The following is a 237,996-nucleotide window of genomic DNA, read 5'->3' on the forward strand; positions in this document are numbered from 1 at the left end:
GAAAGCAGTGGGGTAGGAGCCATTAGAAAGTAAATGGTTGAAGTTGGTAGTCAGGGAAGGAAGAAGGGAGGGGGTAAATGTTTTGATATGGTGCAAAGAAATGGGGTCGGAGGCGCAGGTCTTGCCATCCTGTTATGGAACTATTGCCAGTAGCATTAGCTGCTTAATCTAGTGGATTCATTGATTGCTGAATTTTATAAGGTAGTAAATACCCCCTTTCTTATCTGTTAGATTATTTTTCATAAGTATATTATTCCTAGAAGTATTTGGTCTGTGTGGATTGTCTTTGCTATGATTTGATATCTCTGAGCCCCTTACATGTATTATCTCATGTTCCGCATATTAGTTGTGTGGAAAAACCCAGCCACTAAAAGGTTACACAGTCAATCGAATTTGAATGGAATGTCCTTAAAGATCCTGCTTGCCCAATCAAATTTTTAAAAGACTGGAAAAAGTTAACTGGAACATTTACATGGAATAATCCATATATATTACCTCATGCAACATGTGACATTTAGAGTTTCTTGATCAATACAGATGTCCTTCGGATTCAAAGATGATGTTACTGATAGTGAGACAATCAATCAATGGTATTTGTTGAGCACCATGTGCAGAGCATTATACTAAGCACTTGGGAGAGTACAATGCAACAGAATTAACAGGCACGTTCCAAGCTTACTTCATCCATGTGTGTAGGTGGCACAAAGATTGAAAATCCCTTCCCCATTGCTAAGATGTACAAATTGCTCTTTACAGTGCTGTTGCATTTTCTATTTACAATGCACAGTCATTTTCAATTCTGCTCCTTGATATCAAAAACCTCCCAAAGCCTTCTCTAGACAGTAAGCTCATTGTGTGCAGGGAATGTGTCTGTTGTACTGTTTTATTGTACTCCCAATTGCTTAGTACAGTGCTCCGCACACAGGAAGCATTCAATAAATGTGATTGACTGACTCAGGTAGCCAGCCTTTTCCAGATTGTCATTCCATTGTCTCCTAGCAGTCAGTGCCTAGGTCAAATCACCCAAGGTGCCTTGAAAGTGTTTTTTTTCCTGCCTTTCTTGTTTTTTGCTTCTCCATTTGAGCTTACCGTACTAGTTGTGCGTCCTTTGGTCATTTGCTTTCCTCAAAGGTGAACAGGAACTCGACGTCTCTTATTGTCTTCCCTTTTGATATTAAGTGCAGGCATGCCTGTACCTTACAATACAGTCGTTTTCTTTGAAAACCTGGATGCATCCTGAATGGCTATGTGGAGGAGAATGTTTCCATATGTTATGAATTAAGATTGTTCCCAAACCTTTAAAAAACATAAAATGCCCTTACATGCAATAATCTGTAACACTCAACATCCTTAGACCATTTCAATTCTCTACTGAAGTAATTTTTTAAAAAAATTATTGGTACTTGTTAAGCGCTTACTATGTTCCGGGTACTGTACTAAGCGCTGGGGTCGATACAAGCTAATCAGGTTGGACACAGTCAATGTCCCACAAGGGGCTCCCAGTCTTAATCCCGACTTTACAGATAAGGTAACTCGGACACAGAAAAGTTTAGTGACTTGCCCAGGGTCACACAGCAGGCAAGTAGCAGAGATGGGATTAGAATTCAGCTCCTTCTGACTTCCAGGTCCATGTTCATTAAGCTACACTGCTACTCACCATTCCAAATATAATTCAAAATATCATGCCATAACACTAGACTGTAGCAGCGTGGCTCAGTGGAAAGGGCATGGGCTTTGGAGTCAGGGCTCATGAGTTCGAATCCCAGCTCTGCCACTTGTCGGCTGTGTGACTGTGGGTGAGTCACTTAACTTCTCTGTGCCTCAGTTCCCTCATCTGTAAAATGGGGATTAAGACTGTGAGCCCCACGTGGGACAACCTGATTCCCCTATGTCTACCCCAGCGCTTAGAACAGTGCTCGGCACATAGTAAGCGCTTAACAAATACCAACATCATCATCATCATCATTAGAATTTGAGACTCTCAGGTGTAAGCTCGTTGTGGGCTTGGGAATGTCTCTGTTATATTGTACTCTCCCAAGTGCCATGCACACAATAAGTGCTCAATAAATACAATTGACCTGACTGACATCTAAAACAATTGGAACATAATTAATCTTTGCAACAGGCTGTAAAAGTAGCAGCTTGCTCTGCTGACTGTGATAGTGGTATGCCAATTTAGGTTAAACAACAGCCTTTTCTTCATAAAGTTCCTGGTAGCATCCTAAATCCTTCCGAACATCCAGGACATCTTTGAAGTCTCTCTATCCGGGTCTTCTTCAATCACTGTAAAAAGCTCATTTGCTTTCTTGAAAATTGATGTAAGACTTTTAAGTCTATCCTTAAGGGTAGCCATAACAGCCACCCCCACCACCAGTGGGGAATGGGGCTTTCTCCACTTCTTCCAAAAACAGCACAAAATTGGGGTGAAGTAGGTGGGCAGAGATTTTAGGCGGGTTTAGCCAAGCTGCTTCTACCTCACCACGATTCTCTATCATTCAGCCCACATATTTAATCTGTTACAAAATCCCACCAGTTCTATTTTCACAACAATGCTAAAATCTGCTCTTTCCTCTCCATCCAAACTGTTCATATGCTGATCCAAGCACTTATCATATCCTGCCTTGACTACTACATCAGTCTCCTGGCTCACCTACATGTCTCTTGTCTCTTCCCATTCCAATCTATACTTCATTCTGCTGCCTGGATCATTTTTCTACAAAAATATTCAATCTATGTCACTCCACTCCTCAACAACCTCCACTGGTTACCCATTCACCTCTGCCCCAAGCAGAAACTCCTTACCATTAGCTTTAAAGTACTCGATAAGCTTGCCCCCATCCTACTTTACCTCACTGATTTCCTACAGCCCAGTCCACACATTTAGCCAACCCACTCACTGTAACTCAATCTCATCTTTTTAGCTGCTGCCCCCTTGCCCACATCCTCCCTCTAGCCTGCAACTCCTTCTCCCTTCATATCAAGAAGACCACTGCTCTCCCCAACTTTAGAGCCTTATGAAATTCACATTTCCTTTAACAAGCCTTCCCTGACTGATCCCTTAATTCCTCTACCCCTTCACCCTTCTATATTGCCTATGCACTTGGATACATAGCCTTTAAGCATTTGATATTCACCTCATCCTCAGCCCCACAGAACTTAGGTACAGAGTCAAAACTTATTTTAATGGTTGTCTCCCCTTCTAGACTGGAAGCTCCTGGTGGATAGGGAACATGTCTACCAACTTTGCTGTAATTGTACTCTCCCAAGGGCTTAATACAGTGCTCTGTGCACAATAAGTATTTTTGTGGTCTTTGTTAAGCACTTATTATATGCCAGGCACTGTTTTAAGCGCTGGGGTAGATCCAAGGTTATCGGGTTGGACAAAGTCCATGTCCCAAGTAGGGCTTACAATCTTAATCCCCATTTTACAAATGAGGGAACTGAGGCCCAGAGAAGTGAAGTGACTTGAAGTGAGGTGTAATATTATATGAGTCTTTTCAGGAAGCTTTAGAAGAATAAATTTCTTTTCATTTTGCATTGCAAAATTCAACTGTTTAAAACCAACTCATAGTAAAATAATTACATTACAAATATTTTAAAATTATATTTATTTCCCCACCCAATTCCAATATACCATCACATTTTTATGACCAAATGTCTTTCATGCTTTCTTCAGACAAGCAGTGCCTTTCTCCCTCCCCACTTTCTCCTGCCTTGGCCAGAGCTTGGGCCAGCCTCCTTCCTTTCATTTGTCCAGCCCATCTGCCCTTCCATACCACTCTTCTCCACCTCTCTCCTTTCTGCCAGCCCCTCTGTCTGATGACACCCCCCTCGGCTTCTGGCCCCCTCTCACCAAGGGAAAATAGGATTGGGCTGTGCAGCTCACTCTTTGGCAACACCAGACCTGAAGTCTTTTGCTGCTGCTGCTGCTCCTCTACTCACAAATCCCTTTCCCTTGATCAGTCCTCATCACTCCTCCTGGACTCCAAAGTCTTTCACTGAGAGCCTCCTTCGCCTACATGTTCCTCACTGGTTCTCCCAGATGGCTATTTCTTCTCCACTCATCTCTCCCCTCCTTGCCCAACCGACCTTCTTTCTGCTCCTCTTCCTCCCCCAAGCTCTCACCCAAAATCAGAGTCAACTCAGAAGCTGATTCTGACCATGGTAGCGGTTTTTCAATTTTACTGTACAATTTGTCCAATTTAAGTTGGACACCAGCCTTCTGTTTATTTTCCATAGAGTACTTTGTAGCAGGCTAGCTTCTGCTATTCCTTTGAATGCCTCCAAAAGCACACTACTCATACACACTAAGCACACTAGAGAAGCAGCGTGGCTCAGTGGAAAAAGCCCAGGCTTGGGAGTTAGAGGTCACGGGTTCTAATCCCAGCTCCGCCACTTGCCAGCTGTGTGACTTTGGGCAAATCTCTTAACTTCTCTGTGCCTCGGTTTCCTCATTTTTAAAATGGGAATTCAAACTGTGAGCCCCACGTGGGACAACCTGATCACCTTGTATCCCCCAGCGCTTAGAACAGTGGTCTACACATAGTAAGCACTTTAATACTACAATTTTACTCAGGCCCTTGCAAGTTATTGCACAAAGCCCACATGCCAGTATTTCTGGGTTCCATTTCCAGATGCAGCCTCTGCCTCTGAATCTCTCACCTTCATTCTCACAGCCTTTTCACTTGCAAGGAACTACAGTGAACTACATTTTATGTATAAGCTGATGGAACTGCTCAAAACATTTCAAAACATACAAGGCTCAAAGTTTTAATTCTTAAACAATAAAAAACAGACGGACATCGGTGAAGTATTGCATTGATTTTTAATAGGATAGTATTTTAGTTAGAAGAAGATTTTATACAGAACAATAGCGTTGCACATTAATTTGCAAAATAAAAAGAAAAACAAACTGATTAAAAATAACATCACAATTCTTCCCTAGTAAAATCTCTTTGATTCACATCATAAATCATGTTTTCAAGTAACATAGGTTCTCCAGGAAGGCTATTATTATATGGATAAAGAGAGATTTATTCAAGGGATCCTAGAATATGTCAATTTTCATGAGCCACCTCAAATTCTGGGAAAGTTGAATAATTTTTTTGGTGTACAATTTTTGTTTTGCCAAGCAAATCAGGGCTCAGATGAAGTAGAACATGAAAAATGACATCTTTACCAATCATCAAAATATTATGCCACAGCATAATGGCAAAAAGCACTACTCATCTCTAAAAACTAATAAAAATACTGTAATCCTGGGATAGCCAGCCATTGAATATAACAACAATAATAGTAATAATAAGAGTAATAACAATAATAGTAATAAGAATATTTATTAAGCTATTATTACATGCCACACTCTGGAGTAGATGCAAGATCAGACACACACCCTATCCCACACAGAGCTCACAATTCAAGAGGGAGGGACAGCAGGGACTATTCCCCACTTATAACCTGGGAGTGAGGGAACCTTTATTCTAATCCTAGCTCCACCACTTGCCTGCTGTGTGGCCTTGAGCCAGTCACTGAACTTCTCTGGGCCTCAGTGTCCTCATCTGCAAAATGGAGATTAAATTTCTCGCTCCCTCTTAGACTGTGAAACCCAGGTGGGACAGGGACTGTGTCTGACCTGATTATCGTGTATCTATTCCAGTACTTGGCACATAGAAAGTGATCAAGATCACACTACAGGCCAGTGGCAGAGCTGGGACTAGAACCCAAGTCTCCAGATTTCCAGTCCTTTGGTCTTTCCATTAGGACAAGCTCCCTCCTTATATACCAAAAGAAATAATTTATTTCCTGATTTAGGGTGATCAAGAAACTGGATGAGTTTATGATATGTTTCTTGGATGTTTGGGGTTTGTAAAGTGGGAATGTTTGTATATAAGAGGGAGATGGAGCAGTAGTTGGGGACTGGCATGGAACTCAGTTTTAGCCTTTCTGCTTAAGTTTGAGTTTTAATTTTTGTGCTTTACTTAATTTTACTCTTTAAGACAAAAATCACTAAATCTCTTAATAACATAGCAGATAATCCTTATATTTATGATTTCACAGGGTACCTCAGTGACTTTCTTTATCAGCACTTAGTACAGTGCCAGGCACATAGTAAGTGCTTAACAAATACCATAATTATCATACACTCTCCAAATAAGGTGAAGAGTGAAGACTACTCATGTGTTAATAAAATTACCCAGAATTGTATCGCAATTGTGACGCAATTAGATGTCTAAACTCCTGTCCAAACCTCTTGAATGGGTGGTTTACACTGGTTGCCTCCACTTCCTCTCTGCCAGTTTCCTCTTTTGACCCTCTACAATTCGGCTTCTGCCCCTTCCATTCCCCTGAAATGCCAACATGACCTCCTCATGGCAAATTTAATGGCCACTACTCCATCCTAATTCTCCTTGACCTCTCAGCACTGTGGACCATAGTGGACAACCCTCTTCTCCTGGAAACACTAATCTTGGTTTCTCTGAGATAGTCCTCTCCTGGCTCTTCACATACCTTTCTGATCACTCCTTCTTGGACTCTTTTGCCAGGTCTTCCTTTGTTTCCCACTCCATAACTGCAGGAGGGGTCTCCCAAATCTTAGTTTTGGGTCCCCTTCTATTCTCACTCCCTTGGGATGCTCATTCACTCCCATGGCTTCAATTACCTTCTCTACATGGTTGATTTCCAAATCAACCACTTCAGCCCTGGCCTCTCTTCTCTCCACTGCAATCTCATATCTTCACCTGTTTCCAGAACATCTTTACCTGGGTGTCCCACTGATACTTCAAGCTTAACAGGTCCAAAACTAAACTTTTCACCTTCCTATACAAACCCTTTCTTCCTCCCGACTTTCCCATAACTGTTGACAAAACCTCCATCCTCCCTGTCTCACAAGCCTGAAATCTTGTCTTATCCTTGACTGCTATTTTTCAACCTGCATATTCAGTCAGTCATCAAATCCTGCCGGTTCCATCTCCACAAAATCTCCAGAGTCCACCAAACTGTATCTCCATCCAAACTGTTGCCAGACTGATGATGATGATGTTGGTATTTGTTAAGCGCTTACTATGTGCAGAGCACTGTTCTAAGCGCTGGGGTAGATACAGGGTAATCAGTTGTCCCACATGGGGCTCACAGTCTTAATCCCCATTTTACAGATGAGGGAACTGAGGCACAGAGAAGTTAAGTGACTTGCCCACAGTCACACAGCTGACAAGTGGCAGAGCTGGGATTAGAACCCATGACTCCAAGCACTTGTCATATCCCAACTTGACTCCTACATCAGCTCCCTTGCAGACCTCCTTGTCTCCAGCCTCTCCCCTCTTTTAGTCCATACTTTGTTCTGCTGCCAGGATCCTTTTTCGAAAACATAGTTTCCTCCCCTCTCCTTGAAAACCTCCAATGGCTGCCCATTCCTCTCCACATCAAGCAGAAATTCCTGATGATTGGCATCTGGGAACTCCTCTACTTATCCTCACTCCTCTCCTATTACAAGCCAGCTCACATACTTTGCTCCTCTAGCCAACCTACCGACAGTTTTTCATTCTTCTCTTTCTCACCACTGGCTTCTTGCTTGCATACTCCCTTCTGCCTGGAACCTTCCCCCTTCATGCCTGGCAGAATCACCGCTCTCATCTTCAAAGCCCTTCTAAAATCACATGTCTTCCAGAGAGCCTTTCCTGATTAATCTTTTATCTCCCCACCCCACCACTTCAGCACTCTGCATCACCTAAGAACTTGGTACTTACTCCTACACCCACCCATAACACTTATGTACGTATATCTTTATATTCCATTGCTTCCTTCTATCTGTAATTTATTTTAATGTCCCCTTGCGTGATTGTAAGCTCCATGAGGGCAGGGATCATATCTACCAACTCTATTGGACTGTCCTAAGAACTTAGTACAGTGCTCTGCACAGAGTAATTGCTTCATCAATACTACTGATTACCACGTGCTGCCCTGAGGCACCCGCTCACCTCGCTTACCGAGTGAAGTCGGCTCTGCCAGCCGGGGTAGAAAGAGAAAATTGGAGAAAGCCCAGAGAAGTGGCAAGGTGCCAGATGTGGAGGGGTATGAGGAGACAGGAAGGGGCCTAACAATGACTGCAACTTGCTGCAGGGTGACACCGTGGTGTCACTACAACAAGCAGTTCCCTTCAGGGTCTGGGGTTCCCACGGGAGGTCTGTTGGTTGGAGGTCATGGGCCAGGCTGGGATGAAGTGATTACAGGGCCACACGGGAGCTAGAGGAGTCCTGAGATGCCGCTGGTGCAGCAGATATTGTCCATATCCCTAGAGCCCCTGACACTTGGGAGATCTCCTCAAGCTGGAGCGGTTTCCCGGGGCGGTGATAGCTGACAACAGCTCCACTTTCCCCCTTCAACCCTCTCCTCCCCTCTCTGTACCTACTCCTGGTCCTGCAAAGCCAGGAGGCTGGGGCCAGGCTGTGGAGGGGCCAGTTGAGAGGGAGGATGGCAGTGAGGCTTCATCCATGGCACCCACACAGAGGTGTCTGCTGCCAGGCAGGGTGGGTGGAGCTAGGCCCAGACCTGATTCCCAGCCTCACAAGGCTGGTGCGGGGGAGATTAAGGAGGGAACTCCTCCACCACCTCACCCACCACAGTGAAAGGGAGGGGGAGGAAGGAGCCTCACCACCACTGCTAGCCCCCCTCTCCAGTCAGTCACCAACTCTCACTTTTGTGACCTCAGAGAGTGGGGGCCAAGGAGGGCAACCATGAGCAGAGGGAAGGCTCTGGGTGAAGAAGGAACTGCAAGGACTGGTGGGGTGATGTAATACTTACCTTATGAGCCTGGTGGTGTTCAGTTGGATCCAATGTCGTATACCTGAAACAGAGTGTAAATTCAGATATAGCGGAAGTGCGGTTTGTCATAACTCAGGTGGTCAAAAGAAGAAGACTTCCTGTATACTAAAATAGTGTGTCTTCAATTTACATTCACAGAAGAGCAAACAAGGACAAGTTGGGTAAAAGGATCTTAATTAAGAAAACCCTGGCTGATTCCTGAACTAGTTCCTAATACCAGAAAATAGTGTAAATTCAATATAATCAGTTCTTATTTGGTGAACATCCTCTGTGCCTAGCGTTAAACTGAGTAATTGTTAGGAAAAAATATTCTGCTAAGCTGTATAACTCTGGGTTTGAATATTTTTTTAAAAAGTCTTTAACTCCCTTCCATGGAATTCTTATTTTATTTTACCCGTTAATTCTTCTCTTCTGCCTGCATAACTTCAGGCTGAAAAACCAAAGTAACATTCATATTTCTTACAGGATAAATTGAACATGAAAAAGACAGACAGCTCAAAACCTACATAGAGTTATATATCTTTTATTTATGATGTTTGAATTCCTTAGGCTTACAAACTAAAGCTTTTTTTTTATAAGTATCCTTTCATTTTAACCTGCTTTTCCAATTTGATTTATAGGTGCTTATCTGTATTCTTACATTCAAACTCTTCATTTAATCACAAATAGAACTAAATATTCTAAAAAAACCCATTTTCTCTGATATTGCTAAAAAAAATACCAGATGACATTGAAGTTTGGAGATTAAAAGCTGGTCAAAATTTATTTGCTTGGTTAGAAATATGCATCTTCCTTTAAAAATTACAAAATTCTTTACCTACCCAATAAAAACATCTTAGAATCAACTTAATCAGAGAGGAATATTCTATTACAAAATTTTAGTAAATCAATTTTAAGAGCATGAGAAAAAAATTTACAAGTTCAAAAATCTACTTTGGCCAATTGCTGAATAGTACTGTTTTTCTCAAAAAGGGGGAAAAAATCACAATGAGATTGGATAAACAACAAAATGTCATCACTAATGCTTCAGACCACTTTTGATTCCTCTGTTCTGGCTACTGATTGGGAAAAACTGATCTATTTGTTGCTTAAATATCTCCTTACACCACTGACCACTCTCTAGCATTTCCCTATTTCCTCCTGAGTACCTATTTCAAACAGCTACTCTCATTTCATTCAGGAATGTGTAGAGCTACATATGCCAACTTCTTAGAAGGTTTATAAGGAAATTAAAAACAAATCTTCAATCTTTGTCAGTTTTCTTAGAAGGTTTATAAGGAAATTAAAAACAAATCTTCAATCTTTGTCAGTTTTTTGAGGGAGAAGGGAAAGGATTCAGTTTGAGTCTGATCTTAGGTACCTGTTCTTAAGTCTCTCAAACCATTCAGGATATTCCACGACGAACAGGATCAGTCAAAAAATGTCTTTTCAACTCCTTTCTCAGGGGTATCTTGGGAGTTGAGAAGAAATCCTGCCACACTACTCTCAATTCCTTCTTTGACCAAGTAACAGGTCTGAAAGATCAAGGAGAATGAACAGATGCCATTTATCTCGAGTTAAAAAAGGCTTTTGATTCTGCCCTGAAAGATGTTCCTATCAGTAAACTGGGAAAATACTGCTGTGGAGGGTCCAAGCCTCACAAATACTGGGGAGTGCGGAACTGGATGGAGTGTAGTTATTAAAAGATCCACTTAAACTTGGAAAACCATAACAAAGTGGTGCTCTGGTCTTAGCCCAGAGTTCTTAAGAGTTTTATCAATGAAATAAAAGCTGGAATAGGGAGCATGTCCAATTAAGCCTGTAAATGATACTGACCTTGGGAATAGTGGTAGGCAATGTTAGAAAATGGGATCAGAGTTCAAGGTGCCATAGACAATCTGGAGGAATGAACAGATGAATAAAGGACCATTTCAGGGTAATATAGCTGAGGAGGAAAAAACACACAGACCAAAGCAGATTGGGAAGGACTAGCTATGTCCAAGTTTGGCAAAAAGAAATAGACAGCTGGGCTCCATCGCCACTGAGGTCAGAACAAGAGGAAATGGCCTTAACCCAATGCAAGAGGGATTTGGTTCAGATATGAAGAAGAATCTACCATTCCAACAGTGAGTTGTTTTAACAGAAGAATAGGTTCCTGGGAAAGTTTGGGACTCTACTTCTCTGGTATTCTTTAATAACAGGCTAAATTCTCATTTTTTTGAAAGCCCTAAGAGGACTCCTGCCTATAAACAGAGGGACTGACTAGATATGCTTCCAAACTCTTTTCTGCTTAAGAGACTCTGATTCCCTTTCTTCAGGATTAAAAGTGCACTAAGCCAAAGGTACCACTGCAAGAAGCAGAAGACAATAGCAAAAACTATGGCCAAGATCATAGGAACTGAATGTAAGAAAAAAGTAAGGGAATGTAAGGGAAGCAGGGCTCACACTCTTATTGCTAGCCACAAGCCACCTTGAACATGGGAGCACACACATTCCCATAACAAACAGATTCATCTGTCTTCTTCCCCGTTCTTCAGTTAAGAAAGATGTGATGAATCTACGTCTAATCCCCTGTTATATACACTGGAGAATGGGGACTAAAGGAGGTCCTGGATAAACGATGAGAACATCATTCAATGTACTCAGACTCCAGGGAAGATTATCTAGAATTTAATGATCAATTGGAAACTCACCAGTTTACTGCTCTAACCTCTTCATCTGCATCCTTCCTTCTCTAACCCCAGCCTTGGTATTTCAGACTTGTAAATCTGTGGCAATATGCCACCCTTCAATCACTGTCATCACTAAAGGTCATGAAAGAGGGAAGATAGGAGCAAGGGTGTGAGCCATGCCATTGTTTTTTTTTTCCACCCACGGCAGCCATGGAAATTCTATTTTAGCACTGAATGGTCAGTACTGGATCAAGAGTCAGAGAAATCCGGGGATCATCAGTCAAGTCCTTCCCTGCAAATAAGAGCCATGCATGGGAAGCAGTCAGGCCAAAGAGAAGTGACAATGAGATCTTTAGGAATCTGTTGGCCAAGTATTTTAGAAATTAGGCTCTCTTGTTACATCTTAAAATAATTTAAAAAATGAGACATTTACATAGACAAACACTATGGGAGTGCAATCAGGGAGTACCAACAGGAGGAAACTGTACTAAGAAAAAAAAGAGTTTTTATCAACTCTTTGAAAATACCACATGCACAATTAGTACTTGAGAAAACAGTATTTAAAATATTTGATGATAAAAGCCTTCAGATTTCACACTCTCACTACAATATGTCCAAACTGCACAACAAATGGTAGTAGTGGGACTCAAGGTGAGAGTTAATTTTGAATGTAAAATATTGTGGTTTTCAATGTTACAGAGCTACATTTTCTAGTTAAAAGCTTCAGAGATACGCAAGTCATATCACCCTCTAAAACAAAGGGTCAATCTACTTAGCTAATTTAACAATGAATACCATAGAGTTCATAAATCCATCCCTTAGTCTGATTAGCCATGGCATCTCATTCTCCACAGAATGAAAGAAGCAAGGCATTTGGGCATACCAAAGTGAAAATTCCAGAGTTATTTTTTGTTACTTTTCAGTAATTTTGCATAAAAAAATCTCATTACATTGACCTTGTGAAGTTCAAATCATCATGAAGAAAACACATGCTAATATCCCCTTCCCAAAACAAGAGCCTTATTAAAGTCACCCCTTTCCATCAACAAAAAGGGGTTGGTCTCAGTTGACACTTCGACAAGGCAACTAATTCTGGCCTTCAACTGAAACGGAAAGATGGGAGGAGAATTAGCTCCACCGTGGTTATGGCTCCAGATGAGGAGTTAAGCAGCTAGCAGTACCTCTCTGAGCCATTATTTAAAGTTGGAATCGTGGGTTCTCCTATTTCCACCATCAGGCGAGGATTCAAATCCAATGGTGGAAATGACCAGAATAAACTGTTCCAACTGGAAAATGACATTTCCTAGGAGGGAGATGGACCTTCATGCAGACCCAGTTTGTATGTCCAAGGTCAGGTTTAGGTGCTGTACTTCAAGACCAGGGGTCAATTTTCCCTTGTTCAATATTGTAAGGGGGAAAGATGATGAGAAAGGATGGGCAGACATCTCCAGAACTTCAATAATGATGAGTTATTAGCAACAATTGCCTTATCAGACTACCTTTAACAGTCCTGGTCTGATGCTCACTCCTCATCCTCCTCAATTTACAGATTTTGCCCAAGGTAAAAGCCCCCTGGGAAATAGAGAAAAAGGAGAAAGAAAGAAAAACTAATTTATTCACCAGAATAAGTGGGCATCCACTCATTATCCTGGGAGACTGCCTAATCTACTTAATTTGATTTGAAGCCACTGTTTGGAGTTGAGATTAACTGATCAAGTGGAGGACTACCTCATCAGATGCACATGGGGGAATGCTGTGATGAGGTTGTTTGCTGGGTTTACATTGATATTGATGCTCTACGGCATTTCAGACTACTAAGCAACAGGACCAGTTTAGAGAGTAGGGAATTTGAAGGATTTGGAAGAAAGACACTTTACAGCAAACTTGGTTGAGCATCTACACTTCTTAAATTTACACTGTACTTGGAAAGTGAAATGCAGAAAACTAGGCCAGCTGATAACACAGGTTCAGTGAAAAACATACAAATATGCATCTCAGCCTCAAAACCTGAATTTCAGGAAAGCTTAAACAGCAGGAAAACACTACAGTTGGAATTGCTTGGAATGGCGGGGGTTGCCTCCTAAAATAATTCTTGAACCAGAAAAGTTAGGATTCCCCCCCGGCTCCATATATGCTATATATATATATATTTATATGCTGTATAATCCACATGGTCAATAGGATGTTGCTAGCAGCACTTTGAGGGTTAAGAGCACACTTGGAGGTTGGGAAACGTTGCTGGAAAATAATCTTCGGTGCCTAACTTTCCTGATCCTGGGAATTGAACTATTTCAGCCCGGAAAGACTTCTTCATGTTTTCGCTTGTCCCCATGGAGGAAATTGCATTCTTCTTCCTTCTCACAGATGACTTTTTAGTGACACATCTTGGTAGTCATTTCTTTCTATAAAACAAAAAGGAGGAAAATCATTAGGAAAAATAATAAAGAAGTCACTGGCTTTAGACACCCTGATCCCCAGCCCTTGCAAACTGACAATCTCTGCATCGCCTTTAACCAATCAGTGGCATTTATTGAGTGATTAATGTGTGCAGAGCATTGTACTAAGCACTTGGGAGAGAACAACAGAGTTGGCAGACAAAAATACCTGCCCACAAGTAGCTGACAGTCTATAGGGGAAGACAGGTAATATAAAGTACAGATAGGAAAAACAGTATGGTATAAGGATATGCACATAAATTCAGTGAGACTGGGGTGAGTATCAAAGTGCTAAGTGCCCTAGGTGATGCAGAGGGGAGGACAGATAGAGGAAATGAGGACTTAGGGAAGGCCTCTTGGAGGAGATGTGATTTTAAGTGTTTTAAAGGTGGGAAAAGTGGTGGACTGTCAGATCTGAAGGAGTTCCAGGCCCAAAGGAGGATGTGAGCAAGGGGTTGATGGTGGGCTAGATGAGATTTAGGTATAGGGCGTAGGTTGACGTTAGAGGAGAAAAGCGCATGGGTTGGATTTTAGTCAGAGATCAGCCAGGTAAGAAAGAAGGGAGACAGCTGATTGAGTGCCATAAAGCCAATGGTAAGAAGTATCTGTTTGAAGTGGAGGTGGATGGGCAACAACTGGAGGTTTTTGAGGAATGGTAGTATACAGATTGAATGGTTTTTCTGAAAAATAATTTGGGCAGCAGAGTGAAGCCAGGACTGGAGTGGGAGAGACAGAAGGAGGGGAGGTCAGCAAGGGGGCTGATGCAGTAATCAAGGCAGGATAGGATAAAGGCTTGAATCAGTGTGATAGCAGTTTTGATGGAGAGGAAAGGGCAGATTCTAGAGATTTTGTGACAGTTTGAATGTGTGTGTTGAATGAGTGTGATGAGTAGAGGATAATGATGGTATTTGTTAAGCACTTACTATGTGCAAAGCACTGTTCTAAGTGCTGGAGGGGATACAAGGTGATCAGGTTGTCCCACGTGGGGCTCACAGTCTTCATTCCCATTTTACAGATGAGGTAACTGAGGCACAGAGAAGTTAAGTGACTTGCCCAAAGTCACACAGCTGACAAGTGGTGGAGCCTGAATTAGAACTCATGACCTCTAACTCCCAAGCCCATGCTCTTTCCATTGAGCCATGCTACTTCGCTACCAAGTTTACTGGCTTGCGAGATAGGGAGGATGGTGGTGTTGTCTACAAAGATAGGAAAGTTAGGAGTAGGACAAGATTTGGTGGGAAGATGAGGAGTTCTCTTTTGGACAAGTTGGCAATTAAGCAGGCTCCTCATGGTCCACACAGCTGCCCAGTGAGGGGCAGGGGCTACGTCTAATTCCCTCCTGTGTATCCTTTCCCAGAGCTTAGAACAGTGCTCTGCACACACTAAGTGCCTAATAAATACTGTTACTACTACTGCAGCTGCTGTTCTTGCTCTGTCGTTTTTAGGGGAAGTGTGTATGAATGGCAATTAATATCACACCCTTCACCATTTCTTTGGACCACTTTAATACCCTATTTGCTAAATATGCCCTGCTCATAGATACTACAGCTGCCCAAGTGGGCGCTAAATCACCTGAAAAGTTGCATCACTTCAGACCCCATCACTTCAGGGTTAAAAATTGGAAGCAGGCATCTATTTTAATGTCTGTCTCTCCCTCTGCCTCCCAAGCACTTAGTACAGTGATCTGCAAATAGTAAGCATTCAATTAATATGATTGATCACTGTCCCCACCCTCAAAGCCTTATTAAAATCTCATCTCCTCCAAAAGAGGCCTCCTCCAAGAGGCCTTCCCTGATTAAGTCCTCATTTCCCCTACTCCCTCTCACTTGATATTCATCCCACCCTTAACCCCAAAGCACTTAGGTACATAGGCATATTTTAATGTCTGTCTCCCCTTCTAGCCTGAAAGCTCCCTGTGGAGAAGGGACATGTCTACCAAATCTGTTGTACTGTACTCTTCCTTTACAGTGCTCTGCACACAGTAAGTGCTCATACATACATACTACTGATTGAAGAGCCTCATCTTCTATCATATGGATGGTATTTGGGACACCCCCTCCCCGCAAATTACAGTTCTTGTGCCTCACCCCCCCTCCTTCCAAAGTTGCCCTGGCACATGGCCAGTAGCATATTCCACATCCACTACTGGTCACCTGGCGAAATGTCACCGGACTGATATGTTTGTGACCCGAAGTTTCCCTCCCCTTTAGAGATATTCCTTGTGGGACACACATTGCATTCTATCTCCCACCAGAGGGCGCCAAACCAGCTGGAAAATATCTGAACCAGTAGTACTCAATGGAAATAACTTTTCATCATCTAAATATTCTGATTTTTCTTTTATGGAAGAAATCTCAAATATTCTATTTTGGCCGTTCAATTCAATACGGTATTCCATTTTAAAATTGGGAAACACCCCATCTATTTTCTGAAACTACTGTTCCCAGAACAATGTCCAAATTCAGAGTGTTGTCCTGAAATGGGAAAATTTCAAATTCAAGTATTCCTTAGTTAGAGATAAAATTTTAGTTGCTGTCCCACTATGCATCTGAGCTTTGTAACTTCGAAAAGGTCTGGAAACTGACTGTACTTTCCTCTTCAAGTTCCTGAACAAGTCTGAACAGTTTTTTAATTGAAGACATGTTTACAGCTATTACATCTTTCCAATGGCTAAGAATCCAAGCAAATAACTAAGTAGCTGGCCTGCCTACATTCGGCACAAATAAGAAGAGCAGAAACATGACAGGCAAAGGAGCTAATAGAAGAAACTAGCCCAGGGGTTTGGAAGCTTTTTGTGCAGAACCACCAAACCAAATGAAACCTATGAGTAATTAGTGCCTAGAGAGGCATACCATTTTTGGCCTCCCATGTGACACATCACATCACATCATACAAAATGTAATGGGATGATATTATTGAGCTATGTGGCTGCTTTGCAGCAACAACATTTGTTGCCAGCAGGGATGGGAAAGGGAAGGGGTAAAAAAAAAAAAGTGAGGAAAGAGGAAGGGGAGAATGTTTCTTCACCTTTCCTTGTGTGTTTGTAGCCAACATTTTCACCCTGCCTCCCACCCTCTTTTTTCCTTAGATTGTGAACCCTTGAGAGCCAGGAACTTTCTAATTTTCATCCGTGTACTTTTTCCCAGCACTTAGTATAGAACTTTGAACATAGTAGGTACTTAATAAGTACTATTACTACTGTAGAGTGAAAGGAGCAGTAAGTGCTCAATAAAGCCGATTGATTGATTGAGGGAGGAGTAGGAGGGAAGGTGGTCGAAGAGAAGGGAAGACAGGGGAACCTGCAGCTTGCCAGAGCTGGGAAGGACACTTTACTCTGGGTTTGATTTGGAGGAAACTTTCTGCCATATTAGGGCCAGCAAGAGAAGGTTGGGGGTGGGGGGGAGGGGAGAGGGGGAGACTTGGTAAGACAGGTATATGTCCTATACTGCTTATGAGAGAGAGAGAGAAAAGGGAGAGACAGAGGAGAGACAGAATTAATCTACCTCCTTCACCCTCCTCTGCCTGTTTAATTGCTCTAGTACCTGTCTGGTATGGGTGCGTGTGGAGGGGGGGGCAGCACAATAAGTGCTCATCGCACCTTATCTTGGCACTTTGTTGCCCACCCACAGCCACTACTGGTGCCCTTGGTGCCCAGAAACTAGCAAGGAGGGTGCTCTAACCCTTTCCCACCCTGACAGGTTTGTTTCGGTGCCACTGCTGCTTGTGAGTATGCAAAGTCGTAGGGAAAGGAGAACAGGCTGACACCCTGCTGTCCGGTGAGGCCTGGAGCCTCCATCTCAGTTCTCCCTTGGCCCCATTCTGGCTCAAAGGGGTAGGATGGCCCAGCTATTTCTTGCCCAGCTATTTCTTGCCCAGCTTTCTGCATCCAATCAATCGTATTTATTGAGCATGTATCGTGTGCAGAGCACTGTAGTAAGCGCTTGGGACAGTACAGCACGACAATATACAAGACACATTCCCTGTATCTCCTCTGGATGTGGAGACCAAGGTAATATCATCATTCTCGTGGTACCAGGTCCAGAGGGAGGCACCTACGTTTGAGAACCACATTTGATTTCAAGAAGCGCTATATATAGTCATGAGCTATTGATTCCCAGCCTCTGAAGTAGACTTTCTCTCTCCTATTTCATTTTTTTATGCAAAAAGCAGCAAGAGACCTTTTGAAAACCTGCACAAGGACCCAGGAATCCTGAAGTTGAGCTCTAAAATAGCAAAAGTGACAAATCAACTGACAATGTCAGATTGCCTTAAGTGGGGTCACCACGGTACTTTTCTATAAAGACCCACAAAATTAAACATTAAAAATCACAGGACAGGGCAGGTAGAAACCAATACATTTATTGGACAAACTATATAGCTAGGTTAAATATAAAAAATCTTTTTGGTTTTTAATGGCAGGGAGGAAAAGGAAGCTGAATGACCACCCTGATTTTTTTTTTCTTCCCTACTGGAGTTCAATGATACAGAGGTTAAACAATGGTCACATTTCAAATGCATCAGAAATGACCACAACACAGCAAAGGCTTCTAAACCACACAGTCTGCTTTTAATTTTCCAACTCTCTATTCTCTGATGCTTTGAGCACTAATCCCACTGGATAACTTTATGAAAGAGGAAGAGACACAAGGAGAACCAGAGAGAACTGGAGAATGTATATGTGTGTGTGTGTGTGTATATATATATATATATATGTACATATATATATGTATATATGACAGAAAGAAAGAGGGAGAGAGAAAGGTCTCTACAGATTCCTTATGTCAAAGCACTGGAGGTATAAAGGGGGAAAGGTGCAACACTATTTCATCATGATAACTGAAATTGACTGTAGTGAAAGCTCCTTAAAACTGATCTTTGCTCAGGCTGAACCTAACAATGTGCAATCTTTCAGAAGGTCATGGGATCTAATCCCAGCACTGCCACTGTCTGCTGTGTCTTTGGACAAGTCACTTCACTTCTCTGTGCTTCAGTTACCTCATCTGTAAAATGGGGATCGAGACTGTGAGCCCCATTTGGGACAGGGATTGTGTCCAACCCGATTTGCTTGTATCTGCCCCAGTGCTTAGTACAGTGCCTGGCACGTAGTAAGTGCTCAACAGATACCATTTTGATTATATTATAAAAAATCAGTTTTTCTGCTCTGGGCATTTAGAAGGGCCACACAAAATGATCAGACTTTAAAGAAAATGTTAGCATTTTCAGCTTGAACTTAACAGAGAAGTGAATTGCAGGAAATTATTTGAAGAGGTCTTAATGAAGGAAAGGAAAACGAAGGAGCCCTATTAGACATACATCAGAGTTATCTAATGTGTCTGGTATATTGTGTTGTACTCTCCCAAGCGCTTAGTACAGTGCCCTGCACACAGTAAGTGCTCAATGAATACAACTGATTGATTGTGGGGGATGAATCACTCTCCTCTCTGCAACCCCCATCATCTGTTTCGGTGCCCAGAAGCCCAGTTTGATGAGGGGTTTATGATAGGCCTATGGTTTGCAAAGACTTTTTGTGTGACCTCTGTTGTTCCGTTACTTCCAATTAAAACATTGACTCACTATCTGCCCCTCCCACCCCTTCCTCTGACTATGATTGATGGGTAAATCTGCCTGTTGAGTCCCCCCACGCCAGTGAAGCAATCCCCTCTCGTCCTGTACCTGTCCTGTAACTTGGGTAAAATGGACAGAATCCACTGTATGTTGCTTCTAATGGCAGGAGACATTGTTTCCCAGGTCTCCTGACAACCAGTCCCGTGTACTTTCCGCAGCCAAAGAAAAAGCTCTGGGAAAAAGGGATAAAAGAATCTGTGGGAAGCTGGGGGGGGGGGGGGGGGGGCAGGGACAATCTGGATGCAATCGCTGGAGTTTGGGGTGGAAGGGAAAAAGGTGTTTTTTTCTACAAGCCTGAAAGAGTGTCAATACCTACTGAAGTATGGTAATAAACCGCAAACAAGTGGGAGAGGAAGCAGAAAAAATATTTTCTCCTGCTTCCCTGTAAATCCATGGAAATCCCAGGCAGGACCCTTATCCGCCCTGCATACTCCTCCCTCTTTACTAGAAATGCTAAAACTGAGCCTTAATACACTTGAGGAAAGGTACTAGTCACATTTTAAAGCCACCTTTAAAACAATTTGTCTTTGGGGAATTCCCCAAACATGAGAATCTTTGAGGAAAAGTGTGGCCTAGTAGGAAGAGCAAAGACCAGGGAGTCAGAGGACCTGGGTTTTAATCCTCGCACTGCCACTCGCCTGCTGTTTGACCTGGGCAAGTCACTTCACTGTGCCTCAGTATCCTCATCTGTAAAAAGGGGATTCAGTACCTGTTCTACCTTCTGCTTAGACTGTGAGCCCCATGTCGGACAAGGACTATGTCCAACAGGATTATCTTAGAAGTGCTTAGAACAGTGCTTGATACATAGTAAGCACTTAACACACGCAATAAAAATGATAATAGTTATTCTTATTATTGGCTTTGTGATACTCGATCCAATCTGTACAATATGGTTGAAAAAATTCCAAGGGTCTGAAAGTTATATCAAAAATCAAATCAATCTTGCTGCTGTCTTGGAAAGGTGAAGTTTGGAGACCCACTTATTAGCCCCTATAGGGTTATCAGGGGCACTTTGGAGGAAAGATGAAGGAGATAAACCATCTAACCAATTAATCACCAAAATAATTTCCCATCAGTGCAGTCCCTCTTAGCGACTGCTGCACATGGCCATTGCCAGGCGCAGAGGATGCTTGCTTAAGCTGGGCAGTGGGCCAATATACTCCATGTCAGGCACCCTCTCTGAGCTGACAGTACAGTTTCCTGTGTTCTCCCCACTGCCACTTCTGGAGTGCCCCATGGTAGTCTCACTGCCAAGTTCTCTGGAGTATGGGATGACCCTGGTGTGTAACATATTACTGAATTCACCAAAGCAGTTCATGGCTGGATGAGAGAAGTAGGAAATCCAGCCCGCACACTTCATTCCTCTAATACTAACCTTCTCAATGTACCTCAACCTCATCCATCTCACCGCCGACCTCTTGCCGACAGCATACCTCTGGCCTAGAACACTCCCTCTCCTCATATCCGACAGATAATTGCTCTCTTCCACTTCAAAGCGTTATTGAAGGCACATCTCCAAGAAGTCTTCCCTAAGCCCTCCTCTCCTCTTCTCCCACTCTCTTCTGCACCACTGTTACTTGCTCCTTCATTCATTCATTCAATAGTATTTATTGAGCGCTTACTATGTGCAGAGCACTGTACTAAGCGCTTGGAATGTACAAATCGGCAACAGATAAACACAGTCCCTGCCCTTTGACGGGCTTACAGTCTAATCGGGGGAGACAGGCAGACAAGAACAATGGCAATTAATAGAGTCAAGGGGAAGGACATCTCATAAAAACAATGGCAAATAAATAGAATCAGGGTGATGTACATCTCATTAAACAAAATAAATAGGGTGATGAAGATATATACAGTTGAGCGGACAAGTACAGTGCTGAAGGGGTGGGACGGGAGAGGGGGAGGAGGAGAGGGAAAGGGGGGAGAAGAGGGTTTAGCTGCGGAGAGGTGAAGGGGGGGGTAGAAGGAGCAGAGGGAAAAAGGGGGGGAGCTCAGTCTGGGAAGGCCTCTTGGAGGAGGTGAGCTTTAAGTAGGGATTTGAAGAGGGGAAGAGAATTAGATTGTCAGAGGTGAGGAGGGAGGGCATTCCAGGACCGCGGGAGGACGTGACCCAGAGGTCGACGGCGGGATAGGCAAGACCGAGGGACGGTGAGGAGGTGGGCGGCAGAGGAGCGGAGCGTGCGGGGTGGGCAGTAGAAAGAGAGAAGGGAGGAGAGGTAGGAAGGGGCAAGGTGATGGAGAGCCTTGAAGCCTAGAGTGAAGAGTTTGAGGTTGATAGGTAACCACTGGAGGTTTTTAAGAAGGGGAGTGACATGCCCAGAACATTTCTGCAGGAAGATGAGCCAGGCAGTGGAGTGACAAATAGACTGGAGCGGGGCGAGAGAGGAGGAAGGGAGATCAGAGAGAAGGCTGACACAGTAGTCTAGCCGGGATATTACAGGATATTCATCCTCCCTCTCATCCCCACAGCATATATGTATATATCTGTAATGTATTTAATTGGACTGTATTAATAGACTGTATTAATGTCTATCTCTCCCTCTAGACTGTGAGCTCATTGTTGGCAGGAATGTGTCTGCTGTTATTATATTGTACTCTCCCAAATGCTTAGTACAGTGCTTTGCACACAGTAAGTACTCAATGAATATGAATGAATGAAACAGAGAAAGGAGAGGTAAGGCAAGCTGTACTATCCAAGCACCAGCATAGTGCACCTCACCAAGCAGGTGCTGAATAAATATTACTACTGCCACTACTTGCCAAAAAACCTATATATTGAAGAGAGAGTTGAGCTAAGACCAGACAGAAAAAAATCAAAGTAAGAGGAGAGAGAGAGAAACAGTAGGAAAATAATGGAAAATTTCCACCACAGTTTATTCCATCGGTGAGTGGAAAGAAGTACTCCTGCCAGAATAGTTAATATCTGGATCAGGATACAGTTAACATCTGATTATTTTGCTAGGAGAAGCAATGATTGCCTGGGTTGATGGAATCCAGAGATAATTCCAAACCCTTATTTTTCTCAGTAGTTTCAACTGCTTTCCCCATTAATATTGTGTTAGGATTGTTAACCAGCAGCAAAATTCATAGGCTTGCATTAAGCAACAGGGTGGCCTAATGGAAGGAGCATGGGGGTGGGGGTAAGAAGACCTGGGTCCTACTCCCAGCTCCACCACTTACTGCTGTTTGACCTTGGGCAAGTCAGTTAACATCTTGGTGCTGCAGATTCCTTTCATGGCCTGTTTTTGTATGAGGCAAATCTCCCCACTCCTGAAAATCCTCCAATAGTTGCCCAACCATCTCTGTATCAAACAGAAACTCCTTATCATTGACTTTAAGACACTCAGTCAATTCTGCCCCTTCCCACCTTACTTTCTGATCTCATTTCCCCTCCCCTTGGAGACAACTATGCACTCAGATCTCTACCCCCTAAGCACTTGATAGTCACACTCGGCACTTAAGTACATATCCTTGCACTTTGTCATTTCCCCTTTCAGTAATTTATTTTAATGCCTATCTCACCCTGTAGACTGTAAACTCCTTGTGGACAGGGATCATGTCTACCAATTCTATTGTATTGCAGTTTCACAAGCCCCACAACACTTATGCACATTTCCCTATTTTAATGTCTGTCTCCCCTTCTAAACTGTATGCTCCTTGTGGAGTGGTGACATGTCTTACCAATTCTGATGTATTGTACTCTTCTGAGCCCTTAAAGTACTCTACACCCAGTAAGTGCTCAATAAATACTACTGCTTGATGGACCCCTATTGTACTCTCCCAAGCACTTAGTATAGAGTTCTGCACACCATAAGTGCTCAAATACCATTGATTGACTGACTGCAAATATTTCAAAATCAAGTCACTACTGGGGGGGAGAACCCCATGCAAACAGAGGATCAAGTTGGAGACATTTTGGTTTTTAGATAGGAGTCCCAAAAAAGTTACATTCTGACAATAAAAAAAAAAAAGGAAAAGAAATGTTTTTCAAGTTTTGCTACACTTGAGTTTCTCAAAGAGGGTGTCTGGAATAGAAGAGAAATCTGGACAGTGTCAATCAGGTAACCTCCAGGTTCTATCAGGGGTCCACATAAAAGAACCCAACATGCTCTAAAAATATATCTGTCAGGGCAAAAGTCAGTGATTCTGGACTTCTATACTTCTGGTCTTCTAGACTGTAATCCTGGTGTGGACAGGGTTTGTCTCTCTCTCTATTGCTGAATTGTACTTTTCAAGCACTTAGTACAGTGCTCTGCAGACAGTAAGCACTCAAATACGATTGAATGAATGATTTTAGTCTGAGCTCAACATTCTAAGTGAACTTAAGAATTTCCCATTCCCCTTTTGGCTGCACTGAAAAGGGAGTAGGATGTCCCTTTGGCATTAAAAAAAAGGTTAAGATTTTTTTTTTTTCTTGAAATGTTGATTTGATCTTTGCAGGCCTGGCACCTACATGCCTATCATTTCACCAGCCCCATTGATGGAGGTACCAAAATGGAGGGGAAAACTGTAAGCTCACTGTGGGCAGGGACTGTGTCTGTTACACTGTTATACTGTGCTCTCCCAAGCTCTTAGTACAGTACTCTGTACATAGCAAGCAATCAAATAATAATGACAGTAGTATTTGTTAGATGCTTACTATGTGCCAGGCACTGTACTAAAGCGCCGTGGTGGATACAAGCAAAATCGGGTTGGACACAGTCCCTGTTCCAAAGGGGGCTCACAGTCTCAATCCCCATTTTACAGATGAGGTAACTGAGGCACAGAGAAGTGAAGTGACTTGTCCAAGATCACACAGCAAACAAGTGGTAGAGCTGGGAGTAGAACCCATGACTTTCTGACTCCCAGGGCTGGGCTCTATCCACTATACCATGCTACTTCCCAAAACAACAACTCAGATCCCACCAAGATACCACTGACTGGGGAAGAATGGGATGAGTTAAATGTCCTTATGAGGATCACTTTATGCTGTATGAGTCTATTTCTGGGGAGCAAGGGCTCTGTGCCATCACTTTTTCCCTGCTTTCTTGGTTTGGGAGGAAACATAAAAGATTTAAAGCTCCAAACATCTTGCAAATTCCAATCCTCTCCTGAATCTTTTTCCTTTCTCCCCTCCCCTTTCTCATTCCATTCTAAACAGCTGCAGTGGTGGCATCTGTCCCAAAACAACCAGCAGACCACCGATAGATCCTAGGTTGCTGCCAACACCTATTTCACTCAGAGCCCTGCTTTCTCCTTTACCTGATGATAAGCAGCTACGCTTGGCATTTTTCATTTTTCCATTGAATTTCTTATTTAGACATAGCAAGAGTCCTTGGAATATATCACTTGCCTGATAGAATGGGGAGGTTAAGAGAAGTTATGGAGTCTCCTTCTCTGTACATGTAGGGAAGGCAGCTTATCTTTTGGGGATCCTTGGGGGAAAGCTCTGCCCAATAACTGGGAGAGGTCTACGTGTCTTCTCAAGTCCATTCAAGTCCTAAGATTCTATGAGAAACGTTCCCCAAGAAGAGTTCTTTCCCCAAGGGATGCCAGCAGGGAGTGGAGGAAAAGGGAAAAGTGATGTGTTGTGAGGGAAAACATAACACATTTTTTCTTCCCTTTAAGCTTAGCCATGCACACCCCCCCCAAAAAAATTACACCTATCACTTCATCATTGGCTTCAAAATATTTTCTGGCTATGAGATCCTCTACACTATAAGTTCCTTGTGGGCAGGGAACATGCCTACCAACCCTGCTATCTTGTACTCTCCCAAATGCTTAGTACAGTGCTCTACACACAGTATGTGCTCAATGAATTTGATTGATCTAAGGTGGCCATTTAGCTAGTATGGATTTGGTACCAATACTTTTAAAGTGCCCAGCTTCCCTCCCTTGACTCCTGCCACTGGGTTCCACTTCTTAGTTAGGTCCCTGGGGTTCACATGGACGTAGGAAAACAATACACTGGTCCTGGAGCAAGTGGTGGCAGGCATCGGGGGTACGGACACAACCTCCCCTGGGGATATGCTGTAGGTTCAGATGAGCTCTGTGTATTTCCGCAGTATGGGGTGTATGACATCATGTCATGCTGACTGGCTGGCATAACGCATGCAACACCACATATATCTAGATGTCCAGTCGTCTTCCCGAGTGCTCTTGGTAGCCACTCTAAATGAGCTCTGAACAACTGACTACTGTCACGGAGTTTGCTTTAATGTGGCAGAGACATCATTGTCATGAGACGCCATTGACCACCAGAGGGCAAAGAGCCGAGAGCTAGCAGGCACCAAGAAGTGCGGATTAGGAGTCAGGAGGGTTGGCCTCTGTTAAAATTGCCAGGCCCACTCCATCCTGGCAGCTGGCCACCTCCACTAGGAATGGCTTTAGCAGTGAGTGAGCTCCCTTTCAGTTTCAAATGGTGCTACGGATGTTCTTGAATGCCTCTTTTACTTATTTTCTAGTTAGTTTGGTGGCTCAGCCCTTTTATGTGGTAAGCCCTAACCTGGGAGCAAATCATTTTATGAAGGTGTCTAATTAAAACTCCAAGCACTTGGACAAAGTCCCCCCCAAAGAGACAGCATAACCCGAGGTCTAATTCCAATTTTAAGCCTCTGAAAGCATATGGGGGTTCTCTCCTATGGTGCTAATCATTTCTGGAGTCCTTTCCCTTTTGTTCCTTTTAAGTTGAGTCCTGGCTGTATAAACTAAACCCTTATCATTTTCATCTTTAGCCAAATGGATAGTGCTGCTGCCTCAGCAGGGTTGGCATTCTCTGTACTTGCAAAGTAGCTTTCTTCCCAATTCCCTCCAAAATGTTCAGCAGGAGCAATAGTGGCATTTGTTGAATGCCTACACTGTGCAGAATATTGAACTAGGTGCTTGAGAATAAGGGTGTCTTGAAAATTCATGAAATGTTCTGTATTTTTTTTTTCACTTGAAGCATAGAAAACCAGCCAAACTAGCTCTGACTTTCTATGTAACTAACTTCCATAGTCAGCCATGAAACAAGAAATAGTATCCAAATCTGATGGCCTCCCTGCAGAAATCTACATGCAAGAAGGGGACTGATCCTAAGAAGTCTCCACAAGCTCTTGAGCAGCATGTAGACCCACAGACGTGCCCACAAGACTTCAAAGGTGCCACTGTAATCATCACCTAGAAAAAGAATGGAGAGAGAGCTGAGTGGAAACTACCAAAGCATCTCACTGCTTTCCATTACCAGAAAGATACTAGCCAGAATTGTTCTGGATAGAAAACTGAAGAACATAGTCAACAATGCACTCTCTGAATCCCAGTCAATGGTATTTACTGAGTGCTTACTGTGTGCAGAGTACTGTACTAAGCACTTTGGAGAGCACAGTACAACAGAGCTGGTAGACATGTTCCCTAACTTGAAGGAGCCCACTGTGGCTGGTAGATGCATCTGCAGAGAGCAACATCAAGGCTTCGATACGGTGTTCAAGGACCTGACAAAAGCATTGGACATCATCAACAGATTGGGGTTCTGGAAACTGCTAAATAAATTTGACTGAGAAATTCATCAAGATCCTTAAGTTACTCTGTGGTAGCATGGTTGGTGGATCCTTTTCCATAGGTCCAGTCTATTCTGTGCCACCATGGTTAAATATGCCATGAGGAAGTTGGAATTACAATATGTTTTTAGGCCACTGGTTAAGTTTTTCAACTCAAGAGGCTAGGAACACCATCAAGTCTTTGAGATGATGGTTCAGGTATCTGTGCCTTGTGCACTGAGCACTTACTGTATGCAGAGAACTATACTGAGTGCTTGGGAGAGTACAGTACAATGGAGTTGGTAGAAACGATCCCTACCCACAGGCAAGGCACATACACAGGACTACACACAAATGATTATGAATAGCTTTGCAGATTCAGCACAGTGCTATCTACTGACTGATTGTAAAGAAGAGAAGCAGAGTGGCCTCAGGGACCTGGGAGTCAGAAGGACCTGGGTTCCAATCCTGGATCTGCCACTTGTCTGCTATGTGACCTTGGGCAAGTCACTTCATTTCTCTGGGCCTCTGTTACCTCATCTGGAAAATGGAGATTAAAAACTGTGAGCCCAATGTGGGACAGGGACTGTGTCCAATCTGATTAGCACTTAGAAAGCACTTAACCACCATAAAAAAATACCATATTATATTTCACCTAGCTGACCAGTAAAAACATTCCCTAACGACTAAGCTTCGGATACAATTTTTCAAGAATTGAGACTAAATGAAGAACATATAAGCACCTGGCTATAAAGGTTTTTATCCTGTCTGAGTAGTTTGCAGGGACTGGCTGGGGGGGGGGGGGGGCTGCATTTTGATTTTAGAAGACTTTCCAAGTAAGCAACGGACTGGAATGCCATTCATTCATTCTTTCAATCATATTTATTAGAGAAGCAGCACGGCTCAGTGGAAAGAGCTCGGGCTTAGGAGTCAGAGGTCATGGGTTCAAATCCCAGCTCTGCCGCTTGTCAGCTGTGTGACTTTGGGCAAGTCACTTAACTTCTCCGTGCCTCAGTTAGGGCATCTGAAAAATGGGGATTAAGACTGTGAGCCCCACGTGGGACAACCTGATCACCTTGTATCCTCCCCAGCGCTCTGAACAGTGTTTTGCACATAGTAAGCGCTTAACAAATGCCATTATTATCACTACTATTATTCTTCATTGAGTGCTTACCAGGTGCAGAGCACTGTATTAAGCACTTGGGAGAGTACAGTACAACAATAAACAGACACATTCCCTGACTACAACGAATTTACAGACTGAGGGTGGGGGGAGAAACAGAAATTAGTCTAAATAAATAAATTACAGATATGCACATAAGTGCTTTGGGGCTGGGATGGGGGGTGAAGAGCAAAGGGAGCAAATCAGGGCGACACAGAAGCGAGTGGGAAAAGAGGAAAGGGGGGGCTTTTTCAGAAGCAGTCAAGTAAATGTGGCTGGATTATGGGCTGCAAACAGTGGGGGGCGGGGGATTGTGGAGGGGAGGGGGAAGCCAAGCAATTTTCAAGCAAATTCTCCCGCAGACAGCCTGCAAACATCAATCCTTGCCGGGGACGTTGCTGGACACAAATTGTTAATCCTCCTTATGAGCCCACATCTAACTTTAACCCCAGTGTGTGTGTGTGTGTGTGGCGGGGGTGGGGGGGGGTGGGGGGGGAAAGACACGGGGACACGGACGGGACTGCACCTAACTGCCTAAGGCACTTTGTCCCCTTAGCTTGGGGAAGTTTATTTGTGTTTTTATTAAGTTGTTATTCTTGCTACTGTGGGTGTTTAGAAGAGAAAAAACAAAAACCCACACATTCCCTCTTTCTACCTGGGTACTGATAGTGCTGTTTTCAGACCAAGTCAGAGGAAAAAATACTGATAAATCTGTATTTCGGCGCCTTTGCCATTGTTAGTCTAAAGACTGGTGGGATTCCTCATTAGCAAATGCAGGCCTGCAGCCCAGGGACCTAGCTGAGACTTTGTCTCCATGGGATTGCTCCCTGCAGACTTTTAGGGAGAATCTCACAGTAGTGAGAGAAAACAAGAGGGTAGACAAATGGGTAATGCTACACATAGAGGAATAGTACTGTTATAGTGAGACCAGTTTAAATATAACTACCAGTGCCATATTCAATCCATCACTAAATCCTTTCATTCATTCATTCAATAGTATTTATTGAGCGCTTACTATGTGCAGAGCACTGTACTAAGCGCTTGGGATGAACAAGTCGGCAACAGATAGAGACAGTCCCTGCCGTTTGACGGGCTTACAGTCTAATCGGGGGAGACGGACAGACAAGAACAATGGCACTAAACAGCGTCAAGGGGAAGAACATCTCGTAAAAACAATGGCAACTAAATAGAATCAAGGCGATGTACAATTCATTAACAAAATAAATAGGGTAATGAAAATATATACAGTTGAGCGGACGAGTACAGTGCTGTGGGGATGGGAAGGGAGAGGTGGAGGAGCAGAGGGAAAAGGGGAAAATGAGGCTTTAGCTGCGGAGAGGTAAAGGGGGGATGGCAGAGGGAGTAGAGGGGGAAGAGGAGCTCAGTCTGGGAAGGCCTCTTGGAGGAGGTGATTTTTAAGTAAGGTTTTGAAGAGGGAAAGAGAATCAGTTTGGCGGAGGTGAGGAGGGAGGGCGTTCCAGGACCGTGGGAGGACGTGACCCAGGGGTCGACGGCGGGATAGGCGAGACCGAGGGACGGTGAGGAGGTGGGCGGCAGAGGAGCGGAGCGTGCGGGGTGGGCGGTAGAAAGAGAGAAGGGAGGAGAGGTAGGAAGGGGCAAGGTGATGGAGAGCCCTGAAGCCTAGAGTGAGGAGTTTTTGTTTGGAGCGGAGGTCGATAGGCAACCACTGGAGTTGTTTAAGAAGGGGAGTGACATGCCCAGATCGTTTCTGCAGGAAGATGAGCCGGGCAGCGGAGTGAAGAATAGACCGGAGCGGGGCGAGAGAGGAGGAAGGGAGGTCAGAGAGAAGGCTGACACAGTAGTCTAGCCGGGATATAACGAGAGCCCGTAATAGTAAGGTAGCCGTTTGGGTGGAGAGGAAAGGGCGGATCTTGGCGATATTGTAGAGGTGAAACCGGCAGGTCTTGGTAACGGATAGGATGTGTGGGGTGAACGAGAGGGACGAGTCAAGGATGACACCGAGATTGCGGGCCTGCGGGACGGGAAGGATGGTCGTGCCATCCACGGTGATGGAGAAGTCTGGGAGCGGACCGGGCTTGGGAGGGAAGATGAGGAGCTCAGTCTTGCTCATGTTGAGTTTTAGGTGGCGGGCCGACATCCAGGTGGAGACGTCCCGGAGGCAGGAGGAGATGCGAGCCTGAAGGGAGGGGGAGAGGACAGGGGCGGAGATGTAGATCTGCGTGTCATCTGCGTAGAGATGGTAGTCAAAGCCGTGAGAGTGGATGAGTTCACCGAGGGAGTGAGTGTAAATGGAGAACAGAAGAGGGCCAAGAACTGACCCTTGAGGAACTCCAACAGTTAAAGGATGGGAGGGGGAGGAGGCGCCAGCGTAGGAGACCGAGAATGATCGGCCAGAGAGGTAAGAGGAGAACCAGGAGAGGACAGAGTCCGTGAAGCCAAGGTAAGATAAGGTATGGAGGAGGAGGGGATGGTCGACAGTGTCAAAGGCAGCAGAGAGGTCAAGGAGGATCAGAATGGAGTAGGAGCCATTGGATTTGGCAAGAAGGAGGTCATGGGTGACCTTAGAGAGAGCAGTCTCGGTAGAGTGGAGGGGACGGAAGCCAGATTGGAGGGGGTCTAGGAGAGAATGGGAGTTAAGGAATTCTAGGCATCGATTGTAGACGACTCGTTCTAAGATTTTGGAAAGGAAGGGTAGTAGGGAGATAGGACGATAACTGGAGGGGGAAGTGGGGTCAAGAGCGGGTTTTTTTAGGATGGGGGAGACGTGGGCGTGTTTGAAGGCAGAGGGGAAGGAGCCCTTGGAGATTGAGTGGTTAAAAATAGAAGTTAAGGAAGGGAGGAGGGCAGGGGCGATGGTTTTAAGAAGGTGAGAGGGAATGGGGTCCGAGGCGCAGGTGGAGGGGGTGGCACTTGCGAGGAGGGAGGAGATCTCCTCTGAGGATACTGCAGGGAAGGATGGGAAAGTAGGGGAGGGGGTTGTTGGGGGGGAGGGGAGAGGCGGAGGGGTGACTTTGGGGAGCTCAGACCTGATTGTGTTGATTTTCGTGAGGAAATAGGTGGCCAGATCATTAGGGGTGAGAGATGGGGGAGGGGGAGGAACAGGGGGCCTAAGGAGAGAGTTAAAGGTCCTGTCGGTCCCACCTTCATATCTTCATATCTTCCCTAAAATCCATCTTCATATCTTCCCTAAAATCCATCCTTTCCTTCCCTAAAATCCATCCTTTCCTCTCCAACCAAGCTGCTACCACGTTAATACAATCACTCATCCTATCCCTGCTGGATTACTGCATCAGCCTCCTTGCTGACCTTCCAGCCTCCTGTTTCTCCCCACTCCAGTCCATATTTCACTCTGCTGCCTTTGTAGATCATTTGTCTACAAAGACTTTGTAGATCATTTGTCTACAAAAACTTTCAGGACATGTCACCCCACTTCACAAAACTCCAGTGGTTGCCCATCCACCTTGACATCAAACAAAAAATCCTCACCCTTGACTTTAAAGCGCTCAATCACCTTGCCCCCTCCTACCTCACCTTGCTACTCTCTTACTATAACCCAGCCCGCACACTTCGCTCCTCTAATGCTAACCTCCTCGATGTGCCTCCATCTCGACCTCGCTGCCGACCCCTAGCCCATGTACTGCGTCTGGCCTGAAACGCCCTCCTTCCCCAAATCTGACAGGCAATTACTCTTTCCACCCCTACCTTCAAAGCTTTATTGAAGGCACATCTCCAAGAAGCCTTTCATGACTAAGCCCCACCTTCCTCTTCTTCCACTCCTTTCTGCATCACCCTGACTTGCTCCTTTTGTTCTCCCCCAAAGCCCCACAGCATATCTGTAATTTATTTAGATTAATGTCTGTCTTCCCCCCTCCTCCTCTAGACTGTAAACTCGTGGGCAGGAAATGTGTTTATTGTTGTATTGTCCTCCCCCAAGCATTTAGTACAGTGCTCTGCACACAGTAAGCACAATAAATGACTGACTGAATATTCCTGGATTGCTTCTGCCATCCCACCATCCTTGGTGAATAGTTTCTCCTTTCCCACACAACCAGGCTGAAGCCATTTCCCCCTCCCCAATAATAGCAGCGTATAATACCAGATGGCTGTCCCAAGGGAGAAAGGTCCTTCCTACACCACTGAGAATCCCCTCAGCCCTAACTCCAGCCCGGAAACTCCTGCTCAATGTTTAGCACGTTGGAAAGGCCAAAGCCATGGCTGTGACAGTGGCCATGTCAGTTGGGAATGTTGGACCAAGTCACGGGGAACCTGGCACACTCTGCTCCACTGGCCACAGTGCCCTCTTGCTCTTGTACTTATCCTCATCATCTTGTCTCGTATCAATCAATGATATTTCTTGAGAACTATGCAAAGTGCTTGGGAGAATACAATTGATACAATCCCTACCCTTATGTTATTTTTGTATTTTTACTGTTTTATCTTTCCTTAAATTAATTTTAATATCACCTCCCCATCCTATTCTTGAATTGTGAGCCCCTTGAAGGCCAGGGACTTTAATTCTCACCCATGTATTTTTTCCAAGCTTAATAATAATAATAATGATGGTATTTGTTAAGTTCTTACTATGTGCAAAGCACTGTTCTAAGCGCTGGGGGGGAAACAAGGTGATCAGGTTGTCCCACGTAGGGCTCACAGTCTTAATCCCCATTTTACAGATGAGGTAACTGAGGCATACAGAAGTGAAGTGACTTGCCCAAAGTCACACAGCTGCCAAGCGGCACAGCTGGGATTAGAACCCATGACCTCTGACTCCCAAGCCCGTGCTCTATCCACTGAGCCACGCTGCTTCTCACTAATAGTACGGTACTTTGCACACAGTAGGTGCTTAATAAATACTACTATGACTCACCCTGTGTTTTACTGCAAGCTTTCTATCAGGACATTCTCCCCTCCCCTATTTAACATGGCCTCAGTAATTTTCCCTACCACCTAATCTGAAAAGATTACCGACAAGGGATTTAAACCATCACACAGCTAGGCAAGATGAACTACTTTGCCATAGTTAACTCAGTTTGGCAGTAGCAAAATTCTTGAATAAGTAGAAATGGAAGCAGCTTGGCCTACTGGAAAGGGCATTGAATTGTATTTATTGAGCTCTTAGTGTGTGGAGAGCACTGTACTAAGTGCTCGGGAGGGTGACTATAACTATAAGCGGACACATTCCCTGCCCACAATGAGCTTACGGTATAGAGGGGATGACAGACAAATATAAATAAATTACAGATTCATTCATTCATTCAATAGTATTTATTGAGCGCTTACTATGTGCAGAGCACTGTACAAGAGGGGACAAGAGGGATAAGCCACGGAGAGGTGAAGGGGGGGTGGTAGAGGGAGTAGAGGGAGAAGAGGAGCTCAGTCTGGGAAGGCCTCTTGGAGGAGGTGAGTTTTAAGTAGGGTTTTGAAGAGGGGAAGAGAATTAGTTTGGCGGAGGTGAGGAGGGAGGGCATTCCAGGACCGCGGGAGGACGTGACCCAGGGGTCGACGGCGGGATAGGCGAGACCGAGGGACGGTGAGGAGGTGGGCGGCAGAGGAGCGGAGCGTGCGGGGTGGGCGGTAGAAAGAGAGAAGGGAGGAGAGGTAGGAAGGGGCAAGGTGACGTAGAGCCTTGAAGCCTAGAGTGAGGAGTTTTTGTTTGGAGCGGAGGTTGATAGGCAATCACTGGAGGTGTTTAAGAAGGGGAGTGACATGCCCAGATCGTTTCTGCAGGAAGATGAGCCGGGCAGCGGAGTGAAGAATAGACTGGAGCAGGGTGAGAGAGGAGGATGGGAGGTCAGAGAGAAGGCTGACACAGTAGTCTAGCCGGGATATAACGAGAGGCCATAGCAGTAAGGTAGCTGTTTGGGTGGAGAGGAGAGGGCTGATCTTGGCGATATTGTAAAGGTGAAGCCGGCAGGTCTTGGTAATGGATCGGTTGTGTGGGGTGAACGAGGGAGACAAGTCAAGGATGACACCGAGATTGCGGGCCTAAGAGATGGGAAGGATGGTCGTACCATCCACGGTGATAGGGAAGTCTGGGAGAGGACCGGGCTTGGGAGGGAAGGTGAGGAGCTCAGTTTTGCTCATGTTGAGTTTTAGGTGGGGGGCAGACATCCAGGTGGAGACGTTCTGGAGGCAGGAGGAGATGCGAGCCTGAAGGGAGGGGGAGAGGAGAGGGGCGGAGATGTAGATCTGCGTGTCATCTGTGTAGAGATGGTAGTCAAAACTGTGAGAGCGAATGAGTTCACCGAGGGAGTGAGTGTAAATGGAGAACAGAAGAGGGCCAAGAACTGACCCTTGAGGAACTCCAACAGTTAAAGGATGGGAGGGGGAGGAGGCGCCAGCGAAGGAGACCGAGAAGGACCGGCCAGAGAGGTAAGAGGAGAACCAGGAGAGGACGGAGTCCGTGAAGCCAAGGTGAGATAAGGTATGGAGGAGGAGGGGATGGTCGACAGTGTCAAAGGCAGCAGAGAGGTCAAGGAGGATTAGAATGGAGTAGGAGCCATTGGATTTGGCAAGAAGGAGGTCCTGGGTGACCTTAGAGAGAGCAGTCTCGGTAGAGTGGAGGGGACGGAAGCCAGATTGGAGGGGGTCTAGGAGAGAATGGGAGTTAAGGAATTCTAAGCATCCATTGTAGACGACTCGTTCTAGGATTTTGGAAAGGAAGGGTAGTAGGGAGATAGGGCGATAACTGGAGGGGGAAGTGGGGTCAAGAGCTTGTTTTTTTAGGATGGGGGAGACGTGGGCATGTTTGAAGGCAGTGGGGAAGGAGCCATTGGAGATTGAGTGGTTAAAAATAGAAGTTAAGGAAGGTAGGAGGGCAGGGGCGATGGTTTTAATAAGGTGAGAGGGAATGGGGTCCGAGGCGCAGGTGGAGGGGGTGGCACTTGCTAGGAGGGAGGAGATCTCCTCTGAGGATACTGCAGGGAAGGATGGGAAAGTAGGGGAGAGGGTTGGTGGGGTATGTACATATGTGCTGTGGGGCTGAGGGCTGGGGAACGAATAAAGGGACAAGTCAGGGCGAAGCAGAAGGGTGTGGGAGAAGAAGGAAGGCTTAGTCAGGGAAGGCCTCTTGGAGGAGATGTTCCTTTAATAAGGCTTTGAAGAGGGGGAGAGTGTCTGTCGGATTTGAGGAGGGAGGGCATTTCAGGCCAGAGGGAGGACGGTGGGTGAGGGGTCGGCAGGTGAGATAGACGAGATCAGGTGTGATAGACGAGATTGAGGTAAAGAGATCAGCATTAGAGGAGCGAAGTGTGCGGGCTTGGTTATAGTAGTAGAATAGTGAGGTGAGGTAGGAGGGGGCAAGGTGATTGAGTGTTTCAAAGCCAATGGTGAGGAACTATTGTTTGAAAGGGGACAAGACCTGCAGTCAGGAGACCTACATTCTAGTCCCAGTTCTGCCACTTGACTGCTGAGGGACCTTGGAAAAGTCACAAACTCTCTGGGCTTCAGTTTCATCATCTGTAAAATGGGGATAACAAATCTGGTCTCCCTATCTCTTAAATTGTGAGTTCCATATCAGACAGGGTCTGTGTCCAATCTGCCCATCTTGTACCTACCCAGAGCTTGGCACATAGTAATAACTGTAGTATTTGTTAAGTGCTTTCTATGTGCCAGGTACTGTACTAAGCACTGGGGTGGATACAAGAAAATTGGGTTGTATCTACCCCAGAGCTTAGAACAGTGCTTTACACATAGTAAGTGTGTAACAAATACCACTGAAAAAAAAAATGAAGTTCTGGAAGGCAGTACATTTCCTAGAATCAAAGCCATGCTCACTTTAACGCAGCTACCTTGGGTGGAACATGTGAGGAGAGTCAGTGACAGCAGGGGACCCAAATAGCTGCTGTATGGAGAGCTGAAATTGGTAAACTGGAAGGGAGGGGAGCAGAGGAAGAGTTTTAAGGACAAGGCACAACAAAGCCTCAGCTGAAAACAGGGTAAGCAAGGCAAGGGAGAAAACTTAGAGATTCTTTGCTATTCTAAGGGCTTGCAGACTCCTGGACATGAACACTAGTTAGACATGTATTTCCTGCTTTCTTTAGGGAGTCTGTGGCAAGTAAGCCAAAAGAAATAAAATTAGATGTATGACATTCCAGACCTCCCAAAATCAGATAATATAGGGTTTATTCAAACTTTTGCTTTCCTAAAGGCCAGCATATTTTGCAGTTACGGAGGAGGCTTAAGAATGAATATCCCCGCACAAATATACATAAATACTCATACACACATGAATGTACATACAGACACAAAGAGCACAAGTGTGTTGTACTGTACTCTCCCAAGCGCTTAGTACAGTGCTTTGCACACACTAAGTGCTCGATAAATTTGATTGAATGAATGTTGAAATAATAGCCTTTTCTGGTAATCTCAGAAAAAAAGAAAAAAACGCTCCCTCTCACCTCTTCCTCCCACCCCATAATAATAATATTGGTATTTGTTAAGCACTTACTATGTGCAGAGCACTGTTCTAAGTGCTGGAGTACATACAGGGTAATCAGGTTGTCCCAAGTTAGGCTCACAGTCTTAATCCCCATTTTACAGATGAGGTAACTGAGGCACAGAGAAGTGAAGTGACTTGCCCACAGTCACACAGCTGCCAAGTGGCAGAGCCGGGATTCAAACCCATGACCTCTGACTCCCAAGCCCAGGCTTTTTTCCACTGAGCCATGCTGCTTCTCATATTGCTTCCCCATCCCCCACATCTCTCAACTGAATGTGAAAAATAGGCATTTCTTCTCAATCAGTGGTATTTGAGTACTTACTATGTGCAGAGCACTGTACTAAGTTTTTGGGAGTGTATGATACAAGAGAATTAGAAGATTTGTTCCCTGCTCATAACAAAGCTTACCTTTCCTTACTGCCATTATTTTTATATTAATCGGGATTACTGTATATTCCTTAAAAGATTTAGATCTGATCAACCTAATGGTTCCCCTTTGAGTTTAGGGTGTAGGTAGGTTGTTTACAATAGGAACACAGTCTGTTTTATTCTGTTGCCAGATACAGCGGTATGATTTTTAATGGCAGTTGAATGTACATGAAGGCTCAGCCCTAGGCTTATAATAAGGCTTGACCCTAATTGGCTAAGCTGAATCAGAGTCCTGTACTGCACAGGGAACTCCTGAATCTCAATGCTTAGTATAGTGCTATATGCACAGTAAGCACTCAAATACCTCTGACTGATTGAATTTTAGGGCTTTGCCTGGCATGGCCTCTGATGGCACTACTGGACACTGGACAAGGAGATGCACATGATATCACATGCATTACACCAGGCACAGAGAGTTATGCGACAATGTCACGGGTGCCTTTTTATGGAAATACGTGAACTTCACACAGTCCTAGAGTGTTTCTCTGGGGCAGCCCTGGAACCCCTCCCCCCTTTACTCTAGAGCCTTTGTGCTCCTCTCCTGTGTCAGTGTGAGGTCTGGCACAGTGTTTGAGGCAGGCACCTCACCAGAAAGAGGAATGATGCAGAATTTTTTTTTTAAAAAAAAGCATGCATTAAAGCATCCAGTGCAGCTGAAAACTGGTCTGTCCAATATAAAACCGGATACCTTGGCTCTGTCCCACAGTCTGAGAAATGGCTTGATGGACACTCAGATTTTGGGTTGGAGCCAGAGGTCAGTGGAGTTGAGGAGGGAGAGGAAGCAGGTGGCAGAAGAATTATTGGGAACACCCACATGGATAATTCAAATCCCCAAGGATCAATGTAGGGAGGGAGAAAGAAAGAATAATGTGAGAAAAACATCAGAATGGTTCAGAAAGTTGGAGGTGGGACCTGGGGAGTGGTAGATGACTGTGACTAGTAACTGGAATGGTTGGTAGAGGCAGATGATATATGGGCTTCAAAGGACTGGAAAGAGAGGGATGGGGAAGGGAGAATGGTGTGAAAGTGGCATTGGGGAGGGAGAAAGAAGCTAGTTCCTCTCCCTTTCCTAGTAAGTCTTAGGGAGTGGGAAAAGATGAGGACTTCTCTGGACAGAGTGGCAAAGGAGAATACAGTGTTTTAGAGAGAGAGAGAGAGTGAGAGAGAGAGAGAGAGAGAGAGAGAGAGTGTGTGTGTGTGTGTGTCTAAGCACCTCAACATTCATGAGAACCTGTCTACAAGTGAGTCAATCACTTTCTCCACTCTCCTTTGGTCCATCATGGATGGCAAGCAAATATTGAATGAAATATTTCAGTCCTAAGGGTCTTGAAATAGTATCTGTTACCCCCTGTACTTTGTTCCCAGTAGGAGAGAAAAACAGTTCAATCCACTTAGAGTAATGAAGCAGTCTTTCTGGGTTACACTAGAAAGCCAAACTAGAGGTCCCCCCCAACCCTTTATTTATCTAAATTCTGCCACACATTCTGGTAGCTTGGCCTATGTGAAAAAGATCTGTAGATAACTAGTTTGCAAAGAAGAATAATTGGAAAAGAAAGAGTCGCTGAAAGGAGGCCTGGAATGGGAGAGACTTTTGAATCATTCTAATAGTACAGCCCTCATTATTCACCAGCATATCCATTTCTTCTTTCAGAAAGAGCATTGAAAGCTGGAACAGAACTTACACAGAAAATAGAAAGTAATTTTATTTTAAAAATCTACCACCATGCCCAGATGATTTAATTATCAATAGTGGTTTTTAAACATTTAAAACTTTGCTCTATAAGGCTCTTAATGCAAAATGCCATATATGGTTATATGTCTCTGTAAAAGATAATGAAATATGTTCACAAATCCATTTAAGCTATTAGTACCTGACGATAAATTGTCTACCACAAAGAGTCCTCCATCATTTTGGTATTAAGTACAAAAGGGTTTGAATATGAATGTGTCGATTCCTCAATTTAAAAGTCCATCAAAATGAGGCAATTAAACCAGCGTTTGTGGGCTTTAACCGAATTTTCTACTAGCTGTATTGTTGCTGACCTAAAATATTTTCAAAAATTTACAACACAAAACTTGTGGCATTAATTTTAGAGATTAAATACAATTTACAAAAATGCTATATTGTTATGTTTATTATTTGGCAGTGTACTCCCCAGAGAAGTATGCAACCTAAATAAGTGCTAATCAGTTTCTGAAAGACTGTATTGTTTACAGTAAGGGTTTACAATAAGACTTCAGCAGCTGCATTGGTCTCAAGCCTGGTGATGACAGTGCCCAACAACATAGGCATGAACTGACCCTGAGTATTCATAGCTGCGGTCTGGTGATCGCCCCCGTTATGCTAAGGGCAAGGCCAGCAACAATAGAAGAGAAGAGAAGAACAGAAACTCTCAGTTTCTCTCTGAGCATTTTGTACCTACAAGAAATCTTCAGTTTGCAAGCTCTAGAGTGGATGAAATGGACAAAAAACACAATAGAAACACTCTTCACTAAATGTGTAAAGTGCTGACTTGATGCCATGGCATTACAGAAGTGCTTGGATTCAATCAATTGCATTTATTGAGCACTTACTGTGTGCAGAGGACTGTACTAAGAACATGGGAGAGTATAATATATCAGAGTTGGTAAACATGCTCCCTGCCCACATTGAGCTTACAGTCTAGAGGGGAAGACACACTTTTAATATAAATGAATAAATTGCCAATACATACTTAAGTGTTGTGGGACTGACTTCACTCTTCACTTCTTTACTGCACTCTGCCCAGATCATTTTTATAAAAAAACAAGCTCCGTTCATATCTCCCCACTTCTTAAAAACCTTCAGTGATTGCTCATCCACCTCCATGTCAAGTAGAAACTCCTTAGCATTGGCTTTAAGGCACTCGATTAGCTCTCTCCCTCTTTCCTGACCAAGCTGATCTCCTACTACAACCCAACCAGCACACTCTGCTCTTCTAACACCAACCTACTGTCTGTACCCCAATCTTGCTTATCTCACCACCAACACCTTGCCCATGTTCCCCTTCAGGCATGGAACTCCCTGCCCCTTCACATACAACAGTCCACCACTCTCTCCATCTTCAAAACCCTGCTGAAATCAAATCTCCTCCAAGAGGTCTTTCCAAACTAAGTCCTTTATTTCCCCTAACCACCCTCCCTTCTGCATCAACTATGGACTTGGCTGTGTATTCTTAAACACTTTGATACCCCAGCTGCACAATGCTTATGTAAATATTCTTACACTCTATATTTCCTCTTTCACTGATCTGTTCTAATGTATGTCTCCCCCTACAAACTATAAGCTCCTTGTAGGCAGGGCTCACATCTACCAACTCTGTTGTACTGGACTTTTCCAAGTACTTAGTAGAGTGCTCTGCACAGAGTATATGGTCAATAAATACCACAAATTGATTGATACAAATATGTAGAAATATGCTAAGAACTAGTTCTACTAGCCAGAATCCTTCTGAATGGGCTACTGAAGAACATAAATCAACTGAACTGCCTTTAGATCATATCACAGCAGAGCAGATATAAAGTTTACAGCACTAGTGACCGAAAATGTGTAACATTACCTTAATGCTCATTGACATAACCAAACCATCTGACACTTTAACTGCTAAGCAAATTTGGCTGTCCTGAGAAATTCACCAAAGTCCTCAGGCTATTTCTCAATAGGATGATATGCTTTGGCATGTAGTCAACTCATCTACCTCGAGGCACTGTTCACAGCACCACAGCTATGCTGTGAGAATAGGTGGCATGCAACCCAAGCAGCTGCGGGATGGGGAACTGAAACTGGGCCCACACACATGGGGACAGCAGAATGAATGATTGAAAGACATACTGAAGCACCATCTCAAACAACACAACAGTAGGCTATTGGGAGAGCACTGCAACAGACAGACCCCGGACCTAGCAGGCAGCAATCGGGAGAGGGGTTGCTCTCCTTGAGGAAAGGCTTCACAAAGATCAGGATTCCAGTGGGCAGGCCACAACATAGAGGCAGACTGTGAACTGGACAATAATCATAATAATGGCAATAAAAATTGTGATCATTGTTAAGTGCTTACTATGTGCCAGGCACTGTACCAACCACTGAGGTACATTCAATATAAGCAGATCAGACAATCTCTGTCACATATGGGACTTATAGCTAGAGGTAACTTTACCAAATGCCCATTTGACAGATGAGAAAAATGAGGCACAGAAAAAGTTAATGACTTGCCCAAGGTAATGATGATACAAAGCTGGGATCTGACCTCAGGTTTGATTTCCAGAGTCATACATTTGCTACTGGACTGACAGCAGGGACTGCAAGGATAGAAGTTTATTTTCAAAAGTGGCCAGCTATATATACACAGATCTAGATTAAGGCATAATACATTTGTACCAAAAGCCAAAGAATCTATTCTAAACAGTTATTTAAATATCATTCCATATTCCAATTAGTGAATTTAGAACAAATCTAATTATAGCTACCTTTGTAGTTGGAGACCCATTTTGGTTAAACTAGTCTTTCATATCAATATCTACCTAAAATACTTGCAATATGAAAAGGATGGGCATAAAGTCACACAATCTAGGTACACTGCAATTTCAATTTAGTCTCAGTGTGAGGTATCAGAGGAAAATTACAGGTGCTGTATGTTTGGTACCTTCACTTCATAAACTTAACCTTAATGCCACCCAAAAGAAGAAAATCCACTGGGAACAAATCCACCTACTGTGAGCACTGTTTTATGCTCAATCATCATTTATATATACAACAGCATATATAGAATCAATCTTTTATTTAGGGTTTACTGTGTGCAGGTCACTGTACTAAAAAGCTTGGGAGAACAAAAAATAATAGACTTGACAGACATGCTCTCAGCCCACAAAGAGCTTATAGACTGGGGGGAAGACAGACATTAAAGTAAATTACATGTAGGGGAAATGGCACACTATAAAGAAATGCACATGAGTGCTGTGGGGCAAATACCAAGTGCTTAGGCATTGCAGCCAGGAGGGCAAAGAGGGAAAATGAGGGCTGAGTTGGGAAAGACCTTTTGGAGAAGTGATTTTGGTAGGGCTTTGAAGATGTGGAGAGAGATGGACTGTCGAATATGAAGAAGGTCGGAATTCCAGGTGAGACAGATGAGATCAGAGACAATGTGGCCTAGTTGGAAATCATCTGGGCCTGGGAGTCGGGAGATCTGGGTTCCAGATCCAGCTCCACCACTTGCCCACAGTATGATCTTGGGCAAGTCACAATTTTAATAATACTAATAATAATTATTATTGCATTTGCTAAGTACTTACTATATGCTAAGCACTGTTCTAAGCACTAGGGTAGATACAAGTTAGTCCCTGTCCCAAATGGGGCTCACTCTCTTATCCCCATTTTACAGATGAGGTAACTGAGGCACAGAGAAGTGAAGTGACTTACCCAAGGTCACACAGCAGACATGTGGTGGAGTCGGCATTAGAACTCAGGTCCTTCTGACTTCCAGACCCATGCTCTATCCACTGAGCCACACTGCTTTCCTAGGCTTCAGTTTCCTCATCTCTGTAAAATGGAGATAAAACACCTGTTCTCCTTCCCCCTTAGTCTGACTGTGAACACCATGTGGGACAGGGACTTGTATCTGATCTGATTTTCTTGTATCTGCCCCAGCAGTTTATCATATGAAGGTCATATTTAATTACTTATTGTTTCATAGAGAAAAACTGTTGTAGGAAGTAACTGGTAAGAGTAACAGTAAGCTTCCTGAGGGATATGGAGCAAATAAAGCGACATCTGGAGGAAAAACAGAGCAGAAGAGACCTTTAAAGGGGAGTAAGAACAGACTTTTTCCACTTCAAAAAAAAAAAAAAAAGGTCCTCAAAGTTACACTGCAAGATGGTCGTTGTTTATATTTGGCCCAACTGAGCATAAACTTTCAAGTCTGTTCATCTCCCTGTTGGGGTAGGTCTATTTAATGTCACAGACCATGGCTAAAGCAAAAATCAACAAACAAAAAATCCCCCATACCTTGGGGCCTGAGGTACACCTTCTTGGTTTCCCCCTTGCCCAGTAGTCAATACATATCTCTCTTCCTCTAGGTCATATGAAATGGGGCCAAGGTTGGTCACTGTGATAGCAAAGGCCAGGCAATGTCTCAATTTCCCTTAGTTCAGATACTTTAAAAAAAGCTACAAATTATTAACAAAGATTTGTAAAAATTACAAGCACCTCAATTATTAAATCTAACAAAACGAAATGGGAATTGAAGAATAGATCATTACTATTTTCTCACAGATACAATGCTAGTGGGTAGAGATTTTTCAGGGGCAGAGAGACTGGTCTGAGATCGTGTGGAGCAGGATAAAAGGCAGAAAAGGGAAAGGATATAAGAGAAAGAGGGAAACCATGGCAAAGAGACATAGACAAAGACAATGAGAGGAAAAGACAGTAAGCTCCTGGAGAATGGGGGTCATGTCTATTTTATTGTATTTTCTCAATGCTTAGTAGAGTGTTCTGCACAAAGTAAGCATTTAACACATGTGATAGATTTACAGACACAAAGACAGAGAGAAAGACAAAGATACAACTAACACTCTCACAGTCTTATTCCCTCACTCACACCTGCATGGCCTAGTGGAAAGAGCATGGGCCTGGGAGTTAGAGGCCTGGGGTTCTAATCCAGCTCTGTCACTTACACACTGTGGGACCTTGGGTAAGTCACTTAACTTTTCTGGGCCTCAGTTCCTTCATCTGCAAAATGGGGATTCAATACCTGGTCACCCTCCTACTTAGAGTGGGACCTGATTGTCTTGTATCTACCCCAGTGGCTTAGTACAGTGCTTAACTCACATTAAGTACTTAAATACCACAATTATCATTATCATTTCCACCATCTAGATTCCCCATGGAGATCGTTCCCTCAGAGAAGATTAAGAGCAGTAGGGGCAGAAATAGCAACAGGCTAGAAATTCTTGCTTCATAGAGTGCCACTCCTTTTTCTTTGTTTTATGGTATTTGTTAAGTGTTTACTATTTGCCAAGTGCTGTTCTAAGTGCTGGGTAGATAGAAAATAATTTGATTGGACACAGTCCACATCACACATAGACTTAATCCCCATTTTACAGATGAACACTGACACACAGCAAAGTTAAATAAAAATAGTGGTATTTGTTAAGCACTTACTATGTGCCAGGCACTGTACTAAGCACTGGGGTGTATACAAGCAAATTGAATTGGACACAGTCCCTGTCCCATGTGGGGCTCACAATCTCAATCCCCATTTGACAGATGAGGTAACTGAGTCCCAGAGAAGTGAAGTGACTTGCCTAAGACCACACAGCAGATAAGAGGCAGGTCTGGGATTAGAACCCATGATCGTTCCAGGCCTGTGTTCAATCCACTATGCCATGCTGCTGACTTGCCCAAGGTCACACAGCTGAAAACTGGGGAAGAAGGGATTAGAACCCACGTCCTTCTGACTCCCAGGCCCAGGGTCTATCCATTAGGCCATACTGCCCCTAGGTGTCATCCTTGACTCAGCTCTCTCATTTACCCCACACATCCAATCCGTCACCAAGGCCAGGTAGTCTCACCTTTACAATATCACCAAGATCCGCCCTTTCCTCTCCATCCAAACAGCTATCTTACTGGTACAGGCTCTCATAATATCCCGGCTGGATTATTGTGTCAGCCTTCTCTCTGATCTCCCTTCCTCCTGTCTCTCCCTACTCCAGTCTATTCTTCATTCCGCTGCCCGGATCATCTTCCTGCAGAAATGCTCTGGGCATGTCACTTTCCTCCTTAAAAACCTCCAATGGTTGCCTATCGACCTCCGCACGAAACAAAAACTTCTCACTCTAGGCTTCAAGGCTCTCCATCACCTTGCCCCTTCCTACCTCTCCTCCCTTCTCTCTTTCTACTGCCCACCCCATAGGCTCTGCTCCTCTGCAGCCCACCTCCTCACCATCTCCCGTTCTCGTCTATCCCGCCGTCAACTCCTGGCCCACATCCTCCCGCTGTCCTGGAATGCCCTCCCTCCTCACCTCCGCCAAACTAATTCACTTCCCCTCTTCAAAGCCCTACTGATAGCTCACCTCTTCCAAGAGGCCTTCCCAGACTGAGCTTCCCCTTTTCCCTCTGCTGTCTCTCTGCCCCCCCTTCACCTCCCCTCAGCTAAGCCCCCTTTCCCTCCTTTCCCTCTTCTCTTCCCCCTCCCTCCTCCCCACCTCCCGCAGCACTGTGCTCAATTGCATATATTTTTATTACCCTATTTATTTTGTTAATGAGGTATACATCCCCTTGATTCTATTAATTGTTATTAAGTTGTCTTGTTTTTGTCCATCTGCCTCCCCGACTAGATTGTAAGCCCCTGACAATCAATGGGCAGGGATTGTCTCTATCTGTTGCCAAATTGTACATTCCAAGCGCTTAGTACAGTGCTCTGTACATAGTAAGCGCTCAATAAATACTATTGAATGAATGAATGAATGTCAAGGGGCCCAGCTCCTTCCGCTGGGCTGATTAGGCTGCTGCAGCTGTTGCTATTTTCCAGCATTTCTGGCCAGTTTGAATGCAGATTGGCTCCAGAACCCCTAAAATCCTGGGTGAAGGAGTGTTAACAGCATTAGCAGCTGCCCCTTCAATCTGGACTAGGTGCTAGAACCCAGGTTCTGGCAGGAGTGGGAGAATGGGCATCACTAGTGCAACTTTCTCCTTTGGTTTCTCTGCTGCAAGCTGCATCAAACCTCACAGTGGACTACAGGTTTCACATGCCTCGCTTAGTTAAGTCTCTACTCTGATATAGATATTTGTGAACGACAAAGATACCACTGATGGTAGAATTCACCTATGGTTATGTGTGTGGCTAAAAAGGGGCCCTCATTCCTGACCTTGCTCTGCACATGGTAAGTGCTTAACAAATACTATTTACCACTACTGTGCCCAAAGACTGTCCCTTGTGTATTGTGATAGTTATTCTATACCACAAAAAGAGGTGGGAAGTAGCTTTCAGTGTGAATACAGATCAAGATAACCCATTTCTCTGATATCTGAAAAGTAAAAAATGCTTTAGTCATTTTTCAATTATTCAAACAATGGACAATCCAGATACTGATCACACCAAGATCTAGATAACACAGGAGACAAAAATCTGCCTTTTTTTTGGCCTCCCAATCCCAATCACTAACTCCCAATTTCCAAAAGTTAGTCAATTTCTCTTAAAATTACCTATTAAGCAGAATACAGTTATGAATTTCAAATAATGCAGCTAATTATGAATTTCAAATAATGCAGCTAACCTTGCAATTGGGCAGCTCCTTATTAGAGTAAGATCCACAGTTTTGATCCCTACATTACAATAAATTAGAAAGGAACTGGAGAAGGGAAGACAATCCTTGATAATTTTTTCAAACTTAGAAACAAACCAGGTACAGCAGCTCTGTCTGGATCTGGAGTCAATCCAGAGAAAAGCAACAAAAATAACAGACGACCTGGAAAATGGATTCTCTGAGGAAAGAATAAGAAGGTTGCAGTTAGTCCTCAAGAAAAAATAGCTAAGCAATGAAGCAGAAACTGTCTTTACCAATACGAAGGAGTATGAGAGGACTGTTCAACTCTTGGAGGGTTGAAATGAACTTAAATAAGGAGTCTGGGCTAGTAAATGAAGGACTTGTTGATTGCAAGATGATTAAAAATGAAACAGGCTATGGACTCTCTGTTCCTGAACATCCCTACAACAGGAGAGGCAAATCTCTGTCCTGGATGGTTCAATCATAGGAACTGATCCTAAGGGAAGCAGCATAGCCTAGTAGAAATAACACAGTTCTGGGAGTCAGATGACCCGGGTTCTAACCCTAGCTCTGCTGTGTGACCTTGGGCAAGTCACTTAACTTCTCTGTGCCTCAGTTCTCCTGTTCTCCCTCCTATTTACACTTTGAGCCCCATGTGGGACAGGGACTGTCTCTAACCTAATTCACTTGTATCCGCTCCAGTGCTTAGAACAGTGTTTGATGCATAGTAAGTGCTTAGCAATTGTTAAAAAAACAAACAAAAATACTTGAGACAGGTGGCTGGAACTGTTAATCTCTTGAAATTCATATTAGCTCTAGGAATCTATGAAATAGAGCCAAAACAAGGAGATCATTTAAATGCTCTTTCAGTCCCCTTTCCTCTCTCTCCCATGATTGTCCAGTCCTCAGTGGGACACAGACATCACCATCATCAGCAGCATTTATTAAACACTTAGCTGTGGGCCAGCACTATGCAAGGTATTTAGGAACATACAATTGAGGGGAAAGACATGGTGCTGGGTCCTCCTAGAGTGCACAACCTAATGTAAGCTACCTCTAGCCCTGTTGAATTCCCCTTCATTCTAACTTTAACTGGCCCCATAGGCTTGGATCCCCACCTTCAAAATTCTCCAAGAAGCCTTCCCAGACTAAGCTCTTTCATTTCTCATATCTGCCCTGCCCTCTGTGGTAACTACTCGGCTGTGCACCTCTTAAGCACTTCGACGCACACTTCAGCCTTGCAATATTTAAGTAAATATTCTTACCCTCTACTCTTTCTCCTATCCTTAATCTCTTTTAATGCCTATCTCCCCCTGTAGACTGCCCCTGTGGACAGAGATTATGTCTCCCAACTCTGTCACACTGTACTCTCCCAAACTCTCAGTACAGTGCTTTGCACATACTAAGCACTCAATAAATATCACTGCTTATTTGCCACATGCTATCACTGTGTACACATCTGGAATGTCTGCCTGAATAACTGGGTTCATTGTTTTTTTTTTTAATGAGTACAATAAAACATTCAGGGTTACTTTTATTTGTTGCAGATAATTCTGATTAGATCATCTGTACCAGCTGATTCCCATGTTGCCAAGCTTACTCAATCAGCAATTTTCTAATTAACAAGATCATTTGGGCTCATTTCCTCCAACTGGGCACTTGCTGAAATGCCAGTCAACTTCAGCTGTTGAATTTGCATGAGAGATGATTGGTCACGTCTGGGTTCATTTGGATGCCTCCCCCCTTCACCCCAAGCTCCCTCTCTTCCTGCTGAAGGCTGAATCAAATAATCAAATGACATTTGTTTTTCCAGGTTCCCAGGCTGCTGGTGAGGGTAACAGCTGACAAGAGGAGGTAGTTTACTGACATGCTGTGTGTTTTGATGCAGTCCTTCCAAGTTAACTTCTTTCCTGCTGCTGAATTCAAACTAGAATTTCCATTCAAAAGCCTGAAACTCTTGGCAGTGCTCTGTTACAACATCCAACATTCTCCCTGTGTGCTGTACTGACTGGAGTCAGGACTCCTGGTTTTTTTTTTACCCAGACCCTACAGCTGGCTTGTATAGGCCCATTCCCTTGACCAATTGTTTTACCTCACATTTCCCAGGAATTAATCTGCATTCCCAGGCCATTGTGAGAAAATGTGACTCCTACCAACATGAGGAGAAATAAAGCACACCAGGCTCATGGTGAGAAGTGTTTAGTATAGATGCTGACACATAGTAAGCGCTTAAATACCATTAACAGAAATGACAAAAGGAAAGCAACTGGGCATCCAGAGGTTGAGGACTGTGTCCTGCAGAATACCGGACATAACTTGGGAGCTTACTAAATGAGCAGCTCCAATAATGGGAATTGGGTGACACAGAAAGGAACCTATAAAACCAAGGAGCAGAAGCATGAGGGACAGCTGTTCTAAAGTTTAAATGTGATGTTGCATTGACTTTGAACTGTAATGATTAAGAATATGGCCTTGGCTTATATCGGAGACCCTGGCTTGGGAAAACCTCATCTTGGTAGCTTAATCTTCCCCTCACTTCAGTCTATCAGAATTGCCTGAACTTTCACACCAAGAGTATGAAATCACAAAAATTGCATGCCTACTTTGGACAGCTCACATTTTCAGGTTAAACTTATGCAAATATAGGAAGAAAAATGGAGTGGGGCTTAAGACGAGGGCCCATGGCACCCAAAGCTACGTTCCTCTTATAGGCTGTAAGCCCCTTGTGGGCAGGGAATGCATTTACCCACTCTGTTATATTGAATTCTCCCAAGAGCTTAGTACAGCGCTCTGCACACAGTAAGAACTCACTAAATACCATTGATTGAAAGCGAATTTGTGCTATTCCTTCCCATTTATTTTTTTGAAGCAAATGAATCCCTGACTAAGGGGTTGAATTCCTCTACCTGAGGAGTAGCTGTTTGTGTGGCATCCACCCAGGGACTGAATTCTGCAAAACAATTTTAAAAATGTATCTTCTGCAATTCACACTCAGTTCTCCCTTGACATGGAGTTGGTTTTTTTTTTGGTTCTAAAAGGATTTCTGAGTACATGAAGGATATAAGAACTGCCAATACAATTAGAGAGAGCAGAAGCAAAAAGAATTTAGAAAGAAGATCTCTGGGGTCATTTCTGTCCTGGGAACCTACTCAGTTTTCAAAAGAATCAGTATTGAATATGCCCCAGAAATTAACTTAGGTAACCCTGCATCATACAACTGATGAATTCTGGAAAAAAATCCTAATTCTACTTTATGACAAGTCTTTGTTCACATGAAAAAAGAACTCAGTATTGGGGCCTGGCCACATTTTGCTTTGCTAAAGGAGAAGCCCCACCTGGCACTCACGAAACTGGGTTTGTTTCAGGCCAAAGAAGGTGACACTAACCATGACCCACTCACCCTCTTCCTCTCCCCATACTAACTTCAGGGTATGATATTGCTGCAGTTAGCACAAGCACAGGCCCCCCCACAAAGTCTACATCCCCCTGTGTCTGTTGGGTACCCTAAATCCAAGTGAAAATGAAGGAGTGAGGCCTGAGCCACATGTTGCTTTCCTCAAGAAGCAACCCCACCAGCCCTCAAGCAGATAGTTTAGCCTCAGGATGAAGAGGGCAATACTAACTTCAACCTGTTCCTCTCTCCCTACTTTTGGGCCTTCTACTGGGCAGCACTGGCTGAGGGGGTGGGAGAAGGGGGAAAGGAAGACCTAACTAGGGTGCTGTAGCTGGGCCATACACAGTGCTGGAAGCCAAAGAAAAAAATTCTAACCAGTGGCAATAGCCACAATGGTGAGTGAGTGGGCTTTCCAGGGGTGTGGGAGGGGCAATGGCCAGCCAACCACCACTGAAGAAGACGGCACCAGGTATGCAGTCTTGGGATGGAGTAAAATGGAAAAGGTGGGGCTACAGCTACTGGCATCCAAAGAGACAGCAGGATCTGGGGTTGAGGCTGGGCAAGGCAGCCCCTCCCAGCCCCACTCACTCCAAGTCCACTGTGGGACTTTTCCAGGTACTGGAGTGGGGGTTCCAGCAGGTTCTGGTTTATTTCCAGCCCTGGCCCTTCATTACTCTTCCTTTGGAGAAGCCCCACCCATACTGCATGGAGTGATTGCCTAATAAGGAAGGCCTACCCCAAATAAAGAAAACGAGAGCAGGGAAAACAACACAAGGCCAGGGATGGGGTGCAAAATAAGGGAAGGGGGCTTAGAGTGATTGTGGTCAACTGGCAAAAATTGACAGTAGTATCCACGTTGTGGTATCTACTAAATTAAGTATTAATGACCCTTTGCTTCTCAAGCGATCAATTTATTCCATCTGATAAAGAGTATCTTTGAATGAAATCAATGGCATTGTGTTCTGCACTCTCATAGCTGCATTCTCCCAACAGCATTCTCAAAGCAGAGTGTTTTAATAAAAGCTTTTTAGACCACTTAACACTTTCGCAGGAAAAGTCACTACTTTTCTAAATTATATACACTACTCACCTTGTCTCTAAAGGCTGGAATGACACCAATAGCAAAATCAGAAAGGATATGAAGTTAAAAATTGATGTAAAAAATGAGACTGGTTTCTCAGTAGATGTAAGAGAACAGGTGCTTAATACAGAGCTAGGCACCCTGTGACAGCACAATATATACTTGTGGTTGATGAGGAAGAGCAAATAGACCACTGGTCTTTATTTCCTATCCCAAGGATGCAGCCAGAAGAGAGCAACTCCCTTGGCTGATCTAGGCCAACTGAAGAACTTGGGGTTGTCTTTTTGCTACCACAACCACGACTGTCAATGGCTACCCAGGGAATAAACAAGCTAGTCTAACAACAGATTATGTGATAATTATCCACCTAAGTAACATCCAGGTCATTGTTTTCACTGGACAAGTGTTTGTTTCCTGGTGGCTTCTAAAGCAGAGAAGAATTGTTGCTGTAGGCTAAGTGATGGGGATCTTAGGAGTCCTTGGATCTAATGTCAGCTCTTCTATTGTGTGTGGGTGTCCCAACAAGAGACACAGGAACTCAGTCCACCTTTGTCTCTCATCAGAAAAATTGGAATGAACTATTTTTGAATGTCAAGAGATGAAGGAGCTAGGAGTCTGAGCCAAAGTGAAACTTCGATGGGAGATCTAAGAAACTCAGATTTTTCTACCAGGAGAGGGGGCTAGGAAAAATGCCCTTGGCTGACATGGCAGAAATGTAAGCCAGGGACCTCCATTTTCAATTTTTAAAGCTCTGGAAAGAGCAGCAAATTCCCTGATTCCCAACATTAACTTCATTTCCACACATGAAGAAGAGAAAGAGGCAGGAAGGGTTCTGGCTTTTTTTTTTTTAAATCTCCTTTCTGCTTCCCATACTGCCATCTGCAATGGAGGGGCTCCTTGTTTTCTCTTAGGAGCCTTTAGCCAATAGAGACCAGTTTGAGAAGTGGAGCCATAGAGTAGAGCTCTTCACAACCCCAAATCTGGGGGCTATCATCCTAATCCTGGCCTCCCTGAGCAGAGTTGCAGGATGATGGTGAACAGCCTCTTCCATGTCTATGCCAAGACAGACATGGTAGTGAGCGGGACTGGAAGTGGTTCCAAAACTCACTTCTGGATGCTCTGGCATGCATGTGTGGGTTTTCACACAGTCACAGCTGTCCCAGGAGGCTGCTGAGATGCAAAATTCCAACAGTCCCCTGGAACAACTGGACATGTATGAGGAAACCACTCGTATGAGGTAGCACTCCTGTTGTCCCAGCTGCTGCACTGCTCTCTCCCTGGGCACAAAACTCCCCAAATTTGGAAAAGCTGTGGAGAGGCCCCCAAACCTGGCTCAAGTCTGACTGGGCACAGCTCTGATTTCATCTGACCCAGATGCGAGGTCTTGGGACTCAAATCGACTTCCACCAGCTCATGCAGAGATCATCCCTGCAGTTTACGTTCCACGAGCGTTCAACTTGCATCAGTTAAAGTCGGACTAGGATTGAAGGCTAGGGAAAAGGAAGGCTTTCAAAAAAGGATCTCAAGGTAGATCCAAAGGAGGAAATCCTCTCATGGGACTCTGGAACCTAGCTCAGAGAAGAGGTGGACTTTCTTGCCTAAGTGGAGAGAGGTTTGGCTGCAATCCTGCCTAGGTAGATGAGGTGGTGATTTGTGGAAGTCCCTTCTGGCCATAAGATTTCAAGAACAAGTCAGTGCCTGTTAGCACTTACCAAAGGCTCCAGTTCCTTGCGATCTATGAGGTTCATCTCTGTCACAAAGTAATAGAAGTGTTTGTAGCAGGTGTTGACATGGGCCTCAGCTCCCATCACGATGACGCGATCAAAGTGATGGATGTAGACGTGCACGAACACCCGAAAGAGTCGGCACAGGATCTTCTTACAAATCTGAAGGAAGTTCTTTGGAAAGGGAACACCTGTAAAACAAAGGGAATTGGTACATGATGGATGAGCCCTAATGGTCTGCCGTGATCAACCGGAGTGACTTGCACCAAATATTGGGAGGTCAAGCTGACATGGGTGCATATGACTCCACTGTGGACCCTCACACAAGGGGTCAAGAGGATTAGAAGTGCTTGGTACTCAACAAGCTGTTTACAACCCTGAACTGAAAGACTGCTTGAGTTAAAATAGTTCAGTAGCTATCCCATTCACTCTACCTTCTCATTTTGCAGTTGAGCAAACAGAGCAAAAAGAAGGTAAATGACTTGCCCAAGACCACACAGAAAGTGCCCTCCTGGAGGGCTGAGATTGTGTCTACCAGTTCTATTGCATTGTACTCACCACACCAGATTAGTTTCTATTCTTTATTCCGACTAGAGTTTTGAGGTTGTTAGTTGGCACTGGGCCAATAGGGGAGGAGAATCAAGATCTCCCCGAGGGAACAGGATACACCACATCTCTCTCACAAGGACGCCTATGCTCAGGGAATATCCCTGAAGCCTTGGGTCTGCCTGTCGGTCTCAAGAGAGATCCTGCTGGAGTTATCTAGATGACTGGCACAGAAGGAGACCTCTGGGGCAGGAATTAAGAATGAGAGCAAATTTGGCATTCAACAGTGACAAAATCTTCCTAGGGCCCAAGGTGCTAATGCCAACAACTGCTTGGAAACAAACCAAAATGTCCCAGATGAACTCATAGTGTGTTTGTCTTTGATGTGGCCGAGCTTCTTCTGTAACAATACATGCTGTGGCAGGCAGGGAAACCAAATGAGAGCAGTCAAATGTAGAGGTGAGAATGACTCTCTTGGGCCTCACACTTAAAGGGTATCTTTACCTAGGGATAAACACCGAACACATTTAGGGAACAATGCATAGAGCTCAATGCTTTCCAAGCATCTATAAAGGTACCTTTGGTGGTTGTAATAATAATAATAATGGTATTTTTTAAGCGCTTACTACATATCAAGCTCTGTTCCAAGCGCTGGGGTTGATACAAAATAGTCAGGTTGGACACAGTCGCTGTCCCACATAGGGCTCACAGTCTGAATTCCCATTTTACGGATGAGGGAACTGAGACCCAAGCAAGTGAAGTGACTTGCCCAAGGTCACACAGCAGACAAGTGGCAGATCATGGATCAGAATCCATGACCTTCTGACTCCCAGGCCCGTGCTCTATCTACTAGGTCATGTTGCTTCTCTAGTGCTCTAGCACTCTGGTACTTACCAGTCACCTATTGGTATTCAGTTTAAGTCCCTGGGTAACTAATGTAGCTGTTGCTTTAATAAGGAAAGAAGATGACAACCTTTTGGCTTACTTTGCCCCAAATAAGCTTTGCATCTCTTCAATGTAAAGGCCACGTTCCAGGTTACATTTTGCAATGTTTTGTAAAATGTCATAGATCCCCATTCTCAATCTATCAGCAGTCTCTGCTACTTAAGCACAAGAAAAGGAGAAGACACTGCAGCACATTTTTTTCAGCTGGTGGAATTGGACATGGGCCAATATTTCCTCAGTGGTCCTTTCAAAGAGTAAGGCTGAAAAGCACTGACTTAGAGGATTCTGTCACCTGGAAGACTGATGACTTCAGGGCTGGCTTCTGACTTTTGGCCACCTTGAGGTGGGAACCCCTGAACCTAATGCATTTCTCTAGGGGGACCCCACACCCCTCCCTTGCTACCATTGCTGTCTCCAACCAAATCCCTATTCACACAGTTTCTCCTTCCATCTTAGGCAAGGGAGGCTAAGTGCTTCCAATGCCACCCCCTCTAATCCCATGTCCTGAGGTGACGCTATTCTCACTTACCATCTATTTGAAGTTGAGACTGGATGAATTCCCTTTAAAACTATGCACCTGGACCTGTTTTCCATAGCTATTTGTGACATTAGGGTCAGATACCCTCAGATCATCTGAGGGCTTTTAATTTACTTCATATAGTCTTCTAAATTTCCTATCCTATTCACTGAGAAGCAGCATAGATTAATGGAAAGAGCACAGGCTTGGGAATCAGAGGACCTGGGTTCTAATCTCAGCTCCGCCATTTGTCTGCTGTGTTACCTCATCTGTATAATGGGGATTAAGATTGTGAGCCCCACGTGGGACAACTTGATTACCTTGTATCGACCCCAGCACTTAGAACAGTGCTTGGCACATAGTAAGTGCTTAACAAATATCATTATTATTAGAATAATCATTATCATCGCCACCATTGTGGCATTTGTTAAATGCCTACTATGAGAGATTACTGTTTGTGTATGGTTAGTGACCCAGCCCAAGATAGGGCATTTTTGAAAGTTTTGTTTAGTATGTTAGAGACTGTCTAGTGTTGATGCTCACCAAGATAAATTTGGGTTATCTGTTGCTGCAGGAGGCCAGCTCAGGACATCCAAATTACCACAGCAGATCCAGGGGTTTTATGAAAGCTTGAATTATTTTAAATGGCCTCAATTAGTTTTCTTCTCAAGCAAAGGCAGTATAATGGATCAGTAAATGATAGGAAAATTGATTACTTTCTTGTTCATGAAGCTGTTAGAACCTCAGATCATAAAACATCACTTATTGGAAATACAGGCCTTGGATGAGAGAATCCACAGATAATGCACAGTTCTGATTTTAGCCATTCATTTCTAACTCCTCCCTCACCAACTCTTTTACTAGTCCTTAATCAGCTCATAATTTTGGCCAGAAATGTGCAATTGTATTTAAATTGATTTCAATGTGGGGGTTTGAGGCAAAGATTTTTGATTAAATGATGCGCAGATTCACATTATTTTGCCCATCATACTCCAAATGAGAATTCCTATGTTTACAAATTTGTCCCAGTACAATGCTGTGACCTCATTGCTATTAAACTAGCCATGTAATGGATTCTTATCCTCAAAAGCACATATTGATTTGGCTCTGATTTCTGTCTTGGTATACCAACTTTTCTCCTTAAATTGATTTAATAACAGTCCTCTCTTCCTCAAACCTCCTCCCCGGACCTGGTTTTCATCCCTAGTGCTTCAGTAGCGAAATAGTGTGGACTAATGGAAAGTGCACAGGCCTGGGAGTCAGAGGACCTGGGTTCTAATCCTAGGTCTGCTACTTGTCTACTGTGTAACCTTGAACAGGTCACTTAACTTCTTTGTGCCTCAGTTCCCTCATCTGCAAAATGGGGATTCAATACCTGTTCTTCCCCTACTTAGACTTTGACCTCCATGTGGGACCTTATTATTTTGCATCTACCATAGCATTTAGCAGTGTTGGCACATAGTAAGCACTTAACAAAAAGCACAATTATGATTATTAGTGGAAACAGTTTATTTAAACCACTTAGCACTCTTTCTTCCTATCATTAATAATAATAATGGTATTTGTTAAGCACTTACTATGTGTCAGACACTGTTCCAAGTACTGGAGTAGATAAAGATAATTAAATTGGACACATTCCCCATCCCACACAGGCCTCACAGTCTTAATCCCCATTTTACAGATGAGGGAACCGAGGCACAGAGAAGTTAAGTAACTTGCCCAAGGTCACACAACAGACAAATGATAGAGTCGGGATTGGAACCCATGACCTTCTGACTCCCAGACCCGTGCTCTATCCACTAGGCTATGTTGCTTCTCACTTCTTCTATCACATTACAAGGACTTGATTGAAAATGGCTAGACAGGGAAAGCTACACTGCTTTGGATGAGGTGGCTGCTCCTCGGTTACTAAAGGACAGAAAAACATCAACAAAAAATGAAAACAGTGGAATTTTTGGGCTTGTTTCTTCTCACTCCCTCTCCGTCCCCACTCCTTTAAAAAACACAAAAATAGGGCAAGTAAGTACTTCTGGATATGTGAACTGGCCTTGATTTGATGTCAGGCTGAGCCAGGTCTCCAAGCTTTAGTGTGGGAAGAAGAATAACTGAAAGATAATTTCTGGTATCCCAGAGTTCAGCTAGCGGGTTCCAGGACACAGATCAAGAACACACCAAATTATGCAAGCAAGGGCAAAATATCTAACTGTACACTTCAGGTTTCTACAGTGAATCAATGGCTATATTGGGCTTCCTCTCTGACTTTGTCAGCTCATAATATCGTTCGAAAGCAGTTGACCTGGGAATAAATAAAATAACATATTTACTAAGTCACAGTGGTTACACTCCTTCCACCTCATTCTAAGAAGTATCAATGAAAGCAAATCAAGCTTCTTACCAGACAATTTCTTTTAAAGGGTGGCTTTGTCTTAATCCCCTCATTATTTATATTTTACCCTCTTCCTCCTAAGACAGCTCAGTCTTGTGAAATAACATGTCTAAGAAGGTCAGATCATTTTGTGTTCATTCCAAATAGTAAACCCATTCCTGGAAATGTGATTTGGAGGCAATGATAGGCAAAATGCACATTTATGTTAGAGGTCTTGCACAGTTTACACCTGTCCCATGACCTGAAATGAAGTTTAATCCACCCAGAAAAGTCTTCAGGGACCCCAGTGGTGTGCTAATTAATGATCAAAAATGTCTGCATTTCCCTTTCAAATTATTATTTATGTCTGGGAGGGTCAATGAGTTTTTTGTCTATAGAGCTCTGAAATATCACTGCACATGTGAAAATCCCTTTACAAGTCATAAAAATCATTCATTTTCAATAGTTTATGAAAAAAAAAGAAAACCACACACATGGGAAAAGAAAACAGACCTCTTTTGGCAACATGACTGAGAACATACCATTTCTCAAATAGTTACAAAACAAAATGCAATTTGGTAATGAGGAGAAATGAAAAACGATCTACTACACCACACACACACACACTTCCTCTAAATTCAGAGCAATTTCCCAGAGTTTTCTCTTTTCAGTTTCTTCCCAACCCCTAAACCAAACCCCCCTGCCCTCCTGCAAAAGAAAATCTTTGACAAAGCATCTAAAGATGCCTTGTGGAAATTCAGCTGCAGTGAACTGATACTTCCAAACAGATGTTTTGTGTTATCTCAGGGCGTTACTTAAGGAAGCGTCTGTCCTGTGTGCCAAAGAAAACAATCCAATGCAGTGGGACTTTGTTCCTCTGACTAAAAAGCCTACTACCTCCTTTTCTCTCCGCTCCAACTCGCCCAAAACCCTTCAACCAACTAAAAAAAAGTCTCCCCTCCGATAGGATCAATAGCTGGTAATGGTTAGAAGAGACTAAGCTACTACTCTGTACTCTCCCTTCCTCTTTGTGCTGCGCTCACTCCTCACTGCCCGAAGCCGGCCCAAACCACCCTACAAGTTCTAAACAGATTGTCAATTCCCCCAGAAGCATCATTTTCCAGGCCTATGGAAACCCCAATGCTTCTCTTCAATCAAGTTCTACGAGCCTGTAACAGATAGAACCGTCTTGCTCGAAACCTTACCTTACGTTCCCTCCCTTCGCATTTGCTCCCACCTCCACTTGTGTCTATCATGCTCATCTCTTTCTATGCTGGCCACACCTATTCTGCAGTCCTGCCAACGAGGTGAAGATACAAGGTCAGGCTAAGAATGAATAAAATCACAGAGATTATATTAACTATTGATTTAAAATTAAAGCCCCCAAAGGGAATTTAATCTATTTCCAAACTGCTGAGTTTGCTGAAAATGGAAATGGCAAATATATTAGAGAGCTTAAAGTGCTAGTTTTATGATCAGTATTAGTTTGGCCCAGTCACAGTGAGATTCTTGGCTCCATCAGATTCCTCTGACCAGACTAATTTTGTGGAACTCCTCCCAACAGGAAGATCTGACAGGGAAGCTCTTGGGTCCCTAGAACAGAAAGCAGAGCCAAACTTTCATAAATCTAGATGACTACCAAGGGTACTAGTGAATCCAAAAATATTGGTATGTGTTTACTCAGCCGTAGCGTGGCTCAGTGGAAAGAGCCCGGGTTTGGGAGTCAGAGGTCATGGGTTCGAATCCTGGCTCTGCCACTTGTCAGCTGTATGACTGTGGGCAAGTCACTTAACCTCTCTATGCCTCAGTTACCTCATCTGTAAAATGGGGATTAACTGTGAGCCTCACGTGGGACAACCTGATTACCCTGTATCTACCCCAGCACTTAGAACAGTGCTCTGTATATAGTAAGTGCTTAACAAATACCAACATTATTATTATTACCCAAAAGAAATCAGGGATAAGCAGTCATATAATATTGACTGAATTATTGAAAGTAACTAATAAACATTATTTGGAGGAAACACAGAGAACTTGTAGCAGGCCAATTACTGGAAGCAGTAACGGAGGGGGCGCTTGGTCAGATGGAAAGGGTGACAGAGGCTGGAGACAGAACAATTTTGCAGTCCCACAGGTTTCTGGAATTTAACAGCAAGGCTTCATCAGGCCTCATAAGTTAGCAAGAGATGATGCCGAAAGAAGGCTAAAATGTCACTGTGTCCACAATTCCACCTTCACCAACAAACCAAAAAGAAATGATCTTAACTAGTATCTAGGGCCCTTTTATTTGGAGGGTGCAACTGGAGATAGAGTTGACGCCTGGGCTAAGGAGACTCCTAATTATAAATATGAAAGTCAATATGTTCCATTAAGACCTGCTACCACTGGGAAATTGAAAACACCATGCCACAGCCCTGTAAAAATGATTCTAAGTAGCACCATTCATCTCTTAATCAAAGATCGTTTTAAGTCCTTGACCTAAACAAAGGCTGTCGGGGCCCTTGATAATGACACATGCCATCAAAACTTTGAATGATCACTATGATCTTCTAATGACTCTACTTGGCACTCCCAAATAGAATAAAGAAAGAACTGAAATGACTGGTGACTTGCTCAAGGTTGCCTATAATGATGCTGATAATAATAATGATATTAATGATGACAATAATAATTAGTACTTAACTGTTTTCTATATGCCAAGCACTGTACTAAGTGCTGGGGTAGATACAAGATAATCAGATCCCATATGGGCCTCACAGTCTAAGTAGGAGGGAGAACAGATATTGAATCCCCATTTTGCAGATGAGGCACAGAGAGGTTAAGTGATTTGCCCCAAATCTCACAGCAGATAAGTGAAGTCAGGATTAGAACCCAGATCCTCTGACTTCCAGGCCCAGGCTCTTTCCATTAGGACATACGCTTCCTTAGATGAAGTACTTTTTCCTCCTGACTCTCAGGATAGAACTATTCTCCAGACCAATAGTTCTGGGGATAACTGTTGAGGTAGCTCTGCTTCTAGCTGGGACCTATTTTCCTTGACTTCTCTGTTATTAGATGAGCTTCCCTTCTGAGGCTCCACCGCCATCCCCCTCTAGAGAAGAGAGCCAAGTCAGATCCATTTTACTGCAATCTCCTATCCCCTCCAAGCATAGGACCCTGGATGGTGTCTGCTCAATAAATGTTGATGACCGCCTGACAACTTGTCATAATGCTAGTCAGTATTTACTGATCAGCAAATAACTGGCTTTGTAGCACTGTGGAAGGTTATACAAAGTAGAACAGGGGTTCTGAACAAGAATGTTTTAGCAAGCTCCTACGTGTGTCCTAGAAATTCTGGATATTACCCAGCGCTTAGAACAGTGCTCGGCACATAGTAAGCACTTAACAAATACCAACATTATTATTATATTACCCAGTTTCTTCATTATTATTATTGTCCTTAAGTGCTAATTATGTGTCAAGCATTGTACTAAGCGCTGGAGTACATAGGAAATAAGCAGGATGGACTCTGTCCCTGTCCCACAAGGGGCTCACAGTTTAAGGGGGATGGAGGAGGATTTATCTCTATTTTAAAGATGAGGAAACTGAAGCATAGAGAAGTTAAGTTACTTGCCCTAGGTCACCCAGAAGACAGGTAGAAGAGGAGGGATTAGAACCCAGGTCCTCTGACTTCCAGGCCTGTGTTTCATGTTATTTTGCATGCCTCTCCTCTATGAGGCCTTCCCCAATTAAGCCCTTTTTTCCCCCCTCAACTCCCTCTCCCTTCTGCGTCGTCTCTGCACTTTGATTTGAACCTATTGGATATTTGGAGATATTGGAGATAATCAGGGAAGCCTTCTTGGGGCAGGTTGGCTTTCAAGTGGGCTTTTAACATAGGGACACCTGTAATCTGGCAAATTGATGTATGGTTCTGAAAGGGGAGTGACTCCCTGTCCATCTGTTGTACCTGTGGCTGTTTGTTCCCCACCTTCCCCTCTTTATTCTTGCCCCCATCAGGTTAATGAACAGGAAAAATTCAAGTGCAAGATGCCAGAACAAGATAAACTATTTCTTAGAGAAGCTTAGCCAATCCTGTCTCAATGACAATCTCCAGCATAGAGCATTGGCTTGATTAATTGTCCTGACACAACCACTAACAAGTTGTATAATTCTATGTAGATCACAACCTGAATGGGTAAAGTCTGTGTACAGAGCACTGTATTAGGCACTTGGGAGCGTGCAATAAAAATAAGAAGACTGCAAGGTCTCTCTCACCATCTTCTCCCTTCCCCTTCTCTCCTTCCTTTATTCCCTATTTCTTCCCCTCCCCCACCCCCCTTCCCTATCAAGGCTTCAACCTAAATTCCCTAAGCACCTTCTCCCCTCCTCCACAATCCAGGCTCTTGCACTTCACAGGATGGAAAAAAGTAGAGTGCTAGTTCCAAAATAATGTCAGCCTCTAGAACACTGTAGCTCTTTAATTCTGTAAATACTAAAACACAACAAATTAAAGTCAGAGATGGGTGTGCACAACCATGAGTGAAGAGACCGAATGCAGGCTGCAAAGAAAAAATAAAAACAAATAAATAATTGAAAGTGAAACCTAAATCCCAAAGTCTACAGTCAAGATGCTTGTTTGACCTAAGGTATTTTATTTGTTTTGAAATGATGGGACACACGCATACAGTTTACTTTGGTGCTTCCTGCCTCAATTCCCTTCTATAAACTTTCAAAAAATTCAACACCTTAAAAGATAACAGGAAGCAGTTTCATTCTCTTATAAACTATGTAATGTGCAAACAGTACATTAGTAGTCCATTGATAGAAGAGATCAAATTTAAATTCCCCAGCACACTAATTCAACAGAACCAACGGGGAACATTTAGGGAGAAGACTGTATCAACATTTGGGCCTTGCAAGATGCCCAAATAACACAAACTAGGATTATACCAAACTTGCTGGAGGAGTTTGCTCCAGGGCCCTAGACCCTACAGTGCACACGTCTGGCTAATGATCTCTTTATGCCTGTTGTGAAGAATGTTTCTATTGATATCCAAGTCCTTGAAGGAGGATATGAAAGGAGAAATCATTTCTAAATGAGGAGGGCCCAAGACATTTACGACATTTAAAATATCCTGTGAATTAACAATCTCTCTTTCTTCATATATATCTATATATAGATATATATCTTTCTAGGCAGATATTAAAAGTACCTTTCTTCCAGAAATCACTTTTCTTCCATATCATCTCTATAATCAGTTCTATGTATCCCTTTGCTCTCCCTCCCTGGTGGTACCATTGGTCTGTGCTAGGAGCTGTGGATAGCTTGAAAAACTTCCAGCTAACTGGGCAGGGAATGTATCTACCAAGCTCTCAGAGGAGTGTTCTGCACACACAAGTGCTCAATAAATACCACTGATTGACTGGATTGTTGGCCTTAGCATGGAGCACCTGAGACCTTCCTGTTCAAAACAGGACCCCCAATCTCTCTGGAGGAAATGGAAACAGTGTTTCCATTCTCTGAATACTTCATTTATTTGGAATGCTAGGTGCTGTTTTAACTCATTAAGTTGAAGTGGAATTTACATATATAATCGTAATTATTACTATCATTAGTACTTGTTAAGCACTTACTATGTGCCAAGTACTGTGCTAAGTTCTGGGATAGATACAAGACAATTAGGTCAGATACTATCCCTGTCCCACATGGGGCTCACAGTCAAAGGGGGAAAGAGAACAACTATTTTATCCCCATTTTAGAGAGGTGGAAGCAGACACAGAGAAGTTAAGTGACTTGCCTAAGGTCACACAGCAGGCATGTAATGGAGACAGGATTAGAACCCAGGACATCTGATTCCCAGGCCTATGCACCTTCCTGGACTGCTTCTCACTTTGTTTACATATGCAGAAACACACATATGCCCCTATCTCAGAGTCCTTTAACATATAAAGGCATTGCTATCTGCCAATTTTATTTCCTACTGCTCATTTGCATTTAAGAGGACTTGGCCTGACCTTATTTATGGTGCAGAACAATGCATTGACGTTGCATGAAAGGCCATTCAAACTCCCCAAAACCTAAAGTGTTTCCCCAGGAGTCCCCTGCCAGATACCCCTGGATCTGAAATCATTCCCTTCATATCTACCAACTCTGTTATAGTGTACTCTCCCAAGCACTTAGTACAGTGGTCTGCACACACAAAGTGTTCAATAAATACAGTTGATTGATTCATTTCTCTCCTAGGTTCTCGTTGCCACAGATGCTGCTGCCGACAGGTGGCCCTTTAAAATTTCAAAGTACTGCTGCCCTGAGATAGCTCCATTGCTGTCCCTGATCTCAACCCCCTTTCCTGATGGTGCCCCTTGGAGGGATTGCCTCACTCAGTTACTGTCTGAAGCAGCACGTAGTGTAGACAAAAGAGGGGAGGTCACTGAGGAGGCTGGTGCAGTAGTCTGGTGGGGAGATGATGAGAGCTTGGGTGGTACCTGAACAGGTGGAGAGGAAGGGGCCGATATGGGAAGATTGTGGTCAAAAAAAACCGTCGGTTTTGTAAGCAGAAGATGTGTTGATTTAGCAAGCTTCACAGAAATTTGAGATGGTTTTTTTAAGTGAAGCCCCAAAGTGGAGTGCACTTCAGTTGCTCTAGACTGTAATCCCATTGTGGGCAGGGAATGTGCCTGCAAATTCAGTTGTACTATGCTCTCCCAAGCACTTAGTACAGTGCTTTGCACATAGTAAGCGCTAGGTAAATACGATTGATTGACTTAAAAAGGAGGAAACAGCCTCTGAGCCGATCATGGATTGATGGTCACTTCTGTAAACCAGTACATTAGAAAGTAGAGTATCTTATAATAATTCAACTTTCTGTTATTGCCAAAATGTTTTTCTTGCCCCCCACCTTCCTTCACTGATAAGCATACTTTTTCAGCCTATTTGGTCACACCTAAACTCGTGTGACAGTGGGGCAGACCCTGGCAAGGCAAAACATTTCCAGACCTCTGGTGCCACCAGTAGGCCATTCATTCAAATGTAATGCAGCTAGATGCCCAGAGTTAATTATTTCCATTCACTGCATCAACCTTACCCCTTAAGCCATTACTGGAATCTGTGATGGTGCTTAGACACCAGATTTCCTAGGAACTTCCCTGTCTGCTGCTTCTTAGGCAATTCACACTGGGTGTGAATTGACGGTGGAGGGAGGGGTTAGTATTCCTCTCAGAAGGAGTAATACAATCTGGGGTTTATGGCCATACACACATACAGGGGTTCCTGTCAACATTATAATAGATTATGCTGGCAAGCAAGTCACGTGGCAGCCCATTTAGAAAGTCAGCCATGCAAGTTGGAAAGTCTTTGAAAAATTGAGACTTCAAGTGGACTGGGCCCTCAATTTTCCCCAGACTGTTGGACTTGGGTCAGATGGGCTCAAACCTCCAAAATCTGGTTTGGGGAGAGTTGTACTAGCTGTGGCTCTTTTGAAGTGCCAACCAAAATGAAAAGAGATTATTTCAAAGTGTGGCCTATACAATCCAAGAATGAACATACTGTCACTACTGATCAGCTTTCTCAGAACACTTACTATTTCATATGGTTTGACATGAGAAGGGCAAAAACTCTCTACTTAAGAACTAAACTGATTTCTCATTCTTCTTGCCTATCCAGCTAATTTCAAACAATATTCTTACTGCTAAGGGAATCAGATCAAGTAGCCATAGCTATCAAGCAAGGCCTGAATTCAGAAGGCAGGGGGAAAATACCATGGCACTGCATTTAAATTGGGCACATTAATTGAGGCCCTGTGTAGCCTGTCAAAATGCCATAAAGTTTGTTTGTTTATTTTTTTCCAGAAAAGCTAAAGATAATTTCAAAGTCATTCTAAAGGATGCATATTATAGTGATCAGGAATAATTATTAAAGCTTATGTTGATGCTGCAGGCTATTTGAGATGTGGAAACTATAAGTGCAAAATTAAGGTTCTCCTCTCCAGTTCTGGCTAAGTACCCTTGTTTCCATATAGCTCAAGGGTGGGATTTCTGCCATTTCCAGTGGTTACTCTTTTATAATGTACAGACCAAAATAAAACCTGCCCAATTCTTTATGTGCTTATCCAGCTAAAACCAGACAACACACCCATTCCATGCTGAAGTGGGAAAACTATGTGTACTGTTGGGAAGATCAAGAAATTTCTTATTCCAAGGCCTAGAGCAAAGAAGAACCTCAGTAAATCAAGGAAATTAGGTTTCCAAATTATAATCCTCTTCATGTATCTTCAAATAGCTCCACAGTCTTTACACTGAGAAAGCCAAACTCTATGGGTGTGAGAACTTGGAAAATCCTTATTCATTACTTTATTCAAACATAATGAAAGCAGTAAAATGTGCTGGGAGAAAACTTCCCTTGTATTCCAAACTGAATAAAAAAATACAGGCTTAAATATGTATACATATATAGCTATAGCCAAACTGCCAGGCTCACTTCTCTGGATAATGGCTCACACCCCCACCCCCCACCCTCATTTTCACATGCACAGTGACCGCCCCACCCCCCAGGCTCAGCGTGCGCACACACACACACACTCAGCAACACACCCCAATAGACCCCATATATACCTTCAGTGATACTGCCCACACACATCATCAAATCCCAATCCATATAAATTTTACATCAAGGAGAACACTGGGAAATAGCGACTCAGTTCTATTTTTCAAATAGATAAATATTTTCCCAAGAAGATGTGTCTATATACATATATACACACACATATATATATTTCAAAACATAGAAAGATGTGGCTTTTAATATCCAAGAAGCTAGTGCTTTTCAGGAATTCCTGAAATGAATGAATGCCTGGTTTTCATTCTTAGCTATGGAGGATTTCACTTTAATTTGGGGGGAGTTGAGATATCAATTTTCATTTCTCTGATAGAAAATGAACATGGCATCTCCCTGAGAGCCAAGGTTCATAGATAAATCTCTTGACTCTGAGGAATATTCCTTTTGCCAAATGCAGGAAACTAAGGGCTAAAGAGAGGGTCATTTCAGGAAGACAAAGGGTTTTGAATAAAAGTTATTTCAGGAAATTGAAATTCCTTCCTTCTCCCCTTCCCAACTGAAAAGGTGGTGCAGATGCTCTTATAATAGAGGGCAAAAGAATCCTCTTGGTTATGCACTTGGTTAAAACACACAAACACATTGCTCCCCACTCGACTCAACCTACCCTCCACTGTGGTTACTGACAACCTACAAATTGATAATCTCGAGAAAAGGGCCATTCTTCAAGTTAGTCTGTTGGTGCCTCATTTGGCAATTACTTCACTTCAGCTAGTAAATAGCCTAGTTCATCGATGGCTTAAATTTCCAGTTCTAGATAATTTTTGTAATCACTATTATATGCAAATACACGTGACAGAAGATAAGTGTTCCTCAATCAGAACCAATCTTACTACTCTTTTCATGCTTAATTCTTATTCAGCCTGTTTTTCTTACCTAGAAAATTGAACTCAAGTGTCAAATCTGGCATGCTAAATGACCCCAGAAGTTAGTCTCTTTGGATAGACTGCCAGCAAGAGGTATAAGCTGATAAAAGAGGCAGTTCCCAAGCCCCCTTAGACCTATTCATTTTGGACAGATGTGCAATTTACTATCTCAACAGGCAGGGAGTGGTATGAGGAGGAAGAGATAAATCAAGTCATCCTAGGATACTCCTTTGTCAGTTCTGTCAAGAAACTGGTGTTCCACAAGTCACCAGGACTGATACTGTAAGCCCGTCGATTAGACTGTAAGCCTGTCAATGGGCAGGGATTGTCTCTATCTGTTGCCGAATTGTACATTCCAAGCACTTAGTACAGTGCTCTGCACATAATAAGCGCTCAATAAATGCTATCGAATGAATGATAGAGAGTGCTAAAAACCAAAAGGTTGAGAGTTCTGCAATAGTTTTTGAAATAAATCAAAAACTGCACCCAAACTCCCAAATTGAAAAGGACAAGCGGGAGGAATGGGTAGGATGTGGAGAACACCCTTCCCACTGGAATACTCTTTCCTCAATCTTCCCAATGAGGCCACAAATAATCTACCATGCTTCTTGTTCTCTTTTTCTCAAAAGGTGTCAGACCGTAAACATTTAAATGACAGCTTCATTTTCAGAAACTTCTCATAAATCATTGATATTTTCTGGCCTGGGGAAAACCATTTTCATGGCCTTTCCCACCATTTCCTTCTGAGAGCCAGAGGGTATGCCAATATTCCTATTTATACTAGACCAGTTAGCTCTCTTTGCTATCTGGACTTGTGTCAGGGGCAATAAAAACTATCACTGTGGAATTTGCTAAGAGTTTACCGTGAAACAAGCACTGTACTAAACACTGGGTCAGCCACAGTCCCTCTCCCACATGGGGCTTACAATCTAAGAAGGAGGCTAGAACAGGCATTTAACCCCCATTTTACAGATGAGGAAACAAAAGCCCAGAGAAGTTAAGTGACTTTCCCAAGGTCACAGAGCAGGCAAGTGGCAGAGCTGAGATTAGAAACCAGGTCCCCTGACTCTCAGGCCTGTACTCTTTCCATTATAAATCAATCATATTTACTGAGCACTTACTATGTGCAGAGCACTGTACTAAGTGCTTGGGAGAGTACAATACAAATTAGCAGACACTTTCCCTGCTCATAATGAGCTTAAAGTCTAGCAGGGGAGACAGACATTAATATCAATGACTCAGAAGGGCTACTCTCCACATTTTCCCTTTTTTCTCCCTCTCTCTTCTTTCCTTTTTCTGCCCTCCGGCCATCTTTCTGGCTCTACCTTCTTTTAAGCCTTCTCTCTCCAACTCATAGCCCACCTAAGTTGACCAGAAAACTGGTCAAGATGGTTACCTATCTTAAAGTTGTTCAAACTGAGGCAATTTGTGGGCCAATTCAAGAAAAACCAGAAGGAGGGACCAAAGGTGGAACTCCTGTATGATTGAACTTCACCTTTGATGATGAACTGGCATAATAAAATGGAAGGCATTTCAGATTACAGTGTTGAAAATGATCCCGAACCAAATTCCGATGGAAAGCTCCCAAAACTGAAGGAATGGATGGATATTTGGCATCTGCAGTAGTAACGGCTCCCTCTTTCTGTTTCATTGACTGGGACACATTCAAGTCTAGTTAGGAGAGCAGGGAGGCAGGAGTGAAAAATTCTCAAATTTAATCTCAGCTCTGCCATATCAATCAGTCACATTTATTGAGTGCTTACTGTGTGCAGAGTACTGTACTCAGTGCTTGGGAGAGTACAATATAATAGAGTTGGTAGACATGTTCCCTATCTTCACGGAACTTACGGTCTGGAGCAGGAGGAGATTCATATAGATGCCATAAAGATTCAATGTGACCTTCAGCAAGTCTCATCTCTTCTCTGGCCTTGCCCACTTTGTAAATCAAGGATATAATACTGAATCTCAGAGAAAGATGTCAGGAGACCTAATAAATTAATGAATATAGAGCATTCTGAGATTACTAAATGAAAGATGCTCTCTGTAGGACAAGCTGGGGAATATTACTTTTATTAAGCATGCATAGACAGTTGCCAATATTGATTTCGCTAAATGGGCATTGGCCAGGCTGGTCTACTTACAGTTAATTATTTGCTGAAAGTGTTTTGGGGAGAGCAGAAGATTTGGCTGGGACTTGCATATGTCTGCAGTCATTGAGTGGTGCAGGCACATTCTTGCTCCCTCCAATATGTGGCAACTACTGTGATAGGCGCTGGAGACACCTTGAGATTTTGGAAGCCTCATGTGCTTATCCATTAAAATGTGAGATACATAGGAAGCAGTAAATCTGCTCTGTGCCTTTCCTTCAAACTAGTCGCTGGACTTTTCAACTTTGTGCACTCTGAACATCTGGAATGGTATCCCAAAAAGATGTTGCAAGGCATGTTTACAATCTATTATGTGGTTGTTTTTCCCATCTCTGTGGAATCCATTTCTGGGGACAAGCCTAAGGTTGTTTTTTTTTGTTGCTGTTTTTTTGGTGTGTGTGTGTGTGTGTGTGTGTGTGTATGTGCGTGTGTGTGAGAGAGAGCGTGTATGTTGGTGGGATTCTTTTTTTAAGCTTTTGGAAATCACCTATTTAATTCTGGCACTCTCTTTAGCATAATGTTCATTAAGAATATAATTACAAATATTTGTGGAAATGCCTGGCCATGGCAACTCTCGATTATTCTGGGAATAGCATTCAGGAATGTGAGCAAATGCTTGACTGTATAATTGGAGCAAGGAGCTTATCACAATCATACATTAAAGCAAAGAAATAGACATCTCTATACCACTTTCCCAAGTAAAACGAATCAGTAAAATTAGAAGCAAGTTTCATTTCACCAATTACACATACTGAACGGGTCGCAATCGACCAGTTTCAGATTTTTACAGAAATGGAAAATGACAAGATATGGCTGTGCCTGCTGGCCACACAAGTGTTTTGCTTTTTTTAAAAATGTTCGCTTGATTCCTTGGAGGGAATGCTGTGTGCCAACCTCTCATTAGAGCTAAGTGAGGCATGTGGGACCGGAAGGCTTGATTAACGCAGCGGCTTCTAGGAGCTATAGCCCCAGACTTCAGACTAAGGAGGGAGTCACAAAATTCGGCTCCCAAGCACACAAGTCGGTGTTGCCAGAGACTACGTCGAACATGCTTTTCCCCCACATTAGTACTCCCGTGATGGAACTCCATCTCCTTCCTAGAGCAGAGCCCTGCCCAGACAGCCCAGTCTGTTTCCAAGAGTCCCTGTCAGGTAACTGTTGACAGAACAGCCCTCCCAATGTAGACAGTCCAAGTTGTCGCACTTGCCGCGCTCATCAAATCTTCAGCCAGGAGGGTGTGAGGCTGGAGGTGGCCACCCACATCCTTTTGGGTGAGACGGGCCTAGGGAAGCCAGAATAGCTGGCACTGGGCCACCAGTGCCAGTTGGAGTCAGCAAAGCAGTTGCCTCTCTGTGGGAGCAACTCCAGCTGTCTTGTGGGTATCTCCACAGCCGTAGATCAATCGATCAATCAATGGTATTTACTAAGCACTATGTGCCAAGCACTGTACTAAGCACGTGGGGCAGAGTACTAGACAACAGAATTAGCAGACTCACTCTCTGCCCATAACGAGCTCAAAGAATAGAGAACAATGGGCCTTACAGTAACAGGGTGCTACTGGTTGGGAACCCTGGGGAGATAAGGGTGGGCTGGCTGCAGCCCATCAGTGGAACTACCCTCTATAGGGTCCGGCCATCAGGGCTGGGAAAGGTGGAGAACCCAGCTCAGAAGGGCCAAGCATGTAGCTAGAGAAAGCTGGATGCCTTGATAGATGTTGGGGACTGAGTACGGCTGGGGACTTCCCTCTGCCTCCACACTCTGGGTCTCCGTGTAATATGATGGGAGGAGGTCCTGGAGATTCCCGGGGAAGTGCCAGTTCATCTGGATGGATGGGGATTTGGGGCAGGCACTATGGGGATCACTGCCCAGATTCAGCTGTGTCTGAGTAGCTCAGTCTCTTGCACCTACTCTCTCATAATAATAATTGTGGCATTAGTTAAATGCTTATTATGTGCCAAGCACTGTTTTCAGCACCGGGCTGGATGCAAGGTAGGTTGGACACAGTCCTGATCTTGATCCCCCATTTTACCAATGAGGTAACTGAGGCACAGAGAAGTTCAGTGACCCACCCAAGGTCAAACAGCAGACATGTGGCCGAGACAGGATTAGAACCCATGACCTCTGACTCTCATGCTCTCTCTCCTTCTCCGTTCCCATGACCAAGCAGAATTTCCCAGTGGAAGTTAGAATGGGGGTCTCCTGCCACTTTCCCAGTTCCAGCACAGAGAGAGCCAGTGCAATGGCCATTTATCTGCATGGAGACAGATGAGAAAAGGGTGGCAGAGCTAGATGATTGGTAGCAACAGGAGTTTCAAGTGGGCTCTCACCCCAGCCAGGAAATGCCACACGATGGCAGAGACAAGGGAGCTGTAGAATTGAACTTAGTACAGTGCTCTGCACACAGTATGGGCTCAAATTCAATTTATTGATTTACTGATAGACAGCTGCCATTTAACTGAAGCAGGACACAGCAGTGGAGAGGTGTGATGCAGTCCACTGACATATGCAGCATGAGATAATGACATTGTGTGTCACATGGGTGTCGTCATTAAATCAATTATCCTGCAAAAGGCTAATCTAACTCTGGGATCAAAGTGGGGGGGCGGGGGAAGGGCGCACGTGATGGGGAGAAACTAGGAAAAACAGAGAAGCATTGGTGGTGGGGACCACAAACTTCTTTCCAAAGACAGAGTATTTCCTCTAAATGGAATTTCAGCAGGAGAGAAATGATTTTGTCATTGTAAAGTAGGTCCCTTCCAGCTCTCAAAAACTATGATTCTATTTACAGCTCAGCCACAGATACACATGGAAGGATCTCACCATCAGTAGAGGGCTTAGGGTGGGCTTTGCATCAGCATGATTCCAGGCAGTCTGGGTTTCAGCTGGCTTGTCCCTGTCTAGAACCAAAATGGAACCAGACAGCTTTACATTTTACACACACACACACACACTGCTAGCAGGTCACCCACCACTGCAGCTCCTGTTGTCTTGTTCCACAGCTCAGATGCAGCATCACAGTCCATATAGCCCTGGCAGAAGGATGCAACTTGTACACCACCTTATACTCTGTTGTTTCCCCTACCTGTAATTTATCTTAATCCCTGTCTTCCCCACTAGATTGTAAACTCCACAAAGGCAGGGATCGTGTCTACCAACTCTATTGTAATCTCCCAAGCTTTTAGTGCAGTAAGCGCTCAATAAATGCCACCGATTGATTGATTTAGTGGGGAGTTTGAAGGTCCTCCCAGAAAAATTATAGGATAACACAAAATTGGGCTATCTTTAGATCTCTCTCTCTCCCTCTCTCTCTCTCTCTCACACACACACACACACACACATATAGCTGGATAGTTAACCTATACACAGATGATTCTAAGTGAGTGGAAAAGATGCTATGTTTTTGTATAATGAAATTAATGGACTATGGTGCATTATGTCTTAAAATAACATTTTTATTACATCAGAATACTTATATAGCTGGCTATATATATTTTTTACTCCCATTTGTATCCTGAATTTCTATCAGTTCCTATCAGTTTAAAGAAAGCTAGGAAATAGAGAAGGTGATTTTTACTGAGAAGCCTGCACAATCCAAGGAGAAAATGGGGAAACACATTACTTGCCTCATTTGTACTTCCTCCAAATCTTTAGCATATTTATAATAGGAAAAAAATCCCTAGACCTGATTTTCCTACCATCTCTTCCATATTGCTATGCATTAAATTACTTTCATTAAAAAAGATTAATACCAACTGACCTTTCTTCTTAAATTTGATTCTGTGATAAAGCTACGTAATAAAAAAAAAAAACTCTCCCTGAGAATTACACCAAATAGGAATCTGCCTTATGATGTTTAATTTATGATTTAGCAAGCAGTTCCATGGCAACCAAATGTGATGTCAAATGCAGGATTAAGGCACTTCCCTGATGAATAAAAGCCTGGACTGTGAGGAGGAATAGTTTCTAAGCCAGCCATCAAATAAAAAAGGGATTTTGGTAGAAAATATTTTAGTTTTCAATATCATCCAAGTGTGACTGTTCTGCTCTGGTGCTTCTGTGGGAAATGAGGCAACATATAATACCTTAATACATGGAACTTGTGCTCATGAATTAGAAGTGGACATGGCACCATAAAACATGGCTATGAAAAGAGCCAGAATTTGAAATGTGGAATTAATCGGGTTAGGAGTAGGATGGGATCAGGAAAGGAGTGATTTCTCAATCTCAGAATCAAAGCCTTTTTTTTTTTTGAGATGAGTTTTTTTCTTTTTCCTTTTCTAAAATGGGCAAAGTTACTTAGAAATGTTCCTTTCTTGGAAGTTTGTTAGCAATGGGGATTGAACTCCACATTTAGACTGTGAGCCCGACACTGGGCAGGGATTGTCTCTATCTGTTGCCAAATTGTACATTCCAAGCGCTTGGTACAGTGCTCTGCATATAGTAAGTGCTCAATAAATACTATTGAATGAACTCTTTAAAAAGAAAAGAAGGGAAAAGTAAGTAAAGTCTTAATGAGAAAGCAGAGGAAATGGAGCTATCATAGGCTGCAAAAAGCTATAATGGCATATTAGCAAAGTTCAAATGACATTCTCATAGCTCCGATGGATGTACTGTTACATGTATATAGTTTTTGGATCCTGAATTTGTATTGTGTCAGGCATCGTGTGGCATTTTAAAGATCAATTACTGAATCAATAGAGGGGAAAATGTCTTATTCTACATGGCTGTAATATGGGCAGCTGAGTCCATTTCTCCAGGAAATTCAACATAGCAAGTTTATAGCAAGTTCCTTATCCCAGCATAGAGTGGGGCTAGAGAAAGGGACTCCCAGTACCACTGGTAATTCTTTTCCCCCAGGACTAAACTGGGAAATTTGAAGTTTTTGAAGTCAGAACCATCTTATACCAGATCCCAGTACTGTAGTGAGGTTCCAGGAGACTTCATGCTTGCACTGTAGTGTCTTAGAATTGTTAAGTCTGACTAACTTAGCATCAACACTGCTGAATTCTTGTCAAGAGGATTTAAAAAAGGGCTTCCAATGCCCAATGGGGTCAAGATTAATTTACAACAAGTGAGGGTAAGTTAAAATAAATTCCACCCCCTCTCCAGTTTCCAAAGCACTCTGTTCTCTTCCACCCCTGCATATCTGATAAGCAGAAAGTCCATCTGCTCTTCCAGGTAGGTCAGTCTGGGTTACAGATTCCACCCTCAAGCTTGAGAACTGGAAAATCTGGAGTCAGAGGAAAGATGGTCTCTCCTCTATGCCCCAAAGGACATGGTCCAGATGTGAGGGTAAAGATCAAGCCAAATACTAACACAGCATCAGCTTTCCATTACTGAGAAATAATGAAGATACAAAGCACAGGTATTACTCTTTGAATGCCTGCAATGTATGTTTGATGTTTTCAACGCAATAAATTATTACTCTTCCTAATGAAACAAATCCCCCTCACCAAGAAGTAACAATTGTGTGGCTTTGAGTTAGACAGAAACAGATTCCACCTGTAGGTCTCAATCAGAAGAAGTTTATGGTGAATGATTATTTTAAGAACCTCTGTGAGCCTGTCCTGCTACACAGCTTTTCTAAGACTCGATGACCTTCAAAAGGAGCTAATAAAACATGCCAGAAAGTCTCTTCTAAACTGTAAAAACAGGTACAAGGATCACTTTTAACCCTTGGGAGTGAGAGGACTTTAAAAAAGGAAAAGAAAATAGAAGCAGAGCAGATATACTCCCAAAAGACAGACCTGCCAAAGAACACTCTCAAATGTGCTGTAGTGCCCAACTGAAAAAACAAACACACTTCATCCCAAAAGTACCTTTGCAGATGAGAAACCAATGCATTTGACTTGTATTGTGTAAGATGGGAATGCTTTCATCTATTTTTTTCAGCATATATTTCTGGATTCTCTTGCAGTTCATTCTTCCTAAACATCATTTACAGTAATTGCTTTAGAAGCCAGAAAGGATTTTTTTAATAAGGAAAAATTTGAACACAAAAATGATTTTACCTTGAAACCCAGAATATGAGCCCAAATAGCAGGAGAGTACAGAGAGATATTTTTGAAATTCATGACATTACTGTTTCACTGAGCTAAGTGGTATGCTACTGGCAGAAATTAAACACTGGAAAATGCTGACCACATGGGGATAGCTTGGGCACTGGGAGAGTCAGGTTCAATGGACATAATAATTAGCCTTGTAAATGAGAATTTAAAAGAGGTACCAACCACCATTTCTTTTACCAGACTACCCTCCACCATTTGGGTAACCTGGTAGTCAAATGAAACACCTCAATTTTCTCCTTATTCAACAACATTATTACTTGCTTCAGGCAAAAAGGCATGTGGTTAATCCGAAGGCTGCTACTGATATTATGGAATTAACTGGGAGTGTAACCCCATGGGGAGTGACTTTCTCTGCACAGTCAGGGACCTTCACTGCTCTTCCCCCACTCTCAACCACCCTCAGGGTGCAATTATGGACACAAACCACTATCCTTATGACTATTTGTCCTCACATGCCCAAAACATACTCAAAACCATTTGGCAATAGGAATGGGAGCTGGTTGGGGCAGGGGTAAAGGAGGGTGAAGTATGATTAGTGCAGGGGTAGAAGAGGCCTGGTAATCCTTGTCAGGCCTCACCTCTAGCAACTAACTATGCTCCTGGAGTCTGGGATGATCCTGGTACCAGCCTAACACCCTCCATCTCTCTTCTTTCATTCTTCACCCCCACCACAGTTTTCATACAACAGAACGGTATGTGCCAGACAAGATTAGATCTCTCTGGTATTCCTGGGTTGCCCCAGACTCCAGACAGGCCTCAGGTGCTCCATTCTGGGGAACAGTCAAGTAGGGCTTATGGAACTCCTGTTCCATCCAGGGAAAGCTCCTGGGAAAGCTTCCCTTCATCTTTGACCTGTTCCTGATCCAGTTACTGCTCCTCCTTACCACTGATGAAAGCTGGCTGTACTCAGATGACAATGCCTCCCCTCCCACTTTCTCTGAGGGGGTGAGGGGGTGCTCATCTTCTCCCTCTCCCCAAGACTCACTGGGAAGGGGGGAGGAGTCAGCTTCCTTCTTGCTTCCCACTGCCACTTTTGCACCATTCTACCTCCCCCATCCCTCTCTTTCCCTTCCTTATCCCCTAACGTCAACCTCTACCACCCACCCCAATTACTAGTCATAGTAATAATAATGATGGTATTTGTTAAGGGCTTACTATGTGCCAGGCACTGTTCTAAGCACTGGGACAGATACAAGATAATCAGGTTGTCCCACGTGGGGCTCACAGTCTTAATCCCCATTTTACAGATGAGGTAACTGAGGCACAGAGAAGTTAAGTGACTTGCCCAAAGTCACACAGCTGACAAGTGAAGCCCGGATTAGAATCCATGACCTCCGACTACCAAGCCTGTGCTCTTTCCACTAAGCCATGCTGCTTCTAGTCATCTTCCTAGGCCCCTCCACCAACTTTGTGAGCCATTTTGATCCCTTTCTCACATTCCTTCTCTCATTCTCCATCCAAGCATTGATCCTCGGGTACTTCAACATTCATGTCCCTAATGACTCCTGCACTGTCCCCCTCCAACACATTCCACCCAACACACTCAACAACTTGGGCACACACTTGACTTTATAATCTCTAGTCACTATACAGTCTTTACCCACACCAATTCTGAAATTTCTCTATGAGACCATCATCTCCTCACTTGCTTTTTTCCATACACCCACCCACTAGATCTGTCCTGTTCCCCTACAAAGACCTCACATCTTTTGACCCCCTCCAATATTCTACAGCCATCTTACCTCATTTGGTCTCCATATCCAAACTACCTTCTCTTGACATGAAAATTAACACCCTCAACACTAAGCTCTGCTCTGAACTCAACTCCCTTGCTCCTCTGTCCCTCCACCAATCTCATGCCACTAACCCTGAGGAGCAGCATGGTCTAATGGATAGAGTTCGGGTCTGGGAGTAAGAAGGACATGGGTTCTAATCCTGGCTCGGCCAACTTGTCTGCAGTGTAACCTTGGGTAATTCACTTTTCTCTGTGCCTCAGTTATCCCATCTGCACACTTTTACCCATATAGCACCAGCTTATTCACTGTGCCCTGATCTCATCTACCTTGCCAACACTTTTCCTACATTCTCCCATGGGTCTGGAATTCCCTCCCTGTCCATATATGCCAGATCACCATTCTTCCCAGCTTTAAAGCCTTAAGGTTTCATCTCTTCCAAGAGGGCTTAGTCGGGATTAAGCCCTCTTTTCCCCAGCTCCCTCTCCCTTCTTTGTCAACTATGTACTTGGATCTGTGACCTTTGGGCATTTGATATTTGCCCCACCCTCAACACCACAATACTTATGTACCTATCTATAAATAATATATTATAAATCTTTACATTAATGTATTTCTCTAGACTGTAAACTCACTGTGGGCAGGGAATGTATCTACCGACTCTGTTGTATTGTACTCTCCCAAGCACTTAAAAAGTGTTCTGCACATAGGAAGTGCTCAGTAAATATCATAAATGACATTATGTAATAAGCCACAAACCTAAGGTCATGAGGATACAGAGCACCCAGGTACATGCTGTACCCATGATATTGAGGCAGGCATATTCTTGCTTCAATTATTGAATCAAGGAGGTGTACAATAAAGCTGTGCTTCTCCTTCCAAACTGGCCTCAATATTTGGATCTAAAGACACTCTTCAGACACGGCGACCCCAAATTTGGACTCCAAATATTTATGTCCCCTGCCAGATATCAGTCATCAACATCTACTATCAGTCAACAGTATTTTGTGGAGGAAACTCAGGATCAATGATGCAGAATATGATACCTGTTCCTCACACAGACCAGTGCTCTGTTTAGGAGGACAGCTTTGTCTCTCAGCATCATCTAAGGAAGTTTGTCCAATGGCAGAGAGGCAGCTTGGTTAATTTACTTCTTTTCAATGCCAACTAGTCTAGTGTTAGCACCACAGAAGTTCAGCAGAGTCATCTGAATCTGACTGAAAATCTTCATGCTTCTGCAGACCCAGCACTGAAGCTGGCCTTGCATCCGCCTTCCTTTCTTTTTGTCATTAATGGGAGCAAGAGATATTAACCTGGACAACTAGGCCTTAGACAAAGTACCATGGGGACTCATGGAAGTCAATGCTTTGGGGCAAGGAAGCAAAAAACTGATTTAAAATGGTAGTTGCATATTCTCCTTGCAAATTTTTGTTTCTGATTCTGTTAAGTTACTACTTGAGACTTGTTGAGAGAAAGTTATGTGAAAAAAAAACTTAATTCCATCACCCCCTTATCCTGACCCTATATGTACAGTGCTTTTAAGTATTAGACAATGCTAGATTATGTGAGAGGTCTTTTTAAAATAATATATTAACACTAGGAGGAAATCAGCTGTTTAGCTTTTTGAAAGTGTTTTTTACTCCAAGCCTTGTAGATAGATGTAGGAAAATTAATCAAGTTGTAAGGCATCTTAGATAAGGCATTAATATATGGGAAATAAGAGGTGAATGAAATTAATTCAATAATCTCCGTGGGTTGCCTTGTTTCTTCATTCCCCTTCCTATCTTTTTTTTTCCAATTAATCTTGTTTCTTTTCTTGTTTTACATTCACCACCTTTTTTTCTCTTCCCTAAACCAATTACTTTCCTTTTTCTTTTTTTACATTTGATGGCACCATTCCCCTTTTCAATTAATGGTATTTCTTGAGTGCTGTGAGTCTAGCACTCTCTTAAGCACTTGGGAGAGTACAATAGACACAATCCCTGCCCTCAAGGATTTTAGTGTGCTTTTTAGAGAAACAGCTTGGCCTAGTGAAAGGATCATAGGACCACTGTCAGGAGGCCTGGGTTTTAATCATAACCACACTACTTCCTTGCTGTGTGACCTTGAGCAAGTCACAACTTCTCAGTGCCTCGGTTTCCTCATTTATAAAATGGGGACTAATACCTGTTCATCCTTCCCCATGGACCGTGAGCCCAGTATGGGACAGGGACTGTGTTTGATCTGATCACACTGTATTTACCCCAGTGCTCAGCACAATACTTGGCACATAGTAAGCATTTAACATTTTTAGCATTTTCCACAATTATTATCAAATGATCAGATTTTCTGAAACTTAAAGTGGGACCGGGAGCAGGGAAAGGGCCAAAGGTCCAAACATATGGAAGGAGAAGAGGTTGAGGGGTAATTGGGAGAAAATGGTCAGGAACGAGAGACAGAGAGAGATAACTAGTGAGAGAGAGAGAGAGAGATGCAGACATGTACAGAGTGGTGAAAGACATTCAAATGAGGTATACACACATCCTCATCACAATACACAACCACAGAAACACACTCACAAAGTAAATACATATTCACTCAGTCAAAAATATTCAGTAAAGAACAAAGTGATTCCAACAGGAGGAAATACGTTCAAGAGACAGGAAGAGGAAAGAAGTAAAAGCACCAATCTAGTGCAGATCCCACTGCCATTGGCACCTTGGAATTCTTACAGGCATGTTTTTGGGGCTGGTGGAGGTATGGAAGCAGCATGGCATGTAGAAGTAGCACAGTGTAGTGGATAGAGAATGAGCCTGGGAGTCAGAAGGCCATGCGTTCTAATCCTGACTCAGTCACTTGTCTGCTGTGTGACCTTGGGCAAGTCACTTCATGTCTCTGTGCCTCAGTTACCTCATCTGTAAAATGGGGATTGAGACTGTGAGCCTCATGTGGAACAGGGACTGTGTCCAACCTGATTTGCTTGCATTCACCCCAGCGCTTAGCACAGTGCCTGGCACATAGTGCTTAACAAATACCATTATTATTATTACCCAGAGGAATCGATGATAGCCACAGCTCTTGCTGCTGTTTATCAGTTCAGCCCTGGCCTCCCCAGAGTTTTTGTTCTTGAGTGCCACAAGGACCACCATAACCAACATGGCAGCAAGTGGCTCACCTAGTTGTGACTTTGGGCCAGGCCTCAGTCAGGTTGCACCACAACTATGGCACAAGTGTGCCAAGGCTAAAAGCTAAGTCAAGCATCCAGGGTCCACACCTATGACAGACGCTGATGCCAATCAGCATCAGTACCTGGGATGGTGAAAAGTACAAAAGTAATAGCTCAGTAAATATGGTCTGTGTCCTCTGTCCTGCTCTCTATTGTTTCTGCCTTTCTCTGCCCTTGCCTGACTTTGCTTCTGTGTCCTGCCTCCTCCAAAAGACCTCACTCTGCCTCATTTTGAGCTCCTCCAAATATAGGTACCTTAACCTAAGGTCCTCAGAAAGATTTAAAGTAAATGCAAAGCATTCAATCATTCCTAATAAGGTTTATTCTCCCAGATATTGTTGGACAAATTCAGTTCTCTGCTACTACATGAGGTAAAAGGGTTGTAAATCTAGTCCAAAAGTCTCTACATTCTAATTTATGGCACTTGGGCCCACACAACTCCTTATACCTGTCCTTCCTTACCATTCAAAATATAGGAAAAGTCAGGCTGAGTATATTAATAATAATAATAATAATAATGGCATTTGTTAGGCACTTACTATGTCCCAAGCACTGTTCTAAGCACTGGGGTAGATACAAGGCAATCAGGCTGTCCAACATGGGGCTCACAGTCAATCCCCATTTTACAGATGAGGTAACTGAGGCACAGAGAAGTTAAGTGGCTTGCCCAAGTTCACAATAGCAGACAAGTGGTGGAGCCAGGATTAGAACCCATGTCCTCTGACTCCCAAGCCCATGCTTTTGCCACTAAGCCATGCTGCTTCTAAATCAATACACTGATTTTACAGAAAGAAATTTTGCATGAGGGTGAACAGAACAACTTCACTTACTGTGAGTTGATTGCTGTAATGTTAAAGCAGGATTGGAGCAAGGAAAAGGAGGGCTAGAGAAAAGACTCAAGAGCACACTATGAATGACTTATGTGCTTTATGTCTAGGTGTTTCCCAAACCTAGATGGTGGGTATCTGCCCTGGGGCACCCAACAAATAAAACATTATATGACAAAGAATTTCTTCTATTTCATTTCCCCCTGAAAAATAAATCCACACAACAGCTGTTTGAATTAGTTACCTGGGTGATTTCAGAGAGGCCAAAAATCAATCTGTGGTATTTAGTGAGTGCTTGCTGGGCAGAGCATTGTTCTAAGGGCTTAGGAGAATACAATACAGTAGAGTTGGTAGACACATTCCCTGCCCACGCAGAGCAAAATCAGTGGGAATTGTTCAGAGAGTGGATAAGTACTTGGAACATTCTTGGTTGCCAGGGAAATTTCTATCAGATGGCAACTTTTGAAATGTCAAGTCTTCTCAAAAATGGCATAAAAGGACAAGGGTCTGCAATATAATCTTTGAATTCCCCATCAGCTAGAGCGAACATATTTATTGAGCACTTACTGTGTACAGAGCACTGCATTAAGTGCTTGGGAGAGTAAAATATAACAGAGTTGATAGACACGCTCCCTGCCCACAACAATAAATAGTTGTTTTATGCTACATATTCTCTGGAAGAAGTACTGACTTGATTTGCTTGTGGATGGTTCCATCAGTCAGTGGTATTGACTGAAAACTTACTGCGGCCAGAGCACTGAACCAAGATTTTGAGAGAATGTAATAAAGTTGGTAGACATCATCCTTGCCCCCAAGGAGTTTACAATCCAGAGGAGGAGCTTACCAGTAATAAAAGAAAAAGAAACTGGAATAACTAGTAATCAGCTAAACATGCCCACAAAGGCACATTGTCCCCCTAATTGTCAATCATTCTATAACTGTCTCACTTTAGATTGTGAACTCATTGTAGGAAGGGATTTGCCTTCTATCCTACTCCCTGACATACTTGCTACAGTGTTCTGCACTCAGTAAATGTTCAGTAAGTATTACTGACTGATCTTCAAATGGATGAAACCAATTCTACTCTCTGACACATCCCCATTCAGAGCAGTGCACAGAAACAGTGATGGTGATAATAGCAACAGGGAGGAAGAGCCACAGTCAGATATTAAGATGCTTAAGAGAAGCAGCATGGAAAAGTGGCCTGGGAGCCAGAGGACCTGAGTTCTAATCCTGCCTCTGCCAAATGTCTGCTGTTGGGCTTGAAAAAGTCACTTTGCTTCTCTGTGCCTTGGTTTCCTCATCTGTAAAATGGGATTAAATCCTACTCTGTCCTACTTAGACTGTGAGTCAGATGTGGGACGGGGTCTGTGTCCAACCTAATTAACTTGTATCTACCACAGCACTTGGCATAGGCACTTAAGTATATATATACACACACACATATATACATATATAATGTGAAGTCTCACATTATGAGACTTCAGGAGGAACTTTTAAACTATTCAGTTCTTAGCCCATTGCTTCAAAATCAAGCTCCTGTTAAATTTAGTCACTGAAATCAGAAGCTTCAGAATGGAAAAAGATAAATTTATGTGCCAAAGCTTCTCTTCTCCTCTCTGTTGGGTGTTTTTGTCCTGTCTCTGTATACTTGTGCACCTCTGAGTGGCTGGGCCTAACATACCACTTCCCTGTTTTTCCTCTCCCTACTTCATTTTAAGGAAGGGGGGAAGAAATATTGGTTCCTCTGTTTCTTCTGTTTCCTGCTTGAGAGGCAGTGTTGCTTAAGGGATAGTGCACAGGACTAGGAGTCAACAGACCTGAGGGCTAATCTCAGCTCTGCCACTTGTCTACTCTATGACCTGGGCAAGTCATTTACCTTCTGTGCCTCAGTTTCCTCATCTATAAAATGGGGATTAAATGTCTGCTCTCCCTCCCTCTTAGCCTGGGAACCTCATGTGGGACAGAGATGAAACTGTCCAACCTGACATCTTGTCTCTACCCCAGCACAAATTGCTTGGCACACAGTAAGCCCTGAACAAATAGCACAATGACTATTATTTTCTTACCATCTGTGGAAAGAAGTTGCATTTCCCCAGCCACACCATGAAGACGTCGGAAGGAGGCAGGCCCACAAAAGAGGATGAAAGGAATCTTCAGACAAGGTGCTATTTGTAATTCTTAAATATCAAATTTAAGGTGAACCTCACTTTTCTTGGCACTAAAAATAGTCATCCTCCTTTTAACACAATTCCTAACTCTCCAACAGTTGGCAGTTGAGATTGTGACTTCTTTAATCTCAGGTTGTAGTAGCCCAGATTCCTCCCACAAAACAGACAAGATTCCTGAAACTCATGTTTCTCAGCAGTGTTCCTCTCCTAGGGCTCCATCCAAAACACTTTAGTTATCCACCACACCTTGCATTTTTCTTACCTCTTCCACCCTTCCCAAAGTCCAAACTGTTTCATTTCTGATTTAGGTAAGTCAATTGTTACTGGCCTTTTTCCCCCAAACTTCACAGTCTGAGATTGTTTTCCTCCATAGAAAATATTTGACCAAATCTTACCTTTCCTCATTCTGAAACTTTATGTAGAAACCAGGCATTAGGCTCTCACACAAGGTGTGATGGTCTAGAAATATAGTCTGCAAACCCTCAACTGTAAAATGAGTACTAAAAATTAAATTAGAGTTTCTGGTTCAGAGCTTTTTTCCTCTCTGGCTACAGTGGCAGAACTAACCTGATTCCAAATCTTTGCAGGAAGGGCCTGCTTTGATTAACCTTTTTACCCAACTAGAGCCACCTGATCATTCTGGCATTCTAGATTGGCCAAAGAAGGCCACCGTGAGTCACCTGTTGCTGATAGTTACACAGATGAAAAGGATGAAAGGAGAGACCTCTTGTGTAGCAAACGGTGAGCTAGAGTTGGCCTGCCCGAAACATGAAGGAATCAGAGTGATGGTGGAGGTGGCGGCTGCAAGTTCTGCTACCATTAAACCCTTGAAAGACAGGCAGCATCCTGCTCAAAGGGGAGCCCCATCTAGATTATCAGCAGGATTGATTCCAAAAGAGGACCTCTCAAAGGTGTTACTACTGCAGATACAGATTTGCACCACCTGAAGGGGACTGCAGCTACTACACTTCCACTCTAACCAGAGGCTGACCTTTCTGGTCAGAAACTTGGCAGTAATTGGGGAACTATATCATCTCTCAGGATAATATGAATCCATGCCTCAGGACCCCACTGATAAATAATATCCCTATCATCTCAGCCTGGTGAACGGGTTGATCCATTGATAACTCCCAGTCATAGTCAGTATCCTTGGTTTTTGGGTGGGGGCTTAATCCATGTGTTAAAAATCAGCTCAGGGGGCCCCCACAGGGCTTATAAAAGCATTAATAATGATCTTCCTTTAAATTACAGAATGACTCCTGGGGGAGGTGACTTTGAAGGAGAGGAAGTATGTGCTTTGGCAAAGGCAAGAAGAGTATAGAAAACACATGTGAAAGTTCTCCCTTCTCCCTCTGGGGCAGAAACATCTGATGAGGCTTGGGGTGAGCCAAGGAAAGGAGGTGGATGAAAGAGGAGAAAATGCTGAAAACACGAATAAGTCAGAGCAGCAAGTAACATTCAGCAGGGGGAATCTGAAATTAAGCCTAGGTAATCTCTAATTTATATTACAGGCTGGGGTCACAGGGGCATGGGTGGCTAAGGGTAGAGATGCCCAGGGCAGTTTATGCTAGGTTGTGATGGGGCTGTGTGTATGTTTGTCACTGGTGTGACTTGACTTCCCTGCAGCAATCAGATGTAACATTGGGGGCGGGGTGGAGACTTACTTATAAATCCTGGGGTACATCAGCAATTAGCACATGATGTATCACTGGATTTTGAGTATTGTGGAGCATTCAGAACCAGTCCTGAGATTCCTAAGGATGCTGTGGCAAGTGTGCAGTTGCTGCTGTCTCTTGTGCATCTGCAGTGAAGCTAGACTATAAACTTGTTGTGGGTGGGGACTGTGTCTACCAATTCTGTTGCATTGCACTCTCCCAAGCACTTAGTAGAGTGTTCTGCACACAGTAAGCACTCAAATACCATTGATAGATTGAAGCCCTGATTGCCTTCTTGGGGTGAGAGTTTATGGCATTTAGCATGAACTTAAGAATCAAGCACTGTGCTAAGCATTGGGATAGATACAAGATAATCAGATTAGACACACATGCTGCCACACATGGGGTTCACAATCTAAGAGGTAGGAAAAATTGGTATATTACCCCCCATTTAACTAATGAGGAAACTCATCTGAGGACCAGAAGAGTTAAGTGACTTACCCAAGGTCACACAATAGGCCTGTAGCAGAGGTAGGAGAACCCTGATTCCCTAATGTCCAAACCCATGTGCTCTCCATTAGGCCACACTACCTCCATGGGTGTGATCAGAGACTATTACAAGCCTTGTGGTTGTGCCATCACCACACTGCCAGCCACGCTCTATGAATTTCACATATGTGAATGTTTCTGGTGGTATTACAAACCCCAGCAGTTTAATAAATTCAAGTGCTTACTATGTGCTAAGCACTGGGATAAGTACAAGACATTGAGGCTTGTCACAGATGTTGTTCCACATAGGGTTCACAGTCTAAGTAGGGGGATTAGGATCTAATCCCCATTTTACAGATGAGGAAACTGAGGCACAGAGAAGTTAAGTGACTTGGCAAAGTTAAGTGACTTGCCCTAGATCACACAGCAGATGAGTGACAGAGCTGGGATTAAAACTCAGGTCCTCTGAGTCCCAGGCCCATGCTCTTTCCACTAGGCCATGCTGCTTCCCTATAGTTGTGTCATAGGTTCAACTGTCAACATGCAAAATAAAAGGCATATGCAGAATTCCCTTCCTCACCCAGAAGTGAGGTTGGCCTGCTTGGACCTCAGACCACTCCTCTAAACACCAACTCAAGCCAGAGTTTTTGACCTGAGCAAGACTCTAGCCCATAATGCTAAGTCTTCAAGATGTTCCTAATAACAATTAAAAATGACATAATTTATTCAGCACTTACTAGGTGCCTAGCACTGGGATAGACCCTGGAGTGGATACAAAATAAGCAGATCACACACAGGCTCTGTCCCACAGGGGGCTCATTATCTAAGTGATAGGAGGAGTAGTAGATGCCTTATCCCCATTTTACATAAGAGGAAACTGAAGTTCAGAGAGGTAAAGTTGCTTGCCCAGGGTCACTCAGCAGGCCAGTGCCAGAGCTGGGATTAGAATCTGGGTCTCTTGACTCCCAGTTCTATTGCTCTTTCTGCTAGGTTACACTGACTCTGGCTGCCTATCATGGAAGGAGGAGCTCGGGTCAGCGATACAGGCCTCTAGGAGTCCCAAAAGTGATACCACTGGCCCAGAACTGCCACTCCATCCTCTGGAAATGGGGCATCAATATCTCCACCATAGCCTGTGGTTGGCATGCTAGCTAAAATGGTCTGGCATATCCCCTTCTGAAGCATGTAAAGCATGACCAAATCTAATACAAAAGAAATCCCTGGATTTCTGGGACACATTTGTTAAATTTCTTCTTGTCCTTGAAATGTTAAGACCCCAAAGGGAAGTAAGATAAATGACTCCAACATATGAGATAATTTAAGAATTCAAAGACAAAGTCCAAATGAGAACTAACATTACTGTGTGCAGAAACCCCCATCCTCTTATGGCCTTCCCACACAAGCATGCAGGGTGTGGAGAATTTATGGAATTCACAAAAGGCCCCCAAGCTGAAGATGAAGAAGCTACGTTTCTATTCCCGGCAAAGCTCTGAATCACAAGAAAGAAAAGCATGCTCTTCTGGGACATTAAATCTGCTAATAGACTGTGAAATACAATGATGATGTATACAGTCCATGTTGGCAATGTGACGATGAAGACGAGCCCTAACAAATTTGTATACCTGATTTGGTTTGTTTCAATAATTGGTGAGCAGGTTCTTAATACCCAGAGGAGTGCGAAATATTTTCCTCTTTAGGTATGATGCTGTCAGATATACATTATTCAAAAGGTGTAGAATGTATATAACAGACTTGCCGACATGAGCCACATCCTTTATGGATGCTTGGGGGATACTAGCTATAAATATGTTTGGAGATAGAGCCCCTGGTGGTTCTACTGTTTAGTGGAATACTGATTATTTAGCTATATGGGTTTGAGTGGAATCTTAAAGACCATCTGCTTCCACTCTCTGTGCTCTAAAGCTGAACTGATGGGTAGATAGAACACATGAGGATAATAGTTAATGAGTGCAAACTATTTCATTTGCTAAATGGCACTTTTTTCCCCCTTTAGCTTAACAGTTTCTCAGTGTTCCCTGTGTGCCTCCTCTACTGCTAACCAAAAAAGGGGGAACATACTAAATTGGGTACATTTTATTTATTCCTAGCAAAAAGGCTCATCCAGGTGGGACAGAGAAATACAAGCATACCCAGGGACATTAGACACTTAGAGAGGGAGGATGGAGTAGTCCTAGAAATGGGGCAGAGAATGGGTCTAACAACTCTGTTGTTCTCTCCCAAGTGTTTAATACAGTGCTCTGCACATAGAAAGTGCTCAAAAAATACGATTGATGAGGGAGGAGGTACTGAAAACGAAAGGGGATGAGGACACAGAGTGGGAAGAGAGGGGAGGAGGAATGAAGAGCTCTGAAGTATAGTTAAAGAGATAGAGGAATAGAGGTTCTGGAGTGCCTGGGGAGGACACAAAAGAGGGCATTCCCAGAGTGCATGGGTAGGGTGGAAGGGACAGGAGATACTTGGGTCACCTGCTGCAAGAGGGAAGCAAATCCTAAAGCATGGAGAAGGGGGAGAAGAGAGAAAAGAAGCACAACCAGAAAGAAAGGGTAGGAATAAAAGAGTAGGGAGATTCTTCCTCTGTATTTCACACATCTTTCTCTTCCACTCAACCCTTATTACTATCACCCTGACTTGTAGCAGGACTCATAGCTTTCTGATCCTCTCTGACAGTTTGATTGTGCTTCTTAAGCTACAAACAAAAATATGTTCACCAATTTCTGGACATTATTATGAACACCTTTATTACAGAATAGCAGCAAAAACCAAGATCTAAGACTGTTTGCTTTCCATATGGCCTGGGCAGGCATATCAGAGGCCATTAGAGCTGATCTTTATAATGGAGGATGTACCTGGTGCCAAAGGAAAAGGAACATATCTTCTGAAGAGGAACCACATGAATGCAGTAGCCCAGTGAGGTCTAATCCTCTTAAGCAAGGATTTTTTGTCTCCCTTGAAAAACAAATTCATCTATTATGCAAATTGCTTGCAAGTTCCACTTTTGGGATAACACTACTGTCTCATCTCAAATTGAGGGACAGAAGTGGCTGGCATTCTGGGAGTCCGCGACAGACTTCCAAGTGTGGGTCCCAAGAATTGTTTGCTAGATTGTCCTGGTTTGACATTTATTACCCGAAAACAAGGGGGTCTGTAAACTGCTTCCTTGAAAAGGCTCAGTGATTATGATTTCCTCCAGGATCTACCTCACATAGCTTTTCATTTAACTTACCTAAATATAAATAACATTTTACTTGACACACCAGTTCATGCTACTTTTCCTGCTTATCAGTGTCCAAAGCCTGGCATGTCAAATCATTCTGGACTCAGTATAAGAGCACAATATATACGTGTGCGTATGTGTACCCCAGGTTTTGGCCACTCCACAAAACATCCCACACTGCTTTCTGATCCATTCTGGCACATGTAAAAGCTGCCCTGGATGTTACATCCATTTGCTGCAGTAAGTCAGTTTCTCCCAACCTCACTTCTTCCCTCATGCTGGTTTCCCTAGTTATAGGTAGATTTTCACTCCCAGCCCTTCGGTGAGTCCTTTGTACTGAACTATATTGTGTTTTGCTATTTTCTTTCACCTTTATATCTAACTTTAGCAGCTGCTACCACTCCTCTTTTCCCCACCCCTCCACTTCCATTTCACTGGCTTTCAGCCCTGATTCCCCACCCCAGCCAAAGCCAACCCTGTGGCTTCAAATCAAAGCTCTGGGGGGAGGGAGGCATCAGTCAATCAATCAATCAATAACACATTTACTGTGTGAAGTAAGAAGAGAAGGGGACCCAGAACAGAGCCCTAAGGGATATCCCCAGAGAGGGGCTGGGAGGTAGAGGAAGAGCCGGTGAAGAAGACTGAGAAGGAGTCTAAGATATAGTGTATAAGAGATAAGATGAGAACCATAAGAGAATTGCATCAGAAAAATCAGTCTTTCTAGACAGGAGTGGTCATCAGGGGTGAGGAAAGAGGGTATGTGATGGTATTGGGGGGTTGGGGAGGGAGTTAGAGTTCTGGAATAGTTGTGGGGAATAAGAGGCATGGGACTCAGAGGAAGGAGAAGTACTTTCACTGAGCAGAAGAAACGGCAGAGTTACAGCAGGTAAGGATCAATTTGAAATGGCTGAAGTCGACCTAGTGCCGGGTTTTTTGACAATAGTGCTCCGCTCTTGGACCCCTCTCAAGGTGCCACCAACCTCCCTCATCCTCATTCCACTCTTCTCTGTCACTGCCTCCATTCCAGAGGCTTTGGCTACAGTGGGAAATCAGGGTTGAAAGCCAGCGAAGTGGAAGAGATGGGGAGGAAGCAAGTGGGGTTGGATGATGGCAGCTCCTAATGTTAGATTTAACGGTGAGAGAAAGAACCAAAATACTGTACTGTAAAATACTGAAAAGCTGCCGGGAAGAGTGTAGGATGGAGGGATAGTTTGGTGGGAGGGATACTACTCACCTAGTCCAGAAGCACATCCTGAGCAGTGGGGTTTGTGAGAACCTCAGAGATGTGCAGAAGCATTCATCTTGCTACAACATGTTTCAACAAGAAAAGAAAGCGACTGCTGTTCAACCTTAGTTCAATAGTATTTATTGAGCGCTTACTATGTGCAGAGCACTGTACTAAGCGCTTGGGATGAACAAGTCGGCAACAGATAGAGACAGTCCCTGCCGTTTGACGGGCTTACAGTCTAATCGACTGTCAAACTCTTCACTAAAGTTGAAAAATTATTAGTCCAATCAACAGAACAAGCTTCTATTTTGGCAGCCTCATGCAAAGACTCAAAATCATATTACAACTCCTCATTTAATGTTGTAATGTCGTGTTTAGAAGGACTTTAATAATTCAGCACTAGTTCAGTGATGTTTAATGTTACGGAATATACCACGTAAAAGAATTGCACATTATTTTTCCAGAAGTCCTGGAACGGATCCAAATTTACAACACATAGCAGGTCTACGGGAAAATGTCCCCTACTATACCCCGTTCATGATACAATCAGATCTTCATAGAACATTAACCCTGTTGAATGCCTGTAAAGAGGTGGATCCCATGACAAGAGATTCAGATTTTATGAGATCTATTTTCTGATATTTTTTCACCTTTTCACTGTCATGTCAACAAATTCCTACCCTGAAATTGAAACTGAAATTCCCTTCTTTGAAACTTCTAGGACTGTGGGCGAGATACACTAGAAGGTTCAAGGAAGTGTGTCTTTCTAATTTAATGTCAAAGCACGATTTCTCACTGTGGAAATTTCCAAATGGTTTTACACTGATAACCTTACTGAGAAGTGCTGAATGTTTGCTGAAAGACACCGGGCAAAGAGAGTGTAAGAATTTTGATGATACTCAACAAATAAATATTTACATAAATATAAGAAGGATGAATTTAGAATTTTAAGAGTAAGAGAGAAATGGTATTTACTAAGTGCTTACTATGCGTGTAATACCATGCTTTAGGGTAGGCAGTCATCCAGTTTTATAGTGCACAGCCTTGCCCAGCCTCTGGCCACCACAACCTATGCCTGTGTTCAGAGAGACCTGGAAGAACACAAAGGCTCTGGAGCAAGTAAGGAAGTCATTCCGCCCTCTCCACCTCTCCCAGAAATAAAGTTCTAGCTGCTGTTCAATATGGATATGGCACCAGGTGCATTTATGTCCAGTATATTTATTTTCGATATCTTCCCTGTTGTGGTTCCTGCCAAGTTTTTTGGCTCAGATTCAATGCCTGAATTCCTATGTACCTGGGAAGAGAACACAACAACTGTGGAGTAAATTTGGTGGTTGTGGGAGGTCCTCTGTAATTGATTTTAGTGTCTGAATCCCCTGCTAGAATATAAGTTCTTTGAGGTCAGGGATCATGTCTCCTAACTCTATTATACTCTAATAATAATAATAATAATGTTGGTATTTGTTAAGCGCTTACTATGTGCCGAGCACTGTTCTAAGCGCTGGGGTAGACATAGGGGAATCAGGTTGTCCCACGTGGGGCTCACAATCTTAATCCCCATTTTACAGATGAGGGAACTGAGGCACAGAGAAGTTAAGTGACTTGCCCACAGTCACACAGCCGACAAGTGGCAGAGCTGGGATTCGAACTCATGAGCCCTGACTCCAAAGCCCGTGCTCTTTCCACTGAGCCACGCTGCTTCTCCAAAGCACTTAGTATACTGGACCACCCAGAGTAAGGGATAAAAAAATACTATTGATTGATAGAAATGTTCTTTGCCTGCGTGAATTTGTCCAACAAGGGGTGACTTCTGTAAAATCCTGTTCCTATGAAATCATCCCATTACATTGGATGCCAGCATTTAACACATGTGAGGCCATGTCTGCCCGGGGTCTGCTTTTACTGAGTGTTGTTGCTGGCCACCCTACTGAGAAATAAACCTCTTCACAATGCCTACAAAGGCAATTATTATTAATTTACTCCTTACTAGTACTATCAGGCCAATTAATTGGATCCATTAAAAAGCAAATGCCCATGAAAAACAAAAATTTATGAAGCCACTTTTTAATAGTGTTACGAGTGGCTGCTTAGACCAAGAGAGTCCTCATAGTGGCTGCTGGATACCCTGCAGGTAGTTGATCATGGGCTGGGTTCAGAAGCCACTTTCCACCCCTCTGAAAACCAGCTTTCAGGGCCCCATGATGGAGTGTGGAAGACACCAAAATGAACTTTCATTACCCCTTCAGGGATTTCTCCACCCTTGTAAAACTGACTTTGGGCTTCCTGGGTGGTGGAGACCTCGCTCAGCCTTAGGGTGGCTACTGATGACACTTGAGAATCCCAGACATGCTTCCCTTTACTGACCTGGAAGCAACAAGACATTCATTGTGTTACAGAATTTATGCAAGCTACATAGGCTATGTGATGTAACCAAATCACAGGAACATATGAACAGTTCTTTTGTTTCCAGTGAGACCCCAATCCCTTTCCTTGCTCCAGAGCCATTTTATTTCTCCCCCAGCCCCCTGCCCCCCGGTCCCTATAAATATGAGTGCTGCTTAAGAGAAGCAGCTTGGCTTAATGAAAAGAGCAAGGGCTTGGGAGTCAGAGGACATAGGTTCTAATCCCGGCTCTGCCACTTGTCTGCTGTGTGACCTTGGGCAAGCCACTTAACTTCTCTGGGCCTCAGTTAACTCATCTGTAAAATGGGATGAAGACTGTGAGCCCCAAGTAATAATAATAATGTTGGTATTTGTTAAGCGCTTACTATGTGCAGAGCACTGTTCTAAGCGCTGGGGTAAACACAGGGGAATCAGGTTGTCCCACGTGGGGCTCACAGTCTTAATCCCCATTTTACAGATGAGGGAACTGAGGCACAGAGAAGTTAAGTGATTCGCCCACAGTCACACAGCTGACAAGTGGCAGAGCTGGGATTCGAACTCATGAGCCCTGACTCCGAAGCCCGTGCTCTTTCCACTGCGCCACGCTGCTTCTCAACCTGATTACCTTGTATCTATTAACAAATACCATAATTATTATTATTCTAAGCTGTGGGATTCAGCAGCAACAGCCAGAGTGGAGTGGGAGAGTTAGATGCTTCAAATGAAAATACTGGACACAAAGACATCCGCTGACATTATTGGGAACAGAACAGCTGAATATCAGACTGTCCAGGATAAAACCAGATGAATGACCTTGCTATTCATCTTACTGAACATAATAATAATAATAATAATGTTGGTATTTGTTAAGCGCTTACTATGTGCCTAGCACTGTTCTAAGCACTGGGGTAGATACAAGGTAATCAGATTGTCCCAAGTGAGGCTCACAGTCTTCATCCCCATTTTACAGATAACTGAGGCATAGAGAAGTTTAGTGACTTGCCCAAGGTCACACAGCTGACAAGTGGCAGAACCGGGATTGGATTCCATGACCTCTGGCTCCCAAGCCTGTGCTCTTTCCACTAAGCCATGCTGCTTCTTGTGGCTAGCTCTTTGGAGATCCTTAGTGTGATGAAGGCACTGCAACCTGGATCTCTGAGAGTGCGGACATATTCAGAGCCACTTCCACAGACAATGTTTGCTGGAAAAGCACATATTCCTACTTCATCAAAAAGTCCTGTAATGACTTCAAATGAGTTGAATAGCAATTTAGGTTTCATTTACCTCGAACATTAGCATACTATTATATTAATTCAGGTGACACAACTACTCAGATTCAGTATGCATCACCACTTTAATTGCTAGCTGGAGAAGAGGGGGAAGACAGCAAGCTCTGCAGACATAATGAGGCAGATGCATTACAGTGCAGGTGAAAGCATAAATCACTCTTGTAAATAAGAGAGGTCCATTCATCAGTGATATCAATTATCCACTATAGCATTCATTTCACTATACCTTGTCCGCAACCATAGAAGCTCCTGACTCTTTGAGCCTTAAGACTCTAGGCTTCATTTTAAAGAAGAGGCAAATTCCCTTATTCAATATATACATTTGAGTTAAAACCAAAAAGGAAAAAAAAAGAAACCAAATCAACAACAACAACAACAAAAAAACCACCTTGCCTTTTTTTCCTCGGAGTTTAAGGGATCCACTGCTTGCTGGTGCTAAGATACTAATGTTCCATGTATATTATATGCTGGGTTGAACAAAGCAGTATTTTTTCTCGTGCGTGATGGCATACACTGCAAAAACTGTCTACATAAAAGCATCTATCAATCATGTCTTCCTGATTGGAAGCCCTCATTAAGCATTCATGATACTCCCACCTCCAAGTGCCAGCGTATGAAAGCTCTCCTTGCTCAGGATATCTCTTCACACCCAGAGAAAGAGAGTGTGTGTCCCTGGGCTAGATGGAAATAATAGAATGGCGATATTATTTGCAGCACTTTGACTTCCCTCATAGCAGGAAGCCTAGGTTGATACAAAAGCCACACCGATTCCTCTGGTGGCACATTGCCAACTTCACTGACCTGTCTACAGCACAGCTGTCTGTTGGCCTGGCAACTATTCAGCCAGCTCACTCTCTGCTGCGCACAACCAAAACCACTTCTGGAGAAGCTCAGAATACTTTAGGAAAAAAAACCCAAACAACAACAACAACAAAAACACTCCAGCTTTGTCAGTCCACAATCAATCAAGAGTATTTCCTGAGTACTTGCTCTGTGCAGAATACTGTTCTATGTGCTTGGGTGATTCACTAGAGGTAGCAGACATGATCTCTGCCCTTCGAGGAATTTACAAACTAGAGGGAGATGGACACTAATATAAACTACAGGTAGGTTAAAGGAATAGAGTTTAAAGATACGTAAATAAGTGCTACGGGGCATCAGGGTGGGGAGGAGGAGGAAAGTATTCAAGTTCTTAGGTGATGAGGAAGAGCTGAAAGGAGGTGGGGGGAGGAATAGGGTGGGGAGATGAGAGATTGATTAGGGAAGGGTTCCTGGAGCCCTATCAGAAGGGCTCTGAAGATGGAGAGACCAGTGATCTGTTGGTTGTAAAGGGGGAAGGAGTTTTGGCCAGAAAGGAGGATGTGAAAATGAAGTCAGTGGCTGGAGAGAAAAGATCAAGGCATAATGAGTAAGTTAGCTTAAGGGAAGTGAAGAGAGTGAGCAGGGGTGTAGCAGGAGAGGAGTGAGGATATGGATAATACAACAAGTTTCTAATATTATTATTATTAGTGATCAGCGGTGTTGCAGGAGAACAGCAAGGATAAGGATAAGGATAATACAAGTTCACAACAACTTGACAACTATTTACTGGTAATCCATAGCCTCCTCCTCCTCATCACACTATTTGCTTGCTGGATAATCCAACATCACCTCTGGCAAAACACACTGTGGGAATATTTCATAAAATGTGTTTTCCCACGACCAGAGGCATAACAATATTTAGAAAGGCCTAGTTCCACCAGATTTGATTGGCTTCACCTCCCTTTTTCTTCTATCCAGTTACAAAATATTAATTTGTCTAAATATTAATTGTGGGTTTTGTTAAACATTTATTATGTGCTAAACACAGTAATAAGTGCTGGAGGTAGACACAGATTGATCAGGTTCCACATGGGGCTCACAGTCTAAGTAGGAAGGAGAAAAGACATTGAATCCCCATTCTGCAGATAAGGGAACTGAGGCACAGAGAAGTTAAGTGACTTGCCCAAGGTCACAACAGGTAGGTGGAGGAGCCAGGATTAGAACTCAGGTCCTCTGACTCTCAGGCTAAATGAGAGGAACCACCTTCGGATGGCCCTGCCCAAGTTGGTTGTTCTTTCAGGATATCAACAGGAACTTGGATTTCAAAAACAAATGTCCTTATAAAAGCATATTGTGCTCTATGAGACTTATCTCTGTTGTTCCTAGGTTACGTAAGCAGGGTGGAAAAACCTTTTGATCAGGTCTGTGCACATCTAGCATTACTGGATGAGACTTGATGAGGAGGGGAAGTTGCCAAAATATTTTAGCCAACCCAGCATGACCTGGGAATATTTATCTCATGGTCAAATATTTCCAGTGAAAATGCAGATTCCACATCTCAAAAGCATTGATGTGAAGTCAGTCTGTTTCTTGAATTAGAATAATCAATGAGATGCAACATCAAAAGTCCTTCCTTCTCCCCACCTTCCCAGTACATAGGCAAACACCATTTTCTGCTCTCCAGTGATGTGGGAAAACTTTGTACGCTAGGTACCCCAGTAACATATTTATGTTCATAATGGTTATGTTCATAACCTAGTTCTGCCTAAATCATCTCCACTGAAGTTCTGCCATGAAAAAAAGAAAAAAAAATCTATTTTTTAGCCTCAATCCCACTGAGTGACATATTGGTCAAAGACTACTTCAGGCTCAGCTATCACCTCTGACAGGTTGAAAGGCTTAAGGATAGGTGTTTCAGCATCTCCTGGGATGCTTGAAGCCCTGAGTGTGACTTTCCCTGGTGACTCTGATGAAAAAACTCATTGGCATGGCTGCAAATTCCTAGCTCTGCAACTCCACCTCACTGTTTTGCCAGGAGAATTTTCACTAACCAATTCAGTTTACTCCACAGATGAAAAACAGGAAGAGTTTTCTCACATCGATCAATCAATGGCATTTATTGAATGCTTCCTGTGTGCAGAGCACTGTACTAAGCACATAGGAGAAAAATACAAAAGGGTTGGTAGACACATTCCCTGCCCACAATGAATTTAGAGTCTAGAGGGAGAGGACAGACATTAAAATAAATTGTGGATATATACATAAGTGCTGTGTGGGACTGAGGGTGGGATTCATTCATTCATTCAATAGTATTTATTGAGCGCTTACTATGTGCAGAGCACTGTACTAAGCGCTTGGGATGAACAAGTCGGCAACAGATAGAGACAGTCCCTGCCGATGAATATTAAGTGCTTAAAGGTTACAGATCCAAGTGCATAGGTGATGCAGAAGGGAGAGGGAGTGGAGGAAAAGATTTAATTGGGAAAGCGCCTTGGAGGAGATGAGATTTTAATAAGGCTTTGAAGATGAGGAGTGCAGTTGTCTTTCATATATGGAAGGGGAGGGAGTTCCAGGCCAAAGGGATGATGTTAAGTGCTTAGTACAGTGCTTTGCACACAGTATTGCTTAATAAGTACAAGTGAATGAATAGATGTGGGTAAGATAGATGAATAGATGTTGGCAGCGAGATAGAGAAGATCAAGGTACAGTGAGTAGGGTGGCATCTCTCGCCCCCCTTTCCCTCCGCCGCTCTCGCTCCACTAACCCACAGCCCTGGATCACCTCCTCTGTCCGCCTCCTACGCTCCTATGCTCAAGCTGCCGAGCGCTGCTGGCGAAACTCCAAGCACCAAGCCGACCTCATACATTTCAAATTTATCCTTTCCTGCCTTAACTCTGCCCTCTCCTCTGCCAGGCAAAACTTCTTCTCCTCCCTCATCGACACCCATGCCTGTCACCCCCGCCAATTGTTCCACACCTTTAACTCTCTCCTTAGACCCCTTGTTCCTCCCCCTCCTCCATCTCTCACCCCCAATGATCTGGCCACCTCCTTCATCACAAAAATCAACACAATCAGGTCTGAGCTCCCCAAAGTCACCCCTCCCCCTTTCCCCTCCCCCCACCAACCCTCTCCTCTACTTTCCCATCCTTCCCTGCAGTATCCTCAGAGGAGATCTCCTCCCTCCTCGCAAGTGCCACCCCTTCCACCTGCGCCTCGGACCCCATTCCCACTCACCTTATAAAAACCATCGCCCCTGCCCTCCTCCCTTCCTTAACTTCTATCTTTAACCACTCAATCTCCAATGGCTCCTTCCCCTCTGCCTTCAAACATGCCCATGTCTCCCCCATCCTAAAAAAACCCTTTCTCGACCCCACTTCCCCTTCCAGTTATCGCCCTATCTCCCTACTACCCTTCCTTTCCAAAATCCTAGAACGAGTCGTCTACACTCACTGCTTAGAATTCCTTAACTCCCATTCTCTCCTGGACCCCCTCCAATCTGGCTTCCGTCCCCTCCACTCTACCGAGACTGCTCTCTCTAAGGTCACCCATGACCTCCTTCTTGCCAAATCCAATGGCTCCTACTCCATTCTAATCCTCCTTGACCTCTCTGCTGCCTTTGACACTGTCGACCATCCCCTCCTTTTCCTCACCTTATCTCACCTTGGCTTCACAGACTCCGTCCTCTCCTGGTTTTCCTCTTATCTCTCTGGCTGGTGATTCTCGGTCTCCTTCACAGGGGCCTCCTCCCCCTCCCATCCGTTAACTGTTGGAGCTCCTCAGGGGTCAGTTCTTGGCCCTCTTCTGTTCTCCATTTACACTCACTCCCTTGGTGAACTCATTCGCTCTCACGGCTTTGACTACCATCTCTACGCAGATGACACGCAGATCTACATCTCTGCCCCTGTCCTCTCCCCCTCCCTTCAGGCTCGCATCTCCTCCTGCCTCCAGAACGTCTCCACCTGGATGTCTGCCCCCCACATAAAACTCAACATGAGCAAGACTGAGCTCCTCATCTTCCCTCCCAAGCCCGGTCCTCTCCCAGACTTCCCTACCACCATGGATGGTACGACCATCCTTCCCGTCTCTCAGGCCCGCAACCTCAGTGTCATCTTTGACTCGTCTCTCTCGTTCACCCCACACATCCGATCCGTTACCAAGACCTGCCGGTCTCACTTTACAATATCGCCAAGATCTGCCCTTTCCTCTCCACCCAAACGGCTACCTTACTGCTACAGGCTCTCGTTATATCCCGGCTAGACTACTGTGTCAGCCTTCTCTCTGGTCTCCCTTCCTCCTCTCTCGCCCCGCTCCAGTCTATTCTTCACTCTGCTGCCTGGCTCATCTTCCTGCAGAAACGTTCTGGGCATGTCACTCCCCTTCTTAAACACTTCCAGTGGTTGCCTATCAACCTCTGCTCAAAACAAAAACTCCTCACTCTAGGCTTCAAGGCTCTCCATCACCTTGCCCCTTCTTACCTCTCCTCCCTTCTCTCTTTCTACTGCCCACCCCGCACGCTCCGCTCCTCTGCTGCCCACCTCCTCACTATCCCTCGGTCTCGCCTATCCTGCCGTCGACCTCTGGGCCACGTTCTCCCGCGGTCCTGCAATGCCCTCCCTCCTCACCTGCGACAATCTAATTCTCTTCCCCTCTTCAAAACCCTACTTAAAGCTCACCTCCTCCAAGAGGCCTTCCCAGACTGAGCTCCCCCCTTTTCCCCTCTGCTCCCTCTACCCTCCCCTTCACCTCTCCGCAGCTAAACCCTCTTCTCCCCCCTTTCCCTCTCCTCTTCCCCCTCTCCTGTCCCACCCCCTCAGCACTGTACTTGTCCCCTCAACTGTATATATCTTCATCATCCTATTTATTTTGTTTATTTTGTTTAATGAGATGTACCTCACCCTGATTCTATTTATTTGCCATTGTTTTTATGAGATGTTGTTCCCCTTGACTCTATTTATTGTCATTGTTCTTGTCTGCCTATCTCTCCCAAATAGACTGTAAGCCCGTCAAAGGGCAGGGACTGTCTCTATCTGTTGCTGATTTGTACATTCCAAGAGCTTAGTACAGTGCTCTGCACATAGTAAGCACTCAATAAATACTACTGAATGAATGAATGAATTAGAGGAGTGAAGTGTGCAGGGAGGGTTGTAGTAGGAAATCAGTGAGGCAAGATAGAAGGGGGCAAGGTGATTGCTTTAAAGCCAACAGTAGGAGATTCTGTTTGATGCAAAGATGGATGGGCAACCATTAGAGAGTCTTGAGGAGTGGAGAAACATGGCCAATGTTTGTTTTTTTAGAAAAATGACCCGGGCTGCAGAGTGAAGTATGGACTGGAGATGGGAGAAACAAGAGATAGGGAAGTCAGTGAGGTAGTTGATGGGGTATTTAAGGTGGGATATAAATGCTTGGATCAGCATAGAAGCAGTTTGGATGGAGATGGATCTGATTTTGGTGATGTGAAAGTGGGCAGATTTGGTGACAGATTGAATTATAATAGTAACTACGGTATTTGTTAAGCTTACTATGTGTCAAGCACTGTCCTAAATGTTGTATCTACAAGATAATCAGGTTGGACACAGTCCCTGTCCCACATGGGGTTCACAGTCTTAAATATGTGGGTTGAATAAGACAGATGAATCGAGGATAATGTCAAGGTTATGGGCTTGTGAGACAGGGAGGTTGGTGATGCTGTCTACAGGAAAACACAGGGAGGACAAGATTTGGGTGGGAAGATGAGGAGTTCTGTTCTGGACATCTTAGGTTTGAGGTGTCGGCGGCAGGAGACCCAGATGGAGCTGTCCTGAAACCAGGAGGAAATGTGAGACTGCAGAGAAAGAGAGATCAGGGCTGGAGATGCAGATTTGGAAGTCATCTGAATAGAGATGGTGGTTGAAGTCATGGGAACAAATGAGCTCTCCACTGGAGTGGGTGTAGATGGAGAATAGAAAGGGACTCAGAACTTAGCCTTGAGGAATTCCCACAGTTGGAGGGTGGGAGGCAGAGGAAAAGTTAACAAAAGAGATTGAGAATGAGTAGCTAGAGAGATAGGAAGAGAACCAGGAGAGGACAGTGTCAGTGAAGCCAAGGTTAAATAATGTTTCAAGAAGAAGGGGGCAGTCATGAATAAGAAAACTCCTAACCCCCAGTATGTAAATCACTCTAAGATGTAAGGCTAAAGAAGGAGAGAGCGAGAAGGTGCAGTTACACATCCTTATTACAGTTCTTCAGAGAAGAAGGGGTTGGCTTACAGTGATAGAAAGAATGAATTCATTACACTAGAGCTGGAGTCTGAACTAGGTCCAGAGGGCATGGACTGTCCTCCTTATTCACCTTACTGTAGTACAAAGAAAGCCTGCTCCAGATCTCAGTGTGCAGAACAAATTGAACAACAGGCATTTAGAAGAATACCACGTTTTCCCAGAAGTGGAAACAAAACAAGGAAAATGCCTAGGGTGCTAAGGGGAATTTTAGCAGATCGGGAGAAAAATGCTGCCATGAAATAAATTTAGCTTCTTAGTATATCTTTCCTAAGTCAGAGAAACTTAGCCCATCCGCTGATTAGTCAATAATATCAGAAATTATCTGACCAAAGTTAGGTTTTAGAACAATTACAAAATCTAAATGGCACTTTGAGGGGTGCTGGGAAAGGAGGGGGCGTGGCAAAAATAACACTTTTAGAAATCCAGGAAATTTTTATGGCTTTTGAAAAAGTTAACTCAAGACACACGTGCTTTCTGCTCTCATGCTTTGATTTAGCAGCAAACTACAATTCCAAAGTATTTGGGTTTTGCACTGTACCTTGATCTTTAACATTCAAGTGCCCAGCCTTGGAGGGAAAAAAAGACGCAGGTCTACGTTGCCATTTCCCAAGAGGAAACCAGACTGCTCATGGCCAAAAAGGCTTTTCAACTTTAGTCCCAAAATACCACGATTTACAGATACTGTTAAGCAGCTTTAGATGACTTTAGAACATTATTAAACATTGCCCCTGGCAGCAGAGGAGGAAACCATGCAGTAAAGTCCTCCTATTCAAAGTAGAAACATCTGTCTAAAGCTGCAATAATTTGTTGGCTGACTACAGCAGCTGGAGGACCCCATGGATCATTCATCTTAACACTGAGGGTTATAGAGGTTTGCAGCTGCAGAGAATCACCATAAAGACTCTGTGACCTCCATTTGGCTAAGGTTGGAAGGCAGGGTGGTTCTGAGAATTTTATGTAGGCAAGGTACACCTCTCACTTCACCAAGGGTGAAATGTAGGTTACATTTAAAAGGGAAGGTACTTGAATGAAAAGCAGTTTCCCTTGGTCTTTGAAATTGGATTTGCCCCAAATGCCACACACTGTGGTAGAGTGGTATTTTTTTTAATGTTCAGAAGGAGCACTTCACTATTTTAAAGATAAATAGATGACCTTTGGAATATAAGTAGTCCAACTACTGATGGTGTGATTTTATCAGTGTGGTGACCAATAAGCCCTTCCTCATCCTGTACATGTAGAGATTGTTCTTACAGCACTGCCTATTTGTCACCTGCTGGGACTGGTGCCATTTTTCTTTCCATCTCAAAATGTCATAATCATCTTGAAACCTCTTCTCTAAGAGTCATTTCTTGGCTGTACAATAGGCTGCTCTGTTTTCTGCTGCTGTCTCCCAGCTGCCTACATCTCTGCCATTCTCTCTGCAGTTTTTACTTCATTTTGCTTTTTAAAGTTTCTTCAGTCTTTATGATCCTCACACTTCAGTCCATTGTACAACAGCAGTTTGGTCATCCTGTTGCCATCCATCTCCTTCCTGCTCCCTCACCATCCCCCACTCAGTGCAAGTGTGATGTTGGAATATTGACTGATTTTGAAAAGTGGTTCACAATCATTAGAGCACAGACACTGGTGTATAGGCACTCCGGGATGAATGATTCAAGACTTCCTGTTGAGGTAGGGACTTGACAGAGGACTCTTCTACTCTTCCCTCATGGCACCAAGTAGATCTATTTTCCATCCCTTTTTTCTTACTCTTCTTTGGACCATCTTCATTTTTTCTACAGCTTTATTAAAGAACAATGGCAAAGCTGGACATATATAATAAATACTCAAATGAGGATCTGACTGATGCAGAATATATTGGAAAGATCATATTCTGGTCATTGCATGACCTATTTCTGATAAGGACATGTCTTCAGAAGATGCTCCACCAGCATTTTCTGTAAATCATATTCCAGAAAACTTTCCAAGCAGCTACTTGTGGGTAGTACTGATTGCTTCCAGTCACAGTTTTTATGGGGGTTGGGTGTGGGGAAGAGCTAGGATAAGGAGAAGCAAGGAAAATACCATAAAAAAAGGAGGGAGTCCTGTGAGAGTTCTTGGATGAACTGAAACACATTAAGGTTTGCAGGCCCCCACGTAAAACCAGAGAACACATTTTTGAAAATTTGGCCTTACACTTTTTAAGAACTTGGCTATCAACTGAAAGTGAAAATTTTATTTTAACTTCTAATAGAACAGGGGGTTACAAACGTTAGGAATTGTTGGTTTATAGTTAACTTCCTCACCCTGCTAATGTTTTGGGTCTGCTGTGCTTCCTGTGGTAATGAATTCCACATGCTTTTACACCTATTGTGTGGAGAAATGTTTAACTCTGTTTGCTTTGAACTTACTACTCCCAAGCTCCAACTGTTGTGGCATTTAGTGAACAACATTTCTGTGTTCACCTTGTTCACACCCTTCATGATGTCTTTCAGTCATTTCTCTCTCAGCTTTTGTCTTTCCAAATGGAAAAATCCTAACCTTTTTCAGTCTAACCTCACAAGAAAGCATCTCCATTTCCCCAACCATCTTAGTTGCCTTTCTATGTATCTTTTCCAACTCTAAAATGAACTTCTGAAAAAGAGGTGATGAAAACTGGCACCAGATTTGAAAATAAAAACCTAACAAAAATTAGTGGGTCCTTTGGATAGAGTTTGAAATATTTTGCTAGACTATACCTTGAAGTTTCAAATGTAGACCCACTTGTTTAATACAAAGTCACATGAGGATCTATCAGAAACCAATCAATCAATTTCAAGCCATCAACTGTGATTGTGTGACTGCTGTGTCAGTTTGATTCAGATCTGAATTTTCATTCTTACACTATGCTTCACTTGGACTGCAAATGCAAAAGCAGCTCTAGGCTAATCTATATAGTACTTTCTCACTTTTTCCTTCATTCTTTCTTTCTCTCTCTTCCCCTGCCCCATATAATCTGGGCACAGTAAACTGGGAAGCAGCATGACCTTGTGGATAGATCATGGGTCTGGGAAACAGAATGACCTGGGTTCCAATCTCAGCTCCACCACTTGGTTGCTGTGTGACCTTGGGTAAGTCACTTAACTTCACTGTGCCTCAATTACTTCATCTGTAAAATGGGGGTTAAGATTGTGAGCCCCATGTGAGACATGGACTGTATCCAACTTGACTACCTTCTATCTACCCCAGTGCTTAGTCCAGTGCCTGGCAAATAGTAAATGCTTAACAAATACCATGGGGGAAAAAAGGGTTTACTCACAGGTGTAGATTTAACCCTTTAAAAAAGACAACAGGATGACGAGGCACCTTTGAAAAAAAACAAAAAAAACCCTAAAATTGGGATGGCATCCTGCTTTATCCAACAAGTAATCACATATTTAGTTTCCAAGCCTAAATTTGCCACAGTCTTTTCCTCTCCCCAAATGCTGCATGGCTGAAGGGCCTGCAATTCACTTTCAACTCCCTGAATTCACAAGTGGGCATGGTTGACCCAATCTAGAATTTTACACTTTTTTTCTTAGTGGTATTAGTTAAGACCTTAATATGGTCTGTACTAAGTGCTGGGTAGATACGAGATAATAATAATTTTAATAATAATTTTGGTATTTGTTAAGCGCTTACTATGTGCAGACCACTGTTCTAAGCGCTGGGGTAGATACTGGATAATTGAGTTGTCCCACGTGAGGTTCACAGTTAATTCCCATTTTACAGATGAGGTAACTGAGGCTCAGAGAAGTTAAGTGACTTGCCCACAGTCACACAGCTGACAAGTGGCCGAGCCGGGAGTCGAACCCTGACCTCTGACTCCCAAGCCCGGGTTCTTTCCACTGAGACACGCTGTAGCATCCAGTCCATGTCCCACATGGGGCTCACAGTCTTAATCCCCATCTGACAGAGAGGTAATTGAGGCCAAGAGAAGTGAAGTTACTTGCCCAAGGTCATACAGCAGGCAAGTGGTGAAGTGCCCGTGCTCTATCCACTAGGCCATGCTAATTCTCTGACCTTTGGGTTAGGGGCCCAGCACACTTCCACTGTGCCTACCTGAGGTTGCTTGGCCTCAGCCATTGTTTACCTGTCTCCAGCTGTGGAAATCAGAATATTATTGAACAGGGAGTGACCAAAAAGTGGTTTTCCAGAAGTAATGTGATGTCTGGGAGGTTACCTTGTGGTCTCAAGAAACAGTAGCAACCCACAAGATAGCCTTATCTACCTCCTGGAAGTGAGTTTCTAACCCCCATTGTTTCATGAAATGATTCTTTGGGAGGTTATCTGAACATGGCCTGAGCCTGACCTGGTTCACCTTTGCCTGACCCAACTTAACTCTGGGGCCTTGGATCCTACAGGCTTCCTAAACACTGGTAGGACTCTTAATTTACACTGCTCATAATCCTGGAGCCAACAATAAATATTAAAGTAAAATCATTAACCATTGTTCTTTGGTACAGTAAACTGGATTCTCTACAGTTTCATCATCAGACCTCAAAAATTGGGACATTTTGTGAGGTGAGCTCAGATGCATAATTTCCAAGATGTTTTTTGCCCTGGGTTGTTTCATTAGCCAGCCTATAGAGATTAAGACCCTCCCTCAGGGTCACACCTGGAGAGTTCCCAGTACTCAGTGCTTGGCACATAGTAAGTGCTTGACAAATACCATTATTATTATTACTCTACCAGTCTTGACTAAAGGAGGGACAGTCAGGTAGAGGCATATCCATTCCATTCCTAGCTAGGGCAGTGGCTAGTGAGTGGAAGGCAATCTGATACAAGTCAAAACTCACCTGTGCTGGGCAGCAGCGGCATGGGAGAGAATCAAGGGCAAAGACTCAAGTTTACTGCGCAGAAGGAGGCAATGATAAATCACTTCTGTATTTATACCAAGAAAACTCTATGCATACACTACCACAATGATTGCAGACGGAGGTGGGGAATTTGGGGAGAGAGGTGTCCATTGCGTCGCTATGGGTCGAAGGGAACTCGATGGCATAAGACAAGAGATTAAGAAACATAACCAAGAAACAGAAGAGAATTTAAATTTCTTTTCCTTATTTGAAGCATTCTTATAAATGTTCCAGAATTCTGTAGGAACATTACTGTTGGCTCCGCTCAATCTTCAAATCTAGGTAAGAGACTCTCTTCTTATTCTTTTTTCAGTATCAGCTCCTCCTCATTTGCATCTACTTCCCAAGAAGTGAAGCCTGCATTATGCATCTCACCTAGAATTGTCAGTCAGACAGTTGTCAGAGAGCAACTGGAGATAGAACATCAACCAGAAGGCCCCTCAAAGACCACTATTTAACCAGCAGATGGGGAAGTTAGGTCACCTGAGGCGACTTTTACAGTAGTGGCTATGATGAGCCTCTGTGTATACGAAGTAACCCGAGTAGAGGGCTACCCTGACAGAAAGAGCTGCAGCCACCTAAATATCCATTGAAAAAGGAAAAAAAAGAGAGAGGGGGAGGGAGGTTTGCAAAAAACAAAGTTGCCTGTGTTAACAGCTGAGATAATACATTCTGGGAGGTTTGGCCTTTCGGGGATCTGCCCAAACAAGTAACAAGACCGATAACAGGCAAATCCCTCATTTAAGTGGAAGGCTGCATTCTTCCAAAAGATCTAGGCAGCTGGAGTATGTGTGTCATTGCTTGTAGTGCTGTACCAATTGCCAACCTGAGTCCAGGCAGCTGCTGCTGCTACTTCAAAGTGAAGTCCCAAGTACTCTGAGATCCCACTCAGGGCCCAGTATGTAAAACTCTATGGACAGGGCCCCAATCTGTACTGAGTCCTGTAGTAAGCACTGGTGAACTGCCCAAGGATGATATCTCCGACCAGGTCCCTGGGCCCACAGAGGACTCATGGTTTAAGAATGGGGGAAGGAGAGTACGGTGATGGGCAAAGGAAAGATTGCAATGAGAAATTAGACAAAGCAACCTGAGATATTACAGCAAAAAAACCCAAAAAACAGTTATCGGACTTCTTGAGACGCAGTGCTACCTAGTGGAAAGAGCGTGGAGCTGATAGACGCCACGAGACGCCACGCCTGAGCCACGAGAAGCAGCGTGGCTCAGTGGAAAGAGCACGGGCTTTGGAGTCAGAGGTCATGGGTTCGAATCCCGGCTCGGCCACTTGTCAGCTGTGTGACTGTGGGCAAGTCACTTCACTTCTCGGTGCCTCAGTTACCTCATCTGTAAAATGGGGATTAAGACTGTGAGCCCCACGTGGGACAACCTGATTCCCCTGTCTACCCCAGCGCTTAGAACAGTGCTCAGCACATAGTAAGCGCTTAACAAATACCAACATTATTATTATTATAGACAGAGGACCTGAGTTCTAATCCTGGCTCCATTCCTTGTCTGCTGTATGACCTTGGGCAAATCACTTTACTTCTTTGTGCCTCAGTTCCCTCATCTACAAAATGCGGATTCAAGACCTGTTCTCCCTCCTACTTAGACCATGAGCCCCTTGTGGGATCTGATTATCTTGTCTCTACCCCAGCTCTTAGTACAGTGCTTGGCACATAGTAAGTGCTTAACAAAAACCCTAATTATTATTAATATTATCAACATTGATATTAATATCATTATCAACAATCCAATGGTCCAGTCCAGAGTTTAACAGTCACTACTGTCTAAATGTTCTCAAGGTGGGCCGCTACTTCTCCTCCCAGAAGGATCCCTTAGGTGGCAATGGGTGGGAAGAAGGGGGACAAGTCTCTTTGACTCTTGGCAAGCCTCAGCCTCCAATGGAGGGTGATGCGGCTGAGACCACATGGCACTGCTGCTTCCCTGCCTGAATTTTTCCAGGAGAAGACTCCCCCAACACTTACTAAGTCATTCTGAGTATCATTCGCAATAATGGTTTATGAAATGAGTGAGGACACAGTGATGTCTGCTGCACTTGAGGTCTCATAGATATTTGGTTCTGTGATCACAGACTCCACTCGCTCTCTCTACTGGCTGCCTCACAATGCTGGGCATGGGAGACTGAATGAGAGGGTGTGGTTGACACTGCATAAACCATCACTAGTACTACTGCAGAAACATCTCAAGCACATATCCTGTTGGTCATGAGTTTGCATTCCAGGACCCTTATGATTGGTAATCTTCTCCCTCCATTTGATGTGGGGAATAGCTCACTGGGGACATGGGTAAAATGGCTTAGGAAACTAGATATGTCTTCTGTAGAAAGTCTAGACCTTGAAACCACATAGAAGGGTGGTTACCACTATAGCATCATGGACCTTCATCTCGGCATCGAGTTTGATGCCCGATTATGACCAAACTCACTGTCCACCTCCCCAAAGCCATGCTGTACCAATTTGAATTTCTCACCCTTTTTGGACATCGTTGAAGAGTGAATCACCTAAATAGGATTTAAGGTCCAAGATGGGAATTCATGCTCTCAGACGGCTATAGCTCCCTATTAATAATGTTGGTATTTGTTAAGCGCTTACTATGTGCCGAGCACTGTTCTAAGCGCTGGGGTAGACACAGGGGAATCAGGATGTCCCACGTGGGGCTCACAGTCTTAATCCCCATTTTACAGATGAGGTAACTGAGGCACAGAGAAGTTAAGTGACTTGATGTGAACTGTAGATTAAGTGTGCTTCAAGTAACGTGGACCCTGCAGGCTCCTGGAAACCTGCCTACATGTAAACAAGCCTCCATGGAAAAAGATGCCATCTCTTATTAAGAGTGACCATGAAGAAAAATGATGAAAAATAATGATAAACAAAAAGTGCATTATACCCAGTTCTGTCTGATCGAGTGCTTTCACTATGTGTTTTGGCTAGATAATTTTTAGGGGTTTAGGAAATGTTCATTTGACAACATGAGTCTGTTTGGATACAGGATGCAGTCCTGGTCATAGGAAATGGCTTGGGCATGTACTCAGAACACTGTTAAGTACTTCAATGCAAGTTTTCTTTATCATGGGGTTTTGCAAGAATGTAACCCCTGGGTTTTTGGAGAACTGGATGCATAAAAATCGATAATAACATCCCAGCCTGCTTTATTTCTTCTGCTTCTTCACATTCTTCTTCTCTCCCATAGTGCCAAATCTTCACAGTCACAAGGGACATACAAAGTCCCTTGGGGAAAAGCTGAGAATAAGTTGCTTCTAAACTTTATAGCCTTGGGGTTATTTCAGAGGTTGAGGAGAGAGAACATTCTTTACCCAAAGATCCAAGTTGTCCTTAAGCAACTTTCTTTGTTCCAAGAGGGTCAGCAGTGTCAAGAAATTCCCATAAAAACTGTATAGAAGCCTGACAGCAACCCAAATAACATAGCTCCACGTACCATAAGACAGACAAGATGCCACTGACCCCCCAGGGAGATCAAGCTGTAAGGTCACTACTGCCCATAGGTCAGTCTTGCACACTTCATCTAATGCTCCTCCAGAAGGAGGAGCAATGGCTTCTTATCAAAATGCTGTCCTCAAACAAATGAAAGTATCAAAACAGTGGTATTTATTGAGCGCTTCACTGACAAGATTCCCAAAGGTGAAATGTACTCATCAGCATTTGTTAAGCCACAGTAGCCAAAATTGATTTTAATTGCTTAATTTTAACCTGCACTTTTTATTTTTTATCTTCCTTGCTGAATATTAATTTTTATTTGGGACAAAACTTTTGCATTTTGGTGTCTTTCTTGTGTGGAGCATGAAAAAATGGTCAACCAGACTTGTTTCAGTCCCAGAAGCAGAGGGACCCAAGTGGAGTGAAGACAATTTCTCTGTGCCTCAGTTATCTCATCTGTAAAATGAGAATTAAGACTGAGTGTCCCATGTGGGACAGGGACTGTATCCAACCTGATTAACTTGTTTCTACTCCAAGGCTTAGTTCAGTGCCTAGTGACAAATATATATATATATATACATATAAAATATACTTGGGGGAGAGTTAATAAATCTTCACTGATATACTAACAAAGTTCTCATCCCTAAACTACCCCAGCCTTAATTTTATACCAAATTTAGCTTGCATGTTGCATTGGGTATCATTTGCATTTCTGTTCAGGGAATGCCTAGGCACTGACTGAACAGCATGTAACTGCAGCTAATCAGGGCTGGAAGAACCAGGCAACTTTCTGCCCATTGTTTTGCCTCATCCAATGCTGGACTCAGGTGACTGCTGCTGGCTCCTAATTAGTTCACCCACTGATCAGTAGAAACATTTGGCCTTCCAAATGTCTAGGTTCCTTCATGATCATCTACTAAGCCTACCCTTATCACAAAGATGATATAAAGACACAGGTGCCCTTCCCTCCTCCCTCTGTCCAATAGTTGTTATATCACTGCCAAATACCCCTTTCGTTAAGCTGAAATATACTGTTCTGGATGCTGGGTAAAATTTAAAATGTTCTCCCAAAACCCATCTAAAGCCAACCAAATTTAGTGATCTCTAGTAAAAAATGTTTCATGGTCATATGAGCAAGTGGGCCAAAAGGCAGCAAGAAAGAAGCCAATAGGGCCTGTGTGACTGAGCTATACCACACTATCTTAATTTCCAGATATCCCTGCCTGTCCTGGGATCACTTTAACTTGTGCCTATGTAATTTTAATGGATGCTTGCCTGTCTCAGGTGACAAGCTGTTACATCTCAGTCCCTGCTGGAAAAAAAGATATTGGATAGGCAAGATTCTGCAGATGCCAGAGGTAGAAACAAAAGCAAAATTAATAAAAGGTGAGTTTCAGCAGCGTTGAACTATCATATCTTAATGGGTCCTTCATGTGTGCTCATTTTGGTGAGGCAACAAACTGGAGTTGACTAGCAAATTGAGATCAGAGGTAAAGTGCTAGGGCAATAACCTTTACTCACTAAGCACTTTAACACTACTCAGCCAGAAGAGTTGGGTTTCAGTACTGTGATTTTCAAAGGAAGCAGTTTTTAACCCCATTTGTAGGGTTATTTAAACAGGGCTCCCAGTGGTCTTTGCAGAGTTCCTACAAAATACCTAAGGACTTCCCTCTGAAGTGGGGCTAAGGGTTGAAAAAACATCCCTATAGTAAGGATGACATAGGGTTAAGTGGACACCTTTTATCATTTGGTCAAAAAGATTTATTTGCCTTTTGAAGATAATGTAAAATTAACTTTCTTCAAATTAAAGCCAGGCCAAAAGATGAGAGGGAGGAATGTTTTAAAAGGGACCCAAATAGCTAAAATCAACTACAGTCAAAACAGCATTCTCTTTGGGGGCCATTTCGCAGACCCCCAGACACTTGTAAAATTACTTCTTACAGCAGGTTTTCAGCAGGCTATACTTGCTCCTAGCTTCAGTCTTTGCTAGATGAGACAGAAAATTTACTAGGGCGTTGCCCACAAGGTCACAAAAAAAGAAGGGTAAGGATTTAAGATAGATCAGTGTTTAAAGTCCTTTCACTACAATTAGCCACTTTATAGTGGGGTACTTGTTTAAATGGGGATAGAAGCTGTCCTAAATGGGGTTGGTTGCTGAAGCTTTTATGTTTACCTCTACATTTATAGCTATCTTATGTGCAGATTCTCCAGCCACTTCTTTCTTCCTCTGCCTTTCTCTTCTCTTAGGTTAGCTGCCTTTGGGCCATTCCATTGCTTGTGAGAGTTGCTGTATATTCTGATGATGCCTCCCAGAAGGCATCTGTGATGCACTGGGATTCAATATCTGCCCTACCTCTTACTTAAACTGTGACCCCAATGCAGGACAGGGACTGTGTCCGAACTGATTGTCTTACATCTTCCCCAGCGCTTAGAACAGCACTTGACACATAGTATTCATTCAATCGTATTTATTGAGCATTTACAGTGTGCAGAACACTGTATTAAGCACTGGGGAGAGTACAACAATAAGCAGACACATTCCCTGCCCACAAGGAGTTTACAGTCTAGAGAATGAGTTTACAAAGCTCTTAATAAATACAATAATAATGTAATTATTACATAATTTGTTGTTTTGAAAAAGAGATTACATCTAACCACTAAATCAAAACAGAGAAAGTCCCCAAACCCTTTCATCCTAGCTCCTTGTTTGTCTATTGAAGAACAATCCTATTCAACCTCTTCTTGTCTATCTTAATTTGGGGACATAGATCCAGTGCAGCAGAGACCTCAGATGAATCCTGAGGCTAGTAGAAGAGAAAGTTGATCATCTGCCATGGAATTTAAATGTTGGTGCCCTCAAGCAAGCAACTCCTCTAGGTCTACTCAAGATTAAGCAAATTGTTGAGAGTGTTTGCACTTAATGGGGAGTAAAAGGAATGTCAGCAATTAACTTCATAAAAGTTGCTATGTGTTCTGGGAAGTTGGTTGCTATGTTTTGAGCTTAAGGTGCTTGTTTACCCTACTTGAGTTTTGTTTTCCTCTCTCAAGAAACTGCTTGCCCCTTGTTCTCTCTCAGGACTATTGAGGATTTTTTTTTTGTTGTTGTTGTTTTTTGTTTAGAACTGGAGACAGATGGCATCTAGGCTGAAAGGTGTCCATGAGAATACCTTGACTATAAGACATAATTTCATGGATGGTATCAGAAAAATAATGGTGAGTTCAATTCCATGCTTCAAGTGAAAAATCTAGTTTAAGTAGGATGTGAAAAACCTACAAGTGCACCAAGAAGGCAAGTGGCTTGCCCCAGTTTGGACAGCAAGCAAGTGTTCTCCCTCCTGCTTAGACTGTGAGTCTCATGTGGGACAGGGACTGTGTCCAACCTAATTAAGATGTACCTACCTTAGAACAGCATTTGACACACAGTAAGCACTTAATAAATACCATTAAAAAAATGGCAGAGCCAGAACAAGAGCATGGGCTTCCTGACTCCTTGCTACATGCTCTACCCATGAGACCAAACTGCCTCCCACTGAATGACCTGAAATATTTTAGGTATAGCTCTATGTTATTTTAGCCTTGGATGCCTGAATTTTTGCCATTGGGTTTCCTGCATATGAACATCAGAAGATGGGTGTTTGTGGAAGAAAGCATCTATAATTAACAAAGGGAGAAAGTTTTGAGATACAATTTTTTTTCTTCAGTGGTATTTTTTGGTTTTAAAAGGGAAAAAATATTGTAAATAGGAAGGAAAAAGGGAAAATAGGAAAAAACATTATTCTAGCTGACAGTCCCTCACATTCATTCATCTAAGACTTCAAAGATATCAAAGCCAGTCAGGGAAATTTCAGGGAAATGGAAATATATAAAAGATGCTACAGTATTCAGAGATGCTATTCAAAATCCCCCACAATCACCATCTCCCACCTCTTATATTGTATCCCTGTTCAGGTTCATTTCCCAGAGTTAGTTGGCTAATGTGATTCCAGCAAATGATGCATGCATGCTTGCTGTGTTTTACTACAATTTTTAGAGCAGGTCCACTGCCACTTTAGAGAACCTAATTAAAACTGAGTCTGTTTACCTTAGGCCACTTTTAGTATGGATTTCCAGTGTTTACTGTTAGCTTGAACTTTAAAGCCACTATATCCTGCTCACCTTTAAGAAAGTCAGTTGAAATACTGTCTGATAACACTTTGGGACCCATAACCTTATTTTTGTGCCATAAACATGCTGAATCTTAAATAACAGTGACTCAGTGAACCTGATTAAGTATGATATTATTTCAGGTGCTACAGGTGTGGGTTTCACACCTTTACTACATCCTCTAGCCCCAGGGCTTTCTCCAACAGCTGGCCTTTTTCAGGAATCAGCTGCCTAACTCTGTTTACTTTCAGAAGGACCCCAGATTGGGAGATTGAAGGCTTTGATGTTAATATTTTAGTCACTTGGGGAAAGTGAAAGAAAGTGGGAACAGCCACAGGTTGTTGGACTGTGTTCAACCTGATTAGCTTGTATCTACCCCAGTACTTAGTGGAGTGGCTGGCACAGAGTAAGCACTTAACAAATACCATAAAAACAAACAAAAAACCCCTAAAATAAACAAAGAGACTGAGAATGTTGCCACTGGGAAAACTGTGGGGCTTTCATCACTCAGAGTCTATCCTGCAGTTTGATCTTTTTCAGACTCTTCAGACTCAGACTCTACTCTCAGACATCCAGAGAGTGTAGGGGGATTTTGGCGGGGGGGGGGGGCGGGGATAGGTTTCACAAATGGCAGTGGAAGGGAGCTTTGAAAAGCAGTGGGAGCACCAGGAAAAGCACGGGGACCAGTGGTTGATCCAGGGGAAAAGGTGGCCAGTTTCTTTCCTACTGCTCCCAGGCTCAGCCCGCGCCATTCACCCCTACCACTCCATTCCAGCCCCAAGTTGTTGGAAGGCAAGGGTCCAGTATGCGTGGAGGGGATGGACCAGGTCGGGATGGGTCCAGTTGCCTTTCCAATCACCCATTAAGGAATGAAGGCCATGTGAGTGAGGAGCCAGTTTTTGGGTAAGGAAGTTGGGGAACCAGCTGGGAGGTAGGCAACCAGAAGCGGTCCTGATGAAAAACGCCAAGAGCTGGAGGAAGGTACTTGGTCTGAGATTGCCTGAGGTAGGGGGAAAAGGAGTTAGCCGTGCCACTTCCTCCTCCTCTGGGCTCCTGCCCCTCTCTGCCCTCACCCTCCCAACTCCATTCCATCTTCTTGCCTCTGCCAGATCAGGTCTCATTTCTGTTTCTAACACAAGACTGAATATACTGGGGCTAGGGGAGAAAGCAGGGTCTGATGCAGCAGGCTGAGGAGGATGGGAGTGTTGAGGAAGAAATAGACTGCTCTTTCCCTGAACTGGCTCCCAGTCTCCCCATCAAAAGCTCATTCTTGGTGGTTATGTCACCTTTATTCATTCATTCATTCAATAGTATTTATTGAGCGCTTACTATGTGCAGAGCACTGTACTAAGCACTTGGAATGAACAAGTCAGCAACAGATAGAGACAGTCCCTGCCCTTTGACGGGCTTACGGTCTAATCGGGGGAGACGGACAGACAAGAACAATGGCAATAAATAGAGTCAAGGGGAAGAACATCTTGTAAAAACAATGGCAACTAAATAGAATCGAGGCAATGTACATTTCATTAACAAAATAAATAGGGTAATGAAAATATATACAGTTGAGCAGACGAGTACAGTGCTGAGGGGATGGGAAGGGAGAGGGGGAGGAGCAGAGGGAAATGGGGGGAAAAGAGGGTTAAGCTGCGGAGAGGTGAAGGGGGGGTGGTAGAGGGAGTAGAGGGAGAAGAGGAGCTCAGTCTGGGAAGGCCTCTTGGAGGAGGTGAGTTTTAAGTAGGGTTTTGAAGAGGGGAAGAGAATCAGTTTGGCGGAGGTGAGGAGGGAGGGCGTTCCGGGACTGCGGGACAGGGGTCGACGGCGGGATAGGCGAAACCAAGAGACGGTGAGGAGGTGGGCAGCAGAGGAGCGGAGCGTGCGGGGTGGGCGGTAGAAAGAGAGAAGGGAGGAGAGGTAGGAAGGGGCAAGGTGATGTAGAGCCTTGAAGCCTAGAGTGAGGAGTTTTTGTTTGGAGTGGAGGTTGATAGGCAACCACTGGAGTTGTTTAAGAAGGGGAGTGACATGCCCAGATCGTTTCTGCAGGAAGATGAGCTGGGCAGTGGAGTGAAGAATAGACTGGAGCGGGGCGAGAGAGGAGGAAGGGAGGTCAGAGAGAAGACTGACACAGTAGTCTAGCCGGGATATAACGAGAGCCCGTAGCAGTAAGGTAGCCGTTTGGGTGGAGAGGAAAGGGCGGATCTTGGCGATATTGTAAAGGTGAAACCGGCAGGTCTTGGTAACGGATAGGATGTGTGGGGTGAACGAGAGAGATGAGTCAAGGATGACACCGAGATTGTGGGCCTGAGAGACGGGAAGGATGGTCGTGCCATCCACGGTGATAGGGAAGTCTGGGAGAGGACCGGGTTTGGGAAGGAAGATGAGGAGCTCAGTCTTGCTCATGTTGAGTTTTAGGTGGTGGGCCGACATCCAGGTGGAGACATCCCGGAGGCAGGAGGAGATGCGAGCCTGAAGGGAGGGGGAGAGGACAGGGGCAGAGATGTAGATCTGCGTGTCATCTGCGTAGAGATGGTAGTCAAAGCTGTGAGAGCGAATGAGTTCACCGAGGGAGTGAGTGTAAATGGAGAACAGAAGAGGGCCAAGAACTGACCCTTGAGGAACACCAACAGTTAACGGATGGGAGGGGGAGGAGGCGCCAGCGAAGGAGACCGAGAATGACCACCAGAGAGATAAGAGGAGAACCAGGAGAGGACGGAGTCCGTGAAGCCAAGGTGAGATAAGGTGTGGAGGAGGAGGGGATGGTCGACAGTGTCAAAGGCAGCAGAGAGGTCAAGGAGGATTAGAATGGAGTAGGAGCCATTGGATTTGGCAAGAAGGTCATGGGTGACCTTAGAGAGAGCAGTCTCGGTAGAGTGGAGGGGACGGAAGCCAGATTGGAGGGGGTCCAGGAGAGAATGGGAGTTAAGGAATTCTAAGCAGTGACTGTAGACGACTCTTTCTAGGATTTTGGAAACCTTTCCAACCCCCCCGCCATTCCTGCTGCTCCAGTATTCTGATCCTCACCTGTCCCTCACACTCTGCTCCCTAAGAATTTTGGATCATAGGAGCAGAGTTCCTCCTTCCCTCTAAGTAAGTCTCCTGGTCACAACTTTTCACTTGCCCCGTTTACCATGGCTTGGACACTGATCTCTGACTCCTCTGCTTCCCTAAGCCATGGGTCAGGGTTCAATTTCCCAAATCTGGATGCTATTGATGGAGCTGCTGGGAGTGGGCTTTTTTCTGTCACTTCTTTCATCTCTTTTTTCTTCTCCCATTTGACACTGAAGCTTGGTAAGACAAAAGTTATTCCCTGCAACAGAGGGCGATTGCTCCAATACCTACCATTGCTTTTTTCAAGTCTGGCCGACTTAGTTCTGAGTTTGGGTTTAAGGATATATGGATTTGTATTAACATGCCCTGATGCGATTGCATCAGCTGTATATCAGAAAAACAGCCCCCAGGTGCAATGAGGCAATCTTGGACTGTTATAAAATGAGTTCAGAGGTCACTGAAGCTATGTCTAGAATGCAAATTGGGACAGTTCAGATTTGGAATCAGTCCACTCCTAAGTCTATGATCATTCTTTGGCCAATGTGGGACCCTCAGTCCTGGCCATGTTGAGGACATACAAAAGGCTGACCCTCCTTGTGTTGGCATGTTTAATGTTTTTGCCTCCTTGTCTCTCATTCCTTACAAAGATTTCACTTGAAAAGAGCCACTCCTGTCTTGATATCAGTATGTTGTGCAGTTCTATACTCTGCAATTGACTCCGTTTTCAGTGGGATGCACCACTGTCTGAGGCTATGTTTTACCAGTTCCTTAAAATTGTTCCTATGCCCTTCTTCTTGCTTTCAGTTTCCCAATTTCAGTTCTCCTTACAGCAGCTGTATGGGCATCCCACTGTAGCTTATTCTTCTCACGTGTCCCACCTAAGTAGCTGAATTATGGCAAGCATAGCTTTGAGCGAAGATATATTTTTTAAATAAAAATATATTTTAGAGACTACAACAATACATAGTACAGATTTTCTTTCAGAAATCTTTTCTAAAGAGATGAACCAGAGGAGTGGGCTTGGTGACCTTGGTGTGTGGGAGAAGTTTCAATTGGTTTTTTGCATTTCAGAATGGGAGACTTAAAACAGGTGTGCTTTACTCAAAATTCTCATGATTATTATTAAGCTCATTGTGAGCAGGGGATTTGAGTACCAACTCTGTTATATTGTACTCTACAGTGCTCTACACAGTAAGTGCTCAATAAATATGATTAAGCATTTACTATTTGTCAAGCACTGTTCTAAGCACTTGATAGATAGAAATTAAACAGGCTGGACACAGTTCTTGTTTCACATGGGGCTCACAGTCTAAGTAAGAGGGAGAACAGGTATTAAATACCAATTTTACAGATGAGGAAACTGAGGCATAGAGAAGTTAAGTGACTTCCCCATGTTTATAGAGCAGGTAATTAGAGGACCTGGGATTAGAACCCAGGTCCTCAGATTTCCAGGCCTGTGCTCTTTCATATGCTGCTTCTCATATGGCATATGATCAACCAAACATTGGCCTACAGGTAAAATAATTTTCACTTTGTGGCCTCTGATCCATTTTGCCCCTATAAATTATGGTAGTTTCATCATGATGAATGGATCGTAATCTCTACCTTTCCTCAATTTCATTTCTCATTGTTACCCAGTAGTGATGTAGCTCAAACCAGTCAAATGATTGAGCACCTTCTGGGTGCAAAGCACTGTACTAAGTGCTTGGCAGAGTACATCAGAAGGAAGACATACATTCCCTTCCCTCAAAGCATTTAAAATCTAATTGAGGAGGCTGACAAACTAAAATTATTTAGCAATACTGTGAGGAAGAGGAAAAACAAGCAAGGTAAGATAGGAGGGAGGGAGCTGATTGAGTGTTTTAAAGTCAATGGTTAGTAGGAGTTTCTGTTTGATATGAAGGTGGATGGACAATCACTAGAGGCTCTTGATGGGTTGGGAGATGTGGACTAACTGGTTTTTTTCAGAAAAATGATCCAGGCAGCAGAATGAATTAAGGACTAGTGGAGAGACAGGAAGCCGGGAGGTCAGTGAGGACACTGATATAGTAGGCAAAGAGGGATATGATAAGTGCTTGGATGGAGACAAAAGGATGAATTTTGGTGATATTGTGAAGGTAGAACTGACAGGATTTGGTGACAGACAATACATGGATTGAATGAGAGAGATGAGATGAGGATAATACCAAGGTTATGGGCTTGAGAGACTGTCTTCAGTGATGGGCAAGATATGGGGAGGACAGAGCTTGGGTGAAAAGATAAGGAGTTCTGTTTTGGACAGATTAAGTTGGAAGTGTCTATGGAGAATCCAAGTAGAGATATCCTGAAGGCAGGAGGAAATGTGAGACTGTAGAGAAGAAGAGAGGTTAGGGCTGGAGATATAGAGTAGAGATGGTAGTTGAAGCCATGGGAGCAAATGAGTTCTCCAAGGTTGTGGGTGTAGTAGGAGAATAGAAGGGGACCCAGAACTGAACCTTCAGGGACACCACAGTTAGAAGGTGGGAGGCAGAGGAGGAGCCCTTAAAAGAGACTGAGTAGCCAGAAAGGTAGGTGGAGAACCTGGAAAGGATAGTGTCAGTGAAGCTCAGGTTAGAGAATGTTTCCAGAAGTGGGTGGTCTACAGTTTTGAAGGTAACAGGACAAGGAGGATTAATATGGAATAGAGGCTGTTGGATTGGCAAGGAGGAGGTCATTGGTGACTTTAGAGAGGTTAGTTTCCATGGAGTGAATGGGATGGAAGCCAAGTTGGAGGGGGTCAAGGAGAGAATTGGAGGAGAGGGCATGGAGGCAGCAAGTATAGACAACTCAAGGAGTTTAGAGAGGGAGAAGGGATGATAAATGGAGGAACTGAGGGGTCAAGGGAAGTTTTTATTTTAAGGTAGGGGTTACATGAGCATGTTTGAAACTGTTGAGGTAGAGGCCACTGGAAAGTGAATGGTTGAAAATGGCAGTCAGGCAGAGAAGAAGGAAGGGGGCAAATGTGATAATGAGATGAGGACCTGAACCACCTTCAATCAATCAATCACATTTACTGAGCCCTTTCTGTGTGTCAGGCACTGTCCTAAGCTGGGGCTACACTCCAAGTGATATGGTCTATAAAATCTCCCCCATCAGCCACCCTCTCCTTAACCCAGGAGTGAATTTTAAAATGGCCAATGCACAGCATTCAGGCAGCAAGGATGGCAATCCAATGCCTGATCCTGTGATCTTGCACATGTGTGGAGACAACTGGGACAAGGTCCACTGCCAAGTTCACTGCCTCAATCTGGCCCAGCCTCAAGTCCCCTGTTACCAAAAATCCGAAAGAAGCCCTAAACCTTTTTCATACTATTTATGGCTAAATCACTCAACTGTAGCTTTATCTTTTTTACTTCGCTTTTTAATTGCAGTCAGAAGCCCAATTTACTGTGACTTTCCTCAGTCTTGTCAGAGACTTGAACATTACAGAGCAGTCTATAGATGAAAATAGATGAAAATCAGAATGTGGTTCGAAGTTAGTGAGGGGGAAGGAAGGAGGAAATGCTTCAATGACTGAAAATCATTAAGACCCCCAGCAATCACAGGTGTGTCTGAGTGCATTTTGTGCCATTGGAAAGCTCCAAGCCAATCAATCAAAGGTATCCATTGAGCATTTACTATGTGCAGAGCACTGTTTAAGCATTTGGGAGTACAACTTTAGTAGACATTTTCCTGCCCACAAGGAGACTACAGTCTAGAGGAGGAGACAGACATAAATAAATTATGGATATGTACATAAGTAGTCTGGGGTTGAATGTGGGGTGATTATAAAGGGCTTAAAGGTGATAGATTCAAGTAATAGGCAAAGCAGAAGGATTAGGTTGTAGGGGGAAATAAGGGCTTAGTAGGCCACTTATTGGAGATGCGATTTCAATTAGGCTTTGAAGGTCAGGGGAGTGTCAGACTGTATATGAAGGAGGAGGAAGTTCCAGGCCAGAGGGTGGATGTGGACAATGGTTTGGCAGCAAGGTAGATGAAATTGAGGTATAGTGAATAGTTTGGCATTAGACCAGTGAATAGTGTGGGCTGGGGTTAGTAGGAAATCAGCAAGGTAAGCTAGGTGGGGGCACGCTGACTGAATGCTTTGGAGCCAATGGTGTGGAGTTTCTGTTCGATGTGAAGGTGGATGGGAGGCCACTGGAGGGTCTTGAGGAGTGGGGATATGTGTCTGAATGGTTTTTCAGAAAAATGATCCAGATAGCAGAGTATATAGTAAAACCCCAGATACCCCAACCAAAATATTAGAATTGACCCTGTTTTAATAGCTAAATTGTTTTTAATATCTGAAAATTTTGATGTTTGAAAATCAGAGGTGAGAGCTTATTGTATATGCTGCTAATTAAAATTATAACTGGACATTTTGGATTTTTAGTTTGAGCATATAGGGCCTAAAGTGCTTCAAAACAGTAAAAATTGTCTTAGTGAGACTGCTCTAGAATAAAGCCAATCTGAACACCCAAGTATCCCAGATGATCGAGTTTTTTGCAGCCTGCTCTTCTTCACATAACTCAGGGTCACTTAAGGTCAGCGCCCCACACTGAGCATATTCTTAATAACTGAATCATAATCATCATCAATGGTATTTATTGAGCACATACTGAATATGAAGCACTATACTGGGACCTTTGGAGAGGTCAAAAGAAGCAAGACACACAATCACTGCCTAGGGCAGTAGAATCAGTTTTCCTATAATACAAGGATTGTGTTTCTCTCGAAAGCAGCAAGAAGCAGGGTGGTCTAGTGGAAAGACCATAGACTTAGTCAGGGGATCTGGGTTCTAATTCTGATTCTGCCACTTGTTTGCTATATGACCTTGGGTAATTCACTTCTCTGTGCCTCAGTTACCTCATCTGTAAAATCTGGATTAATACTGACAGCCTCATGTGGGACATGAACTGTTTTCAACCTGATTAGCTTGTATCTACTCCAGTGCTTAGTACAGTGTAAGTAAGCACTTAACATGTACCTTAAAAAAAATGATACATGCCTCCAATCACATGCCTCCTGACTCTGAAAATATGGTTACCACTTGGGAGACTATGAAGATGGAATGCCAAATGAATCTTTCCCAAATGGTCACCCACTATGCATGAGCAGAGCAAAAGGGAAGGCACTGAGCTAAAGATCCCAAAGCCCACCGCCCCCCACCCACATCTTGAAAATTAAGAAAAAGATGATTTCATTGCTAAAAATGCTTTGCATTCCATTAACATAAGCCAAACAAATGCACATTGTAGATACTTCACATTCATTTAGAGAAAGTTAATCATCTTTATGTTCTAAAAACCTTAGGAGGGAAGTTGTTTATCTCATTTTAAGAAATTGAGGCATAAGGAAGTAAAGAGACAGTAAACTTCCAAAGAGTTGAGAAGCAGCATGTCTTAGTGGAAAGAGCACATGCCTGGGAGTCAAATTACCTGGGTTCTAGCTCTTTCACTTGACTGCTGTGGAACCATGGACAAGTCACTAAACTTCTCTGTGCCTCAGTTCCCTGCAAAATGGGGATTCAACACCAGTTCTCCCTCCCACTTAAACTGGGAGCTCCATGTGGGACAGGGACTTGATTAACTTGTATCCACTCCAGTGCTTAATAGAGCGCATGGCCTTAGCAAGTGCTTAACAAATAATACAATTATTATTATAGGAGAATGACCTACACTTGCATCATCCTTATTCACATTTGTGTCTGTTAAATCCTTCTGAGTAACCATAACAACTGAAAATCCCCCAATTAGGCAGTAGAATGATGCTAAGGTCAGGTTTTTCATTATTTCTGCCTCCATCTTTACCTGAAATGGGGATGCTATTAGTACTACAGAAGAGGAAACAATATATGTTATTCAAGTTGCCGCCTGGTTTTGAGAGTGGTACAGGAGGCGGTTTAATTCAAGGGCATCTGTTGCTTCTTAACAATGGGAACTGAGCAGGATGGGGGTGGGGGCCTGGATGCAAAAGAGACTTCAATTTATGAGGAAGCCACAACATCTGTTTGAAATTCCCCCACCTTAGCAAAAGCCTCCAGCTTGTCCTCTGAAATCGAAGTGATCTGCTGTTTTAACATCACTACCAGAACAGATGGAAGGTTTTATTTCCCCCATTTTTTATTAGCAGAGATCAACAACTGTTTACAACCTTTAATGCTGAGATAAAGGCAAAGACCACACATCTGTCTATATTCCCTGCTTTGCCCGGGCCGCCAGGAGGAGAGAGGAAGTTTAACAGCCTTAAGCCCCAAGAAGAAGAAAAAAATATACATGAGATTCAAAGCAGAAAATGCCTAACATAAATTCGCTATTTTCATTAGCCAAGCATCTGCAAAGAGTGCTTTCTTTTATGTTGCCCTTCACAGACAACTCCGTAATTTCCATGACAATAACTCACTACAGTACAAAGATCAGGGTAAAGAAAACAAGGCTTCAGTCAGGAGAACTAGGAGGAAAAGGAGAAAAACTGTGAGAGAAAGTTCTTCCCTAAATTATCTTCAGCCCACAGCAGCAATAACACAGATTACCTTTGGCAAATTTGGGGTTTATTTTGATTAGGAAGTTGGCATTAGAAACCTTCTACTCCACATGAAAATATTTTACACGGCAAAAACAAAAAATGTTATTCTATCCAGGGAAAAGGATGGGAGACAAAAAATACACAAGTGATTTGACTGATACATGATTTATTGTGTTACCATATGATCTACTTCTAGAGGGTAAGTACCATGTCTCCACTTCTCAGAAGAATCAATCAATAGTATTTATTGAATGCTTGTTGTATACAGAACACAGTAATAAGTGCTAGGGAGAATGCAAAAGAATTAGTAGACACAATCCCTGCTTTCTCAAGAAGCTTCCAGTCTAGTGGGGAAGAGAGATGTGAACATAAACTACACAGGAAGCAGCAGAGTAGAAGGATATGTACATAAGTGCTGTGGGGGTGGAGTAAGTATCAAATTGTTTAGCAGATACAGGGTCAACTGTATAGGGAACACAGAAGAGGAGAATAAAGTGGAGAGGTTAGTGAGGGGAGGTTTCTTGGAGGAGATACAATTTTAGTAGGGCTTTGTAAAATCCTTGCTGGGATGCCTTAATTATTATTCAGGTTTATTATTAATAGTAATAATAATAAGCTTTTACTAAGTAATAATAATAATAATGTTGGTATTTGTTAAGCGCTTACTATGTGCCGAGCACTGTTGTAAGCGCTGGGGTAGACACAGGGGAATCAGGTTGTCCCACGTGGGGCTCACAGTCTTAATCCCCATTTTACAGATGAGGTAACTGAGGCACAGAGAAGTGAAGTGACTTGCCCACAGTCACACAGCTGACAAGTGGCCGAGCCGGGATTCGAACCCATGACCACTGACTCCAAAGCCCGGGCTCTTTCCACTGAGCCACGCTGCTTCTCTACCAAAGTGCTAAACCAAGCACTGGGGAAGATACAAATAATCAACCCCTGTCCCATGTGGGGCTCACTGTCTAAGAGATTAGAGACCTGGTATTTAAATCCCCATTTTACAGATGTGGATATTGAGACAGAGAGAGGTTAAGTGACAACTCAAGGTCACACAGTAGGTCAACTGCAGAGCTGGGGTTAAACATGTGTTGCCTGACTCCCAGTCCCTTCATCTTTCCCCTAGGTCATGCTGCCTCACTTCTTCTCTACGTTTCCCCAGGACCTAATAAAGTACTTTGCACACTGTAGGTCCTCCTCAATACTTTTGTTACTAGTATTCCAAACCTTAACACTTTTCCAAGGATCCATCACTACTTCCCTCTGGAATGAAAGAAAAAAGATGGCTCTAGAGGATTGATGCAGATAGCGGTTTGGTAAAAGTATACTTTCAATCAATCCTTTTTTTAAAAAATGGTATTTAAGTGCTATGTGCCAAGCACTGTTCTCAGCACTGGGGTAGATGTGCATTAATTAGGTTGCACACAGTCCATGTCCCATGTGGGCTCATAATCTTAATTCCCATTTTACAGATGAAGTAACTGAGGCACAGAGAAGTGAAGTGACTTGGACAAGTGGCACAGCTGGGATTAGAACCCAAGTTTTTTGATTCCCAGGCCTGTGCTCTTCCCAGTAGGCCACACTGCTTACTTTCACCATAGGATTACCAGTGTGTATACAGGGTCACAGCAGCTAAGAAGGTTGATCTGGTAGGTGAAATAAGCTGATGGGTATCAGTCCCCTTCAAGTCAACTAAAATTTATAGCAGCTGCAGCAGCAAGTTTGATTGCTATGAATGGATGCACAAAACATTGCATTTAATAAACCACTATGTGACAAAGACAATGCTGGAAAATGAATTCTCTCCTACAAAATTAAATGACAAGGGGAATGATCCATCCATCCATCAATTGTATTTACTGAGTGCTTACTGAAACAGCCTCCATATAAGGCTGGGTAGGCAAAATATGGCCAACCAGTCAGATCCAACTGGCCAAGTGATTCACTCCAGCCTGCAGGTTGGATCCAGCTTGCCAGTGGATTGGTAGTAGAAGTGTCTTTCATTCAGATAGTTATTAATTGGCTCTGATCCTTCTACGAATGCATCACACATCGCCCAGAGCTGCTGTACATAGCAGGGGCTGCAGTATAAGGGGGTTACTTCCACAGTAGATTCAGAACTCTTTAATAGTAATAATAGTGGTATTTGTTAAGTGCTTACTATGTGCCAAACACTGTTCTAAGCACTGGGGGCTGTTCTAAGCACTGGCACTGTTCAGAATTGCTACAGATAAGTAGAGCCCTCTATCCCCTTCCTTTGCTTTGACAGCTTGAGATATTTATGAACATCCAGCATAAGGTTTGGAAAGGGTGTTAAATAATCCACCAAACCTAAATAATGATCAATTCCTCGGGAAAAAAAATTAGGACACTTCAGTTGGGACAAATGAAGACTGAGAAGATGTAATTGAAGCTTAGAAAATCATGAATGGTATGGGCAGAGAGAATGCAGGTTTATTGTAGTTGTTCACTAGATACCATGACCCCAGGAAAAGGGGGCACCCACTGAAGCTTGGAAGTAGTAGGTTCAAAACAAACAAAAGGAAACCCTTTATCCTACTGGGGGTGGCAAGCATGTGAAATGCATTCCCATTGGAAGTTGGACAGGAGAGTTAATACCTTGGTTTTACAGAGTGTTTTTTTATTCCAATCGTCATTCTATAGCACTTGGTTGATTGGGTAAAGAGGTTTCTAATCATTTGCACATCTTCTTAGGTCACAGTCATCTGCAGAGAGCAACTGCCAAATGAATACCTGTCTCCAGAACTTGACACTCTAGCCTATTGAATTGGAAGGGTTTTCAGAAGAAGTGGAAGCATATGCCTATGTCACTGTTGTGTCTTCCAGCAGAGCTGCCTCAAATAAATTGAACAGGACTGGGCCTCCTATACCCCCCCCCCCCCCGGTGATGGGGGAATGGATGAAAAAGAGGTACCCTCAGCTCTGACATATCTAGCCATACCATCATGAAGCAGTCTCAGTACCTTAACTTCTCAAGGCAGCCAGATTTACAAAGCAATTTCCAGAGTCCATATCTACTACTGTTTGTATCAAATGCTTTCTGGATTTTCCCAGAAATGGCAACCGTGAGGTGCCTTGATAGTTGCACAAGCTGATCTTTCACCTTCCTTTTGAAGACAGTGATGAGGATGACCTCTTGGAAACCTTGTGGCATCTCTTCGGTGGTGAAGAACATCTTGCATAAGTGTTTAAATTCTGGGTTCCCTCCATGCCTGTAAACCTCAAGGGGTGTGTTATTGGGTTCAGGTGCTTTGCCATTTTTTATGGCTCAGATGATTGTGGTGACTGCCTCAGTAGTTGGTACAAGTGCTATGTCTTTGCTTATAGGTTCTCTAGGAGTGGTAGAGCCTTTCCTGCAGTAGATGTGTTTAGGAAAAAATTTAAATTGTTGCCATTTCTTCAGGATCCCCTCCCTTGTGAATGATGAAGATAGATACAAGATAGGTCAGATACAGACCCTACCCCACACAGAGTGGGGTACCCCACCCTTCCTAAGAGGTAAGGAGAGTGGGTACCGTCTTGTTTACATATTAGGAAATTGAGGCCCAGTGACTTGCCCAAGGTCACTCAGCAGGCCAGCAACAGAACTGGTATTAGAACTCAGGTGTCTGGATTGCCAGATCCATCTCTTTCCCCTAGGCCATGCTGGTTTCTAAAAGCCTCATTTTTGTCAGATTCCAGGGCTGCAAGGTGTTGGCACAGTACTAATTTTGCTGCAAATGGCCGGTTTAATCTCTAAGTGATTTTCATCAAAACAATTTCAGTGCTTTTCCTGGCCCTGCCCAATGTCTTGGCAGCTACCTGGCAGACAGTAGCAAAGAGAACTGTCCTTTTGAAATTTACACTGGAGGTTGCAGTTGAGGTGAGCTTGGAGCTCAGAGCATCTGTTCAGCATTCTGCTCCATGCGTGGCTCATATGATTCAAACATCCCTAAGATCCTTCTGCCACACTATGATGCTCTCAGTGTGGTGCCATTGGAGTGATCATGGGTGTCTCCAAGGTCTTTTCCTTTCGTTTGCAGGTGGAAGATGGTGTTCAACATTTGTTTAGTTGGACAGTCCCATGTGGCCTGATGTCATCATGCCCTATTTAGTCTCCATACCCAAACTATCTTTCCTTGACACACAAATTGACATCGTCAACCCCACCCTTTCTACTGAACTCAACTCGCTACCTCCTCTATCCCTTTGTAGATCTCATACCACTAACCCACAACCTTGGGTCACTGTCCACAGTCTGCTTCCTTTAATCTTGTGCCCAAGTCACAGAGCGCTGCCAGCAGAAATCCAGATGTCAGGATCACCTCATCCATCTCAACCTTATCCTCACCTGCTTTGACTCTGCCTTCTCCTCCGCCCGGCAACATTTCTCCATCCTTATCGACTGCCATGCCTATTGCCCTCGCCAGTTGTTTCGGACATTTAACTCCCTCCTCAAATCCCCTGCTCCTCTTCCTTCCACCCCTTTCCTCTTGCCCCTAATGACTTGGCCACCTAATTGAAATCATCAGGCATGATCTCTCTAAATTATCTCCTGCTCCTCTCCAGTCCCTCCCTCCCCCTGCCTCTTCTTTCATTTTCCCATCTTTCCCAGCAGTATCTCAACAGATCTCCTGCCTCCTTTCAAAATCCACCCCTTCCAACTGCACCTCCTACCCCATCCTTTAGCACTTCATCAACACACTTGGCCCTCCCTTCTTCCCCCAACCCCCGACTGCTATTTTCAACTATTCACTCTTCAGTGGCTTCTTCCCTACTGCTTTCAAATATGCTCATGTTTCTCTTATCCTAAAAAACCCTCCCTTGACCCTACAGCTCCCCCCAGTTATTGCCTCATCTCCCTCTTTCCTTTCCCCTCCAAACTCCTTGAGAGAGTTGTCTACACTTGCTGCCTCCACTTCCTCTGCTCCAATTCTTTCCTTGACCCCTTCCAATCTGGCTTCTGTCCCCGTCATTCCACAGAAACTGCTTTCCTTCTTGCCAAATCGAATGACCTCTACTCCATCCTTCTAATCCTCCTTGACCTCCCAGTTACCTTTGACACTGTGTACCACCTCCTCCTGGGAACATTGTCTAACCTTCACACAGTGTCCTCCCCTGTCTCTTCTCTTATCTCTCTGGCCGCTCATTCTCAGTCTCTTTCACAGGCTCCTCCTCTGCCTCCCACCCCCTAACTGTGGGAGTTCCTCAAGACTCAGTTCTGATCCCCTTCTATTATCCATCTACACCCCCTTCCTTGGAGAACTTATTCACTCCCATAGCTTTTACTACCACCTCCATTCAGATGATTCCCACATCTACACCCCCAGCCTTAACCTCTCTCCTTTTCTGCAGTCTTGTATTTCTTTCTGCCTTCTGGACATCTCTACTTGGGCATTTCACCAACTCTTCAAACTTAACATGTCCAAAGCAGAACTCCTCATCTTCCCACCTAAACCCTATCCTTTTCCTCTTGACTTTCCCATCACTGTAGATAGCACCAAGCCCATAACCTTGACATTATCCTCAACTCATTTCTCTCATTCAAGTCACACATTCAATGTCATCAAATCCTGTTGGTTCTACCCAAACAACATCGCTAAAATCCTCCCTTTCTTCTCCATCCAAACTGTTACTATGCTGATCCAAGCACTTATCCTGTCTTGCCTTGATTACTACATCTGCCTTCTTGCTCTCCCCACTCCAGTCCATACTCCATTATGCTGGATCATTTTTATGGGGGATGGGGAAGGAGTTCAGTCCACATTTTCCCACTTCTCAAAAATCTCCAGTGGTTGCCTATCCACCTCTGCATCAACCAGAAACTCCTTTCCATAGGCTTTAAATCACTCGATCAGCTCATACCCTCCTTGCTAATTTCCTACTACAACCCAGCAAGCTCGCTTTGCTCCTCTAATGCCAACCTACTCTCTGATGTCATATGTCTCACTCTTGACCCTTTGCCCACATTCTCCCTATGGCCTGAAACTCCCTCCTCCTTCATATCCAACAGACCATCTTTATCCCCTACCTTCAAAGCCTTATTAAAATAACATCTCCTCCAGAAGGCCTTCCCCGATTAATCCTTCATTTCCCCTACTCCCTCTCCGTCCTGTGTCACCTTTGCACTTGGATTTGTATCCTTTACACACTTGATATTTACCCCCCCCTCAATACCACAGCCCATGCTTGCATATTCATAACGTATTTTAATGTCTGCCTCCCCACTTAGAGTGTAAGCTCCTTGTAGGCAAGGAACATGTCTACCAACTCTGTTGTAAAGTACTCTTCCAAGAACTTAGTACAGTGCTCTGCACACAGTAAGCACTTAATAAATACAATAGATTCATTGATGACGTTTGGTCATTGCTACAAAGACAAGCATTATAAAAACTCAATTAGTTTACTGAATATTGATACTCAAACATTTGTAAAAACATGCTTTCTTCATTGCTGTTTGTCATTGTGGGGGCGTATGCACTAGTCATGGCACGCAGACTAGGGCATGATATGGTCACATAAACCTTGGGGCTGATTTGGAAGACCAATTACTAATGACTGTCTCATTGCATAACCAACTCCTGTTAGCTGAAGAGGATAGCAGCTGCAATGGTTTGTACTGAGCATCCGCTGGACCCAATGCACTTAGTGGTTTCCAGAACCAGACTGTGCTGTCCTTCATCAGATAGTCTAGTTTCACATAGCACTGCAATGCTGACTCTGTATCTGATGCTACAGCTGCTGTTCTTTCTATTTTCACCATCCCGTAGCACCCTTATTTTCCACGGCATGCTGGGTGATTTTCTTAGTCTTATTTCTTGAACGAGGTTTTTGCACTGTAAGTATACAGCTACTGATGAGCCCAATGTGATTTGGTTGAGGCGGACAATTTTGATACTCTTTTTCTAGTCTCCTTGTCCATAGCCCGTTATTGGGCAGGGATTGTCTCTATCTGTTGCTGAATTCTACATCCCAAGCACTTAGTACAGTGCTCTGAACCTAGTAAGCACTCAATAAATACGATTGGATGAATGAATTCCAGATGAGCAGTGTATGCCTAAATAGGGCTGTTCAGCCATCCTGCAAAACAGTGGTGTTGCTTCTTCAGTGATCAATATCCTGGGTTGCCTACTTGCATTGGATTTTTTTTTTTTTAGGGTACGGTAGATGTAAACCACTGTCAGTAGGACATGCACGTTTTTCAGTAATGGAGATGGAGTGGGTTAATACACACCCTCTTGCCCAGGGTCCCCAGCAGAACAACAGTATGTACTGTGAGCCTGTGATTCAGGGTAAAGGTCCAGCCTGTGGAGCGTAGAACAGAATATCTCTGTGAGCCCTCTCAGCAACAGACCCTGCTACACACTCATCTGGTTTGAACATTGCTCGAGTGAGACACTCGCATCCGCTGTGCAAATTGTTGCAATCTTCCTTGGGAAACCAAGTGTGACTGTGGCTCAAACAATATCTCCATGAGTCCTCCCAGTAACAGACTCTCCCTGTCTCCTTATCTAGTTTGTACAGCGTTTATCAGTGAGGCACTTGCTTTCTTGGAACAGAGTATTGGCAACAGGAAGGGGTACAGTGTGAAAGTGGCCAATTGTAAATAGAAAAGGAGTGGGAATGAAGACAAGGAAAATATGTGGAGTTCGTGTATGGGCTCTAGCACACTACACTCGCTGCTTAGAATTCCTTAACTCCCATTCTCTCCTGGACCCCCTCCAATCTGGCTTCCGTCCCCTCCACTCTACCGAGACTGCTCTCTCTAAGGTCACCCATGACCTCCTTCTTGCCAAATCCAATGGCTCCTACTCCATTCTAATCCTCCTTGACCTCTCTGCTGCCTTTGACACTGTCGACCATCTCCTCCTCCTCCACACCTTATCTCACCTTGGCTTCATGGACTCCGTCCTCTCCTGGTTTCTCCTCTTATCTCTCTGGCCGGTCATTCTTGGTCTCCTTCGCAGGGGCCTCCTCCCCCTCCCATCCTTTAACTGTTGGAGTTCCTCAAGGGTCAGTTCTTGGCCCTCTTCTGTTCTCCATTTACACTCACTCCCTTGGTGAACTCATTCGCTCTCACGGCTTTGACTACCATCTCTACGCAGATGACACGCAGATCTACATCTCTGCCCCTCTCCTCTCCCCCTCCCTTCAGGCTCGCATCTCCTACTGCCTCCAGAACGTCTCCACCTGGATGTCTGCCCCCCACCTAAAACTCAACATGAGCAAAACTGAGCTCCTCACCTTCCCTCCCAAGCCCTGTCCTCTCCCAGACTTCCCTATCACCGTGGATGGTACGACCATCCTTCCCATCTCTTAGGCCCGCAATCTCGGTGTCATCCTTGACTTGTCTCCCTCGTTCACCCCACACAACCGATCCATTACCAAGACCTGCCGGTTTCACCTTTACAATATCGCCAAGATCCGCCCTTTCCTCTCCACTCAAACGGCTACCTTACTGCTATGGCCTCTCGTTATATCCCGGCTAGACTACTGTGTCAGCCTTCTCTCCGACCTCCCATCCTCCTCTCTCGCCCTTCTCCAGTCTATTCTTCACTCCGCTGCCCGGCTCATCTTCCTGCAGAAACGATCTGGGCATGTCACTCCCCTTCTTAAACACCTCCAGTGATTGCCTATCAACCTCCGCTCCAAACAAAAACTCCTCACTCTAGGCTTCAAGGCTCTACGTCACCTTGCCCCTTCCTACCTCTCCTCCCTTCTCTCTTTCTACCGCCCACCCCGCACGCTCCGCTCCTCTGCCGCCCACCTCCTCACCGTCCCTCGGTCTCGCCTATCCCGCCGTCGACCCCTGGGCCACGTCCTCCCGCGGTCCTGGAATGCCCTCCCTCCTCACCTCCGCCAAACTAATTCTCTTCCCCTCTTCAAAACCCTACTTAAAACTCACCTCCTCCAAGAGGCCTTCCCAGACTGAGCTCCCCTTCTCCCTCTACTCCCTCTACCACCCCCCCTTCACCTCTCCGCGGCTTATCCCTCTTGTCCCCCCATTTCCCTCTGCTCCTCCCCCTCTCCCTTCCCATCCCCTCAGCACTGTACTCGTCTGCTCAACTGTATATATTTTTATTACCCTATTTATTTTGTTAATGAAATGTACTTCGCCTTGATTCTATTTAGTTGCCATTGTTTTTACGAGATGTTCTTCCCCTTGACTCTATTTATTGCCATTGTTCTTGTCTGTCTGTCTCCCCCGATTAGACTGTAAGCCCGTCAAATGGCAGGGACTGTCTCTATCTGTTGCCGACTTGTTCATTCCAAGCACTTAGTACAGTGCTCTGCACATAGTAAGCACTCAATAAATACTATTGAATGAATGAATACACTCCATAATAATGATAATTATGATATTTGTTAAGTACTCACTATGTACCAAGCACTGCTCTAAGCCCTGAGGTAGATACAACTTGATCAGGTTGGATGCAGTCCCTTTCCTACATGGAGCTTACACTCTTAATCCCCATTCTACAGATGAGGTAACTGAGACCCAAAGAAAGTTAAGTGACTTGCCCAAGGTCACACAGCAGACATTGGCAGAGCCAGGATTAGAACTCAGCTCCTTCTGACTCCTGGGCCCTTGGTCTATCCACTAAGCCACACTACTTCTTGCTCCATATAAGCCACGTTCTATATAAGTTAGGAGGCTAGGTTCAGAGGAATCACACTTCTCCAAGACTCTATTTTTACATAGAGAAGTAGCATGGCCTAGTGGATAAAGCATGAACCTGGGAGTCAGAAGGACCTGGGTTCTAATCCTGGCTCTGCCACCTGTCTGCTGTGTGACTTTGGGTAAGTCACTTAACTTCACTGTGCCTCAATTCCCTCACCTGTAAAATGGGAATTAAGACTATGAGCCCTATGTGGGACAGGGACTGTGTCCAACCGGATTATCATTTATTCATTCAATCTTATTTATTAAATGCTTACTGTGTGCAGAGCACTGTACTAAGCGATTATCTTAGATCTACCCTGCATTTAGAATAGTGCCTGGTACCCAGTAAACACTTAACAAAATACCACAATTATCATCATCATTAAATACAAGCCAGTGGAAGGACATAGAGTTTGAACACAAACACAAGAAGATGGCTTTCTGCTTTTGCTTGCTGTGTCCTGCTAACTGGATCTGTTCAAATTACATACACTTCAACAGCAAGCCTATTTACATTTTCTCCATTTCTAATTATAGTGTCAAGGCAATAAAAATCCCAACATACAACAAAGGAGAAAACATTTATTCTGCAGGATTGATCCACCTGGCACTATCTTTATCGCATCGTAACTCCTGGTTACAATAATAATAATAATTGTGGTATTTGTTAAGTGCTTACTACGTGCCAAGCACTGGCATAGATACAAGACAAATCAGGTCCCACGTGGAATTTGCAGTCTAAGCAGGAGGGAGAACAGGTATTGAATCTCCATCTTGCAGATGAGGGAACACAGAGAAGTTAAGTGACTTGCCTCAAGGCATACAGCAGACAAGTGGCAGAGCTGGGATTAGAACCCAGGCCCCCTGGTTCCCAGGACTGTGCTCTTTCCACTAGGCCACTAATTAGAGGATGATCATTCCAAACCTGGTATTTTCTTAAGTAAATTTGCCTAGCAACAGAAAGTGCAGTGGCAATATTATCCACAACACACAAGATTTTTGCTAAAGGAATTTGAGCAAGGGGACTGAGAAAGGCAGGAAGTCCATTTCTCAGAGAATTATTGCCACTGCCATTACTGTACTGTGAGGATTTGGAATCAATAGCAAAGAATCAACTTAGCCCAAGGCTTTGAAAAAAATCATATCATCAAATAATTTTCAGGCCCAAAGGCATTTATATGCCTAAAATCTTGTACTTGGATTTGTACCCTTTATTCACACCACCCTGAGCCCCACAATACTTATTTACATATCCATAATTTATTTTAAGGCCTGTCTCCCCCTCTAGACTATAAGCTCCTTATGGGTAGGGAACATGCTTACCAACTCTGTTATACTGTACTCTCCCAAGCACTTACTACGGTGCTCTGCACACCATGTGCACGCAAATACGATTGATCCTTTAAGGAAACTTCAAATTTGTTTACTTTTTCCTCAAAGACCAGATTATATGCTCTGCATAAAGACTTGCTCATTGTTAGTGATTTATAAAAGAGTTAAAACTGCTAAAGGAAATGATCCATGAAACCCTGGAACAAGGTTCTTAGAAATGTCAATGAAAGAGCAAATTTATAGAAACCTAGAGAAATCACTACCACTTCAGGATACTAAAAACATAACATCAAACTTTCTTTGAACCCTGCTTTCTTCCTGCTGTGCCATGAAGTTAAGGAATTCCGATTACTCAGATTGTACCTCTTGCATTAAATTAATAGGCAGTGAGGGAAGACGAAGGAGTGAGACAAGTCAGGGCAAGAGAGACTTTCAACAAATTCATCTGTCAGCCGAATACAGTACTCTCAAGTTATTCCACCAAGAGTCCAAATAGTACTCATCAATTTACCCAACTCATCAGCAAACTTAATAACCCCAACACCTCTCACCACTCACTCACGGCTTGTAAAAATTCCATATGCTACATTCATTAAATGAAAGAACAAAGCAGAATAGGGGCCCTGTTGCAGTACTACCTTTCCAAACTATGCTTTGACCTGATTTTTGACAGGACATATGCTAAATTAGGCTGTGTTTGGGACCAGACAGTGTTAATTTTCAAGAATTCCAAAAGGAACGATTCATTTAGCTTCAAAAAAACATCTGAGGGATCAGTAAATATCAGTGTTTTAAAATTACGTTGACAACCGAAAAAATAATGTTGACGGGCAAAAAAGGGAGGCAGAACTGTGAACAAAGGGGATCAAAGGCATAGTGAGGCTTTTCAAATCTTTCCTTTCTGAGGGACTATATTTCCCAGAATTCTTTGGTAGACTGAAACCATCTGGGAGGAAGTGAGTTGGTGAGGAGAAGCTTAGGCCATCAGTGGTTTAGGAAGAGGTTTTAAAATCCCTCTTCGAAAGGGGTTTTCACTCTACATCACCCAGCCTTTGGGGAGTTGAGAGATTGGCACTGTAGGGGTGAAGCCATTTGTTTCAGAAGCTCTGTCAGAAGAGGAGCCAAGAAGTTAGCTCTAATTTTTAAGTCACTGCTGGCAGGACACTGCTTCCCAGTTGGTCCCAGAGCCGAGTAGGATTCCTCTCCCTTCCAGCAGGCTCCAGAGTCAGACTGGATGCTGCTTTAACTCCCAGCCCAATTTACTCCAACAGCTTGGTGAGTAGTCTGGGGCCCAGGTAGGTGAGTGTCGGGCTTGGGAGGTGCAGTGGTGGCTCAAGCTCCACAGGGATGACTTTCAGAGTCACTGAGCTGCTCCTAAGGTGGGGATTGCTGTCCTTTGCTACCACACCCCAGGGCCAGCTGGAGGTTTGGTGAGCCCCACCTGGGGCTGCTAGGGCGAGGGTGAGAGAGAAGAGAGGGAGAGGAGAAGCCACACCTCCTCAAAGCTCCACCTGAAGTTCCTCCCCGCCCCCCCAAATCAGAAAGAAAAGTTGGCATTCCTGACTGTAGGAACTAGATTTTAGATTCACTCTTTTCTTCCCTCCATATAATATTAGAATTCACACCTATGACTACTGAATGTGGTCTGAAAACATATGGGGTAAGAATGAATTTTTTCCAGTGCTTCAAGTTTTAGCAATGACTGATCTCCTTTGACAAAATGCCACCTGAATGGCAGCTCTTATTTTGTGATAGGGAACTATGATGTGCATGATTTTGAAGAACACAAAATCTAACAGCTACTAAAATTGATTTAAAAAAAAAACATTTTTATTGGCATCCTTAAGAATCTAGAAGGCCACTTTTTTGGTGTTTTTACAAATGTAGACCCAGTAGCTACAATAACCAGTGTCCTAGATGTACCCAGTTCTTTATTTCCTCCTAGAGTCATCCTCCCATTGAAAGGGACTCAGTTTCAGGCACAAAAATCCTTCCATACCAATAAACTGGCATCCCTGATGCTGCCACCCTTAAATGGTGTGCTTAAGAAGCTTACTGGGATGCAAAGGTTTAGGATTCAGCCCCTACGCTGATCATCGGGAGATACTGCAGCCGTCAAACAAAGGACGGCGCCGGTGGAGCATTGGGAAGGACCCTCCCAAAATCTAGAGAGGGGAAAGCACCAACACACAAAAAACTGTGACTTACCCACGCTAGTAGGAAATATGTCCTCATTGTTGATCTGCACCTCGATCCAGTCCATGAGCAGATTCATGTACTGGGGTGCTGGCAATGCAGTAGGCTTCTTGTACTTGAGGTCGTCCTGCCACCGGTACTCATATTTGGGGCCCCCCGACATGACGGGGCAGGTCCTCTCAGTGCAGAACTCACAGATGGTCCCATAGATTAGGTTGATGCGATTGAAGAAATCCACCACGTGAACTGCCACCCAGTCATTCTGGTCTTCCCCATTAGGCAGCTGTACTGCAGCCTTCAGGTCCACGCCCGAGTTCAGAGAGGCCTGCGCTCGCTTGTGGAGCTCAAACCTCTGGGTGCCGGGTTCAAATTTGCGCTTGGGCCGAAAGGTCTTGTCCTTATTGAAAACCTGCTTCAGCGCTATTGACATCGTCTTCTCGTTCTCCTGACTTTTCTTGCAGCTGGCAAAAAGGCACCAGGAACTGTTAGATGAGATATCCCAGCCCAAGAGAGTTTTCCACTGCCAGCCCTCTGGCCCCAGCCTCGCGGCTGCAGCGTCCAATCTCTTCTAAAAAGCCCCTTTGCTCTTCTTCTTGGAAGCCCTCCTGGCAGCCCTCATGGTCCTAAACACAGAGGGGAAGAGTATACATTAATGTCCAGCCAGCAATCTACTTAACTACCAACATGTCATAATAATAATAATGACATGTGTTAAGTGCTTACTATGTGCCAGGCACTGCACTAAGTGCTGGGGTGGATACAAGCAAATCAGGTTGGACAAAGTCCGTGTCCCATGTGGGGTTCATAGTCTCAATCCCCATTTTACAGATGAGGGAACTGAGGCCCAGAGAAGTGAAGTGACTTGCCCCAGGTCGCACAGCAGACAAGTGGCGGAGCCGGGATTAGAACTCATGACCTTCTGATTCCCAGGCCCACACTCTATCCACTACACCATGCTGCTTCTGTTGTAGCCATGACTATGGGTCCCACATTGGCCTTTTCGGTCACACGTGCACTCGTAGGTGAACTTCACCATCAGTGGGGTCTTCTTTGACTAAGAAGGACAAAGAAGACTATGTGTAAATTACACATCTACTTAACTACTCTGCCACCATCAACTTTTAAAAGAGTAGGCTCCTATCCAGGATGGATGGCTGTCTATCTTATACCAGACAGTCAAGTTTTCAGCTGCTCTGTCCCCAGTCCGGTAGCAAAATGGTGCCTGATGTGTTTATGTCCTTTTTATAACCTCTCGGCACCACGCCATTTTCCCATGTGGCTTCTGCTATCGAATTCCATGACTCAGACATGGTGCCATAGTTTGCCTGGACCTGGGAGGGAACTATGGAGCAAGTGGAGGGGGAAGGGCGGGGCCCTGGTCCCTCCAGTAATTGTGTGAAATTGGTGTACCTCTGCAAAATGACATTTGTGAAGCCAAAACCCATGCTCGGTATAATGTATGTGACCTCACGTGTCTTCTTTTCCTCTATTCCCAAATGCACTGATAGCAAAGTTGATTGGGCTGATGGGTGGAGATGGTGTTGAAGGGTGAACCTGGTGAATTTACACTGCATAGGCAAACAATCTAGCTAATAATTTCAAAGTCAAGAACAAAAACCGCTTTTCTTCAGTGGTCTGTTATTTCCCCTTGATTTGGGATAACTGCCTCAGGTTTCTACTTAATTTACCTTTGGAGGCAAAGCCCAGTAAACATTATGCTATCAAGGGCCACCATTGACATATGTTTCAATTTAGAAAATCCTCTAATTGTCTATAGCAAAATTTCTAGCCTCTCCCCATCAAGCAGTGACTCCTGACCACTAGTCTCGAGACCCTCCACCAGTTCTCACCTCCACAGTTTTTGGAGCTGGATTCTCAGATTTGCTCATTCCAGAGTTCTATTAATAATAATAATGTTGGTATTTGTTAAATGCTTACTATGTGCAGAGCACTGTTCTAAACGCTGGGGTATACAGGGTAATCAGGTTGTCCCACGTGAGGCTCACAGTTAATCCCCATTTTACAGATGAGGTAACTGAGGCACAGAGAAGTTAAGTGACTTGCCCACAGTCACACAGCTGACAAATGGCAGAGTTGGAATTCAAACCCATGACCTCTGACTCCCAAGCCCGGGCTCTTTCCACTGAGCCATGCTAAAACCCCAGAGTTTCTAATCAGGGCTGCAAAGACCCAAAATAGTGGATTTCTGACCTATTAGCTCTATGAAGTGGAAACTACATTGGAGGGGTCAAGGAGAGAATTTGAGGAGAGGAAGTGGAGGCAGTGGATGTAGACAATTCCCTCAAAGAGTTTGGAGAGAAACTGTAGGAGTGAGGTGTGACGATAACTGGAGGGAGCTAACAGTCTAGCAGGGGTGACATCACTAAAATAAGTTTCAGATTGAAAGAAGAAGGAAATGGGGATAGTGCTTTAATAGGGTATGTACAATTTGTACATAAGTCTTGCAGGTTGTGTGTACAGGTGCTCAGGTAGCACAGAAATGTTTAAGGGGCAGCTGGGAAGCAAAAAACCTGGGGTGATTAGAAATTAATCAGGGAGGCCACCTGGAGGAGATGTTATTTTTCTTTTAGAAGGGCTTTGAGGATGGGAGAGCAATGGTCTGTCAGATTTGAAGTGGGAGGGAGTTCTAGACCAGATGCAGGACGAGGGCAAAATATTGGTGGTGAGAGGTACAAGGACAAGACTCAGTGAGTAGATTAGTTTAAGCCGAGCCAAGAAAGTGGAATATAGGAGAGAGAGAGCAGGTTGTGTGCCCTGAAGCACTGACTGAATGCCCTAAAGTCATGGACAAGGGACAATTTCTCAGCATAGGATGCCAGATTGGTAACAACTGTGCAATCTAACCCTTCAATTCTCAAGTTACTCTGTTCTCAGAACTGGTATTATATAATCCTCCTACAGTATGTTAATGCCACTGTTTTCTCTGTATAACAGAGAGGTACAAGGAGTTACACGTCAACCTTAGAAATAATTAAACAAAAGCCTGCTTGCATACCAAACCAACATGTCTACCCAACACCTATAATGAGGTAGCTTGAAGAAAGAGCACTCAGAAAGGGCTCTTGTAACTCAATGATAATAATTGCAGTATGTATTAAGCACTTATTAGTACTAAGCGCTAGAGTAGAAACTACATAAGCAGATTTGAAACCAATATGAGCTCCCAGTCAAAGAGGGAGGCAGAACAAGGATTTAATCCCCATTTTACAGATGAGGAAATTGAGGCACAGAGAATTCAAGTGACTTGTTTAAGGTCACCCAGCAGGCAAGTGGTGGAGCCAGGATTAGAACACACATCGCCTGGTTCTCAGGCCCATGCTCTTTGCACTACGCCAGGCTCCTCCCTGTGTGACTTGTCCAAGGTCACAAAGGAGGCTTATTACTAGAACCCTTGAGTAGTTCTTCTTCTTTTTGTACAACATGTTTATACAGTTCTGTCAAACATACTCATGAATCTCTTTATAGGGTTTTCATCATGGGGTCCCAGAGTATCAACCAACTTTATAATTGGGAGCCATAATAAAATTCACCTCCAATAAAAATCACTAATAAGAAAATATTTTTAGCTCTACTTCCACAGCATCCTATTTATGCCCAGCATGTTATGTCATAAGAATTATTGTTTTTAATATTTTTATATTTTGGCAAATGTTTGCAGGCCATTCAAAGTGCCACTGTAAACAACATTTGTCTCCACGCAGCAAGTGAGGGGAATCCTGGCTCATATGTTTCTGTAATTTGGTTATTTATGACATTATGTTTATTTACAATGGCACATGTCCTGCAGGCTCTTACATGACAGAGTATGTTATACTTTAGTCAGTGCTAATTATGGAGTGCTTACTATACGTATTTAATCATATTTCTTGAGTGCTTATTATATGCAGAGCACTGTACTAAGCGCTTGGGAGAGTACAATACAACAGAGTTGGGAGATAACTTTTCCTGCTGACAACGAGCCTACAGTCTAGTGGGAGCTTATATTCTTCCTAGTTAACTTTCCACTATGCCTAGTTGTGTGATCAAAAAACAGTGGATGCTTTATCAATATTGTTGACTGAAGGCTTTTTGACTTGAGTGCTGTGCTCTGCACACAGTAAGTGCTTAATAAATACAATTGATTGATTCAGTGACTTCATGTCTGTATCAATTGAAAGTGCTTACATTGAAACTAGGGAATCAGTTCAGAAAACCAACTATTTTCCAGCTATAAGTCAGCTTTTTGGAGCTTCATTAAGGAAAGCTGCTTTGCCTGTATTAAATTCAATCTTTAAAACAGTAATAAGTGATATTCTGGGATGCATGATATTTAAAGGAGTGGCCTAATGAAAGAGCCTGGGCCTGGGAGTCAGAGGACCTGAGTTCTAATCCTGACTCTGCCACTTGCCTGCCCTGAGACCTTGGGCAAGTCATTTAACTTCTCTGTGCTTCAGTTTTCTCATCTGTTAAATGGGGCTTCAATATCCATTTTCCCTCCTAGACTGTGAGCCTCTTGAGGACAGAAACTGTGTCCTAGCTGATTATCTGGTATCTACCCTAGTATTTAGTACAGAACTTGGCACAAAGTAAGCACTTAACAAAAATTATTATAATCATTAATCATAAGAATTAAAAAGCAATGCTGTGCTTGAAACAGTATTTCTCACGTGTAGCCCCTTGGGGTCCATAAAGTCATGGAGGAATTCCTTGTGACCTCAATGGCCCGCAAGCCTGCTGCTGCTGCCTCTTGTCATCTTCAGTGAGAAATCTGACTTTTTAGAAAATGGCCATGAAATGATTCACCACTGGCTATAGAGCAAGGTGCTGCTTAATTAAAAGGGGCCAACAGAGCGACCTCAGTTGTTGAGCGTAACCAGGGGAAGAGAAGGGAAGAAAAACAGGAGAAGGAGAAGGGAGAAGAGGAGCAAAGAAGGAAAAGGAAGTGGAGGAGAAAGTGGAAGAGGAGGCACCGCACAGAGAGGAAACTCAGGAAGAAAAGTAGGATGAGAGGAGTTTGGGAGGAGGGTAAGGATTATTGGAGAAAGAGAAAAGGAGGAGGAATGTGGACTGAGAACTGAAGAGCAGGAGATAGTCTATGTGTTTGTCTTTCTATCTTAGGATGCTCCTCCACCTCAGCTTTAGACACTGCAATTAAAGGCAACTGCCTCAAGGGAGAGGGAGAGAAAGAGGGAGAGAGGGAGAGAGAGGGAGAACACCTGTGAGAAGCGGCACCTGTGGGGGACCTGGGATGGGGACACAATGGCTCTGAATTAAGAGAAATACTCTAGAAATGAGGTTTCAACAGACTTCCAGTCTAGGTCAGACAACTCCAGCTACTTCCAACAACACTAGGAGTGCCTCCAGATCCTATCAACATGGACCCCTCTTGGGACATTAGGAAGACAGTGCCCGAACCAGACCACTCCAAAATATCTGCCATATATGCACACCATCAGAGGAGGCAGGACTGGATCTGACCAGCAGTCTCTAACACCCTGCTCTCCCCACCAATCTTTCTGATGCTGCATATGCATGACAGTCATCTTTATTTTCAGAGTAGCTGATGAAGTGGTGGGGAGGGGGAGGAGACCATGTGGGGTTATGCAATAGAATCTCAGCTCTGGCCTCCAGGTGGTGTTATACCACCACTATCACTCCATATACTCCTAACCAAACACAATTCCAGGGATGAAGGAGCCCCCACTAAACTGCCTGCTGTGTGTCCAAGTCCTGGTGTGGCTGACTTTTAAAGAAGTTACCACTGATTTAAGTGACTTAACCCCAGCTTGGGGCAAGCAGTCCACAAGAAGAACATGGATGTCCTCTGGCAGAGTTGTCAAATAACTGTGGGCTTTGGGACTCCTCTGTCTTTCCTCTGCATCTCTGATCCCAGTCAATCAAGGGAGGGGTCCTGGATAGGTGGACAATGGGGGCAAGCATGGTGGCCTTAGCTTTGGGGAGCGGAATATCGCTTGGAGTCCCACGGGTGAAAATCAAGTCCAATGAGTACTGCCAGGGCCTCAACCTTCCATTCCCCTCTCAGCATGGCTGACCCACCAGCCAGATGGCAGCAGAGACAAAAGGTCACCCAAGCACTAAGACGAGGCTGCAGACGGGGACAGTTTCTCCCATCTAGTGGTGGTCAAGTGTCTTTCTGGTAAGTGGCAGGGAAGAAGGGGAAAGATTCAGTTTAGCTGCAGGCAGGGAGGCCTTCTAGTTTGAAGAGATTCCCCCTTCCCATATCCTGGTGGAAGCGGGAGTCTGGCAAGGAGCTGAGGTGAGGAGGGGCCCAAAATTGAATAGCCCCCGGGAGCTACAGGGGTCTTAATCTCACCCTGCTCCCAGTCTAATTTCTCTCTCTCCTCATTTGCCTCACCACCAAATGGGGATACTGGGTGGGAAGCTGGGGAAACCCTGGTAGGAAGGCACAGAGTGTGTTGGGACTCAGGCCAAGAGGCTTTGGGAAGGGAAAGCTAATTTAAAATCTGGTGGTCACCGAAATGTGGTGGCAGAAAATGCAGTAACTGTAAAAGTTTCTTTCAGAAACACTGACCTAGGCCCACTAGATCCTATTCGTTGCTTTGGAAAAAAAGACCACTGTACTGAATTCCCCTCATGGAACCCTAAGGGGCTGGAACTGTTTTATAGTACTTAGTACATTGTTGGTATTCAATACTATGTGCTTAGAGCAACTGTTTCCCTTTCCATGCACAACACTGTAAAATTCACCAATATGACACATGACAAAATTGGAAATCCCCAATTATCCTCACTGTTTGGTACTGAGTAAGGGATTTCAAAGAGCCAGATCCCTGGAAAAGGAAAAAATTAAAATCCAAATACTCAACAAGCACTAAACGGTGGCCTGATGTGCTCTCCATGTTTTCTGCTCAATAGATCAATTATAGCTACAAACACGTGCTCTACAGAAATATGCAGAAGAGAACTCCACCAGTCAGCTAGAGAATGTTGATGAGGTAATTAAGCAATGGTGGGGAGCCCCCTCTTCCTCCTAGAGAAGCAGCGTGGCCTAAGTGGATAGAGCACGAGTCTGGGAGTCAGAAGGACCCGGGTTCTAATCCCAGCTCTGCCACTTCATTCATTCAATAGTATTTATTGAGCGCTTACTATGTGCAGAGCACTGTACTAAGTGCTTGGAATGTACAAATCAGTAACAGATAGAGACAGTCCCTGCCCTTTGACGGGCTTACAGTCTAATCGGGGGAGACAGACAAACAAGAACAATAGCAATAAATAGAATCAAGGGGAAGAACATCTCATTAAAACAATAGCAAATAAATAGAATCAAGGTGATGTACATCTCATTAACAAAATAAATAGGGTAATGAAGATATATACAGTTGAGCAGATGAGTACAGTGCTGAGGGGATGGGACGGGAGAGGGGGAGGAGCAGAGGGAAAGGGGGGAAAAGAGGGTTTAGCTGTGGAGAGGTGAAGGCGGGGGTAGAGGGAGCAGAGGGAAAAGGGGAGCTCGGTCTGGCAAGGCCTCTTGGAGGAGGTGAGCTTTAAGTAGGGTTTTGAAGAGGGGAAGAGAATTAGTTTGGTGGAGGTGAGGAGGGAGGGCATTCCAGGACCGCGGGAGGACGTGGCCCAGGGGTCGACGGCGGGATAGGCGAGAATGGGGGACGGTGGGCGGCAGAGGAGCAGAGCGTGCAGGGTGGGCAGTGGAAAGAGAGAAGGGAGGAGAGGTAGGAGGGGGCAAGGTGATGGAGAGCCTTGAAGCCTAGAGTGAGAAGTTTTTGTTTTCTGCAGAGGTTGATAAGGCAACCACTGGAGATGTTTAAGAAGGGGAGTGACATGTCCAGAGCGTTTCTGCAGGAAGATGAGCCGGGCAGCAGAGTGAAGAATAGACTGGAGCGGGGAGAGACAGGAGGAAGGGAGATCAGAGAGCAGGCTGACACAGTAATCTAGCCAGGATACTGCCTGCTGTGAGACCTTGGACAAGTTGCTTAACTTCTCTGTGCCTCATCTGTAAAATGGGGGATTAAGACTGTGAGCCCCATGTGGAACATGGACTGTGTTCACCCCAGCTATTAGTACAATGCTTGTCACATAGTAAGCATTTAAGAAATAACAATTATTATTATTCTCCCACCCTCCTCTGGGACCCACTCTGCCTCACTTACACTGGATAGGGAGATGATCTTTCTGGTAATGAGCTGATTTACTGGCATGGATGAGTGGTAGTAGTCACTTGAATGGAAGAGAACTGGGAAAACTATTAAAGTATTAGGTGCTCAGGGAATAATGTGATCTAAATCAAACACAAAGCTCAGCTTGTTTAGGGCAATGATTTCACAAGGCAGCTGAACTGTGCTGAGCAAAACCATGTGACTGTTAAAAAAGAGACACACCAAAGGGACCAATGAGCCTCTCCTGCTCAGAGGACTTTGGGGCAGTGATGAAGCACTTGTCTGATGAATGTAAACATTTTACCCACCAGTGAGCATATTACTGCCCATTACCCTGCATAACCTACTCAGTCAGCCACTTGTACTTATTGAGCGCTTACTTTGTGTACTAAGTAGTTGGAAAAGTATAATATAACAAAGACACATTCCCTGCCCACAGTGAGCTTACAGTCGAGAGGGGGAGACAGACAGACAATACTAGAGGTGATCGCATGGGCAAGACATAAACAGATTGACATGTCTAACTACCCTTTAGCCTCTCAGGGTTCACAACAGTGCAGGACTGTAACTGACCAGTCCCATCCTCATGTGTAAAGCATGAATGAGACTGAAGCAGTATTTCCCCAAATTGGGAGCCATGAGAAGATCACAGAAATCTGAGCAGCAAGGTGCTGAGGCAGTGAATGGCAGTACAATCCCTCTACTCTCTGCTCCCCTGCACAGACTTCCTCTCTACTTATATTGTGTGTCTCCCCCTCTAGACTGTAAGCTCGCTGTGGGCAGGGAACATGTCTACCAACTCTGTTGAACTGTACTCTCCCAAGCGCTTAGTATAGTGCTCTGTGCACAGTAAGTGTTCAATAAAAAAATTTCGATTATAATGAATAATCATTTCCTCACCGTCTCCTGATCACCTTCTTCCACTGCTTCTTTTCCAATTATTTCCTGCTTCCAATAGCATGAGAATTCTATGCTTTCCTTCCCCCTCTCCCAATATTTTCAATGGAGAGTGATATGTGTTGGGTTACCGCAACTCTTGGAAGGGTTAGGTATGACAAAAATGTTTGCTTTCCAATGTTAAGATGCTTAGGAGTTGACACTTTCCCTAGTAGAGACAGCAAATCTGCCGAACTACTCTCAAATAGGCTCATCTGTCAGCTCATTTTTAACAACCATCTTCTAACCTCACAGCTCTCGAGAACTGCAAAATGATTGGTTTGAGTTTGCAACCTACTCCTCCCACCCCCCAACTCCCTCCCACCATGCAGGGCAGTATTTATGTCCCTATTCCTAGCCATAGACAGAGCCACCAAATGCCCCATCCACAGTAGTGATTTAGCTACTAGACAAGTTCATTTGGCAATAGCTGTCTGACTCTCTTAATGAGGCTGAAGTTAGAGTGTGCTGAAAAACAGAAGAGGATCTTTTATAATAGACCCTAAAGGGATTGGGGTTTTTGGTTTTTCATTTGTTTTTGTCTTTTGTGACAAACAGGGGTAGGGAGGAAACATCATGTGTTCTTCACTGTATCCTATGAGTTGCACTTTTGCTAGTCTCACTGTTCTAAGTCCCTGCCAATTCATTAAACAGCATCTTAACTCTAAAAATACCACAGAACTTAGACATGATTCTTCTTTGCAAGTAGCCTTGTTTCTTCATGTCCTACAAATTAACCCATTCTGTTTAGAATAGCCATCTCAATTTATATTGCTGAATGTGCAGTGCTGCCCTGTTTCAGTTTGTGAAACAGTCATCATCATCAACAGCAGTTATTCAAGACTTACTGTATGCTGAGCTCTGTATAAAGTACTCGGGAACTTAGAATAGTACCAAAAGCTGTGGCATAACCGAAGGTATAAAAGTGGTTCATTACCCCATAGATTCAAATATCCAAGCTGAACCCAACAAAATCAGACAGGGAGCTAAAACCTGGACTCTTGCTCCTTCTCTCCTCCTAAATTGTCAGCTGCCATGATTCAGATATTGTTTCTCGATATTTGTGAGGCTTCTTAGAACAATTAATCTACCAATTGATAATATGTATTGAGCATTTAAGAAGAGAGCACTGTACTGTACACTTGGTAGATTACAGCAGAAGCAAAACACACTGGCCAGCTCTCAAGGAGCTTTAGATCTCCCTTCCTCCTCTCTCGCCCCGCTCCAGTCTATTCTTCACTCCGCTGCCCGGCTCATCTTCCTGCAGAAACGATCTGGGCATGTCACTCCCCTTCTTAAACAACTCCAGTGGTTGCCTATCAACCTCCGCTCCAAACAAAAACTCCTCACTCTAGGCTTCAAGGCTCTCCATCACCTTGCCCCTTCCTACCTCTCCTCCCTTCTCTCTTTCTACCGCCCACCCCGCACGCTCCGCTCCTCTGCCGCCCACCTCCTCACCGTCCCTCGGTCTCGCCTATCCTGCCGTCGACCCCTGGGTCACGTCCTCCCACGGTCCTGGAACACCCTCCCTCCTCACCTCCGCCAAACTGATTCTCTTTCCCTCTTCAAAACCCTACTTAAAACTCACCTCCTCCAAGAGGCGTTCCCAGACTGAGCTCCTCTTCTCCCTCTACTCCCTCTGCCATCCCCCCTTTACCTCTCCACAGCTAAACCCTCATTTTCCCCTTTTCCCTCTGCTCCTCCACCTCTCCCTTCCCATCCCCACAGCACTGTACTCGTCCGCTCAACTGTATATATTTTCGTTACCCTATTTATTTTGTTAATGAATTGTACATCGCCTTGATTCTATTTAGTTGCCATTGTTTTTACGAGATGTTCTTCCCCTTGACTCTGTTTATTGCCATTGTTCTTGTCTGTCCGTCTCCCCCGATTAGACTGTAAGCCCGTCAAACGGCAGGGACTGTCTCTATCTGTTGCCGACTTGTTCATCCCAAGCGCTTAGTACAGTGCTCTGCACATAGTAAGCGCTCAATAAATACTATTGAATGAATAATGGGGGAGACAAACAGACCATAATGGGAATGGGAAAATCAAAGATGCCATGGATGGCAAGAGTATGGAAAAGTGAATAAATGCACCAGTTCATCGAGGACTATGGCCAGTTCTGCTCAGGCAGCAGTGATGGATGACTGTTCAAGAGCAACTACCGCCAGGCCTAAGGGCCCAGCACACAGGGTGCCTGTGACTGCCCCAAACTTTCTGTTCCAATGGCCTCCTACTTCTGTCGTGTTTTATCATCAATGGTATTTATCGAGCACTAACTGTGTGCAGAGGACTGTACATCTGCTCTGCACAATACAAAGCTGGTAAACACATGCCTTGCCCTCAACGAGCTTACAAGGAGGAGGGAGGAGGGAGCTTACAGTCTAGTCTCAGTGAAGCTGTGCTTCAAGTCTTCAAATTGCTTACTCTGTCCTCCTTGTGGGTCCACGACAATTCAACATAAAGCAGCTGCCAGTGTATCCTACTATTATTAACTCTTCTCACAAGTCCAGCCCAGGGGAGTTGTGTGGCTGTAAGCATTACTTCAATACAATCTAGCTTCTCATCATTCACTGGTAATGTTGTCTTGCCACTGGATGTTGAGAATGGTTCATAGGAGATATTGAGACTACTTTAGATGCATCTTCTGTACTAGGTCTAGATTTTCTATCCACATAGCGTTTGATTGTGTATGTCAGGGTTGTTGATTACAAGCTATTTGGCACATAAGCTTAGTAGAAAAGGGCCACTGCTATTTAGTCTTCTAAATACATGAAGTCTGATAACTCTTGCCATGTTTCATCATCACTATCCATCCATACAATGAAATCTTTCATGATGACATTTGATTTAGGGAGTCATTAGGATGCCTCCCAGATTCTTAGAGAGTCTGTCTTTCTCTTCATTGCTATTTGTCATTGTTGGGACATAAGCAGTAATAATAAGGATGATGATGGCAAAACACCGGGCCACACAGAGTAAGCTCACTTACGCTTCTAGACAGATTTAGAGGGGCTAACGCTTTCCGATTGCTTACCCCATGATACAATCATTCAGAATACAACCATATTTTTAAAGAACGTAACCCAATTATCTCATGAGAGACATTTTCCTATAGACTTACACATTATAAATCAGGACTCATTCCAGAACCACTGGAAAAGTAATATGAAATTCCCGTATGTGCTATATATACTCTAATGGTTTTATCCCTGTGGTCATTGCCTCATGAGATGATTAGAACCTGTGATATGCCTGACTAGACCACAAACAAATGTCTTTAAGAGCTCAAAAACAGAGTTGGCCTCACATGAGTCTTCCACTTTTGGCAAGTTGGCTTTTTTTGGTACCCTCCACCAAATATTTCCCAAGCTCCCTATTTCTAACTGGCTATGTGGGCAGATGGGAATAGTAGTAGCAGTTGTAGTAATAATGATATTTACTGAGCACTGAGTGCAGTGCACTATACTAAGCTCTTGAGAAACACACCAGATACACATGACATATTTCCTGCCCATAAGGGACTTACACTCTTAACAGGGGAGACGGTTACAGAAATATCATATATACATAAAGAGGTGGGAAAGATGAGAGATCCAGATAAGAGGTGGGTCTGGGAGGAGTGAAGAATGTGAGCAGATGAGTAGGGGTTGAAAGTATAATCACTTGGTAAGTCAAAGATGCTCTGAGCCACAATGACTGGGTATCCTGCTGGAGCAGGAATAGGCCCAGAAAGCCCAGTAGTACTCTGGGTGGACTGGTACATGGTTCAGAAGATCAACCAGTCATATTTACTGAGCATTTACTCTGTGCAGACACATTCCCTGCCTACAGTGAGCTTACAGTCTGGAAGATCACCCAGATCCAACAAGATTCCAGAATCATAATTTAGAATTGGGGTGGAGGCTACCTAGGGGTTTTTTTGTGGTTATTTTTTATGGTATTTGTTAAGTACTTATTATGTGCCAGACACTGTACTAAGTGTAGGGGTAGATGCAAGCTAATCAGGATGGACACAGTTAATGTCCCACAATGGGGCTCACAAGTCTTATCCTCATTTTACAGATGAGGTAACTGAGGCACAGAGAAATCAAGTGATTGGCCCATAGTCACATGGCAAATAAGTGGCGGAGCTAGATTAGAACCCAGGTCCTTCTGACTCCCAGGCCCATGTTTAATCCACTAGGTCATGCAGCTTCTCTAGTTTTGGAGCAGAGTGAATTATGCCTTGTCCATTACCCTCATAAAATGGAGAAAAGAAGCCACTGTGTATGTACAAAATAGTTGATTAAGAGGATAAGCAGACCAAACAAAAATTACACTGCTTCAACTTTTTCAATATTTTAGTGTTCTTTACATAGAGAAGAAATAGAACTTCCAGAAAATAAAGATAATTCAGGATTCACCCAAAGGAGGTGCCTAGCAATTCTCTATCCCAGGCTCCCCCTTAACATTTCACCACTTTTCCCCTTTGTTTTAACATTTTCAAGTGCTAAATGAAGAGCCAACTCTTTGTGTGGAAGTGTGCCAGCTCCTTGAAGAAATGTTTACAGGAACCATCATGCCACTGACAAAGACATCTTCTACTTTTATTTTAAAAGCACAAATAAAGGAATCCCAACATTGCTCAACTCCCCCAAGAAAATGTCGCAATTGTTTTCATTATTTCCCAATGCTCTGCAATATGAATGGCTTTCGTGCAAGCTCAACTTTCATTTGTTTTACTCTGAAGCACAGATGTTAGAAACGTGTCCATTTTTACTGTACGTTTAGTGGGGGAAGGCTGAAATTAGGGGCTAGTCCTTCCCAGGATCTATGGGCTAGATTCACATTGCTATGGTACAAGGTCAGTATTTGTCACTAAGAATGAAAAAAAAGTGTTAGCACAGTTACAACCAGTTTCTAGAGAGATGATTCCCTGGGGAAGATTTGATGCAAACTCTCTTTGAATGAACATAATATGCTCTTAGACACTCCCTACAGACATATCTTTTGAAAATCAGATTATCAGTGGAAAAGTCTGAGGTAGGCTGATGACCTCACCTATCCCACCTAAGCCAGAAGCTTGGTGGAAACCCAGAAAAGTCATCCACTAATTGTTCATGAAGTATAACCAGACCATCCCATCATTTTAGGTTTGACTTTTACCGTCGTGAAGCCCTAAGATGAATATAGTACAACATGATCATTTGCTCTGATGAGCAAAGGCATCAGGAATCCCTGCCACTCTCTCACCATTGCCACCCAATGCTCTCACTCCTGGAATGCCCTGTGCCAGTAATTAGCAAGTAACGTAGAGAGGAGGTTCCATCCCATGCTAGTCAAGTTCTTTCAGCAACGAGTTTTGTCCCTACCTGTTTCTCCAATATCACTTCACTTCCTTGCTATTCATCACTTTTGGATGCCATTGCATGGCCAGCGAAAGCTGAGCACCTGAAATAGGCAGTCAGGATTTTCTTCCTTTAAAAGTGAAAAGGTTTCCACCTCATTTGATGTGGTGAGGTGAACACACAGTTATGCCTGGAAAGACCTTCAAGATTTAAGCTTCCTTTTGCCTCCCACCCCTTTCTCAACACTCCCTGCATCCCACAGCATCCTCTGGACTGTAAACTCCATGTGGGCTCAGTACAGTGTCCTGCACAGAGTAAGTGCTCAATAAATATGATAGATTTATCCCACTTGTCTTTGCTCTTTTCAATCAGCTTGGCCCATGAAATAACATCTGCCAATTTTGCTTCAAATCCTTTTCTGGTCCCTTCACTTGCAAGTAGCCCTACCACTTTCATGCTTTCTAGTACCTACAGAGGATGTATCTTCCTTATTTCATATCTAATAGACTGCTCTTTGTCCTGCATATCCACTGATCTACATTCGGCTCTCTACTCCTATAATCTTCTAACTGAAAGTAGAATAGCCCATTTGGGTAGGATGATGAAGTATCGTCTTCCCTGGAGATGAAGGATGGATGGGATAATGTGAGTTCTCTTTCAGCTCTATGATGATAATTTCAAACCACCAACCACATTTCCATAAAACCTTCCTTTTCTCCCCTGCCCAAAATTACACTAATACTTGCCCCATGTCCATGTTCTTCTGCATCTAGGCGACTGTATGGCAAGCTGAGCTGAAGAGTGGGAACTCTAAGCATGGAGAGTAGCAGGAACCTATTTTAGAGCTATAGTGAAGTATATGACATCAAACAATGTGAAAATGCCAAGAACATCTAGAAGACAACCTGGGACAGACCATCTGGGCATGCAGCACTCAGAAATGAGGCAATCCCTTTTCAGCAAAGACTTCAAGAATAGAATGACAGAGAACCTCAACTTCACCACAGGACCTGGCAGGACCCTGTCCCAGATGCTGTACATCTCCTGCATGCTTGCTTGTTTGTCTCCACCCCTGGGTGACTCTTGTGCTTCTTTGACTTGAGTCTACAGTGGAAAGAACACCACTCTGGGAATCAGAAGACCTGGGTTCTACTCCCGCTTCTGCCATCTTGGGCCATGCCACTGATGGTGAAGCTTTCCAACCAGACTTAATGACTGTGAGAATTATTTTTTACTAACAGAATGAAAACAATTACTGACAATTTTTTTTTTTGCTGCCATAATTCTACATACTATAAGGTGGTATTTGGGCAGCAATTGTAGCATCTATTTGGCTCAGAGCTAGGTGGTACCAAGTGCCCAGCAGACAGGGGAAGAACTCTTCAGGGCAAGCAAGTCCAGATACGGTGGGGGACGGGGGGGAGAGGGGTGGGTAATTGGGGGCAACTAGAAATTGTCTAGAAACCAGAGTTCTCCACTCCCTGCCTGCCTTAGTCTCCCTACCTTCAAAGCCTTATCGAAGGCACATCTCCTCCAAGAGGCCTGTTCTAAGCCCTCATTTCCTTTTCTCCCACTCCCTTCCACATCACCCTGGTTTACTTCCTTTATTCACTGCCGCCCGACCCTCAGCCCACAGCACTGATGCAAATATCCATAATTACTTTTATTTATATTAATATCTCTCTTCCTCTATAGACTGTAAGCTCATTGTGGGCAGGGAATGTGTCTGTTACATTGCTATACTGTACTCTCCCAAGCGCTTGGTACAGTGCTATGTACACAGTAAGCACTCAATAAATATGATTGGTTGATTATTTGACTGACTGCCTTTGTCTTCCAGCAACAGAGCTATCAGGTGACAGCCCCCTGGTCACTCCCCCCAGGATAACTGACCCTGGAGCAGGAGCAAAAAGTACTCAGGAGAGGGGGGAGGGAGGAGGGACATGAGGAGGAGATACAAGGATGGGAAAGAGGAGGAGAGATGTAAGAGGAGAGGTGAAGAGACAGGGGTTGGGAGGGGCAAAAAGAGAGGAAGAGAGGAGGGGAGAAGGAGGAAAATAAAGGAAGGGGGAAGGGAACAGTGCTTGGCACACAGTAAGCACTTAAATACCATGATTTCCTTTTTTCATGGGGGAAGGAGGAGAAGAAGGGGGAAAGGGTAGAAGAAAATCAGAGAATAGGAAAAAAGAGAGAAGGAGACGAGAGATGGGAGCAAGGGGAGAAGGAAATTGGATATCATAACGACTTTTCCTTTCCCCCAGCTCCATTTCCTCACAAAGTGGAGAAGAGAGGGAGCACCTGACTTGAAGGGAAACCTGATGGCACATAGAAGTTCACAGCTGGTGCACAGGGAGGAGGAGAAGGCGGCAATTGGCCCACCAGTCCCAGACACAGATGCTCTAACAGGTGACTGAGGCTCATCTGTCATTCCTGATGGGTGACCCTCACAAAAATCCTTAATTTCTGCAACATATTCCCCTTCATCTATTCTAAAACTGGGAGTGACTTTGGATACTCTAGATCAGCCCTCCTTGTTTGTATATCAAGAGACTGAAAGCCTAGGGTGAAACATACAACAAACAAAAATTTCTAACACGAGCACCCGTGACACACATTATGCTGGACATGCAGAATAAAGTGCTTATAGCCTGGGTGGGACTGATTGTCCCCCTCCCCCCCCCCCCACCACCTCAAGTCTGCTTCCTCATCTCCCCAGCCTTTACTGGTAGAATAGGGGTACAAACACAAAGAAAGAGGCCATTATCTTCCCCCTCCTCACTCACCCAGAGCCCACAGCCGCAGTCCAACAGCTCCATGGGAGCAAAGGCCTGTAGTTTGGGTTTCGCAAGGGATTTAAGATTGACCGGCCCTTTCCCCTCAGGCCTGAGTTCCCTCTCTCTTCAGAACTGGAACAATCCTTCCCGCTCCTCTAACTCCAGCCCCTCGTACCCCAGTGGCAATAGCAGTGGCAGGAGGGAAGGAGGAGGGAAGAGGAGAGAGATGAGAGAGTGAGGGAGACACTGCCTTCACCCAGGAAACCTGGCTTGGAGCTGGGTTAGTGGGCGGGGGTGGGGCGGGGCAACGGGAACTTGGGTGGACAGGGAGGCGATGGCCGAGGGGCCGTGCTGGTTGGATTGGGCCATGCTGGGCAGGGGGGAATTCCTAGTGGTGTTGTCTCCAGCCACCTTCCTCAGTGATGTGATACCCGGTTCTCCTGAACCCAGTTTTTGCTGGTGTCAGCAATGAGAGAACATTACTTGGTAGGAGGGGAGGGAGACTAAGGGTCCACCTCCAACTCCCACCTCTTCCAGCAATCAAGAGACAGCAGAGGCTTGAGGTGTAACTGGACTTCAAGGAACTACTCTGGCCTGGGCTCTCTACCCCCTCCTCAAAGGGCCACTGCCACCGCCACCACCACAGCAGCAGAAATTCTCAAATCAGAACAGCAGTTTTCCCGGAACAGGCTTCTGGCCCATTCCCAGTTACTGCCAGCACTGCTGGAAAGCCCAAGGGGCTTTTTCTTCTTCCCCATCACTAAATCCAAACATATGTGAATGTCTTGGTGAAAATCCACAATCCTCACCTGGATAAAAGACAGAAACAATCATCACACTCCAACATCAGGCCTTGCCCAAATGCTGAAGGGGAATATTTGATTCTTTTTAAAGAGCCTATTCACTGAGATTTCTTTGTGTAATAATGTGGGAGGATACCAGCCACTGCCAAAGATCTATCAGATCAATCCAGGGGCAGCTGGTTGTTAGATGTGGAAGGTTGGATAGAGCTCCAACTTCCTCAGAGATAAAAGGTGTTATTATCAACACAAGATCCATTAATCTTAATGCTTCCCCAAGTCAACTATGTGTTCCAGGACAACCCCCTATTTTCAGAATAATGATCACGGTTGGCTTTGTTTTGACTGTGGCTCCCCCAAAAAGCTGCCCTGGGTAGAAAATCCCTCCCTTTTATATCACCAATGTGGACCAAGGGTGTATGTGTTTATGTGCTACATACCAGCAGCTTTGACTAAGTGGTGATCCTGCCTTTTTTGATTCAAAAAAGAGAAGCAGCTTGGCCTAGTAGAAAGAGCATGAGCCTGGGAGTAAGAAGACCTGAGTACTAATAATAATAATGTTGGTATTTGTTAAGCGCTTACTATGTGCAGAGCACTGTTCTAAGCGCTGGGATAGACACAGGGGAATCAGGTTGTCCCACGTGGGGCTCACAGTCTTAATCCCCATTTTACAGATGAGGGAACTGAGGCACAGAGAAGTTAAGTGACTTGCCCACAGTCACACAGCTGACAAGTGGCAGAGCTGGGATTCGAACTCATGAGCCCTGACTCCAAAGCCCGTGCTCTTTCCACTGCGCCACGCTGCTTCTCATTCCCAACTCTGCCAACTGCTTGCTGTGTAACCTTGGGCAAGTCACTTACCTTCTCTGTATCTCAGTTTCTTCAACTGTAGAATGGGGATTGAATACCTCTTCTCCCTCCTACTTAGACCTTGAGCCCCATATAAGATAGGGACTGTGTCTGAACTAATTCCCCTCTAGACTGTAGGTTCACTGTGGGTAGGGAATGTGTCTGTTGTATTGTTATCTCCCAAGCACTGAGTATAGTAAGGATTCAATAAATATGATTGACTAATTTGTACCTTCTCCAACACATAGAACAGTGTTTGACACATAGTATTTAACAAATACCATTAAAAACAAGCAAAAAAACCACTCCACTCCTTTTTATAAAGCTTTTTCATGTGGCACATTTAGTGAACTGGTCTTGTTTCTGAACATTACAAGTCTGAGAAGTCTGTTCTAGCTTCATCCCAGTAAACTAGGACACTTTGGTGGAATTAATTAACCCAGTGTTTCAGAGGTGATTTTACCAGGTCACACCCTTTACCCTAGACCATCTCACACTTATTGATATTTCAGCCATAACACAGTGGATATTTGTCATCATGCAATTAATTTGTTTTATCCTTGGATAAAGCACAGGCCTGGGAGTCAGAAGGTCATGGGTTTTAATCCTGACTTTACCACTTGTCTGCTGTGTGACCTTGGGCAAGTCACTTCATTTCTTTATGTCTCAGTTACCTCATCTGTAAAATGGGGATTGAGACTGTGAGACCCACTTGGGACAGGGACTGGGTCCCACCCAATTTGCTTGTTTCCACCCTACTGCTTAGTATGCTGCTTGACACATAGTAAGCACTTAAATACCATAATTATTATTTCTTGCTGGCTGGTGTGTTTCCTCTCAGTACCTCATATCCACGTGTGTAAAATGGGGTTGATGACATTAACATACTGAATGTGGATAGTAAAATATTTGGAGGGAAACAGAAAGAACAAAACTACATTCATTCATATTTATTGAGCACTTCCTGTGTGCAGAGCACTGAACTGAGCTCTTGGGAGAATACAATATAACAATAATGACATATTCTTATTCTCTATAAATCTGTTCTCCCTCCTACTTAGACCGTGAGCCCCATACAAGATAGGGACTGTGTCCTAGAGTTTACAGTCTATATAAAATGATGTGTATGATAGTACATTCACATGTAGTGCCTGAGAGTGACTAGCTGTATGACTGGTTGGGCATTTTGGTATGTGCAGGTGTATGAGTATGGACATGGATGGATATGTGAGTGGGGGTATTTGACCAAGTGAGAATGTATTGTGCATTCTTAAGTGAATTCCTTCCCCACTTGAAGGAGTGTCAATCAGTCTAGGAGCTGCTTCCTGGTATTTTGAGTACAGGATGAGCAAAGCATAAATCCTGGAAGCAACCCATGGGTCAAGAATGGGCTGATGATGATGATGACAATGAAGGAAGAGTCTCCTGAAGGGAGAGCAGTGGATACACCTCAATCTTAAGACTTCAAGGTGAAGAATTTACACTGAGGAATTAATTCTAGTGCTAGTGGCTGGTGCAACACCACTCATACTCTCTAGGCCCTTCCAGTTCTGTTCCCGCTGGGGCACGGAGTGCAACGAGCAAGAAGGTGGGGAGCTGTGCATCACAATGCAAAGCAGTAGCATGGACTAGAGGATAGAGCATGGGCCTGGGAACCAGAAGGACCTAGGCTCTAATCTCGGCTCCATTACTTCTCTGCTGCGTGATCTTGGGCAAGTCATGTCACTTCTCTGTGCCTCTGTTCCCTCATATGTAAAATGGGGATTAAGACTGTGAGCTCCATGGGGGACAGGGACTGTGTCTAACCTGATTAGCTTGTATCTACCCCAGTGCTTAGTACAGTGCCTGGCACATAGTAAGCACTTAAATACCATTTAAAAAAAAAATCAAAGGCCATGGGTGGTCTTCACCCATGTTAGCCTGTTCCAGCAGAACTGGTTCTCGAACCCAACTCCCCTGATTCCCAGGATTCTTTCCACTAGACCAACAGCAGGCCTAGGGATTCACAACCTTAGAGGAAACTTGGCGGGTATCCAGTAGGCCGTATGATATTTTTGCATTTTCCCACTGAGCATATGGATTTTATTAGCATCTTTGGCCTGCATCCCCTAATAATATCACTAAGGATTTTACCTTCTGCCACAGGTCTTGATTCTGGAAGCTCAACCTGGAATCCCAGTTTGGCCTAACCCACTGGGTAGAAGCAATCTGAACCTCTGGGGGTTAGGTTACTTTAGAACAGGGAAAGGAAATGGGCCTGGATCTTAGAAGCCAAGTGTCAGGGGTATATTGTGTCATGGCTTTATTGATTTGGACATCTATGGAGAGTTGGGGGAGATGAAAGATCCTGAGTCTCAGAGAACTTCCCACTGATTGCAAGTCTCCCAGTAGACTGGTAGCCCCAACCGCTAAGAGTACCTCTTCTCAGCAGTAGTTGCCCTGTAACGTAGTTACTTATTGATGCAGAGAGATGGTTGTCTTGCTTACTATTATCCCAGCCTTGTAAAATAATAATAACAAAAAAAGAACTATTTACCTGTTCACATATACACTTTTCCCCCCAATTCATGTCTTCCCTCAGGAGCCACTAGGATAGTAGAATGCATCCTAACATTACTCTTGTCAACTCATTTGCACCCATAGCTACTTTGAGAAGGGGAGGCAAAAGTTACTTAGAAAGCTGTTTTCATTACAACTGTGAAGGTTACTTCAAAACATGTGATGTTACTTTGGTCCTATGTCAGATCAGCTGAGATCATTTCCTTTCCAAAGTAATTGTAGCTCATGTATCCTCTTTTACAAGTTTTCCAGGAAGTAATGCTGCTCATTCTCCTCCCTAGCCCAATGGCCATCCGATTCCCTTGGCTTTGGCAGTTTTTCTACCCCCCACCTCCCACCCCTTCCCACACTCAGCCCCTACCTCCCCATGCTCCCTTCCAGTCTAGTCTTAAGTTTTATTCGTTTTTTTCCTATGGCTTAAATGTTGTTAGATCTCATCACAGCTCAACAGAAAGAGGTCATGTATGCTGGAGTCCTTAGGGCGGTAAAATCTGCTTCTGCCACACTGACCCCAGTGGCTTGTGTTTCCAGTCTTTTAGAGCTGAAAAATCTTGGAGGGGGGCCTAAGCAGGACTGGAGTGGGCTTGAGGAAGGAAAGACAGCAGTGGAAGAGGGAGGGAGGGAAGGGAAATATGGAGGAGAAGGCTGTCCTCACTCCACTCCTTTCTCCTCCTCCTTTCACCACCACATTTCCTTTAAAGGTTCACAGCATAGATATAGAATAGAGGGGAAACATGGGAGACAGAGGGAGTTTGGACTGCAGAGTGGGGGGGGGAGGACTTGGAAATCAATCATGCAATGGTATTTACTGAGTGCAGAGCACTGTACTAAGTGCTTGGGAGAATACAATATAACAGAGTTGGTAGGTATGTTTCCTGCCCACAACAAAGAAAGTCATCCTGGGTGGGGAGGAGAAGGCAGGACAGAGTTTACATACCTCAAAAGTGGCTGGGCTCGCTTAATACAGCTCAACAGAAAGAGGTTGTGTGTGTAACTTCTGGGGTTCCTATGGCAGTGAAATTTGCCGATCTGCCAAAAGTGCTACTTTTAAAGAGTCATTCAGCTATCAGGATTATGCAAGCAGGACCATTTTTTTTTCCTTATTTTTATTTCTTTCTTCTTGATTTTGGCAATGATGGGCTTCACCTTCTACAAAATGAACTGCTGGCAACCATTTAGACCTGAAAGCAAATAACAAGAATCTCTCTTTGTCCTGGTGAGCTGGTACCCCTCTCCACCTCTATTAAGAGGTTACTCTCAATGATGTGCTTAGTTTGGAGAGAAAGCAAGTTAGGATGAGAGAAATCAGGGGTCCCCACATTCAACATTCCACCAATTGCAGTGGCGCTCCTGTGGTAGATATTTGTTTTATTTTTGGTTCCTGACTAGATATTTGTAAACCACATCCACCAACTTCTATTCATTTAATTTAAAATTCTACAGCAAAATGTCTTCCAAGCACAGTTTCAATGAACAGCGTCCTTTATTTTTCCTAGGACAGGATAAGAAACACATAAAAATGATGTCACCATTGCTGGCTATACAATACTCATCCAAGCACTAGACTAGAACATTGGCTAGTAACCACACCGATATAACAGACATTTCCTCCAGTTGTGGAAAAAGCACATGCTCTCAAAAGAGTTGAGAAAGTGTCTCCCTGGCCCATGTTCTGTCCTCCCAACATGGCTCTTGGAAATTCCCACCCCTGTGATTCCCCAGCCATGCTTCTCTTGGGCTTTACCCTTGTCCTACCAACCTCACCCTTTCTTGCCCCATGTTTCCCTGACAGTCTACAGTCTTCAGGACATCCAAAGCCTTGGGGATGTGACCAGATGAGACCCAGAAAGGGAGGGGACTTGAATAGATATCACTACCCAGTCCTGCCCCCACATCCCAAAGATTTTGGAGGTTCCAGTATGGCATAGGCTTAAAGGGACTGTGCAGCAGGGAAGAATTGAGGTGGCAGCAGCAGCACAAGTTTGGGGCACAAGACCAAGAAGGGGGGATTCTAGGGATGGAGCATAAGATGGGTTTGGGGTTCCTGGACTCGGGGGGGCAGGGGGCAAGTGCATCAAGGAACTGCAGGAACATGGCATGAGGCATCGCCAGGGGAGTGGGGATAAACAGGAATCAACAGTCTGGGGGAGAGGACATGAATGACAGCATAAAACAAATATGCTAAAATGTCATAGGAGTGTTGTCGCAAGTGAATAGTTTCTCTGACATGAATCTGAAGGAGAGACCTTTTTTATACCACCATCTGGATCTACTGTAGGAACCTGAAGTCACTTACAGTCAGGACATGCCAGAATGGGGCATAAGAGTAGAAGGAGCTAGGATTTCAGAGCCTCTGATCACACAGTGAGATCTCAAACCTTAACAAACCTCAGGACCCCAAGCAATTCCTAGAGACAGATCCCTGGACTGAGCTGTTTGGGGTATGTGGTTGGATAGTGTTTCAAAAAGTTCCATTGGCCCCTATCCTTACCAAGGAGTGCCAATCAATCAATGGCATTTATTGAGCGCTTAGTATTGCCATAGAATACTATCATCTAAGTTCTTCTGGGGATGATACATTTTAATGCAAGAGGCATCTCATGGACTCCTGAAAGCAGTTCTCTATACCCTGAAGAACAAGATAAACCAAAAATTTCTGATGGTAAATACACACCTCTCCTTGACAGCAGATGGGTCATGAGTGCTAACTAGTCACCTATATCACTCTCTTGGTCAGCAAGGGAAATAAGTTCACAGCAGTTGTACTTCAAGAATCTACATTCAAATGTGAGCATTTATGAGGCAAAGAAAGCCCTACAACATTATGCTGAGAGGATTTCTTCTTAAAAGTAACTTTTATCCCCACCCTATAATCTCCCCCCTGTTCAACCTTATCATTTGGCTGAAAACCCCTAGCATTACAGGCTGGAAAAAATAGAGTATAATCTAAACATAAAGTAAATGAACCACAGTGGTCACAAATTCAAAACGACATCTGTATGACTGCCCCTGCAATTTCTGCTTAAACCAAGTTTTCCCGGCGATTTGCTGTAAACCTGAGCTCTAATCAAAGTCATGAAAAAAAAAAGAAAAAAAACAAGCAAAAATCTTACCTCGATTGCACCTTCAAAAAGAATCCATAGAAAATGGATCTGTGAATGTATTAGCTAGGTGGCTGAAAGAGCCCATGGGTGGCTAATGATGTTATACTGAAATCAACTGGGAAGAGAATAAAAAAAGGGGAAAAAATTCTACATGGTTGTCTATACATGCAAATCCCCCAAATTAGTCTGTTAATCAATACAATCAATTGTATTGATTTAGCATTTACTGTGTGGAAAGCACTGTACACCAAGTGCTTGAGAGAGAACAATACAACAAAGTTGGTAATAATAACTATGGCATTCATTACGCACATGCTATGTGCCAGGCTGGGGTGGATATAAGCAAATCCAATCCCTGACCACAAGGTGCCTATAGTCCAGAGGGGGAGAAAGACATTAAAATAAACTACAGAAAGGGGAAATGAGAAAGTATAACAATATGGACACAGTGCTGTAGGGCTGAATGTAGGGTGCGTATCAAGTGCTTAAGGGGTACAGATTTAAGTGCATAGGCAACCCAGAGGAGAGAGAGGGAAGGAGAAATGAGGGCTCTTAGTAAGGGAAGGCCACTTTGAGATGTGATTTTAGGACAACTTTGATTGTGGGGAGAGTGATGGTGTGTAGGATATATATGGATAGGATGTGGACAAGTGGTCGGGGCAGGATAGATGAGATTGAGGTAGAGTCAGTTGATGTTGGAGGAGCAAAGTGAGCAGGCTGGGTTGCCATAGGAGATTAGCAAGATAAAAGTAGAAGCATGGTTTAGGGGATAGAGCACGGATGGGTCTAGGAGGCAGAAGTACCTGGGCTCTAATCCCACCTCCACCACTTGTCTGCTATGTGCCCTTGGGTACATCACAACTTCTCTGTGCTACAGTTACCTCATCTGTAAAAGGGGGATTAAGTCTGTGTGCCCCACGTGGGGCAAGGACTGTGTCCAACCTGATTAGCTTTATATCTACCCCAGCACTTAGTACAGTGTTTGGCACAAAGTACATGTTTAACAAATATAAGAAAGAAATAAGGGAGGAAGGGGAGAGCTGATTAAATGCCTTAAATCTGATGGTAAGGAGTTTCTGTTTGATACAGAGGTGGGTGGGTAAACCCGGGGGGGGGCAGAGATTATCTCTCTTTATTGCTGAATTGTACTTTCCAAGTGCTGAGTACAGTGCTCTGCACACAGTAAGTGCTCAATAAATACGATTGAATGAATTAATGAATAAACAATGGAGTTTTTTGGAGTGAAGATAGACTGAATTTTTTTTTTTTTTAAAGAAAACTCATCTGGGCAGCAAGGTCAAGTATGGACTATGGACTGGAGAGGGGAGAGACATGAAGCAGGGAGGTCGGCATGAAGGCTGATGTAATCATTTCAAGAAATGATGAGTGCTTGGACCAGTGTGGTAGCAGTTTGAATAGAGAGGTAAGGGCAGATTCTAGAGATGTCATGAAGGTATGCTCTCAAGGTGGGTATTCCATTATGAAATATGCATGATAGAACTCAAATTCCTACTCCCATGTACTTTTCAAGCACACGGTCCTCTCCCTCTTGTTTCAACCTTGTAGTTACAATACAGAAAAAAAATACAACCCTGGGGACCCTCACTGTCAAACCAGATGTGCTTCAGGATGCTCTTCTGCCCATGCTACCTAAATGACAGGGAAACCAGGAAAACTTGTGGGGAGGAAGAGGGGTTGGCAATGCAAGCCCACAATCTTCCTTGGGCAGCAGAATCAGGAAAAAACTGGAAATGGTACCATGGGTGCTCCAGGGAACATGATGCTCACCTGGGCACCTGCCTTTTACCTTGTTTACCTCTTCTTCCTGGATAAGGCCCCGAGGAGGGGGTGGGGGGAGCTTTCCGGGTTGTCAGCATGGTTCTCTGGAGCTGCTACAAAGCTGCAGACCCACAAGCAAAATGGAAGCAGCACCAGTGGAGTTTAAGGAATCTTTCTCCTACCTACAACTTTGCAAATCACAAAGGCAATGGGAATAGAAGCAGGGAGAGTATTGGGAATACACAGGTCAACAGAGTCTTCTTGGCACCATTTCTGATTTACTACCAGGTTCATAGCACTGCAAAGGCCCTGAGGACAGCTCAGGAGCAAACAACAATTCCTCTTTTTCTTTAATTGCCTCCTTTGGCATGTTAAGCCTTTGTCTTATAGTTTGCATACCGTGTTTTGAATTGTTTCAAATGCTCCCAATGCATTTTCAGTCATTCCATTTTTTGAATAAGCCTGAAAATGCAGCAATCCAAACACAACTCGCTACCCAAAAATGTAGATGTCAAGTCAAAGAAGTCCATTTTGTGGTTCTCTATGCAGTCACGTTGTGAAAAAATAATTAGCCACAGAATAGTAGTTTTCAAGAAGCAGTGTTGCCTAGTGGAAAGAGCATGGTTTTGGGAGTCAGAGGGCTTGGGTTCTAATCTCAGCTCTGACACTTGTCTTTGTGACCTGGAACAAGTCATTTAATTTCCTCATTTGCAAAATAGAGATTCAATACCCTTTCTCCCTCCTACTGAGCCCTGTGTGGAAGAGAGACTGTTTGGCCTGATAAACTTGTATCTTTCCCAGAGTTTAGAACAGTGTTTGGCATAGTAAGCGCATAACAAATATTCTAACAAATAAATTAAAATTATAACAAATTGAGCACCTACTGTGTGCAGACGGCTGTACTAAGTGCTTGGGAGAGTAATAGGAAAGTTAGTTGGAGGAGAGAATTTGGAAAGGAAGATGAGCACTTATTTTGGACATGTTGAGTTCTAGGTGCCCGTGGCACATCCATCTAGAGATGTTCCCCAGAGGTGGGAGAATTTGTGAGACTGCAGAGAAAGAGAGAAGTCGGGACTAGCAACGTAGATTTGGGGTCATCTGCATAAGAGTGACTGTCAAAGCCTTGGGGATGGACATTTTGCAAATTGTAAATAGAAGGAATCACCACTTGCTGAAGGTTACTTAGGTAGAGTCAGTCAACAATCCATTGTCTCATGTTCTGTGAACCAACCACCAATAGTGCAGTTCAGCATATAGTCTTGAATCCTAGTATATGTGCCAGAGGGAGAGTACCCTCAAGCCATTCCCTGGCTGTCATGCCAGCCTCTGGTTGTGGCTCAGGAATTTATGCCTATTTCCAGATTTGCTTTTCAGAACCCTTGCACTGCCATGCAAGCATCTCCCCACAAAAATCTACCCTCCTGCTGCTCTCTACTTTCCAAGTTGAGATTCCTCCTATTTAATTTGTAAAAATGTCACTTCCCTTGCTAACCTATTCCAATGTTTAACAATCTCACATGCTAATTTAAGCCTATTTTCTCTTATTCTGTCTCCAATTAAGATGGAAAATATCTGCCAACATTTTCTGTATAATAATCTTCTTATATTTGAAGCCATTTTCTACTCTTCATCCTCTTGTCCAAGTCAAATAATTTCAGTCTCTTAATCCTTATAGGTCCTCTTTTCCAATTCTTTATCATCACTACGACTCTCCTCTGCACTCTTCCTATCTTGTCTTCCTTAAATAGAGGAAGCCAAAATTGGACACTTCAAAAATCATGATTGTAGTATCATAACATCTTTATCACTAGGGAACATTATCACTAAGAAACACCTTCACAATAGTTCAGAGTGATGAGAAAAAAAAATTACAAGTCTGTAGAAAATAGTATCTCAACAATATGGAGGCATATTCATTTCTAACTAGTAAGTCAAATTTTTCTTTGACCAAAACCAATAGAATTCATTTTTCTTGAATCACAATCAAATATGAACTCTTATTCTGGAGTCTTTATTGACCCTAATCCAGGAATAAAAGACTAATTTAAACAATACTTAAATCAGAACCAAACTTGAACTTCAGCCACAGTTAAATTACAATCAGTACTGAGCCTAAAAGTGTACTGGTTCATCAGTTTCTATTCCTTCAGACAATCCAAGCTGTGTTCTGATGCTACAAATATAATCACTAGCCTAAAACAAACAAAAAGAAGCTTCAAAACCCTTAACTCTGATTATTGAATTCCGAAGTTCTTAAGTTAGCTGTCCCCCTTTTAAATGGTGGCAATGCAGATTTTGGATACAATTAAATTGTGGTACTGGCCACTACTATTTTGTACTTGTGTCAGTGTGTGTGTCAGTGTGTGTGTGAGAGAGAGAGAGAGAATCAACTGTAATAATCACCTCTCATCTACATTTCCATTCCTTCTCTAAGAGAACAGACACAGGTTTTGAGTGAAAGTCTTTGGCACAAGAAATAACACCAACAGCAATTATAATAATAATAACTAATAAAATAGGAAAGATCACAACTTTAATTTAAAATTCACATTAACTGCTGAGGCAGTGAACTGATTTTGCCCTTCTAACACAGACACTTCTATACAGATGGAAGTGTTCATGATGCTCAACTGATCCCTGTGTTAAGTGATTTCACTAGGCAAAAATTCCATTTTTAAGTGTTTATCATCATCATAATAGTAAGTTTGGGAATTGCTAAGTCCTTACTATGTGCCAAGCACTGTACTAAGAGCTGGGGTAGATACATCATCATCAGATAGGCCCAGCCCATCTCACATGGGGCTCACAGCCTAAGTCACTTGACCATATTTACCTTAAATACGACATATGATTTTTGGTCCAAGAGTCATATGTATCAAAATCAAATTCAAAACTTATTGACTTCAGTAGTTTAAAGGCAGAATGAAAACAAGTAGTTTAGTAGTCTGTAGAGATTCTAGAAAGTTTGCAAACAACCTTATTTGATTTTCCTTTATGAAACAAAACACTGAAGCTATTACCTTCCTATATGTAAATTTACTCATGTATCCATATTAAAAGTAACACAGAATTCACAAGTGAAACGAGTGTTTCAAAGTTGTTCTCTCTCATATATGTCCTTCACTTTTGAAGACGACGCTGCAGATCAGTTTAGACACAGCCCATGTCTCACATGCGACTCACAGTCTTAATCCCCATTTTATAGATGAGGCAATTGAGAGAGAAAAATCAACTATCTTGCCCAAGATCACACAGCAGACAAGTGGCAGAGCCGGGATTAGAACCCAGGTCCTTCAGATTCTCCAGCCCTTGTTCTATCCACTAGGCCATGCTGCTTCCTGACTGTCCCTGATGACTACAGTTGCAATAGAAGTAAATTCTTACTCCAGTTTCCAGAGTCCCCACTGGATCCTGAAGCATAGGCTGATTTTGAAATGACCTACCATACAAACCTGCCTCCCTCCAGCTCTGAAGGGGAACAGAGGATCCTACAAGGCAACATCAACTTTGACTCTACCAGCTATGCTGTCACGAACTGGGCTAAGGATCTTAGGATATTTCTCAAGACAGTTAAATTTACTTAGCAATTGCTATTGTCTGGGTACATTGATGGTGTCAAATGCTTTTGCGAGGTCTACAAACACAGCATGGAGGTTTTGGCACTGCTCCCTGCACTTTCCTTGTACTTATCATGCTGCATAGATCAAGTTTGATGTGCTGGGTTTTGGTTTGAAGCTGCATTATGATTCAGTTAGTGCATGGTTTTTCTATGTTCTTCAGTAGTCTGTCCAGGAGGATTCTGGCTAGAATCTTGCAAGCAATGAGAAACAGAGAGATTCCACTGTAGTTTCTCCAGTCAGTTCTCTCTCCTCTTTCCTCTTGAAGATGATTACGGAGGCATCTTTGAAGTCTTGTGGCATTTCTTCAGTGTTCCATATGTTGAGGAAACATTGCACAAATCTGCACAAGTTATCTGAGAATTGGGTCCCCTCCTTGTCGATCGACTTTCGCAGGAATGCCAAAAGGAAGCACCCTGATCTCTCTGGATTGAGTTTGAGCTTAAAACAATTCTTTCCATTTCCTCCTAAGACACAAACCCTAATTCCAGGCTTTAAGCAACAAAGAGTGGAGTCCATCATTTGAGGAAGAAGTATCCTAACTGTATGTCACTGAGGTGCCAACCAGTCTACAGTTATAGCACCACAAAAGTACAGGGATAGATATCTTACTGAGAATCCAGTGCATAGCAGTGCCAAGACCAATCTGTGACAAGTCTCATTAGGTTTTCCTTCACTTATCTTACGGAGTCCTCCACAGTCCTCACATGGCCAGATCAAATAAGCAGATGGCCTAATTTTAGCCCACCTCCTTGTCAAATATCAGGGCTGCAACTACTAATGGGACAATCAGATTAATATCTTCACTCACATCATTGTCCTTCTTTGGGGTACGGTTTTTGCAACCCCAAAATCAAGGGAGGGGCTATAATGCAGAGAATTAAGTCCTAGCAATAAGGGGAGCAGAAGGAAAATAAAGAGAAGAAAAAACAAGAGGAGGAAAGGAGGAGAGAAGGATGAGACAAGTAACAGGAACTCCTATTGCACTCTCCCAAGTGCTGCCTGAAATAGGTACTCAGTGAATTATGTCATCCCCCTTTCCCTTCCCCTCTACATATCCTGGAATGCATGTGCTCATTTCAAAAAAGAAACATTTGTGGCTCTAGTAGCCTTGACCTCTCCTTTCTTCTTTCCCTGGTGCATGCCACTATCACTGCTTAAAGAAAAAATATCTTTAGTTCCTCCTCAAAAGTCATGGGGGTGGGATTAGGTGGTGGAAACAATTATGCGAGTATATATGGTATAAATCCCTCACTTCTGAGCATCTCAGGTATCATGGCTGAAGCTACTGGGGAGTTTATCTGGGTCCCTAATCTGACTCCCAAAAGGGAGACCTATGAATCAAATTGATTTAGGACTGATTGCAGCCCCAATACCTGCCAAGCAGGAAGACTAAAGTTTGCATATCTGCTACATGTGGGGAAATAGTGTATGTGGGGAGGGAGGGATTTACCTTACCCCTTACAGATTACCTCCTTGACCTCTCTGCTGCCTTCGACACCCACAGTTAGGAGACTGAGAATGAAGCCCTGTGGGTATGGGTGCCCCTCAAGGTTCAGTTCTGATTCCCCTTCTAGTCTCCATCTACATCCGCTTCCTTGGGGAACTTATTCACTCCCATGGCTTCAACTACCACCTCTATGCAGATGATTCCCAAACTTACATCTCCAGCTCTGATCTTTCTCCCTCTGTAGTGTCGCATTTCCTCCTGCCTTTGAGACATCTTTACTTGGATGTCCTATCATCACCTAAAACTTAACGTGTCAAAAACAGAACTCATCTTCCCACCAAACCCTGTCCTCCTCCTAACTTTCCCATCACTGTAGACAGCACCACCATCCTTCCTGGCTCACAAACCCATACCTTTGGCATTATCCTTGACTCCTCTCTCATTCATCCCACATATTCAATCTATCACTAAATCCCATTGGTTCAATCTCCACAACACTGCTAAAATTTTCCCTTCCCTCCAAACTGCTACCATGTTAATCCAAGCACTTATCCTATCCTACCTTGATTCCTGAATCAACTTCCTTGCTGACCTCCCTGTCTCCCCCCGCTCCAGTCCATAATTCACTCTGCTGCAAGGATCATTTTTCCACAAAAATGTTCAGTCCATGTGTCCCCACTCCTCAAGGACCTCCAGTGGTTGCCCATCCACTTCTGCATCAAACAGGAACTCCTCACCACTAGCTTTAAAGCACTCACTTTGCTCCCTCCTACATCACCTCACTACTCTTCTATTATTACCCAGTTCACACACTTGGCTCCTCTAATGCTAACCTTCTCACTGTACCTCAAGCTCGTCTGTCTCGCTACCTACCTCTCATTAATGTCCTGCCTTGGCCTGGAATGCCCTCCCTTTTCATATCCGACCATTACTCTCCCCACCTTCAAAGACTTATAGAGAAGCAGCGTGTCTTAATGGCAAGAGCCTGGGCTTGGGAGTCAGAGGACATGGGTTCTAATCCTGCTCTGCCACTTGTCTGCTATGTGACCTTGGGCAAGTCACTTCACTGTGCCTCAATTCACTCATCTGTAAAATGGGGTTGAAGACTGTGAGCCCCATGTGGGACAACCTGATTATCTTGTATCTACCCCAGCACTTAGAACAATGCTTGGCACATAGTAAGTGCTTCGCAAATACCATTATTATTATTCTTATTGAAGGCACAGGTCCTCCAAGAGGCCTTCACTAAGACTTCTTTTCCTTTTCTTCCATTCCCTGAATCACCCTGACTTGCCCCCTTTATTCTCTCCCCCGACCCCAAGCTCCACAGCACTTATACAGTTGCCTGGCACATAGTAAGCACTTAAATGCCATAATTATAAATACACATATATCTCCATAATTCATTCCTTTGTAGTAATGTCTGTCTCCCCCATTTAGAGTGTAAGCTCATTGTGGGCAGGGAATGTGTCTATTATATTGTATTCTCCCAAGTGCTTAGTACAGTGCTATGTACACCTTAAAAGCTCAATAAGTACAATGGATTGATTGACTAATCTTGGTGCTAATTTAGGTCAGAACTCTATGGGAGAAGTCTTCTGCCAGATTTCAGCAGTGCAACTTTGCATCAGTTGGCACTACAAAGAAGTTACATTTGGCAATGTGGCTAAAATTTATTGCTGAGGGGATCTCACAAGTCAAAATATTTAATCTTTGTTCTGCTGCCACCAATGAAGATCAAAATTCCTCTGAAGCACTGCTTTGGAATTTCAGAATGGCAAATATTAGTCCGATTGCTACCAAGGCAGAGAGATCGACTGTGATACAACCCATGACTAGTGGCAGGTTCATTCAATCATATTTATTGAGCGCTTACTGTGTGCACAGCACTGTACTAAGCACTTGGAAAGTATATGCCACTGGCAGCTGTGTGTGCTTACCCTGCAATGGACAGACATTCCCACAGACTTTCTGAGGTTCTAGACTTGAAAGATCTAATGTCTGGTGGGACCGCATTAATTATTGTTCCAATGGTAGATCTTAAAGTGTTGCTGCCAACAACATTTTTGTTGTCTAGGTCTTTCTACCTTTTGTTCTTCCTTCTCATTCTTGCAATTATTTATTTTCCCTTTTGTCTCCTGGCATCTCTTTCATTTGTGCTTTTCTTCTCCTGTCATTATTCAAGCTCTTCTAAGACATTCACTGAAAGCCAACAGAAGCCTTTTGTGTGCGACCCCCTCTCCCCCCGCACCCTGCCCTTCCACCCAACTCACTGGCAATTCTGAATACTCAAAGCAGCAGGTGCCACTGCAAAGGCTTCTCTGTTGGATTTTAGTCCACGCCAGGGGCCAACCTTTTAAAAGCAATGAGGCAGACTTGAATCAAAAATGGGACTTGATCACCGTCTGCTTTGTGGGTGGAAAAAAAATGGATAAAAAGGATTGCTTTTGAAAATGTCCTATACCCTGAGCCTAAATTTTCCCCTTTTTATATCAAGGTTACCTAAAGAGCGTGTGGGAGGGCTGGGGGGGAGAAAGAGAGGAAAAAATCACCACTAACCCTATTCCCCATCCCGTACCTAAGGTTGCAGCTCCAAATGGAGTTAGTTGGGCTGGTCCACTGTAAGAACAGAACTAACTCCCATATCTAGCTACTATATTCTGGCACGGGACCAGATAAGAAGAAAATGCTTGTGGCGAAGGGTGGGTGAATCTTTACCCCCTTCTGGAAGTTTGCCAGTTGATTCATGGACCACTGGCTGACCGCCAGAAATTCTCCCTTCTGCTTGGATCCTATCCTTCATGAAGGGAGAAATGAAAAATCCTCCATTAGGGATGGTGGACAGAAAGCAGGGAAAAAAAAACAAATCACAGGGATCTGGGTAAAGGTTCTTCTCAATTTAGGAAAAAGCTAAATAGTCTGAGAATTCAAACTTCAAAATTCAAAGTAATTCTAATTAGTCAAAAATACGGATTTACATAGCATCCATTATCAGAATACCCAGGGACCTTTACATGCATGCCCTCACTCCCCAATACACAAACTCATTTGTTTATGGATGCCTTTTGTTTTTGAAGAAGATGCTAGAGACAGTGAGGTCCTATCCATGCATGTGAGTGTGGCTAAAGAAAGAGATGCATGACTGACACTGTCATCCACATTGTATGCACATAAAGACAGTTCCTTGCTGAGCATGACATGTTAACCCTAGGTCATAAGCACATAAGCACAGATTCCTAAACTTAGCCCTCTTTTCAAATCATTTTCTGCAGCACCACATACTCCTCCTGTCATCTCTTAGAATCATCTCACAGTTGTTTTGCCATCAGACATAATTAACGTAAATCAGAGGTGATTATTAAAGTGAGAAACATAATTAAGAAAGCTGCATACTGAAGAGAAAAATAAAACCACCATGCCTCTCCATCCTCACCTCCCCCACCCCCCCAAAAAAGTGCCAGGTTTTGGGTCAAAAGGAGACCAAATTATCAAGTGGACATTGCATTAAATGTGCAGCCCAGACTCAGCAAAGTCTACATGTGGACACAGTTGTGGTTAGTTTTATTGGAATTATTATTCCAGTCATTTTTTGATAGGAATTTTGAAATCTGTCACCTTGAGCGAGGTAGGAGAATAGTCAATACTGATTAACAAGCCACTTTGGAATGCAAGCTGTTTCCATCTTGACACACACAAAAGAAGGACATTCTGCAAGAAAATGCAGTAACATGGAATAGGCCATAAAAATTACAAGAAATACAGAGGCTGTAAATTTGTAAGGAAGTATATTTTAAGAAAATCTATGATGTGTGCATGTAGGTTTGTCAGCATTAGCCATATTTTTTTCTTGTAAAAAAATATTTAACTAAGCACTGTCATTCTAACCCATATTCCTATAAAGCAATGTAAAGAAATATGGAGAAGCAGCAAGGTGTAGTGGATAGAGCACAGGCCTGGGAGTCAGAAGGTCATGGGTTCTAATCCCTACTCTGCCACTTGTCTGCTGTGTGACTTTGGGTAAGTCACTTAACTTCTCTGTGCCTCAGTTAACTCATCTGTAAAATGGGGATTGAGACTGTGAGCCCCACTTGGGACAGGGACTGTGTCCAACCTAATTTGCTTGTATATACCCCAGTGCTCAGTACAGTGCCTGGCACATAGTAAGCACTTAAACACAATAATAATTATTAAATAATAAAAAGGAAGGTGTTTTTCTCCCAGACGAAACACTGTTTAGCTAAATTCTAGGGGAAAAAAAAGCTCTGAAGATCAGATAGCCATTACTATCAGGCTAACTGTATATGAAATATAAAAAAACAAAGAGTTCTTATTTGGCTGTGAAGCACAAACACACTCCTGGTATATCCACTGCATCCAGAGAAGGGAAAGCTTCCTAGAATTAGGAATCCTTGTTGTGAAGGGGAAAGACCTAAGCTGGAAGGAGTAACTTCCAGAATTTGGAGAACATTTAAGCGAACTAGAACTAAGGAAATTTCTTTTTTCTAAATAGCAATATGAAGTAGGTGTTTTTCAATACTTTTGGTTTGGGCTGTTTAAACCTCCAGTTTGCAAAGCAATTTTTTATTGCAATGCTCTTAAAATTGGAAATGCAGATGAAAAGCCAATTTGTAGTGTTTGAACTCTTGCTATATGGATTCTATTTAGTTATCAATGTGATTTAATACAGCCATGCAAATCAGTTGAGGGAAATTGGGTGGCTCTAACAGAAATCATGCTTGGGGCAGATAAGACTAAGTTAAAATGGAAAGTATGACCCACAACATTAATACTGTACTGCTTACCACCACCAAATTCATCACTAGGTCTATGGTAAGAGAGGAAAGGCTAGAGAAGAGTTTGCCTGATAGACATTTTTGTGAACCCTTTTTTTTTTATACCCAAATGTGTGATTTAACGCACTAATTATTTTTTCCCCTCTGAACAGATCACTGTTTAGATTTGGAAAATATTCTGATTCAACCTGTAGTTCACTAATAAGTGGCAGGTGTTCATTAGGATATCTTGATGAGTATCAGTCTAAAAAGCTCACAGTGCAAAATGACCATAAATACACATCCCTAACACAGTGACAATGCGGGTATTTGTGTACAGAAATCAAGGGTGCTTCCCTCTTTACCCCTATTCCCACTTTCATTTTAAGATTTTCCTTTAGTAACATAGAAGACTCAGTACAATAAGACTAAACCACTGAAACCCACCTAACAAAGAGTCACCTTTTAATACTTTTTGGATATTTTTTTCATGCCCAGTGATTTAAACTTGCAAAATCAGCTATCTTAGCAAACTCAGATTAGAGTAAATGGGTTAGATATACCTATAAATTGAGCCAGAATTCTCATGAAGCTTCTCAATTTTAATCACCCAGAACTTGTGACACTTTCCATTTGAAGCTCTCTATGAAGATTAGAATCATTATTTACATCTTGTAGCAGCAGCATGACTTCAACTGATCCATTTTATTAAACATTTCATCTTGAAACTTCTAGTACAAACTGCTTACAAAGGGTAATGCATTTTGTCAAAGTTTTCAAATAGAGGCATTGGTTACTATCACTAATATAATGTAAGCTGTAGGCTGACAATATCATTTTTAAAGAAAATGTGTGTTTCCTGTCTCCTCCCTTCCCTTGCATTAGCCCAGGGCTTTTTGGCTCTATGAGCAGAGGCAAAGGGATGAGGTTAGAGGGGAAGGATATTTAAATCCCTCAAATATTCTGTGGCTTGTAGTGCCAGAGAGAGAGAGACTGTTTTTCATCAGCAGAGCTCTGTGCCTGCTGAGGGCCAAGAAGCCTCCCCTTCCTACGCCACTACCATGACCATTCAGGAACTAACAGAAGCTGAGGCACCCCATTACCTTTGGAAGTTGTGAAGCCTGTTCCTTTTGTGATGGCTCAACCCTGGGCTAAGCTGCTGCAGCCCTGCTCCCTCATCCTGAAATTTATTTTCGTGTCTCTCTCTCCCCCGTTTGACTCTTGGCTCCTTGAGGGCAGGAATGTCTACTAATTCTACTGTCCTCTCCCAAGTGCTTAGTACTGTGCTCTGCTCCTGGTAGACTGTAAGCTCCTTGAGGGCAGGGATTATATAATAATGTTGGTATTTGTTAAGCGCTTACTATGTGCAGAGCACTGTTCTAAGCGCTTGGGTAGATACAGGGTAATCAGGTTGTCCCACGTGAGGCTCACAATAATCCCCATTTTACAGATGAGGTAACTGAAGCACAGAGAAGTGAAGTGACTTGCCCACAGTCAAACAGCTGACAAGTGGCAGAACCGGGATTCAAACCCATGACCTCTGACTCCCAAGCCTGGGCTCTTTCCACTGAGCCACGCTGCTTCTAACTCTATTGGACTCTCCACATTGCTCAGTACAGTGCTCTGCCAACAGTAACTATAAACCCCTTGAGGTCAGAGACTGTATCTACTAGCTCCACTTTACTCTCCCAAGCCCTTAGAACTGTGCATACAATAAGCACTCAATAAATAACACTGATTGGTCAATTCTTATTATAATAATTATATCTTTACTTTCCTGAATTGCTGGATCGTACTTTCCAAGTCTTAGGACAGTGCCCTGCACACAGTAAGCACTCAATAAATATGATTAAATGAATATATAATAATCAGCTCATGCATACTATGGTGTTTTCTTATATTATATTGTTTTTACCATGTCAATCTTTCTTCATGTATCTGTTGCTTCCGTCATCCACCGTGTTCTTAACCTGTGAGTCCCCATATAGGCTGGGGACTATGTCTAAGTTGTCTCCCATTTTACTATTCTCCAGGGCAGTAAATGCTAAATTAATGCTATTGAATGATAATGAATATTGCACAGAATAAGGACATTGTCTTGAATTAGAGGGCTGTTGAGCTTAGGGTAAACACAGAAAGTGCTAAACAGTTTAATAACTCAATTAATCAAATGAATTCATTGAGTGCTTACTGGGTGCAGAACACTGTACTTGGGAGAGTACAGCAGAGTTAATAGACAAGTTCCCTGCCCACAACAAGCTTATAGCCTAGAGGGGCATGCGAGTCCTGGTCCTAGTCAAATCGATCACCAGTAAGGACTAAGGTAGAAAGGTTTTGGACATTAGGCCGTTGTGACGTTATACTGCCGCAACATCACATGCACACAAGCTGTTGCCAGCTCCGAACCACTGCTACCTCTGCAGACTGCTTTGGTTGGGATCCCAGTAGTCCTCTGGGGCTCAGGAAAGTGGGTGGTGGCTATTGAAACTCTATCCTATATGGTGGAGCTGTCTGGGGCATGTGGCAAAGAGTCGATAGGCAGCTCTGCTCAGGAGACAGGGGATGGCTTTACCACGATGGCCTTATCCAACTGTTCTGGCCTGTGTCCAGAGCTCCTGTCACTGTGCCCAAAATCTTGGCCTCTGACACGCTCAATCTCCAGATGGGAAACCTAGATTCAGGGTTGAATGGTCTCTTTAGGAGGTGGTGGTGGTATAGACCTAGAGACAGTGCTGCCTTAGTCTCTGCCTGCACCGGGCCCCACTCATTCCCACCTATCTCAAACCTTAGAAGGATACTTTGAGTACCTAATAATAATAAAAGTACTGGTTAAGCACTTACTAAGTAGCGAGCACTGGAGTAGATTATAACACGATCAGTTCAGACCCAGTCCCTGTCCCAAATAGAGCTCACAGTCTAAGAGGGAGGGAGAAGATAAATTTAATCCCCATTTTACAGATGAGGAAACTGAGGCATGGAGAAGTTAAGTGACTTGCCCAGGGTCACAAAGCAGAGAAGTGGAGGAATTGGGGTTAAAACCCAGGTCCCTCAGACTCCCAGCCAGCACTCCTTCCTCTAGAAAGGAAGTGTCTATTCCCTGAGTGTTGAGTCCCAGACTAAGTGCTTGGCCAAGTACAACAAAAGCAAGAAATCCATTTTCTGCTCTCAAGAAGTTTACAATCCAAAAGGAGATAATTTTTTATTATTATTATTATTTTTACAAATAGTGAGATTAGGAGGATGAATAAGGATATAGCAAAAAGCAGTACAAATGTGTCAGGATGAGAAGAACTTACCTTCTCCCCACCAGGGTGTACTTGGTTCCTAGAAGAAACTCCCCATCCCTTGGTGTGAGCCACTCTCTGCTGTATTGTCTCATTCTTACCTCATTCCTCATCCTACCTTGTAGTGTGCCCATTTCAAAGAAGATATTCCTCTCCTACACTGTGCTCTTACCCTTCTCTTCCCCCTCCTCAAGAATACTTCATTATTACTGATTGTAATTATGTGGTACTAATACTAATACTTGTGGTATTTGTTAAGCAATGTTGCCAAGCATTGTACTAAGCAGTGGGGTATGTACAATCAGATCGAACACAGTTCCTATCCTACATGGGGCTCCCAGTCTAAGAGGGAGGGAAAAGAGAAATTGAATCCCCATTTTCAGATGACGAAACAGGTACAGAGAAGCAGCGTGGCTCAGTGGAAAGAGCATGGGCTTGGGAGTCAGAGGTCATGGGTTTGAATCCCAGCTCTGCCGCTTCTCAGCTGTGTGACTTTGGGCAACTTCTCTGTGCCTCAGTTACCTCATCTGTAAAATGGGGATTAAGACTGTGAGCCTCATGTGGGACAACCTGATTATCCTGTATACCCCAGCACTTAGAACAGTGCTCTGCACATAGTAAGCGCTTAACAAATACCAACATTATTATAGAGAAGTTAAGTGACTTGCTCCAGGTCACACAGCAGGCAACTGTGGGACCTGGGGTTAAAACAACTCTCCTTGGTGGTGGTGCTCTTTCCATTACGCCTCGTTGCTTCACACTGCTTTGTGGTACCAAAAACAATCTTTTATTCCTCTAGACTGTGAGCTCGTTGTGGGCAGGCAATGTGTCTGTTGGTTGTTGTACTCTCCCAAACACTTAGTACAATGCTTTGCATACAGTAAGTGCTCAATAAGTATGACAATGATTTTCTTCCTCAAAAATCCAGGTTCGGAAATTATGAGAGTAAGAACTGTATGTTTTTCCCAGAGAAGTCAATATTTAGAAAATTTAAGCATCAGCATCCCTGGAACGGGAGGGCAGGTTCAGCAAAAAGACAGAGGTGGTAAGAAGAATGTGTTTTGCTTCTGGTGTTCTTTATCAAACCCTCAGTATAGTGGTTAATAATAGTAGCAATTGTGATATTCATTAAGTGTTTACTATATGCCAAGCCCCATATTAAGTGCTGGAACAGATACTCTGTTCTACAGGGGAAGCAGTATGGCCTAGTGGAAAGAGCACAGGCCTGGGAGTCAGAGGACCTGTGTTCTTAACCCAGCTTTGCCATCTGTCAGCTGTGTGACCTTGGGCAAGCCACTTGATTTCTCTGTGTCCAATCTGATTAACTCGTATATATCCTGGCGGTTAGTAGAGTGCCTGGCACATAGTTAAGTGCTTAACAAATGCCACTTAAAAAAAGGTGTGTGGGTCAGGGGTGCTCACAGTCTAAGTAGGAGGGAGAATAGGTATTGAATCCCCGTTTTACAAATTAGGAAACAGGTACAGAGAAGTTGTGACTTACCCAAGATCACACAGCAAGCAAGAGGCAGAGCAGGGATAAGAACTTAGGTACTCTGACTCTCAGGCCTATGCTCTTTTTCACAAAGGCCAGACTGCACCTTCATACTCTGAAAGTGTTCAATAAATACCACTAATTTATTATTTGGAAGTAGGAGGAGGAAGGAAGCAGAATCGGGAGACAAAGTGGTTGGGGAAGAATAGTAAAATATTACCAACCTGATTTTTCTGGGCATATTTCACAGTTTTCTAAATAAATTTTGGCAAGTATTTGCTACATGTCTGAATCAACTACCATATGGTTGCCATTTTACCAAAAGATGATACCACTGTCAGTGTAGTTTTCATCTATGAATCCCTATTTATCACTGGCCCGATGATTCAGAAGAAGCAACAACACAATTTGCCTCCAAGTTTCTCTGTTATCCCTTTGTTCCTTGGCTATAATGAGTCTTCAATTACACTGAGGTTTCTCCTGAAGTTATAATATGCCACAGTTTTACCTCATGCCTTCATAGGGTGACCCCAACAATAGATTTGAAAGAGCAAAAAACAAAGTTAATGGATCCCATCTGTTTCCCAACACCAATAACATTACTGTATCCACAGTTATGTTTAAGCTAACCAAAGGTGGGGTTTCATAACTAATATTTTTTTTTATCACAGCTAGTGCTGGAAAATGAGAGACTAGTTGGGAAGGCTTCCTCATGCATGGGTCCTGATTGATTTTAAGAGAAGCAGTGTGGCCCAGTGGATACAGCACAGGCCTGAGAGACAGAAGGACCTGGGTTCTAATACCAGCTCTGCCACTTGTCTGTTGAGTGACCTTGGGCAAGTCAATTCATTTCTCTGTGCCTCAGTTACCTCATCTGTAAAATAAGGATTAAGACTGTGAGCTCTCTATGGGACAGGGACTATGCCCAACCTGATTGTCTTGTACCTACCCCAGCACTTAGAACAGTGTCTAGTGCATAGTAAGCACTTAAACACTAAAATTATTATTAATAGTAGTTCTTATGATTGACAGCTGCTGTCCAGCAGTATGGGGGCACCCGTGATGGGAGAAGCAGCATGGCTTAGAGGAAAGAGCATGGGCTTGGGAGTCAGAGGTCATGAGTTCTAATAGCTCCCGCCACTTGTCAGCTGTGTGATTTTGGGCAAGTCACTTAACTTCTCTGTGCCTCAGTTACCTCATCTGTGAAATGGGCATTAAGACTGTGAGCCCCACCTGGGACAACCTGATAAACTTCCATCTCCCCCAGTGCTTAGAACAGCGCCTGGCACATAGTAAGTGCTTAATAAACACCATCATTATTATTACCAGTGGAGGAGGAAGAAGGGGAGAAGAGAAGGTGAGATGCAACATCAGCAGGCACATTGCTCTGCCACCTATTCAATCAATGGTATTTATTGTGCACATACAGTGTGCAGAGCACTGTACTTAGCACTTGGGAGTACAATAGTTGATAGGTTCCCTGCCAACAAGGACCTTACACTCATCCTCCCATATGAACCATGAATAAATTTTTCTCTCCCCCCCCACCCTGCACCTTCCCCCTCTTCTTTTAGAGTTATGATTGGCTCTCTGCATACCCAATTCTCAAATGTCTCATTTTATATAGCTTTCCTAAATGAAAAAGCTGCAGGACCCTTGCCTAGAAGGTTCTAGTGAGGAGGTGGGAGAAGGTCATGGGGAGGAAAAACCTGGAATGCTCTGTCAGTGCGGCAGATTGGTGAATGTAAATAACCTCTGGGGAGATTTGGAGGCAGTACCATTAACATTTGTTTTGTCTGAATGACAATCATTGCTAACATGAATTGGGTGCATAACTATTGGAAAAATTATACTTCCTACAGTAAAATTATCTTCACAAGACAGCTTTCTCTATTAAGCATTATCACTAACATTAACAAATCAGTATTAGCAACAGCATTTTTTGAGCACCTACTGTATTCTAAGCACTGTACCATGTGGCTGGGGACATTCAGCAGAATTAAAAAACACAGCCCCTACCCTCAAGGAGTTTATAGTAGAACAGAGGTTGCTACCTACTTTTATACATGGAATGGGCAGGAAGAATGAATTGTAAAGGTAGAGTTGAAATTAATTTTCTCTGTGAATTTGGTTTTAAATCTTTATTTCCACCTGGGTCCCTTTTTTTTTTCTATCAACTAATATCTTAACCCTTCTGTGCCTCACTTTCCTCACCTATTTAAAGGGGATTCAGTAGCTGTTTTCCTTCCCCCTTAGTCAGTGAATCATACTGAGCATTTACTGTGTGCAGAGCACTGTACTAAGCACTTGGGAGAGTATGATATAATTGACACATCCCCTGCCCACAATGAGTTTAGAGTCTACACTGAGCCCCTCTGTGGAACAGGGACTGTGTCAAACCTGATTATCTTGTATCTACCTTAATGCTTAGTGCTTAATAAGCACTTAGCAAGTACCATAGTAATTGCAAGAGCAATTCAACAATAGAGAGTAAACTTCATGGTGTATTACCTTTAAAAATAACTCAAAGAAAAATGTAATGGGTAGATTTGGGGCTGTAAAGAACCTCATAAGAATGAACTAGGTATATGCACAAATAGAAAGTGATAGAAGGGAGAAACGCTATTCATTTTTACACTCAAATTGTTACGCACTGCCCAAGTTTTAATTTGCAGCAACTATAAGGTTCGAGAAACCTACGCTTTTCTCAAATGCCAAAAGCACATAAATCAGAAGATCTGTGGCTTCCACAGTTAACAACTATTTAAAGTGTTCCCAAAATGTTTTCTTCCTACTTTTCATATCCTTCAGTATTTAGTACTCTACTTCCCCCCAAATCTATTGTGAAGCGAAAGAGGGAGCACTGTTTAATTGACTTTGATAATCTAATAAATTATAAGGCTGTACTAAATTTGAATTAGATGTTTTTTGATGCCAAAGTCTTGAAAAACTGGTTGCAAATGCACCTTAGCAGAGTCTAATGAGAAGTATGAAGGAAGTAAAAAATAAAATGAAGCAAATCCAATTCTTTTTGAATTCATGGACACAATCTAGTAAAATAATAATAGTTTAGTTTATATAGTCATTAATTTCTCTTCACCATCATGGATCCTACTGGTGTAAAAAAACTCTTTTTATATCAGATTTTCAGTGAAGCCAAGAACCACCACCATCATTATAGAACTGTAGGACCTAATTAGCCACAACAAATTGGAATTAAACATCTCAATTAAAAGCTGCATGCCTAAGGTCAGCTGTGTCAACTTGTCAGCTGTGTGACTGTGGGCAAGTCACTTAACTTCTCTGTGCCTCAGTTCCCTCATCTGTAAAATGGGGATTAAGACTGTGAGCCCCACGTGGGACAACCTGATTCCCCTGTGTTTACCCCAGCGCTTAGAACAGTGCTCTGCACATAGTAAGCGCTTACCAAATACCAACATTATTATTATTAAGGTGACCAGAAACATCCATTTAGGTGAAACCATTCTGAAATTTCAGGATCTGACTTGGCTCTTGCTTTATCTTCTTCAGGACATATTTATGTAATGAAAAACCTAAAGAAAAATATTTCTACCTATGGACTAGGAGGCAGAATTCCTGGATTTACTTCCATTCATTCATTCAATTCAATTGTATTTATTGAGCACTTACTGTGTACAGAGCACTGTACTAAGTGCTTGGAAAGTACAATTCAGCAATAAAGGGAGACAGTCCCTTGTCCACACCAGGTTTACAGTCCAGAAGGGTGGGGAGACAGACATCAAAACAAGTAAATAGGCATCAATATAAATAAATAGAATTATAGATATGATTCATTACTTTGTCACCTGAGTCAAACCAACAATCTTTTGGGGACTGACTTCTCCCTTCAGCCAAATGAACTTTTAGTAATAATGCTTTGTACTTATACAAAGTATTTAATCCAAAGATTGACAAAACAAATATTCATTGTCATAACTCATCAACTCCCAGCCACTGTACAACCACATAGAGAAGCAGAGTGGCCTAGAGGATAGAGTATAGGCCTGGGTGTCAGAAGATCTGGGTTCCAACTGTAGCTCCTCCACTTGCCTGCTGTGTGACCTTGGATAAGTCACTTAACTTCTCTGTGCTCCAGTTTCCTCATCTGTAATTGGAGATTGAATATCTATTCTCCCTCCCCCTTAGACTGGGAGCCCCGGTGGGACTGGATCTGTATCTAACCTTATTAACTTTAAGCTAACCCTGGCACATCATAATTGTAGTTTTTGTTTAGCACTATTACTGCTGTGCTACTTCACTTCCAGGCCCCATTTGCATGATGCTGGACCTGCAATGCCATCCTGCCTTGCACTATCACAGTGGGAAAGACAGATGCAGTGACAGGATAAAGCCTTCACAAAATGGCAGCTGCTATAACTGTGGTTGCGATTGCTGGACTCTGAGTGGAGAAGAACCTGAACCTCTGTTTCGCTAGCCACAGTCCTTACTGCTTCTTGTTTTGTCCACTTCGTTTTTACTTTGTGTATCTATCCTTGCCTTACATTGTTTCAGTAGTCTTATTTCATCTCTCCTTATGTGTAGGTCACCAGTTCCCTCTCTCCCCTGCTTTTTTTCTTAGACTGGGAACCTTTGGAGGTCCAGAGACCATGCCTAATTCTCACATGCATACTCTTTCCCCACTTAGTACAGCAATTTGCCTCCAGGACACAGTTAATAAATACTATTACTCTTTGATGTTGCTATAATTTCTATTCAACCAATAGGGAAACTGAGACAGAGAGAGATTATTATGTAGTAGGAACAATGGTAGAGTATAGGAGTTCTGATTCCATGCCCTAACACCTACAAATTGAAATTTCCCTCAATTACAATAAAAAAAGCAAATGCATACCTATAAACTTTTTTTAAACTCAGGATTAAACTCATTGGGCAAATATTAGTTTATCTTTCTGAGGACAGCATTCTAGCAATAATGGATAACCCAGACATAAATATAAAGGATGGAAATGAAAGAATGGAATTTCATCAGATAGCAATAACCTTCCCCTTCAGGTTCAGTAATTCACATATTAATCATTTGCTATTCTAAACACTAAGCATTTCAATATGATTCAGTGTGATTCCTTCTATACTTTCCTGGGAATGTCCCATTCTAAGTCAACACCAGTTAGAGAAAAATTTGATTAAAAGGGATTAGCCTTAATATTGATTATTTTGAGTAAGACTCATATTGAGTGGTGCAACTTTAGGTGTGGGATCAGCAGAATGAATCATAATGTGGGATTATCCTACAAATTTGGGGGCAAATTGGAACTGTGAACAAATGTCTTCCTCCTGTCACCAAGTAACAGTACAGTCCAATACTGTGGAACTCAGCCTCTTGGTATGCTAACTCCCTAGTTAATGACTGGAGTAGATATGACATCTATATTCCTTTCACTCTGCATGTAGTAACAGGCTCTTTTTATAATAGATATCTTCAAATCACTGATTTTGAAACTTCATTTTGCTTAACTGATTTTAGTTCCTTTTACTGGAGAAAAAAAAATCAAACTTAAAACTTTTTAACGTGTAAAGTTGAATATGTTGTGTCCTCCCCAGTACTTTCGATCTAGTGTTTCTAGGACATGTACATTTAGGGATCACAATTCACCAGGTGAGCCTAGCCTCCTGCTTAGAATCACATTTACATGGGTAACACAGGATAGAGGCATATCCCAGGTAACAACCACCCCACAATATGCATAACCCAGGAATGCTTCCTGAACTATTTACTGCTTTATCTCAACAGACATATTCCCAGCCCTATTCTACCCAATCACGATGGGTAAGTCCATTTCTTCCCCACTCCCTTCTCCTCTCGAGCTTCCCAATTCCTCCTTTCCCCTGTTCCCAGCCATTCTCCTGACTCCACTTCCCATCTGAATTTGTCCCTACTCTGTCTCCTCAGTCTTTCCTTGTTTGAACTTTAATCATAGCCACAGCTGTTCCTGTGGATGCCCTCACTACTTCCCTTCACGGTTCCCCACCCTTCCTACTAACCAATCCTGGCTTCCCTTGCCCAGCCAAAATCATAAGAATGGGAACTGGAATGGACTAGGGAGGGATGGAGTGAAATAAGAAATGGTATGGTCCCCTCCAACGTTGCCACTGTTACCACTATTTCCCTTTCTGGCTTGTAGCCCACCTCCATGTCCTGGCCAAATTCGTGGGAACAAGGGGAGAGATGGTCAGAGAAGTCACACAATCCTCTCCCAAATCATCACTCTTGCCACTGCCATTGTCACCCACTCCAGTCCATCCCTGTCCCTTCACCATATCTGGAGTGGCGAGGCAGGGCTACAAGCTGAGAAGGATTAGGGGAAGTGGGGAGTGACAGCTATAGCTGTGACCACAGCGAAATAATGGCTATAAAGTTCAAGCAAGGCGGTTAAAAAAAAAAGTCAACTGCCTGGGAGATGTGGAGTGGGAGGGCTGAATTAGGGGTGGAGGGAGTTGGGGCAGGAGGAAAGTTGCTGGGAATAGTGGAAGATGGAATAGGGGAGAGGTGGGAGGGATTTACTTGACTGTAGTAGTCAGGACTCACATTGGGTTTTGTTCTGGAGCAGATTTTAACCAATTGTGTGTAGATCATGGGAAAACATATCCCACAATACAGTTGTTGCCAGAAAAGTTGAAAACCTGAGCTGCACCATGGTAACAGTTTAGAAGAGCACAGGAGGAGTAGGTGCTGAACCCACAAGAGACACTGATTGGAGTAAGAGCCAAGGGTAACCCACATGACATGTTCATTGGGTGAGGAATCAAGAGTCAAGGGAAAGTCCCATCTACAGACTCAACTTGGTTTCAAACATCTGTGACACCTGTATTGAAAAGGGCAGGAAGAAAAGGGAGGAGGGAATTGTGCTAATCAAAGGGAGGAGTTAGGAAGGGCTTGCTGTGGATAGGAGGGGTGTGTAGCATATAAAAGGTAATGACCTTAACCCTTGTCTCCATCATTAGAATTTAAACTCTTTCTAGGCAGGCTAGCACCAAATCATCATCTCCTAGGCTCAAACACCATTGGTGCTTTAAGCACCCTTCCAGTTGCAAAAAAAAAAAAAAAGGCTTGAAGACTGGTAAACTAGATTGTATTATACTCTCCCATCCAAGTGCTTAGTACCTTCGGCTCGGCCACTTGTCAGCTGTGTGACTGTGGGCAAGTCACTTAACTTCTCTGTGCCTCAGTTACCTCATCTGTAAAATGGGGATTAAGACTGTGAGCCCCACGTGGGACAACCTGATTCCCCTGTGTCTACCCCAGCGCTTAGAACAGTGCTCGGCACATAGTAAGCGCTTAACAAATACCAACATTATTACCTTGTTCTGCACACAGTAAATGGTCAATAAATATCACTATTTGTAGCATTCTCTAACCTGGGCTGAGCGGATGGACAGCTGCAAGTGCTGAAAACATTCCCAGGACAGAGGGAGGAAAAGGAGGAGGTGAAAGACTACAAAATTCAGACTCTACCAGAAGCACTAAAATGTCTAAGCCTGGCCGTGGGTTAGGTTTATTGGTAACTTTGGGCCAGTAGGAAGTAGGCTGTAATTTAGCACAACTAGGAAGCATCTTTTGGTATTTTTTGAGCTCTTTATTTCAGAAATGCAAAATCTACTATCTTTCCTTTGTTTTTTATTTAATTACCTTGTTGGATCTCTGAACTTTATACAACTGCCAATCAAATCCTTAGGCAGTTTCACCCAAGCTCTCGAGTGTGGGCTGCTCACTAAGTCATTGTTCCCCAGTTCAAATAGCCTTGGGAATTTAAACTAGGCACAGGTATCTGATTCTCAGCAAAGGCTCATGAATAGCTAAACTAGAGTGATAACCTGAGGGTGGGAAAGAAAGAGGGCTAAAATAATTTGTTTCACACTTTACAACAAAACTAAACTTATGAAAAGAAAAGTTAGAAAATAAACACCAAACTAAGAGCTTAGCCACTCACTTGATACAGAGCCAGATTAATCTTTAATTAATCTTTCCTCTTTGAATACTCAAAATTCTTCCCTGGTATTAGAGAGACTCTTGGTGATTCTTATATAATAAGTCAAAATAAGTGAAAGACCCTCCCCCTTCTCCCATTTCTCCCCCCTCCTGGAAGCTTTGGCACTCTTAGGGTTCAGAACAGCATGGCCGGAAATAATCCATTACTACATTCATACACTCATATTTTTCCTCACTCTGACTTGTCAAATTAACATTCTTGGACAGAATGCCATATGAAAAGTCTTAGCACTTCTTTAGCCTTGTAAAGGAACTCTGCTCCTTCAATCCATCAAACAGATTCTTTACTGAATTTTTTGCCTTAATCTCTAATGGCACTTGAATTGGATTAACTACTATCATGATCAGAAATCACTGAGTTATGGTAGAACCATTTTGGATTCTGTTTGTTTCCCAGTAAAGTGTTCTCTGTGATTTCTCTGTTCAGGTTGAATAATTTGTGTTGATTTTTTTTTAAATTTTAGAAATCCTACTTCCAAGCACAAATTATAAGCAGATGGCTATGCAATTGCTAGACAAATTTTATTAAGACAACTGAATTAAAAGCAGGTTTGGTGTGGTCACAACAGTGGTGAAACACAAAGGTAACTGCTCTGGGCCTTCAACTAAAAGGATGGAAAATAGCTATATCGGAAGTATTGGATTGTGGAAGCTTTGCCACTTTAAAGCTCTCTGCCCAGGAGCATTCTCTGGTTGAATTAGAAGGTTGAGGGCAAACTGGTGGCCAAAGGCTCCCAGGTCATAGAACCCTGGATCAAAATCCTTAGAACAAAGGAAAAGTTAAACAAAATTGCCTCATGAATAGAGATAATTGTACTCATAGTATTTATTTATAATAATAATAGTATTTATGTATACTAAAGCATTAAGTAGTGTCTGGGGAAGGACAGCAGAAGCAAAACACATGTTGCTGGTCCTTGAGGAGCTTGAAACCTAGCGGAAGAGACAGGCTGGAATCAGTATTTACAAATAATGGGAACAGGAGGAAGACCTTTTTAATGATACTCAGTAGGGCAGTTTCTTGGTGGATCAGAAGCATCAACTAGCCAGCTTCCAAGTCCCCTGTTGTACTCTCAAGCGCATCAGCACAGATTAGATGGATCAATATTGTTGTGACTCGCAGTGCATCTCCTTACCTGTTATGCTTCCAAGATCATGTCTGCTGTTCTCCATTTTGTTCTAAAGTCACACTGTGATTCAGGGAATTGATCGCTAGCAATATCAATCAGTGGTATTTACTGAGTGCTTACTGCATGCAGAGCTTTAAAGGTCTTCATCAAAGACCCTAAGGACTGGTTCTGATAAAGATACCAAAGGTGGAAAAAGAGAAAAGGTTGAGAGCCACAGGCCTGTGGATAGGACATGTTCTTAGACATAAAATATATACCCCACACTCCAAAATTAATGTTATTTAAAATCTTCACTCTGAACCAAGAAAATGAAATGCACCCAGGATACAGAGGGACCTCAGCAGTGTCACTGCCTTGGGTAAACCCTGCTGGGGCTACAAGATTTCTGCATCTGAATCGTTCCATCTGGCACTTTCAAAGTAGCACACTTCACTCAAAAAGAAAACTAATGGTCACAAAGCAGTTAGTCCCAAGGGTGCTGGGCCTCTGTTGCCTGGCTATATAAAATAATCAAGGGATCAAGTCTTCAGCAAGACTTAAGTATCCTATTGGAAAAACCTTTCAGGGGATAAATAAGACTTCAACTGAAGAAACCTTTTCTTTGAATTTTGTTATTTTTGGAAAATTAGCTTTACAAAACTCAAACTATGTTTTTAATTACATAAGGCTGTCTGAGAAGGTCACCACCAATTTTTTTTGTTCTTTGTTCACTGCTGTACTGCTGAGTGAATCTGACAAAGTATTTGTTTGCAGTTTGGTACTGACACTAAATGGAAGAGAGAGTGGGTGTCTCAAAAATAATTTCAGCAAAGTTTATTTATATGGTACAAATAGCAGAGCTGGATTTGGGGAGTGGAGATTGCATAGTTTGTAACCAATTAGACCTGACTTTGTGGATAGTTCTTCAACGGGTACTGCTGCATGTTTGGCCCTGACGGAGGAACACAGTCATATTCCAGGTGATTTTGAGGGGAAAATTTTCTAATAGGACATATTTTTCTAGTCAGACACTGAAACAAACAGTATGCTGCCACATACTAAATGGTACCTTTGTACTCTGGAAAAGTTTATTCACCTCACTTGGGTTAACAGTTAACTAGGGAAGCAGCTTGGCCTAGTGGAAAGAACACAGGCCTGGGAGTCTGATGACCTGGATTCTAATCCCAGGTCCTCCACTTGTCTACTGTTCCTTCCTTCATTCATGCATTCAACTGTATTTGAGTGATTACTGTGTGCAAAGCACTGTACTAAATACTTGGGAGAGTATAATGTATGACCTTGAGCAACTTAACTTCTCTGAGCCTCAGGTACCTCATCTGTCAAATGGGTATTAAGACTGTGAGCCCCATATGGGATAGGGACTATTTCCAACCTGATTATCTTGTATCTACCCCAGTGCTTAGTGTAGTGTCAGGCACATAGGAGGCAATACAATTAAACGGTTAACAGCTAAAGAATAAATGGGCTCATTTTGGCTTCTCATGTTAGATTTAATAAACTTTATAATGACATTTTGCCTAGCCTACCACCTTTCTAATGATCAAAAAAATGTAATGGATCTACCAATCTCCCAAAGGGTCTCTGGATTATAACAGTTCCCTTGCTGGTCTATAGTCACTTCTCTGAGGTAATTTCAGCGACCCCATCCTTGGACCAGGAAGTAGGGGGGAGATGTCTCAAGCCATTCCAAATGACTTAGGGAATTTTTATTCCAGTATTTTTCCCAATGAAAGCCACCTGTTTGGGACTGTGCTGGGCAATGGCTAACTGGGAGGCAATGAGGTGGATGTAGATTTAATTTATTTCTGGCCCAAACATAGGGAGATTATGCAATTCATATTATAGTTTAGGCTTGAGCTAGGTCTGTATCACAAAGTGAAATACGATTATTCAGATCATTTGTGGGGGACATCACTGTGGAATATTGATATTCCCCAGATTGGATGCCTTAAAAGTGGATTTGGAGAAAATCTGCCAGCTAAAATGGAATAAGGGAAGCTGCTGCTTTGGGACTCCGATCCGATCACCAATGCTGACAACCATCCCCACATTCAGACCATCAACACGAATTAACTCTTCTAGGTTTCAGACTACATCCCAACCCATAACTGTAACCAATATCCCTTCTTGACATCGACCTGCCAGTTCTGAACACTATCCAATTGGTTTCTGGCCCCTGATTGCTGTTCTGTGGTTCTCCACAGGTTATATCACACAAATATTCCCCAACCTCACCCAGTCACCCCCTACCAACAGCTTCGCTTCCACGGTGCCCAACCCCAAACTAACACACCCTTTCCAGTGGCACATGCAAGGACAGAGAAGCCATATCATGAACCTAAACCTGACCAACTAGTCTTCTTGCAATTCAGTGTTAGTTCCATCACCACTGGGGTTCATATTTCAGCAACATTTCTTAGACACTTATTAGAGACAAGAACATATTGTTGTTTTCCAATTCTCACTCCATAAAACTGGCACTATTCCCTGGGTAAAGATGATGACTTTTCAGGTCCAATTTAGCATCTTTCAACATCAACTAAACTGCCACGCAAAGGTTGCAAGAACCCACAGGCTGAGCAAGGATTCAAGTGGACTAGGAAAACAGTCAGGCTGTGGAGATCATGCCACTAACACAGAGGGGTTGGATGGCTTATGTTTTTCTTAAACATCAATTCATTCTAAACTTTCACTTGTTCATTTCTAACTCAGCAAAAGGTTTCAATGTAGGCAGTCACTCTGAATGTGAATTGCAATCAAAATTATCTGGGGATAGCTCTTTCTAAGGATCTTTTCCTTAATGTTCCCTGACCCAAATCACAGTTAAACAACAAATATCTTCTATTGGTAGATGATAGAGACAGTTAAAGAACAAATGGTTTTGGAAACTATTAACCATCTGTTTGAACTTGGCTAAGGAGCTATTGACCAATCAGTTGGTTGGCCTATAATTTGTAAGAGGTCAACTGGAAATCTCAACCCAGTTCCTGGAATTAAATACCCATGACAGAAAGCACAACCATAACTAACTGACATCACAGGGAGCCAAAAGAGAAAACTCAAAAAATTGATATATTCCCTCATTCTCTAGGACGGATTTGAGAAAAACAAGCAAGACAATCTGAAGGAAAACTTGAGCTGCTCTTGGCCACTTTGTGGAATGATAAAAGACATTACACTTATAGAGCTGATAGTTGAGCCCTATAATCAAGGCTTCTTTTTACCTTGTAGGCTTCCCCTCTCTAAACACACAAAAATAAGTGTTTTCTATCAGAGTATGAGTAAGAAGGATGACGAGTGTATTAGTCCTATTCTAGCTTGCAACTAAATCTCCTCACAGCAATAAACCTTACCCTCTGATGCCAGAGGCCCCTCAGCTTAATCAGTGTTGCCTGGTCTAGACTGAGATGTCTCGGCTGTGCCTTGTCAATCATGTAGTGTCTACCTGTTCATCTTACAGCCTACGTAGACTACCCTATAGTCTTAGGTAAAAGACCAAATAGTCGCTAATAGCTAATGTTCCAGTATAAGTTTATTTTATACAACAAAGAAAGTTTAGTATATATGGAATGGAAACTCCTACCATACTAAGAATACTAAGAAAAGATCAATCAATGGCACTTACAGTAGGCAGAGCACTGTACTAAGTGTAACAGACACTATCCCTGCCCACAAGGAGCTTACACAGTAGAAGATATAGACTACATTTTGAAATGATTCCTTGAGGCAAATATCCTTATAAACCAAAATCCAGGCATAGTACCTCCTGAATGTGCCTGGGTTGGCTGGTTGACTTTACTATAACAATATTTTCTTACAGTCAATTTATCAGTGGCATTTATTGAGCACTGTACTGAGTACTGGGGAGAGTACACGTACAATAGAGTTGGCAGATATGTTCTCTGCCCATAAGAAGCACACAGTCTAGATGGGAAGAAAGATATTAAAATAAATTACAGATATGAACATAAGTGCTGTGGGACCGAGGGTGGCCTAAGTATCAAGTACTTCAAGGGTACAGATCCAAGTGCAGAGGCAGCAAAGAAGGGACACGGGGTAAGGAAAATGAGGGATTAGCCAGAGAAGGCCTCTTGGAAGGGATGTAATTTCAGTAAAGCTTTTAAAGGTGGAGAAAGTGGTGGTCTGAGGGGTCGGGAGTTCCAGGCCAGTGGGAGGACGTGGGCAAGGGATCAGTGACAAAGTGGATGAGATTGAGGCAAGGTGAGTGGATTGGTATTAGGGGAGCAAAGTGTGCGGGCTGGGTTGTAGTAGGAATTCAGCCAGACAGCAAGAGAGGGAGAGCTGACAATGTTTTAAAACTGATGACAAGAGTTTCTGTTTGATGCAGAGGTGGATGACCAACCACTGGAGGTTCTTGATTAATGGAGAAATGTGGACTGATTTTTTTTTTTAGAAAAATGAAAAGCAAAGTAAAAACTAGAGTGGGGAGAGATAGGAGGCAGGAAGGTCAGTGAACAGTCTGACACAGTTGTCAAGCCAGGATATGATAAGAGCTTGGATCAGCAAGATTGGAGGGGGCGCAAGGAGAGAATTGGAGAAAAGAAAGTGGAGGCAGCAGGTGTAGACAACCCTCTCAAAGAGTTTGGAGAGGAATGGTAGAAGGGTATGGAGCAATAACCTAGGAAGCCATGGGAGTCAAGGGAGGGTTTTTTGGGTTTTTTTTTTTTAAATAGGAGATACACGAGCATGTTTGAGAAGCCATTGGAAAGTGAATGGTTGAAGACGGCGGTCAGGGAGGCGATATATTTTTGAGAGGAGGTGGGAGATCTCTCAAAATCTTACATTTTGTTTTCCTATTTTTGCTCCAATCTTTTATATACATACTCAAGGATCTCAAGGTTGCTAGAACTTAGACTGAAAGGATCAACCATGGCTCCAAAATAACACCACTGAAAAATTTTCCAGTTCAAAGTGGCTGGGATGTTTCCTCTTACCTCATCTAAACCATCCCAGCAAAGTCATATCTGAGGAGGTGGCAGATGTGACAAGTCCCACCGTATGGTTGTGCATGAGAGTTAAGTGGCTCAGGAATACCTAAATTTCTCTATTCATCCAGGCAAATGGTTTTCTATCTTGCTTTCAAAAGATCTCCAAAATAGTGGTCATATGGGCTCCTCGTGTGCCAAGGATTAGCCACCTTTCTCACATCTAATCAAATTCTCAAGTGCTGCTCTTTAAATCCACTTCCTCTTGTTGGTCATCACTGGTTATGTCAGGACCTCCCTCATATGGCCTTTCAAATACTTGAAGATTGGTACTGTCCCCCTTTAGTGTTCTTTTTCCAGGTCACACACTCCAATCCCTTGAACCTTTTTATTTCTAAGCATTTAAGCTGGTTGTTAATTAAATCACTTAGCTTCCTGGTCCCTTGACTCCATGGGATCATAAACTTGGATATACATCAGTAGAGTTCTGGGAGGGTGCTTGACTTGACCACTGCCAAGCACAAGAGCATTGCATACCTGAGGAACTCAAAAGGGCAAGTTCTGCTCCGATGAGGATGATCATTACCATTTGAAGATCAACTAGCTATGCCACCAATCCAGTGTTGTACTTGCTACTAGCCCCCTACCCTTCCTTACTGTCATCTTCAACCTTTTCTCTCTTCACTGGCTCCTTCCCATCCCTGTTTCAACTCCTTGAACAAGTTGTACACTCACTGCCTTCAATTCCTTTCTCCCGACTCTTTTTGATCCACTGCAATTCATTTTGTATCTCCTTCATTTCTACCACCCGAGGTTATGACATCACAACAGTCATCTTAGCATTTTACATATATTCAGCCAAGCCTAGCAATTATGTACATAAAGGTCTAAGTGCTTTATTAATTCATTCAGCTTTCATTCAATAGTATTTATTGAGCACTTACTATGTGCAGAGCACAGTTCTAAGCACTGGGGTGGATACAGGGTAATCAGGTTGTCCCACGTGAGGCTCACAGTTAATCCCCATTTTACAGATGAGGTAACTGAGGCACAGAGAAGTTAAGTGACTTGCCCAGTCACACAGCTGACAAGTGGCAGAGCCAGGATTCGAACCCATGACCTTTGACTCCCAAGCCTAGGCTCTTTCCACTGAGCCATGCTGCTTCTCTAAAAGGAATCCCTCAGGAAATCAAACATTCCAGCTGACCAGCCTGAAACTGAAGAAATATTTCAAAAGAAATAGGTAATTTCTTAAAGGATAAGGATTACAGCATCTGTGCCAGAGAGATAGTCCAAGTGGAAATGAGGAGATGTTTCTACGTCATTCAGAAACTCACCGTACTACTTAGGATAAAAATAAGGTAACTTTGGTATCTCATCCTCCAAAAGTCCAAATTCTTTAAGGACAAAAAATTATAAAAATTTTAAAAACAATTGCTCTTTATGGGGCTATGACTTCTCTAGCTCATGGTACTAAATTTTAATGGTGTTGGTATGTGGGATTAGGGTTAGCTAAAATCAATGAAAGGAAGATACAGGCAAGTGGAGTTGACAGGGAGAAGAGTGTTAAATACAGAGTGGCATGTGCTGCACTCAAATAGAAAACAGTCATCGAGGATCGCTTTTCTCTTCTTTCCCCTTTTCCTTCTCCTCTCCAATCCCTTTTCCTTTCTCAATATTTGCTCACATTCCCATTCCTCTAGACCTGGATGAACCGTAAAAAGCTGCTGCCTTCTTCTCCTTGACCCTTTGCTCCCATCCACACAGCCGAAAATAAGGAATCGACAGATGAATTTCATTTGAGGGCATAGGCATTAACTTCATGAGGATTGGGATGGAGGACCAAGAGGTTATTTGGGAATGGAGGTGGAGGGGGAGGAAACTATTCTTTTCACCATCCTATCAGCAAACTCTTCCAGCCCACATAGTAAACTCTCATCCCATCCCCAACCACAGCATGGCATTCATGTGAAAAACAAGTTAGAAATCAATTTGCCAATCTGTCAATGGTTATTGAGTCTGTACACTGTATTAAGTGCTTGGGAGAGAACGAGAGAGTTGGTAGACACAATCCCTGCCCTGAAGGAGCTTACCCTCTTCAATTATATTTATTGAGTATCTACTATTTGCAGAGCACCTTAGGACAATTTGGAGTGGTGGTCAGAGGAAGATATTCCTGTTACCAATGGTGGGAGCAGAAACAGGCAGAGCCATGGCTACATAGCTGGAAGTGGAGGAAAAAAAAGATGGAATGGATAGGTCACTGATGGGGAAGGCACTCCTCAAGCAGAAAAAGCAAGAAGAGGTGAACAAGAGGGAATGGAAAATAGAGAAACAGCTGAAAGGTTGAATCAATCAATGGTATTTACCGAGAGCTTACTGTGTGCAGAACACTGTACTAAGCACTGGGGAGAGTATAACATAACAGAGTCGGTAAACAAGTTTCCTGCCCACAGGGATGTACGAGGGAGGAAAAAAAAGAGAGACCACTGACTTCATCTCTCTTTCTGCCTCTATGATTTTATCTTTCTTTGTGTTTGTGTCTACTTCTGTCTCCATCTTTCACTGTGTCTCTCTGTCTCTCTCATAGCTTGGCTTTCTTCCCCCCTCTACCCTTCCCAATCAATAATAATAATAACGATGCCATTTGTAAGCACTTACTATGTGCCAAGCACTGTTCTAAGTGCCAGGGGAGACATAAGATTATCTGGTTGTCCCACTTGAGACTCACAGTCTTGATCCCCATTTTACAGATGAGGTAACAGGCACAGAGAGTTTAAGTGACAGCTGACAAGTGGTGGAGCAGGGATTAGAACCCAAGCGTCTCTCAGGCCCGCAATCTCGGTGTCATCCTTGACTCGTCTCTCTCGTTCACCCCACACATCCTATCCGTTACCAAGACCTGCCGGTTTCACCTTTACAATATCGCCAAGATTCGCCCTTTCCTCTCCACCCAAACGGCTACCTTACTGCTACGGGCTCTCATATCTCGGCTAGACTACTGTGTCAGCCTTCTCTCTGACCTCCCTTCCTCCTCTCTCACCCCGCTCCAGTCTATTCTTCACTCCGCTGCCCGGCTCATCTTCCTGCAGAAACGATCTGGGCATGTCACTCCCCTTCTTAAACTCCAGTGGTTGCCTATCAACCTCCGTTCCAAACAAAAACTCTTCACTCTAGGCTTCAAGGCTCTACATCACCTTGCCCCTTCCTACCTCTCCTCCCTTCTCTCTTTCTACCGCCCACCCCGCACGCTCCGCTCCTCTGCCGCCCACCTCCTCACCGTCCCTCAGTCTCGCCTATCCCACCGTCGACCCCTGGGCCACGTCCTCCCGCAGTCCTGGAACGCCCTCCCTCCTCACCTCCGCCAAACTGATTCTCTTCCCCTCTTCAAAACCCTACTTAAAACTCACCTCCTCCAAGAGGCCTTCCCAGACTGAGCTCCTCTTCTCCCTCTACTCCCTCTACCACCCCCCCTTCACCTCTCCGCAGCTAAACCCTCTTTTCCCCCCTTTCCCTCTGCTCCTCCCCCTCTCCCTTCCCATCCCCTCAGCACTGTACTCGTCCACTCAACTGTATATATTTTCATTACCCTATTTATTTTGTTAATGAAATGTACATCGCCTTGATTCTATTTAGTTGCCATTGTTTTTACGAGATGTTCTTCCCGTTGACTCTATTTATTGCCATTGTTCTTGTCTGTCCGTCTCCCCCGATTAGACTGTAAACCCGTCAAACGGCAGGGACTGTCTCTATCTGTTGCCGACGTGTTCATTCCAAGCGCTTAGTACAGTGCTCTGCACATAGTAAGCGCTCAATAAATACTATTGAATGAACCCAAGACTTCTGACTCCAAGCCTATGCTCTTTCTGATAAGCCACGCTACTTAGTAGGCCATGGATATGTACGTAAGTTCTGTGGGGCTGAGGTCATCTTCCAGACTGCCTTGTTCTCTGTGCCATATTTTTTTCACCTCTCCCTTTACATGTTTCTGTCATTGAGTAGAAGAGGCTCAGGGCTCCAGGTGGTGCCTGAGTCTCAGACAGCATTGGGAGATGGAAAAACCAGGATGGGGAAGGAGGAAAATGTGACCTCGGGCAAGTCACTTCACTTCCCTGTGCCTAAGTGACATCATGTGCAAAATGGGGATTAAGACTGTGAGCCGCATGTGGGACAGGAACTATCTCCACCCCAATTACTTTGGATCTACCCCAGCACTTAGTACAGTGCCTGGACCATAGGAAGCACTTAACACATATTGTTATTATTACTATTTATATTATTTACAATAATAATAAAATAAGATGGGGAAGGAAAGATGAGGAAAAAAAGACTGGAGGAAAGAAATGGCAGTTTCTCCCCAAAGGCTATTTTCCTGGAGTGGTGAGGGTAACCAAAGGCTGCTGTGAACTGCAATTCTGTTGTTGTGGAAACTTCAGTTGCCGATTCTTCCCCGTTCTTTTCTTGTTCTGAGTCAAGTTAATTGTTGGCTTTCTCCAGTGTTATCTGTGCTCCCCACCCCTTTAGACTGTGAGTTCCTTGTGGGCCAGGGGCGATGACTGAATCAATGTCTTTGTTTCCTCCCCAGTAGTTAGTACAGTGTAATAACTGTTATTGACTAAATTGACTAAAATCTCCCACTGCTACTCCCCAGTCCCACCCCCTTCTTCGACTCTCCCAACTTTGCCAGTAGGATTGAGACAGCTCTCCTGCTTCCTCTTAAAATCTACCCCTTCCATCTGTGCTTCCAACCCCATCCCTTTGGCACCTTATTAAAACATTTGCCTCCTCCATGACCGCCATCTTCAATTGCTCACTTGCCTATGGCTCCTTTTCCACCATTTTCAAACCATACCCCAGTATCCCCTATGCTAACCCTCCCCTGAACTCCCTATCCCTCCTCCCATTCCTTTCCAAACCTCTCAAGCAAATTGTTTACACCCACTACTTCCAATTCCTGTCTTCAATTTCTCTGCTTGACTTCTGCCTTCCGCTCCCTTCACACCACAGAAACTGCCCTCTATAAGGTCACTTATGACATCTTTCTTGCCAATTCTGCTGACCTCTACTCCACCCTGAATGCTCTCAACCTCTCTGTTGCCATAAACACTGTGGATGACCCTCTTCTGGAAACACTATCTAACCTCAGCTTCACTAACACTGTCCTCTTCTGGTTCTCCTCCTGTCTCTCTGGCTGCAGCTTCTCAGTCTCACAAATACCATAAAAAATAATTTCCTAATTTCTTATGGCATCCAAGAGCTAAAGGAACCCAAATCTGCCACACCTTGTAAATTTTAATTCTTGCCTCTCCTGTATCTCCAAGGAACATTTTGGAGTCATTGAACTTTTGCATTTATTTTCCTAGGTACTGCACTATTTTACTTCTTTTTTTAGTGCCAAAGCAAGCAAAATAAAGGAGAGTTAAACAATTTTGTGAGTTTCATCAATGTAGCTAGCCATCTGAATAGTACAAGCCAAAACAATGCTTTTCCTGAATATACAGGGTTATTTGTTTTTGCTGTCTCTCCGCTTCCCTATAGCATTTGTGTAACCCCAGCCTAAATCAACTCACAAAACATTTGAATTGATTTTTATCCAATTTTTCGAGAACCCTCTTGCTTTGGGAAAAGTCCACAGAGAAGGCATGACTACAACTGATGGTTTCAAAATGAGCCAATCATGGTCGGCATGTTTTAGGCAGGGCTTGATGAGCAGAGTTCCCACTTTTGGTATCCACGGACTCAGAGAACTGGGTGAAAATTAGATGGACCTTCCAAGTGCATGAAATTCTGGCTTGTTAAAAAGTGAAGAAATTCAGCACTACAGCCACACGTACACAGTCAGCCCAAAATGGTGATTCGATCAAAAAGTTAAACAGAACCGTAGAAAGTGGAGAGTACAAGGAATGCCAGGATGGGATATGAAACCAAAGTGGATTACTAAGAAATTCAGAAAACAATTATAGTCTTGCCTTCACTCTGTAACTATTACCCATGAGTTGTTTAGGATCATTCAATCATATTTATTGTCTATGTGCAGAGCACTGAACTAAATGCTTGGAAGAATACAATACAAATTAGCACACATGTCCCCTGCCTATAGTGAGCTTACAGATCAGAGGATGAGTTTACATTTACATGTGTAAGGTACATGGGGCTTTTGCTAGATTGAGAAATAATCCATTTTAGTTTTCCACAATACTCCCAGTTCCTTTCATTGGAATATGACTGGGGTTGATATCTCAATGTTAACAATTCTCTTAAATTCTGATTTTTTAAAAGCGAGAGAAGACCACCACCATAGGAAACATTTAATTGAAAATGTATTTAAAGCGACTCTGGGTTTTTTAGATAAATTTGTTCTTATCAATTATAATTGAAGATGGCTGGGATATTGCTGGACAAAGTGTTCCTGAGTTCAGTTGACCTTGTTAACTAGTAGTTACTTGTGTCTCTTGTATTGCATCTACAGTACAAACTGGACTGTCATGGTCACTAAATTAGGTTAAGGGTGAGGATCAGTCTGTCCTCATAGTGTCTACTGTGAAATTTCCATTCATAATGCACTGCGCCTCCGGGCTCCTGCCAAGAGGTGAGATCCAGGTCACCAAGCTTCAAGCTGAAGCTCAGTGCCACTAGTTGACACAGTATTAATCATCCCTGCTGGGTGTCCAATGGAGAAATTTGGAAATGGGCTAGTAGCCAACCACAAATAGGTCTTAAATACAGATCATTGGATTCAAACCCTATTGGTATGATTCGACGCTCAGCCTACTGGCAGCAGGCCGTATTTCTTGTGGGGTTACTCTTCTTTTTACAAAATTTCTTCTGATGAATAAGTGGCACGTATTGAATGGCAGCAATGTGCAAACTGAAGCAAAATAAGAAGACTCTCTCTGTAGGGGGTAGTGGGAATTCTACACCTCAACACCTGTACAGATACACACGTATTCAAGGCGGAAGATGGGTCTAGAATCCTAAAATTATAGACCGCTAATACTTTTCACCACCCTATTCTGGCGGTCCCTTCTGCGGCAGCTCCCAATCCAGAACACACACCAACCCTCCTTCCCTCGGCTCAAACGACAAAGGCTGCCACACCCGTGGATCGATCCCGTCCTCTAGTCTTCGGTCTTGAAGGGGTTCCTCCACTCCAGCGACCGGCCCTCAAAGGGGCACCCGGGGGGCTCCGTATCCCGAACTGGGGTTCACAGAGTGTCTTTCCACAGAGAGGTCTTTTAAGTTCGATATCTACTTGGTTGAGAGTCTAAGGAGGTGGCTAAGGTAGATGCACTGGGCTGCATAAAGAAGGGGGAGGGTGCACGATCCCTTCTCCCTAACCGGCCTTCCTGCACCGTATTTGAATCTCCCGGAGACGGCGGTGGCCTGGCGATCGCAAAAGTACCACCCGGTCCCTCGTCTGCCCCCCAACTCTAGAGAAATCCAGGGGCTGAAGATACTTTTGCGGGGGCGGGGGGGGGGGGGAACGTCCTTTGATAAAGCTCCTTGCCACCTCCCTCCACACGCAAACACACACGCCCCGCCAGATGTTTCGCAAGAAACAATGGGGGAGATTCGGGGGAAACAAAAGGCCAATTCGTGTCGGTCCAAGCAAGCAGCGCCGCCCGGAACTGTCCCGATGAAGGGCACCGAGGGGGTGGAAAAAGGAAAGGAGCTCCTGCACTTTGCTAAATGGAGGAAAGGAGAACATGTGGTGTCGACAACTAACTTTGAATAGCCCCTGGGCGGGGAGGAGAAGCAATAAAATAACCCGAGAGTGGGCGGAGGGGGAAAGTTTCGCTCCCCACCGCCCACCCCAAACTCTTATGAAGGAAAAGGGAGGAGCTGAGTTTCCAGATGTTTGACAGTTGTTGGCAAATGGCCGAGCCCCGGCTAGTTTTGGTGGTGGTTGTTTTTTCCCCCCACCACCATTAGGCACGCCACCCTAATGGGAAGCCGGAGAGATCCGGAGAGAGGGAACCCAAATTTTCCCTCCCGGGTTGCATGGAGAGCTCGATCACTTCGTCTCCAAAGATGCGCCACCAACCCAGCACACCCTTTGAAAGTTTGTGGGAGCCGCGGCTCTCCCAACACTCCCAATTCCACTCTGGACTTGCAGGGTGAGGTGGAGTGGGGGAAGGAGAAAAGGGGAACCTTGGGTTGCAAGGACGTCCAGTTTCAAGAAAAGTACCCGTCTTTCCAATGTTAAGCGCAAGAAGTGGCACAAACCCGTCACACTTGGGAAATGAACCAGGAGGTGGGGGAGGAGAGAGAGAGAGATCAGAAAGAAAGGGGGGAGCAAAGGGCTAAAGATGTCTCCAGGGGTCTATAAGGTACAATGGAATGGAAAAGCCGCCCTGAGAGACACGTTCAAGACTGCCGAGTCCGAAGGGCAGGAAGGGGGAAAGGGGGAGGAAGTGTTGGGGGGGAGAAAGGACAGAGACGGACACAGGGGGGTGCCCGCTTCTGCCACCCTGTCTGTTGCACAACAGGTCTAGGTGCGTGAAAACTTCTTGCGCTCTCCCCTTCCTCCCCTACTCCACACACCCTCCACGTCCACCATCGCACCACGCTGCCCTGCTCCTTCGCCGTCCCCCTCCCTTCTTCAGACACGATTCAAAGAGGAAAAAACCCAGACAAGAGAGAGGGGTATCACCGCCCCATCTCTGGAAACCGCCTTCCCCTGGATTTAGCTCCCGAGGGGGATTTTACCTTCAGTCCTGGGTTCGCGTCTTCTTTCTTTTCGCCGGGCTTTCTACGGTTGGAGGAGCAAGAGTGTGGATCTCGCTGCCGGAAAGGGGGGCAGATGGAGATCGCCGTCCCCGATCCGCGGCCGGAAGAGCGGTCACAGTTCCACGAACAGCCCCAGTGCGAGTGGCGATCCGGCTCTCCGGGCGAACCTCGCAGCGGAGCCCCCACATGCCCATCGCCGGGGGGCGGAGAGGGTGGGGGGACGCGGCCAAATCAGAGCGGGAGACGACGGCCCCCTAGCGCTCACTTTGGGCCGTGGCCTCGCAAACTCTCAGTGCGCGGGGGCGGTTTCTCTCGACTGGTCGCGCTCCCAGAAAATAACGTGCTGCGGGCCGAAAGGAGGAGCAGGAGCCTCCCCTGAAGGGTGGATCACCCACGGAAAAGCTCATTTCGACTCCAGTGCTAATCCAAGGAAGGCATTTTGGTGCAATCGGGCTCCGACTCAGCCGCTCTCCCTCACGTAGTACCGTTAAACCACCCTGGTTAATAGGTAGTTCTGCCGTACTGTCAGACAACTGTTGCCGGAACAGACTAGCCCGTGTTGTCTGGCTTTCCCTGAGCTGCGTGGTGCGAGGGAAAGATTTTCATTCCATGAAACTCTGGTTTGGAAGGACGATAGGTACCAGAATGAAAATCGGACAAAAAGCATAAGGCACTTGAAAATATTTTACGACGAAGATATCAATGAAGAGAGGGAGGTCTACCAGTAACAGGGCTCACTTTAAGAATCAAGGTTGTCTTTAAAGGAACCCCTGCCATAAAGGGATGGGGGGCTGTTCATAAGAAGGTCCCCCAGCTGACCTGAACCGCCTCCCCACCACAGCAGGCTAGCCCTAAACACCAAAAGCCAAACCTTGAGAAAACTCATTCCAACCTAACTCCTGAGGCCATGCACAAATACTTTTGCACGGCATCACCCAGCTGCTTCCTATTGAGCACTCAGTCCTCGCTCCACCCTTTCCACAGCTGAGTGGCTCACATAAGCTCTAACTCCACCTGCTGCTGCCCTGAGTTTAGTTTCCACCTATAGCTTGCAACTCCATTCCGACCCTGCACGTCTCCTGCTTCCCTTTCTCAAGAGGTCAAAGTTATAAAAGACCATAATGAAAGCTAATGCTATGCTTTGCAGTGGTACCTAATAGAAACAACAACAACAAAAATAAAGAATTCAATTATAAATGGCAAGAGTGCTGGGGAAATACCTCTGTACTGGGGGGTTATGTTCTTCCCCAACCATCTCTCCTAAAAATAGAGTATTCACTAGTTGTGTGTATACACTTACATTATACATACTTAGGTACTACAATTTTTGAACATAAGATATATGTATGCATCGGAATAGCTGAATGGTAAAAGACAATAGATAATTATTTATGTATCTCATTTTTCTTAAGATGACAGGTCTATCCACCCAGGCCCTTTCTTACACAGAAATTCCTATGATGCCACCAGGTGAATTAGGCTCTATCTGCCAAGCCTTAAAAGTAATTGGGCTACAGGCCAGAAAGACTTTCAATAAGGTCTGTCATATCCTCAGATTGACTGCCTACACTTCTTCCCTTCTACACTCAGTGTGTAGTCATCCACAAAACCAACCTTCCCATTCTCTTCTTTTTGTCTGTAATTTATTTTGTATCTGCTTCCCAACTAGACTGTAAGCTCCTTAAGGGGAGGAAAGTGTTTTAGCCCTATTTTACACTCCCAAGTGCTTGATTCAGAGCTCGCCACACAGTTGGTGTACTTGGCTGCAAGTAATTTTTTACATCTTGGTCATTTCTTGAAACCAGTCTTGGTGGTGTTTTTTTGTCAGACCTCCAGTCTTGATGGTTGTTTGGAGTCAGCATCTCACCACTTTACTTGCCATTGTTGAGGGGATCCCCCATGGTCCCATTCATTTCATTTGGGTTTTTGCTACCTACTTGCAGAGTGGAGTTCACGATCCAGATTATTTAGGTCACTGCAGTGCACTGAAGTACTCTGAGTCAGAGAGGCAGGCAAATGATTATCTGAATTAAAATAGGAGGCCTGAAGGAGGATGAAAAATAAAGAGAGAGGGGGTGGGAAGGAGAAAAACAACTGGACCCTATGTGAACTATTTCATGCCAGAGCTCTTCTTGACTACCACCAGAGCGAGGAATTTTACTCATTACTGAAGAAACTATATGAAGCTCTGTACCCACTACCTCAGCAGCCTGAGGAATCCAGATGACTCAACCCTATCAGAGATGAGAATGGAATCCTGGTGAGATGGCAATAATATCTCAAGGATGAGGACCCAAGAAGTATCAAGAACCTGCCAAAATGTGACAGCACTTTGTGGAAATCATTACCACAAACATAATCCTGAAAACTGGTAAAACGTCTGGACCTGATGGAATTCCTGCAAAAAATGTCACAAAAGCATAGGTCTTACTGGTTAAATATTCATAATAATTGCAGTATGTGTTTACTTACCATGTGTCAAATACTGTACTAAGCAATGGGGCAGATACAAGATAATCAGGTCTCACTCTTTAAATAGGAGGGAGAACAAGTATTGAATCCCCATTTTACAGATGAGGGGACTGAGGCACAGAGAAATGAAGTGACTTGCCCAAGGTCACACAGCAGACAAGAGGCAGAGTTAGGATTAGAACCCAGGTCCTCTGACTCCCAGGACCATGCTCATTCCTCTAGACCATGCTACTTCTCTATTAGTCCAGGGTTTTCCTCAACATATGGAACACTTGGTACAGGATTTCAAACCCGCCATTATGATTGCCAACTTCAAGAAGGAAAGTAGAGAGCTGGCTGGAGTTACTAAAGTGAGATGCTCTGTTCTCCATTGCTGGCAAGAGTTTAGCAAGGCTATTACTCTGGGTAGGGAATGTGTCTACTAACTCTGTAATATTGTACTCTCCCATGTACTTAGTACAGTGCTCTGCACATGCTCAATAAATACTATTGATGGATTGCTACTGAAGAATACAGTCAACTACGCTCTCTCTGAATCAACAATATAGTTTCAGACCAAAATGTAGGATAGCTGACATGATAGATACCACCAGTGGCTTTTCAGAGAGCGATCTTGGAAATCCTGGCATATTAATCCAGTCTAAAGCATGTTTGGAGTAGGCAGTAATCAAACTATTTCTTCACCTTCAAATGTCACTGAGTCATATTTGAGTCATAGTGACTTTATGAATTTATCTATAGAATTTTCTTGGTAAAAATACAGAAGTGGTTTACCATCTTCTTCCACACGGTGAAAACTTTAGTCTCTCCCTTTGTCTTTGATCAACATTTCAATCACTTGATCATCTGTCTTTTACTCTTTCCCATTCTTCTGCTGCCCAGCACAGGTGAATCAACTTTGTCTGAGGCTTCAGCTTAGACCTTTCCATTATGGGTAACCTTAGCGAAAGAGTATCTCTCCGAAGCATAGCTCTAAGCTTCAATGGCATACACAAACCCTCCTGCCATGGTAAGGCATTGAGTCATAGGAGAAAATCAAACTATTTAGTAGAAACTGAATACATAATTTTAAAACTAAATATGCACACATTCCCCAAAACAGCTACAAATCTTAGAAAACGTTAATGTTGAATCCACAAGCATTCTGTACTATATCTAAAAACCTCAATTAATGTTTCAATTTAACTTTGACTGTTTACTTTTCATCTTGTACATCTGGGGGAACATCTAAAGAAGAGCTGTGTCCTGAAGCATTTCTAACACATATAGGGTTTATTAGGACCAGAGATACCAAGGCCCAAGCCCAGGTGAGAGCCAGAGCCACGTCAAACACAATCTCACACACACACACACACACACACACACACACACTGTTATCACAACACGGTTTTCCCATCACGATTGTAAGGACTATGTTAAATACTGTTCTGGAAAGCATGTCAAGGCCCAGATCAGGAAATTACTCTGTGAAAGCAGGGACAGCTGTTTGGAAAGTTGACAGGCCACATCACTATTTCTGTAATGGGGATATGGAACTCATCAGATTATAGAGGGAGAGAAAATAAGAAAGATGCTTATCATGGAAATAAAATGAATTTTTTATTTTCAGTAATCCCCCACATCCCACAGCCCCATCCGTCAGCTGGATGTAGAGCAAAAATAGGTCCATCAAAATTAAAATATGGCAGGCCACTCCATGATGCAGAGTTGTGGCTACTACAACAGAGTTAAAGGGATTGTCAATGTAAGGAAGTTGATGACTTTTCAACAACTTTAACATAAATTACTGATAATATCACCTGAGCCAGCCACCCCAGAAAGCTTTGAAGGAGTAACAAAATAAGCAGCAGGAAGGAAGGAGGTTTTAGAGAAAGACAGGCTTTATTTGAGAAAGTCTAGAGACCTGTGAACACCTTTGAGAAGTCAAAGTAATGTTCACAGACATTTTTGGGCATTATCATTTTAAGAGAGCCCTAGGTTTTCTCCGAGCTCCCCAGGCTGCTCTAAATGAAAGCACTGCTGTAAAAACATGTAAAAAATGTCACTGAGAAGTGGAAAGAAACCATTTTACCATCAACCCTGCAACCCCTTGGAATTCCAATGGTGGCCAGTGTGGGACTCAAACATTTTACTGGGACAATGGGACACATTAATAATAATAATAATGGTACGTGATAAGTGCTTACTATGTGTCAGGAACTGTACTAAGTGCTGGAGTAGACACAAAATAATCAGATTAGATAAAATCCCTGTCCCACATTGGGTTTACACTCTTAATCCCCATTTTTTACAGATGAGGTAACTGTGGCAGAGTCAGGATTAGAACTCAGGTCCTTCCAACTCAGGGGCCTGTGCTCTATTCACTGAGCCACACTGCTTCTCACTAAGTCACACTGCTCAGCACTCCAGGGAGAAGGATCAGATCAGGAATTTCCCAGCAGTCCCCTACTCCAAAATGGAGCTCAGGCATTACGAGTGAAGGTACCAGTTGCCCAGACAATTACCAAGACGTCATTACCCCATCTCATTTAGGCACTTTCATATAAATGATCAGATATCCTGCGTTGGGTGGTTTTGTCTTAAAATTTTAAGGTTTGACCTGTTCCTGCTTTAGATTGTTCAAGACACATTTGTGTCCTAAAAAACCTCAAGGAAAAAAAGAGATTGATTGAGATATGCATATATAGGAGGCAGTCAAATAAGGAAAACAGATGTCGCTCCTATTTATGGGGTGGAGACGGGGAATAAAAGGGACAGGGAGAAGAAGGGTTAAGAGAGTGGAGGAGGTCATGACCACTTGAGCTCAGGGCCCTGTCAGTATGCTCTTCAAGCAACTGCCCCAAACACCAGGCCTGGCATAAGTTCTGCCACACCTGGGGAGCCCTTATCCCCCTTTACAAAAATGCATTTTTGCTCCATCCTTATCTTCCCTTTATTCCCTTTATCCCTTTATTTATTAAAGGTGACTAAGTTTGTGATCCCTTTATTCCTGGTGATATCTTTTTTATTGTTTTTCCTCCCCTAATTGAGTTACCACCAGAAGTATAGGGTACCGCACCCAGGGAGTGCTCACTAAATAGTACTATTAATACTACTAATACTTCTACTAGTACTACTTTTGAAGATCCAAATCAAGAGGATCATATCGCTGTACATGTGAATGTTACATGAGTAACTCCCAAATTTTAAAGTAATGTGCAAAATGACATCTCTTGTGTTTGAGTTAAGTGTTGAGGCTTGTATTTGGACTGCAGAATTGGCACTAGATATTGGCACCAAATGATTCCCTACAGGTTCCTCTACTACACATTTGCAGCCCAGTTTCTTCGGGGAGTGAATCAACAAGTGAAAAGGGAGTGTTAGGGTGTTCCCATGACAACATAATAACATTTGGTCTGTGAAAGTAAAGAGAAGAAAGTATGTGCACAAATTTATTAATAAATATTGCAGCCAAGATTATTCTTGCCAACAGCACCAGAACTCAAGAGCAACTAGAATTAGATTTGGTGTGAGGAGATTACTCTTTATTAATTTCAGTTTAGTACATTTGCCTAATATCATCATGCTTATTTGTATTCTAATTATGGTTGCCATAAGCAACAATCACCATACACAAAACTTCAGACCAGCAGTACATATGTGGAAAACCTTACTTTGAATTTCTTTCTTTTACCATTTCACATGTACATATTATTCTTTTGGCGGGGGGGGAGTGTCAGAAAATATAAGTATGTATATGTATGTATGGCTGGGTATGTGAACATCTCTTTTATGAGGAAGTCTGAATCTATGTTTGAAAGACAAAGGGGCTAAATAAGATGAAAGAAAAGTAAGTGAAATAGAATAGTGAGGATATAAGAAGGGAAGAGAAAGTTGGAAAGGGAAATGAGGTTAACTGAGGCCAAATATAGGAAAAGAATATCATCATCATCGATGGCATTTATTGAGCTCATACTATGTGCACAGCACTGTACTAAGCACTTGGGAGAGTACAATAGAGTTGACAGGCATGTTCCCTGCCCATATAACCTGGCAGAAAAACAGACAACTCCGCTAATCTAAACATGATGAAGATGAAAAAAACAACTATAGATTATCTTCATTTGTATTTTCTGATATCCATGTCTCCCCACTCCTCAAGAACAACCTGTGGCTGCCTATCCACCTCCACATCAAACAGAAACTTCTTACTATCAGTTTTAAAGCAGTCAGTCAGCTTGCCTCTTCCTATCTTACCTCACTGATCTCCTGTTACAGCCCAGCCCCCATAGTTTGGTCCTCTAGCACTAACTTTCTCACTCTGCCCCAATCTCTTCTACCCTGCTGCCAACTCCTTTCCAAAGTCCTCCCTCTGATCTGGAATTCCCTCCACTCTCCCCACTTTTGAAGCCTTATTAAGGTCACATCTCCTCCAAGAAGCTTTCTGTGATTAAGACTTCTTTTCCCTGACTCCCTCTCCCTTCTGTGTCACCTGTGCCTTTGGATCTGTATTCTCTGGACACTTGGTATTCACGCCACCCTCAGCCTCACAACACTTACGTACATAGCCATAATTTATTTATATTAATGTCTGTCTCACCCGCTAAACTGTAAGATCACTGTGGACAGGGAATATGTCTACCCACTCTGTTGTATCATACTCTCCCAAGTGCTTAATACAGTGCTCTGCACCTAGTAAGTGCTCAATAAATACCACTGATTGATTGATTAATCACAGTTCCTTTTGTGATTTATAATGATTATGTAGGCTTTCTTTCATAGGATTCCAAATCTTATCCCCAGTACTTAAAGTCAAATGGGCATGAGAAGCTTAAATGAATTACTGAAGATCACACAACAAATACAATAGTTAGATTGGGAGTAACTCAGGCCCAGAGCACTTAAAGTACATATCATTATACTCTACTATTTCCCTCTCTGTAATTTATTGTAATGTTTGTCTCCCACTGGAGACTGTCAGCTCCTTGTGGGCAAGGATCGTATCTACCAACTTTATGGCACTGTACTTTACCAAGCGCTTAGCGCAGTGCTCTGCACAAAGTAAGTACTCAAAAAATACCACTGATTGAAAAGCTGGGTTCCTGACTTGCAATCACAGGGTTTTACCTGCTCTCCACATGGTAAAGAGTAAAAATAAAGGTTTGATTTTGCTGGTGACACCATGGGTCAAGGTCTAGAATAAGCAGAAGTACATTTTTTTAAATAGTGCAATCTTAAAAAATCATTAAAAAAAAATTTGTATAACTTTCACTTCTGGTTCTATAACTTTCACCTCTGATCCTATTCTTTGGAATCTTATTTGCCTCTTAGGAAGAGTTCTGCTGTTTCTTCTAGATACTGTCTGATTGCCTTTCATCATCACTTCTTTTGGCATCACAGCTACTCTACAGGAACTAAGTTTGACACTTCCTTATCTAACCTGAAGAGGTTAAGGCAAAAGCTGCTTTCCTTAAAGCAAGTGCTAAAAGGTCTTTATTATTTTTGATGATTCTCCCATCATTTAAATCAACACAAATAGAATAATTGGTAGGGGGAGAAGAGGTTTAAGTACCATATATGCTTTCTGCCTACAAGTATTGAGGGGATAAGAATAAAATGCTTTATCAACATTTGGGTTGCCAGATGGTTGCCAGATAGCTCAAAGAGAACAGGGAAAGTACTCTTAGCAAAATAATATGAAGTGGCACCTGAATACCTCAGGCAGAATTCATTCCTGTGAGAGATAAAGCAAACTTTCCATTTTTTTCTTTGTTCAGTTACTAATCTAAAAATGGCCTTGCTTTGCAAACCCACAAAAAGTATTTTTGTTCCTCAAGGTCCCTGAGTAGGAAAAAAGAAAAGTCAAAGCAAATTTTTAACAGACAGCATGGAGGTTCTTGCTGGTAAATCCAGAATTTCCTCCAAACTATTCCCAGTCCTGTTTGGAAAAACAGAGCCATTTGCCCAACATAATATTTATTGTATTAGACATGATAAATAGTGGCCTAAATGGATTTGACTTACATTAGGCTCCCACTGCCAGCCACTCCAATTTCTATTTCTTTATATTCTGGTTACATTTGGTCAGCTCTTTAATTATGATTCCTGCAAATAAATCACAGCACCATCCTGAAAATCTCCAGGAGCAGCAGCATAAATATTGAAATCTCAAATGGCCTCTGCTCAGTTTCAATCGAAATGTCATTTTCTGTAATGTGAAGGAGCGCCCCTTTGACCTTAGTGAAAATCATAAAGAATACTTCTCAAAGACTTTTCATTCATGAAAACAATCTTTAGGATAAGGCTCTCCATCAAAAATGAAACAACTCCAGAAGGTTCTGTACCATTGCAAAGCAAATGCCACTGTTGTCAATAGAACATTAGAAAAGAATGTATTCCAAACATATCCATTGCTCAGAAAGGCAATTCTTTCAACTAGTAATTTCCTCTCTTTTCCCCATTCCCACTCCCTTCTGCACTTTCCCCTTTTTCTCTCATCTGCTCTCCTAGGTCTATCAGACAGACCTAGCCTGGGGCTTCATCTGAAGATGCTTCCAGTTTCCCCTCAATCAGATTACCATTAAAGCATATTCAGTCCAAGAAAGACAATTAGATACAAGTGAAAACGACAGAGCAGTTTGAATATTAAGAGCATAATAGAGCCACCCTACTTGGAAACGGAATTGTTTTGCATTGCTGCCGTTGGCCTGAGATTATGGTGATCTTTTGAAAAGCCTATTTTCTGTTTCAGTGATTCAGAAAGACCGTTTTTCTCTCTGTTGATTCCCTCGATAATTGTCGTTCCCATTAGAGAGGCATATTTCCATCTGCTGATTGTTACTGAGTGGGAGCATTTGGTGGTCCCCCTTGGTGTGTACCTAAGTCTTTGAATGCCTTAAACCGCAGTTTTCCTGCAGAAGATACCGTCTTCTCAGCAAGGTTCAGTAGCTTGCATGAGCAACACTTTGTGGACTGCAACATTCAGTGAGAAATGATGGCTGGCAATTGGAACTCTGGCCAAATGGCTCTGATCAAAGTTAACACGTTAATAACCACATTCAAGTCTGCCAGAGGAGAGCCATGGCCCATCATGACCTCTACAGAAAGGAACTGATTGTAGAAATCCAACAGTGATTTAAAGAGCCTCTTTCCTCATCCCCTTCTTCTAGGTTACGTTTTATCATATTATCAAAGCTTGAAATCTAATGGTTAGCTTGATCGATCTCAAATTATCTCCTTTCAAATCACTCTGTGGACTTTGCTGTTTTATTTTTCCTACCTGTGGACTTGTTGTAGTCTTTTTTTTTTAAAGAAGACTCTTTTCTTCAGTCTCCGCTGTTACCTTTCATAACTCTATGCCTCTGGTTTACAGTTTCCACTACACAAAGGTTATTCTCTTCTGGTGCTTTTTTGTTGTTGTTGTTTGTTTACATCAGCTTGCTGGCCTAACAACTTTCAGAGACAATTTTTTTCCCCTTAGTGACTGCTTTCAAATTTTATTCTTTGCTTTACTGACATGGTGTTTACAGGTGCAAAAACACTGCTGTTCGGATTATAGGGCTCCCAGGCATTGGAGTCTTGTTATTTTTGGAGAGTAAATGAAAACTACATGGAACATTCTACATTCTCTTCTTCAAAGCCCTTTAATAGGCAGAATACAGCCTTTCCCCGGGCACAACATGCACCCACTTCAGAAGGTGACAATGATAGTAATAGGAGATGCAGAAAAAAAGACTCTCTGTGGCCCACTGGCTCTCTCATCACACATTCCTACTTGGCACCAAATTTGTGGTTATGGTAAAGTGGGAGGCAGAATGACAGGGAGTGGGCATGGACAGAGGTGGGGCCTTGGGTTAGGGCTTTGAGGGGTTGAAAGAAGAGGACTGAAAGAGAAGGTTTAGGGAGAAAAATGAGGGGATTGAGGGGGGGAGGAAAGAAGGAGACAGAGATGAAAAGAGGAAGAGGTAGTTAGGAAGGAGAGAGAAGGCAGGGGAGGAAGAGGATGGAAAAAGTATTTACTGATGCTTCTCCTCCTCCTCCCTCTCCACTGCCACATTTTCAGTTCTCCCCTGAACCTTGTGTAGGCAACTCTCACCACTATGCCATGGGGACCAAGGGAAAGAGGCCATATACTCACCTGCCTTGCCCTCTCCTAAGCAGCTGGAGGTATCTATTGAGGATGGGGCAGAAATTGGTACCCTGGGGCCACTGCCCTTGGTCTCCAGCCAGCAGACTCTGCTAAAAACCAACCTGGTTCCTCTTAGCTCACCCCCAGAGTCCCATGAGTAGGAGCCATTCACCGTTGTTGCCCCTGTCCAGTCTGCCTGAGTGGTCTGGAATATTGGGGTGAGGCTGGGACTCCAGAATTGTTACAGCACAGGCATCCTACAGAGCCATACAAGTTCTGCTACACTGCCTTTTAGCTGGGTCTTGTTGATGGTGGCTCAGTTAATAATAATAATAATAATAATAATATTTGTTAAGTGCTTATTATGTGACAAGCACTGTTCTAAGCTCTGGGGTAGATACAAGGTAATTAGGTTGTCCCACATGGGGCTCACAGTCTTAATCCCAATTTTACTGATGAGGTAACTGAGGCCCAGAGAAGTTAAGTGACTTGCCCAAAGTCACACAACTGACAAGTGGCGGGGCCGGAATTAGAACCCATGACCTCTGACTCCCAAGCCCATGCTCTTTCCACTAAGCCATGCTGCTTCTCAGTTCTGTGGCTATGGCTTTTGGTCCTGGTCTGGAAGCAGTGATGCCTGTACAGCCTGGGGGGGCACCTGGGCCACAATGGCTCCAGAACAATGGTCCATCCCTATTCCTTATGCATCCCCCCCAACCCACCCTGGCAGAGCAGGTCAGGGCAAGGTGAGTGGATGGCCCACCCATGTGGGGCCCCAGGGCAGGGAAAACTGTCTTCACCTGGTCCCAGGGTCCAGGAAGGACCACAAAAGAGATGGTGGAGGCAGCAATAGCAGCCATGACAGTCATGGAGCCCTTCTACTCCTCCTCCTCTTCCTCCTTCTCCTCTTCCTTCTTTTCCTCCTTCATCTCCTCTTCCTTCTCCTCCTTTTCCTCCTCCTTTTTCTCCTCTTCTTCCTTCTCCTGCTCCTCCTCCTCCTCCTGTGGAAGGGGGCAAAAGTAATGCCACCTTCTCAGCTCCATCTTTGGTCCCTCTCCAGCTTTAAGGGTTGGGGTGAAGTGGTATAGCTATGGCTCCCTGCTCCATCCATAAAACTATGTGGATGAAGCATAGTGCCAATCCAAAGGGAGCAATCACCTCAGTCAGCACCCCCATGGAGTTGGGATTTAGGATAGTAGGATGCTGCTTTTCTTGTAAAAATTCTATATGAGTGAAATGCCATGGGAAGATGACTCCTAGATATTTCTCACTCTCTCACCTTCAAAGGCCTTCAGAAGTAAGAGAATTTTCGGTGATATCTGTTCCATGGGAAATGAGGGGAGAGAAAGAGACAGAGAGGGTGAGAGAGGAAGAGAGAGAGATATGAAGTTTATTTATGGGTGCATGTGTGTGACTGAAAAGGCCAAAGCAGGAAGGAGATGGGAAAGGAAGGGAAAGAGAGGGAGGGAGGAAGAGAAAGAGAGAGAGAAAAAGAGAGAGAGAGAAAAAGAGAGAGAGAGAAGGAGAGGTGGAGAGAGAGAAAGATATGAAGTTTATCCATGCGTATATGTGTGGCTGAAAAGACCAGAGAGGATCCACAATCACAACCACAGAGATTGCCCTTTGTCTGTGTCTGTATTTGCAAAGTTTCTGCTTTAGCCTCTTTGTCTCGCAGTCCTCTCAAAGATTCTGCTTAAAAAGAGCCATTCCTATCTTGATTGTGGTGCACCATGCTGTTTTGTCTACCCTAGTTGTTTTCCGCTGTGTAATACCTACTGTCGGAGCATCTACTTTACTGCATTCTTGACAGATTTCCTCTGCCCACCTTGTTTTTGGTTAGCCCCAGGGCCCCACGCTTCAGATGATGAGTGATGCAATTGCCAACAGAGGGTCAGCCCCAGGGGGTGGCCATGAGGTGGCCACAGGGCTGCAGTGGTTGAAGAGTGGAAAGCACCAGGCCTCCCACTACCCTAGTGGAAAGCAGCATCCGTGTGAACAGGAAGCTGGGAAGGGAATGCAATGGTTCTGGAGCAAAGGTGATGGGGCAGCGGCACCCCCCTAACCCCAGAGAAACGCTCTATTCAGGTTCAGGGACCGGGAAGCATGTGGTGTGATGTAATGACATCATATAGAACAGGAGGAGGGTAGCAAATTTTTCCCCTTTTCAGGGAAGTCAAATATCTGAAGCTGACCCTGCCTAGGTCTTAAGGGAGGTGAGGGGTGAAGGGGTTGGGGATAACGCAAGGGTCTGAGGTAACAGTGCTGAGGACAAAGAAGGAGCGGTTGGGAAAAGCTCAAAGAAGCTCCATCCAACTGGACGGCTGCAAGGAGAGGAGGGAATTGGGATTTTGGCACTATCCCTATTTTGAAGCCTGCAAGTACTTCCTCTCAAAAACCCCACCCAGAATTCCTGCTCCATTTTCTCTAAAAGAAAGCATTGCTTGTTCAGCCAACTCTCAGGGTCTGATTGTCCAGCTTCTCCTTCTTCCCTCTGATGTCCACCTTTTGGCTAGTTTAAGGTTTGGACCAACTGAGGGTGGCTAAAGGCAGGAAGAGAGGTGGATCTCCAATCAGCTAATTTTGTTATTTGCCAGCAGCTCTGAGTAAAAAATGTTTGTCAGGGGAAATGTTGAAATTCTTGATGAAAATTAAATTTAGGGATTATCTGGGAATTATGATTATCCATGTTCCCCCTTTCTCTCCCCCACCCCACACCCCATTAACCTGGTTTACTGAAAGTTGGCTGAATGTGAAAAGCCTCACCACCCTTTGCACAACATAGAGGATAATCACATCATTCCTTCTCCCAAAAGGAGACTGTTGAATGGGTATGCTCTGTTATATGTAGTCCCTCACATTCACCTATGGGCATATTCCAAGCCCAGATATCAGGGTCTGAGTATTTGCAAGCTTTAGATTGTTCTGGGATCCTGGATTGCTGAGCTGACATCCATTCAAATTGAATGTAAGGTGGCTGGATCCCAGGTTAAGCAGTTTAAATTTTGACCCATTGACTAAGAAAACCCTACAAAATCCAAAACTTTTCTAGATGATCCCAGAAGTATAGTCAGGCTAATCAAGAACTGGAACACTTTGTGTATCACAAGAACTTTCGGGGAATTGAGAACCACTATCAAAAAACAAGATTCAGTCTGCCAAAAGGAGAATCCCAAGGGATTCTAAGGTGCCTGTTTTTTCCTTTTCTTTTTGCTTTTCTCACTTTCTTGTACCCATCTGCATGAACACGCATACAAACACACACACAAACATACACACCCATACACAGTAAAAATCAGTGAATTAACAACTCTTAAAAACCTGATGTGGGCAGGAATTAACTCTCTTTATTGCTGAATTGTACTCTCCAAGTGATTAGTACAGTGCTCTGCACATAGTAAATGTTCAATAAATACGAATGATGATGCAGAAGAAAACCATACCTAGAGGGAACACATTATTCCATGATCCTTCAGGGACTCCAGCCATCATCATGTGTATAATAGTCACATGAGAGGTTAACGGGTCTAGCAGAGAAATTTGGCATAAGATAGAAAAAAAGCATTTCTTTCCTTCTTGAGCACTCTGCACACAGTAAACAGTCAATAAAATAGCCCTGATTGATTGAATGATTCTCCCCTTCCCCATGCATGACCCCATCAAAACTGTTATCTCTTCAGACAGCAAATAAATGCCTTCTTGTAGAATCCAGGAGAATCTAGGATTTTGGCCATCAGTTTTGTAAGGCCAGCGGCTGGCTTGAGGGGAGGGTTTGTGAAGATGCACAACAGAAATGAGACATCCCCCCCACCTACCCAGGGGATGAGCCAGAACATTTATTTCCACTTGAAAGCAGGAGCCTGGATGTTGAGTATTTTCAATCATTGGTTGAAATTCAACAAGTCATGGATACCTGGTGTGGGTTGCCCTGATGTGACATTTTCATTTTCTTTTCATAATGAGCACACTGTTTTATTGAGGGCCTTGGTGGGTACACATGGAGAGAGCCACAAAGTAAGGCTTTGTCTGACAGCGAATGAAAGCACTAAACTCTTCCATTTTTTCAAAACTGCTTTGTTTATCTGGTGATGAGGGGGAAAACTCTGCCTTGGGAGGGAAATATATGATTTCCAGTGCATCGAGGAACTCTGACCCCCATAATTAGGGTGGCCACTAGACAATGGAAAATGCAGGGTGCCCCTTTTATGACTCCCTTTCCAACTCCTCTATATTTTTAGTTTAAAGCTTTTTCCTTGCAAATAATCTGAATTCATTACTTTCAAGTGTTCTGATCTCCAAAATATTAATTCAGCAAATAATAATAGTACAATGCTAGCAATAAAAGTAACAATAAATAATAAGTATTGAAAGACCAAAAATGAAAACCAGGATGTATTTACATTATGGGAACTACTAGGCTCTGTATTTCTGGCCATTTCTGTCCATTCCTGGTTGAATCAGCTCTCCGAATCATCTGTGACTGAAATTAATGGGGGAGAAAGAGTGAGAGCCTTGGCCTCTACATCCCGGTGTAGGTGTGAGGGAGGGTTAGGCTGTTGGATCCTAGGCCTGGCTGTTCAGGGGACCCCAAGGTACTACACTCAAACAAAAGTACACTCAGAATTAGTCTCCGAGGCCCCTTCTTTGTGTGCAGTCTTGAGCCCTAGGGGGAGGAGAAGCAGCTCAGAATTCCGGAGGCCCGGCCCATCCACCTGCATCCCTTACCCCGTCCTCTCCCTAGTTCCGCCCAGCGGGAAAGTGAGACTGGGAGAAGAAGGTCCATGCTGAGCCTCCACCAACAGCCTGGTGGGAACTGGGGAGGGGAAAGAGAGGAGGGAAAGAAGAAAGTGAAGAGCTGACAGGAGACTCTTCCCCTGGGAACAAAGAATCTATAAACCTACTCCGGTCCAATCTCTCCTAGATTCCCCAGCTGGGGGTGAGGAGGCAACCCCTGTCAGTGGCACCCAGGGAAGCGTTCCTCCTCATCCCAAGTCGAGATAATAATAATGATGGCATTTGTTAAGCACTTACTATGTGCAAAGCACTGTTCTAATCCTACCCCGACCCCCAGAGGGTGGCCACTAATGGCCACATAAATTAATAACATGACAAATTCACATCAGTCCTAGAGCAGCCAGGCCCAGGATCCAACTAACCCTCCCTCACACCTCCATTGGGATGTAGAGGCGTTTCTCTGGTGGGGGTTGGTCAGTGACTCCCTACTTGCCCGAGAACCATTGCATTCTCCCACCAGCTCCATATGAACTCTGCAGCTCTTACCAAATGGTGAAATTAAGTGGCAGGAACAAAGGAAGAGGGAGGTTTGGTAATGAAAATGATAAACCTGGACTTGAAAGCATCCAGTTCCATGTTGATATTGGGTAGGAGACAGGATATTGAAAAACTGGACTGCTCAGTACCAAAGAGGATGAGTGGCCACCTTCCAAATAATCAACAGTTTGGCCTTTAAGCTTTATAGACTTCAAGGTGACTCTTCCGTTAAGGTTCCCTCTGAGGTTTGTGGTTGAGATAATCCTGCCTTGGCCTTTTCAATCTGCTTTCTGTGCCCCTGCTTCAGTCCCCATTCCAAATGCAGGCATCTTTCTTTCCTGCCTCTGACTTTCTTTGCTCCTCATTTCATTAATTTCATGGCAAAGCAGAAGCAACCCAGAATCGCAGAAAGCAATTGGGAGGAGTCTCAGGGTACCCTCCTTCAGCCCCCCCAGTGAAATCACAATGCATCCAAATCCCTGAAAAACCAGCCCTTTCAAGTGACTAACACATTTGCAAAAACCATCAACAAGGAAGATTCCGAAGATTCACAGCCTGCATGAGGAAACTGATGCAGGTTTTAAGGGGCAGGGAGCAAGGCAACAAGTCTACTGGCAGCAGCAAATGCATTTGAACAAAGATCAAAGAACCACCATGTAGCAGCCACTCAGAGCTCTTGGGACCTTTGGAATGTCTCCGTCCGATCTTCTTGTCAAATACGGTTCCCTGATCTTTATAGCTTTTTTTGATGCGCCTTGAATCCATTACCCCAAGGGGGTCCTTCTCTTAGTAGCTTTTGAGAACCAGTAAATATAATTCCTGTCATTTCAATCTTCATCTTCAAACTCATGCACCTGCCTCAGCCTTCTCTTTCTCTGACTGGAAAAACCCCTCACTTTTACTCTCTCCACATGGAAGAGACAAGTGTGGCAGGCAGTCTCCCTTCTCATGCCAATACCGCAAGGGAAGGGGCCCTCCTTCCCAGCCTTCAGAACATTAGAAAGGCTGTGGCCATTCGGGGACAAGGACTGTTTCTCCTGAACATTGAGGACCCTGGAGATTGCCCCCTCTGAGTACTGTTTTTGTTTATTTTAGTATTCTTAATTTTTTCTTGTTTGTAATTTATCGTTATTCATAATGCATTCTTATTGTTCTATGTGTCTGTCTTCCCAGACTTAGACTGTGAGCCCCTTGTAGGACAGTAACTGGGCCTGAATTGTTTTTGTTTAACCTACCCCAGTATTTAATACAGTGTTTCATTCATAGTAAGTGCTCAATAATAAACAAGTAAGAAAGAGCAAGTAATGAAGTGGTGAAACTTTCCAATAGGATTGTGTAACCTAAGATGGATCTACACAGCCCAAGGGGAGTGGAGGGTGATCGTTGCTTCAGTCAATGGGATATCAACTGGATCATTCAGTTACCAAAGTGTGTTCTGGGGGAGGACTGAGTGATCTGCTTGGTTTCTCTAAATGAGCCCCTTTAGGTCAGCAAAATCTGTCTTGAGTTGGCTGATAGGTCATTACTCTCTCTCTGTTTCCCTGGGGTTGATGCTCCCTCCTTGTCTTAAATTAATGGGATACATATTGGCAGCTCAGATTAAACCCTGCCTCCCAAAAGAGTCAGGAGAGCCAAGACAAACTTGGAGGAGCTAAAGGAAGAAGTTATGAGTTGGTATTCTGCCCGGCACGAAGAACCACTCTTAGGTGGCTTGGTGAGTAGACAGAATATTGTATTTGCCCTAACCTTTTACCTTGAAGCTTCAGGGCTTTGGTCTAAGTTTGATTTGAAGGACTGAGGTGCAGAATGAAAATTGTAGAAGTACAGCAATTAACACAACCTCTTTTTAGCCCTTCTAATTAAATCCCTTAGGAAGCCAAAATGATAAAGCAGAAATCAGGCTTACTTTAATTAATCATTATACAGAGTTGGAGTTTCTTGCTTTGAAGTTGACTCTCCAGGTAGCAAGGTTTCATAGCATAGTTGTGAAACCCAACTGCCGTTTATTAGTTTCAATAAGGGCCGAAGGTTAGCAATGATATGGTCTGAATAAAATTGGGACCAACTGATACAGGAGAGGAAAATGAGAGGCTAGAAAGCATGATGCAATGTGGTGAGGCAAGATCAACTAAATAAATAATAAATAATGATGGCATTTGTTAAGCACTTACTTTGTGCAAAGCACTGTTCTAAGCACTGGGGGGATACAAGGTGATCAGACTGTGCCACGTGGGGCTCACAGTTTTAATCCCCATTATACAGATGAGGTAACTGAGGCACAGAGAAGTTAAATGACTTGCCCAAAGTCACCCAACTGACCAGTGGCAGAGCTGGGATTAGAACCCATAACCTCTGACTCCCAAACCAGTGCTCTTTCCACCAAGCCACACTGCTTCTCAAACACCTCTCAAACTAGCAAACACTAATTCGCTTCTTCTCTCTTTAAGAGAGGTCATGGGTTCGAATCCCAGCTCTGCCACTTGTCAGCTGTGTGACTGTGGACAAGTCACTTAACTTCTCTGTGCCTCAGTTACCTCATCTGTAAAATGGGGATTAAGACTGTGAGCTTCACATGGGACAAACTGATTACCCCGTATCTACCCCAGCGCTTAGAATAGTGCTCTGCACATAGTAAGCGCTTAACAAATACTAACATTATTATTATTGTTATTATTAAGAAACATAGCTTTTCTCTGTTTTTCCAGGAAGTGGGTGCCATAATGGAGTAATATTTGTTATAGGCTTACTGTAAGCCAAGTTCTGTACTATGTGCTGGGGTAGATACAAGATGAACAAGTTAGGCACTGTCCCTGGCGCACACGGGGCTTGCAGTCATTTTTTATGGTTATGAATGAACACTTTTAATAAAGATGGCATCACAACTATTAATAATATTTATTGAGCATTCACTGCAAATGGCACCTACTAAAAATCCCTCATTCTCCTAAAATGCAGGAGTTGCAATCTCACAAAACGCTGCAATTAAGGAAACTCATGCTGCAGTGCTAATGAATTGCACAGTCCAAGCACTTACTACAGTGCTCTGCACATAGTAAGCGCTCAATAAATACAATTGAATGAATGAATGACTCCTGATGCAGCATGGGCACACATGCGTAGGGACCCAAGTCATTTTTTCCAACACCACCACCAATAGCGTCCTGAACCCAAGCAGACTATTGTATTGTCCAACATTCTTTAACAACACACTAGACAAAGGGCACAGTGGAAAACATGTGTTCTGGCGGAACTGGGTGTGCATCTTAGAAAATCGCTGACCTGGGAACAGATGTACCCCTTTGCCAGAAACACAAATCCTGATCCCATCTCTTGTGGATTAGCCCCCCATCTGTCTTCAGGCAAGAGCAGCTCTGGTTTGGTGAGTGTTGGCCCTCTTCAAAGTGGTGAGGATCGTTCAGAAAATCCTATTTATTGAGTGCTTACTGTGTGCAGTGCACTGAACTAAGTGCTTGGGGGCAGAGGGGCCGGGGGGAGTATGATGTAACAGAGTTGGTAGATATGATCCCTGCCCATAATAAGCTTATGTCTAGAGGGGGATACAGACATTATTATAAATAAATAAAATATGGATATGTACATAAGTCCTGTGGGGCTGAGGGAGGGGTGAATAAAGGGAGCACAAACAAGTGCAAAGGTGACACAGAATGGAGTGGGAAAAGAGGAAATGAGGGCTTTAGCTGGGAAAGGCCTCTAGGAAGAGGTATGCTTTTAATAAGGTTTTGAAGGCTGGGAGAGTGATCATCTGTTGGATATAAAGAGGGAGGGGCAGCATTGTCTGGTAGAAAGAGCACAGGACCAAGAGCCAGGAGACCTGAGTTCTAATCTTGACTCCACCATCTGCCTCTTGTCACCTTGGTGAAATTACTTAATTTCTTTTTTGTTGTTGTTGCTTATGGTATTTGTTAGGTTTACTTCATGTCAAATACCATACTAAGCACTGGTGTAGATACAAACTCATCGGGTCAGACACAGTCCATGTCCCACACGGGACTCACAGTCTTAATCCCCATTTTACAGATGAGGCAACTGAGACAGAGAAGTTCTTCGTGCCTCGGTTTTCTCATCTGCAAGATGGGTCTCAAATACTTGCTCTTTTTCTCCCTTAGACTGTGACCCCTATGTGAAACAGGGTCTACGTTTGATATGATTATCTTGTATCTATTCCAGTGCTTAGTATGATGCTTGGCACACAGGAAAGGTTTAACAAATATTATTATTATTAGCAAGCTGAGTTACAGCATTCCCAGCCAGAAAAATCTTTTCCCATACTCTGGCCTTTGTTCCTTCCAGTGGGTCCTGTCTAGCCAAGTCTCAATTTACTTGAGCTGATTTCTTTCTCCTTCCACTATAGAATTCTATCAGTCTCCCTTTTCCAGGGCCACTACCTCCTGAGCAAGAATCCCACAATGTCAGTGTTTGAAATCCACACTGTCAACAAAGAAATTGGTTGGCATTGATTCTGCTGCTCAGAGCCCTTAGCAAGAGGATTATGTGTCAATTTGCCGGTATGTTAAAAAACCAGTTAAACATACAATCCAGGAGCATCAGTCATAATAATAATGGTGGTATTTGTTAAGCGCTTACTATGTGCCGAGCACTGTTCTTAGTGCTGGGGTAGACACAGGGGAATGAGGTTGTCCCACGTGGGGCTCACAGTCTTCATCCCCATTTTACAGATGAGGGAACTGAGGCACCGAGAAGTGAAGTGACTTGCCCAAAGTCACACAGCTGACAAGTGGCCGAGCCGGGATTCGAACCCGTGACCTCTGACTCCAAAGCCCGTGCTCTTTCCACTGAGCCACGCTACTTCTCAGTCCAGTCATCTGGGCTGACACTTCCTTACAGTGATCACCCATTTTTTTAACATCATTATTATTTCCTAGAGTTCCAGTGTGCCCTGGCTCCTCACATAATTATTCCTCTAAGCATTTTGGATGGCAAATATAAGCCAACGGTTCACTGAATGGATACTTATGACATGCTACTTAAGTGATATGTTGTTTACATCTACTACTATATCATGACCTGATTATCGTCAACACTGATAAGAGTTTCCTTTGTTCATGGTGGGTCAGATTAATGGTCCATTTAACCCAGGCAGAAGCCATATCTTTTACTTCTATGGTATGTTACCTAAGTGCTTAGGAGAGGACTTTGTGATGCTCAGTGAATAGTGATGATGATGATGATGATGATGAAGAAGAAGCAGGCGATCAAAGTTGCCCTCCTGGACATCCAGCCTCATGGTTAGGGATGCAACTTCTAACATCCTTAACATTTTTTCTTCAAAGAACCACTTAGCCATTAATTTAACCAAAGGTTTCTTGAAACTACTGATATTTTCTGCTGACAAAAAGAGTGTGGGCCAAGGACTCAGTCAAGCAGCAACAGGACTCAGTCAAGCAGTAACTCAAATATTCTGCACTGTGTGGTTGCTTACATTTTTGGGATCTGCAGTTGCAGAATTCTAAAGGGGTTTATTTTACGTGTTGGAATTTTTGTTGCCAAATGAATTAATTTTTAAGTTATTTTAAACATATGCTCTTTTCATATCCCTTAGGGCAATATAAAACTTCAAATTACTCACATTAATGCTGATCTAGGCCAGGAAAAATGCCTAACGTTGATAGAAAACAGACACTTTCCAGCAGAAATGGATCAAAGAAGTGACTCAGTTACCTGGAAGAAGGAAATAATTTGCCAGGGCTGCAGAGATGAGAGGCAACCTACTGCCATGTGGTTTAAATTCCTGGTGCATTTAGAAACTGGTGGATCCAGACAATAGATTTGAAAACTCTTTGACTATGTTCTATTGCTCTGAAGCCCCTTAACAGAACCTCCTGATGAGCTGCCAAGTTGGCTCTCCCTAGGACATATCCTGGCCATTACAGGGCTGGACTAGCTCCCATATGATTAGTGGGAGGTCCCAAAAAGAGTGGGGGTGAGTTGGAGGATTTGAGGAGCAGAAGCTCCTTTGCTTCAGTCCGCTGTGTTTTTCTCCTACCAGGCTCCAGTTAAGGAAGAAGCCAGCTAGGAGAGTGACATAATAGAGGGAAGTAAAGGAGTTTCCTTGAGTTTTTCAGAACTAGACATGATATCCAGAATCCCAAGAGGCCAGTCCAGCTGTGCTCTTTCATGTCTGGGATCTTCTCCAATCCAGAATCCAGTTGTGGCTCAATGAGACTCTAGACTGTAGGCTGAAGGCTCTAGACCATAAGCTCGTTGTGGGCAGGGAATGTACTTGTTATATGTTATATTGTACTCTCCCAAGTGCTTAGTCCGGTGCTCTGCACACAGTAAGTGTTCAATAAATGCGATTGACTGACTGACTGGACTGGCTGACTGAGGACCTACTAGAGTTCCTATAGGCCCCTGTAGTCTCAATCTAATGCAATCTAAATCCCTCTGCTTCTCTGGTGGGGTCTTACTTGGTGGCTTCAGAGCAGAGTAAGAGGTAAAGTGCTTGCTACAGGCTGGGGGGAGAGCCTAATATCCCTCTGGATTTTTCTGCAGCCTTTTTCTTTCCCCAAAAGGAGCAGCATAGCCTAGTGGAAAGAGCACGAGCCTGGGTGTCAGCAGACCTGGATTCTAATCCCAGATCTGCCATGTGTCTGCTATGTGGCCTTGGGGAAGTCACTTAACTTAGACTGTGAACCCTAAGCGGGACAGGGACTGTGTCCAACCTAATTAACTTGTACCTATCCCAGCATTCAACAGATACCATTAAAACAAACAAACAAACAAAAAACTACTTCCCTGAGCCTTAGTTACCTTATGTGTAAAATGGGGATTCAGTACCTGTTCTTCCTACTTAGACTGTGAGCCCTGTGAGGGACAAGGACTGTGTGACCTGATTATCTTGTATCTTCTCCAGAACGCAGAACAGGGCTTGACTCATAGAAGCACTTAATGACTATCACAATAATTATTATTATTAGTGGAAATGGTGGGATTTTCATGTGATCCATGTGCCTTGCCTTTCTCACAATGAAAATAATAACTGTGGTATTTGTTTAAATGCTTTCTATGGGTCAGGCACTGGACTAAGCCCTGGGAGAAATACAGTACAATCAGTCCCCATCCCACTTGGGGTTCACAGTCTAAGGGAAAGGAAGAACAGGTATTGAATTCCCATTTTACAGATGAGGAAACTGGGGCACAGATAAGTGAAGTGGCTTGCCCAAGGTCACACAGCAGGCAATTGGCAGAACCAGGATTAGAATCAAGTCTCCTGGCTGTGCACTTTCCATGCTGCTTCTCTTGTCAAAAATACGTGAAGAAAATACAGGAAAAATAATATAAACACAGAAGAAAAGCCTGCTCCAACATGTGAAGCGTACTAAATTTGAGGTTGAATCCTCCTGAAGCTGTTGTGGGATAGAACCCTCTGGGCTTGTTTACATGAATCTCCAAACCTTGCTGAAACCATTTTATTTTAAAACGAATGAAGATGTACATTCAGTTCTTCCTTAGCGTGGGCTTTCAATACACCTTTTGGAAAAAAATGCTCTTGGGAAATTAGAGGGCATTCATGCGACAATACATATCTGTCTGGTTACAATGTGTCTGTGGTGTCAGACATTGCATGTGTGCTGGAATGTAAATTTTTCTTAAATGGGTTTCTTCAAAATCGTAAGCCCTGCATTATGGGAGCAAAGCGAGGACCCATCAGTAGTTGTCCCAACATCTTCATTAAATGAAATAAGTATTTTTAAAAGGACAAAATTTTGTGTTATACAATATTTTGAAAGGTCCACAAACCTATGGGGTCACTCTGCTCACCACCTTTGTAAATATCCCTGTAACAGAATAAACAGCAGTTTAACACAAATACTCTCTGGGGAAAGCACACACAGCCAACACACTAGTTTCCAGAGGCAACTGTTTGCCTTTTGGTGTTTTCACTACTTGTTTGCCCGTCTACCAGACAATCAGTAGAGACAGCACACAGGCTCGTAACCTTGGCTTTATCCCTTGACTCCTCTCTCTCATTCAGCCCATATATTCAATCCATCTCCAAATCCTGTTGGCCCCACCTTCACGTCACTAAAATCCACCCTTTCCTCTCCATCCAAACTGCTACCACATTAATACAATCACTCATCCTATCCCGCCTAGATTATTGCATCAACTTCCTTGTTGACCTCCCAACCTCCTGCCTCTCCCTACTACAGTCCATTTTTCACTCTGCTGCCCAGATCATCTTTCTACAAAAACATTCAGGACAAGTCACCCCCCCTCCTCAAAAATATCCAGTGGTTGCCCATCCACCTCTGTGTCCAACAAAAACTCCTCACCATTGGCTTTAGAGCACTCCATCACTTTGCCCCTTCCTAATTCACCTCGCTTTTCTCCTTCTACAACTCAGCCCGCATACTTTGCTCCTCTAGTGCTAACCTTCTCACGGTGCCCCGATCTCACCTGTCTCACCGCCGACTCGTCGCCAGTCCTGCCTCTGGCCTGGAATGCCCTCCCTCATCAAATCCGACAGACAATTACTCTCCATGCCTTCAAAGCCTTATTGAAGGCCCATCTCTTTCAAGAGGCCTTCCCAGACTAAGTCCCACTTTTCCTCATCTCCCACTCCCTTCTGTGGCACCCTGACTTGTCCCTTTGCTCTCACTCACCCCATCAGCCCCACAGCACTTATGTATATATCTGTAATTTTAATTCTATTGATGTCTGTCTCTCTGCCTCTAGTCAGTGAGCTCATTGTGGGCAGGGAATGTCACTGTTCATTGTTGCATTGTACTTTTCCAAGTGCTTAGTACAGTGCTGTGCACACAGTGAGTGCTTAAAATATGATTGATTGATGAATAAATGAAAGTAGGAAATCTCAGCTGTTATAATATATGTTAGTTTGCTGGAAAAAGAGGCTAAAGTTATAGGTTAAATGATGAGGTTATTGCATTATTTGTGATTTTGAATTATCCCTAATTAAGGGTTTGGGATAGTTTGGATCTGACCCTGAGCCCTTAATGCATGTACTACTCTTCTAAATTATTCCCAGATTTTTAGGCATGTACCCTAAAAGGGATAGGAGCCTCAGAAAACTGCTAAAATGTGTTTTTTATGCAAAACCTTTCAGTACATATATATATCTATACATCTAGACATATATTGAATCAACAAAACACTCAAGCCCTGTGATTTAATTTACATATATATGTATATATATATATATATATACATATATATATATATATATATATAACCAATTGCTAGCAATGAGATGTAAAAATAGCACCTTTCTTCCTGAAATAAAAAATGAGGCAAAGTTCCTTCTGTGTGAAAACTCAGATTTTAAAAAGGAGCGAAAACTCTAAGTTTCCATGTAACACAAGCCTCAAGCTATGTCCTGGAAGTGGTACATAAATTAAAACACGGGGCTTGAGTGTTTTATTGATTTAGTCTATAAAAAATAAAAAAGCAGAAAACTGAACAATGGTATTTTTAACAATGAATGCTATTTTCCTCCAGCTGTAAGTTTTTAAACTTGAACTTATCAAAGCAATACACATTCCCCACCCACAAGCAAATGCCAGAAGGTGCCAGTTTCAGTCTACTCAGAGCCCAGGAATGATTTTCTAAATACCGAATCACATTTCTCAAACCTGTTGAGTTCACAATTGTTGTAATGATTAACAGTTTAATGAAAAACATCGCTTGAATGCTCACTTAGACTATACCTAACAACTAATGAATAACATCGCACCGCAGAGATAATATCAAAAGTGGGTGCCTAAAATGTCACTGAGACCCAATTCTCATCCAGTCTCCTCGCTTTTAAACATAGGAGGATATGGGGGTGAGAAGTTTACAAAATCGATGCAGCAAGACTGTTAGAAAGGGCTTCCTGAGGCCAGGTCTCCCCACAAGTGGCCTCTCACTATTTTTCCTCCCTCCTTTCCCAAGCTCCTCTGGGCCAATTCTCCTGCCATTCCTGTAATAATACGCATACTACTAACAAGAAGATGGATGTAAGGGCTGGAGAAAATGGTAAAATAAGTACCGTTACAAAACATTTTCATAAGGATTTTTCAATTCCACCTAATATCATTTTTATATTGAATCATCCTGCCTTGGGAATAAATACAGAAATAAACTAGCTCACATACATCATTAACCAGCCTCCTCCTTCTAGAAATAAGATGAGTGAAATCAGCTGTCTTATCTCTTTGCCCTGTCTTACTCCCCTGGCTTAATGAGTGCCTATAATCATAACAACTGTGGTATTTAAGTGCTTGCAATGTACTGGGGTAGATAGAAGATAATCAGATCAGACAGTTCCTGTCTCACATGGCATTCATGGGCTAAGAAGGAGGTCTAAGTATTGAATACACAGTTTATAGATGAGGAAACTGAGGCACAGAGAAGTGCCCAAGCTCACATAGCAGGCAAATGGTGGAGTAGGAATTTGAACCCAAGTCCTCAGACTCCTAGGCCTGCTCTTTCCCCTAGACCACGGCTGTAATAACTGTTACTGCTAGTGAGAGGCAGCATTGCCTAGTAGGGGAAGCAGAGTGGCTCAGTGGAAAGAGCCCAGGCTTGGGAGTCAGAGGTCATGGGTTTGAATCCCGACTCTGCCGCTTGTCAGCTGTGTGGCTTTGGGCAAGTCACTTAACTTCCCTGTGCCTCAGTTACCTCATCTGTAAAAGAGGGATTAAAACTATGAGCCCCATGTGGGACAACCTGCTCACCTTGTATTCCCCAGCACTTAAAACAGTGCTTTGCATGTAGTAAGCGCTTAACAAATACCACCATTATTATTATTATTATGGAAAGAGCACAGGCCTGGGAGTCAGAGGACCTGGCTTCTAATCTTATTGCTACCACTCGCCTGCTGTGTGACCTTGTGCAAATCACTTAACTTCTGTATGCCTCAGTTTTCTCATCTGTAAATGAAGATGTAATGCTTGTTCTCCCTCCTGCTTAGACTGTGAGCCCCATATGGGACAGGGACCGTGTCTGACCTGTTTAACTTAAATGGTTAGAACGGTGCTTGACACATAGTAAGCTCTTAGCAAATATTATAACAACAATAATAATAATAATGGTAGTCAGTGAAAACAATCGAAAAATACAGAATATTCCTAAGAATCTACTAGAATTAGAATTAAAGTATTTTACTCTTCCATTAACCACAATCACTTAAAATAAACCCAGTTCTTTACAGGAAGTGTCCAAAGATGGAGAGGACTATAGCTTTGATGCACCCTTCCCTGACTCAGGGGATGAATCGCTCAATCGATGAATCGATCATAATTATTGAACACTTACTGGGTGCAGAGCACTATACTAAGTGCTTGGGAGAGTACAGTACAACAATATAACAAATTGGTAGACACATTCCCTGCTGGCAATGATGAAGCAAATATACATCTGACTCAGACCCTGAATCAGGGTCCCCTGGAATCTGGGGTGGTTTCAGGGAAGTCAGAACCCGACATGAGCTCCTGGAAGGAGGGGGAAGTCTCCGCTGTCCATAGAGACAGTCAGAGACCACCCCTGAACTCTTGATCAACTCTGGCTGCCTGGGGATTACCCAAGCTATTTGGGGACCCAAGTAGTCACCATTGTTCATCCTACTTATGCACCCCAAAGAGACTTGCCTCTAGAGTGTGATCTAGATGAGACTGCATAGGCAGCAGAATGGCTGCTAGCTAACACTCTCCCCAGTCTTGCCTCAAATGGCACTGGGAATCACTGGAGACAGCATGGGTGTGCCACCCTCAGAGACAGTGTGTTTTCCTGCCCATGGAACTTGACAGACATCCTCCATGAGATCATGTGCCCTATTTCGCCATTTAGCCAAAGATTTTTTTGTGCGTGTGTTTCCCAGGCAGTAGTTAAAACTTTGTGAACCTCATTGAATAATCAGTTACCTACAAAATCAACTAGGAATAAATTTCCCTTAGAGATGTGCAATTAGTCAGGTGCAGGAGTGTTTAGCATTTGGTATTATATTTAGTACTTCATTTACATAGTCCTTTCTAGCCATTTGTTTTGGTTAATCATTGCAATCCCCCTGTAAAGTAGAATAGATAAGTATGGTTCTCCTTAAAGAAAGGGTTAATGGGGGAATTGAGGCATGCTGAGAGAAACAACTTAGTCCTTTTGAAAAGTGGAGGTGAATTGGAGAGAAAAATCAGGTGCAGAGTTGAGATTTAAAACTTTGAGTACTAGGTCCCAGTTTGAGGAGCTTGGTTTCTGGGAATTCGCTCACCTCCAATTTACAAGTTCCATGAATTCCTGATTTTTTCATCTGGCTTGTGGACATGGAGATTAGGATAGTGAATGCTCAGAATGCCCAGTGGCAAAGGTATTTTACAAATTATTTTGGAACTTAATTCATCTTCATCAATTGATTCATTTTGAGCCTTAGGGGAACGATCATGGAAAAGTGACATTTTTGAAATGGGGTTTTCAGATTCCACTGATCTCCTGGCTGATTGCCTTCCCCATCTAGCCATCAAACAACAGCCCTCCCCACCTTCTTTGACTAATGATCAATACCCTGGTTCTTGCCTACCCTTCAGTCCCTACTTGCACTTAGGTAGTCATGTCCCTCAACAGCACTGATGTATATAAGCATATTGGATTTTTCTATGTCTATTTCTCCCTTTAGGGTGTAAGCTCTTTGTGGGCAGGGAACACACTTTGTGCTCCTGTTGTATCTCCCTAGTGCTTGGTACAGTGTTCTGCACTCAATAGATGCTCAAAAAGTACAATTACTATTGGGAGAAAGAAGGGGTTAATGTTGAGGTGCTCCTGATGGGGATAGCAGCTCTCCAAAATAACAAGATTGTGTGCAAAATGATGATGATGGCATTTGTTAAGCACTTGCTATGTGCCAAGCACTGTTCTAAGCGCTGGGAGGATACAAGGTAATCAGGTTGTCCCACTTGGGGCTCACAGTCTTAATCCCCATTTTACAGATGAAGTAACTGAGGCCCAGAGAATAATAATAATAATGATGTTGATATTTGTTAAGCGCTTACTATGTGCAGAGCACTGTTCTAAGTGCTGAGGTAGACACAGGGTAATCAGGTTGCCCCACATAAGGCTCACAGTCTTCATCCCCATTTTCCAGATGAGGTAACTGAGGCACAGAGAAGTGAAGTGACTTGCCCACAGTCACACAGCTGACAAGTGGTGGAGCCAGGATTAGAACCCATGACTTCTGACTCCCAAGCCTGTGCTCTTTTCACTGAGCTATGCTGCTTCTAAATGCTGTGCAAAATGCTAGAGCTGAAGACACTACCAATAGGGACTGGCAAGAGACCCATTTAAATAGTCATGCCCTAGTAGAGTGTATAGGCCGAGAAGGAAGTGACCGGTATTACTCTGCTCTCTGATCCACGCTTGTGTGAATCTCAGATCATGTTGCTCTTGCCCCCAATGTCTTTACACCAGGGTCTGGGCTTCAGGGTCCTGGGTCTCTTGGTCTTTGGGTCTTTTGGTAAAGAGGGGCACTCTGCCGGGGAACAAGGGTCTGTGGGCCCCCAGACAAAAAGCTCAGTTTTAGTCGTATAATGGTGGTGCTTAGTGTCAGATACCTTAGAGCTAATAAAGCCAGTACCCAAATAACACCTGAGTCGCTTGCAGATGGAGAACAGGGGAGAAGTAACATGGAATGCTGGTTAATAATTATTGCTAGATAGTTGGATTCGATTTTGCCCAAGTTAATTTCATGCCACATTTTGCTGTGATTCCAATAAAGAGCCTTATAGCAATCTTAAATAAAAAGCTAGTGGAGTCCATGGATTCTGACTAGCCTATCATCTAAATGACAATGTTCTAATGGTCCTGATCTTCTTCCTCTGACTAATGAATATAGAAGATGTTTAGAAGCATTTTCTTAGGCTGTTCCGAGACATAATTAACTCCATTTAAGGGTGAACCATTAGGTGTTTTCTTACAAACATCAGCAATTTTATAGCAAAGCTAGGCCATGGATTTTCTAGCTAACATTCCAACTGTTTAGAGAAACAACCTTTATCCAAATAAAGCAATAACCGGCATTCATGAAAACTACATTTCTTATGGAATCTGTATGCTTATGGACCCCAATAGCTGGAGTTGAAAAAAATCTAAATAACCATGCTAAAAACGGATGGTTTTTCATCAAGACCTTTCTGACTATTCCCTCTCTGCAATGATGTCCTGTGATCTTGCCTGATACAGTTCTTGTTGAATTGCTGGACTACTGTTTTATTTTTAATTTGTCCTGCTATTCTCTCTCTGCCTGTCTTCCCCCTCTCTATAATCTGAGCTTCTTGTAGGTCTTTTAACTTTTTTCCAGGGCTTAAGCATTCATTAACTGTCAAGGCAAGCAAGCCCTTGTTTTCTCTTTCCCACATTTTAGGTATTGTGTGAAAAGCATTCTTAGAAGCAGAATGGCCTAGTGGATAGAGCACAGGCCTGGGAGTCAGGAGGACCTGGCTTCTAATCCTGGCTCTGCCACGTGTCTGCTGTGTGACCTTGGGCAAATCACTTCACTTCTCTGTGTTTCAGTTACCGCATCTGTAAAATGGGGATTAAGACTTGGAGCCCCATGTTGGACATGGGCTGTGTCCAACCTGATTAGCTTTTATCTCCCCCAGAGCTTAGCAAATATCATTGAAAAATTTAAAAATGAGTAAAATGAAACAACTGAAATGGAAATGTAGCTACGTGGCAATTCATCAACCTGAAATTGCTAAAATAGCTAGAAAAAAATCAATAACTAATTTTTGTAGGTTAGACTGCACTATACTTGCTTTTAAAATATTTACTTTATTATAGCTAATATTTACCTTTAATTATTGCAAGCAAAATGGAGAAAGAATATTAGAGAATAAGGTTATGGATGAGAATGTGCAGGTTCAGTGTGTGGAAATTCCCATGTGCATACTCTATCCATCTGATTCTTCAGTGGAAAAATCAATCTGATTAAATTGAACAATGAAGTCAAATTCTTGGCTTTCTCAACGTTTTGCGGTTTCCTCCTCATTTTCGAATATCCAGTTTCAGGCCTTCTCTTGCTCAGCACATAGCAGACTCCCACCAGGTATTTTTCACTTGTTTCAGTAGGCAAAGCTTACACAAAAAAGGTTGTTCTTATGAAACAGAAGACAATGAAGAGAGTGGGATTTAAATTTCTAGCCTGCCAGGTTTATCAAAAGCCTCATTTGCACAATCAAAAGAAGTAATTCTCAGACCTATATTACAATAGAATAATATTGGCTTTTGTTTGGAAAACGATGTGGTTTTAATAACTGCACAGTAAGACTATTTTCAATTGCCTATATGACTTCTTTTTAAAGCTGGGGCGTGATTATCTCACCAGAGGCATACAGACAAACAGACTGACTCCTCAGTATAGGACTTACTCATTTGGTGAATATTCCACTGCTTCTTTTGTACTTTGAGGGTCCAAAAAGCTCAGCCATTAAGATAACCATTTGCAACTTCATCTGTGCACACACAGTATTTCATAAAAGAAGAACCTCCTCCCATGCCCCCCCCTCCAAAAAAATACCCCAAATTTGATAGTGATAGTGTGTACCAGTTGGGATCATATTGTATCCACACAAAGCTTGGCCCTAAATCTAAATCTGGAGGAAAATGCTACTAAAACATTTCCTCAGAATTTTAGAATGCAGTTTGGCTAAACCCAACTCAGCATCTCACAATGATATTTCCTAAAATCTGCTGTAAATTTAATAAAAAAGCTCCAAGGAAGATAGTTCCCTACAAAATCCACATTGTTATTCTTGGACAGATGGTATTTTTTTAAGTGCACGCTGATCCTATATTTAATTATCCATTTTACTAATTCACCAAACATAGAGGTGAGACTTACTGGTCTATAATTCCCAAGAATATTTTTTTTGTAAATGAGTTACACTGGCATTGTAGGTTCTCAGAAGTAGTCATTACTTGTGTGGGGGTGTGTGCACATGTGTGTGTGTGTGTTTGTATGAAAAGTTAATTTAGTTTTTTATTCATCAGCAGTCTTCAAAATAGTTGAATTAGTGTGAGACTATATTTTTCAGTTAACCTAACAAGGCATTATCTTCTTCTAGTTTTAGAGATGATGATAAATGATGTTGATCAGAGGCATTTATTGAGCGCTTACTATGCACTCAGAGAAGCAGCGTGGCTTAGTGGAAAGAACACAGGCTTGGGAGTCAGAGATTATGGGTTCTAATCCCAGTTCCATCATTTGTCAGATGTGTGACTTTGGGCAAGTCACTTAACTTCTCTGTGCTTCAATTACTCATCTGTAAAATGGATTAAGACTGTGAGCCCCACATGGGATAATCTGATTACCTTGTATCTACCCCAGTAGATACAAGTTTAGAACAGTGCTTGGCACATAGTAAGCTCTTAACAAATATCATCATTATTATTATTATGTGCAGAACATTGAACTAAGCACTTGATGATACTGATGTTGTTATTGTTAATGGTGACTATGGAGTCTTATATCAAAAATGATGGATAGTCTTGGTCATGAGATTTCAGGATTCAGGTGAAGAAATTGGTTAAACTGTTAATGGTTGTAATAATGGAAGTGCTACATGGCAGTTGGGCTGGAGGGGGATGATGATGTGTAGATGCTCTCATTAAGGATTAATTAAGGAAGACCTCTGGAGAAGATATGATTTCAGAAGGGCCTTGAAGATGGGGAGAGCAGTGGTCTAACAAATGTGAAGTGGAAAGGGGTCTAGGTAGAAGGGAGGGCATGAGCAGGAGGTCAGTACTGGGAGAAATAAGAACAAGGCACAGTGAGTTGATTGACTGGAGAGGAATGGAGTTTGAGAACTGGGGTGTAGTGAGAGAAGACCAAGGAAAGGGAGGATTCATTATATGCAGGATCCATATAGCCAAAGTGATCATAGCAAAGTGCTAATGTTCTCCGAGAAAATCCTAGCCCAGGAGGAAGTTGCTTGGAGCCTCTGTGGTCTTTGCCGCCCATGTTAGCCACTTGATGTCAATCCAGCCTTGCTGCTTCCCTAGTGCAACACAAGACAGAAGGAGATGGGATGGGCAATAGCAGAGAGCCTCATGGCCAGAAGCCCTCATAAGCCTGGGATCCCTAGATCCCTGCAGCCACTTGATGGTTGACATTATCCTTGATTCATCTCTCATTCAACCGGCAAATTCAATGTCACCCAATCCTGCCAGTTCTGTCACAAAAATCAATCAGTCAATCGATCAATCGTATTTGAGTGCTTATTGTGTGCAGAGCATTGTACTAAGCGCTTGGGAGAGTATAACAGAGTTCGTAGACATTCCCTGCTCAATGCCCTTTCCTCTCCATCCAAACAGCTACTACGTTGATCCAAGCATTTATCCTCTCAGCGTGGCTCAGTGGAAAGAGCCTGGGGTTGGGAGTCAGAGGTCACGGTTTCGAATCCCAACTCTGCCACTTGTCAGCTGTGTGACTGTGGGCAAGTCACTTAACTTCTCTGTGCCTCAGTTACCTCATCTGTAAAATGGGGATGAAGACTGTGAGCCCCACGTGGGACAACTTGATTACCCTGTATCTACCCCAGCGCTTAGAACAGTGCTCTGCACATAGTAAGCACTTAACAAATACCAACATTATTATTATTGTCTAGTGAATCAGCCTCCTTGCTGACCTCCCTGCCTCCTGTCTCTCCCCACTCCAGTCCATACTTTGTTCTGCTGCCAGGATCATTTTCTAAAAAAAAAAGGTTCAGTTCATGTTTCCCCACCCTTCAAGATCCTCCAGTGGTTGCCTGCCCATCCACCTCCACATCAAAGACTCCTTACCATTGACTTTAAAGCACTCAATCATCTTCCTCCCTCTTATCTTACCTCACTGGCTTCCTACTCCTACCCAAACCACACACTTCATTCCTCTAATGCCAACCTCCTCACTGTACCTCAGTTTAGTCTGTCTCACCACTGACCTCTTGCCCACGTCTTACCTCTGGACTGGAACTCCCTCCCCCTCTCATTAAACAGTCCATTACTCTCCCTACTTTCAAAGGCTTATTAAAATCACATCTCTTTCAAGAGACTTTCCCCAAATAAGCCCTCATTTCCCCTACTCCCTCTCCCTTCTGCATCACCCTTGCAGTTGGATCTATACCCTTCATTCACCCCACCCTCAGTCCCACAGCACTTACATACATATCCATAATGTATTTATACAATAATAGTAATTATGGTATAGTCCCACTTGAGATAGGGACTACTTCTGCTATGTTTAACCTTGTGCTTACCCCAGAGTTTACACAGTGCTTCCTACATATTAGGTTCTTAGTACATATCATTATTTCTCCTCCTCCTCCTCTTCCTCCTATGATTACTTTTCAGGATTTCTGTTCAGTCGCTTTTCCTTGTAGAATGCCCTAGGTGGTTCTTTCAACTCTTTCAGCACTGATGGAAGAACGCCTGCAGGCATTCCTCTACTTGCATAGCCAGGACTAGATTCCAGGACTTTCTATTACTCCAGGCTTGTTCTCTCCACTGGGTCAACAATAAGGCCATTTGTAATTAAAATTTCTTCCAGAGTGATTTCAACAAGGGAGTTTTATATTTATATTGCATGTAAACCTCTAAGCAAATGGCATTATTCTCAATGGAAGGTACCACTACTTAAAAAGGGCACTTCCAAACAGAAGTCCTTAATCCAAATCCAAAGCCACAAAAGAAGAAGGGATAAAATTGGATGATTCTTAGTGAGGTGTCTATCAGAAGTAGTGCTGATAATTAGGTTGCAGTCTTTCCTATGTGTCACTAATGGTCTGGAATGTTAAGCAGCAATCGTTCAGATGAGTCATCATCATCATCAAGCGATCAATATATCAATCTTATTTATGGAGCACTTACTGTGTGTGGAGCACTATACTGAGCACTTGGGAGAGTACAATAGAGGTAGTAGACACATTAGCATTTATTGGTGCCTACTGTTTGCAACCCCTCTCAGGATCACAACTGGAGAATTTCCAGTACTCTACCAGTTTGGGCTGTGGGAGGAAGAGTCAAGCAGATGATGATCATGGTATTTGTTAGGCGCTTACTATATGACAAGCATTCTTCTAAGCGCTGGGGGAAATTCAAGGTTATCAGGTTGTCCCAGGTGGGGTTCACAGTCTTAATCCCCATTTTACAGAGGAGGTAACTGAGGCACAGAGAAGTTAAGTGACTTGCCCAAAGTCACACAGCTGACAAGTGGCAGAAATGGGATTAGAATCCATGACCTTGACTCCTAAACCCGTGCCCTTTCCACTAAGCCATGCTGACTTATGGAATCAGAAGTCAATTTTAAAGTTTGTTTCCTTGACTACAAGTGGGAGTTAGATTGAAAGCTCATTCATTCATTCAATTGTATTTAGTGGGTGCTTACTGTGTGGAGAGTACAATATGAGTAAACAGAGGCATACTTATTCCATTCCTAGCTTGGGCAGTGGCTAGCAAGTGGAAGGCAATCTGCTACAAGTCAGAACTCACCTGTGCAGGGCAGCAGCTGCATGGGAGAGAGTTGAGGGTGGAAACTCAAGTTTACTGCATGGAAGAAGGCAATGGTAAACCTCTTCCGTATTTTTACCAAAAGAACTCTATGGATATGCTACTAGAACGATTGCAAATGGAGATGGGGCGTTCTGGGAGAGGTGTTTTCCATGGAGTCACTATGGGTTAGAAACAACTCGACAGCATAAAAGACAAGATAAGATTATGTGCAAAGCCCTTTATGAGGTGAATGGAAACAAAATAAAAGTAACCGACAAAGTCTCTGATCTCGAAGAACATACGAATTAAGAGAGAATCCTAAAGAGGATCAAACAGTGCTCTAACAGTGCTCTGCCCAGAGTAGATGTTCCATTGAACACTGATGACTGAGTTAGGTTGGTGTTTTTTTTTAAAAAAAAAAAAATGGAACTCAGCCCCACTAACCTTATGTAAATATTATTTGTCATATATATCTATTTGTGTTTTCAGTTGTACCCTTAAGATCAAATTACCTTTCAGGAGAGTAGCAGACACAGGTGAAATGTCAGCATGGTGGCATTTTAAATAGAAGGCATTCTTCGGTGCCTTGCCTAGCCTGTTAGGCAGCTTGCCGGAAGTTCTTACACCAATGGTGATTTCCAGATCAGAAGAGATGAACTAGCACACTTCCATTCTCTCATACCATTGTGAAGCATTAATTTAGTTCTGGAGATGTATCTAGCTTTTCTTGTTAACTCAAGTGCCTTGGAACTTAGTTTGATTAACCAGTTTCTATGGAATCAGAAGTCAATTTTTGAGTTTGTCTCCTTGACTACAAGTGGGAGTTAGAATGAAAGCTCATTCATTAACTCAATTGTATTTATTAGGTGCTTACTGTGCGGAGAGCACTGTACTATAAGCACTTGGGAGAGTACAGTATGACAATAAAAGCTCCTTGATCATGCCTACAAACTGCATTGTACTCTCAGAAGAGGTTAATACAGTCTCTGCATACAGTAAGCCCTCAATAAATGTCACTGATCGAGTTTACTGTTTCTGTGTTCTTACCATGATGATCAATGGAAACTATCAGTTTTCTCTTCAGTTGTAACTACATTATCAAATTATATCTCCAATTTGAATAGGTAGGTTATATTAAGGCTTATTTCAGCTCTCAAATACTAAACTTCATTTTTTTCCAAGGCAACATGCACCAGTGCCAAGTTTTGCCTAGAAAATACAGATGCTCTCAAAATCTAAAAATGATTATGGCAGTTTACCTGAATTATATTGATAGATTTTACTAATGCAAATGACTTGTAAATACATCTTTTCCTTGAATAGAGCATATTAGTGGTTTAACAAAATGGAATATTCATCTAGGATATAGTGGTCCGGTTTCAAAAAAACGTGTTCTCAACATTGAGTTTTATTGGCATCTGAGATTATAGCTGATAAGATTAATACTTGCCTGTATCCTTTCTTCATTGTGTGCATGTAAAGATTGCTCCTTGCTGCGCTTACAATTGTTACAGTGCTTGGTACTGTTTTCAATCTCCTTCTTGGTATCACAATCTTCCCGAAGTCCCTGCTGCAAGCCAGTAACCTCATTTCTGACAGCTGTCTACAAGGCTGATCTGTCTTCTGCCGCTATCAGCTGTCAACTGCTAGGCCACATTGTTTGTGGTTGGCTTCATCCTGTCACTGAAGTGTTTCTTCTGACATGCTCTATTTACAGTTACCCAATTCAACTCATCATAGAGGTTACCAATCAATCGTATTATTGAGTGCTTACTGTGTGCAGAGCACTGTACTAAGGGCCTGTGAGAGTGCAACAGAGTCAATAGACACATTCCCTGCCCAGAAGGAGCTTACAGTATAGAGGGGAAGATAGACATTAAGAGAAGCAGTGAGCCCTAGTGGGCCTGGGAGTCAGAAGGACCTGGGTTCTAATCTCACGTCCACCACTGTCTGCTGTGGGACCTTGGGCAAGTCACTTCACTTTTCTGTGCCTCAGTTACCTCATCTGTAAAATGGGGATTAAAACTAAAAGTCCCATGTGGGACATGGACTGTGTCCAACTTTACTAGCTTGTATCTACCCTAGCGCTTAGTACAGTGCCTGCCATATAGTAAGCATTTAACAAATACTATTTTAAGAAAATAAGATTAATTATGGATATTCACATGTGTTGTGGGCCTGAGGGTGGGGTGAATAAAAGGCAAAAATCCAAGTGCAGGGGCAATGCAGAAGGGATAGGGAGTAGAGGAAACGAGGGCTTAATAGGGGAAGGCCTCTTGGAGGAGATGTGATTTTAATAAGACTTTGAAGGTGGGGAGAGTGATTGTCTGTCAGATAGGAAGGGGGAGGGAACTCCAGGAGAGAGGCAAGGCATAGGCAAGGTCAGCTGTGAGATGGATGAGATTGAGGTGAGTTGGCATTAGAGGAGTGAAGTGTATATGCTGATTTTTAGAGTTGTAGTAGGAAATCAGCAAGGTAAGATGGGAGGGGGCAAGGTGAATGAGTGTTTCAGAGTCTATAGTAAAGAGTTTCAGGTTGATGCAGAGGTGGATGGGGAACCACTGGGGGGTTCTTGAGAAGTGGAGAAACATGGACTGAACGTTTTTGTAGAAAAATGATCTGGGCAGCAGAGTGAAGTATGGACTGGAGTGGAGAGAGACAGGAAGCAGGGAGGTCAGCAAGGAGGCTGATGCAATAGTCCAAGGGAGATATGGGAAAGTAAATGCAATAGAATTAGTAGATGTGATCTCTGCACACGAGGAGTTTACAGTCATATCGTGCATTGATGGCATTGTAGGAACTGCTATAAAAGTAGAACGTGGTACCTTTCGTAAGTTCGGGTTGGACGTTACAATTATTACTCTGTTGATCTTCAGTTTGGTATTACCATGTTGATCCAACACTTTCTTAGTACCCCAAAGGACATGTTCTCCATTTGTTTTTCTATCTTCTTTTCTATCTGTACATCACTGGGCAGTATATTTAGTAGCAGAATTTGGAGACCATCTGTAGCTATCCATTTCTCTCCACATTAAACAAAAATTTTGAATACCCAGTTTCATGGCTCTCCAACTGTTTTCTCCTTACCTTATCCCTCTCTACTCTTTTACATTCCAGCTCACAACTCTTTGCTACTTCCAACTTTATCACGTTCTCAACTCCGCTGCTTCTGACCCATGCCTGTGCTCTTTACCCCTTCACTGAAGTCCTTCCCTCCTGCAATCTGCCAAGCCATATCCTTCCCCACTTTTAAAACTCTCACAAACCCCCACATTTGTTAGGAAGCAATCCCTAATCCCCATCTCCCTGTTCATGTAATCCCATCAGCGACCCTTAGCACTCATCTGGGCTTTGCACATAGTAAGCGCTTAACAAATACCATTATTATTATCTATACATTTATTAGTTCAATTTATTGAATTTTTGGTTTACTCTTGCTTTCATCAGTTATACCCATGTTTTTACTTTTGTTCCTAATTTAGGTACACAGTTTGCATCTGCCTTTCTCTCCCATTAGATTTCAAGTTCTTCTTTTCCTGTTAGTACATACCCCCAGTCACCTAGGATATGGTCCTGCACTTAGGAGGCCCTCAAATACTGATGATGATGATGATTGATGATGGAAATCCAGATGCCAGGATTGAAGCAATGCTCACAACACAGCCTTACTGGCCAAAGTTTTAAACAATGTGACAGCAGGAAACTATTGGGAAACCAACACAGTAGATGAACCTGGTGGGCAGTGGCTTAAAGGTGGCTGTCTTTGAGCAAAGGCTTTGCAAAGGTTGGGACACCAACAAGGGGGGCGGGGGAGGAACAAATGCCACAAAACAGAACTACTCTTACATGACCACAATGAGGGGGTGACACTCAGTCTTTGG

At 43.4% G+C, this 237,996-nt stretch overlaps 1 protein-coding gene across 1 annotated transcript; it reads right to left on the reverse strand.

Moving 5' to 3' along the window:
* Positions 1-9,324: 9,324 nt before the first annotated feature.
* On the reverse strand, positions 9,325-199,588 carry MOB3B (MOB kinase activator 3B). Its single transcript, XM_029055595.2, has 4 exons — positions 198,754-199,588; positions 135,050-135,660; positions 52,501-52,703; positions 9,325-13,870 (listed from the first exon to the last, which is right to left on the reverse strand). Exons 2-4 carry the CDS (start codon positions 135,465-135,467, stop codon positions 13,841-13,843), a joined length of 651 nt encoding a protein of 216 aa, XP_028911428.1. The 5' UTR covers positions 135,468-135,660; positions 198,754-199,588; the 3' UTR covers positions 9,325-13,840.
* Between the last annotated feature and the right edge of the window lie 38,408 nt (positions 199,589-237,996).

Source organism: Ornithorhynchus anatinus, chromosome X5 (assembly GCF_004115215.2).
Source record: "Ornithorhynchus anatinus isolate Pmale09 chromosome X5, mOrnAna1.pri.v4, whole genome shotgun sequence".
NCBI lineage: Eukaryota > Metazoa > Chordata > Mammalia > Monotremata > Ornithorhynchidae > Ornithorhynchus > Ornithorhynchus anatinus.

Coding starts and splice junctions, on each gene's coding strand:
- MOB3B (XM_029055595.2), bottom strand. CDS start 135,467: ATGTCAATAGCGCTGAAGCAGGTTTTCAATAAGGACAAGACCTTTCGG. Junction 52,704..135,049: donor CATATTTCCTACTAGCGTGG/GTAAGTCACAGT, acceptor TTTGTTTTACAG/GTGTTCCCTTTCCAAAGAAC. Junction 13,871..52,500: donor GCAAGGAACTGGAGCCTTTG/GTAAGTGCTAAC, acceptor TTTGTTTTATAG/AAAGAAATGACTACCAAGAT.